At 40.2% G+C, this 288,358-nt stretch overlaps 5 protein-coding genes and 2 long non-coding RNA genes across 20 annotated transcripts; 4 read left to right on the top strand and 3 right to left on the bottom strand.

Moving 5' to 3' along the window:
- Positions 1-29,144: 29,144 nt before the first annotated feature.
- LRRC8C (leucine rich repeat containing 8 VRAC subunit C) lies at positions 29,145-51,874 on the bottom strand. Of its 4 annotated transcripts, XM_050712393.1 has the most exons (4): positions 45,676-45,774; positions 42,702-42,914; positions 33,807-33,948; positions 29,145-31,609 (listed from the first exon to the last, which is right to left on the bottom strand). In XM_050712393.1, the coding sequence occupies exons 3-4, from the start codon at positions 33,942-33,944 to the stop codon at positions 29,339-29,341; spliced, it is 2,409 nt and encodes an 802-aa protein (XP_050568350.1). In that variant the 5' UTR covers positions 33,945-33,948; positions 42,702-42,914; positions 45,676-45,774; the 3' UTR covers positions 29,145-29,338. The 4 variants fall into 4 exon arrangements, with proteins under 4 accessions (XP_050568350.1, XP_035393908.1, XP_035393906.1 ...); XM_035538015.2 differs by lacking the exons at positions 42,702-42,914; positions 45,676-45,774 and adding an exon at positions 51,330-51,874; XM_035538013.2 differs by lacking the exon at positions 42,702-42,914 and having other exon boundaries at positions 45,676-45,803.
- Positions 51,875-63,973: 12,099 nt separating this feature from the next.
- On the bottom strand, positions 63,974-84,467 carry LRRC8B (leucine rich repeat containing 8 VRAC subunit B). Of its 3 annotated transcripts, none has more exons than XM_035537245.1 (5): positions 84,210-84,467; positions 70,044-70,098; positions 69,240-69,335; positions 66,406-68,567; positions 63,974-65,403 (listed from the first exon to the last, which is right to left on the bottom strand). In XM_035537245.1, the coding sequence occupies exons 4-5, from the start codon at positions 68,539-68,541 to the stop codon at positions 65,131-65,133; spliced, it is 2,409 nt and encodes an 802-aa protein (XP_035393138.1). In that variant the 5' UTR covers positions 68,542-68,567; positions 69,240-69,335; positions 70,044-70,098; positions 84,210-84,467; the 3' UTR covers positions 63,974-65,130. The 3 variants fall into 3 exon arrangements, with proteins under 3 accessions (XP_035393138.1, XP_035393136.1, XP_050568108.1); XM_035537243.1 differs by lacking the exon at positions 84,210-84,467 and adding an exon at positions 82,490-82,651; XM_050712151.1 differs by lacking the exon at positions 84,210-84,467 and adding an exon at positions 82,547-82,648.
- Positions 84,468-93,624: 9,157 nt separating this feature from the next.
- On the top strand, positions 93,625-116,004 carry KYAT3 (kynurenine aminotransferase 3). Of its 6 annotated transcripts, XM_035537277.2 has the most exons (17): positions 93,664-93,713; positions 96,237-96,313; positions 97,138-97,182; positions 98,059-98,159; positions 98,389-98,498; positions 101,350-101,408; positions 102,616-102,760; positions 105,747-105,896; positions 106,526-106,612; positions 107,791-107,913; positions 108,003-108,123; positions 111,019-111,095; positions 111,989-112,078; positions 112,602-112,788; positions 113,285-113,358; positions 113,762-113,848; positions 115,283-116,004. In XM_035537277.2, the coding sequence occupies exons 6-17, from the start codon at positions 101,353-101,355 to the stop codon at positions 115,343-115,345; spliced, it is 1,260 nt and encodes a 419-aa protein (XP_035393170.1). In that variant the 5' UTR covers positions 93,664-93,713; positions 96,237-96,313; positions 97,138-97,182; positions 98,059-98,159; positions 98,389-98,498; positions 101,350-101,352; the 3' UTR covers positions 115,346-116,004. The 6 variants fall into 6 exon arrangements, with proteins under 6 accessions (XP_035393166.1, XP_050568134.1, XP_035393172.1 ...); XM_035537274.2 differs by lacking the exon at positions 98,389-98,498 and having other exon boundaries at positions 93,663-93,713; XM_035537273.2 differs by lacking the exons at positions 96,237-96,313; positions 98,389-98,498 and having other exon boundaries at positions 93,625-93,713.
- Positions 116,005-119,784: 3,780 nt separating this feature from the next.
- On the top strand, positions 119,785-140,661 carry GTF2B (general transcription factor IIB). The gene is made up of 7 exons (XM_035537281.2): positions 119,785-119,897; positions 121,892-121,998; positions 130,907-131,040; positions 137,180-137,326; positions 137,463-137,592; positions 138,336-138,617; positions 140,176-140,661. Exons 1-7 carry the CDS (start codon positions 119,881-119,883, stop codon positions 140,307-140,309), a joined length of 951 nt encoding a protein of 316 aa, XP_035393174.1. The 5' UTR covers positions 119,785-119,880; the 3' UTR covers positions 140,310-140,661.
- A 485-nt stretch (positions 140,662-141,146) lies between these two features.
- Positions 141,147-143,370, top strand: LOC118243323 (uncharacterized). The gene is made up of 4 exons (XR_004777252.1): positions 141,147-141,367; positions 141,713-141,862; positions 142,325-142,545; positions 142,978-143,370. It is a non-coding gene; the product is annotated as an uncharacterized LOC118243323 (long non-coding RNA).
- An 869-nt stretch (positions 143,371-144,239) lies between these two features.
- Positions 144,240-152,024, top strand: LOC118243322 (uncharacterized). The gene is made up of 5 exons (XR_004777251.1): positions 144,240-144,301; positions 146,793-146,839; positions 147,068-147,235; positions 148,722-148,822; positions 151,874-152,024. It is a non-coding gene; the product is annotated as an uncharacterized LOC118243322 (long non-coding RNA).
- On the bottom strand, positions 144,537-198,746 carry PKN2 (protein kinase N2). Of its 4 annotated transcripts, XM_050712178.1 has the most exons (24): positions 197,854-197,870; positions 186,004-186,175; positions 185,013-185,120; positions 173,846-174,146; positions 165,738-165,889; positions 162,519-162,636; positions 160,688-160,833; positions 160,386-160,599; positions 157,491-157,676; positions 157,050-157,159; positions 155,565-155,708; positions 155,351-155,426; positions 154,853-155,027; positions 154,464-154,593; positions 153,904-154,040; positions 153,731-153,806; positions 153,552-153,643; positions 152,402-152,578; positions 151,688-151,750; positions 151,530-151,606; positions 150,094-150,236; positions 148,708-148,815; positions 147,021-147,101; positions 144,537-146,940 (listed from the first exon to the last, which is right to left on the bottom strand). In XM_050712178.1, exons 4-24 carry the CDS (start codon positions 174,075-174,077, stop codon positions 146,737-146,739), a joined length of 2,841 nt encoding a protein of 946 aa, XP_050568135.1. In that variant the 5' UTR covers positions 174,078-174,146; positions 185,013-185,120; positions 186,004-186,175; positions 197,854-197,870; the 3' UTR covers positions 144,537-146,736. The 4 variants fall into 4 exon arrangements, with proteins under 4 accessions (XP_050568135.1, XP_035393180.1, XP_035393179.1 ...); XM_035537287.2 differs by lacking the exon at positions 197,854-197,870 and having other exon boundaries at positions 186,019-188,495; XM_035537286.2 differs by lacking the exon at positions 197,854-197,870 and having other exon boundaries at positions 186,004-188,495.
- Between the last annotated feature and the right edge of the window lie 89,612 nt (positions 198,747-288,358).

The following is a 288,358-nucleotide window of genomic DNA, read 5'->3' on the forward strand; positions in this document are numbered from 1 at the left end:
CTCTGTGAAAATAAATATGTGCTTCTCTGGGATCCAACCGGCCGCCGTTTGGGTGGCGGGGGTGCGCCGCGCACGGCACCGCCACACACGAAGCGCCAGCGCCTGAGGGGGGAGCTGGCCCCAAACCAGGCTCGCCCCAAAACCTCTTAGAGCCCTTCTTACACTGCGAGGGCACCCCCATCCTGAACTCTTCACTGGGTGCTGACAACTGACCAGAACCGTCTGTAGATAAATACTTTAACTAGAACTGGATGTGACCCATTCCTTTTGAAATTGTTGCACTTGATCGAAAATAGAATTCAAAACAAAAACAAACAAACAAAAAAGGCTTATGCCAAATTTTCCTTCATCCCCCATGACTTCTAGGAACTGGAGGGGAAGGGAAACGATCATTAGGTGCTTATTCGGAATAGCTTTCTGTCCCTTTAAAGACTGAGAATCTCCCCTTCACATTTTTAGTTGCATTTTTAATCAGACCTTCTCCTCTAACTGACGGCAAGATGTATCGAAGATCACAAATGAAAGCACTTCTTAGGAAGCACTTAGTTTCCGAGACCAGAAAATCAGGGCAGCTTGTCCTGCTCTCAGCTGCTCAGCACTATTTTCATACCAGCGTTTTCATCTGGCAGAGAATTTTAGCAGAGTTCAGATTTAGTCTAATAAGTTGTCATTTATTTTAAGCTTTGATTTTCAATACCTTCATCTGGGCTTTTAGTTATTTTCTTCTCTGAGATCATCAACACTTGCATTATTTTTGGCCAGCGTTTTAGACCTTGCTGTTTCCTCAGTAGGGCGAACTTGTTATCTATCTATCTACCTATTTATTTTTGCTCTGACCCAGTGCCCAGGCCACATAGGGTCTGCAGTAGCAGGGCTCCACGCCGAGGTAGGATTAATAGAGATAAAAGCACTACAATCTGGTAAACATCAAGGCAAGTGAAAACAGATAATAGCAAGAGCTGCTGGCTGGGAAGTCCTGACTCGCAGGCAGCTGGCAGGGAAATTCAAGCAGAAGAAAAAGGATTTTTTCAAATGCCAGAGTTGGTCAGAGCCAGCTGAATCCACATTCACTTGGCAATCACAGACACCTCGCCGAGCGGACATGCAGCAGCAAAACAAACTCATAACTCCGGGGACAGGAGGCAGAAGACACCCGGAGGCTGGGCAGATCCAGATCCAATTAGAGGCCATTTCTGACAGGGGCAAACACAAGTGTGAAAGTCTTACCTCCTACAGAACATATGCTGGGTTGGTTGGATTGTGGTGTTTTTTTTTTTTCCCCTTGTTGTGATACATATGTAAAGGTAACTCAATTCTTTGATAATTTAAAACTCTCCTTGTTGCTCCTTTTCAAGCGGAGAGTCTTCTCCCCCTGTTTCAGGCTTGGTCTCATCTGGGCCCAGGTCAGGGTGCTCCTGGGCAGCTCTCTGCATTACTGGTTGTGGCCCTGCCCTTCTGGTACCTGCTTATGTGGGGTCCAGGAAAGAGGAGGGGATAATAACCTGGTTGGGGGAATCGATGCCCCAGCTGGTCTGTGTTCCTGCTGCAGTCTATAGGGTTGTTTCAGCAGAAGAACAAGTTAGCCAGCTGCAAGTTGCTCCATATCACAACAGAGGCCAGAAAGACACAGACAATGGACAATGGCACAAATGGCACAGACAATGGCATCTTTCCACTTGCACAGGCCTGGTGTTGGCCCTGCACAACTGAAAAACACGCCTATTGCTGTTTTGATCTGTGGCTCAGAGGTCTGAATTTGGATGTGGGAGCTGCTTTCAGAACGGCGATGCAGCACAACTCTGCTATGCCCCCACCGCGCTGCCCAGCGGCTGTCCACACTCGGTCCAAGGCGGGCACGTGCTGGGGGGGCACCAGCAGAAGGTGAGCGTAAGGAAGAGAAGGTGCCAAAAGTGGGGAGTGCCAGTGGCTCCTCGGAAAGCAATGAGGAAACTCCACACCGGGCAATATTTCAGTCCTGGCTTTGCGCAGGCTGGCCGATTTTTCTCCCAAGACAGATTTAAGAGGAAGGAGAATATTACGACTTTAAAGCAGTGGATGAGGTAGTTATTTGTGAAGAGGTGCAGGCGGTAGCACAGATGATAGGGCAGGGAACTGGATTTCCCCTCTCCAGAAGCACAGTAATTTGCCTTCATGGAACATACAAAGCTTGAAGGGGAAGACTCCTGCTTAAACAAGGCAGAGGAGGCATATGAGTCACTTGAATTGGATGCAGGCCACCATTTCCCAGGAAAAAGGGTTTGTAGGTGCTAAACAGTTCAGTGTGTGATCCAGGCCAGGCAGGCAGGAAGCCAGTGGGGCTGCAGACACTCATCATGCTCACCAGCCCCGGTGTGCCACCTGCCACCCGCCCAGCCGATCGTGCCACCGCCGTGCCCTGGGCCCTCCCACAGTGGCTGTGGTGAGTCTGACTTTCCAGGCAAAATTAGGCAATGCACTGGCAGCTGTTTTATTGCCCTGCAGTCCAACGACATTGGCAAGGGCTCGCTTTGCCCGTGCCTGCAGCTAGCTGCGGAGAGGCTGCTGCGTGGAGAGCCAGCCCAGGAGCATCAGGCCTCTGCAGCACAGTGTGCCCTGCCACCCGGGCAGCGTCAGAGCTTCCGAAAGGCTGGCATAAGTTAGTCGTCTCTTCAGCTACAGCTTTACTGGCAGTCCCAAGGATATCAAAGCAAACCAGAGAAACATATTTTTCCACTATAAAAAGTGCTGCAAAACTTTGTTCCTATCATAGTAGGTAGATCTGTAAATTTATTTTTTTTTGCTACTTTATAACCCCTTTGTATATAATTATCCAGACCCACGTTACCACTCTTTCTGAAGACACTCCACTGCTGTGCTTGTCTTCAAACACCCGGCACACAGTCAGCGAACAAGGATACAGCTCTGTTAAAAGCCCACAGCCACTTTTAAAGGCCTTGCAAGGCGTGTGTTGTGCCCGGCATGTGACCTGTTCCTTGCTTCAGAACTTCCTGGTTGGAAAAAGACACTCTCCTTACCTGCTGTTTGTGCTGAAAAGAGGAGTCGTCTCTGTTCTGCAACGTGAGAATGATTGTTGTAGATAAAATGCATTTTCTTCCCCTTCTAAATACTTCCAGAATGCCACAATGTGCTCACCAATTCTTCTGTTTCATTTGAGATGGTAAGAAGTCATTCACTCAGTGTGCAATACAGCTACCTGAAATGGAATGAAGATCTGGGGTATGAGGCCTCATTCTTAACAAGTACTACAGCCTTCATATTTTGAAAAAAGAGTAGCAGCTGTGACTGCATGCATGATAACCAGCATGTGTTGTCATACTGCAGTCCAGAAAAGTTTTTCAAGTGAAGGCAGGAAAATGGAACAATTTACGCTTGCTGCTCCAGATTGTGCAGAAAATCTGTGTGTGTTTTCACTTTTCATCCAGTGGACGCACCACCAGATGGCTAGTTTCCCTCATTCTAGTGCTTATCAATAAAGGACTATAAATCCGCAAGGTGCACAGAGTCATCTCAGTTGAAAAGAGGCATGGCAGAAAAGCAGGAAGCTCTGCTGCAGGTAAACACCATCACCTGCCCTTCAGCCCTGTTGCTTGCGTGAGCAGGGCTTTGACTTGGCAGAAGAAAGAATAATGTTGCGCATTGCTTGGTCAGCCCATGACAGAGTCCACGTCAGAGTCAACCATAATCCTGTTAGTGTGGCATCTTCATGCTCTTCTCACTTCCCAAGTCAGCAGCCACCAGGTACCTGCACTAAGGTAACAAGAACTTTCAGAGTTCTTTGGCGCCAGAGGGCTGGAGGGGGTTAGTCTGTGTTAGGATTAGACTGTTTAATCTATTTAGCTCTTCCTATTTTCTCAAGTTTGCACTTAACCCTTTCTATGACCTCTACTGCTCACGCTCACCCTTGTTTCCACAAATACTAGACACTGACCAAGGAGACTGAATAGGAAATAAAAATTAAAAACCCATGATAGGCAGAGTTAGCAGGGTAAGACCAAAGAAAGCTTTCAGCTGGCACAGTTTGTCCAGCCCTGCTTGCTGGAGCTATTCCCCTGCCTCCCCCCAGATATTTCAGCCTGTTATTTCTTTCTTCAAATCATGACTGAAAACCTTTCTTCCCTCTTCAAATTGCAATTGGCTTTCTCTGTAAAATGGCTGTGGCACTGCGTACAAATGACACGACACAAAACCTAAGTGCCCTACCTGGATGTAGGAAAATAGTGGTCTTTAAAGAAACGGCAAGCCAGTTTGTCTTCAGAGTGCTTAGCTATACCTGTGCTAGCACTTAGCCTTTACTTTCCCAGCTCCAAAGTTACAATAGTTAGAGCTTGTTGATTTTGTTATTTCTTTACAAGAACGTTTCCTAAAATAGCCTAGCCAAAAGGGCATAATGAGGTGCACAGCTGGGAACAGCTTTCTGAACAGCATGAAGAAAAAGAAAGAACATACGTGGGGCCAAAGTGCTCAGAGCCTGCAAATGACTGACTTCAGTCATTCAAATGGCTGGAGATTAAGGATTCACCCAGCTGGACCATTTAAAAAAAAAAAAAGATCTGAGAAAGACCAGGCAAAAACAGCAGAAAAAAGGGGGACGGGAATAGTAAATTATTTCTTACATGCTGCATCTTCTCTCTGTCTTTCTATGTTTCCATGGGGCAAAGAAACCTTCAGACATTCTGTAGATGAAGAGGAGAGAAAGCATATTTAAAAGCAGGGATCCTTCATCAGGGACCTAGAGGGTCTTGGGGCTCTTTTCCCACCTCAACAATTGAAACAAGGCTGCTGTGTGTGCGCTCAGGAGCCTGCAAAAGGCAGACTTGCCAGCACAGCACTAAGAGAAGTTGATTTTGCCTGAAATTGCTAGATTAATCTTTTTGCTTTCACTGCAGCACCTCCTGCTAGCTACTTGTACATATTATAGATCAAACAAAATCAATTGCTCCATTCTAGAGACTCTACCCAAGGGAAAACATAGCAACAACAGGTATAATTACAGCTCTGAAATCTTCTTCCCAATACTTTTTCAAATACAATGAAACCAAACTACTTGAAGTCCCTAAAGCTTCTCCACGTAGATATCCACTGTCAATTCAGCATCACTCTTCTCCAACACGATGCACCTTACACATCCCAGGTATTCATGTGATTTCAATCCACAGCTGCTGTGCCAGCTAGCATGCTCATTTAAAACCTGCTTCATCTTCTGCTTCAAAAACGTACATCTGAGAGAGGAGTACTGCACATATGTGCTGTGACAGGGAAGCGGGTTACCGCCTCACCAAATCTTCTCCGCATTTACCTTCAGAACATAAGTTAATTGGAGAAAGCACTGACCATGTTTTTACGTACTGCATGGTAGTGGATTCACTGCCAACACTGTGTAGCCACCAGAAAACAACTAAACATATACCTCCCCCAGCTGCAAACACCTCCACTTTATTTTATCACCAAACGGAAAAAGGTAGCGGGAGAAGGTAGGTCTGATCGTGCCTTAATGCAAAACAACGTTTTGCTTTGTCATAGCAATTATGCTTTCTGACAGCAGGAACTGAAATTAGCAGGCGGTTTTCCCCTGGGTTGCCCAGAGACTGTGGAATGAATCACAAGGGCTCTTGTGCTGCGTCCAGGACCACGGGGAACAGGCGATGTAAAGACTGAAGTATTTATTTTCCTGCTCAGATCCCTGTGGCTAGGGAGTCATCTCCAAGCGCTGGCCTTGCAGGAGCTGTGATGGGACTGACTGGTATTGCTGCCATCCCACACGTGGCAGAAGGGCTCATTGTCTTCCAGCCTGGGTGCGTTTACACAGCCACAGGGCACAGGCACTGCATGGCTTTGATTTTGGTGTGAATTCACGGCCTTAGTTTCCCAAAATGTCACTGGAACTTTCTGAGATTAATTTGACTTGAGAACAGTGCTCTCAGCACACAGCATTCTCCTTGAGGAAGAAAAAAGAAAAAGAAGAAGGGGGCAAGGCGTGGCAGCCTGACCCTTCTGACACTTGCACCCGCAGAAACCGCCCCCGAGTGACCAGGACCCTCCCCTCCTCACGGCCCCTTCGCACCAGCCACCCTGACGGTCTTAAACCTCAGGAGACAGACTGCCCGGGCCCTTCTTTTCCCGTCAACTTTTTCAATATCCCCCAATTTCTTCCGCCGCAGGTCTGCCCGGGTGCTGCCCCGCCGCGGCCCGGCGCAGCAGCGCGGCCTGCAGGAGCGCCGAGGCCTGCAGCGCCCCGCGGCCGGCGGCGGCTCTCGCCGAGCTCCCCCTGCTGCCGGACGCGCTGCCAGGCGGGCTGCAGGGCGGCCCGCGGCCCCGGCACGGCGCTGGGCGACAACGGGAGACGGGAACCGAGGCGGAGGGAAAGCGCCGGCGAGAAGGCGGCCGGGAGGGCAGAGCAGCGCCCCTGCCCCTGCCCGTGGCAGGCGGGCGCTGTCCCGGCCTGCTGCCTCGGAGCGGTTCCTGCTGCCCCTTCTGAGTGCCGGCCCCCTCTCTCCTGCACCCCTCAGCCGCACAAATCCTCCTTGCACCGCCGTGCCTTTTGCTTCCCCGTCGCCCCTATGTTGTTCACACATCTCTCCTCTTCCCCAGTGCCACCCCTGGGAGGGGCACGGCCATCAGCCCCCAGATTGAGCCAGGCTGTCCTCCTGCGCCCTCACACCATCAGCAGCATCTCTCGCTCGCTCTCATCTATGCAGCTGCCCCCAAAACCGCCTCTCTTCCCACCTCCTAGTAACTTACACCTCCAGCCTTACTCCATCCTCTTCTCTGAATCCTCACTTCCCTCCAGGCTCCTTCGCCAGGCTCCCCAAGGAAGGCACGTTATGATTCCCTGGCTCACGTTCCCTCCTGTCTTTCTGAATGGTTTCTGCACTCTGCCAACTTCTCCCCCTGCGCACAGCCCCTTGGACCGGGTCCCCCAGTTCCCTCCCTGCCACCCCAGGCACACTCTTCATCCCTCCCCCCCACCATCTGTGCCCTCTCCACCCGGGAGTCTCTGTCCTCTCCTTTCTCCCATGCAAAGGACCCAGACATGGTCCCGGGCACCTTCTGAAGACTCCTCTCTGCCCCAAGGGCTCCAGCTAGCACCTACAGTGCTGCTGGCCCCTGCTCCCGATAGGTGTCTGTGCATCTTGCATCTCAGCCAGCCTCTAAGCTCTCCCAGATAAACTGAGCGCTGCTAACACAGCCTTCACTGGTCCCCTTGCTTTTCCTTGCACATCCCTTGCATTTCCACTCCGTTTACTTACTGGGAAACATCACCACTTCACACCACCAGTGGTCATGGGGTCATTACTTTTAGACTGTTTCTGCAGGACAGAATGTGTGCACATGTGCACGTGAGAAAGAGCACTTAAGGATGCTGTAAAATTAGACAAGGAATTTTCCACTTGTATTATATTTTCATACATTCTTCAGACCATCTGCAGAAAGCTGTCAAATGACTAGTTAGAAACATTATAAAATCTTATTTTACTTAAAACATTAATTTAGCAGGCTTAGATCCGAGAACTCAGCAAAACACTAGCAGTTTTCCTGTGCTTCCCAATTTTGTTCATCTTTGTATAATATGAAAATCTCATAGCTTATTGTGCCCAGGAGTCTTCCTGCCATTCCTTGAGTCCCCATTTGACTGCTAGCTTGTCTGTATTATGTGTTGCTGTAGTCCCAGGTCTACGCGTGCTTGTTAACACAGCCTGGAGAAGTTTGCATGTGTGTTCTCAAGTCAGCAGAAGTGAGATAGCACTTCATAATTTTGTAGCGACACTTTTGGACCCCACGATAGGTCAATTACTAAGTCTTTTTTAAGCCTGCTCACAGTGTTCTTTTAAGTGCTTTTTGTACACTGTGCTGCCCTGTTACCCATATATTTGGGCTCCAGATTTCCAGCTCTCTATTCTCACTGCCCACTGAACAGCATCCCAAATACATTTGAAGTTAGCTTTATGGCCATCTCTTTCCCAATTCCTAGTATTTGAGAACTTTCGGTATCTGTCCAGTTTCCAAATGCCATTTTGTGGTGATGCTGGCCTGGAAGGGACTGAAAACTCTATATTCCTGTTTTTTTGCTATATCAAATGTCTTACCTTTATTTCCAAATCTCTGGAAAATAAATAAATATATAAATGTCTATTTCTGTGCTGTTACCCTCAACTCCTATTTTCTGATAGATTTTCCTTATACAGAACAGCTTGTCTTACCTGCGCTTACTGCTGAATTTCTTCTTCATGTCTGAATATCTGTTGTTGAACCCATTTTTAAATTCTTGTTGCACACCGTTTCTAGTGTGTTGCCACCTTTGTCCTTGTGCTACCAACAAGCTTTTCTTCCTTCCTGTTCAAAAACAGCTATGCAGACCTTTCCTGTATGTGCTCATCTACAAAATAAATAAATAAATAAATAGAAAAATAAAGTTAGTGCAATAGAAAGTGAGAGACAGGTACCCACACTTCAAAATATCTTAACCCTATGCTTGGTGTTGCTGTGAAGTGAGCTCTGCTGGTACCCAGATACATAGTCCTGATCTGCATTTGCTTCTGTTGCAAACTCCTTTGCTTGGAAGTCAAATCAGTCAACCGGAATATATATAAAATACCAATAAAACCTTACTAAATCTACAGTAAATCCACTGAAAAGAGTTTGGATTTCCAATTCTCACCAGTTGGGCATGCAACATTTGGTAGGTTTCCTGTACGGACGATGCTCCCTAACCATATTCCCCAGAGGTGTGACCTTCGCACACGCTAAGTCTCAGGGCATTACTTGTTGCAGGAAGAGCTGGCTCCACCAGGCAGCATTTCCCACTTAGAGCTTGTTTACCGAAGCAGAAATGAATCCCCCAGAGTGTAAGACAGTCCCACAACCTTGTTCCTAGCCCCAGAGAATCCACATTTTTCAGTTCTTTTATAAATGGGTTTCATTTCACAGGATTTCTTTTGATACAAAGGGATCTAACACACTAACAAGCAGCAGATGCACGGAGCAGTCACCACTTGTGTCTGAACAAGGGTGTTTCTGGAGCAAGAGCCAAAATGCACTGAAGGAAGAGCCCCAGGAAGGATTTGGTAGACAGTGCCTTGGGTTTAAATTGCACTCCACATCAGAATGTCCCCTTTTCAGAAATCTGAATGACACATTGGAGTACAAAACAGAGATTGACTTGGGGAGCTGCTGCAACTAATACCCTGCCCTACCTGAGCCCAAAGCCATGCAGCTTTAGAGGTGGGAGCTTTGCCAAGAAAGGCCAATTCCAGTCAGAATCGGAGCATGCATCAGGAAGCAGATAGGTCCTTAGAAATGCAGGTCTTATCCCTGCAATTTTCCCATGAAATTTTCCGTCATAAGTTCAATATTTTCATGTCCGCTGGCCAGCTCTTTGCGGTAACATCAGACATCAGGCAAATGCTTCCTGCTATTGTCTTTGCATCTCCCAAAGGACCTTTGGCTTGACTGTCTTTGCCAAGAAATAAGAAGTAGCAAAAGCAGTTGACAGATCGAGATCAGTGATGATGGTAGAAATGAGCTGACCATGATGCTGGTTGCTGTTTATTCTTCTGAACAACGTGTAGCCTCTTTGCCCAGGCCTGCATGAACAGAAAGGAAGAGCCGATCTGTGCTATGCCTGGTTAAGCATGTAATGGTCTGGGATGAAGCCCCAACTCAAGAACCTGGCATGGGGGAAGCTGAAGATCCCTTCAATTCAGCTGTGTTGCACTCTTTTTGTACTTGCTCTTCCTGTGTGCAGCTCCTAGGTCTGGTCGAGCAGAGCAGCACCTCAGACTGATGGGCTGGGCTGCTGGGCCTGGGGAGGGGAAGGACAAGGCAGGGTGCCAGTGCCAGGGCCATGGGAGACACAAGTTAGGGAGGGTGCTCTCCTCCCTTGCTCTCCTCTCCTCATTTGCCTTCACACAGGGGGTGGCCTGAGCCTCACCTCCTCCTTTTGGGCTTGGAGAGAACAGGAGGAGTGAGAGCAGAGGGTCTTTCCATTCAACTCAGCTAGCAGAGACCAAAAGTACAGCAAAATCCACCAAAAAAAAATGGTTTGAAAGAATGGCTCCTTTTATGTCAAAAAAGCAGGGAGACTTACTTCACTCTTTGAGTAACCATATGCAAAAGAACCACAGAAAGCTGCATGAGTACAGATAATCACATGGGGAGCACTGAAGGGAAATTCAGGCCTCCCTTTCTTCCCATCATTGTGTTTGGAATATGTTTCCAATTGCACTAGTCACAGAGCAATCAAAGAAACTCATCTACAGTGGCAAATTGAAGATGCCCTATCAGACCACATTACAGGGAGCTATACCCTACTTTGAACGCTTAGTTGCATCAGGAAAAATAACATCCACATGGATTCTGGACACAATGCAGCCAATTGCCCTGTTAGCCATATGCCTTAACAGAGAAGGGAGAACAATTCTTCAAAGCAAACGAAGTCTGCCTTTGGAAGATGCCTGTTAACATGCTCTTCGCCCCCTTCCATCCCTGCCCAGGATCCCACCTTCCCTTGCAGGAGGTGGGGAGGGAGCGAGCCCACCCCTGCAGCCCCGAGTGGCCTCGAGCCCACCCCCCTTCCCCGGGGCCCTCGGCCTTCCCGGGCCCTGGCCCCACACCTCCCCGCTCTCCTTCCATCACCTCCGCAGCTGTGCCCAGGCTGCAAGAGGAAGCCACTGTCCCACTGCTTTGCTCCTTTAGTTTTGAGCGTGCCACGTTCAGCATTCTTGGGCTTGTTCCGCTCGCCTGCTGGTTTTAATAGTTCCATGAAGGAAGAAGAAAACCAAGTTTTCAAGTAACCCCGCCATGGTAATAAAACATCTGGGGCTGGCCACGGGCAGAGGGAGCAGCCTGGCTCAGGAGGGCTCAGGACCTGCCGCGCAGGGTGGGAGCCCTGGTTAGAAATAACTTACCAGTGTTCTCTTTGTTGTTCTCCCAGATAGTGGCCTTTGTGGTATTCTTTGAAATGAATCGCATGATTGCAGCTCTAGACTGGCAACTTCCACAAACCGTGGTAAAATGAACGCCTTATTCAAGCCCAGGGAAAGCATTCCTTGCTTCATGAGGCCTTTGCTATACTGCAATAAGTAAAAATTGCAGAGGAGAAATATTTACTTTGTCTCTTACTGCAAAGATACTTTAAAGGTGATTAGACTTGGAAAGTAAACTCTGCTCAAGCTAAAACTGTTCTCTGAGTTCTCTGAGGCAGGGCTCCGTGTGAATTATCCTGGTGAGGCTGCACAGCAATCCACTCAGCGTGCGTGGGAAGGTATTTATGCAGGCACTTGACCCTTCAACAACTAGGTCAGATTCTCAGGCAGAGACTCCCACTGAAACTCACGACTGAGGTTCACAACCCAGCCCAAACACCACACACGTGTGCTGGGTTGAGGGACGTGAGTCGTCCCTGGCACACGAAGAGAAAAGCATTTCCCCAGTGCGGGTGTGCACAGAGCCAGCTGGGCCGGTGCTTGCCGGTGGCTGCCCCGGCAGTCGGTTCCCCTGTCCCTGCGCCCCGGTGCTTTCCCTGCAGCTCCTGTGGTGGCCTGGGGCATGGGCCAGGTTTGGGGCCTCTGGCTTCAGTGCAGGGGAAGCCCCAGCGCAGGGCAAGCCCCTGCAGTTGCTTGGGGCCAGCTGCAGTGCAGCAGCGAGCTCCCATTCAGCACGGCAGGCAAGGCTTCACCGTGACCTTGTCACTGTGACCTTGTCACTGTGATCTTGCACCCCAGCACCTGTCCTTGATACTTCAAGGATTTGTGCTCATGTTCTGCAAAAAGGCAACGTTTTTCCATTTCCCTTACTGGTAACAGAAGCAGCCAGAGGAGAAAATGTTCTATGCTGCTAAAGCTATGTTCTTTGTTGTTAGAGCTCCATTCAGTTTTCCACTTGTTGCTGCTATGTATTCATATATCTCCCTCTATTAATGACTTCACCTCATACTACTTTCTTTTTAGCAGTAGTCAGTGGAAGTCTATAAGAGATGTCCATAGCATATAATTACATATAATAATGACATACAGTTACTGAACGGGGCAGTTTGCACTTACTGCACAGCTCTAGTAGCATAGGAGTGTCTGTGGAGTTAGGGGACCTTTGTATCTCCCCAGGCTTGCTAGGGCAGTATAGCTGTCTCTGCCTGCCCTGCCCACATGCTGAGGTTTGCCTCCTGGATCTGTTTCTGTGCATTATCCAGCTGACAGACTTTTTGCTGGCTCAACCAGATTCCTTTCCAAGTGCATTGGAAAGCCTCAGCTTGACCTAAGATAACTGTTTTCTCAGGCAGTGCCATCCTTATTCTCCTTGCAGAAGGCTTTGCTGCTGGGTGAAGGACTGCCAGCTTCCCATCAGGCTCTAATCTGGGTTTCCACTTTATTTGCAGGCTGCTCACTCGGACTCCAAGTCTTCCTGCAATTCAGTGATCTGAGAATCCAGGTCACTGTTTCCGTCAGAGCTGCTTCCTCCTCCACCTCCCCAGAGCTGCTCGTGGCTCTTCCTTCCTGGGCAGACCTCTGTGCTCCTCAGGCTGCGCCAGCAGATGCGGTACCACCCTCCTGTCCTGTACACCCTGTCTCCAGCTCCCGGCACGGTTTTCCTCCCTGAGTGACAGACAACAATCATGACCTGAGGTTCATCGCACAGTTCCTGCCAGCAGTTGTTCCTTGCTGCCCACAGTCTGTGGGGCAGCCTTGCCCATGGTTCCTCGGCCCTTCAGCTCACTGGGGCCAGGAACTGCCTTGGGGGGGGCCATCCCAGGCAGCCCCCCCTATTTCCCCAGCCTTGCCAGGAGCAGGGCAGCCAGGGGCTCTGGGGCAGCCCCAGCTCTGGGCACCTCCCTGGGGATGGGGCAGGCTGGGATGACTATGGCTGCAGCCCTACGTGGAGGCTTTGCAGAGCAGTGGGAACACCCGTGGCACAGGAGCTCGCACGGCTGTGACAGCCCCTCCTGGTGCATCCTTCCTGCAGGTCTGGGCAATGGCTGCTGGGTGTTCTGCTGGTCCCTGACACCATTCCTCGGGGTCACTGCTCCTCACCCCATGACATCTTCAAGCATTTCCAGTCCTCTCATTACAGACCATGGGAGAGCCTTGCAAGGCATTTCTTCCACAGCAGAGCAGCGTCCCATCACACCATCTGTACTCCAGCGTGCGCAAACTCCACCGGGGCAGCTGCTGTGTATTATGGATGAGCCTTCACATTCTTAAATCTCCCTGCATTTATAAAGGAAGAAAGAACCTTACTTCTTGCAGTTCATCTGTTGACGGCTGCGTGGTAAGAGCTGATTCCTAGAGGAGCCTGCTCCACACCCCTATGCATGCTGAGATTCCCATTAATAATTACTCGGTCTGTCAGCGTTTTTTTTAACCTACAGGATATTTTGGTGTCTTTCTTACTTCTCTCTGGTTTTAATGTGATAGCACATACAGTCTGTGCTGTGAACAAGTGAAATAGCATGTTCAAACTTCGATAGAAACCACTGACAGGCTCTATATTTTATGAATCAAAGGCATCTATAATTCAGCAGGAGGCTTTCAAAGTGCATACATATGTACATAGGTTCTCCTTTTTCTTCGATTTAATATTTTGCCAGCTTCTCAGAGAAAGTAGCGGCTCATCACCTACCTGAACCATCATCACTTTTAAAGAACTGGAAACCTGGAAATATTTGCATTTCTGTTTCATTTTTTATTCTACTTACTTGTTTTTCAAGTTACATGCCAAAGAGCCTGTTTTCATTACTATTCTTTTTTTCTATTCTTAAATTACTCCTGTACATCTCTCCCCTGCTCCTGCTATGTTATCTGAATCCTCTTAGTGATGCTTAGAGCCCAAGTCTCTCTCTGGATAGCCCCCAGTCACTGTAAAACAGGTCTAGCCTCTGTTCTTCAATCACATTAAAGGCATTTGACCCTTCTTACAGATGTAAATAACTGCACAGAGCTAGCTCTCCTAGGCTTTTCCCTAGGCTTTGTCTACCAAAGATTTGCAGCAGTGAACCTGAAAATAACCACCCCGCACTAGACCTGATTCCCTGGGATTTACAGGTGATTCCTATTAGCCTCTCCTTCCCTCTTGCAGAAGAGTACATTTCTGCTTGGTCACTTTCTGCAAGCAGGAGTAAATTAATTTTTTAGTATACTGGAAAATTTCATTACAGGAGTTCAGGAATTTTCTGTGCTTGCTCCAGCTGGACATCTCAGCAGATCCAAACAAAGTAGTTCCCAGAGGCAAGGCCCAAGAACGACAGGGCAAAGGTAAAAAAACAAACAAACACACACAACTGACATCCATAAAGCAAACCACACTTGTAAACGGATCGTCTCACTGAGATAACAAAAACTTGCTCTTGCTCCTGTCACCAACCCTATTTTACTCCTTCCCACAGCAGCCTGGTCCCTGAGCCAGGTCGTCCCTGGTGATCCTTGCTTCCCTGCTGGCTGCCCGAGGGGGTTCCTGGGCACCCTGTGCTGCACCTTCAGCAAATCCAGTGCATGGGGTGAGAGGAAGGGCCAACACGGCAATATAGGGCTAAACATCTCCTGGACTGCGTTTACAGTGCAGTTATGCCCTTTGGGGCAACGCTGGTGGCTTTGCACCCTGTCTGGCAGCCAGCTGGCTTCCAGGAGCTGCAATCCTCACCCTGTGGCAGTTTCCAGGTCCTGCCTGAGTCTGGAAGAGCTGAGCAGGAAAGTAATCTCTCTGTGCCCAGCCCTCTCCTCCTGGCAAGCTCAGCACACCACACCAGGGCTCAGCACCCAGACTTAGCGGCTGAGCCAGGCAAGCGCTGCAGGAAACAGGACCTGAAAGAAAACGCAAGATTTCATTTTGTGGCCAAGGACATTTGCTTATCTCCACAGTGCCTGCAGAGCACTGGTCCATCTTTTTTCTTCCAAGGAAAAAAAAAAAAAAGGGAAAGAAAAAAAACATCAAGAAAAACTTTGCTCTTGCTTTTACAATCAGCAAGATAAAGACAACAATCCACAATAACAGCACAGTGCAGAGCTACTGTAAGAACTGCTGATGTAGGGCTGCTTTTCAGCCAAGTGGTTTAAAGAGTCATTCTCCCTCATGCTGCCAGTTTTGTATGGCTGTCCTGGGCAGCACACCCATATGCCATTAGCCATCGGCTTAGGGGTACCTATTTTTTCCATTTTGGCCAGCTGCAAACCTGAGTGAAAAAGAGCAGCATTTCTGCCAGCTGAAACACTCCCGCTGTTTTGTGCGGAGCTGCTAGGTCGAGCACAGGAGCTGTAACCTTGAGCAGACTGATAGGGCCGCAGGCTCTGCATGCTGGCCCTTGTCACTCGGGCTGTGCCTGGAGTCCCCCCGGCAGCCCCTGTGGGATGCCCCCAGTCTGTCCCCATGGGAGGGACACCTGCGAGTCCCAGCCTGGTGCTGGGCAGCTGGTTAGGTTTAGGGCACTGGCTGCCAGCCACAGGTGCCAGGGCTGTGTAATTGCAGCTCGCTGAGGAAGCTGCCCTAGCATTAAGGTCAGAGATGGCTAGTCTTAAAAAACATGATGTGGGTCCTCAGTGCTAAGGAATATTTGTGTCACTGCCACCCCACCCCTCAAAAAAAAAAAATCAAGGAAAGAAAAAGAAAAAGAAAGACAATAGGAATACCCAGCTGTGCTACAACGTGGACAATGCCCCCAGTGCCTCAGTGCCAGGGCGGACCATTACAAACCGGGAGACATCGCAGCTGCCTCACAAACCTTCCAGAGGAAGCTGCTGCGGTCTGAATCCTGACATCAGGCACCCAAACGAGCAGTTAGGCGCAGCGCTGTCAGAGCTGCCTCTATATCTGTAGCTCAGGGTGTGTAATTACTCGGCCCTGACTGCAGCCAGGCTGGAGCTCCAGCTGCTTTCGGGAATGCCTGGAGAGCAGCCTCTGCTTCACAGCTGAATAAAGCACAGCAGGGACCAGACAGCGATGTTCTGGGGCAAATACGGGCTAGAAAGCTGCCCGCAGGGTTGCTGTGGGTGTCTGTGAGCTGCCTGTGGAGCAGCAGCGATCACACCCAGCTGAGCGCGAGGCTGCTCCTGCCTGCCCCGTGCGAGGGTTTGCTTGTGGCACCAGCCCCGGGCACTGAGCTAACCCCCCTCTGACACAGCAGAAACACCTCTCCTCCCCTTGCCAACACCTCCTCCGGGTCTCTGGCAGAACACGCTCCCTGTTCAGAGTCAGCACCCCTTCTTGTCCTCAACAACTCACAGGTTTTCCTTCAAATCCATCGTCGTGTATTTCTCCTCGTGCTCAGTTGGATGAGGAGATGCGTGGACAACGACGAGCATCGCAGCCGCCTGCCTCCCTGCCGGTGCCTGCCCCTCAAGGTCCCGCCTTGAGAGGTGCCAGAAAAACGACACTTGACAGTCAGATGCTTTTCTCCCGACTCTTTTCCAGTTTCTTTGACCCTCCTTCTGTTTTCAGGCTCACATGTGCTGAAGTAATTTGCAGTGGTGTCTAGGTTTTGCATTGCCACTGACTCCATTAGCTCATGGATTTCTTTTCCCCTAGAGTTCTTGCAGCTGCTGATGTCTTGCCAGTTAATTTCTCATATATTTCCTTTCAAATCTGAATTGAATTAGTGAGCATTCGTAATTAGACACAGTAGGAGGAAACAAAAAAGCAGATAAAAGCTGACACAGACCAGATGCCTCTTTCAGCTGCTGCAACACCAATAGAAAGTGTGGGTAAATGTCAGGTGAATGAGAGAAACCAGGACATAGCCAAACAGCTTGCCAGAATTTGATCATAGGCTACTTACATAGGGGCTTTGAAAATTTCCTGCCCTCAGGATATCAACATTTCTCTGAGCTTTCCAAGTATCCTGCAGCTCAAGGAAGATGTTGAGAAGGAGCTTATTTGCATTATAAAAATATTGGGTAGTGTGGGAACCACTGGCTGAAGGAAGACCAACAGAAAATACCACCCTAGGGGAGCACAGCACACGAACAACAAATGATTAAGAAAACCCTGCCTCCCATCACCTCTTCATCAGGATATTCTGCCCACCCTTGAGGCTGCTTGTTCTCAGGTATGGGTGATAACAAAGGTGTGTGTCTGCACTGCAGCACACACGCGTGAAGCAAAGCATTCAATGTCCAGGAGACATTACCTCTCCCTATCAACAGCACCACAAGTGTAGAGCTGTATATTGCTTCGTGCCCAGCTGCTGTGAAACCATTTGAGCACGGTGCTGCTCCCAGGCCAGTGCCCTATACCTGTCACTTCGGCTTCCCAATTTAACCTGCATCAACACAGCTGGTCCCACAGCCTGTTCTAGCGTGGTGTAAGCAACAGCACGGCCCTCATGCCTTTGGTGCAAAGTCCCTCTTTCTTTATAAGCTGTATTCCTGTACTGTATACAGGAAGGAAAAAATCACAGATCACACGCATGCTAGAAACATAGCTCCTCTTCCCAACCTGGTTTAAAGGCAGCGTGAAACGCTTCATAGGCTTCTGTGAGTGTAACTAGTCACCAGTAAGGCCTCCTTCCCCAAGCAGAGTTTCGGCACATTTCAGTGCTTTCCGCTGTGAACAGCTCCACTTGCACCATGTCAGCTTCTAGGCTGAAGTGAAGGGGATGTGCACTTTTATAACAACTCTCTCTCTCTCTCTTTTTTTTTCTCTTTAAATCTTTGTTAAAGTGACATTAAATTATCTTGGAAGAACTGGGGGGATAGCTTTCTGATGACAGGAAATAGGCCTAAAAGATTTGTTCACAGCATTTTTAAGTGTTTATTTTTCAACTCCTCAAATTTCCAATCCCCCTTGATGAGCAGAGCCTGCAGTTAAAGGCTTGTTGAAGAAGTGGGAATGCAAAATTTTTAACATAAGTGGTTTTCTCACTTCTGTTTGCCAGATATTTTATTAAGTGTTAGGAAAATAAGCAAATTAAACCTCCCACTGGTTTTATTATAAATAGATCAGACACTTCAAGCCCTCCAGTTAGTTGCAATTTGTTTCACAAAAACAAAAAAAAAACCTGTTTTTCAATCCTAATGTTCTTCCTGCATAGTAATGGAGGAGGAAGGTACAGCTCTTCATTCCTCATTTGTAGTTTGCTTTTTAGATCCGCTTTCTTCCTTCTATGTGAGCCGTTTCTGGCAGCCAATGGAGACTTCTTCTTCTCTGTGCTTTAAGGGGGGCTTGCTTGAGATGTCTCCAGCATTTTTGGAGAAGAACCTGTCTGCCTGGCCAGCCCCTCTTCTGGCAGCCACCTGTGTCCCTGGTCTGTGCCGTATTTTATCCCTGTGCTATCCCCAACCTCATCTGAGCCCAGTTTCCTACAAGCACTGTGTCCCACGGGCTTTGCAGGAGGCTTTCCTTTCCAGAGGGATGATGGTGCTTTCAATCCCCTTTGCCCGCAGGCTCTCTCTTAATCCCCCAGGGAGATAAAAGGAAGCGACTGTTTATTAACAGAGGATCCTAATGCGAAAGAGCAGCAGAAAGCAAATCGGACTGAGGCATTCCCTGAATGAGTTGTGATAATCCTGCCTAGAAGACTGTTTTTGAAGGAGAATGAAGCCAAGAGCAGCAAAAAGTTCCACATAGCCAAGCACTGGGAAATATTCAGAGAAATACAGCATTTCCCCGTCAGATTCAATAAGTGCTCCTTTTTTTGTGTAATCAGCCTGTGACTCCAGGAAGCCGGGCACGAGCATTAAGGTGATTTAATCTAGGGCTGCTTTTCTGCATGCTCTGATCTGGGGAGGCCTTTGAATTACTGCTTGCATACCCGACTTGCATTAAACTTCCCCAGCTAGGTAAGGTGCTTCCTTTGCTTTTAAGAGCTGCACAGGCCTCCCTTTCCCCCTCTCCAGGGGCAGCACCTTGGTCCCCAGAGAAGCCAGGGAGGTCGGTGTGCCCCTGGGCCCTGCGAGGCACCCGCGAGCCACCCGTGCCCGCAGGTGGGTGGCAGAAGGCACTGGGTATCAAAAGAGACAGAAATAAAGTTTGGGAGAGGAAGTTCAAAAATAGCTGACCTTTTCCTGTAAGTCTATGTTTTTTGTTTCATTCGTTGTTGTTGTTTCTGTTTTAGAGGCCTTTTTTTTCCCCTCCATGGCAGGAGAACTAGGAAAGGAAGAGGCTTTGGGAAGCAGGTGAGGGAATAAAAGAACTTTTAAAGCAAATAGAGGCAAAAAAGAGAATGGTTTTCAGAGGAATGATAGCAAGGACAAGAGCTTCCCCTAGATAGCTATCACATTTTAGTTATAAAGAAAGAACAGAAACCAAGAACTGCAGGAAAACCTCCTTCCTCTTCCCCCAAAGCTTCAGCTCTGCCCTTTGCAGATGTCCATGTGGCCCTGTGCACAGCTGGGGCAGGGCTGCAGCATCCCCATGGCCACACAAAGCCACCGGGGGTCAGCCAGACAGGCCACCACAGCATGCGTGCCAGCTGTCGTGTTGGAAGTGGTAAAGGAGCAGAGATCATCGTTAGGCCAGGGATGGAACTGTATTTCCTACCATGGCACATCAGATTAATTAACATCTGGTGTACGCGCAGCTACCACCTGAATCAAATGAGTGTCTGTTACACATGGACCATGACCCACACGTGGGGCCCGGCACAACACTCTCCTGGTGACAGGAGCAGCGGCCAGCATCACGCTGGGTGCATGCCCAGGGAGTTCACTGGCAATGGAGGGAGGGAGGCCTCTCCCAACACCCCCAAGCCACATCTTCAGTGAATTCTGCTCTTGTCACCTCAGAGAGGGTCGTGATACAGAGGAAGACCATCACCGCTCCGTGCCGCACACGGCAGCGCTGTGCGAGGGCCAATGCCCGCAGGCCCCATTACCGCGGTGTGCTCGCCCCTCAGTCCCGGTGCCCCACCCTGACACGGTGCTGCTCGGCGTGCCCCTGCTTCCCCTGGCCTCCGCAGTGCCTGCTGCCCCTCACTGACACTGCGAGAGGCCTGCACCCTGCGGTCTCACCTCTCCTTTCCACGGCCATAAAAGGAAAAGCAAAATGTTTGAAATTGAATGCTTTGAAGTTCTGCAGAATAAACAAACTTCTTCATGTGGACTGCAATGGGGAAAAAATTCACAGAATGCTCCATAAGGCATAATAAATCTGGCATCTATTGCATTATCTGTGCACCCGCGGCAAATAATACATTAAAGACCTGAAAACAAAGTGCTCAGGGACACCATGTTATTAAAGAGCAGCGAGTCAGCCTCACTATCTTGGAAGGCAACCAAAGCACCCAAGGCACACATAAAGATGGGATCAAAACCCAGCGAGGGAGCTGTGGGGCTGGTAGAAGCACAGCAGTAATGGCGTTCAGTTTAAAGGCTCCTATAACTGAAAGGATTTCTTATATAATGACAGAGGGTTTAACGCCGGATGTATTTGGAGGCCTGAAGCAACTTTAAACACGTACTTACGCAGTGATAAGAGTCTTCTACGCTGTACACAAAAAGAGTGTGAAAAATGGAAATATACTTGGGATGGAGGCAGCTTGAGACCATTTGTCTGCACTCTGTCTGAATTCCTTGCTGGCCTGGTTTCTAAATCATCATTATCACAGATCCCCAACAGCTGAGTGATCTCTAATAGAATAATGTTAAGGCAGTCAATGTGTAAGGAAAACATGCTCACACATCAGGCAGCTTTCTCAGGCATAACTTCTTCTAAACAAGTACTGTACAAAAATGGATGGATTTTGATAGGATTTCCAGTCTCTCTATAAGACTTTCTTGGAAAGCTGATTAAATGAGATTTGGATGAAGTTAAGGCTTGACTCTGCTGTTGTCACGGGAAAACATCCACACACATTATTAATGAGCAACTCAGGGGTGGGGGGACATTGCTCACTTTTGTTTGGGCAGTGTCTCAGCCCGTACCAAAATCCTGGCCCGTTTTTCGACTGGCTTGTGCTTTACAGAGGGTTACACCCAGCTGCTGGAAGCAAACATCCTTCAACACCCAGGGATGGTGGTATCTGACTGTGAGGACTTCGGGCATGGCCCTCCTCACCTAATGGCCGCTTGGCCTCTTGGCCTCCTTTTGACATAGCCTCCTGCACCCTTATAAATGGGGACTTGTCAAGCCTACCTAATGGGAATCAGGGCTGTGAAATTGGGGAAAAAAACAAAACAAAGCAAAACAAACCTTCAGTAAATGCTTTTTTTCATACACGAAAGCCCAAGGTTTCCTAAAGGCAAAGCGGGTGCTGGTAGATCCTGGCCCTGGGCACAGAGGCTGCCCATGCCCCATCCCGCGGCCTTGCCCAGGCCCCAGCCCTTCGCGCTGGCTCTCTGCGAGCTGAGGAGTGGAAGAAACGGCGGCTGTGCCTACGTCCGGCTGCCTGCACTGCCATGGCAACGCAGCTGCTTCCTCCATGTTCCTGCTCCCTGCCAAGGGAGGGCTCCAGGCCCTGCAGCGTCAATGTGAGCCCAGGAGGAGCCCAGGAGGAGTCCGAGTCACAGCAAAACCCCTCCTCTCTGGTCCCTCACACCCCAGGCCACAGCCCTCTCTTCAATGATTGCCAAAACCAAAGTTTTCCTGCAAAGAACCTGCCTTGCTGCTACTGCCCAGCTCACAGAAATGCCGTATCAGCCCCGAGGACTCAGGTACCCTTGTGGGTATCGTCATGCCCCACAGGGAGCAGCAGCCCCTGCCTCATCACCTCACTCTTTTCACTTCAGAGGCCTGACGAGCCCCAAGTTGTCCTTTCTGGTCCTTTTCACAGGTTTCCCACTACAGATATTTTATTTTGGGAGATCTGTGGCAAACCTCCACTGATATAAGCTCCAGCTGATGCACCAGCTGCTCACCCACCAAGCCCCAGCCTCACTTGCCTGAAGAAAAGACCCGCGAGCGCTCTCAGAGAGCGTGCTCATGGCTCCCACCGCGCTGGAGGGGTTGCGCAGCCCCAAACGGCACAGCTCCTGTGGCAGAGCTGGCTGGGCAAGCCCTCGTGTGGCCGGTTCCTGCAGTTGGGTGCAGTCAGCAGAGTGGAAGTGGCTCCTCTCAGCTTTCACAACTGCAGAAATAGTCACTGGCCTAGGCAAGGCGAGGGCTTGGCTCCTCTGGCAGCCCGTCAGGCCACTTGCAAAGAGACCCCGGTACGGCTGCAGGCGCAGGAGGAGCTGGCGCCAGCCGGCCCAGCCCTGAACCAGTGGGACCGCTTGGTTGTTCTTCCGCTGGGCAAGTGCCAGGCTTTGCAGAGCCTGGCTCAGAAAGTCAAATTTATCTTTGAAGGTGTGAAACCAATGGCCGGGTCCTTGGCTTGGTTGAAGCTCTTCATCTCATTGAAGCAACTCTGGTAAAATCCCCCAAAGGCTAACTGTGCTTTAAAGGAGCAGTGTAGCCACCAGCTGGGAGCACAGATGTGATGTTATTTATTTACCACATCTTACCCCATGCAGAGTGCATCTGCAAGTTTTGACATGCTGGTGGTGACAGTGAGAATGGTCAGTGTTCCCAAAATGTCATGGGTTGCACACCAAGTCTGTGTAGTGAGGATATTTAAAGAAAATAATAAATCCTGTCCCACTGAGCCTGGCAGTCCCCTCCTGCTCAGCATGCCTAGTGCAGCCAAGAGGGCAAAGAAACTGGCTCACTAGTGGCATCACCTTCAGAGGATGGCACAGGGAAAATGGGGTTGCAGAGCTCACCAGCAATGATCCTGCCTGGTTTCACTCCTGGCACTTCAGCTTTCCAAAGTTACTCTTTGCCAAGGGGATTACTTTGCACTTTGGTTTGGTTTGCAACTTGTTCTGGGGTTGTAAAAATCTCATTTAGCTTCTAGCTGTAGCCAGCAACTTGTTCTGAAGGGTAACCTTGCTACCACGCTGAAGCTCTGTGCTCATTTAACTACTTTCTTCTCTCTGCTCACAGTAAGGACACAGGATGCCACAGCTTTGCCAAAATATTTTCTTAAATAAATAGAACTGCAGGCAGTCTCCACAAGCCAATCTAGCAGTACCATATGACCCCAACTGGCAAGAGACAAGGGTTACATTTAAATTCAATTTTAATTCAGCAAAATATCAACACTTATTTACCACACTCCATAAATTTAATGTGACAAAATACCTCTGACAGATTAGTATCCCTCTTACTCCAGAAATGTAAAAGCACAACAAATCAAGTCAGTGCATGTTCTGCAGTATCACACACGGCTGGCAGCAACACGTGTGTTAGCAAGTCATTCCTCGCTGCAATCGCCATGTGCTCTGTGGCTCAGTGCATCTGGCTGTCACAAATTCCCTTGCCACCTGTGGTCCTGAGGGACCTGCCAGTTGTCCGAAGCAGGTAAGGGTCCACCTGCGTCATATGCCAGCCATGGCAGCACTGTAAAGGCACACAGACAAACAATGAGCTCACCGATGTCCCAATGGCTTTGAAGGAAGCACCATCTTGCCCTGTCCTTTCCCAACACCCATTCCCTTGTCACCTTCCCACATCAAGGGTGCTGCTGGATGTGCCACGCAGACACCTCACTTTAGGTGCAGCTTCATGAGCCTTCACAGCAGAGGAGAGGAGGGGCTGATAAAATCGTGTTTGACAGCAGAAAGGATCATGCTTGCCTGCACTGTAGGTGTTTTAACTCCACACCCTGGGATTACGCATCTTGCCAGCACTGCCCATGGTAATACCTGCAAATTTTGCCCTGGCCGAGAGCCACCAAACCCCACTGGCCATGATGGTAGTGCTCCTTGAGGTTACTGCATTTGTTTTCTCACTGGAAGTACAACCTCTGGGCACATCCAGGCCCTCACAGGCCCAGTGTAGGAAGCCACGCTCTTAAAGCCAGTCACCTGCCAACAGCCCACGTGTGAGGACCCATCACAGCTCTACAAACCACCACGAGTAGCATCACAATTTACTAGACAGAGCCAAAGCAGTCAGCCGCAGCCCAGTCACAAGACAGCCTATTTAGTATCGAGACAGTGATAAAAACAACTTCTCTGCCAGCACAAGCTCCTTCAAACACATGCCTGGAGCCAGAGGACTGGAGCAAGGTCCTCACGATGGTCTGGGATTCCTTAAGTGGAAGCTCTGGGCCTGTTGCCGCCCATTGCATGTCTGCCAAACCTCATGTCCGCCTGCAGCACGTCAGCCCTCTCTCATCCCAGTGGGGACAGGGCAGGTCCGGCCTGGATTAGCCTGCCAGGTCCTCTGTTACAGATGAGGGCAGGACGTGCGACGGGAAACTGGGAGTGGTGCCTGGGGCGCATGGGCGCCGGTGTGTGGAGGGCCTGCAGGGACCTGCTGTGCCGAGCCGCCCCAACAGCGGGACACTGCCTGCCCTGGCACTGCCCCAGCTGGGGGAGGAGGAGGCCGAGGGCTCGTCCGGCCGAGGCCTCGTCCGGCCGAGGCCTGGTCCTGCCTCCATGCTCCTGTGGTGGCCCTGGCCTTCACCTGAGGACCACTGCTCCCACGTGCCCGTCATTCACAGGGACGGAGATGGCTGGGGGAAGACCTGCACCCTTGGTAGGAGAGGCATTTCGGAGACAATCACAAGAGAGAGAAAAAAGAAAAGAAAAAAAGAGAAGCCACCTTTTTCTTCTTCACCTGGCTCTTCAGGGCTTCATGTACATTCCAAAGGAGAAAAGAGGACAGACACACGATTTGCTTACCATGGCCTTCACTGTTAAATGCAATACACGAAAACAAAGCATCCATCACAGCTATTGGAAATTCCCAGTAGCTATTTGGCACGCAATGAAGGACAGACTGGCTCTCATGTTGCTGTTCACTGTTCAGCAGGCAACCCTGCGAGTCCCTCAGGTCCCACTTCCCAGGACACGTCCTAAGTAAACTGAAAGATGAGGTTTGTCAGAGCTCAGCTCGCTCAGGCTGTGAGCTTGTCCTACAACCACAACGCTTAACAAACACGCCAGGACCCTGCAATGGTTTTGCCAGTGCCATTGCGCCCATCCCGCTGGGTGTAGCCCCAAAGTGCTGCCTCCTGTGTGCCTTTTGGGAGTGGGCCAGCTCTCCTGGCCCTCCACATCCTTGCATACATCAACACACTCCATTGCTTCCAACCTTAAGAAAGGAGGAACACATACCATGATGAACGCAGGCAGCACGAGCCTGTTGCCTTCAGGAGGGAGACTTATAGGGAGTTGCATCAGCCGTGAGGGCTCACAGCATCATTTCCCGCACAGCGCAGGCGGACGCTGGGCCCCCACAGCCCCCGTGGAGCACAGGGAGCTGCTCCCGCAGGGACAACCTCTTTGTGTGCCCTCGAGCTGGCTGCGGAGAGACGGGATGGAAGGAGGAGTGCAGGAAGCCAAACCGTCACTGTAAATCCTGTCAAGTCTAACGATGTTTTCTCAAGTGTGTTTTCCTGACTTCCCTCCCGAGAGAATAAACCCAAAAGATGGTTATGTCTGATCTTTAGGTAACCCAGAAACAATTGTTTTGTTTCCAAAACAAATAATCACGTTGCAGTCTGACAATGTTCATTATTACAAAAGAACATTTTATTTCACTTTTTCCTGGGTGTACTATATTGCAATGTAACACTAGGCAGGTCTATTATCATATTAAGATTCTTGCTACAGAATTAAGGTGTTTGTCCGTTTGGTCAAATTTCAAAGATTTTCCTTGGCATTCTTACAGTACTTGTCACCACTTAAGCACATGAATTAGTGGAAGTGCCAGAAACGTGGTATGAGACTCGGAGCGGGTGCTTTCCAATCCGAATTTGCAAAAGTTGCTGGACTGGCTGGATGCACGAGGTCAGCACAAATCCTAATTGTGAAATTAGGGGGGAAAGTGTACATCTCCAGATTTTGATCACATAGTAGATTTGTTTTTCAGGCTTAATATACTATTAAGGTTGTCTTCTTATTTTTGAGGCACTCTGTCATCTCTGCTTCCATTACCAAGGAAGATTTATATTATTTTTGAGCACTAATGTAAAATGCCTTGCTTATATTCTGGCAATTGTATTATTTGTTAGGCACCTGATTAATATAACTAATTATATAAACTCATAGAAACCATGCCTGAAGTATTATCCACAAAAAGTCCATCCATTCTAAGTCAAATACTATAGTTCACAGAAAAGTCTTCTATTACGCAATTGCATGTGAATATACATATGAGCAGTACATGAATCACTGAGTAAATATGGCACTTTTACATATTTTTCTGGAGGTCATACAGAATTAGGAAACAATCTGCTCTTAGCTGATGCACTTCTAAAATACTGTAATATGGTTTTGGAAAATACACCCCACAGACCAGACAGTAAGAAGTTTAGAAAAAGTCAACAGTGCAGCTACCTGAGTTTGTTCCATTAAGTTTAAGCAATAAACAGTAATTTGATATTTTATCACTATGTGGGTTTTCTACCCACAAAAGGCATGCTGCCTAACCCTGCTATAGATGCAACAGCACAGCTCTCCAAGCACATGGCTCGGCAAGACAACAAGCTGACCTAGCACCCCTAAAGTGCCCTGTCCTTCCTCCTCCTTGCCCAGACCCTGGCTGTAGAGTCCTGTTCCCTTGCTGCTCCTACCCTAGCATCCATTGACCCAGCAGATCTGCCTTTTTTTTTTTACTGGCTTAGTTTTCTGCTGGCTTAATAAACTGATACATCCTGTGAAGGGATCAGACAAGCACCAGACCCGTAGAGGTATGAGAGAAGCAGCTGGACCATGTGGCCAGGGATGGGAGCAGGGACAGACAAAGGAAACTGCCCCTTTTTGGAGGGGATACAGATATTAGCTGTTCGATTGACTAAGCTGTCTCAGCAGACCAAACCCTTGGAGGAGATAGTTATTAGTGTGAAAGTGCTTACGCTGGTATAGTTTCTTCCTACCTAGAAGGTAAATAAAGAAATACCAGCACAAGGCACTTTATACTCATGTAACTGTGCCCACATGAGGGATTGCCCGGACATAACTATAATCAGTGGCAAACAAAACCTCCACATCCTCTAAGTGATGCATTTAAAAAAAAAAAAAAAGGTGTAGAACCAGTCTCCAACCTTCAGTTATGAGGTGTGCATGATTTCCATTCAGAAGATAGACCACTACACATGAAACATTAGACACAAAATAAATTATGGATTTAAAATGCTACATCTAGGAATATAAAGATTTAAAAAAAAAACTTCAAATGTATTCCCATATTTCAAATCTAAATAAGATAACTATACAGCTTCAACAATTACTTGGACATTTTAAACAGTTTACATTCATCAGAGACAACAGCACTTTGGTTTACATAATTAGGTTAATATGAGCAATGAAACATTTCTCTCCCTCACATTACATCAAAGTGAAATACATTTAGAATATATATATATATATACTGCCAAGCTGTTCCAGTAAGTGCATTCCATATGAGTAAGAGTAGCTCTTGCAACAGCTACATCAGTTATAGGTCTTTTACAGAACTAAATTAAACCACTTTAAAAAAAGCTTGTTCTGATTCTTCCACGCCTGACCCATTTCTGATTAATCACACAGATTTTCTGCAGAACATAGCCAAGCGCAAAAAGCAAGTCTGACTTGGTAATGTAGCAAGCCCACTTACCAGATTGCGCAGCATGCCCTGGATTAACTAGGAAATATTTATTTTAGATTGTCTCCCCACCTTTATAAATCAGACTCAAAACAACAATAAACTCAAGAACCCAGATTAACTGGAGTTCAAGACATGCAACGGCAGTTAGAGAACATTGAAAAGCAACCAATCTGACAATCATCAAAAATTATTTTACATAACTTTAAACAATCTGCAACTCAACCTCTGCAATTTATAAGCAGCATTGCCTCCTACAGAAAGAAGTAGTTACTCCTAGATATTCTTGCAAAGCATTTATCCAGTGCCTGCGTCTGACTCAAATATGCGTCACTGGAGAGGATGAAGAGATCTCCTCCCAGCAAGATATTTTGCTTGGTTATTTTTTATATGGTTATTTTTATTAGCTTAAATTAGCTTGTGAGTAGCACGAGAGTTATCAAAGACTATACCTGCCAAACTTGCCTAAGAGAAAGGATGGATAAATAAAAGGCTGGATAAATTTAAAAAAGCTGGATAAACAAACAACTGAGAATGGTTTCAGAGGACAAAGTTCCCAGCCTGATGCATTAAAGATATTACAGATTATTAAAATATTTTAAAAAGCTGACATCCAACTGTATGATTTCCAATTTAATTACTATTTGGGAGATGAAAATATAGCCTTCATCGCTGCCCTTTGGTAGGCTGAGGGTTTTGAGAAGTTAATGTATTCATTTAACCTCATTTTTCCAAATCTGCAAATGTTCCTGTGTTGAGCTTGTAATACAATACCAAAACTCAAAAAAAGGAGCATATTAGCTGCCTAAAATACTATCATTTCCTTGCCAGAAGCTTTACAAACTAAACACTATTGCACTTTTTCTGAATCCCAGTCCTGCAAGGTGCCCAGCATCCTTGAGGGACACAGAGGACACTTGCTCACTTGCGGTACTGGGCTTTTAGTGGAGGATAGGTAGGGGATTTTTGAAATTAGTGTTTTATCTCCCTGCATTGCCTTTTCCAAAACTGAGTTCATTGCACCCCTTACACTCAGGTCAGCAGGAAATGGGCCCCTGAACCTCTCTGCATTGTTCAGAAAATCTTCAGCATGAGTTACTTTGGTAGTGACTCCTCTATGACCTGTGGCCTTACTCTTCCAGCTCTGGAGAGGAAACTGCAATCAGTGCCTCCTGTTCGGTGCTGCATATGAATGGAGACCTGGACTAAACTTTCCAGAAGGCCCTGGAGGAATTCTGCATGCTCCCTCAGACCAATTAAAATACCTCCAGCCCTTGTACATAAAGAACCTTTTCTACCTGCTTTGACCATATGAGAAAACAGTGTCATAAATAAAAGGAAGGTCAACCCAGATCTTGTTAGATGTTGAACACCTTCAGCTCCCACTGAAGAAAAGAGGGAACAGGGCACTCAACAACTGTAGGATTACCCGTTGAAGACCACATCCTAAGGGATTAACAATAACCAGGAAGACAATATAATCACCTGTTACAAATTATGCAATCCAAAGCATACAACTTAAACACAGTTCCCCTGTTGGGATTAGCCAAAGTAAAAAAAAAAAAAAAAGTCAGCAGATAAAAACATTTACTTTTGCCAGTAAAAATTAAGTTACAGACACCCTTGTTCTCAGGGTAAAATAAACTTAAAATATCTTAAAACAGTGAAAAAATACGAGAAAATTTTATTAAAAATATATGTACTCCTTACTCCAAATTGCTTTGTACAGAAAGGACTTTCTGAAAAAGAAAAAAATAATCACAAACTAAATGCATATTCAAAGTATGCACTTTCTACAGCATATTTGGTAGAAGCATTATTTCTGTAAAACTGAGCAAGAGGAAGTTAGTTATTCAGCTTTCATTTGTTCCCTGACATCAGAAGGCAACGTTTCAAACAAGGTGTCCTCTACAGTGAAACCAGTCCGCTTCAGAGATCTACATTCACCAAGTTCAGCTGGGAGAATTTCAAAGTGATTGCCTTTAATATCCAAGTGGGAGAGGAATACCAAATTGCCAATTTTAGGTGAAAGGACTGACAAGTTATTTTTCCCAATTTTCAGAGTCTTAAGTTTTTTGCAAAAGTATAGTTCATCTGGCACACTCTCCACTTTGTTGCAAGTAATGGAAAAGTACTGTAAACTCTGAAGAACTCCTATTTCAGGTGGGATAAAGCGAATGTCATTGTAAGACAAATCCAAATATCTGATTTTGTTGCATAGGAATAGGTGGGATGGAAGAACCTCTATTTTGTTATGGCTGAAGGAAAGCCGTTCGAGACTAGTGAGTTTCTTTATATGCTCCGGGATGTATGTTATACTGTTGTACCACAGCTTTAGGATTGTCAGTTTTCTCAGATGTTGAAAACTTACTATTTCTTCAATTGATTTGAGGTTGTTTTCCTTTAAATCCAATTCCTGAAGACTGAGAAGGCTGAAGACTGCGTGAGGTATGCGTTCCAAATCACAGTGAACCAATTCCAGCTGTGTCAAGTTGACCATCTTCTTCAGGTTGTTGAGCATCACTAGCTTAGTGCCATCATTATGGATGCACAATTTTTGAAGGTGACTTGAAACATCGACAGCAGATTGTGGGATTTTAGACAAATTACTTTTTATGTAAAGAACTTTAAGGCTTTTAAGTTCCCGAAAAGACTCCAACGTAATGTTTTTGGAAATATCGTGACTTAGGGAGCCAATTAAATACAGTTCTTCCAAATTTCTGAGGCCATACATCCAGTGGGGAAGTTCTCTGATGTCATCAAACTTGACGCTCAAGATCTTGAGATTCTCCTTCAGAAATGCCAAGGCAGCGCTGTGGATCTTCACAGAACATTGGTGCAATGAGAGCTCCTGGAGATTGTCCAGCTGTGCAATGGTCGCTGGTATCATTACATTGTTAATAATTTCTAGCTTCAAAGACTGCAGCTCAGTGATTTCAAAAACGGTGTCTGGTAGTCCAGAGAGCATGAAAAGCTGTAGCTCCAAATGGCTATGGGAGTTCATCTGTAGCCGCTGTCTTAGTTTATCCGCAGTCCACTCATTGTTTAAGTTCAGCTGTTTCAGCTTATTTTCACTGACTTCAGACAGGAAGACAGCAAACCTCTTGGAATAGAGAGGATCATACTGATCTATCATATGAAGCATAAAAGCAAAGTCATTCTTGACATCTGGGATATCATCAATTCCTGTCTCTTGCCGAACATATTCAAAGGAATATTCTTTCAGTGAGCGATAGAACAACCAGTATAAAGTATAAAGGCATGTGAGGCCATAGATGCTTACAAAGCACAGGTAGCAGTAGGAGAGTTTAGAGAACAGATGTGCCATCGTGTGATTACAGCAAAAATTCTTGTATCCTGTCATGTCTTCTATATCAACATTACAGACTACTGTAAAATTAACTTCTGAGACGAGTGCTGTGTTGTATGCAATAATAATAAGGAATTTAATTACCTTAAGCACAGTCTGGCGAACATACATGACATACAGTATATCACCCTCCTCAACATGCAGTCTAAATTTCTTCACCTTTTCAAACAGTGCTTTGGCCTGTTCACCTTCTTTCTTGTCTAATGCCCCAGGCGTTCCCTTATCCACAACCAGCTTCTCAGGGATTGATTTTAAAGACTGTGTCTTGACCAAAGTGCCTTCAGCGCTTGGCTGGACAGTATTAGACTTATTTATGTTGTTCTTCCTGTTATCCTTCTCTTCAGAGTCTTCACCTGATACTTCGGATAAGGCTCTTGTTGTCCAGGGAGAATCAAAACATTTCCCAAGTATTGAAATGAAGTGTTCAATTTTGGAGCTCGACCCAGGGAATTTGAACCAAAAGTTACTACACAGCATGAAGACCAGCGTGTGTATAAGGACAAGGTAAGGGAAGTACTTGGCATACCAGTGTAGGGCACGTTCATAGCACACCTGATTTATAAAGCTGTATTGCTGAAGGTCTAAATCAGTCTTCAGCCCTTTCATTTCAACTGTAGCTGGAGGAGTGGATGGCTTGGGTGGAGGAAGAGGGGTTGTATCTGGGATTGCACTAAACACATTTGAACTATTAGATTGGTTCTGGCAAGGCTGTACTCGTTTTGGAAGGCATATTATCTTGTCTTGCATGACCTGAAACACACAAAAAGATATCTTTTAAGCTGATGTACAAACAATGGTGGCAGTACCACTGGGTAGCTGTCCTTGGAGTTCCTCCAGCTGTCAGGCATTCCTTCCCATAGCCTGGCACTTGATCTCACAGTCTGTGCTATTATTATTATTGTTGTTAGTCCCAACAAGATACTTGTTCTATATGCCAGGAACTAGGTCACCCCTTTTCATCAATGGTTAGCTTTCCATAATTTGGATAAAAGGGCATTGACATAATCCAGAAAAAGCAGAAGTATGGGTAATGCTTCCAGAAAAGACCAGGGATATCCTGCACTGCTCTCCCCAGAGAAAGACTGTTCTTGACAGTTGTATTCATCCTGGCAAATGCTACACAGTATTCAGAAAGAGCTTAGGCTTTGAAAGCAGCATAACTGCATTCATGTGGCTTTACACTTAAACTGTGATGTCTATCACACACAAAATGGCTGACAAAGAGCCAACGCGGGCATATCTATGCCGGGAGGACGCGGTTTATCTTCAGTCTTAATAAATACTGATAGTGATATTAGAGAGTCAATGGCATTTTATACATGTACGCGCACGGACATCATTTTTATTCAGTGTCTCATACAGAGACAGTTCTCACAGTACACACCTGTGGGAACAAAGTACCTGTCCTTGACTGTCTATAATGCAAAAGAACAGCAACTTCTTTAATTTGGGCTCGCCATTCACGTTGGTAAACTCAGGTGAGATTGTCTTTAGGGACCAATCACTTTTGGTTTAAGTTGGGATAACAGTCTGATTTCAGGGCCATGCTCCCCAGAGGTCTTAATTTTAAAATACTAATCCGTGTGATAAACCAAAAAGATCTGTAATTTGCCCTGAATGACTACCTAGGATTAGCCAAACTAAGAACATGCCTTCTACTGCAGTATGAAAGTATCCTTCGACATCGTGATTGTTGAAAGCAATAAAATAGGGTATGCAACAAGAGCTTCCAAATGCAGATCCTCCTTGACGATCCACCCTGGTGTAGGGAGATGCTGAGATGAGATCACACGTTTTTAACCGTAACTGTTGACACTTCAGAAACTCCTACCATTAATTTTTGCCTGCAAATGCTATTCTGATATTTCTTACACTGCCATTAGTTACACTCTAGATTCATACCTCTGGTAGTAAGTTGAAATAAAAAGAACCTGCCCGTCATTTGAAGTGTTTCCATGCATTATTTTCCAGCATGCTTCATCCAGTCAAGCAAGTAAACTTAGAAACAACGGGCGCTCTACTTCATGTGCTTAAGCAAACACTTAGTTTATTATGCAAAACACAGCACTGTACAGAGAGATTTTTAAACATGGACATCCTATTTTTCAACTGAAAATATTTAAAATGGTGAATACAGGCAAAACCATAGTTGATTTCACATGAAACCTGAGACAAGGTAAGTGAAAATCTTAGGCCATATAGGTGAGCAAATCCTCCTGAAATAAGAGCTTTGTCAGTGTGTCCCTTTAGCTCCATTTCTGAGTCATGCCAAAATACGTGAGACCCACGTTTGAGCCAGTACTACAACTTTCTGCTCCTGTGGAGTCCATCCCAAACAGTACTTTCCATTTCTTTTCAGCTTTTGGCTCTTCAGCAAAATTTAGCTACAATGAGTGACAGTAATGTCAATTGTTTATGCGTCAGCATCCTCAGAGATGCTTTCGAATGGAGGAGGCGTAATATTAGTTGTGGGTGGTGTTAATAAAATAAGCACATGCATTTCAAGTCCCTTTGAAACACAAAAGCAAAAAGTATTAATATTTGCCAAATAAGGAAAAACAGAAATTACAGAATCACATTTTTCCAAGCTTCTAAGCAAAAAAAAAAAAAAAGTGGTACTAAAAAGAACTTAATTTGATCATCTGTTTTGTTATGCCAGATTGTGGTGAAAACAGGAATACATGCACAAGCCAAAGCAACAGCTCTTATCTGAGCTGGCATCACTCCACTGACTCTGGTGCAGCTCTACTGATTTACAGCTGCAGAAAGTCTGGTCTGTGTTATTTGATGTTTCTGCCCAAGCAGCTTTAATCCCCAGACTAGCAAATTTTTGCTTTGTTCACTGCAAATTCAAGAGATAAACAATGCAAGGCACCGTCCTCGCAAGGACTGTCCTCGCTTATTGCTCTCTCAGTGCCCCCGAGAGCACCTCCCTCGGCCGATTTACCTGCAGCGTGCACCCAAACACACCGATCATCAGCATGGCGACGGAGAGATAGTCTGTGAACACATCCCACCAGGGCTTCAGCACTCTGAACGCTGGCTGCTGCTCTGAAAACTGGCGAAACTCGGTCACGGGAATCATCCTCCTGGAAAAGAGCAAGGCCAGCGATCAGCCTCCTGCAGCCAGCACCCACCGGTCTATGCGAGACAGTGAGAAGGTTCTTCCGAGAGGTTTGACACAAGCCGCTCTGGACATGAGAGGCCCGGGATGTGGCACAAAGTCCCCAGTTGCCTCCCAAGAGGTCTCTCAGACACCCACCTGACAAGGGATACTCGTGCTGCCACCCAGGAGCACCAGGGTCCCGTGCATGCAGGGAGATCAACGTGCTCTGTGCTGACTCCCACCCCACCCGACGGGTCAACGCAGCCTTCTGAACACTGCCAGCTCCGTACGCGCTAGCCTTGATCTCAAAGGCCTGGCTAAAGCAGTTATCCGGTGCTCGGATTTCACAGGCCCGTTTAGCTATCGTGTTTCATTCGCTTCCGTTGTATTCATAGTGGTTTCTGGGATGCTCTTGAATATTTGTGTGCATACTCACTACAGTTTTAAATCTACTATGTTTTGAGCGCAAGTTGCTAAAGTGCTTTAGCTAACCAGAACTACAGGCAGTATGGGCAGATCAAGGGCTTTATCTTCACCTCAGATGTCTAGGCTTACATCATCACCTCCTCGGAGAAATCAGCTCCCGCACGAGCATGTACAGACAGACACCGATCTGTAAGTCCGCATTGAGTTGTGTAACTGAATCCCTGAGATCAAACCAGCACTGAAACTCCCCAGTAAGTTACAGTGGAAAGATAAATACACATGGGAATGTAACAGAAATACTCCCAAGGACAATTTATGAAGAACGTCCTTTAACTAATATCGGAAACGCTCACCACAATCACCTCATGTCACAGCCATATTTTAAGAGTTTACAGTCCCGGTTCAGCTGTGTGCTGGAACCCACGGGGTGGCTTTGGTGCCACCCAGCAGCATGAAGGCTCAGCCATGAGGGTGCACGTGCTGATACACTTCCCAGGGACTGGGGGGATTTGGCTCATCCAGAGCCAGGCAGGGAAGGACACTGCCCTAACTGCAAGTGTACGGCCATCTTACGAATGTATCGTTGCTCCCACTGCACCAGCCATACTTGGGTGAAAAGAGGGCCAGCTCAACACCCCCTCAAGGAGCACTGTGTCTCTGCTTGCCCAGCAGCTCCTCAGAAGCTGGACCCATCCCCAAAAGCAGCAGCATGCACGAGGTGACGCCTGTAAATGAGCTTGGGTTAATAGCTGGGCTGGGGCTTCACCACTTCCTGACTGGGGAGCATAAACACCTCCTAGCCCCTTCTCCCTGCCCTCTTTCAACCCTTTTGAGTTGCTTTTAGCATCACTTGGGTGGACAAGAGAGTCTCTGTCAGCTTCTCGTCTTCAAGAAGTAGTCCCCAAGGCACGACGCAGGCTATGAAATCAGGTGAAGCCGTGCACCTCCCTTGCACAGCCAGCAGTCCCCTGCAGCACATGCAAATTAATTTATTATTAATTTTATTAAGCTGCCAGCTGGCCTGAACAGCTGCCTGGTGGTAAAGGGATGCAGCCGCCGGTACCATCCGCACCCCGGAGCCGCTCCTCTGGTCCACGCGTGCTCGGCTGGGCTGCAGCAGGGGCTGGGAACTCTCTTGGACCCATGGCACAGGGACAGCCCTCAGGACCTGCACCACACAGCATAGCTGTTCCATTTGATTGGCTCCACTCTGTATTTTTAGGGTCCTTTGTTGTGTTATGTGGTTGCTTTATTTCTTGTAAGTGACGTGTGGAGAATTTAAATGAAGGGAGATAGTTCCTGGTGGCACAAATACATGCTGCTCCCATCCCTTGTTCTCTTTTGTGGTCACTGTTTGCATAGTGTGACTCCTCATTAGCAGAGTGCACATACTGTCACCCTGGTTAATGGTCCAAGCGGGGAGACCTGTGCACAGCCAGCCTCTCTGAGCCATGCCAGGTCTGCAGAGCAATACCACAATCTGTTTTCCACTTATATTTTCCTTTTTTTTTTTTTTATCTTTTTTAAATGAAACAGTTACTGAACAATGGCAGTAGTACTGCACATAGCGATGGTAAATAACCTAGCAGTGTCTGATGACAGGCTACTTCTTTTTTAGCTTCAGAAAAAATGACATTCACAAGAAGCTTTAAATGGAGATTGGACATGAAGAAGGTGGATAACCATTTTCCAAGATTCTCTGGAGAAACCCTAGTGCTTCGTTCATTGTGACACCAGCACTAAAGAAAAAACACTGGAAAGAAACACACAGGAGCCTGGGCTTGCCAGCACTGCTGTAATGGCATGACAAAGAGTTACACAAAATCGCACCGTCTTCATCTCCCTCTTCCCTGTCACTGCTTTCACACTCTGGCCTGTCCAGTGACCAGGAGGACATCCATTAGCAATGGCTTCAGAGCCCCAGCAGAGACACAGCAGGCCCACACAACCCCGACATAACCCTCCTGTCCACAGCAGACACCCAGGGCCACGCGCACAAACAAGACCTGTTGTGATTCTCTCAAAACAAAGTGATTCTGTCAATCTTTACACTCATTTAAACAAATCAAACCAGAGATGGTAAAAATTCCTACCGCAGCCCAAAGAGCCATCTCTGGGACAGCACACAATCCATTGCAGGTCGCTACCTCCTCTTACCACATGCAGATGGAAGAACATGAGTTTAAAATTTCAGCTGGTGGAAATTAAGACAGTGTGACTGATTTCAGCTCGCCTACATTCAAAATGCTATTTAATGGCACAATTTACGGTACCCAAAACGTGAAATGTGACTTAAGTTTTAACCCACCTCTTTTAACCCACCTTAGGAAACTTTGAATTCTAAATATTGGAGTAACTTTTCTAATTAGAACCAGAATTTGTTCTTTTTTTCTCTATCCTGTATTTCTAACAATCCTCAATCTCTAGAGAAAAGAAAACTGCACATGAGACAGATCACCTGGCATTCTGCTACCAGTAGGAAATCAGAAAGAAACTCAGATTAAGAGCTGTACTGGCTCATTGAACAGTGCTGCAGAAACGTGCTGAGAGTTTGCCAGATGAAACACAAAAACAACAACAACAAAATGGAAGGGGAGAGAAACTAGGAGGTTTTTATTATTTTAAATTTTCTAGGATATAAAGAAGAGTCAATCAATGAAAGTAAGTACATGATAATAAAATGAAATGCTGGAATCCAGGAAGATGTGTAAATAATACCTGAATCTTCTTGCAAGGGAAAAGGAGGGTCAAATCCAGTACCCTGAAGGCACGTGCAAAGACTTCAAGATAATAAGCAGATATGGCTTTTGCTGGAAATAGAGATGTGGAAGAACACCGAAAACAAAACAAAACAAAACAAAACAAAACCCACAACATTCAGGTCCAAACTCTTCACTGATGTAAACAGGAACAGCTTCCAACCAAATAGCAGATATTTACTCCTGCAGAAATCTAACCACAGAAATCAGCTCATGCATGGGCAATGAGAAGCACAGCACGATGACTTAACGTGACCTGAAAGAGCTAAGGAGAATAAATAGGTTCAAGTGGGAAAGGAAAGTACTAGACACAAGTTAGACTTAATAAATGAGAGATTAAATCAGGGGATGACTCCGAAACAGCCACGTCACAAAGCACCTCCTGAGCAATTGGCCTTCACCAGGGGAAACGCAGGGATGCGGTGTGGACACACGCTGCAGAACGTAAAGGAAATTAATTAATTAGCTGCTTGGCTCTGGCAGCCCGCAGGAGCGGGCAGGCAGGGCTGCCAGTGGGATCTGCGGCTGTGCCAGGCTTCGTGCTCCGAGGAATGGCTGCATCAGTGGCCGGACGGGGGTAGGCCGACAGACACGGCTTCCAGCTGCAGCCACCCTGCCGCTCCCGGTGACACCGGCGGACACACCAGAGCCCTCCTGCCACGGCACTGCAGGCTGCCAGAGCTCCTCACCTCAGCCCATGCTCAGAGCAGCCTGAGGAATGCGACACGGTTACAGGGTACAGACACGTTAATGCTCGTGGCTGTGCACCTCCAATACAGCCCTCAATAAACAGGCTGTTGGCTCCTCGCGGCTCCCCACGCTCCAGCTATTGCTAGGTGACTGTTGCTATTTTTAAGTAGATGCTCGTGGAGCGACTTAACTTGTTTTAGGCGGCGTAACTCTGAATGGACACAGATAACTGGGCATCCCTGCCTCTATTCCACCTCTTGGTGCAGGTCTGTCAGCACCCAGACCCCAGCAGGGTACATCGGGATGGCTGTGGGCTGTCACTTGCTGTCCTTCCCTCACCGTCCACAGGCTGGGGACCGGCCTGGCCATGAGGGGAAGGACGACCTCCAGACTGCTGAGAAAGCTGCTGAGCAGCGAGGCCTGCTGCCACCGTCCCAGCTATCACATCCTTGCTGAGCAAAGCCCGAAGACGTGCCCCACACTTTGGGCCCGGCCCGGCCCACCGTCTGACAGAATGGCGGCGGCACAGCTGCTTGTTGTGCTGTATGTGAGAGACTGCGGCTTGGCAGCGCTGTGTTTGTCAGGCTACAGACATTATTCATCAGAAGGCAAGCTCTTCGCCATCTTACTCTTCCAACAGGTACTCAACCACGTTGCTGTGCCCTCTGGCAATTGCTGTCATCCATCGCTTGTTTTAGGTAACATCCACAGCCTCGCACCACAGTCGGGGCCCCTGGGCACTGGGCAGGCAGTTAATGTCAAGGCTGCACTGGTTCAGTTAGGGCAGGGTATAAATAACAGGCCAGAGGGAGAAAGGAGGAAGAACACAGCAGTAGGACAGAGGTAAGGTTGCAGAAATGGTTTAGTTTAGAATGAGGAAGCACAACAAGTTGGTGGTATCTCTCAAGCTAACCAGAAAAGATGTGAGCATTATTCGCCAGCTGACGCTGAACCACATTTCCCTGCCATTGCACCAACCCCACCTCGGGCAGAGGACCGGCACCACCACCTCCTAAGCTCAGCCCTGGCCACCGCAGCCGTGGCCCCGAGCCGCTGGCAGAGATGGGTTTCCGCAAGAGAAAATTTATACTGGGACCATGCAGTCCTTCACATCCGAGATCTATCAAGGGGGGAAAGCGTTGGGCTGGGTAGAACCAGCTCTCCTTGCTGTTTTAAATATATTGCATGTGTTAGGATAAATTATGAAATGCCTTTTGGGAATACCGCCGCAAGTAGGTCTCTGGGCTGGTTCCCATACATGATTTATAGCATATTCATCTTCATTAAAGGAACAGAGCACAGCACATATGTAACAGAGGCCACAGCAATTACAGGAAGCGACGAGCTCGTGACTTGGTGGCAGGGACTTGCTGAGCTCTAGGGCACATGGGACTGGCATCACACATCCCCAGCGCCGTGCAGCTGGCTGTTAAGTGGTCACCGCTCCACAGAAATACTGTCAAGTCACTTTTCAGGTGGCACCAAAAATTGTTCTAACCACTTCTAGAAACAGGCTTAGGGGAACAGCACTGGACTATGCATGTTACAGAAGTTGCTGTCTTTTTATTTCAAACTTTCCAGACCCCTATGACCCAAAATTTAGCCTGTGTATTGGGGAAGCATTTTTTACTGCACTGTAAACAGCTGCCCACAGCTGACTAATTTTAATTTATAAACCTTGGAAACTGTGGTTTTGCATGTGTCTGCTAGTTGTGGCAACTACAAAGGCTGATCCTCGTCTCCAGCATTTGCCCTGGAGTCCCCCACAGCTCCTGGCACTGCTTGTGCTGGCACCGCAGACACAGATAATGAACCCATTCCACTTCGTCACCTAACCGAGAGGGGAACAAAAGTGGGCCCAGTGACAAGGCCTCCAGTCTGAAACAGCACTGATTAGACTAAGGGGGAAATAAGATGATAAGGGCTGGAATTAGCAACTCCTAATTCCCAAGAGTTTGATGCTGTGCCCTTATCTGAGTTCTTACAGAAATCGTACGTGTGGAGGAATGGGATCTGAACTGCCCTGACACTGAGCTCTGGTAATTACCTTGCTATCTGTTTGCACTGACCAAGATGTCCAGCATTTGGTCTGCTCCCATGTAACAGACAGTAATACCTTTACTAGTAATTTCTCCCTGGCTTTGAAGCATTACAGGAAACTAGTGTTCCCTGTCAGGCTCTACAGCCATTGGTGTTTCCTGTAAAATAAAATAAAAACTGTCTTTTTGGGGTGGGGGGGGTGAGGGGGAAGTGGGGGTTGGAAAAACTACTTTGAAAACCGAGTATTTGGAAGTACAGCAAAAAGGTCTCGCATGTTGCCATTTCTTCAAACATGATGGGCTACTTTTTGTTCTGTTGATCACAGCAGAGGTTTTCATAGGAAGAAATACCATCATTTGAAAGAAATACAAACAAATGATGCTGTTGCTTAAACATAAATCCCACGTTAAGGAACTGGAAAGTCATTAAAAACAATCCATTTGCATCCAAACAAGTTATTTTTAAGAGACGTATGTTTACTGCATCGTCAAACAAAGCACTTGACATTTGTCTTCTCGGGGGTGAAGCTGGCAAGGAAATGTGGCCAGAAGGAAGGACAGAGCGTGAGTCAGGACTCCCGTCAGGAGGTGGCCATGGACTCCCTGCCTTGGGCACGCCACATCGCCCTGCCGTGCCTCCAGCTGCAAACAGAAAGGTGCCTACTGCCTTTACCGGGAGGGATGAATACAAAACCACAATATATTGCTCTTTCCAGTTCTCTGCAAGTGATTGAGTCTGAACTCACAGCAAGCCCAAACTCCTCTGCAAAGCCACCGGAGCTGTACTGATGCCGCATGTAACCGCAGCCGCCATTAGGCTGCCATGCGGGGAGCGGACAGAATACAGCCAGCCCGTAGGATGCGTTATTCCAGCGCCCACAGTTTGGTGGCCCTACAGCCCACGCCCTGCCCAACGCCCGCAGCCAGCGTCGCGGGTCCAGAGGCTGCAGTGACCGCCCCGTCCCTGCTGCGGTGCCCAGGGAGCCGCTCCCAGCCCCGAATCCAGAAATTGGAGCAGACCTGAAGAATGTAATGAGGAAGCGACTTTAATAATTGCGCATCAAAGTATATGCTGCAATTTCCACCTACACATCCAGTAAGCGCCGCCTTGGCGACGGCATCCCATACAATACCCTTGTTGTTTTAATTGAGCCTCGGTCCTTTTTCATGCATTACACACCAAAAATACTTCCTATTGTCAGCAGCTCTTTGACTTCTGTTTGGTTGGACTGAAGACAAAAAAATGTCCAGGGCCAGATTCTGCCAGATAAAATCTCAGTGGAATCGATAGCAGCTCTTTTGTACCATAGTGCTGTGTGGAGATCTAGCTTTGCTAAACTCTTTGCCCAAATTTAAAGAAAAGTGAACTCTACATTTCCATGGGATACTCTCCACTTTTGAGCTTTGGCAATCACATTCTTAGTTTATCAGGGCTATCACTGAAGCCTAGGGCCCTCTTTCCAGAGCTGCAAAATGTTCTTAATGCACGTGAAAACCTTTAACAGCAAACCCAAGAGCAAGAAACTATCCAGAAAGTACTATTTTAGTACTGCTGAAATACATCTGAATGATTGAGAAAAGTAAATGCTGATCAAGTTTTAATCGAAGCTACAACAGGCTTTCCACAAACACTTACTGATATACTCAGATAATGAAGACAGGAACCATGTCATAGGATAGAGAATATTACATAAACTAGTGCCAGTCATTATCAAAGGAATATTCAGGGACTCCAGGCTAAAACAAGTGCTCAGAATAAAAAATGTTCAGATGATATAATTAAAAGTTAATTCCTAACTGGGACGTGAAGCACAAAGGGTCCATTCTGAGTCTAAGCAGTTCAACCATCTGAGAAGTTAGTTAAAAACTTTTTAAGCAGTGATTGAGCCAAAAACATTAAAGAAATGCTGCTTTCACGATTTGTGAGACTACTTCGCATAAGGGATCTTTTCTGCTCCTGCTCGCATGCTACACAAGAGAGCTTTCTAAACTTTGCAATAGTCTCGTAAAACACAAATCCCCAAACGCCCAAATAAACATGCGGGTATTCTCAGCCTGAAGCACGGCTGATGCATTTTCCTGCCCCCAAACCATCCTTTGTGACAAAAATCCCCAACAATGAAAACATAGCTCAGTCCCACCTGCACTCCTGAAAAAATGGAAAGACAAACATATAGAAACTCAAGCATGGGCATTCTTATAAGGGGTATGATCATCTTGTTCAGATGCAAACGGGTAAGATAAACACGAACAGCTACAGAACCCGAATTGCTACTCATGCAGGAAGACTTTTAAAGATCACAAACCTCAGAGGTTTGGGAAACCAGAGCTACCTGCCTAAATTCTTTACCAGACGTTTTCAGTGCAGCACCCAGCCGTGGCCCGCTGGAGGGATTAGCTCGAAATGCACTCCATCAGAAAGCCCGTCTGTGCCCCACAGAACGAAAGGCTGTATCCACTGAGCCCCAGCTTCGCCAGATCAAAGCCATCGCACAGGGCTTGGACCGGGCTGCTGCAGGCGGGGCCTTTTCTGACAATACCGTCCACAAACACCCACTTCGCCCTGTGAGCTCGCATGAGAACAGCCTACCACTGGGACTACTGCTCAGGCACACACGCTGGCTGGCAAATAGAGACACCTGACAGTGCACTCTCAGAATACCAAACTGCTTCCTTACAGCAACCTGTGCTCCCGAGCTGCCACAGGGTGACGTGAAGCCGGCACGTGTCAGCCCCTCACAGCACAGCGGGCAGGGGCAGCACCCAACCCATGCTCTGCTTCACCACCAGCTCCAGAGCAAGCATGCAGTCCAAGCTCCTACCTCGTTTCCAACGGTGAGCAAATGAAACTGGAAGTGTTCTCAGCACGTTAGCAGTCTCATTGCTGGCTTGTTGAATTTTGGATTCCCATCAACACAAAACCACTGGGTGCTACTGCCACTGAAGGGAAACGTGGGCTGGTGTCTCACTGGTTTCAGCGGAGCATCCCTTAGTCCAGAATTTGAAGTTGGTATACAAGGCTGGGTGCTGCTTGCCTAAGGGTCAATGGAAAAGTTGAAATCTGACTCCGGCAGAGAGAGAAACATGCCTTTTATACCACTCTGCAGGAACAGGCTCTGCCACCCGCGCTGGTTCAGACCCCGGGGATCTTCACGCTCACCCCAGCAGCAGTGCCAGCAACTTTCCAGGAGAGCTGTGACATGCTGCCCTGCAGGGGGCATTTCTTTCACTGCTGAAACACCAAGAAGCAGACCCTACACGTTACTACAAGCCTATCCAAGATAACACAGCCAAGAACCCTGCACTCCAGCTTAAAGCAGGATTCTCCCAAATGATTAGAAAACGCACAAAGCACATACATGGCACCGCCCTACCTACCTGATCAAACACTCGATTGCAAATCAGCCCTTCATGGAAGCAGCCGACACAACCTCCACACTGGAAAAAAACGGAGAAAAACCCCACCATCCCGATCCAAGCTTCGGGCTCTCCGGATGATGCAGCTCTAGGGTCTGTCCCATGCCTGACCAGACACTGCATCAGGCACCAAGGCACCAAAGGAGCGCGGTGCAGGAAGGCTGAGCCAGGGCTGCCAGCCTCGCAGGCAGCCCAAGATGCTGTGCCTGCCTGTGGACGGGGCAGCACTGGGCCTACCCTCCGCTGCAGTGGGAAGCGACACAGCAAATGGCACTGTCACATCTGCCCAGAGAGTGAACCAAACCTCCCATCTTCCTCGGGGGACAGAGGTCTCAGGAACACAGAACCCAACCAAAGCCATTGTGCTACGGCTTGAGCTTGCACCAGAGCTGGGTCACACAGAACCGCCGGGCGCGCAGCTCGGGGATGAAGCAGAGAGAAAAGTTTCCATTATGTCGAACACATGAAATCCAACACTGGCTAACAGTCTCCTGACAAACCATTTCAGAGAGAGAGTGGCTTCTTTGCTGCACTAAGATTTTGGGGGAAGTATTTTGGAGTTCCTGTCTTTTTTCCCTGACGTACAATGTTTCCTCTTCAGGCGGTTCTTTACCACACGCCCCCCTCCGCTGCCCTTCACAGCTCCCCGGCAGCGAGGACAGGATCTTTTTCACTCAGTTTTCTCAAGATGGAAAAAAAAACACCTGTAAAACTCAACTCTAGCTCCTGCTATTGTGAATTGTTTGGAGTACCATTGGAGCTTTTTAACTTCCTGCAGCATTCAAAGAGGCTTGGGCTGGGAAATGCCTTTTTGGCAACAAATAGGGGCCACTTGAATCAATGCTAAGAGGTCAATGCACAATCGGGGGAACTGCTGCTCCCAACAGCCTCCGGCCCGTTTTGTTTCGGACCCTGCGGCCACTCGGGTGACCCCCATGCCGTTTCACCTCCCCGCCGCCAGCTGTGACGCTGCCCCGCTCGCGGGCAGAGCCCTGACCAGGGGCCTCCAGCCCCAGGTGGTGGCTCCAGCGGTGCTGCCGCAGGAAGCAGCCCGGGCTGCTACGGGATCCGGCTGCCTGATAGCGCCGGGCGCTGAAGCGAGGAACTTTTGTGGCGTTCAGGAGTCTCCGATGCTGGTCTTCTCTGGCAGCCAGCGCTGGCCATGTCCAATGCTGGGCACACAAATGCTGGGCACACAAAGTAATGAATTTTTAGGGTTTCTGTCAGAAAGTTTCTTCTTAAAAGTTATTCCAACAGTAAACAATCAAAAAAAAAAGCCACCACAGAACGGTGTTATTACTGTAAAACCTACAGCAGGGCCTGTAACTACCCAGACGAGAGGAAAGCAGCATCACCGCTGCCACACATTTTAGCAAACTCAGAGTGCAACTGGAAAAGGAAATGATTCAGAAACCACAGGTGCTCAGCGCGGGCTGCTGCGCCTTGCTGGCAGCCCTGGGCACAGGCGAGGTGCCGGGAACCCGAGGCCAGGTCGCGCCGGGGAACTGGCTGGGAGCGGAGCTGGGCCCGGCCCCGGCTGCCGACCGCGACGTGTCCGGGGAACAACGAGAACGGGCCCGGGGACGGGAGCGCTGCCCTCGGACAGCTTCCATCGTGCCAGAAAGAAAAGTAAAAGCGGCTCTGAAATCGCAGGGGGGAGGGGAAACGTGCCCCCTCGGCCGAACAGGGAAGGCATTTTTCCCGTGCTCCCCGCACTGCCATCTTTTTTCCTCTTTTCCCCACCACCTCGCAAAGCAGCCCTCTGCCTCCGCGGGCTCTTCTCCAGCATCCTGCGGGGCTGCCGCGCTCCCGGGAGCGAACGCGCCCACGTGCGTGGTGAAACCCCGCTGCTCACCGACCGCACGTCCGACCTCGGAGCAAGCGATTACCAAAACCCCAGCAGGCCACAGCTCGCACGCCCATCTCGGCACATTCCCCCACTTTCACACGTTTTCTTCCCAATGAAATCCTACCAGACGCATCCTGCAGCCTTCCCCAGCCTCTCCCCGCGCTTGGCCAACTCTCCCCGGCGAGATGCAGCGGCTGCGGGCGAGCACCCGCCAGGGCTGGGCGAGGCGAGGCGAGGCGGGGCCGCCCGCAGCCGGTGCAGCAGCACCGGGACGCCCCCGCTCCGCGCCCCCGGCGGGCTCGGGAGGGCCGCGAGCCCTCAGTAGCCCCCCGGGGCCCCGCTGCCTGAGCCGCGGGGGAAGAGCCGGCGGCCGGGGTCCCCCGGAGCCGCCCGCCGGGGCTGCCTCGTCCCGGGGAGGGCAGCGCGGAGCCGCCGGGGCTCGGCACCTCCCGGGGCCGCCTCCACCCAGCGCCAGGCCCCGGGCACGGAGCCTCCCGAAGCCCGCTCCCGGCGCCGCGGGGCCTACCTACCTGCTGCCTGCCGGCTCGGCGCGGGGTCACGGGCGGCGGCCGGCCGGGCGGGCGCTCATGCCGCGGTGCGGAGCGGTGCGGAGCCGAGCCGAGCCGAGCGGGGCCGGGCCGGGCGGGGCCGGGCGGGGCGGGGAGGCCGCCGGCAGCCGCGCTCCGCCCTCGCCGCCGCGGGGCCACGTCTCCAGCCCGCGGCAGGCGGCGGGGCCGGGCCGGGCAGCGCAGCCCCTTCGGGCCCGGCCGCGCTCCGCCCCGGGGCCGAGGGGGGCCGGGGCGGTCACCGGCAGCCGGCGCCTCCCCGGGGGGCGGCCCGCGGCGGCGCCGGGGCCTGGCGTGAGGCGGCCGGGAGGGGTCCGGCCGCGGGGCGGGTGGCGGCGGGGGGAGCTGGGCGAGGCCTCGGCCTCCGGCGGGGCGGCCTGGGAAGGCTGTGAGGAGAGCGGGCTGGCAGCGCGCTGACAGCGGCGAAGCACCTCAGAGGGTGACAACTGGAAACACAAACTTGCAGCCCGGCGATTCACAGCGCGCGGACTGCAAGCTGCTGCTGAAAGGAGCGGCGTGCTGGAAGGGACTTCTGCCCGGCGCTGCCAAGGAGGGTTTACGGCTCTGGCAGAGCCGGGACGGGACAGGCTCAGCATCAGAGGGAGGCGCTTGCTTTTCCTCCGATGACTTGCCCCGAGCCTTAGGGATAGCGTGTGTATCCCCGCAGGGACACGCAAATATGTAAACACGGAGAAACTCAAATATATAACCCCCCTGGGGGGAGTTAATGGAAACAAATACGCCATGAGGCGTCACAGCTGTCTTACTGCAGAAACGCTAACTGGATCGGGATGTGGACCGAGGGGCTGCTGCGGGGAATTCTGGCTTCGCGTCCTTCTGAGCCATCTGCTTCGGGGCTGCTGAGGGCAGGCGCAGGTTCCTCATCCAGGAGCCGCTGATGTGATTTATAGCAGTGGAAGTTCAGCTCATCATCCGACCGAAGCGTTTGCTTAAGTGCTTTGCTGCACAGAGCCGCTTCCCTCAGCAGAAGCCCCCGGTTGGGTTGTGTTTTCTGAGGAACCTCAAGAACCAAAGGACTGGAGCTGGCGCAGCTCCCTCCTGGTCCTGCGGAGCCGCCAGCCTAAAAGATTTCCGCAGTAATTCACCATTATATAATTTTAATGCTTGTCCCCAGGCACCGGGGAATATGGCAGAAGATTAAAACAAACGAGCAAGATTTCCGTACGGACAAATGCCCTGGGTTTCTTTTTTGAGCTAAAGAAACCGTTACCATGACTGCTGCATTCATTTTCTTTTTATTGGTTTCTTTCCATTACTCTTAACTCCTGGCAGCAGCTTAAGAGAATCCCTCCCTGTCCTGGATGGTTTCTTCTTTCAGCCATCTGCAGTTGTTCTGTTCACCCTTTCGTCATCACTTAGCTCATTTAGTCTTTTCTCATAAGCCAGTCCCTCCCGTTACCTAATCACATTGCTGCTTTTCCCTGAAGTCCCTCTCGGTTGCTCATTTATTTCACAGTGACATGGTGGCCAGTAAGCCTGCCATTGTTAACATTTCCTGTTGTGGACTTTTGGGCTATTTTTGTTCGGAGTTGCTGATGTACTCTGAGCGTTGAGCTAAACTTCCCGAAGAAGAATAATCACAGGCAAGGTCACTGATATTGCAATAGAAAAGACAGTCCATGGATAATTACACCCGGTGGGATGGAGGCTTAGTGCACTTCTGCTGCATGAGCTCTTGGTGGGATAAGGCCCAAAATTCACATATGAAATTAAACACACTCCTTTGCTACCTGCAAAAAATAGCGTAATTTATTTGGAAAGTTCCCCTACTGTTTTAAGGCCATCCAGGCAGTTGAAGCCTGAAGTCCTTTGGGGGTCTTTATTTTACTGAAAGCATCGTTTCTACCACAATGAAACAGGATTCAACCACGTGTGTGACTGCAAGTTTGCTTGCTTTGATTTCAGATAGCCTCTTTGTTTTCCGTTGACTCCGAAGGAATGTGGGACAGGCCACCTAAGAAATGCCATTGCTGCCGACTTTGTTCGTTTGCCTTTTTTGTCAATTGGCCTATTCTATCATTCATATTTTACAAATTCCGGAAGTGTTATTGCTGCTACTGTGTGCTGCCTTGCAGCATTTACACTGCAACAAAACCAGTGCAGCGCTGGTTTGCTCTGAGTTAAACCCACGGCCGACCAGCCGGCCGCAGGGACAGCCAGCACCGTCAGCACTCACCCCGTTCAGCTACACACGGTCTGACTCCTTGGCGTGATCCAGGGTCGGGATGCACAGTGCCAGCACAGCATCTGCTGGGATACAGCCCTAAATTTCCTATTCCCCCTCAAAATCCCCAAGCCTCTTGGCTCCCGAGAGCAGCCCTGAAGTTGGGGACGAGGGGATGGTGCCGCTCAGAGCTTGGCAGATCCCATCTCCCCTCAGCCTCAGGCGAGAAACTGGGGCAAGAGAACAGGGGCTAGAGTACAAGAGCTTTGACTATACTTGGAAACAGACCCACAATGAAAATGCTTTCCATCAGTCATCTCTTTCCAACAACTGTTGAAAACAGCATAATCTGCTAACACAGAAAGCTAAATTGCTTTCAGACAAAGTACTGAAAAATTACTTCTGTGATTTAACTCGCGTCCAAGCTGCATGCTCTGACAGCTCTAGTGCTTCTCAGCTACTTGAAATTTGTCAGTTTATCTTTTTCTCTGCTTTGCTCTCCTCCAGATTTACATTTTAACTCTTCTCCCTCCACAGCAGTGTTTTTGAAACATGACTTTGATTTTACACCACCAGATGCTTAAACAACGACAATGTCCTGGAAATGCAGACTTTTAAAATAGATCATGTGGATGCTATGGATTGAATCCAGGTAGGAGAAGCAAGGCTTCAGAGCAAGGTGAGTAGTATGCTACCATTTCTTAAGCCTGCAACATTTTTTTTTTTAAACATATTAACAGCTACTTTAGTCAGAAGGAAAACACAAGAGGATTTTTAATCTCATGGACTCTTTTGTTGTTCCTAAGTAAAGAGGAGCCACATTCAGCACTGCTACAATTACAGTGAAAGCAGTGCTATTATATCAGGGAAGAATTTGGCCTAACTAGTTCTCTGTGGAGTGCTGTATTGACAGCACTCCCCACGTACCTTGTATTGTTCAGAAAACAGAGAGCAAAAGACATGCCAAAAGAAACAGGACTAACTCCCATTTTCTGACCTTTGGCTGAACTGGAGCTCCTGGATTTGAAAGGCGCTTTACCTCTGTTAGGCTTCTGATCGTTAAGTTTTCTTCAGTGATCTGTCTGCAAACTTAACCGGGGAGCCGTGCAGCTACGCTCGGTACACCTACTGCAGCTCTGAGCCACGTGCTTCACAGGATGCGGCATTTTATCATCTAATTTTAGAGGTGATGCAGTAAGGGGGGGTACTTCACACAAGGCAGGAGGGATGGAGCCCAGCAACCAGAGCTCAGAACAAGCACTTTATAATTGCTAAACACTGCCATCCAAACAGTGGCTGTTCTTATTACTACCAGCGCATCTTCATTGGTGTGACCGAATAAGCAAGCAGGAGCAAGGACATCTTCTGGGGGAGGATTTTAGGACAAGGGGTAGCTGGGGCAGCCCGGACACCTTTGGCTGCCTGAGGTCCTGCCTCACAGCCTTCCCCTAACTCTGCCCCCTCTGACGGTCCCTGCTAAACTGCTCTAGTTGGTCTCACATACGTACTGGCTTTTTTTCTTTTCCTCTATGGGCACCTTCTCTTACCCCCATTCACACACCAGATGGCTTAACTCAGGTGATCACTTTTCTCTTATACTTGGTTTTCTCAACAGCCTCCTACCCCTCACAGAAGCCAGACCATAATGCTCACAGAGCCAGCCTGCTTGTAAGGAAATTAACGCACAGAATATAAATTAGTACAAAATGGCTCTACTTAGAGGGGAGTGTCTGTTTGTCAGAACGGTGACATACCCTGACTGGTGTCCTGGTTGTGATGCTGTATGGGACTGAATCACTGGCTCCGTGGCACACTCCCCTGGTTTACATCATGGAAAGAGGTAACAGACTGGCCGTTACGGTACACTCTGCATCATGCTTTGTGCTTGGATCTTTCAAAGATGAACCCATTTTTTTTCTTGTCATTAGACCCCAGCTTGCATTTTTTTCCCTATGCCCCCCCCCATGAAATTCCACTGTCAGACTGCTCATCTTTTTGTCCACTATCTTTCAACAGTTATTTGCAGATCTTTTACTGCTAGCAAATCTGTGTCAATAAATCAAATTAAAAACAAACAGTGTGCTCTCAATGAAAATATCCTCTTACACATCTAACAATGATAGAGTAAACATTTGAGAAACAGGTCCCTAAACTTCTGTGGTATTTTAAAAGACATCTCAAAATAAACAAAAAGAAATGTTTATTGATCATCTGGAATTTTTAATTTCCTATTTTGCATGGGAACCTGAGTAATCAGACATATGGCATGCTTATTAGCCAGGAAAGGGTCAGGATTAGAACAGACTCTCAGAATTAGAAAGTACTAAAATATAGCAGCAATCTTGGCTGCCTAAACTTCAAATAAACAATGCTTTGTGTTAATCGCTGGAACAGATCAACACTGACAAAAAACACAACTAAATGATTCCCTGAAATTTGTTGCCTGACAGGGGAGAAGGCTTGGTGGACTGGGGTTGAGCTAGTCAAGTTACCCGCAAAGGTGATTAGCTGTTACAGACATAGCTAGTAAGGAACAAAATGTGAAGTGTTTTTTGGTGGCTTCTCTGTGAGCTCAGGAGCTCTAAGAGCCATGGGATTCTGCATGGGATGCAGAAGTGTCAGGTCAGATAAAAGCAATCACATCTTGGATTTATAATGCCACTGAGATACTAGGCACTAAAATTATGTTCTGGCACAGCGTGGAAGCACAGCTCTCAGGCCATCCTGCTGCCAAAGGAGGCACAACAGAATGAAAACCTCCCCATCACGCTAGCTCAATGCCAGTGATTCTTTAAACCAGTAGTGTAACAGCAAAAGACAGGTCCCAACATTTTCCTGTGTCATTAGACGAGGCCCTCGCACCAGATGAACGGATGCATGCTTTGCTGCCTACATATGACACAGGTCCAGGCCTACACTACTTCCAACAGAGGAAGCCAGCATACATCCTGTCATGGGCTTTGTGCTTGTTCATCACTGACAGTTGCTTACATGGAATGCATCTGACCCCACTCCAATTATTAATGTTCAGACTTGCCCATATTTCAGCGCACACAGTAAAGAGGTGTTATTCCCTCTTGTTTTTCAATCGCAGTTTTGAGCCTTGTACTTTACTACAAATCAATTTGAATCCAACTCTTAGGAAAAAAAAACCAAAAAAAATAAGTTCACAACTTCAGCTCTGGCTATTTCATGCTTCTTCAGGAGGGAACCAACCCAAAAGACAGGATACTCCATTGTTTCAGCACTTTGGTAAAAAAAAAAAAAAAGCCCCAGTGGGCACAGTGTCTGAAGAGGGTGACTGCACAGGAAAGTGAGCAGCATTAGGGAACTTGTAACAGCCTTTCGACATGAGTGGGCATCAATTACAGCAACCTGTAGACAACACAAACAGTCAGTCCAACTATTCAGCTACCATACACAAGGCACGCACCTTTTTCATTTTCACTTTCTCCAGGTTGTTAAAGGTTGGCTCTCCACTGCAACTACACCTGATTCAACTACATCAGCAACTCCACGTTCAAGTCTGTCTTTACCTCTAGAAGTGCTTTTCAGTCCTCTGGGCTCTGGCAACGAGCCATTCACACAGTTGAAAGCGTGCAATCCAAAGGCTTCATTCTTCCCTTCTCACAGCTGTTAGCGTTCCTGGTGGATGCAATTTGCAGAGTTGTCCAAACAGTCCAGGTTACACTGCCAAAAGTCTGTATCTGTATGAACAACTATCACACCTAAGAGTGATAGTTAACTTAGAGTTAAGGCTGTACGTATGTGGGTACGTACATGTATGCTTACTAAAACGAGCCTGCGTGCAGCTGAGATGAGAGAGAGGATTGCTTCTTGTACCACAAACTTAAGGAGATGAACCCAAGCTAGCTGCTGGCTGGGCTGTATACAGTAAGATGACTGTTCAGCAAAAGGTGTGTTTATACCGGAGACCTTTAATAGCCACCAGACTACACAGTAGACGACTTCCCCTTTAGATTGGCTAGTAACAATTTAAGAGACTGAACCGTGCATTTTTCTCTGCCTGGCTTCATTGGCTGTGTGGCACTTTTAGAGTGCTGCATATGACAAACCTTCCAGGAATCCCAAACGCAAATGGAAGCTCCACTGAATCATTTTAAGCAGCTGAAGAACACCATCAGCGAGGCCACACAACTGCGTGGAATGTGATGGATTTCCAGGAATAGGATTGTTTCCCGGAGATTGTGTAAAATACAAGCAGAACCAGGGAACAAAGGTAACGCCGATGGTCTCTGCACTACGAGACTATTTTAGTTTGTGAAAAGAAGAATGAAGAAAGCATACTTTACCAGGCTAACAGGAAGCCTTTATGTCAAAAGCAAACCATGAAATAAAACAGTACAAACTGATCTCAGCATAAGATGTTAGCTGTCTGTGACTTTATCTTATGAAATCAAATCCATTTTTAGCTTGAACTCACTGCTAATGGAAGTGTTAAGAGCTCTACGTAAATGCTTCCATCCAGCAATAATAAAGGAGTAACTGGTGGTCATTAGATATGAGGACAGAGGCAATAATTCTATATAAACAGGTGAACTCTGCAGTTCTGAAAGGAAAGAACGGTGCATCTGGGGGTGCAAAAGCAAGAGGAGACATCCATTCAGGTTCATGAAGAAATCCATTCTGCTGCCTTGATTCATGCTGACTAGAAACTACTCTGAAGCAGCGGAGAAGCAGAGCACTGTCAAAGCAAAGTACCACACAGCATGAGCAGAAGTGCGGCCTCTGGATATAATGAATGCAAACCTCCCAGTTAAAGCCTTCTGCTCTCTTCCTTCAGGGAACCTCTGCTCCAACATGCCGGAGGAAATCTTACTTTTAAATAAGGTCAATCTCAGAGGTGCAAATCTAGTATGTTTTCAACCCTGGAAATACTTGCTTCTCAGCTTTATCAAGCACAACTCAGGTCCTGAAACTGACTACTGGTGAGTAAAGATTGCAACTTCCAATAAGGAATCAAGTATCAAATCCAGGTGACTTCATGCTTACTGCACAGTGCTTGCATACTGCAATTTCTGATGGTCTTTTCACCATATACAAAGATGCCTGTTTTTCTGTTGTTACTTTTTGGTCCAGCACAGAGAGAAGCAGGAATATGAAAACCCACACATGAGTCCAAGGATATGCAACCAGTTACAGACAGCTTATTGATGTTTAAGTAGCAGTGACATAATACTACAGATACTTTTCATATCTATGTATTGCAAAGAACAGCCTGTGTCCACATAGCTAAACTCCCTTATTGCCATCACCAGGGCTAAAATCAAACTGCCAGCTGGCCTGTGCCAACCAGAGCCATGCTTGCACGCTGTTGGGAAGGATGCTGACTGGGCCAGAGCTGTGCTGTGGACAACATTACAACTTGCAGTATGGATACAGCAGATGCGAGTTCTTTGGCTTCTGCCCCAGGCCTATTTAGCTTACCCATGCACACACACGTAGCCTACACAGCTGCAGAAATATTTGCAGACATAGGAGGGAGCAGAAAAAGGGCAGCAGGGCTACCTCCCTCTGCTGTACCATCAGTTTGTGCCAGCTCAAACTATTCAGGGAATTTCAGCTGCAACGCCACCATATGACAGCTAAACAGCCCTCCCCCAGACTTGCATTCAGAAGAAACACAGGTGTCAGTCTACTAAAGGTGATGCACCAGAAAACAGGAACTGAACATTTCCCACCAGCACCTATGCTTTGCCATCACATCCACAGCATCTCTCTGGCATGGACTTCAGTCTCCTCATTGCTGTGTGACTCCCCCCATGCAAGGCATCACCATGCAAAGATCCTGAGCTAGTCCAGATGAGCTGGAAGCACTGCCTGGCACAGCCCAGGGCACAGCTTGTAGCCCAGAAGCAGCAGAGGTGCATTAGCTAAGAATGAGAAAACAGGACACAGCACCCTGGTTAGAATGGAGGGCAGTTTGCATTCCCTCTCCTGGCAAGTCTCTTGACTGCAATTAGGAAAACAACTCCTATAAGAAAAAAAGTGTTTGTAAAGTACTGTTTTTGTTCTTTTCCTTCCAGTGTAAGAAATACCAGCTTAAGTTCCATAAATTTGTCAGGAACACCACACTTTTATGAAAAAACAGGAACACAGTAAATTATGAGCAACTTTACAATAAAAGGAACAACAACAAAAACCCTGCCTAGGTAAGGCCTTGAAAATTCCACTCAGGGCCACTCAGGCAACTTCTTTGCCTTTTTAGGCAGGTCAATCCTCCCTTCTTCTCCCTCACCTTCAATGTTCCTCTTAGACCTACCAGGGAAAGTTATAAGCCAAAAGCAGATTTTGTACACAGAGATGCACACTTGAAACTCTGATCCATGTTCTCCCTAAAAATGTTGCATTCTTCTACCTCTTCCAGAATTTATTAGATGTGGAGTACATGATTCAGACCAGAGAATACTGCATTCATAACAGATAGAGTTTCTGCAGATTTCTGAGGATGAAGACTATTTATTTCATTTCCACAGGAAATCAGGTAACAAAAAAGCATTAAAATAATGTGATCTGCGTTATCCCCTTAATAAATACTGAATGCACTAGTTGATTTCAAACAAATGCAACAAAAGAATATAAATCTCAAAGTGATTTCCTTTGAGTTGCATGAAAATATGCAACTGGATATGTAGGGGACAAAGATCCTGCAAGTCCTCCAGCCAAGAAAAAGCCTGCAAGATGAGAACACAGCAGAAAATCTGGAAGAGGGAGGTCACTTTTAAATACTCTAACTATGAGGAAATCTTCAGGGACACTGATCTGTAGTCTAGGCTTCTTTCCTTCCGCTGTTTGTTAAATGATGCAGTTCTGGGCTCTTCCTCCCTCACTTCAATTTTCTTAACTTCATCCAGTTATGGAGCAGTTAGTCCGAGACTTCAGAAAGAGCCTGCATGCTTTTCCAAGCTAGAAACAGTAAAAAAAAAAAATCTCTAAGAAGGAATGCAAAGATAACACTTCTGCATCTGGAAAATTTTTGGGATCCCCAGGAGTTCTTATGATGCTACATTGTGCTGAAAGGAATCCCTGGCTACACGCGTTAGCTGGGAGACCCCACAAATCTGACACACAGCAATGGCCTCAGAAAAAGAGTTTTCTTCACTGCTCTGCCCTGTTGACTTTATCACTGTTCCAAAGCACTCACCAAAAGCAACCTCAGGCTCAAACGAGCAACAGCCTTCAGCTTCCCCCACCCCTCCTTGCTCCTGGTATCCTTAAAAAGCCCACACTGTAAGAAATGACTATCTCCTGCCTTTATGTCTTCTCTCCTCTTAACCTCGAGCAGTGGCAGAATCAGTAACATCGTGTCACGAACATCTAACATATAGAAGCATGAACTGCTACAAGACATTGTCCTTTGATTGTGTGTGAGTTAGTGCTCTATTAGGAGATGATAATGTTGACCTCTAGTGACTAGTCTGGGGATACCTGGTGACACGATTACAGCCAAATGTTTCTGCGAACAGCTAGCCAAAAATTTCACTGAAGCTGGCACAGAAGAATAGTCATCCTCCTCATGCAGATGAGTAATTGCACATCCCTTTGATGGAACAGAAACCCCCAGCTGAAACAATGAGCCCAGAAAAGCTGCTACATAGTAGAAATTATGCATGCACAGATATATTTGAATACAGAACAATGGTGCACAGATGCCTTCAGCTGTACAATGGCTGCAACCATGAGAGAAAAATGCACTCAGTGAGAGGACTGGACAAAGCAGTCCCCAGAGACAGACACTGTGGTATAGTTTTAGAAGAATATCAGCGGGCGAGGAGTCAGTTAAGGAAGAGACTTGACATGAAACTGGTGGATTAAATCCATTTTCCAAAACACAGAAATGAAGCAGGAGGAGGTAACTGTGACTTCCTGTAAAAAGCAAGACAGCAAGGGAACGCTTCTGTTTCTTCTATTTCTTACCTGAAGTAACCTATTAGATGCAACATTTTTCCAGATTATTACTAACAGAAAGTAGTTAGACACAAATACTGGACATCAGCAATGTATACACTTGTTTTTTCAACCTCATCCATTCTGCATAACAGGACTACTTAATTACGTTTGAAAAATCATGTACAGTATGTTATGCTGCACATTCATAATAAATATTAAGTACAGAAGACAGATTTCTTTGGAAGTTACTCAGATCTTAGCCACAGTTTCAAAATAACAAGTACTCTATTTTCCTACTTCTTCAAAAGAAATGAAGGAAAACACTCTTCTCAGGAAAGCCATTCCAAGCATACCAAGAAAACAGCAGATTTTCAGGAAAAAGTTAGAGTATTGGGAAGGAGAAGACACTCCAAACTAATGACACAGCAAAGTGGCATACCAGCTTTCCTGCAAAAGGAAACAGGTGAGTAGAGCGTGCTTACCAGTAACAGTTCTGACATGGACTTGAAGTAGGGAGAAAATCTAGTTCCTCCTGAATTAAAGGTAGCTGTTTCTCGATGGAAAAGGACTTTTCCCATTTTTTGGAGAACTTTTATAACTTTTCTTGTAGAGCTTAACATCCATCTTAATATCACTGTTCACTTGCTTGCACTAATTAGCTCCAAACTGGGTGAAGACACCCTGCTGGCCAGCAAAAAGTAAACTAAAATGCACATTTTTCCACTCAAATACATAAGATTATTTTTTGTGTGCTATTTGGGTATTGTGTTTGCTTTGCACACAGCGGTTAACTGGCAGCGTGAAGACGAACTGGTACTGCCGTGCCCCATAAACGTTCCATTCTCAGTTTTCATGGCTTTGCTCTATAATGCAGCAACTTGAAGTCTGGGGTGTGTTTACATCCAAACTTCAGAAAGATTAAATTATAATTTGCATCTGCTTCAATTATTTGCATTGAATTTACTAAAATATTTTTAAACTGTCTTTTCAAAGAGATCGTTCATGCCTGAAAGCATCTTACTGTACCAACTCAGTCATGTGATAGTGCCGACAGAGGGAGACAAAGAGCAAGCTATGCCTCAGGCTGCATAAAGCACGGGTAGGACGGAAGTTTTACAATGAAATGCCTCATACAGCATTTAAATATCATTTAAAAACAAAATTAAACTGTCATTTAAGTAGGGGATTTAAAAAAGAAACAAATGAAAAACAAAATGCTAACAGGCAAGAGCACAAAATAAATATTCTCTGCAAACACTTGCTTTAATTTTCCGGGTGTAACTGATTACTTCCGAACCCTTACCTAGTAGCTTAATTTTCAAATTTTAACAAATAGTCATACACACATACCTTATATATTTGTGCAACATTTGTAAATAACTGCAATCCTTTTGTTAGGGTTCCTCGAGGTATATTCTCTCTCAGCTGGTTTTGTTCTCAGCACATGTAGCATTTGGGAGGGAAAGGCAAAGACATCACTTAGCATATCCAAATGCATCGGGTCACTAGCTGTGCAGGATGCACATCCTACGCTTCACTGGCAATCCAATCCAATACCAGCATGTACAGCTCATGCTAAACCTCTCTGATTTTTTAGCATATTACTTTGGCTGAGAAAGAATTAAAGTAAATGTTACTTCCTTCCCACTGACCTATGGACTTGGGTAGTGTTAAATAAAGAAGCTACTGGTTTAATCTTATGAAGATGGCAAAAATAAAGCCATTAGCTAAATGAATGCTAAGAATGCAAACTGAGAAATGTTCACATCGGGAGGGACTCAGCCCTTTAATCAAAGCTTTCCCCTCCAAACAGAATTCCCCTCCACCCACCCCCACCATTCTTTGCCAGTTCGGTTCCTTCAGTGTGTACCAGGGACAACTTCCAGAGAAGTACTGAGTTTGCCTCCCAGTCTGGTTGTTTTTTACTCAATGTTCTATACTTGGAGTCTACGCTACTTAGGTCACAGTTCTACCCACAGACAATCAAAACTCACATGAACTGGCACAGCCACCAAAATAATCAGCACTATTGTGCCCCTCCCAGCTCCTTCTCTCGTGCAGCACAAGCGTGAATGTAAGCAATGGCTGGACTCAGAAGCCACAGTGATTAGCATCTCCCTGCCCTTGGCACAGAAACCAGATCACTGCTTACCTAGACACAAGGGAGATGACTTTCACTGACATCTAGAAGCTGTGAGGGATTCCTTTGTCCTATGCAATTATAACTACCACTAAAACTCACTCAAGAGTGGGCCGTTACACAGAAAAGGCAGGGTTGAAATCAACTTGCACACAGGTTTTCCCTAAATAGAGGATTCTGAAAAATTCAAAAGCGATATTGCAACTTGAAGGAACTCAAAGCCTTATTGAACATACTAGACTTCTGCAGCATGACTTCATTGTTTTCCTTTAAAGAAAAGGCGACAGGTTTTTCCAGGGAAGGAAGATCCCTGAACCTTGACTTGTCCTATCCTCTAGTTTCGTTTTCTTGAGTCTGCAAGGTACCAGAGCAATACTCCAAGTGAAGCAAATGACTGAGATCTTGACTGATTAAGCCTTTAGTTTTAAAAGACAGCTTGTCATGCACTATTTGCTGTTTCATTGCTGACTTGAGTACACTTAGTTCCTATGCTTTTTCTTCTTCCCCATCTGCCCGTTGCTCCAGCTTCTCACTGACAGTTGTGCATTTCCAACACACACATCTTTTATATATTAAGAACTAAGTAAAAGCAGCATAAAATATGCAGAGTTTTTCATCAAAATATCTGAAGTACCACTTACTTATTAATTTTTATTTGTGAGCTTAACTTAAAAGCCTCCATTTTTAACACGTAACTGTATTGTAACCTAGAGAAACTAGAAGCTTGATGGAGAATTTCAGATTCCTTTGCTATGGCATACAGTGCTTTGCTTATACTCTTGACAGATCTATGTGAACGAGCAGAAAACCATTCCTTCTTCATAAACCACTAAAATTATTAAATCCAGAAAAATACGCAGCTATAGCTAAAACTCAGTAAATTTGGAACTGAGTTTGTACCTAAAGTATATCAAAGTTTCCTCTGAACCAATGCAGGGAAGAATGTTATCAGTTAAGACTAGTTAGTTGATTTATTTCTCAAGCTAGCAAAACCACACACACTTGGCATGAAAACAGATTTAAAACAAATAAGATTCATATGTCCTTGCCTTTGACATTGCTGCTTGTTTCTAGCCATTTTTTAAAAGAGATAACTGTTCCCCATTTCCTTTTCATGCATGTGTTACGATTTATACCCACAGAACAGACAGAAAACAAATCATTGTTTTACAAGCTCCTTTTATCAAGGCATCTTTGAGAATAACAAGGGTTATTTGAAGTAGTATGAATACCCTGAACTCCCACTGACTTTGGGTAGGAGTCAAGCTCATTCACATGAGCAGTTACTCAAAAACTCAGCACCTTACAGAGGAAATCCCTGCATAGCCATCAAGTTACTTCATGTGCTTTCTGTAACAAGACAGGCTGCTTTGAATAAAAACAGGCTGTGTCTTTCACCAGCCAGAACAAGGAACTGATTCAGGAGTAGAAGCATCTTGCTTTACAAGCGACTATCACAGGTTGCACACCTTGATCGGTCTGATTGGCTTCCCCTCATTTTCCTAAAGTTTTAGGCAACCATTGCAACCGAGGTAATTGAGCATGTGTCATCCAATAGGATTATTTCAAGAGGTGCTATTTATAAATTCTTGATAAGTTTTAAGTATCTTTTATGCTTATACTTTCCACTTCATTAGTATCTTACTTTAAGATCTTACTAAGATAAAAGAACATATTCAGTACATTACCGTGTCCTAGACACGCTTAATACTAGATCCAGACTCAATGTGAGCCCCTGTAGCCAGATACGTATGTGCATTATAGCTCACCCACAGAAGGCATTACCATTTGGTTGTAAGAAAGCACTGTAAGGAGCAACAGCAAAGCATGATTACTTTGCGAGCAAGTGCAAAGCTGCACCCTAAGCAACCATCACAATGGGAGGTTTTGATCCTTATCCCATTTTCCTATTGATGACTTTGGTGCCTGTCAGACTGTAGCAAGATAATTTAGCTCGTTAAAACAGCAGAAAACTAGCAAAATAATTAATGTTTTGCTGCTACTGAGACTGCAGTGAGTTTGCAGTGACTGGCATTTCTACAGACCTCCATTACAGACAGCTTTCACCCTTGCACACTTTTCAAATACTAATCCTGTTAGTTGCTTTACCAAGTATTTTGACAAGAGCATTTGTTCTGCAATGGTCAGATACGCAAGTATGAGTGGAAAAGACAAAGGAAGTTTTAGCTGCCGCTTCACGAAGAGCGGCACACTGTGGTATGAAATATAATAAAAATAGATTGAAAGTTATTAGAGGTTGGACAAAGAACAGATATATTCACGTAAGTGGAGGAACATAAGGAAGCCACAAGACAGAATTGTAACAGCTCGGTTACTAAACACACTAAACTGAGTTAGTGCCTAAGCCCTTTCAGAGGCCAGTCCAGCCCTGGAGTGGGCTGCGGCTGCCCCCTCCATCACCTACGCGTCCTGGCAGCAGAGGACAGGGCCAAACTCTTTGTGTAACGCCAGGACGGCGCCTTCTCCAGACACAGGAATTCCAGTGACACTGCCATGTCCTACAAGCGCACAGTGCTGTAGTATTACTGCCTGATGCTTCCTATCAGTCAACTACAATCCCTCCTCTGTTGCCAGTCCACGTTAGCTGCCAATTGCATCGTGACAGCAAGTAAGCTGCAGTCTCTGCATCTCAATTGAAATTCGCCTTCTGAGATGCACAAACTACTGCCAACAGCCTCCACTAGGAACTAAACAGTATGCTGCAGTGACAGCGCCTGCTTTTAGCTGGCAGAAACAGCCAGATTGGAATCATTTTGATACTAGCTGGAAAACATACAGAACTATTCACCCCACCCCCCAAAACACCCTACAAACACAGAGCCCCAGAGCAAGTGATCTGAGGACCCGGAAGCCCCTTAGTTTACTGCTGCGAGTGAATGGGACCACTTTAACATCCTAGATCTCAACTAAGATACACAAATCTCCCACTGGGTGTGCAGGGTGTCAGAAGTGCAGAGCTCAACCCTTGGGAACAAACAAAAAAGAATGAATCAAAGCTAAAAACACAACTTGTATGTTCAATGCTAGCTTAAACACGTTTGTATCCATCGATTAAAATAAGGTTCGGTTTAGCTTTCCTGATCAGCAATGGCTGAAACCATTCCACCATAAAACATCCAGCATTGTTCCAGAAAGCCTCAAGCACTACAGTAAAGCCAATACCACTCTCTGGGAAACAAGTTGCCATGCTTGGGCATTTGAGGGACTTGCCCACTCAGTAAGGCTGAATAAACTAAGAGCTTGGGCAATTACTAATCTCTAGAAATATCCAGAGTTCCATAAAGCCTTTGATATAAGCAATCCATAGGATGCCATGCACTGCCTTCTGCTTTCAGGATTTGGGATCATGTGCTTACTAGCAGACTCTGGCTGGTCCCATATTGCCCTCTATAATCCCAGCATTTATTGGGGTGGAAAGGGAAGAGGGAAAGATTTATTTACAAATGATTACAGAGAGAACTTTGACTCACATTCTGAAGATGGAAAGTCTGTATACCAATGATGATGCAAGTCTACTGGCAAAAAAAAATCAAGCCATTTGAATATAAATAAATAAATAAATTCCCATGAAGACAGAATATGTGGATCTGAAGAAACCTGAAACAACAGCTGAAAGAAGATTTGCCTGATTTTACTAACATTACCATCCTCCAAGAAAGTAAGCTGCATGTTATTTTTTATTAGTTATTTAATTTCATCTCCAAGAAGAAATAGAGATAGTTCTGTAAAACTGGCTAGGAAGGTTCGTATTTTGAAAGATACAAAGCTAGCGATTGAACATGTAACATGACTTGCATGTTTGTTTGTTTTTGCCTCCTTCTCTTCAAAACAGAAGAGCCAAACCAGGGTTTCCCACAAAAAAAAAAAAAAAACCATTATCAGGTACCATCTTGCATTTCAAGAGATGCGAGATCTTCAAGCTCACAGAATACGCAATACTTAAAACATACGCATGGCTTACTACATGCAGCATTATTTTTTTGGGAAAAAGCCAAGCTGGGAAGAGAATCATTGCCTTCCCACTTCTCCCAGTAGAAGTCCAGGCTGCATTCCATATTTACTGAGCTCCCAAAAATCAAACTGGGGGACCTGCAGTTTCTCTAACAACAATTAAGACACAAGTTTAGTTCTAATCAACACAAGAGCTTCTCTCCTGGCCCAGAACGTGAGAACTGCATTGAAACAGAAGAGCAGAGCATCCATTTTTTCCACACCTTCCTGCAGCAGACATGCCTACTAGGCACATAGATACAGATAGCTGGAAGCAAACTCTTGAGCTTTGCATTAGATGCAACATCTCATTTGGGAAATAAAGAACAGTTCATAGAATTGTAATGCAAAAAATTTAATTTTTTTAAAAAAAGCATTCACGATATGGAAGGACACAATACAAAGTTCTCAAACAACACAACACAAACAACTTGAAAAGCCTTTTTTTGGTTGGAAGCAATTGTTTAATACAAAGACTAGATGCCAGTACCGCTTATTGTATAAAGCTTATGACAATGTATTCAGATTGATTCCCTGAAAACCTCCTCTCTTTGAAGAAATACTGAATATTAAGGTCACAGCTGAAATAAATTCAAGAAATTCAGGGTTGTATGTGTCTCCGTCCTCTCTTCTAAACATTGGGATTGAGCTTAATGGTAGAAAACGGATAATAAAGGCACACTGTGGATTGAAAACAAGGCTAGAGATTCTAGCCTTTAACCTTTCTGGCTTTTCTCTGGGTGTCTTGTAAACATTCAAACATACAGTGAAAAAATCCAACCCTCTCAAGGTGGTGCACACTGAAAAAGACTTCTGAATGAAAAAATGTAAACTACTTAAATTATAAAACATTGTTTGTATACTTATGCATTTTTTTTAACCGTTTCCTTAAAAGACTTGAGATTACACATTACAGAAATGAAGTACCTTTCAAAGTTTTGTGTTATTTCACTCTGGCAGAACTACCATAAAATGCATACTTAAGATCATTGCTCACCTATCAGTTGTGTTGATTGTGGCAAAGGGCAGATTCACTGCTAAAAAACTGAAGTTATTGGCCAAAACCATGTACGCAGTTACTTGCTTATTCAACTTTTTTGATACAGCTTTCCAATTTCAAAAAAGCTTTGAAGAAAATACTTGCCTATTTTTTCAAAGAATTACTAAGCCGCAAGTCTCAGGTGTCAAATTACGACATGAAGCATTCCCCAGTGTTAATTTACAAAGTCCTAACATAGATCTACCGCAATTATTAACAAAGCTCCAGCCACAGGGGTGCAAATCACCATACTCCAGTTTAATCGATCACATCTACCATGACTGGCTCTGTTTGTGAACCACATCGATTCCCATGGAACTATTACACAACTCAAATTTAGATGAAAATAGAGTTTGGGAGAGCTACATACGGTTGCTATGAAAGACTATTCAAACTGTACTGATCTGCACATAAAAACAACTAATCAGCTTACACTAACCATTTCTAGAACTACATAAAACATAATAATTACACATTTTGGTTCCCTGAGAAGAAAAGTGCTCTAACTACAGAGGTCTTTGGAATACCATCAGTACAGTGAATAAAGAGGTACCTCTTGCACTGCTACTGCAGAGACATCTACTTCCACGCTGATCACTCACTTTTGGTATTTTCATTCAAAATAAACCCTACTCTCCACAGAAGTGGCACTGAAACGGAAGCAAGAGATGACTAGAAACAGTCTAATACTAAAACTGGCTTATCTGTGATTATTTGTTATTGCAAACTGGAATGTGTAGTTAGCACACTTGATGACAATGAAGTCTTTAAGAGCACAATTTATCACATTTATTTTACTATAATTAAGATTGTTTTTGAAAACTTTAATATACTACAATAAGTTTTCAAATCTGTGTTTTTTGGAAAGCATGCTCTTTTCTTTTTCCAAGGGCAGAACTTCTTAAGTGAGCATAATAAATGTCTGCAGAGTTAAGTTTCAAGTACAATAAAACAGCGCACAGCAGAAAAATGAATAAAGTCAGGAACCATTTTATTTCCATCCAGTTTTGCAAGTATTAAGGATGGCATAAGAACTTATTTCACCACTGTTAATTATGAAATTATTCCATCCCTCAAAGAGACAAAGTTTATAACGTTTTCCTGGTTTTCCCTCCCAGGTACTTATGAACTGTGTGACTATTTGGTTTGTTTTAACTTTGTTTTTCAGTTCCTATCTAACACATACCTCTTTCTTCCTCTCCTCAGCCACCAAAATACCATAACTGGGCATGGAGAAGCACTGAGGCAGTCAGTAAGTGAGAGGTTATAAAAAACATTAAATAGCAACATAGATTACACTGACACCTGGGATGCTCACAACACACAGAAGACAGCTTTATAACCTTATCGTGTTCTGTTTGCCATCATAATCTATGAAAATCAGTACTGTAAAATTTGACTAGTACACATGCACAACAGTTATTCCAGATTCTTCTGGTTCCTCCCAATTTCTAGGCAACATTTTGTACTTACTATTTAAGACAAAAATACTGAAACTGATTTCAGATATTATTGCCCAACTGGTTTTAATAGCAAGACATAAATGGCATCTTCCACGATTATAAAATTAATGCTTAGTACTTGTCAAAAATCTTCAAAAATTAAGGTATCTTGAAAAATGATTTTCAGTATATCCCATGCAATTGAACTGCTCAAATAGTTTAAATTCTCAATTTAAGATATTCTAAGTTAGTGAAGAGTTCACATTTAGAAACTAATTCCAGACAGTTTTTAGGCCTCATATGGCAGGAGATGAAACTGTTTAAAATTATCACTATCAACAGAAATAAATTTCCCATAGGAAAAAAAAAGTATATACACACACTCACTGTAGCCAGGCAATCAACTCTTCCATTCCGATACCATCATAGACGTTTAACTAAGTTATTTCAAATAGTAGAATCAAATTGGCAATTCATATTTCAGACTTTCCAAATATGTGATTACCTGTTAAAGGCTGTATTTTTTGTTCAAGTCCAAACATTTTTATTTTCCAATACAATAAACTCTGTTCAATGCATTTAGGTTTAAGACTAATCTGTAAACTGCTATTCTCTCCATCTATACAGATCTTTAGAGAGTATTAAGTGAAAAGGCTTACAGGATGCACTGATATAGAGTTTCATTTCAAGCTTAGCACTTATCTGAGCATGTCTGCAAACGCTCCCTTACACGAGGTGGAAGTGTTTTTAACAACCTTTCTTCTACAATTAGACTATTCCGTTTTAGGAACTGACATTCTTCTAGTTCAGCAGGAAGTGATTCAAGATAGTTTCCAATGAGCTCTAATTGAACAAGATTCAGTAGCTGACCCACACAAGGGGACAAATTCATCAGACTGTTATTTCCCAGAAGAAGAAATTGCAGCTTTTTGCACTGAAATAATCCATCAGGCAGCATTTCAATCTAGAAAAAGGAAAGAACAAAAATAACCTAAGTTAAAATACGTTAACTTGCACATAGCTGCAAGTTTTTACATTTCCTGATTTTATTTTAAGGTAAGAAAGCTCTTAGTTTATGGAGGGACATGGAAGGGATAACTAATGTTTTTATTGTTAGGTGAGAAAGTGCTTGAGAACGCTACAACATTTTATATGCAATTTTTTGTTAAGTAAATGCTTAGCTACTGGCAGAAGTCAAGGCAGAAGCATGGCAGGGGAGAGCATATGCATGTGTGCACACGCAGGATTGTGTACAAACATGTGCATGCGCAGGTGACAGGGGAGATAAATAGACCGCCATCTCCTAAGAACCATTTAACGAAGACAAAGCACAGATTCTGTGGAGAGACATTAGCAGCTCCAGTGTTGTGAAACCTGTACAAGCAGCACAGCGGTAATTAATCCCGGTCCACACTATTAACATATAAAAACAACCTTACTAGTGAAAGCAATTTGAAACCTGAACAGAAGTCCTCAGGTCATAAACCCCACAATAACAAGCCTCTCAGTTCAGCGCTGCTGCTGAGGTTACCAGCTATTTCCCTCCTCCCAAACAGACAGCTGCGCTGCTCATAAACTAGCTGCTGATTCACTAAAGCTTTCACTTTGGCCACTTCAGGTAAAAATTTAACACAGATTATTGCCATTAATATACTACATAGGATAGACAGGTGCAGAGAAATGGAAGGTACATTTTAGCATCCGTCCCAGCCTATGCTATCTGTGATTATGGATCAGAGCCCTGAAGGCACTTTAGGACTAAGATAGCACTTAGTATTAAACAAGCTTTCATGACACCAAAGTTCTAGCAATTAAACAAATACTACCTTCTTTCAGCTCTACCTGGCTTACTTCAATCATGAGCACTACAAAAACGTTTTGAATCAGGGACTGCTCCAGAAGGAATGGGAAGTTAAGTCAGTATTTGATTTTCTTTTTTTAAGTAGTAATTCAAAGTTCTACTTACATGGTTTTTTGTCAAAGCCAAGTACTGCAGATTGGTCAGATAACTGATTTCTTCAGGTATAGAGGTTAGCTTATTATAGCTAAGATCCAAATATTGCAACTTTTTGCAAAGAAATAGCTGCAATGGAACATTTTTAATATTATTGTAATTTAGATACAGTTGTTCCAGGTTTGATAATGCACCAATCTGCACTGGAACATATGAAATGCTGTTGTGCCACAGTTTTAAGCAAGAAAGGTTCTTAAGATGCTGAAAACTAATTATTTCTTCCACTGTTCTGAGATTATTTTCTTTTAAGTCAATTTCATGCAAATTGTTTAGGGTGAAAATAGAATGGGGAATGCGCTCTAGATCACAGCAGATTAATTCCAAGGTTCTCAGGTTTACCAGCTTCTTCAAGTTATTTAGCACTATCAATTTATTTCCCTCGTTGTTGATAGACAAGTGTTGCAAAGAAGGCAGAAGATCTGTAACCACTTGAGGTATACGGGAAAGGTTGGTTTTTAAGTGAATTGATCTCAGACTTTTTAGTCCCTGAAAGCTTTCATTGTAAATGGAGTTGTGATGATCTAGCACGAAATATCCCGTTAAGCACAATTCTTTAAGGTTTTTCAGATGAAAGACCCAAAAGGGAATTCTTCCCATCTCACTCGATTTCAGACGTAATGTTTTCAGATTTTCTTCTAAAAAGCTCACTGCTGGATAATCCATAGTTAGTGATGAATGATAAACGTTGAGTTCTTTGAGATTGACTAGCTGGGTCACAGCAGAAGGAAGTTTGGCTTCGGGAATAAGTTCCAAGCTTAGGACTTCTATTTCTGTCAGTTCAAATACGCTGTCTGGAAGACCATTTAACATAAAAAGGTTAAGTTCAATCTTGTCCTGGGAATTTCTTACTAGTTTATTTTTCAGTTTTTCCACTGACCATTCATTGTTCAGATTAATCTGTTTCAGTTTGTTTTCACTCAAATCAGACAAGAATATTGAAAATCGTTGGGAATAAAGAGGATCATACTGATCTGCCAAGTGGAGAATAAATGCAAAGTCATTCTTTACATCAGGTATATCGCTGTAGTTACTCTTCTCTCTCAGCTTCTCAAAAGAATATTGCTTAAGTGAACTTCTTAACATCCACCACAAACTGTATGTACAAGTTAAGCCATAGAAGATCACTAAAACAACATAAAACGAAGCCAGAACTTTAAAAATTTCTGCTAGTGAATAAACACACTGGTACCTTTTGTAGCCTGTAAAGGCTTGAACATTAACTACACAATCTATTTCAAGTGTAATGAAGGATAAATAATAGGGAACATAAATTATTATTATTACAAACACAATGACTTTGACTATGATCTGTTTCATATACACTTTATATATGACATCCTTCTCTTCAACGTGTACTCTGAATTTCTTCACTTTTTCAAATATAGCTTTAGCTTGTTCCCCTTCTTTTTTGTCAAGAACACTCGAGGAGTTTTCTCTTCCAGTTGTTTCCAAGCCAGGTTGTGTATATGGCAGGGACTGTCTGCTAGCCCCTATATCTACTGAACTCCCAGGTGATGAAATCACTGCTTTGGATTTGGCTATTGGCAACTTCCTCACAGACTGCTCAGCAACTGTTTCTGAGAGGGCACGTGTTGTCCATGGAGAATCAAAACACTTCTGAAGAATTGCTACGAAGTGCTCAAGCCTGGAACTTGTACTAGGATAGTAAAGCCAGAAATTACTGCAAGCTGCAAAAATAAAGGTATGCAGAAGCACTAGGTATGGAAAAAATTTGGCAAACCAATGAAGCTGTCTCTCATAACATACTGCGTCAATATAGGAATACTGCTGCCGATGGAGATCATTCTGGATTTTAAGCGGGATGATTATCTGTGCTGTAGAGCTAGCAGACATGTTAAGGTTGGTTTTAACTAAATCCCAAGGCACGGCACAATGATTGTCAAATTCTAGCTTGCAAGGAAGACAACACAACACTCTGGTTTGAGTAAGCTGGAGAGCCCCAGCAAGCACAGCAACTAGCAGCATTATCATGGTGAGGTAATACCAGAAGACATCCCACCATGGTTTTAGTATGTGGTAGGATGACTGGGCATCTGCTAAGTATTTGAGTTCTGTTAGCGTGATCATGACTTTCACCTGTGAGAGAACAGCAGCTGGTAGAGGAAAAAAGAAAAGACATCCTTAGAGAATGGTTAAAAACAATTTATCTCACCATTAAACACTTGAAGCTTATCACCATTTTCATGATTTGTAGATCTAATATGAAATATTGGCCTAGTATTGAAAGTATAGCAAAAGGATCCAAGAACTCCTGATACTTAACCATAGCCATGATTTCATTTTATTTTTTATTTTATATTAAACTAGCACCAAAAATTAGGAGAAATGCTTTGATCAAGCATTTGGGTACTAGTCAAGTAAAAAGAACAAGCAGGTAGGAGCTTAAGTGCCTGAGATATTACTAGCAGTCTTTGACCTCTATCGTAAGTTTATGTAACTAAAGTTATTTCTCTTTTATTAAGAATGCCAAAAATCAGAGCAATACTGTAACAGGATTGCTCTTGTAATTTAGGATTTTCTACTGAATTAAATCATTCCACCCAATTTGTAAAGAATAAAGAGTGAACAAAATTTCTTGAAACAACAGTTCTGCATTACATATTCTTACATATAATTCCCCTTCTCCTACCAAGAGGATTGAAAATGTAGCTTTCTAACATTGTTATTGTGCATTATTGTCATTCACATACACACATATACATACACACACGTGTATGTAATTGGCAAATTTAACCCCTGGCAGCATACATTTGATTAACACTTACTTTATTAAAGAGAATGAAATATACAGCACCTCTCAGTCAGGAGGTCTACACCTTTTAAAATTCCTTGGACATGCCATCTTCACATTTGTCTTCATTCTGGATGGGAAAACATTGAATATACTTTACTTGGGTGAAGCCATTAAAATATAGAGCAAATATTCAGCTTTCAGCACAACTAATGCCTTACTGCAGACATCAGGACCTGTTAAGCTCTGCACTGCTAGAGCTACACAAAATGGAACAGAGCACATTCGGACATGAACATCTAGAGAGTAAAGTCAAAGTTTTACACCATCATATCAACACAAGAAAAAAGAGGAAACAGCCTACAGCTAACTATTTCACTGGAAAGTATTTTTTTTCCAGCCAAACAGCTCTATGAAAATAAAATACTCAACATACAAGACTTTGAGAAATAGTTCAGTCAATTTTGATACACCCAAGTTTGGCAGAAAGGTAGGTTTCTCAAAAATGGAGGGCCATATTTTACTTTGTAAAACAAATTGTCCACTGTCAAAAGCAATACCACAGACACTGCCAGTTTTGAGGCAAACTTACTATAAAGTTTTGTTAAGCACTACAGATAACAAGGAATGGTGATGTTCTGTATTTTTCCTGATGTACTCTTACTGTACTTTTAATTTCCAACAGAGTTGACAAGCTGCTATAAAAATACAAATAGCAAAACTAAGTCAGAACCATATTCTTATCCTACATTCACATTTGAAGAGAGAGGAATGGCCAAAATTAAATTAGTATTTCTTGATTTGACAAGGCCACTTTTAATAAAATGGAGAAACTTACCAGGCCGGCTCAAGGTAAAGCAGCTGAAGAAGGACAGGATGGTTGTAATATGCTCCTGGAGAGAAATAAGGTATCATCAGATCATGAAACATTTGGATCCCCACAGCTGCGTAATACAACAGCACTTCAGTAGTATTTCCACAGCAGTGTTTTAAAGGTCTAAGATTTAATAAGCTAGAGTTCTAGTTAGAATCCTTTAAGACACCACCCCTGTGAAATATTTACTGGGTCACTACCCAAGCATTGCTTTCCGTGAAGTAGAGATGGAGTAACAGCCTTTGTCATTGTCACTTAAGTGCTAAAAAAGCCATTTAAGCACAAACGGTTTTGCATTTACATAATAAGTTGCTACTCCTGCAGCTGAGGTGTTATAACCACAGCTGAGAAATAGCAATTTCTTCATTCACTGCAGCTCAACTTGCAAAAACTGGTCTGTAAGTGTCTTTAAAATCAGTTCTTTTGGAATAATTCTCTGGGGCTTGGACATAAATTCACAGGTGTAAAAACACAGAAACCCATCAAAACACTAAACCCATCAAATTAAATTGTTAGTCCCTATCGCATATCCTAGAAAAAAAGCTACGTTCTTACTGGGGTTTTAGAACAGTTTCTAGCAGAAAGTGAGCATCTCAGTATTGAGGGCTTAGATACTTAAGTTCTGGTCATCTTAATGACCACTTTTGTAACCTCCTGATGAAGCATGTGTATTTATTACAATTCCACATATGCAAAATCAACTTTCCCATTGGAGAAATACACAGTATATACAAGTATAACGTAAACATGTGAATTATTAATGATAATTTTGCTCAAGACAGTTTTCTTTCAGATCTTATCTGTATGCCAAGACTGACTAATCAAATGGAAAAAAGCTGAAGTGTAATGGGCTTGATGACTCTCATCTCCAGCTGCTTTCAACCCATATCAGAGCCATAAAAGCTTTTCAAAGTGGCCTAATTCAATTGGCACTCTTTCTCAGAAGATGAGAGAAAGAAATTTAGCCCCAAGCTAAGTGATGACTTCAGGAGTTACCCCAGGCTGGAACCATGCCTCAGGCCAGAAAAATAAAGTAATAACATTCACTACTATCTAGGTAATTTTTAATTACTTCATGCTTACAACTTCAATACAAACAAATCCAGCATATGAGTAAGAAGCTACCATTCTGAAAAATATTACCTATTACCACCAGAAACTTCTCTCCTCCCCCAAAAGGTTGCTTAATGTTGCATTACTCTGCCACTTGGTCACTGCTTATATAATTGTAGGCACAATTGGTTAGGGGTGGCTCTGACACAACACTTCTCCCCAGATGATGATGGGCTACAAAAGCCAATACCTGGCAGGAGGTTTCATTTTACACAACTTAAAAAATAGCCTTAAGTATTGAACAGATGTTTCTGACAGTTAATCAAAATATATTTTATACAACTAAAGCATACTTTGACAGGTATTTCAGTGACACTGGAATAGATAAATAAATCTTCATGAATATTACCAAAGGAAAAAAGGAACAAACCTTACTCATTCACCCCCAACACATCTTTTCTGGTTAAAACTTCCCATTCTATAGGCATGCCACCATCTCCTTTTTTAAGCGTCCCTAAACAACAAAAAGCCCAGGTACTGCAAGAGTCCTAGGACAGGTCCAAATTCACAAAGAACACAACTGCTACACAGCCTCAGCAGATGCCTTCACACACCTACCGCTTTTTGTTTCAGCTTTCTACTGAGAAGTGACAGAATACTCAATCCAAGCGATAGAATACTCAATCCAATCCATTTGATATATGGTCTTCCAAAACTTGTACTTTGACCACTTGCATGCGCGGAGATTTAGTTTTAGGATCTTTCAGATGGGGACTCGATATTTTTGCATCTGCATTCCACTGAATGCCAAACAACATGCAAACAAGATTAGAGAAAGCTTCTTTCTAGTTCCTTCTGAAGAAGGTCACAAATGATGATTAAACTTAAGTGATTATCCTTCTGTATTCAAAATAAGCCTGAAGACATTCCCAAACTCTACAACAAACATTCCTCAAGCACAGGATGTTCAAGACTACAGTAACAATAGCATTAGAAGTTTTCCAAACTTTCAAACCATTAAATACCTGAAGACCTTTCAAACAGTCTTGGATCTTAACCACAACTAGGCAATCTCAACTCTCTGTGTATGGATTAGCTAGTTCTTAAGCACTGCTGTGCTCAGGACAGTACTGCTGAACATAAGATGCGGACCAGTAATTGCAAAGTCTTACACTGTTTAAGGTAGTCCTTTCTCTCTAGAGAAGGCTACTTATACCAAGCTATTTGGCCCATTCATTTCTGGAAAATCATAAACATGTTTTTAGTATAAAATTTAGTAAATTAGGCTATGCTCATATTTTCACTTTACATGGGTCACCATCCTTCCCTGCTACTGCTTCAAAGTTAACTGCCTAGCACACAAGCCGATAAAAAAAAAAAAAAAAGCCTTGCAAAATTAAACTACTATCTACCACTGCCACTACCAAAACTTCCGCAAGCTGAGAAACTAGATTAGCATGCAACTTGGCAAGGATATAATAAGTAGTTTCCCCAACTACCCAATAGCTTGAACATTCCTAGGCTCAACACAGAAGGCCTTTGAGCATGTGAAAAAAGGTGTCTTGACGGCACCTAAACACAGAATATCAGTGTCGATTTTTATTACTTCCTTTCTCTGCTACGCTTAACTCAAGAGAAATACTTTATCTTGCCGTCTAATCTAAATTAGAAGTAAGCTTTATTCCAAATTGACTTGCTTTACAAGCAAAAGGCTTATCCTTGAAATCTGACTGAGCAGGATTACCTACATCACGTTACGCATTTCCAAGCTATGCTGAAGCACTCCTGAAAAGACCAAGGTCTTCCTCAAACCATAAGTAGTTAACTTCTCCTTAAATGCCACCAATATGCAAGGATTGAATCTGTTCTGTGTTTAAGAAAGTCCAGTAAAGAATTAGTCTGTGATACTAAAACAGGTCCCTGGTCAAACAGTCACTAGGAGATGGATCACCTCCCAACAGTCTCGTCGCACAGCCAGTTCTCATTACCTGCCCGTAGGCCACATGACAATGGATTGCATCGGTGAGGTCTGCCCAAGTGCATGGCCTAATTACTAATTACTTAGGCCTAATTCTCAACACTGGATGGGAGGGAGAAACCAAGTTAAGTATTTTGCGGGTTAAACTTTGTAACGAAGTCATATTACAAGTCTACAAGATACATACATTTAGGAAAAAAACAATACTTCTAGTCTCATACTAAATTAGCTTGGAGAACAATTCTAAACACATGCTTCAGCTTTAGTAAAAGCACTTCCCCAGCCCTCTCCTCAAGATGTTGCCTTCTAGCCGAAACAGAAGGTCACAACCTATGCTCCTAGAAAGGCCTGTACTGGTGAGAAACATTTATGCACACAAGCTAAAAATAAAAACAAACTACCCAGTTTAAGTTCAAGTTTAAGGCTAGACAGACAGTAGTTGAGAGACAGCTTACAGAAAAATCGCTGCAAAACAGAAGTGGCAAATAGGCACAAAGCTAGCCTCTGGATGGGCGTGTTTAAGTTGAACAGGAACCTGATGGTAAAGAAAATACGAGGAAATTGAGAAGTAGACCTGCTTTGTCTGTCTTGCAGGTCATTGCATCAAGACTGATTTCCCCAAAAGTAAGCTTTCTGCATTCTAGGCAATGATCCTCACTGGGATGCTTTCTCACTGCGCAGGGTGCTTGCTGAGATCTCTACCGACCCATGCAAAACCTGGACTCTGAATCAATTCTGATTTACTTTTCTAGTGAGCAGTAGTTTGTACAGTTTCAGTGGCCCAGCAATACTTTCAAACTCAGACATGCATATTTAAAAAAATATAAATTTTTAAATTTTTTAAAAAAATATAAATTAAGATTATATCAGATGGTGATGGCAGTGTAACAGAGGAAGGGTTTTCACTAAGCAGACAAATGTTAGTGTTGTGGCCTCCTTCTTCCTTAAGGAGGCAACGTAAATCTTCAGCCAAGCTGTATGCAGTAGCTTCCCTAGACTATGGATTTATTTTCAACTTGTGCTCTCATCCTTTTAATTAACTAATATAAATACATTAGCTTAAAATTAATAAAAGATATATTAGCATCTAAAATACATCTAAAATACATTACAATCAATATGGAGAAAGCAGAGCTTTGTATTGGTTATACAGAGAAGCCAAATGGTAAATTCACTTAGAGACATGTTTTGTTTCACCCTAATATTTAATTAGCAATTCAATCAACTTATTTAATTTGTATTCTCACAGGAAACTAGCACTTTTTCCATAGAAAACAGAGTGGTTTTTTTGCACTCCATTAGTTTCCATTTCTTCAAACACTTGTACATTTCACATATCTCCCTGTAAAAGGAAATGACAAATAGTGCACCAGAAGTTTCACATTGGTATCCCAAACTTGAAAATATCAGCCACCTGAAGCTCTACCATCAAGAGTCTGCTTGGCAATTGCTGAAGAAACAGCAAAACCTATTAACGCGTGACGAATAACTGCAGTTCCACAAGGCTTTAATTTATTTATTTTTTTTTTTAAAGTGAACATAAAGTGTAGTACTGCTGACTGGAAAAGGAGGACATGGAGGAGCTTGGGACCACCCAACAAAAAACAAGTCCCAAATATTTGTTGTGCAGCACCACACAGTCTAGTCACATTCATTCATTTTCAACACAAAGAGGTTAGTATTCACAGTGAAGCACTGTCTTCATTCAGCCTCCTTTTTGGCCCCGTAACATTTTCAAGTAAACTAAAATTTCAGTATTGAATTAAAAAAAACATAGGAGAAGGGCATGGATTCCTGCTAGCTAGAGATCTGCTATTTCTGAAGACATACACACTTCTAAGAACCCAAAGAACTCTATTCTTTTAAGCTTGGCATTAGCCCATAATGACGTACACCAGTTGATAAAACAAAAAAGTCAGTTCACATTAGTCTCAAAAAGGGGACACAGATACATAAGCAGGATCAGCACCCAAACTGTACACGAGACTCATTCAAACATAAATTTGAAGCCAAGCACGTTCAAAGAATGCATGAAGGATCTCTCTGTAGACAAGCTACCTTTTTTGTGAATTGTTAATGGATTTGTGGAATAGGATTGACAGCACTGAGGTACCAGATTATGTTATCCACAGCAATGTACTCTAATTATCAACACCACCCTAGAACAGCTCATGCTATCACCCAAATGTACAATCATGAACTTCACATACACTTTAAAAAGTCCACTTTTAAAGAAAAAAAACAAACCTCTAAACTATGGCAGTCAACATTGCAGATGTAGAAGTAAAAATTAAACGGAGCTTGTCAGACCAACTAGTTGCATTTCTTTGATAAAGTAAATGTTTTTCTAAACAAGCCAAACGTAAGAGATTGAATCTAGATTACTGAGAGCTTCTAGAATGACTCCATACTATACCAGTTTAGACAAAGTTGGTAGTTTCACAAAAATTAAAAGCCACTCACAGAAGGGGAGACAGGTCACAGGCCATGCTGAACAAAGAAGAAAGCTAGACTAGAAGAAAAAAAAGATTTAGCGCTTATAAGGACTACTGCAATAGGAATGTGTAAAGACGAAAAGAGGCAAAGAACTACAAATTTTTGCTGTGACTTGACCCATGTGTTGGAAGCAACCAGAAGAGGGGAAAAGTCCTGCCTGGACTAATCCTTTGTAGGAAAAATACACACCACCAAGGATGCAGCCCTAGGAGCAGCAAAGGCTGTCCTACATTAATACCAAAGAAAACACTTCTACCATAGAAGGGTAACATCCCTGTACAAACCTCTTTTCCATTATGAAAGATCATTATCATCTCATTTAGGAAAAAAATACAAAAAAAACACAACAGAATCAGGACTGCAAGGCTAAGAATGCTCAGAGGACTGGTGGTTCTTAAGCAAGTAGTACAGGAGAAGAGATGAGTGAGAAATGACTGGGGGTGAAGAGGAGAGAACAGAACAGCCTGGGAAACATCTGCCTTCTCAGGACAGATGCACACAGCCCGTCTGTGCTCAGCTAATGCTTATTCCAACCAGCGTGGGAGGAGACCACTCTCTCCAGGGATGACTGCACGCATGTCAAACAGTCAGACATTCCAGCCCAAGCGTGCCATGGAAGATATCAGGGAAGCAGCACAGATTACACTCTCAAGTGATACCTAAAAGGAGTTAAGAACAGGCCTCCTTTGCTGTCCCCTCAAGTCCCAGCTTTGAAATCAGTACTGCAATGCTGAAGACAGAAATCCTTTGCCAATACTACAAGCTGTCCTTGCTTCCAAGTTCCAAAGAAATCTGTGAGCAAGTTTGAAGCAGTAAGTACGAAAAGTCTCCTCCTTGGCTCTTCACCTATGCTTTTGGTGTAATCTCGCTTAGGGAAGAAATCTCAACATGTCTAGACTGGGTCCGATATCTGTGGCATGCTGTACCTTCTATAACTTTCTCAGAAACCATCTTAAAGAACAGTACACCAAATCTTTCATCCCAATACTAACATGACTAGTACGGTTAGACATCTCCCAACCGCATGGAACTAGATTTTCAAGCTCACTTTTAATGCCTTTTTATTCTTGTATCCACATTCCTGAGTCTTCCTCATGCTGAGAAATATGAATACATAACTGTAAAACAATGGTATCAGCAGGATCCCTCCAGCATTCTAAAGGAAGTCTCAATAGTATCTACTTAATTCTGCATACCAAGATAAGTGCTACAATAGAAAATTAATTCTTATCCTCTTCATTTCCAGAAATCAGACAGATACTCACGATGTCCATTCATTGTGCTGCTATGCTCAGGACATCAGAAAGCAAAGCATACCAAGATAACACTAGAGAATAGTCATTACTTAAACGCTACAAGGTTCCTCTACCAGCAGATTCTTTAATTATAATGTAGTTTGTTATCTTCAGTCTTCAAGAGCAGTACAAGTACAAGAGAGGCCAGCTGCATAAAAAATTTAAGAATATTTAACAAAAGGCCATCCTCCCCTGGGAAACGGCAGGGAATTGTGCAGGCGTGCTCTTCCATTTTCAGTGTACTTTTCAATAAACTGATTCCTGGAAAAACTGTAAATGGCTAGAGACCCTAGTAATATCCAACATGTTCCCAGTGAGGCTATAGAAATCAAGTCTGAAATACGGAAATATTCTGAGAAAGAGGAACCTTAGAGTACGTACGCACACCTGAACAAGCTCTGATTTAGTTTTCCAACTAGCACCAGCAGTGCTGCTGTCACAGCACAACAGAGTGGACTACAAATCCTACCCAAGAAGTCAGGTAAACGTTGGGCTGGTTTTGCAATCCACAAGGATCACGGTGCTACAGCTACGCAGCATGGCAGTGTACATGCTGCTGTAAATCAGTTCCGTGGGTACTGATGCATTCACCAAGCAAGGTCATGCCCTGGTTTGATACTTCTGGATAAAGGGCCTGGGAGGAATTCAGCAGCGCTGAACTGAGATCAAGAGCGAAGTGGCCGACATGCTACATATGATGGGAAATCTTGCCTGTTTTGCTGAGAGCAGAGTACTGAAATTCAATGTATTTATGTAATTATTTTATGTTGCGAATCTTTTCAGTTAGGGAAACTGATGATTTTTCGATAGTTATAGACTGCCAAGACCAAACATGTCCTATCAGGATAACAGATGTTAAAAGAACAGAAGCATCGAGTTCACAAATGAAAAATAAATACACTCTGCCTGTGCAAGATAATTATTACCACACAAACATAAACACAAGATTTAAGAACAAATGAAAAAAATGGTGTTTTGGTTTTAAGTTCTCCTGATACTGCATAGGTTTCAAAGAACTTTCCAGAAGGGAAGATTATTACTTCCACAGACCAGAAAAGAATTTAACTGCATCTAGGAAAACAATTATCACGGCAGTCATACAGAAATGCATCTGATTTCACTCTGTTACTTGACATTGGAAAGTTGATTCACATTTTCAGCATGGCTAGTATCTCTTCTTAGAAGAAGCAGCATGTCTTCTTGTTTAATTGGAAAGACAGTTACTGCCAAAAGCCAGATGACAAGTTGAAACACTTGATTCTAGATGTTCCATCTAAATACCTATAAAAAAGAATAGATAAATATCCAACATACATCTAGTTCAAACTCAGCTACTCTGTGTACGCAAATTCTCCCCAAACCCATCTTGCTAGCATTTTGAAGAACCTCCACACTTCAAAGTCAAAGGAAAAAAAAACACTTATGAAGCTCTGCAGTCTAATACAAAACTCCCCTGAAATGGAAGTGGAATAGGCTTTACTAACCAACCAGCAGGGTGCATGCTGTCTGCACAGTCACCTCAACCTCCTAAGCATCTTTCCATCTCTATTACTCTGCATTATCTATTTATCAATCCGACCAATTATCTATTTATCAATCCAACCAATTATCTATTTATCTTTAAATAAATTAAAGGACTGAAGGACAAGTTTCCACATTGCATGTACTATGCAATACTATATTTTCTGAGAACAGGTCCGCATGCAACCGTGAGAGCTAAAAGCACTGTTACAGTTACCTACCAGAAGCATCTCCTAGAACAATGCTGTTTCACAACAAGTTACAAGTGATCAGAACTGAGTGCTACAGTAAACCTGCGGTAATCCTGCTTTGATACCTTGACAGACAGTTAGCTTAGCATGTAAACTTACTCTTTATACTTCTGTCAAGTCCAAGCACGCTACGCAACAGTCCTCCACCGCACCAAATCACCTTTAAGAGAAGGCTGTCTGAGAAGACCTAACAACTGGCAAGATTTTTTTTCCTTCCAGACAGCATTACTACAAGAACAAAAGCCACTTTTCAGTATGAAGCCCAATGTAGTAACTTCAAAAACAAAAGTCAAGGTTTTACCACCGCTTTAGTCAATTAAGAGCTTTGAAGTAAAAAAACATCCAGCCCCCAGTTTGTACGAAATGGAATAACAGCTCCAAGCAAAGCTGACGTTACTGAACTCCTGTTCAGAAAAGCACTTGAACTGAGACAGGATGTGCCCGGAGTCAACTAAGCAATGTTTTGGTGCTTTCCTGACTTTGAGCCAGTGTCATTGTAAAATTAGTATTTAAACAATGTTAATGTTTAATAAAAGACATTTACTTAGAAAACAAGCGCCTTTACTTGCAAGGGCACTGGCTAAGTAATAATCACTTTCACACTTCCATTTGTTGTGGGTGGAAAGTGATAGATTATCATCCCTGTTAATAATTTAAACAGCCCAGAAACAAGCAGTTTCAGTTGAAGCTTTTCGATCGCCTCCCTTCTTCAAGTATTGTGGATTACACTATAACTGCATATCAAAATTTTGCCTTCATTCACAGGAAAGAATTTAAAGGTTAAATACATTAACATTAGAATCTAAATTTGCAGTTCTCAAATTCCAGCTCAGTAGACATCTACGTTTGCATGCAGGAGAACTTAACCTACCATAAAATATCTGGATAAATATACGAAAACCTCAACTAAATCACAGAATACCAACATTTTCCCCAGAAAACTATAGCAGGAAGGTCTGGGAAATCATGGGTTATATTTCCAAGGTTTTAAGTGAGAGCATTAAAATTGATGTCACTAATTATTGCTAAATGAACTACATGACCATAGCTTTGTAGCTGTTATTGCATAAAACTGAAGTTTTGCTTCCATATTAAACAAAAGCCACAACTCAAGCAAGTATCTCCCAAACAAGCAAATAGTGCTTGCAACACAACAATGCAAAACAAGTCCTAAGCCTACTAACAATTAGCAGCAACAAAAAGAGATTGCTTTGCTAACGTATTTTTTTATTAGTATCACTGGATTCCTTATTGAAGGGATCAAAAATGCCAGTTTCCTACACTGAAAGTTCTCAATTTATGAGAAACTGCATTCCAGCTTACAATACTAGAATACGATGAGAAGTTGAACGCTTCTCATGGAAGTGCACTCACACCATCTAATTTGGAGCGTGTGTTACTTTGAAACAGAATGGCACCAGTAGGAATTAAATGGAAGACACGCCATTAGGTGTTCTCTCCACAATTCCTTTCTGATTGTTGAAAGACTCTAGAACCCTCTCTGGTGTACACTGGAGGAGAGCACGCCTGTGTTATGCACCAAACTGCATTTGCAATGTCTGTCTTGATAGCTGTACTGTCTACCTTTCTTGCAAAGTACTATACCAATAGAAATCAGTCTTCTCATACCAATTAATTGGGGAAACTATTCATATGTATTCTAAAACTTCAGTTCAATATGGAACACAATTTGATTTACCAGCTACAACAAAGCTGAGTTACGAGCTCATAGCGTGTGGCTCCTGAACCCACTCCATACAGAACACAAACCTTTGTCAGATAGGACATGCCATAGCTTGTCACCAGTTAAGAAGAATCAAGCAAATGTTTCATTAGTTAATTAGCAAATTAAGAATAGATTCCTCTGTTCCTGAAATAACATAGCCTACCCCACCCAAACATTAACATTCCAGCATATTTAAAGATTCAAATATTACTTCCACTTTACATTCCCTCTCCTTTTATGTAGCTACCCTAGTAATCTGAACCAATTATCTCCATAATCATAGCACAGGCTTCTAACTTCTTAAAAAGAAAAAAGAATAACTGCAAGAGCAACTGGCAGAATAATGCTATTTGCAAGACAACAGCTGAACAGCTGTTATAAGGATGCCTACAGGAAGGATAAATACAGCCCACAGGTTAGCACAGGAAATAAAGGCAGCAGTGTGAAACAGGCAGCTGAGACCAGTACAAACCATGCTGTATCCCCTTAGTCACATGAAATACCCATTTCTAATCCCAGCAGAGTAAAGCTTTATGGCTTTAGCAGCCTGTAGTAGTATTACTAGAGCTACAGCCTCCTTCACTACCTCTAGTGTGGCAGGCAGGGCAAGCGCAGAAGCAACTAAAGGAACCCAAGACTTTCTTCCTCCCTTCTCTCATTCAAGAAATCCATTATAAAAATACTTCTTTGGCAGTGAGATACTGCTCTACGAGGCTCATTTTATAATGCTGAATTACGGATGGATGCCTCTTTAGTATTACTGCTCTGTCTAAAATTTACTCAACATGCTGTCATCAACTTCAAAGAGCACTTGTACAGGTATCTTGTGAGAAGCAGAAGGAAATTAATTTTATTTTCATCCCCATGATAATGCCATCTTCCTTAAAAAAAAAAAAAAAGGAAAAAATAGCGGTCAGACCAACAACTTTTTTCCTCTCAAGAGCATAAGAGAACAAACATGCAAATTTCTATGAATTACATGAAACCTACCGAAATTGAAACGGTTACTATGTAAAATATGTGCTAGCATGAAACTCTGTGATAAGCACTGTTACCTAGCTACAACAGGATGTTTTAAAAACACTAGGGAAAGCCCTTAAGGGAACTTGTAGCCTATCCTAACTCCTGGTTCTATGGTGCAGCCCTTCTCCCTCCCGTTCTCTCTCCTACCACATCCTTCGCTCTGGTCAGCACCGCAGCTGCTGAAGAAAAGCGCTACTTGGGAGAACTCGTCCATTCCCCCCAGGGCCTGCTGGGTTACACAGAGTAAAAAAATGCATGCAATATACGGAGACAATACATAATAAATTATATGAGTGATACCCTGTAAGATGATATTACTTAAGCCTTGTGAGGTCCCTCCCTCCCTCCCCCCAAAAAAGTTTATGAATGCAGCCAAAACAGATAAGCAATCCTTTGACCAGCTGCCATCCCTGCTAAGCAGGTACAGAGAGGAGACTCCTGAGACACGGGGAAGGGAGCGATGCCTTATCTTATCGCTTCAGCTAGCAGGCAAGGGAAGCCAGCAGTCAGCAGAACACACCCCTGAAACGCCTGAAAACGCAAGTGAGCACGGAGCTCCCGGCTTATTGCAGCGTTACCCAGGGCTGCTGTTGGAAAGGACCGCACCAGGTGTTCACTCGAGCAGAGCGAGCCGAGCGGCACGGTTAATGACAACCTCCACGTAGAACCGAGCCCCGGGGAAGCCCGTTTCGGTGCTTTAACCCCCACACCCCTCAGCACGGGCTGATCGCCCCCCGGACACGCCGCTACCAGGAGCCAGGAGGGTGCCTCGGACTCCGGGCGGAGCAGCCGGGCCGGGCAGCAGCGAGGAGGCCGCGGCCCAGCGGAGCCCGGGGCACCGGCAGGTGCCGCCGCCACACCTGGCCCAGCGGAGGCGGGCGCGCAGCGGTAACGGCACCGGGCGCGGCGCCTCCCCCCGGCCCCACCCGCTCGGCGCCGGCCGCCAGCCCCAGCCCCAGCCCCAGCCCCCGCCCCCGCCCCGCTCCCCTGGGGCGGGAGGGCGCGGGGCCGTTCCCCGCAGGCCGTGGCGGTGCGGCACCTGCCGGCGGTGGCTGCCCGGCGCTTACCTGGCCGCGGCGCAGAGCCTCGCCTCGCCCCTCACCGAGCCCCTCGCCGAGCCTCACCCGCCGCCTGCCCGCCCGTCAGCGCCCGTCAGCGCCCGTCAGCCCGCAGCGCGGCGCGAGGCACCGGCTGCAACCGGCGCTCCTCGGCTCCGGGCCCGCCCCGCCGCGCGTCACCGGCCGCGCCGCCCAATGGGGCTTGCGGCCGGCGGGCCCGCTGACAGGCCGCGGGGCGGTGGCGGCCTGGGCGGACAAAGGCGGCGCCGCGCACCTGCGGCCCGGCCCGGCCCGGCCCGGCCTGAGGGGAGCCCGGCGGGCACCGGGCGGGGGGCTCGGCTGAGGGGAAGGGCTCGTCCCGCCCGGCCCCGGAGACCGCCCGGGGCCCTGTGGGCGCACCCAGGCTCGTCCGGCACCGCTCCGCACACCGACAGCGGTCCCGTCACCGGGTCGGGCGCACGCAGTGCCCGTCCTCCTTCTGAGAGGGACAGCCCAAAGCCGCGCCGCTGCGGGGCCAGAGCCTCCGGTGGCCATGCAGCTCCAGTCAAAAGCAGATAACGTTTTACAAAACTTCACAAGTATGCACAACGCTTGAAAAAAACAACCCACACACCAAAAGTTATTTGACTTTCCTACTCCACTTCCTCTTTCTCCAGCTGACAGTGCAATTCCCGCCCTCAGCCGTGTCTGAAAAGCTGCTTCTGCAGGGGTAAATGTGTGAAAGCCTGAAAGAAAAGGCTGATTTCTACCTAGATTTCTCCCAATACCTCAGCAAATGGGGTGTTTCTGCCTCCTCTTAGCCAGACGTACAAACATCTCGATCTGCTCAAGAAATTTTCCTGCAATATTTTCACTCTTAGCCACCCCACTGCAAAAAATCTATTCAGAACTATATTTCCAACATAATTATACTCCTTACATTCATTCTGCTAGAATAATGTTTGTTAACTGTCTAGTTATCAGCTAGGAAAAAGAATCTATTTTCAAAACGTTGCTTTTCCTCCATAAAACACCAATATCCTTTTCCTCACAGCTATACAACCCCCCCCTTCATTTAAACAGCAGAGACTCTAGATTTTGTGAAAATAATTTACAAATCATACGGAGCTCACATTTATCTATTATTATCAGTTCAACTTAAAAGAGCTATTAAAATACAACATACTTTTGTGCAAAACAAGTTTTGGAACACAAACACTGCCGTTGAGCCCAAACTGAAACTACTTACAAATAAAAGTGAAACTGGTGTTTTAACCCAAACGTATAGAACTGCTAATGCAAATATGTACGTTGTAAAAAAAGCACACTTGTTTTTCCAGTTTGCAGCCATATTGCTAGCATAGTGGAAAATGTATTTGGTTTGCATTTGTTTCAGGCTGATTGGTGTTACTTATGGTGATACACTTTGATTAATAGTAATTTTTAACCTCAGAGGTGACAATAGCAAGGCATTTTCTGCAATTTCTTCTCTAAGAATCATTCTTAAAGTTTGGTAAACATTAGCTAGGCCAGCAATCTTCCTAAAAGACCAATTCCCTTTTGTCTCTTGACCTGCCACCTTCATAGCCTTCATGTATCTTGACTTCCACCATCAAGATAAATCATCTGCTCTGCTAGCATTTGCCTGATTAATGATTTCATCTGTTTTCCCCTCTTGGAACTGTCTACCCTTTCTGTGAGCAAACTAAATAAAAGTATGTCTTATTCTATAATATTTATTTCTACTTACTTAAAATGAAATGTCTGTCTCCATGATCTGCCATGCTTTTCTTTTTGTCAGCAATAGGCTAGGAAAACAAATTAATATTTCATTAAATTATAAAACCAGGAACACTTTGTTGTGCTAAAAATAAAAGGAAAAATATTAAGTCAGAACACAGAACCTAATGGCTATAAGGTTCATAATTGCTTGAGTAACAGACTGAAACCTAACTTTCTAGGTTTGGTTCTTATTTACTCTGCTGCTGAGTGGCTCCTGGGGATCCACAAGGGGAGCACTCCTCTCACCGATCACTCCCCACAAATCTCCCAGTGATGATACCTGAGCAAAGGGAATATTCTGTTAACCGCCTACTCAAAAACAACATTGTTTTCAGCTGTGCAGCTCCTGACTGTAAATCCAGCAGATCAAGCTCATCTTCAGTTATCTTAGTGCTATTACATTAGGATTAATTTCTTCAGTCTTTTTCAAGCAGCGCTATCCAGAAAACATTCTTCAAGTTCTAACACCCTTTCTAGTTGTTCGTCACAGACATTTATAAGATACTGAAAAATAACAGCTTGACAATCCAAGAAAAGTTGAGTTTCATTTCACACATCATGCCATCCCCTCATCTTTTTTAACTTGATATTTAGATGTTACAAAACCAGCTTTGAATCTCAAAAGAATTAACAGTTTCAAATGCTATACTCAGTGTGACTAAGGGGTGTCTTGAGCATGTACTTCAGTCCCTCCACATGCACAGCTCTGGGAAATCTGATGCAGTAAGAAAAGGAAAGCTACATGGCAGTGTCCAGTATACTTGCGAGGGTAATATTTGGAGTTGAAATTTCACTTTAAAATATTTCTAAATAAACATTCTTTCTCAGATCAGACAGGTGATTTTATACTTGACTTTTAACCCTCCAGTACCGCTTGGAGTTGCAGGAGCAAAAGCATCATGATTGACAATTGCTCTGGAAGCAGTTATCTGAAACTGGGCCAGTCCTCTTGAATAAAGCATTCTGTGATGACTTGCCTTGTGATCACCAAGTGCACTCCTGACCATCTGTTTTTCAAGATCTCATCTTTTCATGTGGAAGGCTACAGCTTCAAAGTTAGCTGAAGCATAAACCAACAGATCATAACCCTTCAACCTCTAAAATGCCATACAAACATTTGTTCTCCTACAGGGAATAAAAAACATTTAAGCTCCATAGATCTAAAGATAATTTCATTTCAGTCCTTGGCACATCCCGACTGTTACCATGCTTACTGTTTCTGGCATTGCTAAAGCTTCTTTGTCTCTGGCTGAGAATTTATAAATCACATATTACACAGGCTCCAGATGATTGATCTCCTGGTGCAATACTGTGACTTGCAGTTTGTAAATCAGGCACTCACCGCAGGGGTGGGTATTTTAGAACAACACTTCCCTCTGCTGGATCTGTGGGCAGTGACAGCTGTCCCTGTGCTGAAGGGATCTGCCCAAATCCTGTGTCAATAGCTTAGGCAGGATCCCTGCTCCTTCCAGACAGCTTTGGACAGTAAGACACTAGTAAGGGTCTTCTTAATTTATCAAATAAATATGGTAATCATAACTGTTTAATCCAGAATCAGCTGATCAGGAATATGAATTTATTTTCTGTTCAACACAGAAGTATCTCAAAGCTGTAAATATTACTAAAATCAGGAGTCCTAGGGCTTGTCATTTTATATTCACTCTAAAACCCAGACACGTTGGATCTTGAGCTGCAATAAAGTAGTTTATAGAATAAAGAGAGACCAGATAAACTCTGATATTATAAAAACATTTAAGCATAAGAGAACTGGAATAGGAGATGTATCCTTGGCTGGATGTACTTCAGTGAAAAAGCATTAGGATCTTAGGGCATCCCAAGAAAGACACCATACACAGGACATCCTGCAAAATACAGGGTATTTGAGAAGAAAGCTTGTTCTTCATTCCCTGTTCTGTGCTGCTGCCTTTTCATCTGAGGAAGTGAGCACAGGCAAAGAGACAGCAGCATGTTAACATCATTTTTTGTCCCATTAGAGAGCAGGCAGCATAAAAACCAGAAACATGTAACATACAGGGCTGTTAGCATGAACCCCGCTTTGCAGACAACGCCTACATATGGATCCAGTGTCTGCAAAGACTTTCTTATGCAGCCAATGCTGATTTTAATTGACAAATTAAGGAGTTCTCATTCTTAAGTGACAAAGGGAGCCTCAGGCCAGATAAAACTAAGTGAAAATACCTTTTACTCAGACAAACAGGCATTTCTTTGTAGAGTGTGTGTATATACAGCACTACAGGAAGAGGTTAACTTTTTTCAGAGAGAAATATTGGCCACACTTATTTTATGACTCTGATATAAACCAAAAAAGAGTGGTACACTGAATTTTAATTGGGTGCTATACTTCCTATCTGGCCATCTGTTCCAAACTGCTAGTAATAACCAGAGTATGACATTTTATGGTAGTTTTTGATGGAAACTACCATATTCAGACACAGTTTGAGTTTGAATCTTACTATTATAGGAACAGTGTCCACAACTGAGGGAGGAGGGAGAGCGGAGGGAGGGGAGAGAGATGGTTGTGGAGACAACTGACTAAAGCTGTGCTTCATTCATGTTCTCCGTGGACAGGAACTGGTCCCAGTGCAATAGTACATGTGCTCCTAACTCATTTGTACAAACACGACTTAAAATCGTAACTAAGCATTCTGCTGCACAAAGATTCCATTCACATACTCTGCTGAATGAAGGCTTTTGGTGGACGTCGAAACATAGGAAGATGACAAATAAATGAAACATGGGGGAAGGCGAGCAGACAATATAGATATAATCCCAAAACAATATTCCCAGTCAGAGAAATTTACTTTGAAACAGGAAGCAGAGAAGTTCCACAGAAAAAATCGTCAAAAGATTGGATCAAAGTGGTACTCAGTGTTAAAAGGTTGAACAGGTAACAGTGCTGAAGGCTGAGGTTAAATGGAATAAACCTGCACTAGAAGGCAGGAAACAGGTGATTACACAGTAAGTAATTCCTGATTTGTGTTCAGAACAAAGCCTGTACTAAACATACCGTAGGTCTAGTTAGAAAAGATTGTATAAGAAATATTTCTCATGAAATAAATGTTTTAGGTGGGTTGGGAGAGGAAACAAATGGCTTGAATAAGGAAGAAACCAGAATGCTGGAACCCAGGTGAAATCCTAAATAACAGCAAGAGGTAAAGGAAATAAAAAAATGTACAGCATAATGTAGCATAAACAATGCTTTTCTAGGCAGGATGTTCTCCAGTCATCACTTATGTTTCAAATGCTGAAGAATAAGGATTGCTCTCTGCTTCTCTTCAACTGTATTGCGTTCTTGTCTCCTGGTATCTTATTCTTACTGACTAACTGTGAAGTCTCGTCTGCTAATTTTCAAGAAAACATATGAGGTGGACTCCTAGTAAACAGAGCAACTAATGATGAGTATTTGCCCCCTAATTGCTTTCAACACAAAGTAAACATTTATTAGCTCTACTAACCCTATAGGCATAAACAGTTCACACATGACACAATACTGCATTACTAATAACTGATGAGTGCCTACTAGATAGCTACTAACAAAATTGAAGGTTTTTTTCAGTGCTTAGGGATTCCCCTGCCACTCACTTGTGTTGTTTACAAATGCTTTGACTCTATTGTACATTGCAACTACAAGTCAATAAAAATACAACTAAGACTCTAGCTCTTGAAACTCTGCATCGCATACTTTTCTGCAGAAAACACAGGAAATTCTTATGCAGACTCAGATTTCTCACAAGCATCCTAGGTCTTACCTTCTTTTATGCTATGCTAGTTTTTGTATTTCACTCGCCTTGTACAGAGATGAAAGAGTTTTACACTGAGTAACTATTTCATTAATGTCAGTTTCTGTTTGCTCAGCACTCTTGCAAAGTCTCATATTTCTAGTTAACCCAGAACTTGTCTGGAGACAGCTTTATGCTTACTGTAGAGGTTCACAGACTAGAAATCGGAAGTTCTCCAGTAGGAAACTACTTGTTGTGCTGTTTTATGAAATCACTGTTGCTTTAATCATTAGGCCACAGACATGCAGCTATGATTTCAGCTGAGACAACTCCAGACGTTCACCTCCTTCAACTAACCTCCTGCTGCTGCTGGTAGTCCCCGACTATTTTATCACCAGAAATTACTGTCAGAACTGCAGTTCCATTTATGTGTGATGTCACTCCCCAATTTGGTTTGACCAAAACCGATCTGATAAATTAAAGAAACAATTTTGGATCACCCAATACAACATTTTTCCCATTTAACTTGCCCTTACAATACAGAAGGACTTGCTCGGCACTCTGCAGCCTCAGATCCACAGAGATGTTGGATAAAATGACCAAAACCACTTTCTTTGTCTTTCAGCACACTTTCATTCTGGGCCTTTATTTCTTGGTCATTTCAGTCTTCTTTTCTGAAGTGTGGTTTGGGCAGTGATTTATCTGAAAAATATATTCCCAATGCCCCTACAGAAGGTGAAAACACCAGTTCTGTGCTATTTGCAGCCCCTGACAACAAAAATGCCACAGACTTACTTTCTGGTAGATGATCAGATCCTACATCTCAAGCAGAAACTCACCTTTTTCTTTCTGGAGAATATGAAAAAGACAACATGAAAAGGTATGTTAGACTGAAGCATCTCTTTCCAAATTTATAAACAGAGAAGGCACCTCTGGAATTTCTCAGCACAAAATCAGCCTTGGCAGTGTGAACAATATCCAAATAAATAAATATTAATTTGGATATAGATAATGATAAGGAATGCCAGAATTACCCACCACCTGCTTCACTCTGCAATTGTATTCAATTTTCTCTGAGATATACAAAATGTATGAGGTCATTTAGAATTGGAGTGTTCTCAGCACCTGCTAAGATTAGATCTTTAGAGGCAATAAAGCCAGCATAATCTGAACTCCAGGATCAAGCTAATTGGCTATGATGCCTTTTTTAAAACAGTGCCAAGCATATACTGTAGCTACTATCTGATAAGTAAATTGTTACAGTGCAGCCTACCAGACAAAAAAAAAAAAGGCACACACAAATCCCAAATATTATTTTTGAATGAGAATCAAAGTAAATAATAAATGCATAAAGCACAGTGTGATATGAGGAGTTCCTTGGCACATCATTGAAATGTTTAATCATAAAAACATGTAGTTAGACACGAGTCATACAGCTCACCCCAAATGACTGAAAAGTCTTATGCATTTGTTTAATACTGCATACTGTGAGTAATACAGGAAATTCTCACTGAAGTATTTCCAGCTTCGTAGAGTCCCCTGATGCAATCCAGTGTTAGTCACACAGTGTGGGAGCACTCAGATAGCCACATCCTCTTCCCCAATTCAGATGCTGGCTGGATTCAGCCTTTAGCAATAAAGCTGTGAGATATTTGGGCTGTATTCCTTCACCTGCCTTATCGTACATTTTATTTAAAATAGCACACTAATTTCTCAGAACATCTCTTTAATAAACAGTTCCTGAAGAAAAGATTCACACTATTTTTCTTGAACAGGGCTTACGGCCACAACAAGGCAGACTGTAAAGTGTCAGCTTGGCAATCAATGGGCTGGGAATAAGGAGGGTACCTCCTAGCAGAGAGACTCTTAAGTTATTTGTGGTTAAAAGGCATGGGGGTGTCCTGCCTAATCTACTGCAGAGGCGTGGGTGTAGGACTGGGCAATAAACTGCTGCAGACATCAGCATGTCTTCCTGCGCTTTTGCTTGAAAAGCAGGACTGGTAGCACAACATAGTTGTGCAGTCCTGAGGAAGAAGAGGAATAGAAGAAAACACAAAGAAGAGAAATGATGAGCAAAGAAAGTCTCTCATCTGCTGTCCAGTTGCTTTTAGGATCAGAAAAACAGCATTATCTTGTTAGCATTCTTGTTATCATTTCTTGTTAGCAAAAAAACTGTCAAAGACCTGAATGCCCCATCAGTAATTTAATACTTTTTCCTTTTGGCAAAAAACAAAACAAAACCACAAACCCACAACCTTGGGGTCGTAAATTCAGATAAAAATGAAATTATAACACATATGTGCCTTTTTGAGCTGTCAATTATAACACATATGTGCCTTTTTGAGCTGTCAAGTGAAAAGTTTTATTTTTATGATTTGCGTAACACCACTTTGGAAAGCACTGGCTATATTCCAAGGGAAAGCTGATCTAATTTTTTTGTTTTTCATCTCTACCTTGATTTGACCAATATCCAGGTTCATTAAAATCTTATGTACTGCAGCTAGGCTAGAAAACTCCAGCAGACAAAACTTAGCTGAAGTCAGCTGATTTTCTATGGACTGTCAGTAGCATTTGTGCATCCAAGTCCTGCCAAGGAATTTTTTCCTCTTCAACTGAGATGCCTCTCACTAATCTGTTTTGAAGTGTAGAGATTCCTGACTACCATTCCTCCTTTATAAATAAGACATATATAAATAAGACATAGATGAGTTATATTAAAATAAATTAATCTAAAAATGCACAAATTCTGACTTCCAAAGTGAGAATGTGTTAAACAGCTAGACCAGCCATGCAAGACTTTTATAAAAAAAAAAAACAGGTCATACAATGCAGTCACAAAGTGAATGAGACGACTCTAAATTGAAAGTCAGTATGAGATAGTTGGGGTGCTTAAATAAAGCCAGAACAATTTAATGAGGGTGCTGGGAAAAATAATTATTATTTTAAGTATGATGATAAATATTACTTCCAAGTACGAGAGATGAATTTGAAAATGCAAATACCTCACTATGCTTAAATTTATTACTTCAGCTGAGTCCTGTGATGCTGGATCATTTTCATTTTATGAACACTATTGAATGCTGAATTTAAAAGATTTAACGTATTTAGTCATTAGGCTCAGTCAGTGTCCCCATCTTCCCTGCCATGCCAGAACTTGGAAGAGCCTTTGGAGTTAGCAGTCTTTGAAACAGAAGCTTTGGGCCCTCACACTGTTGACACTGTCAAGACTGAACTATTCAATCCATTTCTCTAACACCAGGATACAGGCCCCCTTCAAGACCTGATTGAGATATGAAGTGAGACTTTCCCGCTTAAAGCACAAAATTCCATTAAGTTAAATTAAATTGTCAATTTTGGGTGATAACTTGAAAAAAACGCTACTCAGTATTGAAGCAACTAAGCTTTTCATAGTTGTCTATCATTACAGCAGGCTTTGTTTGTTGCTTAAGTCAGACCTGCTATAAGTTTTTCTTATTATTTCAGCTGAAATTTAAACCAAAACTGTTGCACCAGATACTACAAAATTGTAACTAAAAAAGCAGACAATATTGCCTTTGCCATGTTAATTAAACTACAGTGAGTTCTATTAACTCATGTTCTCTTAAGATTCTGTTTTATAGATATGTGGTTTGTTAAAATCAAATAATCAGATGTCTTGCAAGAGATTAAATGTCAGAACCAGAGAGGAGATGGGGCAGATGAGCCTTTAAAAACCCCTTTATTCTTCTCTACATCAGCTGATCGGGTAGACACTAAGCATCACTTAAAGGGAGAAAGAATAAAGTAGTGCTTGTTTCATCAGCTGAGGATGAATCAGCAGTATCTTAATAACATCTCTTCAACTATTTGCATCATGGACCTAGAGTAGTGCTATTGTGCAGAGGTTAGCCCAGAGAATATGTCATTCTAGGGATTTCCCAATTATGTCTTCTTTGTACAATAAATTAAGTGAAAAATCTGTGCATTGATGTCATGAATGGCCAATGGAAGGCTGAATTTTTCCTTTTTTGATTTTTTTTTGGAACCTTCTTGTGGTGCGACAAGGTTTGTGATCTGCTGCCCTCCGATGGATACTTACAGAGGTTACGTCTAAAACAGCAGGACTGTGCAGGCACAGCAGGAGCAACATGCTTGAGACCATTAAATTTCTTAAAAAAGCACTACAGAAAAAAAAAAAGAAGTAATGAAGTGCTAAGTTCTTTGTGTACCACATTTAGCATAAAAAACATATCTGGGTCTCATTTCTTAATATTGCTTTTTTTTTTTTTTTGGTCAGGGTACTTTTACGTCCAAGTAGATGTGTTCTAGTTCATTCTATGACACATTGGTCTTTTTCAATCAGCTCTCACTCTCATTATACATAAATACATATAATGATTACATATATTACATAACACATACAGTAATGATATCCCAGTATCTATTGCATCTGATATCTGCATTCTGCCTGCTAATAATCTCTTCATGATTATTATCAATATCCTAGACCTCAGTCTAGCATTAAAGTTTAAAAATAAAACCATGGAGACTTGCTAGGATAAGTGTTTTCTTTTTGTCATGCACACTTCCTCTAAAAATATTTATCTGTATTATTGGACATTTTAGAACAAGAGATGAATTTGACATGTAGTGTCTTGCCACCTCTACAGGCCCCCACAAAAATCTGGTGTGAGGCTCCCTCAGCTCTGCAGTAGTCTAAGACACTGGATGTTAAGATCACCGCATTACAGAATGCGTACATCCTTTCTCAAAACTGTGGTGATGTTGGTATTAAGGCAAACTGGTTTTGTGAGGATTTATAGAAGCAGAAAAAGGTTGCAAAGAAGACATTTGAAATACATTTTCCCTCACTAATTTAGTGATGATGAGGTGCTGATTAAAGGGAACCACATACACCTATTTGGAGCAAGATTCATAAACAATCAGGGTGTCCCCCAACAAGGGTACCAACAGCTCTTTTTTTCCTCTGACCTCAGCTGTCAGTTAAAAATGAAGTTTCTATTTGCCCGATGTGGATGTGTAAAGAATCTTAGAAATGTAAATCCTGTGAATTCGTGGAATACCTTGAGAAACCCACAAACCCCTTATTTTCTCAATAAGGGGTGAACTTTCGTATGACATCATTGTTAATGAGTTAGACATTTCATTCCTTCCTGAAAGAATGTCCCAAGAGGGTAACCGAGTTGGGTAACTGGCCCAGTTTATGCCAGCCTAGCACCAATTCTTACATTTTTTGGGGGACTGCGTGCGCGTGGTTTCACATCAAGAAGTATTTGAGAACAAGTTGATTGGGAAAATCATAAATCAAGCTTTGGAAAAAAAAAAAATCCACCAGAACTTGAAAATTCAGAGGCTTTTCTAAAACGTTCAGCCAAGTTGATTGCGTCTTTGTGAGCCTTTCAGCAGCCTTTCACCCGGTATTTCACCACACATCCCTGAGACCCGCGTGCAGTTCCACTCGGTTGCCTGCCGCGATGTAACGAGGCATTTCGCGCTCACTGCCCACGTTCCCCTCGGGAGGGAAACCCACGACCCCACCACAGCGCCCGCTCGCTCAGGCAACGCCTCGGGCGCTGCCCGCCGCCGAGCCTGCCCGCTTCTCGCTGCCCCGGCTCCTCAGGGCCGGGCCGGGCCGGGCCGAGCCGAGCCGGGCCGAGCCGTGCCGGTGACCGGCTCCGCCCTGGCGGCTCCGAGCCCTCCCCTTGCGGGCGGGAGCGCAGCGGCGCCGGGCGGTGAGTTGTGGCGGCGGGCTGAGGCCCGGCCCGGCCCGGCGGGGGAAGGGGCCCCGGGGCGAGCCGGGCCTCGTAGGCCGCTCCCGGCCGGCGGTGGGGTGGCGGCCGGCCGCTGCCCCGTGCAGGGAGCGGGGCCTGGAGCCCTCGGGGCAGCCTCGGTTCGCCTTGAGTCGTGTCGCTGCGCCGGGCGCGTTCGTTTGCCCCCAAGCCAGCCGGGAGCCGATGGAGCAGAGGCCGTCGGGGAGGGAGGGAGGTCCGCTAGTGGCCGGCGCTTTGTGGCCTTTCATACTTTGTACTGCGAACTCGGAGTGCTCCGAGCTGCCACTGAAAGCATGCTACCTGCCGTGTAAAATGTCTTAAGTGGCACAGCTGCAGTATGAGGGAGAAAAGTGAAACCCAACCTGATCCATCTCCTCACTCTACATTGTAAAGTTTGTTTCTCCACGCTTGGTTGTCTCCATTTCGTGGAGGCTGCAGAAGGTGCAGTGACAAAATAGTGTAGGGTGTGGCAAATCACCACATACAGCAATTTTTAAGTTCAGTGTCCTTAGTAAGAATAAGCAGCTTCCCCGAGCCCAACATTTTTAACAACAGATCTCTTGGCTTGTCCTGTCAGAAATCAGTTTTATGTGGCACAAAAAGCTGTGGAGAGGGGCCGGTAAGGTGGCGCCCTTTCTTTCTCTGAAGCTTTTGCACTCTGGGCACGTATGAAGATGCAGTCCTTCAAAGACTTCACAAAGTTTGGCTGAGAAACTTCCAAGTTTGCATATCCAACGGATATTAAATCCAGCACAAGCATAATAGTGATTGCATTTAGATTATTGTGGTGAAGGACTGAAGGACTTGCGCTGATTTTAATAACTTGTTACTGGGAGTGCAGAGTAAATGAGACTACTTTCTGCATGGAGAAAATGCACCAGCTGAAGGGGTCTGACCATAAGTTTTTCAAACTCAAAGGCATTTTTATAGAGATGGTATAACTGAAGTTCAAAAATGAAGGGACAGCAGCGTTTGGTGTATAGTTTCAACGGGGAAAAAAATGACTTCATCAGAAACATGTAACTTCACATAAAATTTTCCAGTGGTACAGCAGCATCATAGCTTAGGGCACTGTATGACCAGGAAGCTGCGCAGCTGCTGTAAAGTGAGTTACAGACCCTGCAACTCAGAGGCTGTCTCTGTATTTGAGTGCTTATAAAGCACAGCATGAACTACATGTTTTTTAATGCACAGATGTATTCTCAGAGTTCACATGACAAGAATATGTAAGAATATGTATTCTCACATATTCTAGGTTGGTTGAAGTCACCAAATCTCCCGAGTTTAAACCAGATTGACAACCAGAATCAAAACCATGTGTATCTTCCTCCCAGCCCCACTAAAAATGTCATGTTGGTCTTTCTAATAGCCTTCTTAGCTTCTCGACCCTAAACAAAAAAAAAAAAAAAAAAGAAAGTTGCAGGAATAGTAATTTTTTACCCTTTTTTCCCCTAGTATGTTGACTTTCCTGTTTTCTGTACGACTATGCAAGCCTAAATTCCGGAAGGACTGACTATGACTAAAAGCATGAGTACTTCAGAGCACTGAAAATTAGAATGGGATGAAAAGTACTCCTAAATGTTAATTTCTGAGTTTAACAGACATGACTCTGGGTCAAAAAGTCAGTGTCTGGTTCCAAGACTGAAAAAGGAAACATTACATTTAAGAAAGAAAAAATTAATACCTTTTCACTTCCCCGCAAAGACCAGTGTGTTGTCTGTGTCTGAAGAACCTTACAAATTTTTAGAGTTGAAATAGGGTTTGCAACACCCTTGTAGCTGTCAAGCACTGTGTAACTTTCCTGAAGTGGAAGAAATTTTCTGTCTGGATGAGAAAAACTTAACATAGGACATTATAAAACATCCCATTGACAAAACATGTATAGAGGTAATAATTAAGCATGCACTCATCCTAAAAGTAACAATAATTCTCCTGAGCTTGTGATATGTGTTAATATGTCATAGACAATAATAGTGGGAATATGTGTGTGTGGAAAAAAAGAGCAGGTCATGCTTGCTTTTTGATGTCAGTGTGGGGGATTGCCTGGGTATATTAAGGAGGCCTTTGCCTTTACTTCCTTGAGTAGCTTAAATGGAAGCATTCAGTGTTGCAGAACTGCAGAGAGAAGAGTATTTCCTGGAAAAGCATCATAAAGATTTAAATGTAGCAGTACAAATTTTCCATATTGGGGCCTTGACTTGGCTTTTTGAGGCCGTTCTACAAAATATTTTTTCCATTATGTTCCTTATAAAGTTTTGACAATTTCTACAGTTCTGCGGTGTTAAACATGGATATAAATTTTTAATTTAGGTGTTTCAGGTACCTTCAGAGATTGACATGATACAGATCTGGTGCCCCTCATGTGATGTGGTTTTGTGTGATTGCCTCACATCAAACAATGACCTGTCAAATACCACACTGTCTTTCATGCAGCAATAATGTGAGAAATATTTACAGATTCTACTTTTTTTTTTTTTTATTAAGGTTGCAAGTTAGTTTTGTGTGTCAAGTTTGGAAAATTTGGATTTCATTTTGCTACTCCTCAGTACAAAATGAAACAGGTAAAAATATGCATATTTGTCACACTGCAGTAACTACTGCAGTTGTTTGCAGTACAAGTAAGGCTGACTCTTGGGAGAACAGCACGGTTGTTGTAGTCACATTGTAAGATAATATCCATATGTTATGCAAATAGTTTTTGTCAAAATACGCAATGAGAAAGGCTTCACTCTGTAGTTGTGAGAGATTATGTCAAATATGCCAGGTGCATATTTGTGTATTATTAAAAATAACTTAAAATGTATTTGCAGGTCTTATTAAACAGATATATTTATTTTGTTTCTTTCAGAGTATCTGCTGACTAGTGTAAAATGTTCAGTTCTTGTTTGTTTTTGCTACTCGTTAGGCCAGCAGAGTTGAGGAAAATGCTAGTGTTTCTCCTTTTGAAGGGAATGTCAGGAAATTGCATACTTGCATGTCACTAAATGGACCTACGCTGGTATTACTGAGGGTCTAATTGAGTTAGCTACAACTCAGTAGTGCGTGGGAAAGCCTGTATTTTCAGAGCTGAGACTAAGTTTGTAGCACTGGTGTAAGAGAGGCAAAATGAACATACTTTTAAAACTTAACTCATTCAATGAGGCATCTTTAAAAGGAATATTTGTGGACCTTTTATGTTAGCTTACATTTAAAATGGAAGGAACACTTTCTTGTTGTAATAAATCAGTTCTTCATGAAAAACTCATCCTGTACTATTATATTTAATTACCCTCTCAGCTTCTCCTTGCAAAGCTTGCATGGTATTGTTTTACAGGTGACAACATTAATATTTTCTAATAAAAATAGTGTATTATTTTTTCTTTTTTTTGTTTCTTTCTGTTTTCAGGTAGCAAAGTCTGGAGGGAAGTGGGGGCTGCCTCTTCTTTAATAAGTAAGCTTTGGAAAACAAATTTAATAATTATATTGCTGTGCGTACTGTGTTTCTAATATAGGTCTATGGGTTATATATTTTTCTCTTACAAATTCCATTCATTTTGACATCATCCAATGTGTGTGTTTAAACATACATCCTGAAAGCAGTTACCTTAAGTACCAGCTCTTACTTCTTTTTTATGGTTATTGATTAACAGGGCTCATTTTCTGTAGTCATGGAATGACTTGTTACTCCACACAGAACATCCTTCCTAGCTCTCTGTTTTCTCCCATTGCAGATACTTGATGTTCGCCAAGTCATTGAGGCAAAACTTAGTATAGCTATTTAAGCTGTGTAGGCCTCCATCTCCAGTGTGACTGGTCGTCTTGAGTATCTCAGTTGCAAAGTGCATGATTTTAAACACTTGAAAATTGAGACCAGTTTTAATGGGGTGTGATTTTTAAAAAAAATTCGATTCTTTTTATTTCACATCTAAACTGTGATACTCTGATAACAATTTTTATTACACAAACATATTTTCACAATTTTAACAGAGACTTTGAAATGCATTTAGTCTTAATTTTCATCCAAAGGAAAACAACAACAACAACAAAACAGTGTTTTCAGATAGAGGAAACCTTAGCTTTGTATGACATTCAGCAACGTTTTTAAGCCCTGTCAGTTAATGTTTTGTCCTCGATGTTTATAATACATGAAAAGGAAATAATTTACTAGAACTGATTTCAATGAAAAAAAATTGCTGAAAGGAAGAGAAGAAGATCTTACCTTTTAAAATTACTTAGTGATTCCTTAGTTTACTTAGGTTTCCTTAGTTTAGGAAACTTGTTCCTGGAATCTGTAAGTTTTTTTTCAGGTTATATATTTATTATGCAGGCATGCTATGTGCTTCACGAAGCTTCTGTTGCCTTGGCATTAGAACATACCAGCTACGAACAGATTTGCTTTCTAGATCCATCAAGCTTTCAGCCTCTGATGTAAGTATTCCATCAACTTCATAGATAAAACTATTTAGTGCAGTATTTTAGAGATGCACTGATTTTGTAATGTTGCCAATAAACATGTATTAGCTGCACTTTCTTTACTTCTTGTTACATTGACCCAAACTTTTAACATTAAGACTACAGTAAGTTATTCCAACCAGTGAAATATTTAGCCACACTAGCACAACAGTTTGGCAATCATTGCTTTGTGTATCCTTTTCAGTCTTTAAAGTCAGAGCTGCAGGTACCAGGCCAGAAGGATCGCCTAGTTGTTAGGGCACTAGCCTGAAATATAGGAGACTGATTCGATCCCACCTTTATCACAGACTTTTGGTAAGTCAGTTAATTCCTCTGTCAGTTTTCTGCTAATGAAACGGGAATAGTTGTGCTTCTTGATGCTGCAATAACAAGGGATGTATAAGTACCTCAAACTTAATTTTATACAGTATCTTCTTCATTTCCCAGTTTAACTGCTTATGAGGTTGTGTAACTCCAGTTTAAGTCTTTCAGTTTTGTTGAGAGAAAAAAGAGCATTGCAACATGATGGGTGGCTGGAGGTCATGCTCTGCATTGCATGTAGAAGACTGGAATGTAAATTGTGCTCCGAGGTCAGAACAGGAGTTCATCTAGTCAGCAGCTTGGGTCAACCAGCGCACATGTGAGATTGCCCAAAGCAGGTGTTGAAACAAACTATCATGCAGACAACTGCAGCATAGTTTGCTTACATGAGATGCTTCTTTTAACATACAAGCCACTTTGGGGGCTGGATTTTACCTGAGTCAGTTTTTCATCTGCTGTAAGTATTTGTATTCTACTTAAGGTACCTGGATGTTCTTACTGACCATGCTGAAATCTAATCCTGTTTTTCTTTTTGAATTTACTTAAGATTTTGGCTTCAGTTGTAACTTTCAACATTGAATTTCACAATTAAATTATGTACCATGTAAAAGTATTTATTTCTGTCATTAAACATATTCCCATTCAAGTTAATCACAAGTTTCTTTGTATTATGAAGAAAGATAAATACGAGTAGCACCTGACTTTCCATCTAAAGCAATCAGGGAAAGCAGGAGGTCAGAATTAGAACTTGATGAGGACATGCCTCTCTTGTTTAATGCTGATCTTAAACTCATGGAAATCCTATCCTTGCACTTAAAAATGGCTTGAAGATGATCAAGCTATGATGTAACTAGGCTAAAACAAAAAAGATTCTTAAGGATTTTCATGACCTTCTGGAAGAAAGAATGCTCTTTAAGGTATCGTTTATAAATGCGAGGTATTTTGTTTACTTTCTCAAGGTAACGAGGTGGCTCTGAACTCTGCTGTAAGTTGAACTCCTGATAACTAATGCAGGTCCAGCTATTCCATTTTAAAGCTAGCTTCAAGGCACAAGAAAAATAGGAAGACTTGAAGTACTAAGTATTTAAACTTAAGATAGTAAGAGGGCTGTAACAGGCAAAGGCTTTTTTTCTCGACTGTGTTTTTTTGGCTAGGGAAAGTTAGTTGCTGCAATTAAGATTTACGTTACGTTTAAGGATAAAATCCTACAGTGTGGATAAGCCTTTAGTTTTTAGTAAATTGAAACAATTTCAAGAAGAGTTGGTCAACAGAACAGATTTCCCATGGTACCATACAGAATTCTCATTTTTAACTGTGAAGATTCAAGGTGAGATTTCTTTTTCCTTATAGTACGAGTAGTAGTCTGGCATGTGGAAAAAAAAGTGTGTGTTAGGGAGGCTCAGAGTAATACTTGTGTAATTGATATTTATATAATACAGCCAGGGGTTAATTTACTAAGACAAACATTGGAAAACTGGATTCATCTTTTAAACCATATGTGTTTTTCAACAGATGCAGTACAGATCACCTAGTCGGAACTCTCTCTTAACTATGTTGTATGTTCCATATCAGGGAGTACAACTTCACCTGTCTAGTTACCTTGAATACATATTTTTTCTTCCTGAGGATAAATGAAAGATGTCACTGTTTGGTTCCTCTGGTACTTGTGTTTTACAGTTGAGGTCAGAATTAAATCTGTGCAGAAGGCATACAAGCGGAGAAATATCTGTTAGCTTAATAATATGATTTTCCATTTTTCAAATCATTACATATGTGGTAGCTTTTTTATTTTTATTTTTACTGTAAGCAAGTTGAGCACAAATGTGTGCCTGTGTAATAATACTTCAACTACAAGTTAATCCCATCAATTCAAAGTTGAAACTTTGAGTATAATGGTAACTCAGACATCTCACAGTGTGCTAGCTGGAGTATGCTTTTTAAAAATTTTTCACAGAATGGAAATAGCAAGCAGTCTTACATAAAAGTCACTAAGACAAGTAGTCTGACTCAAAGAAACAGTTTCTGGAGTTTTGAGGGACTTGTTTTCTATGTGTTTTTTTTTTTTTTTCCCAGTGTCTAGCTGGTTTACAGATAGAAAGGGGCATGCACTGCTTTTTTGTTGTTGTTGTTTGTACATACAAATAAATCTGTTGATTTTATTTTCATTTTTTCTTTTTTAGCTTAAAAATACCTGAACCGTCAGTAAGTTTTGCTCTGCCTTTATAGGGAGGACTCAATGAAAGGCTATTCTAAAGATGTTTTCTAAGGCCTTAACTAAAGTTCTGAATATACAGCAAAAACATGCTCTAATGTGATTTTGCTGTGTTGTAATTAAATATTTAAACGTGTTGAAAGCCTGAATGAAAAGATGAAATGTCTATCCTATCTTCTTGTTAGCCACCGATTTAACAAATAAAATTGCATAGAAAACACACTTTCCAAACTGGGTTGGGCTAGAAATAAATCAGTCTTTAAGTCCGTAGTGTATCATATAAAAGAAGAAGAATGAATGTATCCTTTTATTATTATTTTATTTTTAGGTCATCTTCTCAAGTTACTGACCTACGTTATGCCTCTGCTCCATTCTTGCTGCAAGTTCAGTGGGTTTAGATGATAATTAATGAGGATTCAGGACATTTTTGTGTATTTTCGTGTTAGTCTGTATTCAAGCTATTACAGAAGCTTTAATGAAAGACCATGTCTATAATTCTGTGTAACAACTGAATTCAACTGGCAATGCTATATTTGAGAAAGCATGAAAGAGGATTTGTCGTGCATAATCCAACAATAAAGTATTTTGTCTTTCTTAACAAAACCCTTATGTCTGTATATTTCAATCTTGCAGACAATGGCCTTTAGACACAAAAACACAAGACGAATTGAAGGCCTTGACAACAATGTGTGGTAAGTAAAAGGAAAATAGCAAATTTCAGAAAATGTCTTTGGCTGATGTATTTTCTTTCCAAATTCATAGTTACTACTAATAAGAACATGCATAGCGCTTGCTGTCTCTGCTGAAATATATTTTGCACCTGTTTAAGACAGAAGCAATGAATCAAATTCTGTTAAAGCTCAAAAATAATAATTTACCTTTAAACATTAGGCTTAGGATTCAGTGTATTTAGTAAACCACGTGGGAGAAGGATGGCTCTTGGGTGTGGTAGTATTACCGGCTTTCAAATTTAAATGTGAATATTGCTGAATAATTACTTCAGTTACACTCGCGTTTTGTTTCCCAAATTAATCTGATTTTATTTTTTAAACCATTATACTTGTCTTGATAATTTAATTCATTCATCTTAATACACTTTTTTTTGTAGGTATTAAATTGGTCTCAAAGTGCTATTGCCATCACTGGTAAAGATGGGATTTTGTTAGATGATGGTAATGGTGTTTTGGGCTTACATTAGTGTGTACGTATGTGTGTGTATATACATATACACGTAAGGTGTTTTGTCATCTGTCCTCAGACTCATTTTTTAGCAATTTGTGTTTATTTTTGATTGAACTGTGATGGTTTTTTTTTTTAAACTACTCTTAATATGGGAAGGGTGAAATGTAGAACTCCTCCATGAAAAGAGAAAAAAAGTAGTTCAAGAATCCTAACATCAGTTTCTGGCAGGGTACTAGGAACAGCTAATAAAGAGCTTGCAGCAGTTTGTTGTCTAAAATCACACACAAAATTATAGTGCTCTGAGATGACTCGACAGCTTAAGTGACACCTTCACTTGACAGTATCTAGCCTTTAAATCATTCAACATACCTGTTCTAATTAGGTCTACTTCATTTTGCAAAGAGGGTAGTATTTCATTTCTGCCCATGTCCAGAGATACTGTATGTTTGTGTGTGTGCACATCCAAGTACAGTTCTGCTGAAAAGAAAGTTGTTCTGTGGAGGCAGGAAATAAACCTTTTACTGGGTTCTTGCATGACTCCTGTGCTTACTTAACATTGTCCCAGCGCCCATCTCTCAATGTGAGCACTCCTTACATAAAGATGTTTCCACCGTTGTGAGTTTGGCAAAGCAAAATACTTTTTTTGCCTTCTAATGTTGATGAAGGAGAAGATAATTCTGTTTGGTATGTTAAATTTAAACTGTTTTTTCCCTTTAGGGTTGAATTTACAAAGGTGGCAGCAGATCCCTCAATTGTTAATCTTGGTCAAGGCCTTCCTGATATATCCCCTCCCAGCTATGTTAAAGAAGAGCTGGCGAATGTAGCAGCAGTTGACAGACTGAACCAGTACACGCGAGGCTTTGTAAGTACTGTGGAACTTGAGGACCCAAGTTCAGGGAGAAAATTTAAGACTTTACTTTAACTTGGTTTTACCAGTAGTTTGTACTCTTATGTCCCAAATTAAGTTTCCCTAATAGCTTTATCAGTTACTAACCAGTGTCCTCTGTATATGCTTCTTCAAGGCAGAAACCTTTAGCAAGAGCAAAATGGTAGAGCACATGAGATTGCATGACCCTTCAAAGATGATATAAATCAATTCAAAGGTTAAGGATTTGTAAATTACACATTTACTACTGATTTTGGTCAGCGAAAACGTGAGTCAGATTGGCTAATCCTAGAATGCGACAGAAGTACTTGATATCAATTGAGACAACCTCCTGGATCAAGAAAAGATTCACCCATAACGTTAGTAGAGATGAGGAAGTGGTTGAAAGAGTAAGGTTTGTCCTCTGGAGGACAGTCACTACATGCTGCATAAGTTGTCTTGTAGCATTTATGTCTTGAGCTGGGTGTGAATGTGTGGCATTTGTCATTGTCCAAGGCAGGGCAATGCCTATTGTCCTCTTTTAGTATGATTGTTTTCTTGTTCCTGTTTGGTTTGTCTTTCTCACTTCTTGTGGTAAAGATAAACCATACTGCCCAACTGAGAATCACGTGTTAGGGTTGCTACAAGATCCTAAGGAGCCGATCTAAGGTTTTTCTAGATGATCACATGATGTAGCAGGGATAGGAAAGCATTATATAGATGGTAAGCCAGTGATTGAGTTGGTAGCTGTAGCATCATTGCTCATATATTCCAATGTAACTTCTTGCCTATTTTCTGAGGATCCGCATGCATTAGAACTGGGAGGGAGCAGCAATGGCCAGCAGCTCCCTCAGGGACAAACTATCACAACGAGCAGGGCAGAGGTCTCATCAGCCAGGGCCCAGTGCTGTGGTACCTGAGCAAGGTAGGCCCGGAGGTGGTAGCTGAGGTGAGCCCAGGTGGCCAGGAAGCTTGTGGTGGTGAGGTGGTCTGAGGTCAAGCCAGGGAGTCAGCGCACAAACCAGGCCCAGCAGTGTTAACCATGGTTAGACACAACCCAGGGAGCGCTGGGCAGGTCTAGAGGAAGAAGGCAGGTGCGAGGTCAGCCCGCAGGTAGGGGCCTAGGATCAACGGGGGCCATGGACAGGTACAGGCATGGCTGTAACAATTGCAGGCAGAAAATACAAAAGCATAGCACTTAAATGGAGCCTTTGGACCAGGGGCAGTTGTGTGGGTAGAGGCCCCAGGTGAGGCTGCTGAGTCTCATTATTATTAGGGCACTTGGGACCCTGATAAGAATAGAACAAAAAATTCCGTACTGAATGCAGTCTCATTATCATCCCTATTTAGGTCACTTTGTTTAGTCACCTTTAGCTGATTGCAAATATATATATGTATGTGTGTCTATGTATATGTAAATCTTGAAAGTGTAAAGCCATCGTTTAATGTAGGGGGCACTCAAAAGATAGCTGGAATTTAGTGACCTTCTGGACTAAACATGAATATGTTTACCAGCCACAATAAGGTACCTGAAAAATCTATGCTTGCCAGCCAGACTTGGTTATGGAGGAGCCGTGGCACGGAACTGTTACAGACAGAATGGGCTACGGTCCCCTGTTGAGCAAATAACCACAGACCGATTCCCTAAAACAATCTGCAAATTAAGCATAAATAAAATTTTTCCAATGTGTGCAATTATTCAGTATTTAGTTCTGTCACTTTGCTCCTTGCTTCTAAATTCCCTTGATATTTATGAATGTTTGCAGTAGTTATACTATGAATAGTAATTAAAGAGGATTTTTTTTAACCAGTATTTTCATCTTCTCCCTTTGTGCATTCTCTACAAACTTCTGCAATTCTAAGGTTTTTGAGCACACGTATTTGTGGATAGCAAATGTGGGAGGGATGAATATGAATGATGTACATCCATCTGATAATTGAGACATTGTCCCAAGTCTCTGCAGCGCTTGGGCCTCTCGTTGACTGTAGGGCTATGGTCTGTAGAGTGACCTAATGTGAGCTGGGTGGTGCAGCATTCTTGTGCAGTTGACATCCTCATGGGAAGAAATGGCTGTCATTTGAATCAGCAATGATTTGCAAGCCTTAATTCATGGTAATGTTTTTGTTTACAGAGGGGTTCCTGATTTTATGCCTTACATGTGGAGGTACAATATTCAATATCTTAGTGAAGGGCTTTTTTATTACATAGCTGCATTTTCTTACAGAGCTGTTTTCTATCTTTATACCAAGTATGAAAAAAGATAAAAGATTTTCAGAACAGGAAATCTTTCGTCTTCCTGAGTAAACAGAAGTGTGCCGCCTTATTTATAAGTTGTAGGTGGTCTTTGTTTAATTGTTTTCTTGTTCTTTGTGCATTTTGAGAAGAATACACTAACCACTGTGCTCCTGCAGGAGACAAATGGTAAATGGTGCTTTGAGGTTTTGGGGTATCGTTATATGAATCATAATTCTGATCACAAGTACAGTTTATCAGGAGTATATAAAAAGGATTAAAAAAAAGTTTCCTTTGCACCAAAAAAATTTTAGTTGAAAGATAACAAAAGAAACAGAAGGAGCTTCAGATGGAGATCTGGTCAGGTTGGAACAGAGACTCTAAAAGGAGTGAGGATGAACTGGTGTCGGAGTATTCCCTCCTCCTATCTTTTGTTCTAGCTCTTCTGTAGGCTACCTGAAGCTATCCTGAGATACGATAATAAGATAGATAGAAATTCAAAAGAACTAGATTAAAAAAAATATCATAGAAGATACAAATAAATTCAAATAACTTTTCTTCCCCCATGTATAAAAAGTTTAAACCATACCGCCTGTTAAAACCCATTACTACTGAGCATCCATCCCATATTCTTCTGCTCCAAAATGTGTAATTTCCCTCCATGTGGGGAGGGGAAAAAACAGCAAAAAAATTTGTTGCGTTCCTGAGAATGTACAAAGTCTATCAGTTGCATTTCTTTGCTTTGGACAGGGGCATCCGTCGTTGGTGAAAGCCTTGTCTCAAGTGTATGAGAGAGTTTGTGGAAGAAAGATCGACCCTCTCACAGATATCCTAGTGACAGTAGGAGGTTATGGATCTCTCTTTAGTACAATACAGGCTTTAATTGAAGAGGGAGATGAAGTAAGTTTTTATTTAAAATTCTCATTTCAGAGAATTTCTCTGCCTGTTTGATAATGATACTAAAATTAATTTGGGGGGGGGGGGGGGGGGGGGAGGGAATATTTCCTTGTGCCTACAGTGGACAAGAGTTTCTTTTGTTGTTGCATTTTGCTTTCAGTGTTTCATCAGTTTCATTTGTATATTGTATTCTCATCTGTATCCTTTATTCCTTTTTTGTTGCTCTGATAATCACTTTTTTTTTTTTTTTTAACAGTTCTCTGCTCTTAGCTTTTCATGTTTGTTTGTTTCTTTTTTATCTGCCATCTTTGGTTATCTCCCATCTTTGTCTTGCACTTTCACATCTCTGTGCAGGATCCAAGCATCCCTGATGTTACATGTTGACATCTGTAAAGTAACTAGAGAACAGCCTGTGTCTGTCAAAAAAAAAAAAAAGAGCAGTGCTTATCATACTTAGACTGAGGGCATTTTTATATGAAGTTACGTGATGGTGGAGGATCATTCTGCAATTTTAAAACCAGGCAGGAGTGCCAGAAACATTATCAAGTTATATTACCAAAGCAAATCTGGAAATATGATGGCATCACACACTGAAGATTTTCTGTTTCTGATACTCATGATTATAATTTCAGGTAATAATAATAGAGCCATTTTATGACTGTTATGAACCAATGGTAAAAATGGCGGGTGCGAAGCCTGTTTTCATTCCTTTGAGAAATGTGAGTAGCTTTTAAAAATATATTCATTATATTCAACTGTTCTTCCATACCTAATACAGTTTGAACACCTTGTAGGAGATGCTTTTCTCTATAGTTTTTCATAATATCCAATAATATAAAAATGAAATAGATCACTATAGCGTGAGTCTAAGGTGGTGATAATCCAAAGCAGGTAAAATATTTTACTAGTATTGGTAAAAGTAGGACAATGCTTCTCATTTACCTTAATCAGCTTTCAGAACGCACAAATTAATGTTCCTTTGTTTGGATGTGATCAGAAAATGTTTTCAGTAGAAATACAGGAAGGATGGTCGTATCAGTGCAATTTCTGTATCTGCCGCATCTCAAACTATTTGGTTTCTGATCCCTTCAGCAACTCATACAGTGATAGAATGCAATTTCTTTTCTAAAATCCAACTTACTAAATAAGAAGCGTTTGTGTGGTAGACATTTTCCTTATTGGCAGCTTGCAGAGGTTTTTATGGATACGAAGTGTTGACCCTGTTACTGGGGGAGGGCTGAGGGACTGTTTGGGCAGTACCAGGGGGACTGGGTGAGACTACTCCTCATGGTGCCCTCCTTCTAGGGATGGGGTTCCTCCATGGATTTTCTGTTTCATGTGTGTTTGTTTGTTTGGCCCTCTCCCAGTAAAGCACACGTGTCAAAGTTAATATGGCCATGCTTATTGTTCTCAGCAGCAACTGACCCAAACTTCTGTCATCCTCATGTAATGCCGCAGTAACTCCAGAGCCTCAGTGGAACAGATTTTTAACTGTTAGGCTGTCCTCCCATAGATGAGGAAGGAAAGAGCTGACGTCCTAGTCCAGCAGGCAGTGATAAGTCTTTCCAGCCAAACATGCACCCACTTGTTGTAGTGTATGGGAAGGCCACGAACTCTCCTGTCGTGTGCCTGCCTGCATTACACACTATGTGGTCGGTGTGTGTGTAAGACAGACAGTGGCCAGGAGAAGACTGCCGCTGTCATAGAAATGTATCTTGCTCTTGGCCTCCCTGCCTGTTCTGGAGTTGTCTCCTCCCAGGAGAACAGGACAGGTGGGATAAGTTGTCGTGTGTGGTTAGTAAAGTGTCTGAGGGTGATGAGTTGGGCATCTCTGTTTAGTCTGTAACGTGTTGCATCCCAGTAATGCATGTTAAGTTCTTATTTATTTATTTTTAAGAAAAATGATGGAAACTGTGCATCTAGTGCTGATTGGGTCTTAGATCCCGCTGAACTTGCAAAGAAATTTAACTCCAAAACAAAAGCGATTATTCTGAATACCCCACACAACCCTATAGGCAAGGTAAGAGTCCTCCTTTAACGCTATTGTAATTTCAGAGTATGCCTTAAAGACTATGATTAATGCATTGCCCTTACTTTCTTGCATCCCAGGTATTTACCAGAGAAGAGCTCCAGGTAATAGCTGATCTCTGCATTAAACATGATACCCTGTGCATCAGTGATGAGGTGTATGAATGGCTGGTGTACAAAGGAAAAAAGCACATCAAAATAGGTACTGATTTTTTGTGTGTGTGGAATCGTAGAAGTGGCTGTGGAATGGTATCATAAACATGCCTCTCAAAGATAACGTTTACTGAGAGAAGTTCAAACTTAAAGCTTTTACCATTTTAAAATCTCTAGAGTGGCAGTAAAAGAAGCTCTCCATTAGTGAGGGCTATAGTAGGAGCACGGCATTACTGTAGAAACTGATTCTTACAAATAACAACAAAAATACATATCTAAATGACCATGCAATGCTCAGCTACACGGCTGCTGATCATACAGCTGTGCTATGCTGATTGTATTGGCCGTGCATGGGCTGAGTCTGTTTTGAAAGGCCTGACTTTGTGGCTGTTGTGGTGGCTTGATAGAGATACCTTCACGTGATCGTAATCTGAGTTAGTACATCATACCAAGTTACCACAGTAACTGGTGCTTTATCCTGTCCCAATTACAAAGTAAAATGAGTTAGATTAAAGCTTTCTTCATGGACTTAGCAGGTGGTTCATGCAAATAGCCATCTTTAGAACCAAAGTCTCTGTGGGTGGTGTAAGGTGATCCATTTTCCTTTGCCACGGCAGCAGGTTTGAACACTCATGTTGTCAGTTACGCTTTGTCTTAATAGACAGGTGGTGAATTCTTAAAACACAGTAACTCTATTGTTCATTAGTGTCAGTATTGTCATGTTAACGCTTCAAACCAAAACATTTACAGTTGAACAAAAGACATTCTGTAGTTCAGCAGAAAATGTAAAAATCCCTTGTGATGATAATGCAAGTTAAAGCCTGGAAAGTTAGTCAACTTGGTTTCGGTATATACTCTGTAATTGATCCCATGACATCATCTTTTAACTTTATTGTTAAAATGACCATAAAACTTTCAGGATAAAACTGTGAAAAATAGCATTATTTCAGTAAAAGAAACAAGATCTGTTAACTTCAGTTTCTTAGACTTCTTTAAGTCTACCAAAAGATAATACAAGAAAAAATTGAATGTTATTTCTCTATTTAAAAACTCCTGTTTTCATATTAACCTTTACATATTCCATCAAATGCAGTGACACTTCCTTTGTGAGAGGTACAAAATGGTTATTACATCAATTTAGCATCTGATCTGTTAAATTATATTAAGAAATCATGGAGTTGCTAGCCACAGGTCATAAAACTAGTACAGTTTTTGTGCTGTCACTGAGGCAGTTTTCTGTAGTGTGGAGCACTCAGTCATGTTTCTCATCATTATCCAACTTCTGTAAAACAAACAAACAAAAAAAAAAGTGAACCTCCTCTACGTAGTGATTAGGGTTGCATATTGTAACTGAGGATTCAAAACAAGCATCTCAACAAGCTGAGTGCAAGCCCAGGTAACAGGCTTATGTGTGTTAGTTTGCACTTTGTTAGTTATAAATTGTAATCAAACTTGGTTGTGGTGTCATATAATGATGCTGCCATATGGCGTGAAAGAACTTGCCTATTTAAAACCTGCTGCTTGTAAAAATGATGGAGCTGATCCTTCCCTGTGCCCTTTTGCTGCAGCTATTGTTTGAAATGCTGTTGCTTTCTGTCTCCCAGGTTGAATTCCCATGACTATGTGGCAAAACAGTATCACTAGAGGGCATTTGCTTTGAAATTCAAGTCTTCTTGCAGTTTGTGAGAACTAGTTCGGTCATCTTTAGGAAGTGATGTATGCTCTTGACCTAGCTAGCTAGAAGATGCATCTGTTCAAACTGCCTTTCTGTTTTCAAGGTCACAGAGCAGTTGAGTGAATATGGGTGAGCTAATAGGAATATGAGTCTCTTTCCTGCTAATTGTTTTGGTTCTTTTATTGGCAAGTGTGCTCAAAAGAGTACAATGCCTGTTTTCAAATAATTGCAAAGACCTGTACCATGCCTAATGAATGTAACTGCTGCAAAAACTTCCTTATGAAAAATCAACGTTTTTGTTTGGAAAAATTCGTGTTCACTGGTTTCCCCAGAGAGGGAATTTAACAATTGACAAATTCACTGGTAGCATTGTAATGTACAAGTGTGGTGGAGTCAGGTGGCGTTGAGTGCTGTAACTGCAGCTGCAGTAATGTTATGACCTTGTCTAGTTTTCTATTGGACTTAAGTGTGTCTTGATTTACCTGTTTCTGCTGAAAATGAGTTGAGTTGGAGAGTCCAAACTGTGAAGCAGCATACAAAAGAAAATTGCAAGCTGACAGAAAAGACTTTTGCTCTGTCACCTCCTTTGAAAGAAAACAGAGGTTTTGGTCTCCTGCAAGATACAAATACAGAGATGGAGATAGGCCTCCATGAATCCCCTAATCCTTGCAGGCATCCTTAGCTAGCTTTTATTGCTTGTCAGTCCCAGACCTGTTGACCTAATAGAACAAAACGTAATGTGTTTGCTCAGTCTCTCTGACTTTCTGATTTTTGGGGCATTTGGTTCTGGGTTATGTGTCTTTAGAAACCTTCTTTTTCTGATTTGAGACATCCAGTGATGCTGAACTGTTTGCTGAACAAGTCTGTTAAAATGGCTGTGAGTGCTTGAGTTCATGTTGTGTATAGTGTTGTTACCAGGCGTCAGAAATAATGTTTTATTGAGATGAATGTGTAGCACATAAGAGAGATTGTATCTCTTATGAATAATTTTGCATCTTAGCTGAGGAAAAGAAAGATAGTTTTCACCAACTGTGCCTCTATTTATTTTCTTTTTCTTTCTCCATTCATTAATTCTGATGCTATTTTTTATGCCAGAATCACTGGCCCATATATTCTTTCTCACTTGTTACAGTTGCTGTAATTTTAGAATGTTCTTACTGCAGTGGTATATGAACATATTGTAGTTCTTAGCTAGGGGCAGTACAGTTTTTCTAATTACATGGAATATGTGAGTGTGCATGAAACCAATTAATCTTATTTTATATACAGCTACATTGCCGGGTATGTGGGAAAGAACAATAACTATAGGAAGTGCTGGAAAAACATACAGTGTAACTGGCTGGAAGGTAAGAAGAATCAATAGAAAAGAATTTAGTTACATGAATTACAGAATGCATCTATCACACTCTGGTTTTGTTACCTGTCTTTTGAAAGCTTCTGGCAAATCGGTGTCTCCAAAAAGTGAAGATAACATTCAGTTGGAACAACTGTCTACTTGGAATACCCATTGTTTTAAGTCTATTCTTATCTCTTGATTAATTAGCTCTTGTGAGAAAATAATAATAATAAAAAAAAATACTGCATGGTTTGTTCAAAATCGATCAAAATTATTGAAGAGCACTATTATATTTTAACTTTCTAGTTTTGTGGTGATATTTTCAGATTGAGGTAATGTTTTAGAATGGCTTATGTTTCTGTAAAATATTTAATAATAATGTTTTGCCTGACTTTAAAATACATATCAGAAAGTAAACAAAATATTTAACTGTTTGGCAGCTAAATTCTTTCTTCATCACCACCTGTGGTCCAACTGACCCATCGCATTTGAGTTGTATCTGGTTAAGAAATGTATTTGATTCAATAGTAAGCTCTTGTTTTATGCTCAAACTACCCTGCACATGGACTCCTATGAGATGAAAAGATCCTAAAACAATTAGGAATAGGATTCCTAATAAAAGCTTTGTTTTAATTCTTCATATAAAAGGGTTTAGAAATCAAAGTTTGCTCAGTACCATTTGAGAGATGTGGATAGGTGAAGCTGTAACTGTTGCCTCATATTTAGACTTAATGGCATCATTCAGCAAAGTTTGGGTAAACTAGCCCTTTTCTGAATTCTTTATCAAAACTATTTCATGACTAATTCTTAAAAAGAAAAACTTGAGACATTTGCTAACTTTAATGTTGATTTGAAGTAACAGCATTGCTGTAAGTATAACATACGCATGTTTTCTTTCCTTAGCTTGGTTGGTCTATTGGCCCCCAGAACCTGATTAAGCATTTGCAAGTTGTTCATCAAAATACACTGTATACTTGCCCAACTCCATTACAGGTAGGTACAGATGAAGTTGAGGAGGTTATTTTTTTTTTGGGCATAGCAAATCTGTAGGCCTCACTATGATAAAACAATCACAACGATGAATTGTCTGGGGTGCTAAAAGAGGAAGATAAACTCAGTCAGCTCACCAAATGTTTTTAAGAACAACAGAAGTCTTTCAGCTACAAACTGCTGCTTTTTGCATAAAACAAACATGACAGTCTTTGTGGTTTACTACCAAATAGAAGTAAAAGTTGTTGCAATAAGGTCTTGTTTTACTGAGCATTATCTCTACCTGTTAGATCACATTTTTTTATTAGTGTTGTATGATTACTGACTAGTGAGTACTTGGGTGCTTGGGACATTGCCACAGCACAAAGAAAGAAACAAATGATGCTACCAGATGTAGCTTCTCTAACTTGCTGATTTGCTTAATAAGGGCCAGATCCTGCTACAGGAGCTACAGGATCAAGGACAAATCTACGTGATTTCAGTAGGAAGTGTGTGTGTCCGAGTGTTTTGAACATTGTGTTTCCAGGAGGCTTTGGCACGAGCATTTTGGATAGACTATAAACGCATGGATGACCCAGACTGCTATTTTTACTCACTGTCTCGAGAGCTGGAAAGCAAGCGTGATCGGATGGCTCAGCTACTTCGAGAAGTTGGATTGAAGCCTGTCATTCCAGATGGAGGATACTTTATGATTGCTGATGTTTCTGCATTAAGTTAGTAAAAAGCTTATTAAAAAGTGTGCGGAAAGCAAATAAGTAGTTAGTTCAAAATGAAAGCTGCATTTTCAGCTTATCTTCTCATTTCATATTCACATAACACTTGTCAGAAATACTAATTGAGACTGGAATTTTCTGTTTGACTTTAGCCAGGAGCTAGATTTTACAAGTTTCAGGAAAATGTTTGTGATTCTAATTGCTGTCCTTGTTTTGCAAAGCTTTTGCAAAGTTTTAGGAAGGGTAAAGGAGATGGATAAAAACAATTTATATTTTTTAAAAATTTATGATTATGAAAAGTTTGGGAGCCAAGCACCTGGCTCTATATCCTGAGTTTGTACTCGTTAATTGTTATAATTTTAATAATATTTTTAAGTAAAATCATACATCTTTATTCTGTAGTATTAACTGTAAGAGTGCTGTTAGCAAATGCCTTCCCACTGGGGTCTGGGAAATCTTACAATATGATGTCTGTTTTAAATTAAATTTTTTTTAGATGTGGATCTCTCTGATGTAGATGGGAATCAACCTTATGATTATAAATTTGTCAAATGGATGATAAAATCTAAGGTAAGGTATCCTAGCTGTACTCTATTCTTAGACATGCTTTTTCTATTGAAACCAAGAGCAGTGCAACCATGCTTACTTAATAACATAGTAGGGATACTACTTTCAAAATATTGTTTGGTGTTTATACTAACTGCTGGAAATGATGTGGCTAAAATATTGCTAAGCATGCTTTGTGTTAAGTCCCAGCATCTGTTCTTTCTCCAGGCTTAAATGCTAGTTGTAGAAAAGTACCTTTAAACTGTTTTGCCTAAGAAAAGTTTAAGCCTAGTTAGTGAATACAAAATTCAACCTTGTATTTCCTTTTAATGTTGGGAGACTTATAGAAATGGAATAGTAAAATCATGCTTTAAACTATTTTTTTTATGTATGTATAAACAAATAATATTTCTGTTTTATTTTTCAGAAACTGTCAGCAATCCCTCTTTCAGCATTCTGTGGTCCTGAGACAAAAGGGCAGTTTGAAAAATATATACGTTTTTGCTTCATTAAGGTAAATGTGTGTCCTGGGAATACCTGAGGCTCAAAAATCAGTGCAGTACCAAAATCTGTAAGAGGCCATTTGTTACATTTTTGCCGAGGATCTGAGTTGGATGGTTTTAGAGGCAGAAAGTTAGTTTGGTGTCAAATTCAGCACAAATTAGCTTCAGCTGTCTTTTTTGCTGAGAGACTTGAAACCATAAATATGGGCAGCATGGTTAAGAAGGGCAGCTGCCAGAAAACAACTTGGTGGTTAGTCTTTTTTTAGCTTATTCTATTGATTTGTAAAACATTCTTGACCGATGGTGACAGTGGAAAATGTATGAGGCAGGTATGCTATCAATTAAGGTGGATTCTCTAATCCAGAATGAAGAATAATGCCTATGTTAGCAGAGTGGTATACTGCATGTCCATTCAGTTTCCAAAAACAAAAATATTAGGTAGGTCAGCTTCAAGTTTATCTCACTTACCAGAAAATACCGAGGGTTTTACGCAGGCTGCAAATTACAAAAGAAAACAAAGACACAGGAAGGAATCTCACCCGTTTTTGTTTTGAAGAAAACAGAAATTGTGAATGGGCTGACATCTGCCATTTTGTGAGCACTTGCTTTTCATATTTTCTTCCTCCTGTTTCACCCACTTCTGTTCTTGAAAAGAAAGACTTTGGGGATGTGCATAAGCTTTGATAAATTGAGTGCCCTAAAAGATGTTTCTCCTATTGCTTTGTCACAGACATAACATGATGGAATGTGTGCGAACTCTTTAACTGTCAGAGTATAATAATGTGCACCTTAGCTTGAACCAATAATGAAGGGCAGTTTCTGATTATGTTGTTATAGCTCTTAGGATGAGGTATAAAGACTGATACAAATTGAGCCAGTAACAACCAGGATGAAATTTGCTGGTTGTTAATGTGGCTTGTCAAGAATGAACTGCAGTAATCGTGCCAAATTAAAGCCTGCTTGTATGACTGACCAGGTTGCTGCCAAGCCACGCAACTGGCCAATGGATTACCCATATTCAGAGGGGTTATGTTTAAGTAGTTAACAGCATAGCTCAGTTGCATGAAGATTTAAAAACCCCAGCTGTACACCTAAAGATTAGGAAACTATATTATCGTGTTCAACATAAAGCAGCCAAGTACATCACTGTGTAAATGCCAAGCATTTATATAAGAAGTATCCAGTATCATTGAATTTGATAATATTAATGCTGAGAAAAATGTTATCTTTTAAACAAATATACCTAATAAATATTTGCAAGGAATTGGGATTCTCTTGTGTAGTATAGATTTGTAGGTATAACTGTTAATGGGAAAACTGACTGGGATATTTACAGGATGTAAGTGACACTGCCAAATACTGATTTGGGATCATGTAATTGCGATTGCTACTCTGTTTTCAAGAACTCTGTACTTGTAGTAATAGTGGTATTCCATTTTTTGCAGGAAGACAGCACACTGGATGCAGCTGAAGTGATCCTGAAGAACTGGACTAAACAGACAGATTGAGATATATAGATATATATATATTTTTTTTAATTAACTCTTCCATCTGGTATAATTATCTTACACTAGAGTTTTTTATTGCAAATTTAAGAATTACTTAATTACAAATTTCAGAATTAATTATTACTTAATACAGTACAGAATTAATGATATTGTAAACAAATTTGTGCTGCCACCTGCTGAGGAGTTAAAATGCTGATTTACTGAAATGTGTAATGCAACTCAAGTTATTTTCAGTCTTTTCAAAATTCTTTTTTCCTTTTAAAAAAAAAAGTGGTATTCACATCTTTTATTGGAAGACAAAGATTTCTGGGATTGTGTAAGAATAAATATATGATACAGGTATTTTAAAATTTTTGGTATGGGGTAATACAGGGATTAGGGGTGAGACTTTAACGTTGTGATTTGTGAAACCCAATAGCCTGCAGTGGAGGAAACCTAAGACATCACAAATAAGGTAATTGCAGTGCCTTTCTACATACCTGCCTACCATATCTGTGCACAAATTGCATCAGTTTAGGTAAAGTGATTGAGTTAAATCAATACAGTGTTTATATATAGGCAAGATATAAAATACTAAGTTGTATAATCACTATTTCATTTTCTCACAGTAATCGTGCTGTTTCGAAGGTATTCAGTCCTCAATAAAATTATAAAAGTGACATCTAGAATAGGAATTCTTTTTTGTTTATGCCTACCCTCTCGTTTACCACGTGGATGAACCTACAAAGCGGAATAAAAGAACTTGCTATAGAGGCTCCTTCACAATCAGATGTACAGTGAGAGAATTAATCCTGTAATCTCTTTTCTGCTCTTTGCATGTTCACAAAAGCTACTGGTAACTTCACATCAAACTTATTTTAAACCCTTAAGATCTAGGAACATGGAGATGAACCTAATATTGTGCTGTGGAGCTCAACTTTTCACTGTTTCACGCTCAGTGGATAAAGGACTGATTCAAAAGAGATCAATGTGGAGAATTCTTTCATTGTTGCCTCCTGTCTGTGTGATCTTTTTAATCTCTGGATAGTTTCCCACTAGCAGAAGCAATCCAGGTAGGTAACCTTTTATGTCTGTGTTGATGTTCTTCACGTTATTTTACATTGTTCCCACAGGCCGTATGGTAGAAAGTCTGAACAAATTCAATAGCTGGTTTTGCAGCTATTCTGTGGTCACAGAGCTGGAATCTAGCTGAATTCCATCAGTCTGTGACTATGGCAAGGGCTAAAAATAAAGGATGGAAACTGGGCTGCGAGAACAGCTGCTAGGCTGCTTTGTTGGGAGTTTTTGGGCTTTCTGAGGCCAGGAGCTGGGAGTTCTGTAGTCTTTTCATTTGTCTTGCACTGCCATTCCCCAAATCTCACCAGAAAATTGTTACCTGATACTTTCAAGGGGGCTTGTAGTCTTTGTGTAGAAAAATCAATTTAGTAATTAAAATGACTTAAATGAAATTTCAGCATGAATTTCATATGGAAATTCCAGGAGGAATACGTTGTTTCAAGATACCGTATTTCTGTGAAATTTACACTATTTTACCAGGCCTTTAAAATCCATTTGTATAAGTTGCACTAGAGAGTTGTGGTGTTGCAAGAACTAAAAGGGTAGCCCAAGTCTCTCTTGAGCTGCATGATAATTTGGTAGTCCACCTTACATTTTCTTTGCCATTTTAATTGAAAAATGAATACTCATTAAATAAATCTTTGCTAGCATAAATACGAATTTAAAACATAGGTCTTCTATGAAATGTTTTCAGTTATGATCATGTGAATCAAAACTTCCCAGCTGATTAGCCTCTCATTTGATACGAAATAATAAATATTTGAATTTTGTTTTCTTGTCTATGGAAGCAGTGCTTTGCAATGCAATTAAATCTTATGGCAGTAATGTTATTTTCGTCGTCATGCTTGTCTTAAATATAGCAGCTACAGAACACAATTTTGTAAGTATTTTTAAAACCCTGTTTGTGCTGTCTAAGGTTTCCCAGAGGGAGCTGGTTGTTAGCGTGTGAGCACCCGTATAAACTAGGTTATGTATCCTCACAAAAGTAGAAGGGTACTAAGGGTTCTTCCAGTTACCTCTTCAGCGTGTTTTCATTGCCCTTTAAACAAAAGCCCCTCTGCTTCCAAAATACTTGATACAACACGTGACTGTTAATATCTCTGCTTATATTACTCTCATTGGCAAATGGGATATCGTGTAAAATCAGTCTAGAATATGCATGAAAGAAAATGATATGCAGGGCTCAAGAGGAAATTAAGAAAAGTACAGCGAAATAATTGTTTTTCTACTGCTACATTTTCCTGTGTTTCAAACACTTCATTGGTATGCTAATAACTCATGCTAAAACGCCAAATCTGAGTGGGGGGACACAGGTGGCTGATGTTTGAAGATACCTCTGCGTTTCGTATAGGTAGAGTCTTTCTTACGCTATGGGACCCATTGTATTAGACTTCAGTTAGTTTTATTTCCCCCCCTGTGTTGTCCAGGTGCTGTTAATGTGCTAATCTTTTTGTTTCATTAAAGGTCTGAACATGTAAGATAGAGTACAGAGATGAATTAATTAACCAAGCATAATTCAGCTGCTCTGGCTGTCTATTGTTTCCTTCGTTTGCTCCTTTGAGACATTTGACTGACATCTGCTATTTTAACAAAATGAACATTGGATAAATCAACAAACCAATTTCAAAGGACCTTTAGACAAACAAGTAAGATCTGATGACTTATTTCCATTAATGTACTATTCATTGTGTTCACAAAGAGGCAGCTGAATATTGCGTTGCGTTCTTGTTGGAATGATGCTGGTATTGTTAGTAATGTAAGAATTGCAATCTAATTATGTTTTCATCACTGACGGTAGCCACCATGAGATAACTTTGGATGAAATTTTAAGAAACTCCAGAATGACCAGTGAAGTAGAATGGTTTGAAAATAGGATTATTGTTGTGACTACAGTGATGAGAAACAACAGAAACAGCGGGGGATAGCAAGGTGAACTTTCCATAAGCTATGAAGACAGTCTGTTGTTGAGACTGTGAATAGTGCTGTTCTATCTGCCACATCAACCACTTTTTTTGGCTGCCTGGGGACAAAGCACTTGAAAAATTGCTGCAGACAGGAAATAAAGAAGTGCTGAGATATGATCTATTGTATTTTTTTTTTTTTTGCAACAGTTCTAAAAATGATTGTCTTTCTGTACTGGAAATTAAACTCTTTCAATTCTTGTTAATGAGAATTGGGTCAGGAGGGACCCAATTCAGTGGTTATCAGCAGAAGACCTTTTTCAAAGAACAGAGAAGCCAGGACAAACCTTGAAAGCTTGATGGGACTGATAGTGCTGATGTGGCACATTGTTGCAGACAGCTACACACAAATTTTGAAAGTTATAGGGAAATGTAATATAGGAAGTTGTATTCAGTGGGGGAGACAGTGGAAACAACAGAAAACAAACGCTTTGAGTACTATTTCGTCTTTTGGTTTTATCAAGTATTTGTGAAAAGGGTCATTGCAAATGGGAAAAAGTAAACTTTAAATTGGTCTAAGTGTCTGCGTCTTCCATTAGTTCAGCTTTTTTTTCTTTATCCTAAAGCTTTTGTTTATTTATCTGAAGTAAAAGGAGGCTGCTGGCAAGTTAAAACTGGACTCAGTCTGTGCACGCTACAATGCAGTCTGGCATAGGAGCATTCTTCAAAAGAAAAACATGCTGTCCAGTTTTAAAACAAAAACTGGAAGTGTTTGTTTGGGTGCAGTTGCTGATTGGGGTCTCTTCTTCCTCTGCATTAAACTGATTTCAGAGTTGTATTAGGTCTTTAATTTAGTAAGATATTTAAGTTAATTTTGAACACAGCCTTCAGGAAGTATTTGCCTCTCCCATCAAGAATAAAAAAAAAAGTGCAATTTTATTGCACGTTTATAACTTCTACCCCTTTGATTCTATCAGTGAAATAATGTTGGTAAGCAAAATAAAGCTCTTTCTAGGGTTATCCCAGGATTTTATGGCAAATGAAGAAAGCAGCCCTAAGCAGAAGGGCGCTCAGAAGTTGCGTGAAGGTGAATAGGGCATAGTAGGATTCACAGGACTCTTCAGCCTTGCTGTATTTCCCTCTTGGAGCTAGCAAAGGGGAAAATATTCTTGTAACAGGGTGAAGACAAACTCCTCGGCGGTGCGAGCAGGCCCCTGTGTCTGACGGGAGAGGGGCAGTGCTGGAGCTGGTCGTGCTAACCCGGTTACAGCATTTTCAAAAGCCCTGCACCTTCCTGCCCTATTCGCTTCTATTTTTACGCATCGATGAGGAAAGGCACTGCCCGGGCCCTAGCTGCTGTCGCAGCGCACGGTGCAGCCGTGCCCCCTGTGGTAACCCCCGGGCCCACCCCGGCTATCTCAGTGCCACCGAGGCCCCGTCAGCGAGCCCCCCCGGCGCGGTGTGTGCCCTGGCGCGGCCCGTAGCGAGCTGCCTGGCCCCGCCCCCGGCGGCGCTATATAAGGGGCAGCGCTGCGCGGCCGCCCGACTCCACGCAGCCGTTGCGGCCGGGAGGGCGACATGGCGTCCACCAGCCGGTGAGCGGGCGGGGCGGGGGGAGCCGCGCGGAAGGGGCGCTGGGGGGAGGGGGGGGTGCTCCGCCATGTCTCCGCGCCCCGCGGCACAAAATGGCCGCAACGCCCCCGCTGAGCTGAGGAGCCGCCGTGCCGGCCCCGGCCCTGCCCCTCCCGCGGCCGGCAGGGCCTCCGCGGCCTTGACCCTGCGGAACGGGCCGGAGGGGTGCCGGAGGCGGGGAGCGGTGCCCTGCCAGGGGCTCCCGGTGGCCGGGCCCAGGCCTCGCCCGGTGCCGGACTCCCGGCGGGCCCACCGGTGCCCTCCAGGGCCAGGAGCGGGGCCAGGCCGCGTCTCGCCGGGAGCCGGCCCCGGAGGCAGCGGGCGTTCCCTGCCGCCCTCGGCGCGGTGCGGGGGCCCCGTGCTGAGCGGCTCCTCGGCCCCCGGCCCCGCGCCCCTGTGTCTGCAGATACCCTACTTATCGCTTGCACGGGAAAAACCTTTTTTGGCAGTAGTTTGTGAAGGTGAAGCCTCAGCGCAACGCTCTTCGTGCTCGCTGGAGCTTCCTAGGTTTTTTTCTCCCACTTAGCGTGTCGCTGGTATTTTGCATAACGCCGAGCGCCAGGTGCTGGGCACGGCGCTTTGTCAACAGCTTTGTCTCTGAACCTGCCGGCTGGGAGAGGAGCAGCGAGGTGGTTCGGGCAGGTTTGGGGTGCTGCTTCGAGGGGAATTTACATCGGAACGGCCTGCACGAACACGTTCTTTCTGCAGGTTTTTAACATTAATGCTGCTGTTGATTTTCAATTTTGGCTGAAGAGCCATCGGGTTAAAATGTTAGAGTGTTGTTTTTCTCTTTTTGACACATCAAAAATATCTAAAACATGAAAATGGAGATGGGGCTGTATAAAGATTATGCTGAAGTAATGAGCTAGTGGGAAGGGGGGAAACTCAGATTAATCTAACTTTTTAATAAGATATTTTCTACAATTTAAAGGATGAGTAAACATTTTATGACATAATCACATTTCAGTTGGCAACTACCTGTGAGAAAACTTTTTGTGATCAATCTGTATCCCGTGTTTCCAGCTTAAGCAGAATGGCTTTGTTGAACGTAATTGTAAACGATTACACCTGAAAGCAGAGATGATTCTAGTTTTTAAAGGAAACAATTCTAATGGAATTACTGAGGAGTCACTATTAGTTTGAACGAGCCATTTACTGTTAAAACATTTGACTGGAAATAATTGGTCGTTGCTCTAGCCAGTAACTAAAATTGTTGTGTTTATACATGTGTTAAATAATGCTAATGTTTTATGGGAAGACTTTTATATCTGCTGTAGCTCTTGAATGTGCATGGGTGTGCGAGAAGCAGTTCCCTGTTCTCAGAATTTGTTTTCATGCAGTCCCTTTCATGAGCTGATGGTTTTTCCATTAAGATCTAACAAGTAATGGTTTGCTTAATTTGCACAATCTAGTTTTAGTCTTATTTAAAATGGGTGGTTTTCTTCAAATATTTGAAAAAAACAAGGGCAGAATCATGTATTTGTTTTTTTCTTAAAAAAAAAAAAAGAAGTTATGTATGTGCATTACTTGCTGATTAGAGGGCCTGATAAATAATATTGGTCTGATAAGAATGAGTAGGAACACTCATTTAGAGTGAAGCAATCACCACTGACTTCCTGGGGACCTTCATTTAGTGGTAGACTGAGTTAGACTATGCTTAATCATGTCTGTATTTTAGGTTTTTGATGTTCTAACTGAAGGCATTTTATGCTTCTGATATGAGTTTCATTGCAAAAATTCTGGGATTTAAGATGACCTGAAGTCTTGATTGTCAAATGTAGTGCTACAGCCTTTGAATAAAAGGTGAAGTTCAGGTGTTTGGGTTAATATGCTATCATTCAAAACACAGTAAATCTAGTATTACTAAATAATTCTTTTTTGGCTAGGAACTCATACTTTGGATATGCAACCTCCTTGATTAAACATGATTAAGAATTAACACTTTTTTTTTTCTTAGTTTGGATGTGCTTCCACGAGTTACTTGTCCAAACCATCCGGACTCCATTTTGGTAGAGGATTACAGAGCTGGTGATATGATTTGTTCTGAGTGTGGGCTAGTAGTAGGTAAGTAGCTATTCATGTTTTTGTGACTTACCACGTAACTTAAATGTTGCGCATAGTTCTGTTTTTTTCTACAAGAATGGTGTATAATTTCAGTATTAAAAGCTTTTTATCTTGATACCTAAATGTTTCCTTTTATGATGTTCCGTTGACTAAAAGTTGACTGTTTTGAGTAGCCCATCTTCTGGTAACTTGCATTATGGAGAAAAAAACCCACTTGCTTTAAAGATTGAAAACTTAAAGTATTTTACAATATTGAGCTAGAATATTGTGCTGTCTAGTCCAGTATTTGGTCTTTAATCACGACTGCTATTTCAGATAGCAGGAAAGTAAAAGAACTGTAATCAAAGCTCTTAGTCAAATACCTTGCTTATAAAATAAAAAAATCTGTTTCTAGGTTATCTTCTACCCTGAAGGATGATTCTTTATATCCTTGCTTGTTTTTCCGAAGTTTTAACACTATCCAAAGTAAATACCCAGTTTTTCTCTGGAATTTTGCTGATCTCTTTTACTTAGTTTATGTGGCAGCAACTTTAACAGGCTAAACTGTATTTATAAGTGTAATGCATATTTAAAATGAAAGGCTTTTTAGGCATTGTCTTTATTTAAATGACAGAGAAAATTTTGTCATAAAATATGTTGTATATTCATTTTTATGCATCTCTCTTCGTGGGAAAGATGCTTTTGCTTGTATTATGTTCATTCTTTAAACCTCATTTATGTCTATTAGTTTTTTTTAGACATGCGATGACCAACAGAAAATACTCTGTTTTTGAGGGTGTGTGTTCAATAATTAATGTTCAATCAATTCAGTAGTACTAAAATTTTCTGATAGCATCATAATCCTTTCTCCTAGGCTCTAATGATTTTATACTGGTTCTACTCTTGCAATGACTTAAGTTCTTGTACAGCTTCTAGCATGAAGCTAAAGGCTTAATAAGTTGCAACAAATACAGCACTAATTTAGCCAGGTGACTTTGTATTTTTATTAATGCAGAAAACAAACTTCCGTATATTTTACTAAACTAGTTGTTAAAATATTTTAACTTTGGTACCGGTTTTATTTAAAATGATGAACGCATATAAAAGGCTGAAAAAAACCCACTGTTACTTGCAGTATTAAAGAAGGGCTGGTTTGGATTGCATAAATTCTGATGAAAATGTATGAACCATGATAAATCTGCTGTTAGAAAATGCAAATATCCACAGCAATGTTTCCTGTTAAAACATGGTATCGGGTTCCTATGCTGTTGTTTACAATAACTTGGTCTGTGTTCAGCTCTTGGCACAGCTGCTCTGGAAGTTGAACCGAAGTTTAGAAGTCCATCTTGATCAGTTCATAACTTATAAGATAATACTTGCTTCAGAAGAAGAGGGAAAAGTTCTGCTTGCCTGTTGTTACATTTCTTTTTCAGGAACTTTGAAATTTACGAGAAACATTGCTTTCATGTATTTTCTTGTTATCTAGTCACAAGGTTTTCTTGCTTTAGAGATTTACTCTTGGGTCTCTTCTGATTCAGTAGCTTTGCAGCTTTTCTTAGTTGAAATGCTCAGTATTTTTGAGCAAAATAGACTAGGCTTTCACGAAGTTGAATTTCCAAAATGTGTTTAAACTGAACTTAGTCGTCTTTAGCGCTAACGTTACTGGTAGGGTAAAAACGTGTTTTTTTCTTTAAGCACGGAGTTTTTTTTAAGCAGGTCTTTCTATAGATTTATCAGTAAAATGTTTTAACATGTACTTCTGTTGTGCTGATTGCTCTCATTTTATTTTCCATCCTGGAGTAATTGAGTCTTCCTGCATATGTCCAATTCATGAGCTGGTGTATCTAGCAGCTAGTTTGGAAAACTAATAAGATAAAGGTAAATAATTGAAGAGTGTATGACCAAACAGAGGTGTGAACACTGTACATTTCTTCTTTTGGTTTGTTAGGAAATTCAGTGGAGGAGAAAAACAGATCCTGTTGTTGATGCCTGTTTTTCTTGAGGTCCATGGCATAGGGATGTTTTCTAGGATGTGTGAAGTGAAGACGAAATTTTGTTTCAGAATGGTAAAACTTCTATATATTTGTTGCAGGTTCCCCTTAAGAGAGTTGTGATTTCGCTTCCTGTTCCTACACAGTGAAGTCACATATTTGTGTTCTGATTTCTTCAGACTTGTGGTCAGGATGTGTAGCTGATGGGAGTTAGGTCTGTCTCGTATGTTTGGATGGAGGTGGGTTCAAAGTTGGGAAGATCGCTGGAGGGGATCCGTTAGAAAGGTTAAAGGGAAAGATTTGATACACTCTGTGTTCAAAGAAATGTTCAGTTTCACTTAAAAATACTCTGGTTTTGGTGTCTGGGGAGTGCTGCCAGTGTAACTGGTATGGCAGAATGGTACATACTGAAGGTGTACTTGTTCTACTGCCATAAAGCATGTAGTATGTGACTTGACTGATTTTTAGTACAGTTTGGCTGAAAATGAGGTCAAAGAATCTTTGACTAAACTAAGCATGTTTCCACTTGATGTTTTTCTTGCTTGCTGTGGCAAGATACTAAAATTTCACATAGCTGAGGAAAAAGTCGGATTATTATTATTATTTAAAACAGTGTGTCAGTGGTTAAAACAGCAGGTACATTGATTCCAAAGTTTGAAAACTATGTTTTCTGGGAGTGTGAGGTGAAATCAGTGCTACTAGTGTGTTATGGTTGAGGTTGCGTTTATGGGGTATGTAGCTGAAAGGGAGGAGTGAAGCAACAGGAAAAGGTTGGGGGAAAGGAGTCTAGGAGAAGCAGGAGCTGATCTTTCTTTTTCTTTTCTTTTTTTTTTCTTTCCCCAATAGTTGAACCCCATGCCTTAGAGCTGTATATTGGAAATGCTGCCTTTTGAAGGGATTTTTGACAGAGATTTTTACCTGATGATGTTTTGTACTCATCAGGTGGTCTTAGTGTCTTAACGAGAGTGAAAATTTAAGTTAGATCTAGTATGGTGCTTTTTCTTTGCACAGTAATTTTCACTTGTTCTAAATAAACCGTGCTGCTTCACTGTGCAGTGTTAAAGTAATCAAATCTTTTGAGAACATTTTAACTAAAGCTGATGGTTGTTTTATCGTGGCTTTAAAATATAGCTTGTCTATGAAAAACTTATCTCCCTTCTTACTGCAGCCTTTTTCTGCCATAGCATGTGTTCTGTCTTTCCCTGGTAACTGTTTTGAACTTGCTAACTTCCCCCATTAGATGCTTTTTGCATGAAAATCAATCAGAGATTAAATTGCAATTATCTGTGTTGTTTTTATATTCTGGATTGACATAAATCTGAATTGTGACAAGTGTGTGTCCTAGATTATTTGCTATTGTGTGTCTTGTTTCATTAAAATTACCAAATCATTCTGGGATATGTGGTACAGTAATTGTTAATGTGCTGGCTCGACAGCTCATGAACACAGTTCTTAGGCTTTGGAGGAATAAATAGCTCTGTGTTAATTTAGAAATATCGACCCTATGTCATTCTTCAGGTAGACTTTGTGGGGGGGAAGCCTTTTGTTCAAGAACACAGGCTAGTAAACTAGTAAATCCTCTTCCTTGGCAGGTAAATATTTTGCTTGCTACCTTTTAGGCAGTAAAAAGGCTGGAAGTCAGCTGACACCAGAAGGGGTGGAAGAAAGCAGAACAGAAGTGGAATACAAAGCACTGACTTGACTTGCTGCAGGGAAGTGATGAGCTGGCTTTCAGAGGGTGATTAAGTCTGGCAGCCTGTGCAGCTGCGTAGCTTCTCGGCTAGGCAGGAGTACTTTTGAAGACTTTCCTTAAACTACTGTGTCAAAGCGCGCAGGAGTTGCAGCTGTGAGTAGTGTAAGTTTTTCTTGAACTGCTTAGCTCCTTCTGCTTCAGTAGGCGGGTATGGCTTAGAGAAGAACAAGCTTGTGTATGGAGTCTTCCTGGATAACCACCTTAAATTAAAAAACAAGTTGAAGCCTGTCTTCACCTGATGGGAGTCTTTGGATGCATATCAACTTGTTAAAGGTTTGAATCAGGTTGTGACCTATATTCGATGTTTGTTCCATCTCATGTGTGTGCCTGATTGCTTAGTTAGTGAGCTTTGGGGAAAAATGTTCAACAGCTTTTGGTCAGAGAGGTAATGCTGTTATAAAATTGACACATTATTAGTTGGCTAATGTTGGTGAAGAGTTTGAGATCTAAATGGTGTGTCTTAAATTCAGGTGTAGTCTGCATGGTATAGGTAAGATTTAACTTTACCACAGATATTTTTTTCTTCACAATATAGGATGAAATGGGTTTCATGATCGTCTGCTGGCCTGACCAATTACTCTGCCAGCACGTTATGATGTCTGTTGTCAGGGATAAGATTGATTGCATCTGTACATAGATGCTTCTTTTCTAAAATAAACCAAATAACTCTTTTTATTTTTATTTATTTATTATTTTTGGAGCAACCTGTAAGTGAAGGCACTTAAGTACTTCTGACTTGGGTCCAGTAGAGGGCACTTATGGCTATTCTAATATCTTTATACCTCAAAATGGTGACAATTTTTTCATATCTCTGTGTATTTTTATGGTTACCTCTTTCTGTAAGTATTGTTAACATTTAAAAACGAAGATTTTAATTTAAGATTTAACATGTTAAATGAACAGTCAAAAACAGTTATGGATGCTATGTTAGCGCCTGGTTACTGCTTTTGCACTTGGTGTCCAGAGCACTAAAAAGTGTTTGGCAAGTTTGTGCTTGCAAGTAAACTGCTTTGCATCCACAGGAAAGCTCGTTATAAAGTATGCTTATACTTGCAGATATTCTGAGTAGTCGAATGCATGGGTATTCATGGCTGCCTAATTTACATAGGCAATTTGTATTACCAAAAGAGCCATCCATTACCCTTTAGCAGTAAACATTTCAAATAGTTTGTTTTAAGTCTAACCCATTTCAGCTGTGTTTCTGCTGGAAGCAGAGTAAGTTTCCACAAACCTCTTCACAAGTCTCTTGGCACTCTTGAAAGTCTTCACAGTTCTCCTTGGCTTGTAGTCTGCCACCTAAGTTTTTCATTGTACTCTGTCTCAGCATGTCAGTACTTTCCCGAATAAGGAGCTGACAGAAATTAATTCTTACACATTTTTAAATTTACATTGTAAAATGTGTTTCCATATATGTGTTCACTAGATGGCAGCAGATTCCTTAACTAATTGTAAGAATGAAACAAACGTTCTGTTCAAATGGTGTAGGTATTTTGGTATTTTAAAGTGCAGATAAATGTAATACTGTATTTAAGATTAAAATACTAATTGTTAATGTATGTAACGTGATCTAACGTACAGCTAATGTTATAGTCCTCTTAAAAAGACTTAAGACGTACTTCTCAGAACTGCTTCAAGACTGAACATAGAGGATAACATTTGAGGCTTGATTTTCATCCCACTTGTTTTGATTAAACATCTTCAGATTGCAGCTTTATTTTATTTATATAACAAATAATATAAAATGCAAATAGAGAATGAAATAGATGTGTATCATGAGTGGAGTGTGACAGTAAAATAGCTTGTATTATTTCTCTGAAAAGATGTAATTGTGAGTTCAGAGCTTGTCAAGTGAAAATGCTTCCCTCTGATAAAGCACTTTCTATTGGTGGAGGAAGTAAACATACTTTGTGTAGACATTTAAAACTAATTATTAAAATCTGTTCAAAATGACATTTACATTTTTGATACTGGCCTGAGTTTACTCCTGCACTTCCATCACACTTGATTGTTGCATTTGGCAGTTAGGAAGAAAAGTAACTTTGGTCTGAGGTCTTCTGTTTTGAGTAACAGCAGTTCTGTGTTTTACTAACTGATTTTTTCAATGGTGGGTAACTCCAGTCGCTGAAGGTTGCTGTGTGTATTTCCAGTACGGTTCACGTGTTAGTCAACCAGACTGTAATTTTAAAGAGTAGCTCTGTACTGGAAGAATGGCATACAAAATGAAATGAGGTGGGGCAGTGAAGAAAAACCCACGTGTTCGTAAAGATGCTTCGTGCTGTTAGTCTGGAGATGGGTTTCCACAAGGATTCGGTCCTGCACACTGTGTTTTTGTCCCTTCAGGGGAGGAAGGGATGAACTCATCTCTTTGTTGAAAATTAAGAAAAGATATGCCTAATATCACCATATTTAGTGAATTTTCTTTCTTTTCAAAAAGAGGGCATCAAAAGGAAGCAGTGAAGGGAATATGCAACCACTCCCATACTTAATCATAGCTGGATACAGTTGCCAAAACCCATATAATAGTAATGGGAGAAAGCAGAGAATTTAGGTGGTGCTTCCTGGGAGCTTTTGTTACTACTCTGGTGCTTGCCACTCCAGACCCATTTTCCAGGTGCTTTGGGACAGCCAGTCAGTAGGGTATGACCCAGGACATCCAGCTCAGAGCTTGAAATGACAGCTTAGTGAGCAGTGTGTGAAGCTCATTCTCTGAACACTACTGTTTTGCACTACTTCTTATAGGACTGACTTTAGCATATTAAGGTTTTGTTTTTGTCGCTTAAAGGTGGGCCTTACGTGCATCTATACTAACAGAGTGATTTCCAAAGTGATTTTTATGTTTTGAAAAGTTAAAAATAGTGAATGCCATGCTTTTTTTGTGTGTGTGGGATTGGATAATTAGTTGCTTGTAGTTGAATACGTTTTCCATCTGTGGAAACGTTTGGCGTATTTGTTGCATTTTTGTTGGTATTTCTAGCTTGTGTCACACTTTTATAGAAGCCTTCTGAAAGGTGGAATGCAATTGCTAGGATCTCTGTATATTTTAAGTAAAACACAGAATATACAGGAAAACCATTCTTCTGCAATATTAGATGTCTTGGCAAAGTAAAGGTATTTGCATACCTCATCCTCACACATGCTTTGTACCCAGCGATTTGTTCTGCTTAATCTTTTCTCACTCTGAAATAGTAGTCTCAATCCTCTGTTTGTAATACGTTTGCCAAAGCAGGCAGTGATATAACACTTTTTTGTTAGAGCAGGAATGGTTCATAACTCACAAGAGGCAGATCCTTGAGTGAGTCATTTAGGTCATTCCCACTTGTGTGGAAAAAATATTACATCATTGCTCTGTACTCAGTGTTCTATTTATACCATGCCAGAATTTTAAGTACATTTTGCTTTTTTTAGATGCTGTAAACAGTATTGGGGGGTTGTCTTAAAGTAAAGTTACTGCTAGGCCATAGAAGGAGCATTACTGAATCAAATATTTACAGAGAGTCCGGGAGCCAGAGGAGCATGCGGTCTGCTAATTTAACTTTGCAAGGCAGAGACCTTCGTGGTGGAAAGAATGGATCTGTGCCCCCTTGCTATCTTCTTGATCTTCTAGCTTTTGGTATTTCCACAACCTCTCTTGGTCTTCGTTAGAGCATCAAACAAATAAAGTTGGAGCATAGCTGTGGGTATGGCGGACAAACACTGAGAACACTTCTAATCTGAATTTATTCTTTTTAGTCTGTGGTGATTGCTTATGGTTCAGTCACAGCTTTCAATTTCAAACATACTCCTCTCATCATCTTTTGTTAAGAATAAAGTTCCTCAGATTCAGATTAGATATTTCTTTTTCCGCAAGTAATTTTGCAGTTACACCGCTCTGTCCATTGCTCTTGTATTTTTTTCCCCACTTCATATCTTATATTATCATTGTTTTGTGGAGAGTGCTTTTGTCTGACAGCTTATGTTTTCAGTAGGTTAAACCAGCCTTTGTGGGTTCATATTTGGACTTCATACCAGAAAATTTTCTTGCTGTCCGTACTATTTATTTCTTGCAAATTTTCCCTTCACGACACACTTAAACATTGATGAAGGTAGTGAATTTTCCCTCAGGTTTAGCAAAGCAGAGGTGACAATTACATTGAAGTTTCTACTGATACCCTCTCTTCCACAGAGCTGTAATCTGTTTTACTGTGAAACCCAAAAAAAAGTGTTCTTTTAGTGCTTTTCTGTACATGTGTTCCTAAAAATTCTGTAGTATTGTAATATTGCTCTGGAGACCCCACCTTTGAGATACAGGTTTTACCAGACCTGTGGATAGAATGAACTGGAACAGGACTGTTATTTTTTTAAATTTGTATCATTGTGATTTTTTTGCCAGTATCAGAGCGTTGATTAGAGGTATTTCTCAATCTGAATAGCTGCCGCTGGGAACATATAGATGAATTTGAGAGGAGACCAAGGAAAGTTTTCGTTCGTTCAGAGACTGGGGGTTTAGTGCTTTTTCTACTTGCTCTGAATCTGTATTTAAACTCTTCCAGATACAAATCCAGGGGTAGTTTGAGTTTAAGAAAGGGTTGTGTGTATGTATTTTCAGTTGATTCTGTCAAGTATCATAAATGAAGTGGAGCTGGGCAGGGTCAGAACTCCCTTAAGGGACAAAATTGAGCTGCAAAATGTTGTATATGCCACCTTCTAACCCACGGTAACGTTTTGGAGTACCAAGGACATGGAGCTCACGCACAGAACTGATTTGCTACAGCTTGATGACATTGTGCCTGATAATTCACAAGCAGTTGTGTCACTTGGAAAATGTAAGATAACTTACTTGTGTAAGTGCTGAGGATGTCCATAGGCAACCATGAGCTGCAGCTGGAAATCAAGGTCTTGATTCTTACTTGTATTGAAGATAACCTACGGTGTTCTTTAAGGATGGCTGTAACTCCTGGTGTTCTGAATGCATCTCTCTAGATATTTAATTTTCTATACAGCTCCTGTTGCATATTTTTTTTCTGTTGCCTTCTACTTAACTTGGAAAGCCTAAACATTTTGGTACATTGTCCTGCAAGTTACTGTTCTGTTTGCAAATGACAAAGGCTGTGTTTTTATAACTGAGGGCTCAGATGCCTAACTTAATGTTTCATGAGATGTTTCAAAATAATACATTAATGCAAACTATTGTTTTCTGTGATCTCAGGTGACCGGGTCATAGACGTTGGGTCAGAGTGGAGAACTTTCAGCAATGACAAAGCGACAAAAGACCCATCTCGAGTTGGGGATACCCAGAATCCTTTGTTGAGTGATGGTGACTTGAGTACAATGATTGGCAAGGTAAAATTTAAAATACGAAATTCTACTAAGCTTGAACGTTTTAATGTCAAGTATGTATTTGTATGTCCATACCGAAACTATTCAGAGAATGTGTTTTGTCTTAACGGTACTCTTGCATTTCAGTGGTGTGTAACCAGGGCTGTCTCTGGCTGGTAGCAGGAAAGGGCTGAACACTTCAAGAAGAGTTTGTAGTGCTGTGGCGTTAGTTGCCACCCCTTGATATGCTGCTATAGATAGAAGAGCTGATGTTGTGATGTTGTAACATTTAATTGCAACAAACAAAACAACAAATACTGTGACTTAGCATTCTAATACTTTGTGTATTTGAGGTAATTGTGAATTAACAGATACATAGTTTTGAGGTCTCAATGGCTTGTACTGCCAACTCAAGCTACCTTTTCTGTGATTAAAAACTGGATTTGATGAGACCTGGAGAGCTACGTGCATATTGTACCTTCTCTCTCAGTTAATGTTATATTAAAGCACTAGATGTAGAATTTTCTATGGCATAACTGCTGCAGAAAAAAGTATTCAGTGCATGTTTGGCTTGAAGTTTTGTGATACAGCCTTATCCTGATGTTTCCCATGAGAAAGAGAGAGCAAGATTAATAGCACAAATACACTCCCCCTAATGAAATAGTGACCCAGATAAGCTTTCATTGTTGTACTTTGTTATATTTCCTACTGCAAGTTGCAAATTCATATTTATGCATTTCTTGAATGTTTCTTGCTGTCTGATCTTTACAGATGTCATCTGATATCTTTTGCAATAATTTAATGAAATGAGCATATGCAATTATAGCCTGTTTTTAGTAGAGTATTTGCTTTTATTTTTAAGAAAGTGTCCATTTTGTAGATATTCATATATGGTAGGGAGATGGTCTTCAGTCATTAGTTGGGAACCTGTAATATTTAATGATTACCAAAGAAATACGGTTAGTTTCTTAAAACTGTGCAAAGTTCGGGTAATCTTCTAGTAACTGAGTGAATTTCCTACAGTCCTAGAAAGAATTAGATAATTGCGCAATAAATATATGCATTGACTACTCCGGCAGCAGTCAGGTGGGTGCTTAAAGGGCATTAGCACCTTTATGAATGATATTAGTCCTGTTTTCAATGAATCCTAATGGGAAAAGGAGTCATTGGAGTTTTTAATGGTACCTTAATAGATTCAGAAAGATGATAATCCTCAGGGCTTGGATTTCTGTCATAGATTTGGTGAGCTATGGTAAAGATCAGAAATGCACCTTTATAAACAGGCGGAGAAATAGACAGTTTGCTGCAGGTTCACATGGTTGTCTTATTTTTGGGACTGTACAAATACAGGGTTTGTTTCTGGGAACTTGGTTTGATTCGGCAGGTAGGATGATCACCTCAGCTCTTCTCAGAACTTGCATGTTGGAGAAGACAAAAGATGTTTCTGCTGGATAGCATTCATATCCAGCTGAACCATGACTTGAGCTGTTAACCCTCCTCCCTCTTGGGGTTTACTTTCTTATTTAGAATAACAGTGATAGTTGCCCCAATGAGAGAATTAAAGACCTAGAGAAATATCTGTGAAAGTCTGTTTTTCAGTGAAAAATAAAAATAATCTGAGATGAAGATTCAATAAATGAAACAGCTTTGTCGTTAAACCAGAACACCCCAGGACAGACGTGACTAAACTAGCAGTAGCAGAGAGCAATTTAGTGAAGTTGGTGTGCAGGATTGTCAGAGGCGTGATACAGCCTATGAGAGCCATGCGTGAAAATGTCCAAGCACTAGAACTGCCATGGAGAATTTCGGGGTACAGTCTGTCCTGCTGTGGGTATTTCATTTACAAGGGGAGGAACCAAAGAAGAGACGACGTTTTCTACAGGAAATTGTCTGTGACAAACCAGGATATGTTCTGGACAAGAGTTCCTGTCTTTGTGTTGCCACTGAACCAGGGGCTCTGGAATGTCAGCTCACTGATGTGAACTTTGTATCAGGAGCTGCCTTTTTCATCAGTTATTTGGAAGGAAGAGGATAATTTATCAGAAGATGCTGAAGAAGATTTCTGTCAGTGCAGGAAGAGTGAATTTTGCAGCAAAAATAACTGAACCAAGCAAGTAGCACATTTTTAAAGCAGTCTTCTGGAGTCTGTGCCAGCAGTAATCTGGTGTGATAATTGACCTGGATGTGTAGAGTGGTCAAGCAATGAAATTGGTGTAATCAAGAGGAAGGTAAGTACTATCCAAAAGAAGAAAGAACAGCCTTCAGAAATTCCAGACAATGAAGCAGGATGAGATTCTGTTTTCTCGGTTAACAACAATTCCTAGAATGGCTTGGAGTGGACTTCGGATGTGGGTGTCTGAAATCCCTTTAGCCTTTCACACGGGGCAGGAAACAGTTATTTCTGTCTGCTTGGGGTAGAGCTGTTGGCAGTGGACTCATCAGAACAAGCAAGCAAAACAACAGCAACAGAAATAAAACCTGCATTGTGGAAAAGCCAGAAGTGAAGGAGATTGTTATATGCTATGAAAATAATCAAAACACATCCATTGCAAACTTCTGAGGATATAGGGGAAAACAGAGCCCGAACCACTTGCCAGTTACAATGGAACTTGGGATAGTAAAAGAAGGGGGTCAGTTCTGCTTCTCGGAATGGTTTGCCAGTCCTTCCTCTTTGGAGTCAGGAGGTCCTGCTCTGGGACTCCTTTCTGCTGGGGGAGTGTGGTCTGTGTCTGCTAGCAGCAAGAGAGAGGCTGTTCTGCCCATACAAATGGATTAATTCCTAATTGGTTTTAGTACTTACGGGACCCATCTGTCTGAAGTAGCAAAAGCCTGTGCTGGAAGAAAGATTAATTTGTCTGTGAAGAGGAGGATGAATAGCATAGCCGGCTGTGGTGGAAGTGGCCTGGCATTCTTCAGACAGATCTTTAGGGTATTGACACAGAACTGTATGCCTCTGAAGCAGTGTGCTGCGCTTGATTTGATGACAATGCAGATCAATTGGAGACGTGGTGAGGTCTGGTGTTGTGACTCGATTGCCAGGATATCATGCTTATTTCTAAAATCTTCATGCAAAATTCAAGAGAAATAACTGAGGAAGCAGCTTACATACATCAGCCTCTCTTCCCTGAGTCTAAAAAGAAAACTTGCAGTTTTGCTACAGATCTTGTGGGAGAAGTTGTTTTTCGTCATGCTTTGTTGTTAATTTAGTCCTTTTTGTAGCGACTGCAGTTACAAGAGCATTTAGGTTGGCTGAACAGGAAACTAATGCATTCTCTTAGTATAGAATTCCTATCCTTTGATCAGGTGCCTCTGAAAGGAAGCTGGGTGTTGTCAGACTGCGTGGCCTGGATCTCAAAGTGCTGTATTGATAAGCAGTGGCAAGATACCAAGGGCTGATGAATGTGAAAGAAGAAAGGATCCATGGTTACCTCCAGACTGTATAATGAGCTGGTTGTACTGGGCAAGCAGACTGCCTGATACGGGTGCATTCCTTGGTGCTGTGGATAGCCTCAAGTCGGCGATGCCGGAGATATTTCTCCCTTCTGCTCTTAAAGGAGATATACTAGGCTGCAAAGCTGTTGGATGCCAGCGCTGTAAACCTAACCTCCATTGAGCGTCTCTAGAGATCCCCGCTGTTTACTGAACTGGTTTTTGACTCTAGCTGTCTTTGAGGCTGTTTTCAGGACAGAAAAAGAGCGCATGAAGGTTTTGGCTCTGTTTGAAAGCCAAAAGGTTAGAACCTCCTGACTTTGACACCTTTCTTGCTGAGGTATGAGTAGATGTCTTATAAAGGACACAGCCAAAAGATGCCTAATTCTTAAAGCCTATTGGATTTCAGTTAAAACTGTATGGCTTCTGGTTTTGCCCATGGAGGGGAGGGGACTCCTAACATGGTTGTGAGGAGCTGAAGCCAACAAAGCATTGTCCCTCAATTGAAGGATTCAGAAGGAAAGTAGATGATGCATTTAAATAGCAAATGCAGGGAGAATTGCTGTGGTTTAACTTAAGCGGTTGAAATGGAAGAGTATTTTCCAACCCTTTTATAGTTGTGAGCTGTACGTTGGGGATCGCTCTTGGAAGGTGTTGATGCAGTCAGGGTGAAGTCCTCTGGCTAACAGTACTTGGATGTGGCTGCACTGGTGGTTTGGTATGTGTAAGCAGACATTCAAAGGAAAAGGTAACCAGCCAGAAAGTTAAAAGTGGGGAGGTTAATGAGAACATTAAATATATATTTTTATGTATATATATGTATATATATTTCATGTGTTGTATGGTGGACTGGTGAAAATCCTTGTGGTGACGGGGCGTACTTCATGGCACGAGAACTGAGTGCTGTTTCCTGGGAAAGGGTTACCTGGTGTGAGGTCTGAATAAACAGGGACTGGGGACCTTTGGCTGTGGTCATTACTCCCTTATTCACAAGATTTTGAGCAAATACCATTCTGGTAAGTATTTCTGCATAGCGCTAGGCCAGGAGGCCGTGATGCATGTGAATGTTGCAGGGAACATTGCAGGCAGCAGGGACGCGAGCAATGACCAGGAAGGAGTCTTTTGACCAGAGATGTGTTTTGGGCCAAGGAATGTTGTTCTGGCATAGGTTCTAAAAGAAAGGGCTAGTGCTACAGATGTATTTGTAAAGCTCTTTAAAGGCCTGAACAGGCGTGAAGGCTGTTGTGCCCTCTTTGTGCTCATTGTTTACCTTTAAACCTTCCTGGGAGCCTTTGGGTAGGTGGAGGTATTCATCCAGTCAGGGAAGTAGGATTGTCTTCGGAGCTCCCTCTGCTGTGTTGGTGCCAGGATTGTTTCTCTGTGGTTCTTTCGTTGGCAAGGATGTTTGAAGGAGTAGGAAAAAAGCCAAGAACAGTCTCAGGATCTAACAGCTGTCATATGGGGCCTGTTCAAGGGGCTAACCTATAGGGAAACTTGAGAGAGAGGTTTCTTAGCTAGAGCCCTAGCTTTCCACAGCAGTACGGAAGTACATGTGCACCAGAGATGTGGGTCTCGATGACAGAGGGATCTGCTGAGCTCGTTGAGAATGGGATGTAGCTGGAGTCCTTGGTATAGCGAAGTGGAACAGTGCAAGTGAATGGTAAGGAGTGAGCGTTGTTAGTGTCAGCCAAAGAACGTACATTATGTGCAGATACACCAAGGAGAGAGGACAGAATTAGAGGCTGCTTTAAAATAGAGCAGCAGCTCCAGAGAGCTTGGGTTGGGACAGAAGAAATGAGTGCTCTGGCTCTGCCTGGGCAGCTCAGGGGAGTAACGTGGTGCCAGGGTGTGGTATAATTACAGAGATTGCTCCCCTGAACTTACAGGCCATGTTGTCGTTATCGGCCATTGCTAATCTGACATGGCTTTATTTGTTAAAGGCATATTTCAGCACGATAAGTAATTGAACACCTTAAACATTTTAAACCCTCTTAGTTGGGTAAAGTTGGGAACTTTTAGAGGTATGGAATTTGCACTGTCAGTTATAAGGTACAAGGCAATGCCTGTTGGAACCTTGTTTTGAAGCTCCTGGGTTGAGTTTACTTCTCCTAAGACTCGAAGCTTTTCTTTTAAGAGGTTCTTTGGTTGTATTGTGAAGGCAGAATATATGGGTTTTTACATTTGCCACAACTAACACTTGCTACTGCTTGTAGGCAAAGCCTCAAATTAGTTTTGAATTGGTCGTTGATTTGGTTGTTCTCTTGGCTCATGCCTTCACTAACGTATTTGAGTTGTCATTGTAACAAGTGGTCTCCGGCTGGCCATAAAGTTTTGTTTTTCTCAATTGCCAGTCTGCCATGCTGCAGATGTAGCCCAGTGACATATGGGTTGCATAAAACTGAATCTTGGACCTCAGCGTTGGTGATCGGAGTATTGAAATGCGTACACTGGCTACGCGTTACTCATATTTTAAGCCATTGTTACATTAGGAAAGAAAAATACTTGCATAATTGGTGGTCCTTGGAAATCAATTTATGATTTGAGACTTGTGCAGCGTATAGAGCATGATGGTTGGCACAGTGCTCGATGGTATGATTTACTTCAGTCATGTGTATTTGTGCAGTTGTTCCAACCTAATGCCATGTATTGAGATTTATAAAGCTGGAACTTGTTCGTTCTTGAAATGAGGAGGAAGTTGATTATGTTTTATTGACAGTAAAATCTTTCTTTTCAGGGCACAGGTGCAGCAAGTTTTGACGAATTTGGGAATTCGAAGTACCAGAATCGTAGAACTATGAGTAGCTCTGATCGTGCAATGATGAACGCTTTTAAAGAAATTACGAACATGGCAGACAGAATCAACCTCCCTAGAAATATAGTTGTAAGTTCATGTCTCTCTTTCTTTAATTGTTCTGGCATTGACTTAGTTAGCATAATATGATGAGCACATGAATTTTTGATATTGCTGCTAATTAAATGGCCTAGAGTTAATTAAATTTAGTCTTCTTGCTTTGAAGGATCGAACAAATAATTTATTCAAGCAAGTGTATGAGCAGAAGAGCCTGAAGGGAAGGAGTAATGATGCTATTGCTTCTGCTTGTCTCTACATAGCCTGTAGGCAAGAGGGTGTTCCAAGAACATTTAAAGGTAAGCTTTCAGTGATACAGATTCAATTTTGTTGTGAAGTATCTAGCTATTGTTCCTGAAGGAAGTTAATTTTCTCATTTCTGGACTTTGCTGAATTGGTTGTTCTCAGCTATGGTCCACCTTGCTTTGGGTCTGGGGAGGAGGGAGGCAGTCTAGAAAAAAATTGCTGTGTTCATAAGGCTCTCAGGCAAGGGATTTTTGGTGATAATGCATTTAAAAATTGGCACCTGAGAGTCATTCTGAGTGTCGGTGAAATTTAAGATATTGCTCGATCTGAGGACAGTGGGGACTTTTCTGACTGAATTTGAACCAGCAGCTCTGCAGTAAGTATGTGCATCCTTTTCCTGATGAGGATACAACTCTGGCATTGAGTATCAAATCTCCCTTACTAAGCAACCTGTATTTATTGAAATATAAATTTATATTTCATATAATAACTATAAAATAATAAATTGATACATATATAATTAATAAATAATAAACTATATATAATAATTATATAATTTATATTTTATATAATTATATATATAATAAATTATATAATAAGTTTATATAATAACTCGTGAAAAGTTTGCACTGACTTAAGTGATTTTTGAAGTTTCATACGTATGCAAAGCTTTTTTGGTGGTGGTGTCCATAATCACCTTGGCCTGCTTTGTGTGTTAATGCATAGAGAATTAAATCTGCATATTTTGGGGGAGAAAATGCTGTCAAACTGAAGTTTGTTTTTTCTCTTTGTTTAGAAATATGTGCAGTGTCCAGGATTTCAAAGAAGGAAATAGGTCGGTGTTTTAAACTCATTTTGAAAGCTCTGGAAACCAGTGTTGATCTGATTACAACTGGAGACTTCATGTCAAGATTCTGTTCAAATCTGGGTCTTCCCAAACAAGTGCAAATGGCAGCCACACACATTGCCCGTAAGGCTGTGGAATTAGATTTGGTTCCTGGGAGAAGCCCTATCTCCGTAGCAGCTGCAGCGATTTATATGGCATCACAAGCTTCTGCAGAGAAAAGGACACAAAAAGGTAAAACTTCACTGTATTCAATGTCTTACTGCTTGAAAGAGAATTCAAGGTTACTCTAGAACTTGGGTAAAGTCACTGGAGGTAGTGGTAAGCTGGCGTTATAATGGCGTGTGGCAGAGACCAAACCAGGACGTCTCTTCTGCCCCCCCAATAAAAATGGAGCAGTGAGCTGTGCTCAGTGAAACTGAACTCATGTTCTTCTGGCACTAGGAGTTGGATTCTGAAATGCAGCAGAGCAGTAAGTACATTCAAATGAGCGTAATTTTAACTTCACCCATGCTAGCGTTGGCACGTGTACATTCTGCTGCTCCAAAATACTCCAAATGCAAACATGGTGGCAGTTGTAGCTGGTATTGTGGCCTTAGCTTGCACTCCTAGTCTCAAATCGTTCTGGCAGCCCCAGATCACCTAGACTGCGGGACAGCTTGGCCATAGATCACCTCAGCATTATCCTCTCCTGGTAGGGTAGCCCTTAGAAAGCCAGTAAAGAGTTCAGGCCTGTTCCTGAGCTTCAGAACAGCAGTGATCGGCCTCTGAGTTGCGAGAGAACTGGGCCCATGTGAGGGCAGCGCGTGGGGAGGGAAGGGAGCAACGGCTGCCTTGGTTGTTAGGACTTGGTGTGGCACATGGAGAGAAGCTCTGTCACTTTGTCTTGTCCAGTTCAGATCAGAGATGTTAAAAATTTAGCAATTCTCGAGAGATTATTTTAGGTAAGTAATAGTCTTTATCTGGCGGGTTGTGGTGTTCTGTTCTGCATTAAGTGCTCCTTGTTCTGTCCCTGCAACTTTCATCGTGTTGGCAGTTTCTTGGGCATGGGAATGATCTAGAACCCAAGCAGTACTGTGCCTTCATCCTTCCTCACCTTGAGCTATTTGATTCTCTCTTAAGAGTCTTTGTTAAATGAAAATACTTCTGCCTGCAGTTGATACATACATGCCTCATAGTCCTGCAGAGTACTGGGACAATGCTGGGGCTTTTAGGCATTTCAAGGTTTGAAATTCCAACCTTTGTAACATCTTGAATCAATTTAAGTTCCTTTGCATCTCAGTGTTTCCTTGCCTGTTAAACAGTAGTTTGCTCTGTACTTCGGAAGTATTTGTTCCTGCATTTTAAGGTAAATGTATTTCACGTTCAGCCGAAGGTACTGCTTCTTGCCTATGTCCAAGTTTTCCGCTGCTTTTGCTTATATGTAATTAATGTACAAAAATGAAGAGCTTGATGTTGACAACGATTTATTAAGAGTATTGCTGGGTATATGTAGATCTTGCAGTAGCCTGGTTTTAATGAGTTTAGGTCTCTTGGCCCTATATCAATTTGAAACTGATTTTAATCCAAGATGGATAACATAAGTTGAATTCTGGTATATGAGAAAAGCAACGTTGTTATATGCAAAATATTAGTCACCATGGCTAAAATGTTTTTTCCAGGCTTTTGGGAGAGTTAGGAACAAAGAAAGCTAAGTGTCTAGCACTTAGTTGTAAATGATGTTTGCTGATTTCTTCAATAAAAATGGCAACAAAATAAAAACTATTAATCGTTTTTCTGCTTTTTGTCTTAGAAATTGGTGATATTGCTGGTGTGGCTGATGTTACAATCAGACAGTCGTACAGGCTGATCTATCCTCGGGCTCCTGATCTCTTCCCAGCAGACTTCAAGTTCGATACCCCAGTAGACAAGCTACCACAGCTGTGAGATTGCTGAAGGCTCCTTTAATTTCTATTAACAAAAAAAAAAAGAAAAACTTTTGATTTTTTTTTTTTTTTTGCCTATAATAAAGGATGTACAAAGTGTTAATATTGAGTCTTCATGTTGTGGAACTGGAGGATACTGCCAGAACGCAGCACACATTCCAAGGGTAAACAAGCTCGTTGTGTGGCATTTTGTATGTATATATTAGTGGAAGTAAATATTTAATGACTGTTGCAACAAACTTAATTTCATATTGTTGTACTTACTTAGATTTCTTTTGTAGGGATCTAGTAAAATGTATTTTGGAAAATTGAAAATATTCTGTAATTCCTGAATAAACTGTTTTCCAAAAACACTTACGTCTTGTGAGTATCACTACAAGTTGACGTGCACGTGCTGTTCGCATACTGAGAACTGGAATGCAGGCTATGGAATGGCAGAGCTAGCTTCGTGCTTACGGACTTAGTCACAAGGCTCACCTTCCTCACAATTTTAAATCTCTGCAGTGGCTTTAATATTTGTAGTGAGCTACAATTTGCAGTAGGGAAGATTTTAACCCAGAGTGCAAACAGTTGGTGAAAAGCAGTTTCAATATTTGCACAACTGCTGCTGAAGGTCTCCAACCTTGTATTGAAAAGATCAGTCACATCCTGGCACAGGATCTCCTTGATTTTCACTGATGTCTCGGTGCTTTGCTTCTCTGAATTTGTAATGACAAAACAGGCTTAGTTTTGGTTGAATTTGTTGTGCTTGGTATTGTACAAAGGAAGATCAAAAATATTTCTGATACTGCTGTTCGATGTCCTGACATGTCTTTTTGCCTTGCAGTCCGGCTGGCCAGTGGTTAAGCTTTTGGCACTGTTATATTCTACTTGAGCACTTAACTCTTGTGAAATGATGCACCAGATGCTAAGAAGCGAAGGCCAGAAGTTACTCAGTCCTTCCCAAACTGTAATAGCTTTGAAAACTAGCTGCCTCTTGACAGTGTTCCTTCTGTGTGCAAAGCAACAAATGTCCTTAACTGGGAGTCTTCTGGTTCCTGAACTAATTTTGCCTCACAGGTGCAAATTCATTTTCATTTCCAAAATGAACAGCTGAGGGGTCAGCTTTCTTCACATCTGGTCCTAAGCCATCTGGAGGGAGGGCTTTGTGTCCAAAGCGAACAGCACCGATTGTCAACAGCCTGTGCTGTTTTCCTGGTGGTTTGGTTTAAATCCTGTTCTGCCAAGCAAGACTACTGAAACATGGCAGCTCACTGTTTTTTCTTAAAGCACAGAGGCACAGTTGTTTTACAGCACCAAGGCGGTTGGTTGCAGTCATGAAAAATGATCGTGGTGCAGATGTGTAAGGTGGCATTCCTGTTCGGAGGGTTCTAATGTAATCTATTTCCTTAACCTTGGTTGCAGCTTTTCCTGTTACCTGGGCTTTCCTGGTCTTGGTTTTCGATACTTCTGCTGCCTCCTTTGTGGGAGCAGGTGTGACGCTTTGAGCGGACGTGGTCCTGCCTTAAGTGCACTGTTAGAGCTTGGAAATGCAGAGATGAAAGGCTTCTGACAGTGAGTGTACTTTTCCTGAAACCTTACGTTTATGATAATGCTCTTATTTGAAATGCTTTCAGGTATTATGAATAAGCAGTTGACACGTGAGGGGTGAGTGCAGTTTGTTACATACAGCAGAAGCTGTCTGGATTGAAATTCAGAATGGAATATAGCGGATAGAGGCAGGGATACGCTGTCCTTGCTGGGCCCTGCCTCTTCCAGCACTTGTGCAAGCGGTTCGTGCGCCTCCTGTGATGTGGAGATGGCACTGACTGCAGCCTGAAGAGGTGTAATGAGGAATATGCTTGAAGGGGCTGTATATTCTGGGAGAACAGTTACTTCTTATCCCAATAGACTAAGCTTAATGTATAGCATTTTAGGGGAGAAAAAAATCATACAACTTTGAATTCATTTTGGGGCAGTTACGAACACTTTAGTAAGCTGCTTTAATGAAGTTAAGAAACTTGTCTTCTCTCACAGAAGCTTCTCCTTCAGGAATGACCTCTTTGTGTTCCTGGCTGTTCACCCTCAGCAGTTCTCAGTGCAGGGAAAGGTGCAAGCTGCTGGAGACAAGGTTTCTGTTCTGTAAGGAAGCTCTGTGGCTTCCGAGAGCTCTGCTGCACTCTTGTAGCTGTTGTAATCACCTCTGACCTCTGGAGCTGTGACGCCTTGCCCTGCAGTCGCAGGCCCTGTACTGACGGGTGAGACTTCCTCTTCTGGGTTTTGGGCCATGCAGTGCTTCAGGATGATCCGTGGGTGAGTTCTTCCAAGGCCTTCAGCTGGAGAACAGGCTAACGTTGCCTCTGCTGGTGAAAGGGAGGTGTGTTCTTACCTTGTGTCAATTGGAAATGTATAAACAGAGATGATCGAGGCTATAGCCCCAGAAGCTGAGAGCAGCTTTGGTCCAGCAGAGATTGCTGTTAATAGTCACAAATTGGAAGCCTCCGATCATTTAAAGGCAGCTTTGGTCTGGGCAGTAGTCATAGCTCCTTGAAAAAGCACTCTCTAAATGTCTGGTGGCATCTTAAATCTCCTTAATGCCACAAGTGATAGCTATATCTCTTCTGATTGAGTTTAAACTTTACATATGTCCCTGGGGCAAGCTACCATACTTTGTCTTGTGTTTTATTTAGGTCAGACGCTTCTTGCTTTTGAAGAGGGACTCAGTTGCTGTGAGCTGGACTGGTGGTAGATGGACGTGAAGCTGAAGAGATGCTGTTCCGTGAGAACCTTTCTCCTGGGACTTGAGCTGTCGTGGTAGGCTCAGTGCCCCCTTAGGCTGAGGTGCAGCACAGGAGCCAGCTGGCTCCGTGTGGTAACTCGGTAGATGGAGAATAGGCAGACATGCTTGCTTGTCTGCCTTTTGCCATTAAGGCCACGGCCACGGGCCATCTTCCTCCAGGAACTGCAAGCAGTGAGTAATGCTGATTTTCCAGGAACAGCAAAAAGAGCCTATTATTGGGGTGCCAGAGACTTCCTGGTGGACAACCTGAGTACTGAGCAAAACACGGAAGGTGACCACTTGCTCAATGATGAGGCTGCTCTCTCCCTGTTTCCTGAATAAAAGTGTCAAGTGAAAAGGCTAGTGGGGGTGGGTGGCAGGAAGAGCCACTCTATGATGGCATAGCGGGAGTGGTGACTGTTTGGTGGTGCGCTTCTGAGCTGGGTGTTTCCTGTTAGTGGGAAGAGTCACGGCACCTCAGCAGCCTGATTTGGGCGCATTCCCAGGTGCAAAGAGGGCTGGCTCTGAGCACTTCCAGCCTGCTAGCTAACTACCTTGTATTACCAAAGCCAAGCCCGTATGATGAGCAGAGCCTGAAGTGCAGGCAAGGAGGCCAACTGCAGGTCGGGGCGTTGGTAGGCTTTGGGTTCTCTGCTAAGAAGTACAGGTGGTGGCTGTGGGAAGCTGGTCCTGCAGGGAGCCTGGGATGACACAGGTGAGCTGAAGGACTGGATTCAACACAGACAACAAAGGACAGGGCCTGGTATCTTTAGGTGCTTCCTATTTTAATTGAACTGCAATTTAGACTATTTAAAACTCCCTGTAATCTTCATTTGGATCCAGCCCTTTCTGGAATGACTGCTTAGCTAAGTACTGAAGTTAGGTGGCTCTAAGTAGTAGCCTCATGAAACCTTAGCTTGTTCTTAAAAGTCGTAGAAAAGATTTATTCTCTAACTGAACGCAGAAAAGAAAGTTTCATTCTTGCTTAAAGAACAGGTTTACTGTGGGTTATGTGCAGGTTTTTGTTTGTTTACAGAGCTGCCCTATGTAATGGGGGGAAAAATAATGAAGAAATACCCGGGAGGGAGGGTTGTTTCCCACTGTCCTCCAAGGAAGCTTGTGAGGGAAGAAGGTCAAGCCAAGCTGGCCAACCTAATGTATGGGATCTTTTCCTGCTCTTCTCAGGACTGTTCACCCAAACAAGAGAAGACGACTTTCCTTCAGTTTGAAAGAAGGTATGTTCAGAGCTGGTCACTTACTCAGACTGAAAAAAAAAAAGTGTGTGAAGTGTGTGTGTGTGTGGGGGGGGGGGGGGGAGGCAGAGTACAATGAACTAGCCCTAAGAGACTAGTTTTCTGTAAGTCCCTTCCTGAGTGCAAGTTCTTTTCTGAAGTTACCTGTAGAAAAAAAACATGACTTGTCACTTCAAGAAACAGCAAAATCATGTTTGGGACACAATTTACAAATTACTCTATTTAAAACTTTAATTTGTGATATTAATGACTGCAAAACACTTAAAATGACATTGTTAAAGGCACATTTCATTTTAATGCATAGTGTACCATTCTAAAATATCCTAGTTTCCTTACAAAGTGCTTGAGCAGCCACATACAGATAAAGTATAGCAAAATATATTTACAATCTAGGGTTTAAAATCTTAATCTGCCTAAAAATATTTAAAAAACTACAGAGATAAAATTAGTGCTTTCTTTCAGCTTAACTGGGTGAACATACCCTGCCATCTAATTTTTTTTTAGTGATTTACTTAGATTTAAAAAAAAAGATTTCTGTACAAGATGTAGTTACAAAAAGGTATTTTTCAGGATACTTTCATAAGTGTTAAGCACCCTGTTAGATGCTCATATATATATTTGGGAACCAAAAAGGGGTAAGCTGACTGTACCTCAAAAGTATTTAGCATTTAGTTTCCACTTGATATAGGAACATAACTTGTTTCTTATTTATTAGAATTTGGAAAGAAGTAATGCTGAAAAGTTCACGCCTTCTTCCTGACATGATTTGTAGAGCTGGTGAAGATGCCTTCCTGCTTCCTAGGGTGGGGCAAGCCTGATTTAGAACCACTACCCCTTTTTTCCTTAAGCCATTCTTCTGCCTGACCCTGCAGGTCTGTCCAGCATCATGATTTTAAACAACCACCTTAGTGTTGCACACTCAAGTGGTTTCCATTTTTCCTTTGAATGAATAGAATTAGGGATTTTGAATTCGAGTGCTGATTCTCACTGTCTTAGCTGACCAACAGCAAATTCCTGGCTAGGATGCACCTGTGAGATTGAATACACAAACTCTGAATGGTGTGAGAGCTAAGGACAGCATGGAAAAATTTATTTTCTAAGAACTCATATTTGCCTGCAGAACACCAGGTGCCAAAAACAGATCTTGGTTTCCAAGTACACACAGTGTCCGGTCTAAATTGTTTTCCAACTTTTGAGGTACAGCTTTAGTGTTAGGAAGTTTATAAAATATACAGTTTTTATCAAAAATATTTATACATTCTGTTACAACATATTGCTTTTACCCTTGGTAACTGCCAATCTACGTTCTGGAGTTCAGTGGCCTAAAGGTATACGAATATTTTTTTCACTCGAGTTCGATGTTGTTCACATGGCCACTGTGCAAAATTAATGAAGTGGTATAATTAAATTACTTGCCTGGACATAAGAATACATTACAACTTCCAAATATACATGTTCACAGCATGTATACATTGAAAATCCTTATGTTTTCTAAAGGTGATATGATTTGTACAGCAGATACAGGATGATCTAGGTGGTTAAATACAGAATGGTTAACTTATCTGTCCACTGCAGGAGTGGAAAAGGCGTAAGTTTGAATATAGAAGTGGATGGGCTTGGGAAATGCATATGCTTTGCTCTTTGTAGTTAGACTGAGCAACATCCTTGTTACATTCTTCATTTCAACCAGGGCTTTAAGCCATGCTTAAAAAGCTTGAAGGCAGAACTGTTTGGCAAGTGGCTTTGGTAAACTTCCTGGGTTTTTCCTCAATTTTTCTTTTTAATGGAAGCACTTACACTGTTGTTATCTCAGAGGCAAGGCATTTAACATTTTTCCTAATAAATACCATAGAAAATTTATAAAACAAGGCATAGCTGTTCTCAATACCGTTATTTTAAGAACACAAGAGGAAAGTGTACATAGAAATGTGTAGTTTTATAGACTGCACAAGATATTTAACTGAAATCGTTTGCCTTCTCCAGATAGAACCATGTTCTGTGCGAGTGTCATCAGTATCCCAAACTTCTATTTCATGTGGCTGAGTAGAGTTAAGTGATTACCTAGCTCAAAGTCTGCTTTTCCCACTTAAGGCAGATACTTAAAAAGCAATGTAATCTGCCACAGAAGAGTGAGAGAAAGTACAGATCCAAGTGTGCCCATGTGTGGGAAGCTCAATAGGGCCTGGATTCACCCACTCAGCTTAAGAACTCCATAGACCTGCTTTCCAGTGCTCAGATAAAAAACAATATACAAAGAGGCCACTCTTCACAAGAGTGTTAGAACAGTACTTAAAAGGGTCTTCATGTGATTTAAAAAAAAAGCTACAGGTGGCACAGAGAGCAATTGAAGGGTTGGTATTCTTCTGAGAGAGGCATTCTTGTGAGCCAGTCAGCTAGGATTTCACAGTGTCTAGAAGTTAACACCAATCAGCAATGTAATCAAAATCTCTGAACATTTCCTGCTCTTCTTCAGAAAGTATCCTTGGTTCCCGAGGTGGAGTGAGGATAGGTGCTTCAGAGGTAAATTCGTCATCGAAATTACTAACATCTTCTCGTCCTCTAATGGTGGGTACAAAAGGGGGCTTCACTTTCTTGGCCAGTAAAGCATTCCAATCTATTAACTGTAAAATAAACCAACTGATGTTTAGTTTCCCATCTCTACTCGCTAATGTCCTCAGAACTAACACTAGCTTGTACTCACCCGGAAGAAGTGATGCTTTTTCACATCCTCAGCATCTTTCTCTCCAGCTCCAAGACGCCGTTCTGGATTTCTTCGTAGCAGCTGACAAAACATGCGATATTTTAGTGTGAAAATTCATGGGTAATGCTACTGTGTAAGAGTCGATACCAAGACTGGACGGACAGTGACGTTCATACTGCCTGACCTATGAAAAACTCTTGGTCCTCAAAAGAAAGGTGAGGACAAAGCTGTAGACAGAGCCAGCAGTGCTCTTTTAAAGACACCTGGATCTCACAGCAAGATTCCACAAGCAGCCTAGCTCTGAACATGTACTGAGCAGATTCACCTGTCTTACTCTGCAAATATGTACTGCATCTTAGTACCTGAGGTAATCTGTGGGACTAGCGTTCAGCACAGAGATACTAAATCTGATTTCTGCTGGAGAGGACATAGAATCTATATAAGCTAGTATTTCAGCTTGCTTGGCTCAAAAGAGAGACTAGGCTGTTGTCTGCTGTGTCCAGCTATTTCATAGCAGTTGATTTACCAGGAGAGGGGTGGATACTGCTTTACACACCCAGCCAGATACAGCAGTTTTCTAGGTAGCCTCTACTTGAGGCTACCTCATCACTGTGGTCTTTTTCCACAATGGAATCAAAGTAACGTGAAATTGTAGGCAAAGGGCCCCATGAAAGCCCACTATTTGAGAGTATAGGATTGGCTCAGATGGGAACAGTACACAGAGATAAAACTAGTAAACTGTAAACACAACGTTCACTGTGTGCGCATTCTGGGTGCAGTGTAGCAGTATTCTCTCCACATGCCAATGTAGATAGAGGCACTTCAAGATAAAACTACCTTTTTCCAGTACTGCCTTAAAGCTGTATTCTTTTTCCTTACTCTAGAAAAACAATCTGAAAGGAAGCACTCATTTTGAGCTATGTTTATGCTCTAACTTTAATAATAAGTAACAGTAGTTACTGTGACATGCTTTAACTTTAATGCTGCTTCACGTTGCTGAACTGGGTGCTAGACCGACAATATTCAGTGGCTTAAGCAAAGAGACTGCTTCCCAAGACTTGAAACCCTCCCCAGGAAATGCCTTTCCATCAACTGAGATAAGCCTCTGAGACTTCTAAAGATGATGTCTGAAGCTAGTAGAGACGTTACAATAAGGAATAGCACTAATAAAAATCAAAATCAGCCTATCTTTGCCAAGAACAGAGCTGTAGATGCCACGTGTATAGAGTTCCCTACCCCAGTTGGAATGAAACCAAAAAGAGTTAGTTAGAAAGTCTTTAAATTAAAATGTTCATGTGACTACGTTAATCTACCAAGCAAGTCAATGCAGCAGTGTTCTGCTAGAAAATGCTAGAAAATGAAACTGGAACTTCTCTAGTTAGAGATGATGTTGAAACTTAGTTCAGGGAGAAAACAGATGTTAGCATTTCACATTTCAAAAAGAAAAACTTGCTCCTGAATAAGTAAGTGAAATGGCACTGACATTACGTTTAAGGCAAAAAAAAATGATGATAGGCAGCATGGCACAGCATAAATGAAGCAAGCCTGAAATTTAATTGTAGAAAAGATTGTCGCATATAGGTTCTTAAGAGTACTTTGTTCTCTATAAGAGTGATTAATTTTCTTAAGGTAGGAGACAAAACAGGGTAAGAGGGGAATACTGTAATGTTTTTTATTACTTTCTTACCCGTCTCATTATAGAGATGGCTTCTGTGGACAGAAAGCGTGGATATCGTACTTCATCATTTACAATACTGTCAAACACCTCTTCTTCATCATCTCCAGGGAAAGGAGACTATAACGTAAGTAATAAAAACCCCACAACTATTAAACAGGCTTAAAAATCATTTATAATTTAAAACAAGATATTCAGCTGACAACTTGGAGTTAGACTCCCTAAAATTAAACTTTCCTTTGTCCCAGAAATATACAGTCCGTTTCCATAAGGAAGAGAGCAAAGTCATTACCCTCCCCCCTTCTTTTTTTAATTAAAGGAGTATGCTTTAAAGTGTACTTTTAAAAGCAGTAAAACCTAGAAGTAGTATCTTTTTGAACTCTGACACGAGATATACAGGAAATGTGGAAGGCCTCTATTAGCTCTTCTTTGAGACAAGTAACAAGTGGAAGACTTTATTTTTGTAATACCTCTATAGCATGTAGCATCTAGCTTAAGAACAGAAACTACTATAAGGTGGCTTGAAAGATGCAGCCCACACTCTTTTTCTTTTTTCCCCCCCTTAAACCTGAAAGGGGTTACCATCTTTGTTATCATCAACAAGATGAAAATGGAGATATCATGGAGATACTCTAGAAAACAAGACCAGGAGGCCAGGCTATGTATGCATTAATAGTAAACAACTGAGTAGTTATTTACCATCCCATTTACACAGAACTGGGGCATTCTGTTTTAGCGCATGTGCAATTCCAATCATAAGTAACTTTGCATTTGGCGTAATCTTTCACTACTATCCAGTTCTATGAATTAAGGTTTACGTGCATTCAAGCTGCACGAGTTAAGGAGTTGGTTTTCTCCCCTAGAACATTTGAAAGCAGAAGCCTGCTATAAGCTGTGTGCATCCAAATTTGACAATAACAGACAAGGAAACTGAAATCAAAGTTAGGATTGCTGTGCCCTGCATGCTGGAAGCTGAGCTCCCCCAATCCAGATGTGCTATTTTCTTGTTTAGAGTCACTGGCATTAATATACTATTACCATCATTTGATTTTAAGGCATAATGATGTAATTAGAAGCAAAACAAAAAAATCTAGAGGTTAAGTCTTGGACCAACTATGACTCATTCGCTTCCACAGCAGCTGGTAACTCACGCCCCCGACATGACTAATCGATATCTATCTGATACTAGCTACTATGATGCTATAAAGAGCTGCTCAGCATTTATTCCTACTTTATGAAATTAAAATGCTCACAGTAAAACTAGGTATGCCTACGCATATTGTATATTGATATAACTATGGTATATAGGGGCATATTAAATGTTGACAGGATGATAGTTTTGTAATATTTTAACATATATTTGTCTTATGACTGTGTTGTATCTTTACTAGAACTTACCTCACCCACTAGCATCTCATAGATAAGTACACCAAGACCCCACCAGTCTACAGCTCTTGTATAGGAAGTTTCTGTCAGCACTTCTGGAGCAAGAAATTCTGGTGTGCCACAGAATGTGCTTGTTCTGTCTCCAAATCCCATTCCTGAAAGGTTACAATTAATGAAAAGCAAGCAGTATTTTCTGCAAGTCCACAAACTATTCCTTCAGCAAGTAAAACCTAACACAACTTCAGCAAAGTGATACTGAGGTTCCATGGTCTGTCTCAGTTACCTCAGTCTAAACGAGGTATATAAAACATTTCCCCCAACTCTTCTCTCTCATGCCCTTGTTCCAAGTGTGCTTCAATATAAGCTTCTCTGTCCCTATACAATGAGCCAAATCAAGCCTCCAATTACTTTTGTCACCCAGTTATCATTGCTTGGAAAGATACAAGCAATCTTATGCAATGTTTTTATTAGCTTGTACAGGAAAACGTGGTACCCTAGTTCAGTCAAACATGCCTATTGCAGATCCTTCTGCAATGGCAAGGCTACCCACAGTAAAGTAAAACACAGAGTGCAGTGAAATGACCTGGAGCAAAATAAACCCTGTGCAAGAAAGGCATAGTTAGAAACAGCACCACAAGCACTGATGTGCCACTATGTGCGTGGAGGTGCTATGGAGCGCTTAAGAAAACCATTTATAGTAGCAGTCAGTAAACTAAAGAGCTTTCTTGGTCCTCGTTTCCTTTCATCATTTGTGGAATTTGTAGCTGAAGTCACACAACTTGCCCTAAGCTGTTAAAAGCAATAATCATGTTTGACCACCTACCAAATTTACAGAATTCCTCTCCCTCTTAGGCTAACTAAAAGAGAAATATTTGGGAGACAGGCTATACAAATTGGAGAAGGAAATATACCTTGTCAGATCTTCCCTCCCCATATCCTCCAATGGGGTTTGACAAAGGCACTTTCCTCAATACAGAAAAATCTTTTGTCTTATTTGAAAGGTAGTTGCCAGTAGCTGGATGCTTGAGAGTTACTTTCTAGCATCTAAGCTTCCCTTTTGGGATAAATTTCTCATTTTTAGCTATAGTATATTTAGCCTGTCATTTCTATATACTTATATGCAACTATTTGAGAGTAAAGAAAAACAAACCACTGTAAAAGTTGAGGTGTGGATTGATTTCATTGTCAACTTAGCTTTAGAATGAAGAAAATTATTTAAGAGTCAGAATAGGTGTTCCTCACAACTGAGATTAAAAAAAAGGCTATGCTCAGATGTTCTTGGTATTTTCCCCACTAAGGACTTCCTTCCATCTCCCCATGTGTACAATCAGAGATGTATTTTTCCTTCTATATACATTTGGCAGTTCACAAATCTCACGGAACAGTCAAGAGCAAGTGAGATGACAGAACTTTCCTAGGAATAAAGAAAGAAATTTAAGAGCCATTACCTTCTTTGCAAAGACCAAAGTCAGCAATTTTCACAAAGCCTTCTGTGTCCAGCAATAAGTTATCCAACTTCAAATCTCTAAATGAATATTCGAGAAAATTTTTTCAGTACTATTCAGAATAGCTGAAACTCCTCTGAAATGCATCAATCACTACTTACCTATATACTATTTTGTGCTCGTGTAAATACTGAAGTCCAAGAACAACGCACGCAGCATAGAATCTGTTGAAAAAGTTGAAATGTAAAGTTTTAATGGATTCTAGTCCTGCTTTTCAGAATGCAAAGCTCATCGTAATTTATCTTTTATTAGCCGTCCTCTGAAGATTATACTTTTTGCCTTTTCAGCTACAGATTAGAATCATTAAGGTTGGAGAAGACCTCCAAGATCATCTGGTTCAACTGTCCCCCTACCACTAATACTACCCACTACATTAGCTTTATAGATGGTCAGGATTTTAAAGTCAAATATCAAAAGCGTTTAAACTTGCAGCTTTCAAGCTGGAAGGTAAGTTTTCCTGTAGTGTTCGCTGCCATGCCACTGAAGAATTTCTAATTTGTCTTACTCCTTTTTTTGGCCTTGCCTGTTATTTTAATTATGATTTTGAATTTGTAATATAATCTTTACCCAAAAAAATATTATAAACATTAAATGTCTGTATACCATTTTTGCATTCAACTTAGATTCAGGTACTAAACCTGTATATGTATTTTTCTAATAAAATCAGTTAGAATCTTTGCCCTTTTAAAAACTGAACAGTATTTTCCGAAGTGACATAACACAGAGGTGTGTGGTGATGAATATTTCAGTTCTTGTTCACTGAAACAGAACAAAATGCCCTTCCATTAATGCCATAAAAAGGGATGGATACTCACACTGCTCTTGGTTCAGAGAAGACATCAGTATGAATGTGCATCATCAGATCCCCACCAGCAGCATATTCCATTACAAAGCAAACGTGATCTTTGGTTTGGAAACAAGCAAAAAGGTTCACCAGGAAGGGATGCCTTACACTATTCACAGTTTCAAATATTCGCTTTTCACACATCAAGCTGCAAACAGAAAAATCAGTAAAATTTAAAGCTGAATCCCAAACCACAGATCTTATGCTTTTTCCTCTATTCCTCGAAGATAAGAATACTTTTCCTTTTAGGAAAGAACTTTTAATACTTCCACACATAGTAAGTTGATGCCAGGATACTCAAGAAGTTGCATTTGTCTTTCACAAATGAAATAGGCAACCCAGTGTTCCACGAAGACTAAATTCTGCTAGTTCTCCTTCCAAATCAGAACGCATCAGTATCATGTGGCATTAGCATTAATCCATTTTTATTTTAACTGTGTATAATATATAGTCAAAAAAAGAGTAATGATATTACAGATATCTGTCTACAATCATTCCCGATTATTTCTCTGTAAGCCAGTTGGTTAATTTGTAGCTTATTCTTAATACAGTTATCTGTCTTCCTGCAATTCAAATGAAAACAGTAATTATTAAACAGCTGTAAAAGCATCTTCTTGCATTGAACCTAGACAGTTTTCTACCTCCCATTTCACTTCCAGACAGAGTAAGATTGTAGTTCTTGGGCAAAGAGATTAAAAACATAATAGTGGTGTATACATGGGACTTAAGGCAAAATATGATGGACAGAGTTATGACGGTATATTACAGGTTGAGAAATACCATCATATGTTTCTGCCAGCAAAGAAAACAGTCACTGTCCTCCTGGAGTGTGATGGAAGTCTATAAAACAAGTAATTAGAAGTAATGATTACAAGAGAATCTGAACGGATGAAAAAATTAAAAATACAGGCATGGTAAGACGGGCACTAAATTAACCAGTACTGCTTTCTCTTTGCCCCAGAACAAAGGCTAGGGTCTGTAACAGCCAACTGTGCAGGAAGATGACTTGTTTTGCTCTTTCATGGAATTTAACTACCATTTGGTAGGGCTTATACGTGTGTTGCATGCAGAAAGAAAGCAATTGATTCAGGTAATCCACGTATTAAATTTTACAAACTGACCTGTCTACTTCATCACGAGCGACAATATCTCCTTTCTTTAAGGCTTTAATAGCGAACATCTCATTTGTGTTTTTGTACTCTGCCAGCAGCACCTAAAACAGAAGATAGGTGATTTATTTAAGTCTTATATCTATTTTTTGATATAACCTTGACATTTGATATAGCCTTTTGACATTTACCTTTCCAAAATGTCCTCTACCCAGTACAGCACAACACCTGAAATCCTTCAGACTGAACTGAAATCTTTGTTGTGTTCTGTATAAATAAATAAATAAGCGTTTAAAAAAAAGTCTTCTAGTTTGTTAACTTTAACAAACATTCATAATCAACACTAAAAATATTGCATTTTTACCTTCTATCTTCAGGCTCTCGGACGTTGGTATATTTTATGTCTGAATGGGGAACATCAGGCTCACAGATTATTTCAGGCTGGAGTTTTGGAACAATATTATTTCTGCCATTTTCAAAATCAAAAGCTGTTACTTCATCCTGGAAGGAAAAATAAGTCAAAATTTAAAAGATCGCTAAAGTAAAAGGATGCAGAAATTCTTAACTCAGAAATTATCTAAGCTAAAACATTATAACTCAAGATGATATAGATAAGCAAGGTTTTAACAGAATGATGAAACCTGTTTCTCCAATTATTCTGCCCTTTTTTAATAAAACCACTTTTTCCCTGAATACTCTGATGGATTTTATACTTTTTTTTCTCGCGATGGAACCAAACAGTGACATGGGAAATTAAACACACCAACCATGGAAACAAGTAATCAGGGCATCCATAACTTACACATACAGAATTGTCTCAACAGGCAGCGTAACGCTGAAGTGCACAGGAATAAGTCCATCATAAAGATACCAATATTACAACCTCGTTAAACTATATAGCCCCAAATTCTTAAATTTACTTACCTGAGCTGGCATATCAGGAGCCTTCATCTCAGAGGAAGATTCACATATTTCACCAAGGGAAGATGCACGGGGCGGAGCAGGTGGAGGCTCAGGCTCAAGTTCAAAGTCCAATTTAGCTACAGGAGAGTCACTGGCAAGAAAATAAATAACTCCTCAGTATACAGCAAGGCAAGTTTTAATAATATGAAAACCAACTTAAAATCATGTTATTTGTATTTCTCCTAGAGCACATCTTGTGTGTGTTGTATGTGTATAAAATGGATGTCCGAAATAAAACAATGAAAAGTCTTCAGTCTCGCAGAATAAACGTATTTTATATATGTCAGTATATAAACATTTCACCATTACTCTTGCTCCTAAAAGTACTTAAAAATGGTAGATATGCCTACCTGGCTGGCAGCGCTAGTTCAGGAATGCGTACATCAACCACTGGCACTGTAGCAGGCACTGGTGCTTGAGGGCTGAAGGTGCCAGAGTGATTCACTGTAGGAATAGCTCTTCTCACCAGCCTTCCCCAAGTGGCTATATTAATATTCATTTGAGGAGCTCTGAGAAATGTTTTGCCTGTGGATATTGTGAAAAAAGAAAGAGTGCAAGTAATTTCCTTACTTATTATGAAAAGCTATAATTAAAAACAAAAAATCATATTCATTATTTTATAGTTTATGAAGAACAAACTGAATTTGTCATATTCCTTAGCAATTCCTAATTATTCAGTATTAAATGCTAATGCATAATAAGGAATTCTAAACCAAAACATTTCTAAGTGCAATACCAAATACATGATTATCAGCCGTTTTATTCACAGACGAACATTAAGTCTCACTAAAAAAATATCACAGATATGTACAACTTTTAAGCTTTATGTATTTATATTAAACAATTACCTTGCTGTTTTGAAAAAATTTTCTTTTGCCTCTGGAGTTTTGGTCTTCTTTCAATAACTGGATTAAAAAATGTAACCTGCAGTTCAAATAATGCACATTATAATTTAAGTTTCAGAACAAAACATGTTCTTAAAATGTTTAAGAAAAAGTCTTAAACTATTTTGCAAGATAATAGCTACAAGTATGCCCAAGTGTTCTAATGAAACGTTCTTACCTCTGCAAACAGAGTGCCCTGGGGTTCGAGATAGAGACACATGCCATGTCGTTGGTTATCCAGAAAGTCTTCCAACCTCAGAAACTTCACTGCACACAGAGATCTCCAGTCACGCCAATAAACTGAGATTTCCAGTTCCCGTGACTATGACAGTAAACACACACAGGAAATTACTTCTTGGTAATTGTTCTGCAATAGTTACCTCTCCACAGTCATAAGATCTAATACCTCAAGGATCAAGATGTAAAGCTTTTACTTTAAAAAAAAAAAGAGTGTCAAGGCTAACTAACTGTACAGAGCAAACTCTCACTAGGATAATCACATTTTGCTTCAGTTCAAATGTGATATCCAGTGTCCAAATAAGAACTGTAAGTGTAAAACTCCCCAAAATAGAAGGAGAGTCACAAACACACATACTTTTTCAGTCAAACAAAAGTGCTAATTACATGCATCTTAGCTTAAGCTCCAGGAAGAGATTTTTAACTGTGTTTAGAAAGCTCAACTTTGCTAGTTTTCCATTTAATTAACAAGTATAAATTGCATTTCATGGCTGTACAGTGACACTTTTGTATCTGGCTATGCATCATGATGTAAGACTATACAGTATCTGTAGAAACACATGCATTTTTTTTTTTTTAATGTGGTCATGAAGAGGGGCCAAAAACTTTAACAAGAACTGCTTCTGTATCTTGCTGTTGGGATTCATGACATCTCCCTAAATTATGATTGCACAGGTAAAAGCAAGGAAGAACCAGAAATCTATAAAATCTATAGCCTCCTCTCTTGCTGGGAAAGTCCTCCAGTGGCAATCACCGCCTCATTCACATGAAAAGCTAAACCAGTTTTGAGTCACTTGCTCATGCTGAAGAAAAAAAGTCCTTGTATCCCCTTAAGATACTATGAGTATCAGGTATCTATAAAAAAATACTTAATTAAACCTACATAACAGAAATTCTCTTAAAAAGGTGTGTCAAGAAGAGCATCATTCTATATACTTAAGTCCATACAAATAAAGTTTAAAGTTGTAGGAAACCAAATTCACTAACAGTGTTTATTACTCCTGAAAAAGGAATCCATCTGTTTCACATGAGAACATGTGTATTATGGATAAATACTAAAAATTCTACGATACAACTTTCCCAAAATATCTAAACTCCATCAAATACGAGAATTTCCTGATAAAGAGAAGTTGATGATCTGAATAAAAATTTAAGCACCTTCATTACAGACTAAAAAGATGTTAAGTGTTATGTCTTAGACAAAAATATTATGTCTCTTCACATGCCAGAAGAGGTAAAACTTGTAAAATGGCAACCCAGCAAATCAGCTTATCTCCAGGGAACTCCTTCTGTTAAGCACAGGAATACTTGCACATGTGAAATTTGCACGTAATCGCAACAACAGGAAAAAAAATGATATAAAGCAACATGAGTCTAATCTACATAATCAACTATAGCTGTCAATGGAGTAAGACCACATCTTTACCCTGTCTAGTTCCAGTGTAAATTTCTGATCCCATGACTGATTGGAAATAGGTTTCCAGCTGGTTTGACCAACCACAGTGTTATCCAGCTTCAGTACAGCACAGACTTCATCTGTAAGTAAAGTACACAAACTCAGATTAAAACTATAAGAGGATTTTCTACAAACAAAAAAATCTTCAGTAGGTTTCCGTCAAAAAGAAAAAAAAGAAAAAGAAAAAAGTTCTCATATTTAATTGGTTCTTACGGGCATAATAGTGTGGGCTTTTGTTTGTTTTTTTTTTTTTTTTTTTTTTTGTAATCCATCACAACATGACAGCTGAAGAAACAGCTATGTTTAAAGTCTCAAAACAACTTGGTATTTTTAATTACAGATTACAGCATGCACATTAAAGCATAAATAAAAGATAAGCATAAAAATATGAGAAGTAAGAGTATACTGAACTGGACAAGTCGTCAGTTTTCAGAAGGTTTCTACTACTCCCACTTTTACTTTTACTGGTTCTGCTCATGAAAGATGATCTGGCTTCATTCGGACTCCAACCAGGTAGTGTAATTGAGGTGGCTTTTGATCGACCAGGGACATTTTCTAAAATGTCTTGGCAACCCATTAGCCTAACTTCCAGGGTACCTAGAACAGGACAAACAATTATTTGTCATGAAAAAAAAAACAAAAAACAAAAAACCAACTGTGCTCAAGTGTGCAAAATGAATGACTAATGACTGGTTTTATAGCAATAGCTCATATTCTAACCCCTGCTGGGTATAACAGAAATATCAGACAAAATCAAGAGATAGACCCAAGAAAGACAAACCTACTGAAAATAAGCATTAAAAAAAAGGTCAAAAATGTTGGAGTCAACCTTCTAAAAGGAGCAACAGTTTACTACAATGCCACGAAATAAGTTTTTGTCCTATAATGTTAGCCTCTGAAATACTTTTCTCTTAAGAATCTAACTGACTTGGGTTCAAGTTGTAAGTAATGTCATTTTTTAAAATGAGAAGTTAAAGTGATGGGTCTCCTTGCTGATGGGAGAGTATTAGTTTTTCCGTGAGCCTTACATAACCATGTAATACTGGATAAATCACTTAGATAATTAAAATGAACATATTGACTACCGTGACTACGCATTTGTTTAAGACAAATAAATCAAATTTGCCTGCTTGATGCTGAAGTCAAATAGGAGTTAGTATGTAATTTCCAATCATTGAATGGTTCTAACATGACTGAATCTGGCTTTATAAAAGCTGAAACAGGAAGCTACTCTTCAACTTTTTCAAACAGATGAGGTATAGAGGCTCAGTTTTAATTTGAAAGAGCTTCCTCCAGCAGTACAGAAGCATCTGAACATAACAGATGGTTTCAAGAATGGTAGGCTTACCTCATCCTGTAAAGATAGCATCTGTACAACTACGACATCACTAACAGGAACAAAGTTGACTATTAAAAGCAGTGAAATTAGTCAGTTCATAATCATATAGTCATCTAGAAACACAGCTCCTAGGATAATGCAGCTTCTATGGTAGATGTATGTAACTGCAAAACTTAGAAGTACTCTTTTGTAGCAGAAACTTAAGTCAGACCTGACCTACAAATGGCCTGGCAACACTAAAGCCCACAGAACAGACACTGACAAAGCAGTTCGAGAAGAAATCCCATCTTGTAAGGAACTAACAATCATAAGCCACAGCTCTAAATATTATGCTATGAGGACGTAATATAATCAAAAACATAGCAAAAGAGATGCTATTGGCTCCCAAAACAGGTTAAAAGGTAAAAGAAAACTTCATTCCAAATCTCTGCTTATTTTCCTATGAATTTAATAAGCAGAAAGGTCATAATCTTGTAAAAGGAGTGGATACATATCAGAAAGTCCTGTTAGTGCATTTTAAAAAGTATGACAGTAGCATTGATCTATTTTTCACAAAATGTTAGACGCAAAATACAAAGACACTCTTCATTTAAATCCAGTTCAATACAAAGGCTCTTTGTGTAGCTAATAAGAAAGTGAAACCATTAAGAACTTTACAAGCATGTAGCTCTGTTCTGATATTTCCTATTAGAAAGTGCTAATATATATCCTAATATGTATCAGTTGATACTCTTTAAAGAGGAATTATTTATTACTATGATTATGTATTACAGGAAAAGACTGAAAAAAAGGCTGTTTTAAAACAAAGGCATGATATTTTGTGCCTGCCCACGGTTACTGATCATCTGAGGGGAATTTTTTTTTGTTAGATGGAATCTGCATCTTCACAAGGGCTCTTGTCTGAGGTTCTGGTATTTTTTACCCTCTGTTACTCATCTTACTGAACCAAAATGTAAGACAGGTAGACTTCCTCCACTGTATTATTGTTGCAGCTTGGCAGAAGAGTTCCTCTTTTTTCTTTTAAAATATAACCTTATTTCAGAACTAAATTCTGATGTCAGTTATACACGTATAAAGAGAATTAACATTTAAATTAGAGATTTTAGCAAACTTTCTCTGTTGGCAGTTAGTGTAAGAGTTGCATATACAACTTTTTAGGACACAAAACGAACATTACCTGTATAAATGATTCCTATGTGAACACTTATTAAATAAATTTAGTAAACCAACATACTCTCAAAGTGGTCAAAAGTATTTGCTTTTCTTTAAGAATATCAGAAGGTAAATATTTAAAAGCTTTGTTAAAGTATGTCTCATCTTTTAAAATAGTTTACTTCTAATGAAGGACAATAATTCCAAGTGAACCCAACTATGAAAAATTGTGTTACATCTTATAAATATGTTCCCTTGCAGTAAATTAAATCTACCCCAAAACAGGGGCGTTGACAGCCCTGTGCACTTTTGTTGGTTATATTTATAAACCAAAGAGGGAGATACTAAGTTTCTGGTAGCATAAATCACCTTCTAGGAAGCCAGTGTGGTCCAGGGAGTGGAAGGAAATATGGTACCTATTTCCAGTCCTGCCATACTAGGTACCATACTAGTGACCAGGGACAAGTCACTTAACCCTTTTGCACTACAGTTTCCCCATCTGTAAAATGGGGATAATGATACTTAACCACTTTTTAAAGTCCTTGATAATCTAAAGAAAAAAAAAACAGTCAACACTACTAGTATTATTCCCTAGTGACCTAACTTAAGGGCAGAACTTCACTTTTTTCCAACAGGATTAAAAAACAGTCAACAAATAAATCTAAAACTTTTCTGCATTTTTTTTTCTGCTTGAAAATTCTCAGTGCCTTAGTCTAGAAAAAGAACAATGAAGAACATCCAGAAAGGCATCAAAGTTGGCACTAAAGACTTCTTTTAAACCATCTAAGAAAAATAAAAAGCTCCAGAAATCATACCTGTTAAAGCTGCTGGTTTGGACAGGGTACTGTACTGGTTCTGAGTAGATATTACGCTTTGACGGGGACTTAATGTGGGTGAAGAGACCAATGAAAGTTCCTCAATGATTATACCGCTTTTGGGATGGTTTTTAGGAAGTTCATTCAATCTCTGTTCCAGTGAGTACTTTAAGAGGTCCAACTTCTGACTTGATTCATTAAATCTTGCTTGTGCCTTTTTAAAATACAAAAATTAATTTTTTTTTCCTTTCTTGAAAGAACATTTAAAGTAAATTTTCAGAAATTGTAATGACATAAATTACTTCTGAAAGTGCCTTTCTGTCGGTAACCTTCCCAGATCCAAGTAATTTCATCACATTTTTTGCACCTTCTGCTACAGCATACTCTATCCTAAAATGATGCCGTAATTCTTCCATTCGGAGTTCAAGAGGGCTTATTACAGGTTTTGCTGAAAAGAAATAGAAACAAACTTCATTGAAGACCATGCCCTTGTTTAATTTCTATATACTAACCCCTTCCCCATGCACACAGAGGAGGAGAAAAATGCAGATTTGGTAGACCAAGTAGAAGTATGTCATAAAAGCAACAGTAAAATGTTAAGCATCTGCATTTTGAAGAAATAAAGAAGTAATCAGGCCTCAGTCCAAAAACCAGATACTACTCCTTGAAGGGCTGTAATTGCTAGAAGATGCAAGAAATAGAAGATGTCATTAGGGGAGTTATGGGACAAATGCCTTTGTATGAAGCCAAACCTCCCTTACATCATTCATCTGGCAAGAAAGAGGTTTTGAGACTTACACATTTCCAAATCATGTTCTGAGGATTTATCTTTCACACTGCTCTGTAGATACATATATTCCTGATATATGTATACATATACACACACATATATCAGTTTCTGGTAATTCTCTTGCTTCACTGTAAATCTTAGGGTATCTGGTTGTGCAAGCAGGGAGGATGTAAGGTCTCATACAATGCCTTACCCAAATAGTTTGGGTTAAGAACTTAAATATCCACTTTTAATGGTGTTAAGATTCAAAAACAGAATTAGAAAAGGTTTCCTATCCCTTACTGTTTGTGTTCCTACTGTTCTTAGGTCAGGCATTTGAAAACCCTTTCTAGCTTTAATACATAATACAGATACAACAATACACAACTTCATAGATGCATACTTTATCCTGCTCATGCTGCTAATTTTCTTGCAAGTCTGCGTTAAAAAGGGGGCTATAGATTTTGAGGATTTTTTTTGTTTTTCTATTGAACAAATGACATGCATAATCCACATGCTAAGATGGGGTGTTACAAAAGCCAGAAGCCTCAGAAGTGTGAAAACAAACAAAACAAAGCCAGCTCCACAAAACGAAACAAACACAAGCATTTCAGTACCTAGGACACATTGAGGCCCTGATTACAAGCATCATGATACAACTTCAGTACTCAGAGATGCATACAAATGAAGTTCAAAACAGATGTACCAATATGCCCACAACTTTTAGTACACTCATGCTATTATAGCTCAAGGTTAGTTTTTGTTTGCCTTTTTTATAAAATAAAGATAAGCAATTTTAAAACTATTTTTGAATGCAGTATACCTGTTTCAAGTCAGACATCTTTTTAAAAAGATAATTTTTTTTTTGAGAAGGTGATTATTTCTCAGTCAAGCCTAAATACTAATATAAAGATAGTAAAAGTTTCCCTGTAACTGTGTTCCTGCTAGTAGGAGGAAGGTCAACCTATTCAAGTATGACAGGCTTTATACCTGTATCAGAATTTATTTTTAGGACACTGAAAAGATTATATAAACTTTAAAGAAAATTGCTAGTTATTGTCAAGACAAAAGAAAACATGCATAGAGCAAGAACGAAGACCACAAAGCAAGACTGGACTATGTAAGGTATAAAGAAGATGAAGAGAAATTGTAGTTCTGGTCCTTAAGCTTCAAGGTATTTTGCTTCAAGTCTGATGCATTTAGCATCCTAACACTGGTATGCCTGGTCTCTGATTACTTTCGGTTCATGCAAGTTTTGTCTAACCTTCCCACTAGAAATTTATCATAGTTCTGTGTGCATATGGGTACATATATATGTGGCATTTGACATTAACAAGATTCATATTTCTTCTCTAGTCCATCACCATTATCAAAAGCCAATTCATTGGTCTGAACTGCCTGAAGAATCTGCATCCTTATAACTTCTATTTTTGTCTTGCTGTCTTGGAGCATCTGTTGAGCTGTGGCAAGAAGTTTTCGATCCTATTAAAACAAAAAAAATTAAAACTGTAAACTCTTCATGTAACAAAACCCATCAAAAGCTTTAAAACCCACATGCTTAGGGAATAGGAACTAAATCTATGTAGCTCATTAGGTATAGCACACCAATTCAACTAACCACAATAAGATACTAGAGGAAATTAAGTTAGGACAGCTGCATTTTCAGATTAAGGACTACACACCATTCCTATGGAGACTGTATCTGTTTAAAGCTGAATAAAAGAGACATGATCTAGAAATGCCACGTGCATAGATGAATATTTTGTAATCTGATTCTAAAGAAAGAACATGATACTAAGTGCAAAATACCTCCTCCATGCTATGGAGAATGACTCAAGTGTACAGTGAAGATGATGAGAACTCTAATAATTCTTCCAACAGACATTTGCTAGACTGAATCCGTACAAAAATCACTGTACTAATTCACTTGAGTTGAATTTCAATCTCAAAATTAGAAATATGAAATTAGCTCAGACTTTAACTTCACAGAGCTCCACTATGACCTTGTACCTAATATATTTTACTCTGATATTTTTACACTACCCTATGTTCTGCAGGGTATATACACCACAAGATATATGGGAAGAAGCTTTAGCTGCATTGGAATAGATTGTGCACCACTGCATATGGTAGTATCAGAACTCTCATTTTTAGGTTTTAATATTAATCAATATTTCATAATAATACTCTGCTAGCTTTCATATTTAGGCCTTTAGAATCCTTATGCTGAGGATTCCATATTAGCTATCCAATTATTTAATCAGTACACTGAATTTCTTAAAACAATGGCTTCTCAAATACAAATATCAACTTTTGAAATAAACACTGCCTACAGCAGAGTATAGGATCTAACTATCAGATTACAAAGAACTTTGCAATACTGTTTTAAGCCTTATTTGTGCATCATTCCGATGCACACATACTCTGTGAGCATTTCTTGTCTGTGTCTTCATTTTTATCTTATTTTTCATCTTGCTGCACTTGATCACCTCCCACATCCTGTCACTCAAATTGATTTGCTTGCTCGGGGCAACTTCAATATGTAAAATGGAGGTAATTCGGGATTATAGAGATATCCCTACACAAGAAAAAGAAAATCCCATCCACACCATCAGAATGGATGCAGCTCTTTTAGTTGGGGCCTGAAAAAAAAATATTTCAGGGCATCTCCTTTGCACAGAAGAACTGACAGTGCCTGTTAAATTGGTAAATTAAACATTTACCAATTGCAAGTACTAGATTCAATCAAGAATTTTAATTACATACCTCAATCATAAAGCAAGCCAGAAATTATCTCTTCTACCTAGTCTGATCAAAGCTTGCTAACGATGTCTAATATTATAGCCTGAGTGTTTAGTTAAGTTTTTTTCAGGCTGTTATAAGGTTACGTACTGAGGGCTTATTAGGGATATAATGCATGTATGTCTTTTGATCCATTTGGATCAGCTGATTATTATTTTTAAGCGTACCTGATGTTAAGTACACTGCCCCAGAGGATGCAGACTCCAGGGTTTCCAGGAGTTGGGGACTGCAGTGCAAGGACAGCATTCCCAGGCCATTAGTCATAAGGTGCACTCCAGATTATTTCTTCCACCTGCCCCAGGCTAGTAGGTGACAGGTCACTTTCAGCTAAGGCTACCAGCATACCAGCTGGCTCAGAAGTGCTGCTGGGACAGAATGAACTTGATGGTACTTATGGTCCATCTAGTCTAAAATGATTTTTCAGGGAGTGAGCACAGCAGTATATGTGGTTTTTGAAAGGTACAAGTCACAGAGCAGGCAGGTACAAAGTCATCTGCCTCTCCACCAGTCCCTGGCAGAAATTCATTCAGAAACATGAAGTTCCTTGCCAATACTTTTTGGTTAGTATCAATTAACAACTGGTAGCAATACAATTTTCAGATGTCAGCTCTTCTAATTAAACATTTCTTTTGAATAAGTTCACTGACTCAGCTACGTGTTGGGCCAGTCAGTTAAGAACTTCAAGCATCCCAATCGTATTTGCTATCAGAAATAGCTAACCAAGCCACTGTGTATTATTTGCTATACCTATGTTTGTTTTTCCCCCTTAGTTTGAGGATGCACTTCATCTCCTTAATGATCTAATAAAAGTACATGGAAAGAAAAGGTAATGAGTAACTAATGAAGACAGAAGGGTCTGTAAGTAGGGACCCCCTTGACACACATACAGTTTTACTCATTTGAGAACTGTGACTCCCTCATATTCAGAAAATAAGTCTCCCCACTGCTGCCCCCATTTAAAATGTTTGGTTAGTCTTTCAGAGTGGAGTTAAAGGACTCTTTTAGTGTCTGATGAATTTTATTACCTAGTTCAGACTGTGTAACAAGTCAGACCCATTTAGGAGTTAGCAAGCCCCTTCCCTGTACACTTCCCTGCCCCTTGGAGAACTCTTATAGTTTCAGTTTGATGCTATCAGATACTACCTCTAGAATACCCTTTTCTGTTTAAAAAAAAAAAAAAAAGAAAAAAGGAGAGGGGGAAAAAGTATTTTAACAAAGTATTTTATGCATCTGTGTTCTACTGGTGATTATAACAACTCTATCTGAATATTATGCATCTCTTATTACAATAAATTTTTGGTACAAGGCTTTTTACTGCCAACTAAAACTAGATGACCATTTCAAAAGCATATTTGGCAATGCCACCTTTTATGTAATTGTCATGCACACTACGGCTTTAAATTAATGGATTTTTTTTAGTTGAGCTAGAAAAAGCATCAGCCACCATTCCATGTCATACCAAGCTTTGCTGCTTTGTAAATCACACATGATCAAAGATTACTAGATGTACTAAATTTAGTAAGCCGGATTTATTACTTAAGTTGAACCGCACGTGGACAAATTGATAAAACAACCACATTTAACAAGCATTCTGAGTGGGTATCAAAGGACAACAAAAACAGTATAACAATTTGTAGCAGACTTTACAGTGCTACTTAACAAAGAATAAACCAACCCCAAAACACTGAGACTGCATACAGTTTATACATTGGATGTTCACACCATAGCAATATGAAAATCCACAATTATTTTCATGTTCCTTAAGCATTCCAAAGCCTTACCTTTGAAGAGCCATTTGAGTACATCTGTATCATATTTTCTGCTCCCTGTTTTACCTTCAGTTCTATATCCAATTGCTTCTTTAAGGCCATCAATCTGTTGTTAGTAGAAAAACGAGGATCGCTATTTGGAGTATCAGGAGTCCTAGGACAATCTGTGAATTAAATGCAATATGTAGTGTGTGCAGCAAGGAGAAAAAGAAAAACAAACAAAACAACCACCACTCAAAACAAACAAACAAAAAAACCAACAAAAACGCATCTATTCTATCAAGTTATAGATTAAACAAAGCTGGAACATCACACTTAAGACTGACTGTCCTGTGCTGAGCTACTTTGCAAATGCGCCTTAGCATGAAAAGCCTGGTGAAGGCAGAGTGACTCCCACACCCGTCCCAATTCCCGTGAATCACTTCCTGGAGCAGTAATGCAGGCAGGCTGGCTGCAAGGTCTGCTCTTCGTTCACACATTTATTTATTCTGCCATGTCTCAAGTCACTTAAAAATTCGGTTTACCATTAAGCTTTCTTACACTCCTGATTTGAAATATATAACAAACTAACTTAGACAATGACATTCAGTACCAGTAAACACGGCCTAAATAAAGATTCATTTCCTCATTGATTTGAATGTATTATTTCGGCTAGCACCATTGCAGACAGAGCTTATGACAGAATTAAGAATAATGCATTTTCTTTTCCTTAAAGGATGCAGACATAGGACTGAACGATTTTTACTCTGCAATCCTAACCAAATCACGGGGTAATTGGATATACAGGCAGTTAATTGAATAGCTATGATCTGCGGGGAAGAAGAGGGTTTTTTTGTCTGAGACCATCCCCATGTTTAGATCTCCATCTTGCTGGATTAATTAAATAGAATGCAAACTAGCTTTCAATCAATCAAATTACATACTCAAAATCCTTAACTTTGCTATTGTCCTCCAGAAGAATCTATTAATCCCTGGTTCATATTTCAGCTTCTGCATCATGAACTGTTAATGAACTGAGAATACGTGGTCACTGGACTGTTTCCTAGTGGTTAACTATTCTGTAAATTCCAACAAAACCAGCCTTTTAGCTATAGCCGATTATCTTCCCGAACAGCCCCAATGGCATCTCCTTCAAACTTTTTGTAAAAGAGGATAAATTCTGTCTAACTGCAATAATGTTTTTTTTTTGTTGATTTCTTTTACCCTAACAATTGAGAGAATACCTTCTCTACAGACAAAGGACATTAGTTGGTCTCCTGGAAGATAATATTTATCTCACATCAACAGTATGGTCTTTTTAAATTTTAATTAATTTTCTTTGAATTCAAAGTAGGATGATGGATCAAGTTCCTGAAATTCTTGGTTATTAGAAAACACAGGCATTGCACCAATAACTTACAAATTATTAACGGTGAGTTATCAGGGGGATGGGAGTGTCTTATCTGTCATTTCATATTTCTTCTACAGAAGCTTCTAATAACTAATTTTTGAGATTTAATACATTTTACTTTCAAGTTTGCCATGTAATTTCCTCCTTTTAAATTGCAGTCTTTGACGAGACTGAACACTAATTTCATGTAAGGAGAACTTTTAATTTCCTCTGCTGTTAATTCACTCTTCAGTTCAAGCTACTTTAAGACTCTTACTGCACCCTCACTACTTAAAGGTAGTACAGAAAACGCCAGATGTTTTAAAAAAAAAAAAAAACAACACCCGTCTGTGAGAAAACAGATGCAGAATAGCATTCTTCCTCTCTGCGTTTTGGCTTGGTTTGTGAAACACTGCACTTGCACAGATTTAGCTTAAATCTGTCATTAATAAAACACAGATTAACAACACACTTTTCCCCCATTTATGTCTTCACATTTAACTAATCCTCACCTAATAATCTATTCAAAATTAAAACAAACATGAAACTTGAAAGTCACAGTGTCAGGTCTCCTTATAAAGTAGATTAATTGTGTAAATGAATATTTACCAACTTTAGATTTATGATGCAGGCCTCTGCCACTTAAAGATCCCAGTCCTCTGATGATGCATGTGGAAGATTGTGGTGCTCCTGAAGTCTCTTTTCATAGCTTTTAAAGATGCAAACCAGCACTCTTTGCATTAAAACAACACCCAGTTGCAAGTCAAGCACTAATTAGAGATACCACGATTCAGGCTGCCCATGCAGCTGTTATTATCTCCCTTTGCCTGTCATCACTGTGAAGGTCTAACCACGTCACTTACCTGGGTCATCTAAAGAGTGGGTCTGCACTTGTGGACCTAAATTCCCCTCTACCATTTACTTTAAATGGAGCTACTGAATGTTTTGTTAGTAACCAGCAGCAAAGGAAACTTTTCTGCATTTTTTTTTTTAAACACACTTGCAGACTTAATAGCTGCTTGCTAAACTCCTGAATATGGAGCAATATGGTTTCTTTACAAATATATATATTTGTAAATTTCTTTACTACTTTACTATAATTTTTCAGAAATGGCTTCCAAGAGACTCCTCCTCCCCCCCCCCCCCCCCCGACCCCATTACAATAAACGGCCTGAGGCTGAATTCAGATTAAAGTTTAAGTCAGCCAGTCTAACTGGTCCTATTATGGAAAGTGTTGACAATCTTAGCAGCACCACTACAAGCTACATCTGTTTCCCTCTCTTTGTATGTCTACTTAGGTTGTAAGAGATAACTAGCCATCCCGAAGTGATTATCTATTTGGGTAAAGCACCATACAGAGGGTCTTGAATCTCATCTGGAGACATTTAGTTATCGTCCTGATACAAACACACAATACATCCATCCAGGTTAAGTGCAAGCAATGGGATTTTATGTACATCCTTAAAGTTGAACGAGAGTTAAGTACTTACACCAAATTGATACTTCACTCTAGCAGGTATGTAGGAACTGAGGAAAATGACAGATTCTTTAGTTTGCCAAGCTTGTTGGTCAATAAGGACAGTACAAGACTAGTCACTTTGGATGTGACATTCAAGTCCAACTTTGTATAAGACAGTAATAGCTTTGCTGGGCTATGGATTAGTGCCCCTAGGCATTTTCTTCTTGACACTGCGAATATCAAATGAAATAACGTGTATTTCAAATGAACTAGACTTCATTTCATGTAACTAGGTTACTTTTGCTGAACAGCTATGAATATTGTTGCTTAACACTAATGTTTTTTTTTTTTGCAGCCTGGTAACACACATCCAGGCTGCTGGAAGAGCAGTGATGCTGCTTCCCCAGGACCTGTGATATCCTGTTTTCATGAAAATATACTCATAAGACTTAACTTAAAAGTGATGCTTAATGGATTTTTTTTAAAGTGTCTGGACTGCATCAGGATAATGGCAGTTCTCAGTTTGAAATGTTTATCTTGCTCTTCTGAAAACCTCTTCAGTTTGACTGAGTCTTTGCATAATGCTTACCAGCATACACTCCTTGCTTCTAAATTGCCTTTTACCAACATTCCCATCTAAACTATATTTATTAGAGTAGTGACAACTCTATTTTTTCTAGACTGCTTCTCATTTCTCTAGGGACTCTTCCCCACATGGTAGGTATATGATTTTTATTTGACAAGCTCAGTGTGAAATCCAGGATCCCATGTAACTGTCCGAGTTTTGGTTCCCACGCTGCTACACTATTCAATTAGCAGCAAGTTGGTAAAAAGTTAATTTTAATTTATTTGAGGACTTTTAATTGTAGTGTCTTAACCAACAGAAATACCTGTGATGCATTCAGGCACTGCTAGGGAAAAACAAACAAACAAGCAAACCACCAGAAAAGGCATCTTCATCAGGCATGTCTCAGGGAGTCAGATGGTTACAACAGCACTTGAACTAAGCTGTCTGTAAGTCCAAGATGGTGTACACACACAGAACATCTAGCACTGACCTCCTGAAAACTGCTGAAGTTGAACTGAATTTCAACTGGGTAACAGCAAATTTTAACAACTGAGAAAGCAACAGCTGATTGACTCACACTGCTTCAAGAACATTATTCCACATTAAGGCTCCCAGGAGTTACCGTGACATTCCTACGGATATCAGCATTGTAGGTAGCATCTTCTGTCTAAAAAAGTCACTACCCTGACCAGCTTGCTTGCTACCCCTATCAATTTTCAAGAACTGGTCTTTTTATGGACTTTTTGGTTAAAAAAAAGTAGTCTCTCTTCTGTCAGCTGCTCATATTCTTCAACCTGAGAATGTATTTTCTTTGTGACCTACCTCTTCAGCCAAATATGCTGTGGACAGTTTAAGAGATAGGAGAGTGGAAGAAGAGTGAACTTCAGTCTTTCTGATTTCAGGTTCTGCATGTTCTATTCAGTCTCCTCAATTCCCTCAAAGCTTTCTCTATCATCTCACCTCCCTTTACTTTAGTTCTATGGACCAAATTCATTTCTCAATTTTTACATATCTACATAAATATGTAGACATATTATACTTATATGTGTATATATGTTATATAACTTGCATATGAACTATATGCCTAATTAAATCAGGGACTTGCTGCAGGTAAGCTAGTTCAACCTTATACCTCATTGAATCATATTGAAAAGCCCAGTCTCTAGTGTTACTTTTTAGACACATGAAAAGAATATCAATTTAATCCATGCTACTCTGTAGAAGTACATTTTCAAGATACGAAATGCCTTTGTGTCTAAGCGTGAAGTAATCATCCCCATGTTATATATTCAAATAAGTCTCAGATATTCAGCAGTAGTGGTCACTAGGCTTGTCCTACTCTGTTATTGCTGCACTCTGCTTCCCTTTTAAGTGCTGACCTACAAATTCTAAAGCCCTGCATCCTAGTATGACTAATGCACTGCATGATAAGGACAGGCCTGGGTACAAAGACTCAATTCTAAAACAAATCTAGATTTACCAACAACCCCATAATGGAAAGTAAACCTACATTATGGTCATAGTTGTTTCTGAATCATACATCAGCTGCCAAGTCTATCCTCACATTCAGTAATATAGCTTTTTGGCATACTGTACTTTTTGTTTGAAGTTCAATACCAATTCAAGCGGTTGTGAAAATAATTTCCTATGGCATTAGGACATGGGAAGCTTTCAATTCTAGGCAAGCTACCATCAAAATATCTTAACTTACTTGAAATGGGCTGATATTAACACATTTTTCTACAGCAGATTCATTAAGATTACATTTTTCATTAAGATTACATTTAATGGTTTTAATATATGTTGATTACACTGTACTGATTACAAAATAGTTGGACTACAAATTACTGGTTCGTTAAAAAAAAAAAAAAAGTAATGTAAGCCACCGCCTGATACCATAAGCAACAGTAAGAGTCGCAATAGCTTGTCTGACACTTCCCAGCTCTAAATCTGGAGTACTTCACAAACATATGTTCACACCCACTTTTCAAATACTGGAACTGGAAAAGAATAAATGACTTTTCCAAGCTGCCACTATGAATTTTCAATGAAACAACAGAAACAGTCCAAGAATCTTCAAAGGTCAGGCCTGACAGGTCAAAAGGATCATCATCTTACAGACATTCTCAGTGTTGCTTCTCAATGGGTCTCAGTCCTGACCTCACTACTTAGAGCCCTCAGTAACCTATGTAACATACTGCAGAAGACTAGGAAAACCTAGGGCCACACACACAAAAAGAAAGCATAACTATATAGAGAGAATACAACAAGCCTTGACTCCCACAGTTCTTGAACCCTTTTTACCTTATTTTCAGTATTTACGCTTTGCAGTCTAAAAGTTTCCCATATATGTCCTTACCTTTTTAAAAACATTTTAACTGAATCAGAAAAAGGTCAAATACGAGCTAAAGTGAAAAGCTGTAACTCAGAATAGAGCTAACCTCTGGAAATAACTCACTTATACTTGGGAAGCTCACATACTCAGCAATAAATGGTTATTAAATTCACTATATCACTCTGGAGCACAAGCAAGAATTACCAGACAGATAGCTGTGACCTCTCCACAGAGCTGTACTGTCAGATGACAGGGATGTTTAGGGCCATGTCTCTATGTATTTGTTGAATATTATACAAATATTTTATACTTAAGCCAACTCTGCATGTGTATCATAAATCTTATGCTACCAACCTTATTTTGCAAGGGCCTATCTCACTAATAGCTCAAGTCAAAACTGGGACTTCAGTATTAAAATCAGAATATCACCTAGATGACATGCAGCCATTAGTTTGAAATTAGACCAAATGTTTACCGATAGCACACCTCCCCCATGAGTTAGAGACCATGAATGAGGAAGGAGACAGGCAATTAAATTATAAAGCAAACAGCACACAAGCTCAATCATTTCTACTTTGGAGGTTTTAGATCATTGATCTAAAAAAAGATATATATGCATTTTTAAAGTAGGTTGTGAAGTATATTGTATTAAAATGGGTCTTATATAGGAATACCTGATCTGATACTAAATAATTAATATAAAGATCTCCACAAAGTTTTAAGTTTCTTTTCAATAAATTTGTAACCTGCAATAATTGAAATAGTAAAGAAATAATGCACTTTTCTCAGGGCACATTTTAATAATTAAGGTTGTAAAGGCTATCGGCCAACAATGCTTTGAACAGAATAAGAGTTAAAACATAGTATTAAGGGGCTTAGTATGCATCAAAAGCACTTAGAAGCACGTAAGATTATCAGCTTTGATCTCTTCCATAAGCCCTTCACGAAGGCTCTGGTTGTTGAGCACAAGGCTGGCCAAGCCTGGCTGCTGCTGGTTTCCCAAAAGCAATGGGCACTGCCAGTTTTTTCAGCCATGTACTGCGGCTCTGAACAGCATTGTTTAATTATTTATTTGCACCCAAAGATCTCAATCTCTTTAGAACTAAGTGCTTTCTTAGGGTCTATTGTATTTCCTGAGCCATACACACGGACAATATTGCTGATTAACTCACTGGGGCAAGTTTTAAAATGCTGCACTGGAAGGGGCGCTCCAATGTGCCATCATCCTGTGCCATCTGCTTTTCAAGTTCCACTACTACAGTAACTTCACACATTTATAACCATACAGATTTTTATATTTGTTTCTACAGAAATTGCATCCAATTTTCTTTCTTCTCCCTTCTTCCTGTTCCTTTAAAAGCCCCACTACTCTCAACACCAAAGATGACCTTCATAAACCTTACCCAATATGAAACCGAATGCTTCATGCCAACTAAAAAAAAAAACAAAAAAACTATGTCTATCTATGAAGCATATGTTATCTGTATTCCTATCTCATGCTGCAGCAACTACTCTGCCTCGCTACTTCCATTCCCCCCCCCCCCGAATAGTCTCTCTCAAACCTCAAAAGCAACAAATGCAGAGAACACTGTGCAAGTCTACCATAGACACTTCAACACTTCTGTAGCATGTCACAGGGCCAGATAATATGAATTCCTGATACTATGTGCCAATACTTTCCTAATTTCTCACCGTAACCAAGCTTACTTCAAAAATAATGATCATGCAGTCTTTTTACTCTATTGCCCAAGCTTCTTAAGGCTTGGCATTCACTTTTACGAACGCCTTCAATGGCATGTGTACATTTATTAAGTTTTTGCCAAGAAAAGTCTGTGTAATGTGGAATCACCAGCCTGGCAACACCTCCTAAGTCATTCTGTAAAACTTAAAAGAAGGACTGTTTACTTTTACAACATTCCATCTTAAAACACCAGGACTGGTGTGTAAAAAAATGTCTATTCAAAATTAATATCAACTCATCATCAAGCCACAGAAAATACTAATTAAAACAACTGCAAAATATTTGAAAAAAATGGCAACCCCATTGTGGTTCATACCAAAATTTGCTCTTACATAGCGAAAAGCTACTAGACAATACTACAAAGATTGAGAAAATATTTTAATATGGTAATAACCAAAGTGAGAACAAGCACACGTTAAGTTAGTCTTTAGAGCACCGTCAAATAGTCTGTCAACACTGCTCCCCCAAAAAACAATTTAAAACTCAAAGAGACTAGACATTTCTGTGTGAGTCAAAATAAATATGCATACATTGGTGAACAAACTCTCCACCTACGGATTTGCTTATTCCCAGAGCAGCTTTTTCAAGTGAAATGGGCTGCAGTTTATCTAAGCTAAGAAAAAACAATTTCACTATGACATACGGTACCTGTAACATCTTCTGGATCCGTTACAACAATGTGTGCATTTAACTCCTGTAACTTATGATGCAAGTCTTCTAACTTCTTATTTGATTTTTTCAAAATGTTGTCCACATATGCCAAGTTCTTTTTATCCGTTGTGACCTTCCTGAGGTTCTCAGCTCCCTCCTTGATTTTAAGTTCCTTCCTTATTTCCCGTTTGATTTGGTCCTTTATTTCATCCAGCTTCTGCTGTACCATTGTGTCTGAAAAGTCCAACTTTTGGCCAGTGCTCAGATTCTCAGAGACTAGAAGACTTTTGGCATCCCCCTAGAAAGAAAAACATTAATATAACTACCAGAAAATATGGTTACTTGACAACACATGCTGAAAAATTGAAGTGACTAGACTTTTGGCCTCCGTATATTAAATGCTCACATTGTTAAGACCATTTATTGACCATGGGTCTATATTCATGTTGCCCTAAAGCAACATTATCAGAAGACATTACATGTTAACTGGAGTTACATTTTACAACAGATTTATTTTAAATTTAGTGACATCTTTACTGTGCCTATTTTTAACAGCAAGAGATTTAAATACTTCTGGATTTGTCATGGCTGCCTGCCTGGCATTTATATGCCTCAGAGCTAATGACTCACATTTGTAATTTTCTAGATTTAATTGTGTGCTTTAATAGAGCAAATGGATATAGGAATTAAGATTAAATTCTAACAATTATTAACTACGATGAACTTCTATACATTCATTAGAATACATTTCTTTAGGAAAAAAAGCAAAAAGGAAAAAAACCCTTTCATGATGCTTACAAATGTTTAAGTACTGGCTACCAGCATCTTTATAGACAATAAAGATGTATCAAGATGTTACTTGAAAGTAAGCTTGCTAGGTTTTTTCTTTAAACACTCAAATAAAGCCTTTTACTTAAAAACTAATAATTAAAAAAAAATCTTCTTTTCTTTGTGCAGGCAAAGTAGGCTGAAATAATAACAATAATAATAAATCCAATGATGAGTAGGAGTTGCTGTAATAAGGGAACAGGGAATGAAATGCCCGGTACCGCTGGAGGTCATGCTTGTGCCTCACAAGTACGAAGAGCATGGTTATCGAACATACACCAAGACAACGACACATGTAATAATTCTTCCTCTGTGTCGCCTTCTACACGGGCCCTGTACAACAAGCAGACATTAGGTCCCACCCACAGCCATAGCGAGAGCTAACTAAGCAAGTGATGATCAACGTGTCTCTCTCCTGAACTCAGAATGTGATCCACTGTCGATTCAGGATGTATCGAGTGTACGTGTGGCCTGATCTGCATGCTCACTAACCAAAAGACCAAAATTCAGATTTTCCTAGATTTTCCAGATTTTCAGATTTTTTCCAGATTTTTCCAGATTTTGAGATTTTTTCCAGATTTTCCTAGACATGATAAAGAAATTGCCTAGATACTTGGGCAGACGCTGAGGTATCTGAAGGGATGATTAGAAATTTAAGTTTTTGGTGTAAATTATTTGTCATCACTATTTGCTACTCAAAATACCACCATTTGGAAAGGAATTCAAAAAGAACAGCATCAGTCTAATAAACTGTAATAACGTCCCAGAACACATGATCTCTAGATATAGTTTACAGCTATTTGTATTTTTTTTTAGAGACTCAGACTACAGACATGCACATCTTTCCTAAAAAAGAAGAAAAAATCCCATCCTAAACAAATAAAGCCCATGTGAATAATTATGAAATATTTATAAAAGTCACCATTATAAAAGTCACATTTGTACATTGATAAAAGGTCAGAATGGTATTCAATGACTTCAAGTACTGATATATTCATTTCAAAAAATGAAAGAAGTGGGAAAGCTCTGAGGTTCTGGTTCTATGACCAACAGCCACAAGGAATCCCCTGCAGCTTTGTGTTACATTCTTCAGGGTTTGCTTTTGTAGGAATCTGGGGAAATGAGGGTCATGAAGGTTCTGCCTGGGCCATGCATGTCAACAGATAATGCTGGTCAAAATATTTAAATCTGCACACATTCCACTGATAATGCCTTCTGTAAGTAAGATTCTATCTACTAATCTGTAAGTATAGTTATAAAAGTTTACTAACTCATCTTTAGACCCCTGCTATTAAGACATTTCCATCTACAGCTGTCACTTTTAATACGAAGTTAGTACTTGAAAGATTCTTAACTATTAAAAGTAGTTGGAATCACCACCTTGCCACAGGATTTGTCTGTTTGTGAAAGAGACAAGAAACAAGCAATTTAGAAATCACAAACGGAGTGAGACATGCAAAAGGAAAAAAAATCATGCAAATACATATTTAAAGGGCACTTGTGATTCCTGCATGTACACTTTTGTTAGTGCAGATTCAAATAAATAATTTATTACGGATATGTAGAGAGGCTATTAATAGTTGTACTGGGAAATACGTGACATTGCTTCCATATACAGGCATATAAAAATTTTTTTTTAGAATAATCAATAGCAATTAGCAACTAGTACAAAGGTTCATTCGCATCAATCACAAAGAAAACCAACAACCACATGTTGAATGGTGCATGTTGAGAAACAACTGAAACTGAAAATAAATGTGTATAGCAATTGTTACATAATATGTTGGTGTTTAAATGAGTATGTCCAAATTAGATTACTATCTCTGATTTCCCTGTTTGCTCTAACAGATAAAAACTTAGGGATGTAAAATAAACAAAAAAAGAGCTTGGAGATTAGCATACCACTATTTAGCCTTTACAAACCAAAATCAAAACTGTTAGTAAATACGAAAACTATTTTTAAGTCATGACAGTTTACACTTGCTCTGCAAGAATACGAGATATAAACTTATCATCTTACCGCCTTCAAAGCATGATATCCCACTTTTCAAAGCTCACAGGAAGAAAGGTAAATGTAAGACAAAACAAAAAACCTTTTTTTCCATAATAGCCCCTAAAGTATGCTAACAATATGCCAAGAATGTGCACTTCTCAAACAGAACAATGTAATTAAAATATAAATAATTCAGAAATATTCTAGACTAGGGTTTCCCAAAGTGACTCGAGTTAATTGTTTATCTATTGAACAATAAGATATTTTGTTACAGGGCAGGTTTTTAATCCCTCTTTGGCCCAACATCCCACCTGTTAAAAAGAGGTTATGCTCTTCAGTGAAGAGGTTTATGCAGCCCCTGTTCCAGATGCTTAGTGTCTCTAACAAGTCTTCAACTCAATTCAATCTTCACGTTCATTAGGAATTTGCATTCCAGATTTCTAGTACCTAAGATAAAGTTTTCCTCAGTTTGAGCAGTCTCAGCACACCCTCTGTTCCTAGACTTGGAGTTTCAGGACACGGAAGCTTTAACCTGCTTCACAGACACCAGCAGCATGGATGCAGACACGGGTAGCAGGTAATGTCGTCTGTGCATTTGAGCTGACCCCACAGCACCGACTTTCAACAAGCTTTATGAGCTGAGGCTATCTATTTCAACGTTGTTACAAAATTTTATAAGGAACTAAGTACATATACATACACATATATAATATTGCTTATCTCTCTGTATACGTATACACAGACACCACCACCACATGGCTGCCAATGCCTCGGGATGCAGTGTTTTAAGCCAAGTCCAACAAGCCTCCTATGCTACAAGACCATCAACTTTTTAGAGCTACTACAAGAAAACCCCAAGCAAAACCATGGACGATACTGTCTCGTCATCCTGAGTTAACAGCACTTCTGAACTGAAAGCATCCTGTCACCTAGTTATCTAGACATCTCACCAGGCACAAAGGTCACTGGGAAGCAAACAGGCAAACACGTTTTGCTGCTGAGGTGCAACGAGGGCTGGAGACAGGACCTCGTGCCAGAGGGATGAGCACCCTCAGCAGTGCTCCATCTCAAAATGGAGCTGATGCCAAGACGGACACCACTGGGCAGACTGTCTCAGAGTTGAGCAAGAGCAGTAAGATATTTTCCTTTGAGAAAGGTATCTGCCCAGCCCCCCAGCTGAAACTCTTTTAAACTGAGAAATTACTTAAAACACAGAGTTCTCCAGCTTTATTTGATGGTACCTGAGTTCACCTATTACAAAAGCCTCTGGTTAGAGAATTTTTCTAAAGAAAAAAAAAAAAAAAAAAATCTTTCTCCCCATTTGGATAAACTCCCTCCCAGGCTAAGCCTCACATCCTTCAGAAGACAGCTGTTCTGTGCTCTCAGCCTGAAAATATAGTAATTGGAAAGAAAGATCAGCTGGAGGTGGGGACCAGCTCCTTTCCTTTGCACTGTTCAAGCAGGCATGGGTGCAAAGATGAAAAAAATCATTCATTTTCTACACCAAGAAGCCATCAATGTTTTTTGTACAGCTACTTCCTTTACTCTCCCTCCCAGAATCACTTAATGTGAAACATCAGAGCATTTCCTCTCTTAAGAAGCAAGTAATGATTAAACCACTCCTGCTGGCCTAACAAAGTTAGATTTTTAAAGCAGCGGGACCTGCTCTAAGACAAAAGAACGGGTAGCCAGTTTTTGATGCTCAGTTTCCTCTTTTGAATTCTGGTTGTGCTCTGACTGCTGGTTAGAAGGGAGCAGCCATTCCCCGCTGGGTGGTCCCAGGACTGCCCCCCTGGCAGCACGGCATCCTTCCCCCCCCCCCCCCCACCCAGTGCCACACCACCTGCCCAGGACCACTGCTTTGCACCAGCAGCAGGAAAGGGCAGCCAGCGCCCTGTGCTGCTCCCAACAACCTGCTCCTGCACTGCTGCAGGGAAAGCAGTTACAGGCAGCGAGGCATACTTCCCAGTGGGAAAATGCATGTTTAGGAGCCAGACTGGAGATTTCTGAAATATTTCAGCATGTAATGAAACTGAAGCTATGTTTAATGCAATAAACTATCAAGAACCACAAATTAGATATTAGTGCTTTAAAAAGAGGAAGTGTGTGTGAGAGAAACAGACGAGGAAACCACATATGTAGCTGTCCTATTGCAATGGTCTAACGGCTCAACCTCACTTTGATTGCTGGCTCAAAGACCAGCTACTTGCACAGATGAATGCTAGATGCCAGCCTTCAATTTCTGTACTCCTGGGAAATGTTTTAAGTATAGTTGCTGAAAATACTGGGTAGTGGTCTGAGCACATCTTCTAATAATACACAAAGTCTGTTCTGGCTGATGCGGTGAGATACCAGACACCAGCAATGTTGTTTACGAAAATCCATCAAGTCCCTGCACTTTTTCTCAGGTCAACTCTGAACCAAATAACGGATGAGGCAAGTGCCTTGACAAACTGGATTTGTCTCAATGACGGAACTTGATACTGCTGAACAGAAGAAATTACTGTGAAGGTGAATATATGCAACTGAAACGGATTGTCTGATAAACTGAATGACTTCCAATTTAAAAAGAGATCCTCAAATTGCCACAGCTTAGAAAGAGATAACCCTAAAATCCTGGGCATTAATAACTGCCAAAGACTTGCTTCTAACAGCACCGTACAGCGGCACTGGGTGATCCGGTGTTCACCTGAGAGAATATCGGACAGGGTAAGAATTCAGATTGCTGAGTTCTGGCAGGAATTCTTACAGAAACCTAAGTGGGGCCTTAAACTACAGCATGCTTAACACCTGCTGAGTACTTATGCACAATATTATTTACACTTCACATTGACTTGCTACTAACATGCACTCAATCTGCCTTCAGGAAAAAAAAGCCATATCAGAACTCACAGTAAAAATGAGTACATTTTTCCTAAAAGTATTACCATTCATTTTTATATACCTTTGAATTATAGGTGCCATTTTATTGTCTATTACAGTCTGTTGAAAGAATAAGAAATCCTGTTTGACAAGTACAGTCAAAAATGTTTGGTTGTTTAATGCAAGCATATTCATTTCAAATAGACAAAGATGAAAATAATCTCATGTATAATTTAAAAAGTTACCATAATCCAGAAAGACTAAATGTTTATTCATTTTTCATTTCATTTTGAGGAGCTGGAAATACAGATTTGGAACTATTAGGTCTCTCAATATAATTTTCTGAATAATCTTTTTTTGGGGGGTGGGGTTGGAGTTGTTTTTCTGAACTAACTGCCAAAGGTCCCTGAAGCCCTCTAAAAGTAATTTCTGAAACTACAGTAGTCTTTGATTTTAAGAACAATGTTAATCAATTGCAAACCTTGTCCTCTCCCCCTCCCCCCGAAGTCATTCAGAAAACCAGATGTGACAGCTTGTCTGGATTACTGGAACTACATGGACTATTTCCTCCTGCCCAGAAGCAAATGTGATTGTGGTCAAGATCTCAGCACTCACCCAACGTCAAGAACAAAAAAACCTTGAAGGCTTAATAGATTTTGGCATTAGTTTGCTGTGCTAACATGTCGCAAATCAGGATTTAAATTTAATCCAAGTCACAGCTCTCTTCTTTGTAATAAGAGGCTTCTTAAGGTACAAATAACTGCAGTGCATTGCATTACACATGGATAAATTCAAGTAGGACACTCATTAAATGGGGTTCAATTCCTCGGTGCATACAATGAGGGCCTGGCTGCACCTATCAGAGATGCAATATGTACGAAACCTGTTTGTTCCAATAGGGATGTCCCACCTACAGCCCTCAATCAGCGGGTCCTGTCTGCCCCTCTCCCATGTTGCCCCCATGAACGTCCAGTAGAGAAGCCTGGCAGCAGTGTGGCTGCAGCAAACAGCCTCAGCTTGCACCAACAGTCCTGCGTCAACCCCAACAGGTATTAAAATTCCCTATGATGTTGTTCACCATGTGAACACTGGGAGGGTTAGAAACAACTGCTGGTGCTCCCAAAGCCACCTTCTCAAGTGGTATTTTTTCCTTCCTTTCTATGTCTAAAAAACCCTCCAAAACAAAACCAAAACTAAACATTCAGCAATTGTTTGTGCAGGGTTCCTCGCTACCGTCTAGGCTTCCAGCCACAAGCGATGCCCGACTAGGCCAAAGCTTACTGACTCAAGAAGTACGCTCCCCAAAAGGTTCGCCTGCAGAGCTGGAAGTTGTGCCAGCGCCGTGCCAACGGCAATCACAGCAAGCGGCAGAAGAGAGCTTCCTTTCTGTGGCAGGGGAAGGAAACGTTTTAAGAAACATCGCCTTCAGCTGCTTCTCACTGCAGCAGCTCTTGGAGGCTTTACACTAGAAGGACCTGCAAGAAGGCATGCAAAGAAAGGACATTAAAAGAACCACCCCCAGCTTCCTTCCTCAGGATAGCAAGGACTTGACAAAGGCTCTAGCAGAGCACGAACAGTGAGCACCTGAATCTGAAATCAGCAGATGGCCACGCTGTCCAAGAAACATGACTGCATATTCTGGCAACAGGCACCGTACAGATACTCTAGCAGCTTCCCAACTTCTGTCTGCAACTTGCAGCTCCCAATGAAGAAGTGCCAGTGGAGCCCGGCAGAGTGGAACCGAACCTTACCCTGCCTACTGTCAGATGGAGGGCAGAAACAATGAATACTGCCTGCTGTCACAGCTTTCATTACGCGTGTCCAGGAACAAGGTCAGGTTATGAAATTAAGCCTGTAATAACATCATTCCTCCATTCTGTTATGGGACCTTGCTGTCTTAGTTTTTATTTAGCTTCTCATTTTTAGGTGCACGTGAAACACTGATGGTATCAGGGGTGCTACTGTAACTGAGTCAGCACAACAAGACAAAGAAGCAGAATACATTCAGAGGAAAATTACATTTAGCATAATTAATATGGTTTCAAACAGACCACACACAGTACTAGAAGCTCTATTAAATGCCAAAATATAAGCTAGTTCTTTCAAGATAAAAGAAAAATGACTTTCTGAACTGTTAACGCCATACTGTATGCTGGAAGTATCTCCAATAATGATATATCATAGAATTGTGCCCAGGAGATCGAAGTAATTCCCCCTGAAATGCAGCCTCGCACAGATGCATTCAGTAAAAACACTGAAATAATGATTTTTCATCTAATTCCTGTAACATTATAATAGCATGTATTGATAATTCGATAAATGCACACAGTCTGGTTTAAAAGATGAGGAAAAACAGGTGGATTAAATGACAGTTTGATAAATGAAAGAGAAGCAAGTTCAAAGAAGCACATGCATTTTAAGAAGAAAGGAAGTCCCTTAGTCACAGATGCTGAACTACAGCTGGATATTTAGCGTACTGGACTGGGAAGCAAAAATGGGCTTACATGAATGTCGTTATCTCCTAGGGACAACAAATGAATTCCATGCACAAACTTGATCTTGCATTTTCCAAATTTAAACTGAAAAATATAATCTTTTCTGACAGAATATGGTAAAAGTATCTTAATATCTATTTCACAAATAAAGTAAAGACTGGTAAGTGGCAGAGAAACCAATATTTCTGCGTGTGTGACAGTGAGGCTACTTTGAAAAGATTTTTTTTTCATTTTAAAACTAATAGTAAAAGTAAGCACTGAAAGAGGGTTAGGTTTTTTTTTTTTTTAAAAACACTTTCAGATAAACAGGGAGTCATTGCTTTCTTCGTGGGACCATCTGTAATTTTCTCTATTATGTGTATATATATAGCATCTTCATCCTAATGGCCTGGAATTATTTATTGAATATATACAATAGGTACCTTCTAAGATAACGACTGTATTTTAATATTTTTGCCAAACAAATACTACATACAGGCGTGTATGATATCTATTTCTTTCAGAAATTAATATGCATTCTGACCAACTGTTAGGGATGAAAAGTTGTGAGAGAAATTCTTATCACTGGATTTGCCTCAATTTGACGTGATTGATTTCCCTGTAGTTACATGAAGCTCAAGAATGGTGCAAGCAGTTATTTTACTGCTCTGAAATGCTTTGAGTTCAAATACAATTCTGAAGTAACAGAACTATTTGATATGAAACTAAGTTAATGCAGATGTTGTACAGAGAATTTGCCTCTAAGTACACATAATACAGAAGCTAGTAACCTGTCCACAAAAGATAACCACCCTCCCCATTCCCCAAATAAGCAATAACTATAGTCAAGTATCTGTTGAAGTAGGTGTTGAAGTAAACAGCTAAGATAAAGCATTCCTGCTGCTACAGAAAGTTAGTATAATTGTTTTACTTCACCCCAATATAAATACCCTTACTGATGTCTCATAGAAAATATCTACTTAATTTTGTCTAACATTCAGAGCAGAGTAACATTAAATATATAGGTCAAGATGTTAAGAAAAAATAGTAATACGATATCATACAAGCTACAGGATATGGTATTTTACTTGGTGGAAAAGATTTTGAAAGGTAAAAAGGTCAGTTAATAGACATGAGTCATAATCATGCCTTATGACTTTGGTAACTCCTCCTCAAATACAATGTACGCTGTACAAAGGTTATACACTTGGGCACGCATCCAAAGCATATACTCACCTTAATGCAAAGTTACCATTGCAACCACCCATTTTCAGTGGCTGTAATGTTAGCATTAAGATAAACATGTATGCTTAAATTTCTACCTGTGAAGTTTTAATCACTACGCAGAAATATCAAAATAGCACAGTATAAAAGACAAAAAAAAAAAAAAAAAAATCAAAACCCCAGTTATTAGTACTTAATGACAAACAGGCCTAGTCCCATTTGTAGGGTGGTTTTCTTGTATTATGGTAAAAGTGAATTATATAACTGTAGCTATTATTTAATTAAAATGTATTATTATTAGCTAGCTCAGATAATTCAGACTGACCATTCTGCCCATCCACAAGTTATAATATCAGCTGTTACCGCATCTTGTAAGTTGCGGTACGTAAAAGTGTTCCACGTTCCAACTAAACTGCCAGAGAAGAATGCTATAATGCCTTACTACAAACAGAAGTCAGTACAATTTGGGACTTCTCTGTACTTTCAGTGCAGGTTAAAAATTTTGTCACTGAAATGATGTGAAAGAAATCCTCAGGTAATAAACAGGAATTTCTCAGTAACACATACAAACATCAGGACACTGGTAACTGTGATTGGAAAAAAATAATCTTTGTTTCTGGCAATTCCAGCTTCCAGCCCAGACAACTGATACGTTAGTCCATTAAACTTCTCTTTATTTTAGCAGAGCTATTTTTAGCCATTGCAAAACTAATGGAAGAGCTGAGAGCCTACATTCCACTCTAATTGAGCCATCACGTTTAGCGGCCAACTATTTTGTACATTATAAATGCAGCAATACATATCAGAGATAATACTAACATCTGTTTTAGGAGGCAACAAGCCAGGTGGCTATATACAAAATCTTGGTGAAGGGACCAGATTTTTTTTTTGCTTTCTAGGACTGTTTAGCAGTGCTTTCACCACAGCTTGTGGGTTCTTCAGCTTGGTAGCTGAATCTTTTTTCTTATTTTGAAACAGGAATGGCATGTATACTTCGATTTGTACCAAGGAACTATGCTGTAGGATTAAGAACTCTTTCACAGTAGTTTTAGCTATTATCTCTGAAGTTAGTTAAGAGAAAGCTCACACCCTCCACTCCAACCAGCTGAAAAAGCTGCTGCTGTTAATCTCCAGCACTGAAAGAAAGACAGAAAAGCCTCCTTAAATCCTTTCCTCATCTTTTCAGGTGGCCAGCGGGAAAACAAACAAACAAAACCCCCAACACACACAAACCAAAACCCCTCACGTTTCAGTATCAGGGTAAGTATTGTTGCCACACCCAAAATTCCATTTGCAGAGATGCAGGCATCTCATTCCATGCCTTTCCAGTAAAAGTTTATGGATGAACAGTGAGTTATTTATAGAAGCATTACTTCACATCCCCATTTGTCTGAGACTTCTACAGAGCATCACTGATGTATGCTGTGATACATTTGAATAGTGTTTTTGCAATCCTTTTTTCTCTGACCTTTGAAACATGGTATGAAATTTCTCACTAGCTCTTTATGTCCAGTTTGTATTTAAGAATTCCCTAGGTATTACAGAAATCATGAAGAACCAGAAACCTCTCGTAACCTACAATACAAGCAAGAAGAAAATTTTCTGACAACTGCTTCATATGCAAAAGCCGTGAGAAAGAGGCAGGTGATTTCACTTACTGATTACGTGGACTACACAAAGTCTTAATACATTTACATTTCAAAATACAAATCTGCTTACGGGTTTTGTTTTTAAAGCTTTCTACATTTTCTGTAGTTTTTAGGAGCCCTGATCCCCTACTGACCTACAGCACAGTAATCCAAATCGTCTCTCAAACAAGCTGTTCTCCACATCGCATATACACTTGTATAGGAATCTTCCATCAGCTCTTGTTACCAAGTCTCAATATCAGCTAAAATGAAAATGGGAAGTATCAGTTTCCAAATAACCAATGCACCAATGAGACCTCTAACAATTATAAAACAGCATAGAACAACAGCTTTTACATGCATCATGTATACGTGTGCCCATAAAAGTAGATCTTCCTGGGTATGCTATAAAACTGAGCTTGAGTAATGGTGGCCCCCCCAAAAAAATCACCTTACAACTGCATTAAACTTGGGGAATTATATATTGTTTTTACATCGTTTAGTATTCAAAAAACCCACAATGAGGTATACTTGCTAGTGACTTCAATGTACTTCCTTTTTCAGACTGGATGCTAATATACATACATTTTTGTGTGCTTTCCAGCATCAATCATGTTCAAGACTCCATTCATATGATATTTAACCTCTTTTCACCCTAAATTCACCTCTTTTTAAATATTAAAGACTCATCCTTTTTTTTTTTTTCCCCAGGGCATATCTACACAGTAGTTTTCACACTTTTTTTTTTTTTTTAAATGTTCTAGGCGTATTTCTTGCCAATATTTCGGTCTAACAGATTTTGACATGCTCATAACTTTTTAAGAATTTCCATATCATTCCAGTTCAGAAGCATTTTAGTTAGCATTCTGAGAAAACCTTCAGTTAAAAATCCAAACTGTAGCATGTAAATTTTGTTTAACAGTAGGGGAATATTATGCTTATTAACAACCAGGAGCTACGAAGACTACTCTAGATATGACATTCAGCAAAACCTTCAAGGAGAAGTCCTTCAAGCTAAAGAAAGAAATCTATTTATGGTTGAAGTTTAACCTGCTGCGTTCCCCTGAGTATCTACTGTGTATTTCCCTATAATGAGCTATCTAATTTGAAGCATGCCTTCGTTAGCAGATGGAAATACAAACTAACTTTTTACTGAAATACCATCAGGAAGATGACTTCTACTCGATCAATCAGAGCAGCATATTCTGACTCAACACATGGTTTCAGGAGGCTGCATCTCCCAGCTGTATTTGAAAGAAGTGGGAGCATGGGCGTGCACCGAGGCTCTCTCAAGCATTCTAATAAAGATGTCAAGATGCTAAGACACAAGACAAAAATAAAGGTCAGTCCCAATAATAATAAAAAATAAAATGACAAAAATAAATGTTGGTCTCAATCTGTCTATAGCATCATCTAAAATAACACATGCTGTTTAGCTCACGCTGTCACCCTCTCAACTGTACATTTTTCTGACCTCTCTGAACATTACTGGTTTCTTTTTCACACCCTTCCCACTGCTTTACCTAGACAGGATGCAATAAACAGATGTTAAATAAATATTCTGGGGTACAGCCAGTGCTTGAGTGCACAGGTTCTCCCCATTTCCCGAATGTGCCAGAACCACACCAGCCCACTCTTTCTTCTGCCAGCCATAAGGGAGGAAGGGTAATCGTCCCCAGTGTATCAGTACATGCCACTGATAGGCTTCTTGCTACTCTAACTCAGATTTGCTGGAATCTCCAGTACACATACTTGACTATGAACTAAGCTTCAAGTATATTCATTGCAGTAAAGAAACACTTAAATACTTTGGGACAGTAGACAGCTTAATTTATAACAATGGAAAAACTCATAAAAGTAATTAGAACATCTGACGTTTTCAACATATATGGTTAGCAAAGCGCAAGACAGAAATTAGAGATGGAAATCTGCAGATAATACTATGTGCTAGATGCCAGTAGTTCAAAGTGTGCTTATTTGAACAACTGCATAAACTTTAAACTGACAGTGAATTAATTCAAGTAAATGCAAAAGACAGGAAGGCAGAAATGAAAAGGCTGAAGAAATGAAAATCTTACTTTCAAGTCCATAAGCAGTATTATCTACTATAGAAAGGAAAGAGTTACAAAAATGGGAGGCCACTTACAGCACTTGCATCTCCCTTGTCTTTCTTTCATACCCAAGGTCATCTGGTTCAAGACTCAAATTGGAGCTAAAGAAACCAATTCTCATGTGTGTGGCAGCTGCTGCCCTGCCTATGTCACCGAGTTACTCCCATCAAGAAGAAACACTTCAGAAAGAACACTTTAATATTAGTGCTGGCTGCTAGCCTGCAAAATAGAAGACGATACTTAACGCTACTTTACAGCAGACCCACATTCTTTTTCCTTCTGCCCTTAAACTTCTAAGGATTTTTAAAAAATCTTTGTTAAAGTAGTTTAATTACAGCTTGAGAATACATTCCCTCTTCTGTACAGGATTCCAGTATTGGTGAACATCAGTTTTGAAGGAATCTAGGTTAACTATCATAATTAACAACAATTTGTTGTAACATACTGTAAAATGCAGAAACAAAAACAGAATTCAGGAAAGGAGTTTGCCCGCCAAAACAAAAATTAGCTTTTGTTGAATGGCACGCACTTTGTCACAGATACTCATTTTATATGAAATGCACACATACAAAATGAAAAGGAAAAAGGTCAGATTTAGATATTAGTTTGTGAAGTGGTTTATGTATTGTGGGATCATATTTGAACTAACTTGATAAAGACAAAGAATTAAAACTGATTAAGTTTTTCTCCCAGCTGATAAATACATAGTTTGACTCTGGCTAACTGGTACAAGTCAGGAAGTACAGAACAAAAAAAAACCCACAACTATACTAACATTACATTATTTTGAAATTTAAAATGGTCCTTTAACAAAGTTTCATGTTTCCATCTCTTCAAGAGAAGAAAGATTTAAGATACAAATACTAGCAACTTAAAGAAAATCATTAAATAATGGGTTAAGTTTCAAGAACAGAATTTAAATCATCTTCCTGAGGTTCTCCAATTATACAGATATTTGAATTTGCAAATGGTAACTTTCAACATCCAGTCATTCTCAGCCTAAAACACCAGCTTCATATGAGCTTATTTATAAGCAATAAACAAAGTCAAATATTGAAGAAAACATGCTTCCATTAAAGGAGATTGCCGAGTCCAAAATGGGCAGCAGTTCAAGAATGCTACACTAGTAGTCAGGCATGTACGATTTACAGTACTTTTACTTTTCTACTGCTGCCACTAAGTTTAGAACATGCCCTACAAAAAGGCCTTGCTGATTTTAAAGTGCTCTGCAGATCTGTAGTATGCTTATTTTGGTACTTTCAATACAGGCCTTTGAGACCTTGCTTTCAGCCTGACCGTCTTCCATAGTCTTTTGCTAGGAGCTAGCTTACCGTGTTCTCCCCCCACGCCATCACGCCCAGGCAGTTAACTCATGTGCTCCAAACGGGCTGTCAGTAGGATACCTCGTCACTAATGCAGAGAGCGATGATGTACTTCTGTCTTTTGTATTTAAAAGAAGCTGACACTTCTTGTCATCATTTCTCTTATAAGTGTAGCCTACGCAATGCAAGAATTAGGGAAGAAATAATCCTGTCATGTCACGTGCAGGCTTATCTATGCAGGGAACATTCTCCTACAATGCATTCTACTTCACTGTTTTGCAAAATTTTACCACAAAAATAAACACATGAAGTTGAAAAGCAATGGATGGCTTTACACACCGTGCTTGTAAAAAAAAAAAAAAAAAAAAAAAAGCCAGGCCACACAGTCATCCTGCATGTCTTTGAAGTTCTCAGGACAAGTTTGGGAGGCTTCTGGATTTGTGTTACTTAAGAATTCAAGTGATAATATGCAGCACAATGATGAAAGAGCAATTTCAAATCACACATCTAATAATCTGATGTGAACAATGAGTCATAAATCTACCATAACAGGGGCTATACTTTTCTTACTGGGAAAGAGAAATAAGAAAGGTGGGCAGGAGAACAGAACTAAGCACTTTTTCTTCTGTTTTATTTTTGGACTGGCAGAAAGTTTCTTGCCAAATAAGCCAGTTGCTAGTAGAGCACTTTGGAAGATTTTGAAAAACCAAAATTTCTCCTTGTTTATTCAGAAGATAATGCTCACCCCAACATCACAATTCAAAAAAATCATGTCCTAAATTCTAATGGCACTGCTGAGTTATGACAAAAAAAAGCAAACAGTTTGCCAATGTGTACAAGGAAGAGGAGAAAGAACCGATAATTTCACAAATGAATTCGACACCATCAGAACTTGGAAAACATTTGTTTTGCTACCTCAAATTTGTTATTTCTGTACTATATATTTAGGTCTTCCCCTGCCCCCAGTTTGGCTACACCTTTGATGAACAGCATCAAACTTATATGCAGGATTTCAAAGTCCTCTAAGTGCTTATTTAATTGATGCTCATGACCATTCAGAGGTATTGTTATTGCAATCATTTTTTTCTCCTACTAAATATTCAAATGCCTCACAGCTATTGACCTATTTAATAACAAATGTATCCACACCTAACTGTAACACGCTTCACTTTCTTTATGGATAAGTAATGTTATTTATTTGCACAGTAACTTTTCTTCACTCCAAAATTTGATCCCAACTGTTTTAATCGTATACTTGCTTTTTGTTTCACTTAGTTACAGAAATAACAAAAATACTCGTGATTTTTCAAAAGTACTCTTTGCCCTGGGCATGTAAAAGCTTTAACATGAACTGCTGAAGGCCAGTAAATAAAGTCGTGGTAATATCCCCACATACACCTAAGCGTACTGCTACGAAACCTTAACACTGTTCTCAACCTTTGACATCAAGCTAGATGAAACTACACCTTCCATCCATGCATGATGCACAAATCAATCCTATTTTCAAGGCTCTCTCAGACGAAGAGGTTCTTACGCTCCCATGCAGCATACCATGAGACCTTCTGCTTGAAGAATGCAAAGATAGAAAAAGAATTGCCACTGACAGGGCACGGATGTTCATTATCTGTCTATCCATCTGCAGCAGAATTGGACTGTCTTCATAGTGCCTAGCAAAAGCCACATACACAGAGTAAATCTGTCTGCATCAGGCCTGTAACCTGATAAACATTTTACTGCATAAGCCAGCATTGCTGGGAAAAAAAAAAAAGAAAAAGAAAAACACACCAAAAAAACCACACAGCAGAAACCCAACCCTGAAGAACCAGCAGTCCTAACCTCTCCTAGAGGCTTGTTCCTGCCCCAGACTATTCCCAGACACATGCCAGTGCAAACCTTTATAGGGCCACATCGTGAATTGGACTGTGAAACTGATCTGGCTGAAAACTGATTTAGGAAAAACAAAACCAAACCACCAAATGAACACCAAATCAAAACTAGCAACAAAATCTGTTCGCTGTATAGCTGTTTGTGCAAATGCAAAGCAACACAGCATGGCACAGAACCGCTTTTAGCAGCAGCACCAGCTGACAAAGTCTGACACGTTCTTTGAACAGCCTCAAGTCTGTATGGGCAAAACTTCCAGTTATAGCAGACAGTGAGGACAATGAACCAACTAGAACTTTTCCATCCTAAATTTATCACAGATTTGCCTTGTGTCTTAGCAATCTACAACAATAAAACAAACTGAATTGACCTTTTTACAGTTTTCAAATATACATATCATTCAGTTCCTAAGTTCAAAAGCAAACTACGGTGCCAGTGACACACTAAACCATATCATTAATATTATTTCTTGCTTAATAAAGCTGTTTGTGATTAGGACCTCAAAACAGAAACAAAGACAAAAACCTTTTTTCTGCTTCTTTCAGCCACCAACTCACAATTTCTCCTCAAATTACTAGAAGTTCACATTTTTTAAAGATATACATACTTAAGTATATTGTACGCTATGGGGATCTTTACATGCTCCGAGTATTAATTTTTAAAAGACATAAATAAAGCTCTTACATTCTGAGACCTGAACAACATTTTCCATGTTTAACACCCAGCACTAATTCAGAAAACTACTCCTGCTGTCTAGTGGACTTATAATCCACATAAGAAGTTCTCCTTTCTGACCTGATCTGCTTTTAAGTACTCCTGTCATGTTAACAGCCCCACATCATCCTCTAGATTTATCCTGGAACTTAGGGGAAAGCTGTTCCCTGGTTCCTCTCAACATAAATAAAAAAAACAGCCATTGGTTCTGCTAATTTCATTATCGGGTTCTTCTGTTTAACACAATTTAAATATCTGAGTCCTTGTGCCATGTTGTGGGACTGCATTTGAAAACCCTCAGCAGAAACCCAGTTTGCTTCAGCACTCAATACCATGCATGACACTGCAGACGTGAAACAGACAGGTCTTCAATTCAAGCTCTCTGATCTGTATTTATGTAGAGAACGAATGAGGAATTCTCCGTCATTTAAAAACCGACACGTCTCCAATGATGTAGGAAGGCTTACAGAAACCCACAAGAATTGGAGGCAGAAAAATCTAGCTAATTTACCCATCTGTGTTTCTTTTCTTTTAAAGAAGAACAACAACATAGCCCAGTTTTCTGGATTTACTTAACAGGCCAGAGCACACTGGGTCCTGCCACACATCGGCCCTTCTTTATAGCAAAACCCAAACAAACAACACCCCCTCCACAACAATAACAAAAACACCCCGAACAGGGAAAGATTTGCATGTATTCATCTTCCATAGCCCAGCCCTTCCCCAATCATTTCTGATTTGGTACCTTCGGGTTATTTCTCCTCCCGATCAGGCTGCACTGCCATTCTCCACCACCCACAACACACACACACATCCCTCAGTCCTTGGAAGAGATTTCCAGTCCAACACCTGTGAAGCCACTTCCCTCCAACACTCCTTCAAGCAATCCTTTGCTACAACATGTCCCCAAATGAATGGCTGAGATGCTGACGCTCAGGCACTACTACCTATATCAGTGCTTTCTCTTCCTCTCTGAATTTACATCATTTTTTGCATGCTTTCTTGTGTAAGCTCTTTGAGGACAGACTCTTACTCACTTTTTGTTAAGCAAAGCCTACATCCCGACCCAGAACGAGAGCTCCCAGACACCACAGTAACACAAATAACTGTCTATAATGGTAACAAAGGCCTTTAGTATAGACGCAGTTGTCCTAGCAGAACTACACTTATGCTAATGTTCCTGTTTTCTCCCTGGCTGCCCAGCAGAAGTAAAAAGTACGCTGACAAGAAGAGCACAGTTTGCCATCACGGTGCACCCACGCCAGAAGCGCTCTGTGCACCGCTGCAGCAGCACTCAGGAACCACGACCGAGGCAGCCATGACTTTCACACCCAGCACAGGAACCCGCATCTGTATCTAGCGCCAACAAAAATAGAAGTTGTGGCTACATTCTTAAACGCAATCAAACTACCACTACTTCAGGGTCCAACAAGTGAGCCACAGCAAGCGATCACCCGCCCTCTCCGTGAAGGTAAGCGCCTCGCTGGAACAGCTCGCTTACCGCCTCTTCTGTTACCACTCCCAGCAGAGCCGATCCATGTAGGGGAACGGAACTTTGCAGCTGCACGCTGTCCTGTTCAGATTAGTGTCTGCTCACCACAGAGCTCAGCCATATCCCCCATGCCAGCTGCCAGAAGTTGGGCTGGCAAAGTCAAGGGATGCCACAAAACTGCATTGGTCTGATACAGTCACGGGATTCCTGAAGGTTCTGGAAAGCATCCCAAAAAGCAGCACCACGAGAAAACCCACAGAGAAGAACATCGCTTCATAGGATGCATGCCGAGACTGCCATGCAAATAATTCAAATCACTGGTGAGCTGTCAAACGCAGTAAGCAACAAGGAACTGCAAAATGGCAGTAAAAAAAATGGCAGAGACTTGTGTCAGTGTGACATAATTACATTGCTGCACTCCAAATAAACAAACTAATCAGATATAACATTACCATAAGGACATGCCCAATGCATTTTGACTAATGGTGCTATTAGTTCCTGTTTCCATGTAGTACTTCTGAATTGTATCTCAAGGTAGCAGAAATTTTGGACCCTACAACATAAATCTCATTTCTGTGGTGGGGGGAAAGGAAACAAACAAAAAAACCCACATTACTAGCAAAAAAGTTATTTTCCTTATGGTAGGAACTGCAGACTTAGTTTTCAAAAAAAAACAACAAAAAACCATAATACAAAAATACAAACCAACACACCAATAATTAAAGCTTGCTTCAAAATGCCATATAAATGCCTTGCTTGTGCTACACAGAAACTATTTCACGAGAGAAACTTCAGCTCAGTCTGTTCCTGAACTCATTTACTTACTAGATCCACGAAGGGAAAATATTATACATACATATTTAAAATAAAAAACCTACCACCAACCAATTTGTACTGGTTGTACAAGCGATCCTGGAAAAAGCAAAAAAGAAAAAGCAGGCAGAGCCCTCTTGTGCTGCATATAACCCACCATAAGGCTTTATTCCTCTGAATCTAAGCAGAGGCCATGTAATGTCTGAGCCTCTAATTCAGCAAAGCACTGAGACACTGAAGGAAGAGATTCCTAATCCCATTATTAAGCCCTTAAACCACCGTTCCCCAATGTAAAGGACATGTTTATCTAGTTATTCTGCTAGAGATTTTAGGTTACGTTATAATGAATGACCATTCAGTGTGTAAAACTTTTCCAGCAGAGCTATTAAGCATACTGTAACTAAATCTACTTTTCTACTACCCGTCACTAATGATTTATTTTCAGTTAAAATAACAGATCAGGGTCCTAGAAAGACATCTGCTCTGACAAAGAAAATTAAGTCAAACGTATACAAGTCCACATCATCCATAAACCTGTAACGTTAACAGGCAGACTGTCAGGATTCAGATGTGGAAGAATAAAAAAAAGACAACGCAAAACAAAAACCAAACCAAAAGCCCTACCCATGCACCTACCTAAAGGTATTTTAAGGACTGTTTATGTTTCACTGAGGACAGGATGTATATTTTACTAATACAAATTCTGAACAGAGCACTGTTTAAAGAGTAATATATATCCACAAATGGAAAAAAACTGAAGTGCTTCCCTAAATCCACCAGTTCTGGAAGCATTTGTAGGGAGCTGAGAAGTCCAAGCAGCTGTACACACATTTTCATGTCTAAACTGCAATAGAATGGTTTAGGGTAATTTCACCTGAATGTGACACTTCCTTGTTCTGAAGAAACAAGAGTAATTCAAAATTATCTGAGGCTAATCTGTCCTAGCTGAACAGTATTTGAAGGTAGTCTTACTGCTGAATATCCAGCCTAATTATAATGTCTGTTCAAAACAAATTAATTAGGTTACTTGTACCTTTTTAAAGTGTCCTTAGGCACTTGACCACAGCTAATAATAAATACCCAGTACATTTTTATCTCTAAAAAAGCAAGCATCATTATCTCTATTCGAAAGATGGTGAAATTCAGACATGAGCAGGCACAGTCATCTGCCTAATGTCACCTAGCAGAGAGTAGAGCAGCCAGGAAGGAAATGCAGGTCTTCAGAGTTACATCTCGTAGTTTAGTCCTACATGGAAAGGTACAAGTGCCTCATTTTGTGCACATTTATACGCAAAACATAGCTGTGTACTCTGAAGCTCAACTGTCCAATTTATTTCAAATAGGCTAACAAAATATCAAGTATTTTTCAAACACGTTCATTTTATGGATATTTGTGTCACGGTTATGAAATGGAAAAATAAAAGCAAATAGTAAAAACTATACAGGATGTGCCATCCAACTAAGTGTAAATTTCACTTTACCTTTATTTCAGACACGGTATTGTTCATCACTCCTTTAGACATAAAATAAGTTAGCAATGGCCTTTAAACACGACTGTTGTGACATTTATAGTTCAAAGAGCCCTGGCTACGGCATCATAGTGGATTAAATGACTACGGCTTCCATTAAAACAAAATATCAACGAGGAAAAAATAAAATCCCTTTATTCTGACCAGTCCAGAAATAAAGACATTTTTGCAAATGTTTTGTAACTTTAGAAATACCTAATTTTGACTGAGTTTTAAACACTCTTTCAAACTCATCACAACATGACAACATCATCTTTCGAACTTTACACTTCAATTTGAAGCAAGTGAGGCTGTTACATTCATATTTGTTATATGGTGTAGCCCAAGTTCTCTATTTTAATCAACTATTTCATTTTAGCTACAAAATCACATACTTAAAAGACACAGGAATTGTTTTGGAAACGTAATTTTGAATTAATGAAAAAACTCTTATATTCTGTAACATCAACAATAAAGGTCTGAAAATGAACACCTTTACATTTCTGTCTTGAAAAGTAGCATTACAGAACACCTAGGAGCACAGTCACTTTACTTGTACAATAGATTCATTTGAATAGCTTAAGCAATAACTTCTGTTACCCAGGCCATATCAACTTAGAATGCTGACAGCTATCATCACTTAACAAAAAGCACAAATCTTTGGAAATGGAAAATGGTGATTTTTTTTTTTTTTTTTTAAAAGACCGCATTTTTCACTCAAAACTGTAAAAGTTATATTTCATAGATGCCTTATTTTAAGGATCTACAGCATTGTTAGTTGAAATTTTATTTTATGAGGAAACAGAATTGCCACTTCTGCTAGAAAGCAAAGAGTTAAAGGCTACGCAATTAACCTGCAAGCAAGCATCTGAGAGGCCAGTTTACCTGCTGGACAAAGTTCTAAAAGGATGCAAGCTCAGAGAAGGACAGCAGAGTTTTGGAAGGGAAGACAACATCATCAATACAAGTTCTTACCCTAGCTCCTTCCCCCTCCTAGAAAAGAACCTGTACTGGAGATAAAAAGGAAGTAAAAAGGTAAGCTGCCTTTATGTAAGCTCTCAGTCTTTGGTAATCAGGTAATTTTGCTGATGAAGCTACTAAACAAAACCATCTAAAGGGGTGTTTGGTTACTGCCAAGTTTATTTTGCACTACGTGTTTGGTAATTACTGAGGAAAAAGTGTTACATTTTGTGCCTTGAACAAACTTATGTCAAAACTTGCTTAGAAACAGGAGATACTTCCTACTGTCTGTGAAATGTTTAAGTGAGATATAGAAGAATGGAAAAAATGCCTTGCAGAAATAGCAGGACAGAAATGCTTTGTGGACGTTTGCCAGCAGAGGTTTTTAAGAAACTGTTCCATCAGATATGGAGTATTTATACATATTTATATGTATATATATAAACCTGTCATTGTGAGAAGTGCAATCTATCTATTTAAGGCCCATTTAATTAAATGGGGTTTGCATTGAAACAAGTGCATATACCACGTTTTTTCTTCTCAGCGGGTAGCTATTTTGCCCTTTTGTTTTTCGTATTTCCCCAAAACCCACTTCTCATCCTGTCAGTAGTTGTGGAAGTTCACGAGTCTTTATATCAGGGAGTCCAACTGATTCACAAGAACCAAAACACTTCCATTAACTTCATCCAAACCTAACAGTAATTACTTGCAGCACACTGGAGCTTTCAGGGCTATCATAACCAAATACACATGCAATACGCGGTGTCAATAAGCAACATGCCACATTTATCACTGACTGATGCTCACTTTTGATTCAAAGTTGGGATCAAGCCCAGGATTAACACTGTTTTTAGCTCGTTCTCAGTAGGTCTTCAGAGTATTATCGAAACATCTAAACCACACATGGTTCGTGATCTAGATCAACCCACTTACGCGAGGCTTTCAACTTGTACTGCAGCTATGCATTTTACAACTTCCTTCCCTTTCCACATAAGATTGCGGACGATATGCAACTAAAAGCCCATTTTAAGTATGAACACTATTTAAGTTAGCATCCTTTAGTTTGAGGAAGTTTCCTCCTGAAAAAACATGAGTAAAACGGCTTATTTCATGCTGCACTATGGTTCTCCTTACTTTGGGAACATGCCACTGAAGTAACTTTTATACACAGATATATGAAGAGCAACTTGTTTTGAAGAATTAACAAGGAAAATGATATCACAATTTTTGTTAGTATATGCCACTGAAATCAAAACAATACCTTTAAAGTGGTTCTTCCTGATATGGAAATTCCTCTAAAAAAATACCGGAATGTAACAGTTTACAAACTTAAGCCCTGCTGGTGTTTCCATGTTAGTTTCATAACCTTTCTGTTTTGCTCAAAGACTACACTTACTGATACAAAAGTTACCACATGTAAGGCAAGAGAGAGTGTAACCCTCTAATCTAATCTACCCTCTTTTTTATTTTTTAAATATGCATCATCAGTCAATCTTCCAAAAAAGATAAAAAAAAAACCACCCCCAAACCCCCTAAACAAAAAGACACAGCTAATTTCTGTTTAGATAATCCTACCCCTCTTCAGTACTACTTACAGAACTTCTGCTTCCACTTAGCTTACCTGTAACGCTACCATAGTTACTTATTCACGCAGCTTACCACTTCAAACAGGTTTACCAGCTTTTATATCATCGTATCAAGTTTGTATTAACATACTGATTCTTCCTAGACACTTACGAGCCACTGATTAAAGTTTAGCGTTTTAGATGGATTCTTAGCCTTCAGCCATCTCATGTGCTCCAATCTTAAGTGAAGTGCTACACCTCTATTGTGCCTTCTCTTCCTTTGTTACTCGAGCACTGACATTTAAAACTACAGGAAAATTTCACGGCGTTTATGAAATAAATTCCTCCTTTTTTAAGCACGTCGTTCTAATTTCCATCTGAACACTAAATTCAATGCTTTCCATTTATGGACTTGTTAGTTTGGCTAATTGTCCAAGGAATAAATTCAAAGAGGCATTCTTTGCCCGATTAACCATAAACTCGCACAGATGAAAAAAAAAAAAAAAAAGAACAAAACAAACAAAAAAACGGAAAAGGAGCTTTCTTTCAGACGAGGAAGCGGAAGAGCTGGCAGGTTGCGCTGACATTTACAGATAAGGGCACAGCAGCGAAGCTCCCGGGCGGTACCCGAGCCCGCAGCTGACAGGCAGGGCAGTGTGACCACGCAGCCCCCGAGTCCCCAGGACTTTATTGACTTATTCCCCCCGGCAGTGACAAACCCCTCGCGGCGTGTCGGACGGCGGGCCCGTTTTCTCCTCCTGCCGGGCTCCGAGCTCGAGGCCTGCACGGCGGCGGCGGGGCCCCGGGCTCGGAGCTGCCCGGCGGGAGGCGGCCCCCTACGGCCGGGGGGCGCTGCGGGCCGGGCCGTGCCGGGCCGTGCCGAGCCGAGCCGAGCCGAGCCGTGCCGGAGGGCCGGAGCAGCGGCGGGCAGACAAAAGCGGGTCGCGGCCGGCAGCGGGGTGGGGCCGTGACCGGGCGGCGGCGCCTCCGTTCCCGGGGGAGAGCGGCGGGAAGAGGCCCGGGGTGGGCGCGAGCTGCCCCCGCCTCCTTCCCTTCCCCTCCTTCCCCCCGGCCGGCTCCGGCCCCCCCCAACCCCGGCGGCTTTACCTGGAGCTCGGTGAAGAGGATCTCCCTCTCGGCCGCGTTGGACGCCATCGCGCTGGGGTTTGAAGTCCGCACCTGGCCGCTGCCGCCGCCGGCGGGGAGGGGAGCGAGGGAGGCGGGCCCGGGGCCGGCGCTAAGGGCGCATCGGGGGCGGGGGGAGCGCCCCGCGCTCAGGCAGCCAGGCGGGGGGGCGCGGGAGGGGCCGCCGCCGCCCCCTCAGCGCTCATGGGGGGCGCGCCGAGGCGCTGCGCTGCCCGCCGGGCCGCCCTGCGCTCCCCCGCCCTGCCGCGGCGCTCGGCCCTGGCGGCGCTCGGCCGCGGCGGCGGCTGCTGCTGGGGCTGGGGCCGGGGCCGGGGCCGGGGCCGGGACTGCTGCGGCTGCTGCTGCTGCTGCTCCTGCGGCCGCCGCCGATGTCGCACCATTTGGCTGTCACCCTGTCGCAAAAGCGCCGCTGCTTTGCGGCTCCCGGAGCACGTGATGGCGGGGAGGGGAGGAGGACGGGGGGGGAAAGGGCTCCCTGGAGGCGGCTGGAAGCGCGTACCGCCCCCCCCTCCCCCCCCCTCCCCGCAGGATGAGCGGCGCGAGCGGGCGGTGGCCGCTGAGGGGGGGGGGGGGGCGCGCCTCAGCCCCTCCGTGCCCTGCTCTCAGCCCCTCCGTCCCCTCAGCGCCCTGCCCTCAGTCCCTTCAGCGCCGTGCCCTCAGCCCCCTCAGCGCCCGCCCCGCTCGCGAAGCTCCGTGTCCCGCCGTTCCCCCCCCATTCTGTGGGGATTCGTGTTGGGGTGTGCGTGTGGCAGATCCTTGGGGGTCAGGGGAAGCCCCCCCCCCTCCCCCCCGGCCGCTTTTAGCCCAGGCAGGTAGCTCGGGAAGGACGGGGCTCGCTCGCCTCAAACGCCCCGAGTGAGGGCAGCCCCCTGCCGCCCCCGGGAGCTGCAGCGGTGGCCCAGGAGGTCGTGGTGAGTGAGGGGCTGGCAGGGCGGTGCTCGGTAGCTGAAAGGGCTGAGTGGCGCTGGGGGGTGCCTGGGGGGCTTGGGGGGCCGGGGAGACTCATAGCTTCAAAGTGAGCGCCTGCGAGGAAATGGTGTCTCTTCCCCCCCCCCCCCCCCCCCCCCCCCCGGCGGCATGTGGCACCAGCATTTACTCGCAGTTTCGTGCCTCTGTGTTTTTTCACCTGCCCATAAGCACATGCTTTCTGCTGCCTGTCCATACACACCCGCACGTTCCCATTCCACCGTAATTTCCGATGTCACATTTGGCTAATTGAGCTCATCCAGGAGGCTACGTAGAAGCAATTAAAACTGTTTTTGCCTGTGCAGATCCTGCCAGGCTCACGCAAGCTGAGACATTTTTGATGGATACATCTTCATGCAAGCATTGATATTTGCTCCATTTGTCTTAGTGCATCTCTGCATTGCTATGGCCTAATCATAGCCTCTGTGATCTAGAACTGCAGGTTAAATTTTGGAGTTTCTTTTTTCTGTTTTTGAAAAAAGCAAAGAAATAAACATTTTACATGTTCTTAGACTTCCCTTGTTGAGCACCAAACAAACCCAACAATCTGAAGTACTGTCTATTGTGCGTTACAAAAGAAGCTTATGGACATATTCACGGAGTTAATTTCACATAAAAGAGATGTTAAGATAGCTGTACAATGACAATGCACATCTTTACACAAATGAGATTTTTTCCCCTGACTTATGCATACGAAACTATGTTGATATAGTTCATAAGCTTGCACATATGCAAATTTGCATATAGGCTTAGTTCGCTTGAAGCCAGCGGCTTTAATTTCCGTTTTGAGTGGCCAGACAATTATAGGCTAAGAAGAAAAGGGGAAGGAAAGAGGAAAACTTTACCTGCGAGTTGTCTAACAGTCACTGTTTTACAAAGAATATTGAAAGTTCATAAATCACGGTTAACAGTTTTAAGGCAAGGTTTTAATTATTGTTTGCTGTCACACTGGTACGTGACAGCAACCAGTGAGGAAAGCACACTAGATATCATGGATGAAGATGCACCATCCCAGGCTAAATTGTAGATGATATCCGGAACTGTCTTATGAGTTGGATAAAATTGTTGAGGTGTACGCCTTCTGTGGTGAATAAAAGTGCTTCAAGTGCCCTTTGGGCTCTTCAGTGATTTTTACCTAATGTGCTATTTTAAAGTACTGAAAGAATTCTAACTTGGAAGGTCATGGGGGGTCTCTTTTCTGAGTCTGTGGGCATCATGTAAACATCTTTATGTAATCAAGAGCCCCAAGGTACATAACTCATTTCTTGGGTATAAAGAAGAGTTTCAGAGATTGTTCACATGACTCAATTGTGAAAAAGTGGGGGAGTCCTTCTGTGTGGGGGAGTCCTACTTATACTGCCTTCACCAGACATTCTGGCTCAATTTTTACTGTGGACAGAGTTTCAGATTATCCAGTAAAATCTATGCTAGCACAGTTTTGCTGTAATTTATATGAAGTGGTCTTAGTTTGGCAGACAGAAGTCAAGAGGCGTGAATTGGCTTTACTTGGGGAGCATGGTGCAGATTGGGGCACATTGTTGGACAAGGTGGGAGGCAAGACAAGATATTTATACAAGAATTTATCATTTTGAACATGCTGGAGTGATGCTAATTTGTATTTAAGTTAACTCGAACCATTTTGAGAACAGATGTTTAAGGGTATATAGAAGTAATCAGAAATGACCGAAATACTGTGATTTAATGACTTCATACACTTGTCAGCATGTACATGTTCCATTGCTGCAGCTCATCTACTAGAATGCTCCTATTACAGAGGAGGAGTCGATGTGCTGGTGTGTATGATTGACAAGTTGTGGTCAGAGGCAAACACAGGTAGTGCCCCAAAGAAAACTTGTAGCTGTATAAGCAGGTGTCAACAGAGTTAGCAAAGCTCCGAGATTCTGTCTAAAACAGGCAGCTGATTTAGTTCATGCTTGGCTTAGTCTGCCAATTGGGTGTAGACTAGACATACTGTGATCCCTGCCAAGACAGGGCCTATAAGCTTTCTCGTTTTCCCAAAGTGCTAGATTCTTTGTTAGAAGTCTGTTGGTGCAGGAATCAAAAGAAGAACTGGTTTGAAAAAGCAACATTATCCTTTCTAAATATCTGATAATTAAATCATTCTTCTTACAGATTTTGGAAAATACAAGGCAGTGCTGAACAACTGTAGCTCTACGTTTAAGTACTATGACAGTGAAATACTGAGCAAGAGAGAACATTCCAAGTGAGTCCCAAAATAGAAGGTAGTTAAGTATGTAAGTCCATGAATTTAGCATTATATGGAATCCTGAGTTCAGCCCTTGCCTTAAAATATCTGAATGCTTTTTCTTCAGCCTCTATTCTGTTAGTTCATCCCCTGTACTCAGTTAACATGCTAAAAAAGCAAAATAAATAAGAGGGATGTCAGTACCATTAGCTAAGTTGCCTTTAATTATTTATTTTCTTGAGGTTGTATTATTAAGGCCTTTGTCCCAAAGAGATGGAAAAGTACTGTGACTTCTGGTGTTCTAGTTTGACAAAGCATGCCTTAGAATCCTTGCACGTATTACAGAACTAATTAGAAACATGTCAAAGATACTGTAAGCAAAATCGAGGGTATTTTTTAGGTTAGGTCTAGCTAGTCCTATACATTATCTAAGGGAGAGCATGACTTCACTGAGCGATGCATACAGAAATTAGGATGGAAGGTTTGTGAAGAACAGCTAACAGGCGTAATAATGATGTTATGGTTACTGCCATCAAGACTCTACCAGGAAAGAAGTAGGTTTTCCTTTAAACCGTCTTGTTTAAATTAGTGTTGTATTCTAGAGGGACATCCACGTATAGATGTGTTTGGGTCTGCATTAGATGAAACTCTGGGGAAGGAAGAAATTACATAGCATTCCACCTGCACTGTATTAGTAGGTGAGTGAGGGCACAGCACTTGTAGCCCAGCCCACTAATTTTTAGGCACAGAATAAGATCTAGAAATCAATGAACTTTTTGATGGGGGAAGGGCTGGGGGGAAGATTAGTTAATTTTGTAAGTAATATTGATACCTGTTAAAGAAAATCATTTTCCTTCCCTCCCTCTTCCCTCTGTTCACTGGTAAAGTGGGAATGCTAAAATTCACAGTACAAGTCTACTGTAGGATAACATTTTCTCTTGAGTTCTTTTGCTTACAAATAGAGTCATGTGTAAAATGTGATCCTGATGTTAGGTTTTTTTTTTTTCAAAAAAAGCTTTTCAATAGTGTTAGCATGGTTCTCCCTGACTTGTAGACATGGTAGCATTACTCTTGTATTCCCATAGTTGGCCTTCTAGATTGGATCCTGTGAAGTTCTGGAGCTGTCAGGCACAGGAAAAATTAGATGGGAGAATGTATACAACTTTGTCTTTTTCTTTATTTTTCTTTATTTTTTTAATAATCTCAGCCAGGAGATGTTTAAAGAATAGTATATCAATGAGGAATAGCACTTCTCACCTTCCTGTCTTGTTTCTCAGATCACCGTGGGGATAGGAGAATGCTTTGCTTCAAAGAGCTTCCAGTAATAATCCCTGCATTAAATTTAGAGTGAAATGTGTCTAGGTTAGATTAAAATTTGTGATAAAAATTAATTTAATATCATAATCTTTTTTAGACCAGAGCTGGCTGGCATTTAGTAATGAAAATGCCAAATGGTGAAGGGGAGGGGGGAGGTTCAGAGGTGTAATTTTATTGTGTTTAGCTTGAGATGTTGTTTCCTGTATTGAAAACTCACTTCTTCCACACTATTTCTTAGAAGTTAATCTGAATGAAAGGTGAGTAATTTCTTAAAGGGAATTCCAATATTTTTTTTTTAAAAAGCATGAGAACTCTGAGGCTGTTACTGACGTACCTCTGGCAGTGAAGAGGACAAGATGACAACACGTCCTAAGCAGAAAACTAAAATCACTTTAAGTTTATTTAGCTCTTCTGGTGCCTGCAAGTTTTGTGTTTTCTTACACTGTTGCTTTAATACTCTTTAAGTAGCTAATCTTACAACTTTTGAGTGAATTACTCTGATGTAATTGTAGCTCTGCTACCAGTTGCTGCACACTTTATAGTTAAAAATTGTCTTTTGGATTTACATACTATTACCCAGGGCTACATGTAGGCATATTATCACCCAGCAAAGCAGGCAGATGCCAGGAGGAGTGGAGTGCAACAGACCTTATCTTACTATCATTTATTAATTCTGGACCCTGGGAAGACTAGCAGTCAGTGAGAAAAGAGTGCTGGAGGGGAAGGAGGTTCATTCCTGTTATTTTCCCTTCTCCGCTTATGAGGGAAACTCTGACTTACACCGGTTAATGTCTGTGGAGAGGAAGTGCCCTACCTGTGTGGAACCAGCTGTAAGATCAGACCATATTTCTTTAAAGGAGATCAACTTGCATTATTTGAAGTAATAACAAAATGCTATGTGCCTTTACATTAAGGCTATGATCCTACAAGTGGATCATCGTGATGGATCTTTACACCTATGCTAAGTCCCAGTGATTCTGATTAAACTTGATGATAGGATCAAGCTTAACATACGCAGCGTTGTTTCTGCAATGAGCTCAGCACAGATGGGCTCTGTGCTTTTATGGAACTCAGTGAAGTGAATAGGGCCTGGTGCAGCATGAGCAACGTTAAGGCCTTATTTTCCATGAATGCAGGTAAGAGGTCAGTTCAAGCAAGGTAACTACACCTTTGCTTTACTTCTGTCAGCTACAAGGGTAGCTGATCTAAAATACCCTAGTTCATTACAAAATTAAGGCAAGGTGCATCCAAGAGTGATTCAACGTATGTTATGCTGTTATGAAGAAGACTGATATACAGAAGAAATGTGGGTGATTGTTACCTAAAGTTGTTGTGAGGAGACATTAGAAAACTGGGGCTCTGGTGGTGATCAATGCATTTTCATGTGTGGCTTTAGGGTGTGCTGCTTTCCATAATTCTGTGATTCTAAAATCAAATTTTTACAAAAGGCTTTGCAAATATTAAAATGAACAAAAAACACCAGCAAATTAAAACAAACAAACTAAACATCAGGAGAGTTTGAGAGTCATGAGGTAGCTGAAGTCCCAGGCTGTGTTTGGAGGGAAGAGAAACGTATTGTAAGGGGAGGGAGTCAGGTAATGGATCCCCAGAGAAATCTCTGCTGAGCAGAGGATCTGTACTTGAAAATCTGCTGTGGGGATGTCTCCGTTGCATGCTTCTGAGCTGGGATTTGACGCGTCTTTGACGAGTCTTACTGCCAGCAGTGCCAACCTCTGCAGATCTGCTAGCAGCTCCCAGCAGAGTATGCAAGAGGCGGAAAGTTGTGTCCGTTCTCCACTGCATGATGGTACTGACAGACTGGTCTCACTGTGTATTGTCGAAGTTGATGTGTGTGGCTCGTGAAATGTTGAGGTTGTCTTCAGCCAAGTTTGATTTGGTGCTCTGAAATGTAGAGCAAAAATTGAGAGAAGCAGGCACTAAGTCCTTTGCTTGGAAAGAAGTACTGCTGCAGTGCCACATCTGGTGATGTAGTGGCCATACATCAAAGCTTTCTTTAGCTCTAATATGTTTGTAGGTATTATAAACAACCATGCCAAATGATCCTGAAACAGACTTCATCAGACACTCAGTCTTAGATGGTAATGATTTTTGGTCATGATTAACTTGATGGCTGTTTTTTCTCTCCATGTCTTTATCTCTTCTCAGAGACAGTAGCCTCCATATGTAACTCTGTCAGGGATTGAAGTCCTAAGTAGTTATTAACTTGTTCTTAGTGTGCAACGTCTCTGAATTAAAAGGGTAGATCTATCTTCATCTAATGAACACTTAAAACAAGAGAGTTACCAGGCAGGTTTATAGCTGGCTTTAATTGTGTTCTCCATGCTCATCAAATAAAAGGTGCCTTACATTACAAGGTCCACAGTCCTTGCTCTGCTGGGATTGACATCCCCAAGAGAGAAGAGAGCTGGAGAATTTTCAGAGGAAAGGACAATTGCATCAAACAATATAAAGGGAAAGATGCATTTCAAAAAAATTGTCATGCTGATACCAGATATGTTTTTGCTTCCCTCCCACCCCATTCCCTCTTCTCCATCCTTCCCCCGCATCCCTCCAGTCTTTTATTCTCATGCTATGGCAAACAAACGTACTCTCTTCTAATTTAGTGCAGCTTCAGATTGTTTTGATTCATGTTCTTCTGCTTTTGAACCCTATGGTTCAGAGCGTGGCTGCTACAGTGTGTTCCACACGTACCCTTAATATGTTGTTTAAGCATCAGTAAGGAAGTAAGAGTGTTATTATTTTTTACATTTTATTTTCCTTTTTGAGTGGAATGGTGATAATAGAGGTGAGGCAGGGATATTAATCACACATTCTGCTTGCAATACCTTTTTAACTGGCGGTAACTGAAACTTTGACACATCTTTGGTGTTTTCAAAGATATTATCTGTTGCGTGGAGAAATTTGCAGGCATGTGATGCCTGAAAATACATGCAGTGTAGAAGGGCTCAGATGAGATTTATATACTGCAGACTAGCTGCAAAGTTAATTGTGGAGTAGCTCTGACTGAAAAGTGGTTAGGTATCTGAAAGAGAAACAACAATTAAGTTCTTGTGCTTCTCATAATTTACTTAGATACATAGAAGTTAGTGATTTTTTTTAAAGTGTAATTCATTTTCCTATAAACACTTGATGTTATGATTTAGTCTGTTTTTATATTATAGAGCAAATCCTGGTTATCTAAAGGACTAAGCTGAATTAATTTCAGTTAAGTAGCTTTGAGATATCTTGAAATGCATTCACTGAAATCCCACACAGTATGGCCTCGGATTTGAACCATTTATTGTAATCACATAACAAAATATATCAATAGAAATATAAAACACTTTAAAGTTGCTTTGCTGTCTAGCAGGTAGTGTGCAGTCAGTAAACTTGGTACTAGTCTCATTTCCTGTTCAAAGAAGAAACTACTGAAGAACGTGTGGAAAAATGTTTTGGAGCCTTGATCCGTTTTCTGTATCTATGCTGTCAAGGAGCAGTCAGCCAGAGGTGAACGCTGAGGTGGTGTTAATGGAGGAGAAGGCTGAAATATACTAGGTTGGTATTTGAAATGTGATAACCTGGATTTTCTTTACATTCATTGACCTCTTTGCTTGCTTCAATGCTGACATTAGTTTTAATGAAGGCAGCTCTTACACAAGTGTTAGAAATGTCTAGCTAGTGGAATGCCTTATTCAGTGTGCTCTCATTCTTTCCTTGACTTGTTCCTTGCTTCCCTTCCCTTTCCCCCCCTCCTTACTGGAAATAGTGCAGTGATGGAACAAAGCATGAAAATGAAGTGTAATAATCTAAAAATAAAATAATAGGGCTTACCTTCCCTCTGTCCTATATTCCTTCTCTCTATCCCGAGATCCATCTAGTAGGCCAATCTTCAGCTACAGTGTCCTTAAAGACTATTTGATTGAGGTAGGAGAATTTAGCTTAATTGGAGCTGAGAGTAATGTGGTCATAATAATGATGGAGATGACGGGACCATATCAATTATATGTCCTCAGTATCTTTGGAACCATGACCGAATACTGTGTGACAGAAGTATATAATTAGGAGTTGCGTAAGCAGCCTGATGTTTGTTCTTTTATTAATCTTGAAAGATAATAGTGACAATTATTAGAAGAAAGCAACATGTCTAGACATTAAAAGCATGTATTTTCACCATGGACCTGAACCTAACAGCTAATACAGTGCCTATTTACACCTGCCATGAAGGTAGAAGTTAATTTAACATTAGAAAAGTGCAATAACAGGCACAGTAATAAAGCTGTGTATTGTATTCTGAGGAGGCATGCAGACTTTAGATACAGCAGACAATATATTATAACTTGTTTTCATAGCATTCAGATTATCAAAACTTACTTTGAAAATCTGAATATTTAGTAAGTATAATCAACAGAATTCATTTAAAAGAAAAAGGTGAAACTGAGGTCAGTAGGGGGTTTGCCATTCATGGGCTGCCCTTAACTGTTTATTGCTTCCCCTTTTCCCAGCAAATCCTGTATTTAAGAAGGATTGTAAGGCCTATGTAATCATTGAGGATTTACTTCCTTTGGTGCCTCAGAACTGCATTCGGCAACAACATTGCTGTTTACATTTTTTTTTAAAACGTACATGTCACCTTTATAAGGTACAGATTGATGTTATCAGGAAGTATTTTTGGGTGCCAACAATTGTAAATTGTTGCTTGATATTTGAAATTTAGATAGACATAAGTTCAATTCTGGTCTTATGCTGACAGAAGGCACAGGCAGTTCTGCAGGGATCCTAGATAGGACTGATATAAATTGAAATTCTGGCTAATGAGGTCAAGAGTGTTTGTTTGTTTGGTTGGTTGCTTGTTTTTGCATGTGCTGGTACAAAATCTTCTTAATCCTCAGTTCTGTTTTAAGATATAGAAGAACTCTAAATATTTAATAGTGTGAAGGCTAAGACACTACTTCCTCTGGTGTCAGTGGTGAATAGAGAGCATAATACTCTAAGAAAACTGTTTCATATTTCTTAATGCTTAATGTTCCTGAAGATTACGTGGTGTAGATTGCTAGACAACTGCAATTAATAGTTTAATTAAAGTGCTTGAGAATTTGAGTTTACTTCACGTTGTTACCAGTGTTTGATGTAATACGGGTAAAATACCGAAACGTTTGTGTGTGTTCATATGCAGCTTTCTTACTTGCATCACCTGCAAGGACGCAGTATTTCTAAGTGTCCTTAGCACAAAAAGGAAAAAAAAATACATTTGTTAATGGCAAAGGTGTGAAAGGATAGGAACTTAGAGGATTTTCTGTAGAAATGGAAATTTTAATATTAAATTGCTCCATCTAGTGGCAAACTGCTGAAGCTAATTTTTCTTCAGTGATTATTATTCCTTAGCGATTATTATTCCTTTTAAGAATTTCAGATGAAGTTCTTCTGCTTTTCTCTGGGAAGTCCTCTGCCAAGGGAACTTCACATGTGACAAGGTACAAACCTTGTTTTTTTTCTTCCAGTTAGTTCTACAGAATTTTCCTGTTTACTTCAATGGAAGCAAGCCTTATGTGCTCAAGTGTCTGAAGTTCTTTTGAGAACTTTGTCTTAGTACTTTTGGTTTGAGCTCTTTTTGGGGCTGGGAGGGCAAAGTGGGAAGCTGGATTGCATAAATAATGAATACAATAAAGCTGAAGTCTCTGATTTTTTGACAAAGAATTAAAGTACACAATGAATCTTGTACTGAGTACAGTGTGCTGAGATACGTCTTGCATTCTAACATGAAATAAGTTTCTGTTGCAGATTGTTTCCTTCGAAACTTAACTGGTATTGATATTGCATTTTTCATAATAATAACGAGCTAATTGAATGGTTTGTTAATGTCAATATACTTTGTAGGCAATTGGAATTCTTTTGCCAATCAAGGAGAAAACCCCTGTGTTTCCTAGTCATAGGAAAATGGGAGAAAATTCAAAAGGAAAATGTCCAAGGAAAGGTTCTCTGATGCCTTCTTCCTTTGCAAGCCTTGAAAAAACACATTCTGACAAAACTGAAGGGAGCTCTTGAGGAGGCTTGTGTATTTCTCTCAGCCCACTGCTGTGATCCCTTGTGCAGCTGGCTTTAGAGAGAACTCATGCACTTAAGAATGCAAGATCATTGAACAATGAATCAGTTTCAGGGTGGTTGCATGGTATTGTTTTTGTGTTTCTGAACAGAGCACAAAACTGTGCAGCAAGCAGCTGAAGTCCTGCTGAGAAGCAAAAATATTTAAAAACAAAGAGGAAGAAAATGGAAAAGTACTAACATAGTTTAAAAACAAAAATTGCAAGTCTTAGATTAAATATATATATATATATATATCTGTGCTTGAGAATATAACAGATGCACTGAACTTGCTGGCACCCTATGCTTTACTTTTCTCATTCATTTTTCAGTTTTGGTTAATCTGCTACATAAATAATGTATACACCTTTAATTTCCTGGTAGATTAATTCTTACTTCTCATCCAAGTCTGAATACTCCTTTTAGATTAAGAAACTGTTCTCAACACTAGAAGAGTTGCAATTTATTCCAAGACTGTTCCATTATTCAAGTGAATAATGGAACATAAACTTTGTAGTGCGCTTTCCCAGACTTCCTCTCCCCAATTAGTTTGGTCACTTAAAATTGCAGATCACTGTTCCTATCTTCCTTTTCCAGGCAAATGAACCCATTAAATATCACAATTGCATAACTTCCCTACATGCTAACTAAAGTTTCCTTGCAACATTCATTTTAACCTCAGCTGTATACTTTTGGCTGAACTTGAGTCTTTGAAATACAAGGCAACACGTCTTGATAATAGTACATGAGCAAGTAATTAACATTGCTGTGAATTGGAATGGCACTTTTCATCTTCTGTGTTTCGTACATAGTTGAGGTCTCGGGCAATAAAGCCAATTAGGTGCACCCCATCCCTCCCTTTTTCTAATGACTGATGGATTTTGGGGGTATTCTTTCTGAAGTGTAATTCCTGCAGGTACTCTGTATCAGGGTTGCTGAGAATGAGTTACTTCCCTGGTGCTGGAATCTACAGTAGTACTGATAGAAAACCAAACAAAGCTTTGGCCTTTGTTCCTCCTTCTGTTGGACTGGGGAAACAGACATAGCAGCAGTTCAATGATTTTATTTTTTTTTAACCTGGTGGTTTTCAAGGTTCAGGGGAGACAGTTTGGTATTAAAGGACTTGTATATGTAAGAAAAGAAAGTGTGCTGTTTGAATACTTAAATTGTTTGAAATACTTTGAAATCCACAAATCAAAGACAGTTTAGTCTGGAGTATTGACTTTTATCCAGTTTGTCACATGAAATTGTTTGATCCCTTTACATTAATCTTACAGGAATGTGATAAGTATTGCTAATTCAGGTATGTATCCTGTCCACTGAAAATCATTTGATGTACGGAATTACATGTTTTTAGTGTCTTTGAACAACATTTGCATTGGGAAATGACAGTAGTATAGAAGGACTCCTCTTCCAAGTAGTTGGAAACAAATTGATGCCTTGTACTTTTTAAGATGTGAGGAGTTTCTTGCCCTGATTGCTTTGGCAATTTTGAAAGAAGGGTTTTGCGTTAATACTCTCTAGCCATAGATTATGCCATTGTGTCAGTATAACATTTGAAAATGGTTGTGTATTACCCATCTTGAATCTGTTATCAAGATTCACTTGAAAAGATTTTGTCTTTGTATGCAAGAAACCCAGTTCTTATATTCTCAGAAGGGAATTGTTAGGCAATATTAGACGGTAGTGGTAGTAAATGCCTTATGGTTCAGCTAACCAATGCTGAAGTTTTCTGTGGTTTGCAGATGGCTCGTTTCCATGAAAGAATGTATCAAAGGTTTGGAAGCAGAACACCTGAATCAGAATAAAGCATTCTTACTCTTTAACAGGTGGAATCACATGGTATTGCACTGAAATACCTATGCATCCCCATGTAGAAATTACTAAATTTCTCAGTTCTGTCATAAAGATAACCAATAAAAAGGACGAATCAAGTACAGAGCAGAGAAGTGGCTCTTTACTTGGCTTTTGTTAAGACTTCTTTAATTTCTTGTGTTTCCATTGCTAATGTGAGCTTCCCACTGTTTCACTGAACTGTTTCACTGAACTGTTCATGGCATCCTATTTTCTTTAGCAGAGTTGCATCACAACAGTTATTGTCAGACATGGGTAGGAGGGTTACAATATGCAAGCTGATTTGAAGTAGAAAAGAACAAGGGATTGCAATGGAGGCAAACATCTACTAATGTATTTCACACTGCTTTGCAGGCTTAGTATTAGCTTTGTGTGCTAGAGTGTGGAGTTGGCCTGGACATTTTGGATGGCTCCTTGTGGACTGTAGAGAAGTTTTTGAGTACCAATGTGTGTAGGGAAATTAGGTTTTCTAAGAAATGTTGTAATCCTTAAATGTGTATATATACGTCTTTTGAAACTTCAGCTGACTGATAGCTGTGGTGTGATTTTTATTTATTTATTTTGTGGAAGCTCTTTGAAAGAGGAAATTTGGTGAGCTAAGCATGATGATCATGGAAATACCTGGTTTGGAGAAGTGCTTTGAAGAAGCATCAATATCTGAATTAAGTCAATGAAGCAAATAAGCTCTATGAAATATCCAAACCTCTGGGAAAATCTACTGACCAACTTGCCTGAAAATAATTTACTGTTTATGTTGTTACAAGTGTGTATGTGTACACACTAGAGAGGGAAAGATGCGTCTTACAAACGAGAGAAGTTTGTCATCAACGTAGACAGTGGAAGCTGCAACAGGAAGAAAGGACATGTTTCTGAAGCACACAGGCCCTCTTAATAGCACTTTTCTGGAAAAATTCTACACAGTGCCCCCAACATGCAGGAGATGGCATTTAACCTTTGATTGAAAGCCCCAAAAAAGCCTTAGTGAGAACCAGGGCAGAGAAATATGTACAGATACAGCTACATGTGTATCAGTATGTCTTCTGCAAACCAAAGTTAAAGTTTTGGAATGAAGGTATTTGAACAATTTGGGAGTCTGGAAGGCTGAAACAGCTGCATCATATGATCTCTGTCTGTTAAAAGGTCACTGACTTGAAATACATTACAAAAATGTGAAAAGGCAGTATAGCAGTCCAATAAGGCTAAAGAAAACACACCTAATTTGCTGAGAAGTAGAAATGCCTGTGACTTTCTAGTAATGGGATTGTTTCCTAAGGCTGCTGATTGTTTCCTAAGCTGATGCTTTTGCCAGGAAGGATAGAGACATGATATTTAACTCATCTTTGGAAGAGACCTATTTCAGACTATGTAATACCGTGTTCATTTGCCATAAGACAATAATCGCTTCTTTACATATCCTTCTACACATAGGTCTGCATCATGAGTATCATGTGCACATTCACATTTATTCAGTCTGCTGTTTTTAGATCTGTTAGGCTTGCTTTCCATTTACAAACCTAATTCTGTGGCTCACCCACATCATAATCACCATGTAACTTCCCATCCTTGGAAGATAAGATATGCAATCTTATTACTATTTTCTTCTCTTCCATAAAAGAAATAACTTTGAAAAGGTCTCAAGGCATTGCTGTTTGTGGTAGTTATAAAAGAACACTCAGATCGTGATGCTTACATAGTAGGGTCTACCACTCACATGAGGATAATGGAAAATGGTGATCTCTGAGGTCTCTAAAACCAGATGCTTTTCTAACTTAGTAAAAACTTGAAAACTTGGCAAAAATGAATGTGATTTAGTTTGCTGAAAACGAATTTGGAAAGGCTGAGAGGGGGAGCTAGGGAAATTACTAGTAGATCTGTTTAACCTATTCTAAGAACCAGAAGAATGTCTGCCTTCATTACTTATTTCAAGTCTCTTGGTCACTTGGAGAACAACATTGTGATAAACAACAATTCAAGTAGCTCGGTTGAATCAGTCATATCATCTTGCATGGTTTCACTCTTTCATCAGATAGCTAATTAAGTATTAAGGGGGATGTAGTGAGCTTGCATACTTCTGTAATTTGTGTTTCTTTTCTGTTTTTTAGAAAGTGTGGTAGGGAATCAGCTTTTCAGAAGGCTTTGACAACAGCGTGCAGGCGAAGGAGACAACTGTAGCACACATGGTGACTGTGGACTTGCCAGTGCAGAATCCTCTGTTTGAATCGAATAAATCATTTTTTTTTTGGTCTGAGTATACAGAGATCAACTGAACATCATAGGTATATTAATTCTAATGTTGTTTTTTTGAGGCCTGTCCCTATGTATGCCCTATGTATGTGTGATTTAAAGCTGGTGCTACCATATGGCATTCTTCTGTGACTGGCCGATCACACAGAGTTCATTGTTTTATCCATTAAATCTTCTTTTAAGGTAGGGTTGCAGATAACCTTTTGTTTGTTTTTGAGATTCCTAGATATCTAAAAGCTGTAGAATATTGTATGCCAGAACATGGAATCCTATAAAAAAACTTCAGTCACAATACATCTTTTGATGCTTAGCATTAGAGAATTACTATCCTATAGCAAGTCAATTTTGCCCTAGTAAAATAGCCTGAATGCTCATCAGCTGAAGAAAGTTCATTAACATTGTATAAGTGAAGGTCAGTAGAATCAGGTTTGTATTTCTAGAAAGTGTCCTTTTCCAGAACAACTGAAGGAATGAGGTTAGTGGTTTTCTGTTTCACCTTGTGGACAGGGATTAAGGATAAGACTTTTCTCCTTACAGTGACTTCTCCCAAGAAAACTAATAGTCTTTACATTTAAAAAATGCTGAACTTCTGGAGGATCAGTTAGAAATGTGTTTTCTGTTTTTGTTGTTTTTCTGCAGAGAACTTCAGTAAGCAAAGGAAACAAGTAAAAACACTTATACGGAGCTCTGCCCTCCGAGTCCTTGCAGGCGAGTTTTTGCTTCAAGCTAATACAGTGAATTTTGTATAATAGAAAACTCTGCCAGGTCTATTCTTTTTCCTGGGAAGTTGCTTTCCTTACCTGGGAGGTCTTGCTGGTTGATTGCAGAAGGCTCATAGTCTTTGCATGGGCTGTAGGCTCTTAGCACTCTGCAGTGTCCTTTGCTTATCACCTGCTATAGTACTTGGAACCTTTTTTTTTTTTTTTTAAATTATTAAAATTTTTAAATTTGTCCTGAGCAGGTTAATAACTCTCCAAATGAAGAAGTAGTCTTCCCATTCCCATAGTTTTTTAAACCATTATTGTGAACACACACACATGCATGCAGAATACCATTGTATTTTTCATACCTTTCTACTCTTAGCAGGAGGTCTGAGCCCTCAATTCTTTTTACGTTGACTTACAAAAATGACACTAAATCCATGAACTAAGTGAAACAAACTTCCTTAATCAACTCACTAAAGCAGAAAGATAGATGGAACCTGCGTTTCAAAATTAGCTCCAGAGACAGTAGAAAGCACTCAGTGGACGCTTTTGTTAATTTAAAATATTGAGCTGGCAGTCTTGGCTACTCTGTCCCTCCATAGGATGGGGAATACAAGCTTTCTCACTCCTGTTTTAGCCACGCATTGTATAACTGATGACTGAATACGTAGATGCAAGGATAAGGAGGTAGTTGAATTACTATGCTCATTTCATCATCTTTTTAACTATCAAGATTTCAGAAATGGTGCCAATTAGAATAAATTGTAACTGCAGTTTTGGCATTCATATGAATTAAATTTTGCAAATGAATTGAATTCTTTATAATGACTTTCTTACAATGGTTCTAATTCTGCTGGTTTTATTTGGGCAGAAGTCCTACTGAAATCCCCATAAGAAATCTAGGATCAGCGTTTAGTATTTGCCTCAGTTCAGTAATTGTTTTCTTTTATGTGACTTTTTAGAGCACTCTGACAAGGAAGGAATGAACAGCTTATCTTATCAAGATTTATAGTCAATAGCTTCTGTAGTCTTGTGAAGAAGATGTCTGGTGTGCAAATAGCAAGGTTAAAGTGATTGCACATGAAGTAAATACAAACTTCAGCTAGTATTTCATCCTGAAAACTAGTCTGAACAATACTTAGATAACTTCACTAATGGAAGCCCTTTCATAATCTTGACCTATATACAATTTTGTCAAATCCAAGGTCGGATAGAATTTAAAAAAATAAATTTTATTTGAACTTCTGTAACCAAGATTTCACATTTCTGAACATTCTCTTTAATACAAAAACATTTTTTTTTTGTTTTAAGTTTTATATAGGTCTCAGTGTTTGATCAGTAGTAATAAAAAAGAAAATACCTATTTGTTTAGGAAATGTCTTCCAAACCATTACAGCTGCAGACAAAAGGAGTTCATTTCAAATTGATTAATGTACTGTAAGTATCTGAAATTGCTTGGTCCTGTAACTTTGTTGCTTTCTCATCAGTCTGAAAAATCAAATGAAGCATCTCTGAAGATTCCTGATTGATGCCGTCAGCTTTGTACTGATATTACAGTGTATTTCAGGAGATGTTCAAAGTGGGGCAATAATTTTCGAGCATCCCATAGTAAAGTTTTTCTATCAGATTATACCAAGTCCATTGCCAAAGAGCTATGCATTTTTGTGTGTTTTGCGTTTGTGGGTGGGAGATTTCATATATGGATCTTTATAAGTATGCATGAGAGAATGATGTATTGGTGATATTGTCTACTTTTATCATGCCATGTCTAAGTGCATTTTTTCCCATAAACCACACTGCCTATTTTTCTTATTATCTATAAATTCAGATTAATTTATTTTCTTGGAAGCCATGTGTTACTTGGTTTCATTTCATAATGTATGTACAAATTTTCCAAATGTTGCTAAAGAATGCTTCAGGCCCAGATCCAGTAATTCATTGGTGGGAATGTTAAAAGTACAGGAAACTGTAACAAAGAAAAATACTTTCCTCCTAAAAATGGAACTTTGACAAGATAGTATTGTTAATTCCTATATTTATTTTTTCTCAGCTTGGTAAGAAAGCAGGAATTATCTTAAAATACCAAGTCTACAAAGTCATGTGTTGATATGGTTTGGCTAAAACAAGATCATGCACTTTAGCAGTGTGAAACTGTGTAAAAATCTTACTGCTGATTTGGTTACTTTATGAAGGCATCCAGTGGACAAATAACTGTTAGTCAACAAGAAAATACAGCACGAGGAGCACAGCCTTTTGTATCCTTAGGCTGTCCATACAAACTCTGCAGGAGATCTTGGGCTGTGATATAGGTGGAAATACGCAAGAACTCTCAAATTCTCTCAGGAACCCCCTCCAGTCCACAGCAGAATGGCTGGCGGCTAGCCATGCTGTGACTGGCTGCTGGCCAGCTCCAGTACTCTGTGACCCCTTCTAACACAGCTTACGGAGCATGAAGGATGAGCTAATGGTGTTTCAAGCAGCATTAGTGAATCAAATTTAAAATGTGGATTCTCACCCGCAGTGGTGTGGGAAGATTCATGGCTTTAAGGAAAAGGAGCCAGGGAGGAGAAAACACCTCCTAGATTTAGACTACGTGTAGGGGAATAGAAGGTACTCTTTCTCTTCCTAAAACCCCCGTATGCAACATTGTTGGTTTATTTTCTTGCCACAACGGAAAAAATAGAGTTTGTTAGCATAGTGTATTGCCATGTTTTGTGTAGGATATCTTGTATGTGCACTCTGAAAACTGCCTGAAATATCATTATCTGTGTTCTTCTGTCTTATCCTTCCTCTAAAATACAATGGAATATCCTGATTTAGGAAAGAAAAAAAAATTAAAAAAAACACTTTCGTGTTGCCATTTAATTTCCATTGACTTTAATAAGGTTAAAATATGTTTGTAAATTCTAATAAACGTAAGTATTCTCACGTAGTGCTCAGGTTATTTTGAAATACTAATTCTGAAAGTGTAATGCTGATTTGCTAAACATATTTTGTAAAATGTATTTTGCCATCTCTTGAGATCAAAACAATTTTGTCTTGAAAATCCAAAAGTGGAGCACAAACACAGTGAAAGTAGTCTCAGGATCACTGTGATGGAGCTAGGAAAAGTTCATTAAATAAGGCCCCCTAACAATAGTCATTTGCCAAAATTATTTAAGTAGCTGAACCAGTAACAGAAGTGAATATTCTTTTACAGTATAAGGTGGCTAAATTGTGTTCCGCTTGGTCTCCATTTTCTTGCTTATTGCTGCAGTCAAATAGGCAAAGCAGTAGCATAATCAAATCTTTATTGTATTGGTGTAATTTGCATGTATTCTTTATTGTTTCAGAACCATCACAAATAGTTATGAAATGAATAACACTCATTTTCATGCTGGATGGATGATTAAAGATTTCTCCATGATATTTTGGGGTTTCTGTGATAAGGAAATTTCCAAAGCCACTCTTTAGTTTGGTCTGTTATGTAACAAAGTATATTTTCCTTTTCTTTTTTTTTTTTAACTCCAGTATGTGCAGACTGAGTCTTTATTGCCTAGGTGACTGAACAAAACACAACCCCTTAAAAGGCTTTTGTACCACAAAAGCTGTCAATAAGGCTGTATCCTAAACACCTTCATTCCTATGAGCATTACATGTACAAAATTGTAATTACTTTTTATGAGCAGTGCCATTGTTTTCAACTTGACTACATTTACAGGGATGTACTCTGTTAGCTTGGCCCAGTGAGGCCTACTACAGCTTTGTTAATGTAAAAGGAAAAAACATCTGCTGTATTCACTGCAAGTTCAACTGGGCTTACAGTAAGCACCGATTAAGTTCCACCATGCTGTTTGAAAACTCATTCTTCACAAAGAATGGCATAATCAGTAAAAATACATGTCTTCAGAGTTGGAAATGGTGATGCTTTGCTTAATAAGGTTGCTACTGGCAAGAAGACCTTGGATGGGTCTTAGTGTGATCCTATTCTGAAGCTTATCAAGAGCTGCTCCACTGCCATGTGCTAACTGCAGATCAGTTTGCAGCTGTGTGAATGTGTTTTGTAATGCGGTACCCCCACAACTCCCTCAGGTACTCAGCTTCTTTCTTTGCATGGCTAGATGTTTGAAACCCAGCTAACAGCTTGTGAGAGTTCAGAAAAAGTCTGCCTTCGGTTACAGGTGCTGTTATCTTATGGATTATAACAACGATCAGTAATTTCCAGTGGTCAAGTGCTTGGAATTCTTCACTCAGTCTTCATTTATGGAAAATTATTGAGTATAGCTAAGGTTGGTTTTATTATTATTATTATTATCATTATCATTATTATTATTTTCTCATATTGTTTGTTACTGTTTTTCTTCCAGTGCCTAGTCAGAATGCATTTCCTTTTTCTAGGATAAGTGAATTCACTTGGTCTAAATTGGTCTTTTTTCTTTTTATTTAGGCCAGGAAATGATTTGCATGGCATTGTAACACTTCTCTGTTACATTTTTATTGTGCAAAGTGACATGCTGGGACTGTGCTTGTGTTTTGTAGCATTTGCCTTTGGTCAGCACTGTTTCAATGCAAAACGTTAAAAACAATAACATACTTACTGGCTTTGGGAAAGGGTAAAGGCTGGAAGGTTGGCTGTACATCTCTTATTTATAAAGTTATAACAGTAGTCTCAAATACAGTTTATATTAGCACCTCTATCAGCAGAGATCCACCTTCTCCCAGGAAGTACACCTTCCGGACTTCCTGAGTAATGAAATATCTCCCTTAAGATAACATAACAAGTACTGCCTGTAGAGTCAGTGAGCTTCGCCACCTCCTTGTCCTTGCTGAAAAGCCCTGTGCTTCTGGCCCTTTAATTGGATGTGAGGAGTTCCTGCACTCAGACAGCAGGAGAGAGATTATGGCAGGGGCTAGTCAGTGTTATGAGAAACACATAATGAGCAATACAGCCTGCAGAATTCTGGAAAGGATAAAGGGGAGACGCTTAAAGACAGGTTTTTTCAAAGTGGTCTCATTAGCCTGTGAACCAGGGTTAAAAGATAAGAGATTTCTTGATCATAGACTGGAGCCTGCTTCTTGTGTTTATTGGAAGCTTGTTTTTCTGAAGGTTAGAAAGTGTATTTTCAAGGAGCTTGATAGCTGTAGTAACCTGCCCTGTCTTGATTTTGTATCATTATTGCTTGCAGACTATGAATTAATTCTGAAATGATAGTTACGTAGGACAGTAGCTGAGAATACCTGAAGGTAACCAGAATTTTTAGTAAGTTTTGACTCCAGAATCCTTACATAATTAATCCTCTGAAATCAGATTGTTTTCATCCTTTGGGAGGTAGTGCTATCCGAACTAGATATGGAAGCCTGTCTTTCCCAGAAGCTTTCCTCTCTTGACTTTTAAGATTAAATGTAAAGTTGGTAGGGACACAACTCCTGCGTAACAATTTATACTTTCCCTATTGAAAGTGTTTCGGAACAAGTTCTTTCATAAATTTTTACATTCTATATCCTTACAGATACAGAATATAATTTTGTGAAATTCCCTCATTAATTGGAAAAGGCTTTTGTTCCACAAAAGAGGAAGTGTGGGGGTATGCAAGGGTGGGCGGGAAGGGTGCACAATAGCTCCTACCGCAGCACAGACTATGCAGGAACAGAGCTATCAGCAAAGTGGAAAATAGGAATCAGCTTTGTTTCTAAGGAAAACAACTCCCAGGAGGAAGCAAAAGTCCATATGTAACGCCATAACTGCTGATGTGCTGTTCAGCTTTGCTTCCCACAGCACAATGAAAGTTCAGTGTATTTTGTTTCTTAAAGTGGCACCCATGAAATTATGGAAATTATGATATATAAAGTTTAATACAGGACATCTTCAAATATAATGAGTCCCATGCTGCAATGTGTCTTCTCCTGTGTTGCTCTTCCTTCATCTGCAGAGGGGTAGACAGCAGCATATAAATAAAATCTCTTATTATGTGGAATGAAGAAGTATCATAGCATTCTCTTAACCAGACCTCCAGCTCAACACAGTCAGCTAAACCTATGACATTGCAGAGAGAGAATTATCAGCACTGAAGAGTTTACAGTTTCTGTAGGCAAATTTCAATGTTTAACCAGCTTTACCTCAATGCCTCATTACCCTTATCTAACCCACGCTGATAGACCTGTGTTTGTCTTGCTTGTTGATTGTCCATGGTATACGTGCTTAGGAAGGGTCCAACACTTTGAACCCTGGGTCCTTTCAGCCAGTTAAAAGGTGTCGATGCACTCATCTTATCTGCATTAAAGAGGCAGGAATAAATGTTCTATTCTTGCAGAGCCTGCTGAGTGGACCTGTGATGAAACTGTCTCTGACTTCCTTCAACTGAGGAAACTTCAGGAGTGAGGTGGAGGTGCTGGCACCTGGGAGCTGCCTGTGACACATAGTCAGAGAAGCCAGGCATTAATCCCAAGCCCCTCAGTTGCCTCTCCCAGAAAGTCTGTAATTGCGTAGAACGCACTGCAGGAAAGTGGTCACTGGAAACCTGGGGGCTGAGGGAGGGAGGGACTGCCGACTGCCTGCTTCTGCTTCTGTATCTCAGAACCAGCAGTGAGCTGGCTGGTTGGCCAGGTACTTCAGTGTTTTCAAATCAAAAGTCCTCAGAAAAGTCTGCTCCTATTGTATCTTGAGTGGCTTAAAAATCACTTAGTATCATGCACCTGCCTTTTGATTTCTTTGCCTTTAGGGAGTGTTTGACTCAGGTTTTTAAACTGAACTTGACATTCTATAAAATGTGGAAAGAGACTTTATTTAACTGAAATGAAGCTTTTGCCACTGTAAACACCCTAAATGTAGTATCTTAAATTAAAATACTTGTACTGATAAATAGTTCAGGTTATTGTTATGCTACTACTGTCACTTCTAACAGCTAGGAAAGTGGAGGTAACAAGAGGTATGATCTCTGTCTGTTTTATGCCATTGGAAGTTTTGTGTACATGAAGTTATACTGGCAAAACTGTTCTTGCTGTAATCTGTTCTTTGGATTCTGGCTTTGTTGTATTGGTATAATGCACATCACTGGTTCGTGCAAAATAGGAGTTTGGGGGTATCCCTGTACTGGTATGGCTATTGCATAAATGAATGGCAGGCACCTCTCTGTAGGAGATTCTAATACTTGTTTACTTGCATTGCTACAATTTAACAATGAAGTTTGAGGCCTTTTAATACAGGGTACTGGAGAAATTTAGAGTTAGCACAGAATATTAGGGTTTTTCTGTTATAGTTCTCCTCAGGAGGTTTCTTTCATATCTGCTCGTACAGGGTAATGTCAAAAGTGCAGCCATGTAAAAAATATCAGTTGAACGCCCCCTAGCTGAAATAATTTTCAGAACATCAATAAGAGAAAGGCTTCCAGGGTGTTCGAATATACAGCTAAGGTGAATCCCACATTTAGAGTTTCGTGTTCGTTGGTTTTGACTCAGCCAAGCAGTTACTCTAAGGATGGATGTATTTGTGTTTTCATATACTGATCATTTTAGAAAATGATCTTACATTAAGGAAACAATCTCGAGTAGGCTCTGCTATGGGAGTTTCTAAGATCATTGAAGAAGTGAAACTTAGCTAGAAAGCAGGTTATAGGATCCTTGAAATGGCCATACACTCTTTTCTTTGCAATACTGACATCACTGCTTATGCATTATAGAATGATGTGCTCAAGGCTGGAGAAGTATTATCATACTTAGATTAGCATGGTGGTTGTAAAAATCAAGCTAATGATGATTAGAGACTATTTTTGCTGACGTTATTGAGTGAGTTTTTGTTGTTTCAGTGCTTTCTGTACACGTGAGTGCGCATGAAAAGGTGGACTGCCATCACAAACTGTCTGTATATTATATCCTCTCATTTCTCCAGGCAGAATTCAAAGAGCTGAGCAGGAGTAATTGATAATATACTACATAAAGTGCTGTCTTTTTGTTCATAACAGGCATTACAGAAGGTACATTGTAGAGTGCCTGAAAGTACAGGATAGTAGTTCATTTGTAATCACACCTACATCACATTTCAATTGTTTAAAGTTTTATTTATAATACGTACAATCTATATTTACAAATGCCAGCAAGACTAAAATGTTCTCTAAAATTTGATCTTTAAACTTACTTTTGAACAGTTTTTCCTGAAATGTGATCAGCACGTACTCTATTGATAGGACTACAAAGAAAAGCTACTACAATCATCATAAATTCCCTCCACTTTCTTAAAGGATTTTTTTTCAGTGTTAATTATTCTTTCTTCTAATTTAGGAAAGGAGAAAATTACATTTTCCTCTCCTCTGTCTTCATTTCTTTCACTGAATGTGAATCACACCAAAACAGATTGCTAAATCATAAGGATTTAGTACTTTTTTCAGGTCTTCTACTTTTTGCTTCATACTTTAAAGTAGCCATCTAAGGCATGCTATATGAAAATCACCAACAGGTACACTGATATCTGTATATTTTGCATATATGAAGAAGTGCTGGCTGCAGATACGCTATTTTCAGCTAGGAAACTTATTTGCTGCTAAAAAACTTGAGAGGATAATTAGTCTTGAAAAAATCAAGAAAAAGATTTCAGTTAGATGTTAGGTTACGTCTGTGAGGTATCCAAGGTTATCTACGTCTTGCAAGTCTTGGATATGCCAGACTAGAATGATTATTATTATCAGACTTAAGGAATTACCTACCTACACCAAAATAAAACAATTAATCACACAAACTGTAAATTGCTGTATCAGCATTTCTGACCCATTATTAACTAGCACCAGTACCACCTACTAATTGGTTACTGAGTTCCAACTTTGATGCAATAGCTGTTGTGTGTCTAAGCAGCAAACCATAATAAAGCAACAGAGGAAATTAAAGTTCAAACTCTCTTAGTTTGTCACATGCTGCAGTCTTTTTTTTTTTTTTTTTTTTAAGACTTTTGCAGTCTTTTATTCTGCCATGTTTACCTAAATAGGTGTCTATAATCATGAAGATTCAGTGAGAGAAATGGATTCTACACTCAGATACCTAAAGTCATACCAGAGTTTGAGGAGTGCTCAGCAATGAGTCAGGGTTTTGGCTTATCCCTGCAATTGGTACTTTTACAGCAAAGAGCTGCATTTGGATCTCAGTTCTTCCAAAGGTCTAGTTCTATGCTGCTCTGTAACAAAATACCAATATGATGTCCTTCTATTACAGGAAATACAGAATGCTTCTACCACAATTGGATGGAATATTTAATACTAGTTAGTGACATTTTGTTGTCATTAGAATATAATATACCAGAAGGAAGAGCTATTTGTTGCCTGTGCAATGTTCTACTAATTCGTTCTCTATAGGTCCTGATTTATAATGGAAAATTACAGCCATGAAATTTACAGGGTCCTGTCAGGTTTCTCTTTTCTCTTTTATGCTACAGAATTTCTTAGTCTCAAGAAGCAGGAGCAATCTTTTCTTTCTCCCTGTTTTCAAATAAATGTTCCACAGTTGTAGGTGAAGGACTACAGGCGTTGGAAAAACAGCATCACGTCTGGTAATGAAGTCATTACATTTTTAACCATGGTGAAAGTTTTTTGCTCTATACAGCCATGCATGCTTAATGCCGTGCTGGTTGCTCATTTTAAGAACAGTGTTCACAGCTCTCTAAGCTCTGTGCTTTACTATCTGGCTTTCCTTTGCACAAATATATATATATATATAACAATATAGGTGACCTCAGGCTCTAAACAGGTTCATTAATATTTACTAACAATGCTGAGCTGTGTTGGTAGATGCACATTGTATGTGTGTGTGTATTTTTGTTTTTTAAATACTTATGTGACTGAAAGAGGAGAAAGAACCAAGACCAAGAATTAGTTATTACGAGGAGTGCTGGCATGTTATTTTCTGAAAGGTCTCAGGAACTGGGGCATTTGTATTGTTTTGCAGAATATTTTGTGAAAGGAGAGGATGGGGAAGAAAAATGAGAAAAATTAGAAAAAGTTAAAGTCAAAACTCATGGTGTTTCACATTATTTTCCTGCAGAAAGCAAGAAAATTGGCTATTATTATTTACTGTTGACATAGTATACCAGGAGTCAACAGCTATTAAAATTTAATGCAAATCTAACTCAACTTTTCAAATGTGAACAGTGGTTGCATGGTGATACAAGGACAAGGTTAAATGTTATCTGTAGTACTTTGTGCTAGAGTATGTCTGTTCTGTTGTGGAACCACTTAGTCTCAAGTATGGGCTGAAGAGGAAAGGATGTGGCGTGTCTCATGAAACACAATGAAATGAGAGTTTTGTGTGTGTAAAGTAGCTGCTCTTTGGCTATTATCTTGAACCAAACAGCAATACTGTGGTAACCACAGAGTTGTATTTCCACGGCACATCTTTTGGGTCTCCCCCTAGTTGCAATGCTCTATATTTCTAATACGAAATAATGGAGAGAAGTTTCCATAGATTTGAAGAAAGTTACTTTTTTGACTGGGGAGCATGAATGGCTGATAGCATATCAATGTCAGGTCAGACCTTCACAGGCAAAGTTCAAGCTGTATGTGCATGCAACATCACTAAAGCTGGTGGAGGTGGTCCTATTTGTATAGTGCATGTAGTTGTATGAGATTTTACTGCTCCTGGAGCTCCATTCTGTTCCTTGTGCTGTAGATACCACCCAGGAGATGGAGGTACCAGAACAAGATATGTGAGTTTGTATCTCTACTTGCCTAGTGTCCATCCTGATGGATCAAGGCAAACACAGCTTCGTTGTTGGTGAAATTAAAATGTCAGATTGGAGTGTGGGGGAGATGTGGATTTTTACCTTTCTGCTGTCCCTGCTTAAGGAGATAACCTTTGGTGGAGATAGGTTAAGGTCTGATTAAGGCCAGCAGCAGTAATTTGCTCTAATAATTTTGCCAAACCTTCTTTATGCGAGCTCTAAGTTTGAATTGTGCTTTTTCAGTATTAATGGATCTTCTACACATCTTTTCAAAATTAACAAGAGCAAATAATACTTTTACAATACTGTTATAAATCTTAAGAAACAAATCTTTAGGAACCCCCTGGATTTTAATAATTACTGGGTCACCTGACCTTGAATTTTATATCTAAAACTTTTTGAAATTTGACTGTCTCTAGTTACCACTTTAAGTGAGAGGCAGATCATCATATCTTGTATATTTAGCAAGTCTAGTTTTTTGGAAGCTGCTTGGGATTTGACCTTATGTAAATGCTTTTTAAATTACTGAGAATCATTTCACAAATCTAATTAGCATGTGATAAAATCACTTCAACTCACCTCATTTGACACGAGCATTAAAGTAATCCTTGAAGTTTTATTTGTCTATTGTTATAGATTACTGGATTTCATTTTCATGTGAAGACAGCTTCAAAAAGAGAATCATCCTAAATAGAAATTAAAATCCAGTGCATCATACTTGCAGTACATACCAGTATTTATCTTGGCCAGCAAATTGTCATGTGTCTTCTGAGTAAAAGTAAGCCGTGCTCTGAAGGGAGAGAGAAAAAAAATCTGTACTATGTTTGTAGGAGATGCTGTTTAATCAGCTAGACCAGTTAATAACTCTTGCTGCCTTTTTTTATTTGTCAAGGGCTCAATATTTTTTCAATATGAGGTCTGCTTCAGTGTTCTTTAAATGGCAGTTTATAATTAATGGTACTTGAGTGTATCTCTTATTTCAAAAATTCATACAACATTCTTGGTTACAATTTATACATGATTTCAAAGTATAATTAATGTTCAGCTTTACAAGATATATGCAAACAGATATGCAAATTTGGAAATAAATATGCAAACATATAAAATGTTGTTGAATTAAGTAGTCCTTAACATTTTTAATGAAATCAATATTTTATTCATATTTTGCACACAATTTTGAGTACTTAGTGATTTGATAGTTCTCAAACTTCTGTGGACCATGTCTGAAGATTAATTCTCCAATGGCTCATCTTGTCTTCAAGTCTCCTGAACCTCGTATTTTCCTAATGGAAAACAGGAACTAATCCAAACCCCTCTAAATTATTGAGATTCTTCTCAGTTATGCTGTTTGAGTATTTGAGATAGTAACTTTATAGCACATTACTGAAGCAGTTGAAAATAATCTTTATAAAGATTTTCATATTGAATCAAGTTAAAGATCTATGTAGCCCAGTGTTCTAACGGTAGCCAAAAACATGAACAGCTAAAGAAAATTATGAAAATACACCTCAAATGCATCACCTGAATGTTTATGTAGCCTACAACCATTTGTGAGTCAAGAAATTTCAATGGTGATTTCTATGTAGTTATTCTATGTGGGATTCTTTTACATATTTGCTGTCACTAATTCTCCATTCAGCCACAGGCCTCCATTTTCCTAATTTAATCTCGTACTACTATGGCAATTTGTCTGCTTGCATGCTGCCATGTTGCCCTTACAGCAGATATCAGGAAGATTAGGCACGATTGGTGCCCGTGTGGGCGAGAAGCAAGGAGTAAGAGCCAGACAAGCAGTGGTAGTGTCTCTGCAACAGCCTGGCTGTGAGCCCCTGGCAAGCAACAAACCTCCATAGGTAGCAAAACAAGGCAGCGCTGGGGGGGCCTTTTTCCTTTACAGGGTGGAGAGTTTCCAGTTATATGACTTCTGACTTCCATTTGGTGCTGATTCATGGTTCTGGCCAGCTCTGATGTTTCCCTACACAGAGCTTTTACTCCGCTCATCTGCTTTCACCTTCCTTATCAGGAAATGAAATCTATTCTAAAGTTGTAGATATGTGGGTGGAGACAGCCTTCCTCCAGTTACCTAAAGTCACAGACTTCTGGCCTTCACTGTCCTGGGAGTCTCCATTAGCCACTTGAATAAGCAAAGCCTCTGGCTGCCCCTCCTTCAAGGCTGTTAGGAGTTCAAGCTCTTGTCTCAGCCGGGTCTTTCTGAAGATCCCATTAGTCTTGTTTTCATCTTTCCTGTTGCTGCGCAGTCTGCTTCCCTCTTCTTGCAGCTTGTTTGCTTGGCTACACAACTCAACCAGAGCACGCCTCCTGCAGGTAAGGCCACTGCCTCCACCTGCCTCAGCCCCAGGGAGAGGCCCTAGGCTCTCCCTGCAGCCCCAGACCGGGGGTACAGCATCCTCCCTCAGGAGCCTGTCTGTGTAAAGAGCTCTGATGTGCTCTTATGGAAGCAACTATATACCTTCCTACTCTGGGACAGTGATGGCTTTTGGAATATTCAGTCTTCCCTCATCCTTGCCACCACCCCCAATCTTGTGACTCAGTGGCTTGATATTTTCTCTCGCTGGATGCAGGAGGCTATTTTCACTGCTGGTAGCCCTTCCTTGTATAATCTTATCAGTAAATTTCCTATGTGATTACTGTCCCTGAATGCTTGCTATCCGTCAGCTTTGCCCACAAACTTGATCCCTACCAAGGAAACATTATCTCAGAAGGCAATGCAGTTAAGATACCCAGGCAATCAAGGTATACAGATGTATGGAATTTTGTAGTTAACTGATAAGTGAGAAAGGGATCCTGAGAGAAAATCAGGGTTCTGGCTGTGGTTACTAGTAAATAACTGGGTATTAGTACTGGGAGACTGATAGGTGCTTCACTGTTGTAACAGGTATACATGTTATGATAATGTAAAATGGATTGAGCTAGGAGGTCAAAAAATACTGGTCCTTCAAAACTTCAAACTATGTTCTTTATAGTGTTATATAATGCAAGCTGAGGAGAGGCACAGAGAACTGTTGAAGGGTTTGGTGTCATAAAAGCCAAAGGCTGAGGCAGTAGGCAGTGTGTAGAGGTAGATTTCTGTTCTGTCTCTGTTGCCATCCAAAGTATGCTGTAGGGTTGTATATTTCTGAACTACTGAAAGAATATCACAGAACTTCTACATTGCAGAAAATAGTGGAATCCAACAGTTTCTCCAGGCACTTAGCTAGCAAAGCCTTCTCCATCTAGATTCTGGTGTAAGACAGGGTGGCTTGAACAAGCATTGACTTAAATTGAAAGAATTTGAATATCTCAGCATACAAAGGCAAAGTGGATGAGTGTGATGCAGAAAATTGCGTTTGCATCACAATGTGCCATAGAAGGCACACCATACTTGACTGCAATCTCAGAATCTGAACCAACGTTAAGCTATTTACAGCACTTCAAGTAGTACAGATTCTGCAAGATGACTATCAGCCATAGAGTAAATGTGGTTGTATTCTTGGTTTGCAGGGTTACTAATCAAAATAGCATGTCTAGGCTTTAAGTCACTTAGGGTTACTACATAAACTTCTTACACATGTGAAATGCTGTGCTGATTTCAATGTTGTTAATTATTTAGGATTTGCTCATGTTAGTAAAGTTTGTAGGATTGGTCCCTTATGTTTTTTTCAATAAAACCTAGAATATAATTCATTTAGTTTACATCAATGCACAAGTAATCAAAATTGTAATTATATCTCTAAAGAAACATCACTTAAAAATAGACATATGAATGCTGTTTTGATCATTGCAAAGTGCTATTTGAAGTGCAATGTTTTGGTTATGAGATGTAGAAAAATGTATCTGCCCTTGCAGGTGTGTAGTCAAAATGCCATTTCAGGGCAAATGGTACAATAGTATTTTCTGAGATATATTTATTTATTACTACAGGTAGAGTGAGTGAAAACCATACAGCTGCTTTCCTGTACATCTGTGGTAGTTTCAACATTTTTAGCTTATTATTGACTGAAATGAAGACCTGCTGGGGACCTGCTGTACTTAGCAAAACAGTTTTCAGAGCTGTGCAACACCCTCTGCCTTCATGCCAAATAACCTTGGTCTTTAAAAAAGGCTGTGTGTATGCAGTTGCTCAGTTCCATATGCCTTTTATTCTCCCAGCATATTTCAGGGCTGGTTTCTTGCAATGTTTTATTTCCGTGGGCTGGATTTCATTTCAACTGATTACCCAGTCCCCTCTTCATTCTATTGTAATTATTTTTTGAATTGTCTCAAATTCTCCAATGGATTTATGACAATCTGAAAATTAACAACGGCCCCTTAATTGCACAGGGCTATGTGATTCACAGAGTTCTTATTTGACGGATATTTCTTTCCCCTCACTTCCAGCCAGGCAATCCTGTGTGCTTTTCAAACCAGTGTAGAGGTGGTAAAGTGCGTATACATTGAAACTTTTTCTTCCTGGCACTCCATCACTTGGAAAGCAATCTGAGGCTTTTCCATAGGCTGATGTATTGGCAGTAACTTATAAAACCCCCAAAATATGGAAACATGATTTTTGATTATGCTATAAATTGGGATTATTTCCTTCAGGCAGGCGGAAGGACATGCCAGCTGGACTTTATATTTTGGCTGTTAGAAAGCTTTAGGAGCCAAAATTATAATTAGCTCACTCATATTGAAATATGTTCTCTCTAGCTATATTATTTTTTTGCCAGAGCCTGATACAGTTCCTGAAAGATGCATTTCCCCTCAGCACAGGAAATATGCATCATATTGTTGGTGTTAAGCAACCACCTGTGCAGTGGCTGTTGCAGTGCTTGCAGCAGGAGGCAGCACACCTGCTAACTGGCACCGCACGCGTGCGTCTGTGCTGCAGGTGCTGCTGTAGAGGCCACGGACTGGCTCTTTGGCTGCTCAGTGCACTCACTGCAGGGATGTACACTCTAGGCAAATGGGGTGTCAATTACTTAGAATTGCGGGAAATACTTCTAAACGTGAGATTGGAAGAAAAGCGGGGCTAGTTCATCAGTAAAGCATCATTGCAAGGAAGTTGCTTGTATTTCAGGAGCCCCTAGTTTCATGTGTTGTAAAGTTGTGCCGAGGAGTTTCAGTTGAGATGTGGGTGCCACCTACACAAAGTTGCACACTGTAAGCGGGAGGTGGGAATGAAGGACTGGTAGGCACAGCTGAAAGAACCTTTATCTAAGGACTTTGGCAGGAAACATGGGCTACAGCACAGGATGCAAAAATCTGCCAGAGCGCCTCAGCTGAGTGCTTAATGGGGTGACTGAAGTCTCACTGGGACAGTTGAGCAAGCCACTAAAGCCATCTGTGAGTATTTTCACTCACACCCCTCTGTCACTCTTCTGATTTAGCATAGATGGACCCACCATGACAACTGATCCATGTTTTGAGGTAAGAATGAAGGAAACTGAGGCAGAGACAAGTAGTAACTCAGTCAGATTTCATAACAGGTCAGACGCAGCACTGCAAACTGAATCCAGATTCTCCTACTTCACAAATCAGTGCCAGCCATCCAACAGTTTCATTAACTTGAGTTGAGAATGTAACTAACATTTTTTTTCCACACTCTTTGGAGTATGTATTTGCAAGCTGGATGTTTCGTTGTGTTAAAGGTGATGAAATGGCTTCTTTAAATAGTTCTCAGATTCTGTGTTCAGATGATTCCTTTTACATGTACTTGTTTTTTCTGTCTTTGTTGTGGCTGGTCACCAATTAATAGGGCAGTTTCTCGCAGTGAACCCAGTTCAGAATTCATTTGGGGATATTCATTTGATTAGTATGAAGATGACATGCTTGAATGTTCTGCATCCTTTCTTTGTTGTTTTCTTTTATATAAAAGACTCTTTTCTGACTTTCTGTTTTACTACTTTCTCCCCAGAGGAGTATAAAACTTTATTGAGGAATATCATTTAATTTGGGTGAGAGACTGAGATAAGGTTCTAGAATTGGTGAAAAGTGAAGAGGGAATATTCAGAGTACAAGATGTTATGTCCATCTGAGAGCTGTACACCATTCACAGCTGTGGATTTAATTAGCTAGCTCTTCCAGATGAAGGGGCCAGGCAAAGGCAGCCGCCCCTGTTGCCTTGGCACTGGCAAGGTATGTATTCACATTACAGCAGGGGGCTCCAAAGCAGCAGAGAGATTTCACTGAACAGCAGCCAGTCACCTCAGAGCACTGAACGACATTTTAAAAAGTATTGAATAGGTTCATTTTATTTATTGTTTCAACTTAAAAAATGACAATATGCCTCTGAATTATGTCTTGAAATGGACAGTCTCTTTTCAGTTTGAATGACTTAACTGATTTTGAAACTGATTACTTGCAGACATAAGAAACACGTAGAGAATAACATTCTTGCAACTACAAATTGATCCGGGTATTTTGTTAGACAAAAAGGATAAGTTCCAAAACTAGGAGAAAGTTCTAAAAATGAATGGACCACTTAACTTGAATTTTCAAGACAATTTGTTAATGCTGCTCTTTGAGGGTGATTCCAATATCCAGCCAGTTTTTTTCCTGGTGATATGAGTTGAAGCATCTTTCTCTCATTGCAATGCTCTTTGTTTTTCATCTGTTTAAAGATTAGGAAAAAAAATGCTTATAATGCTTGAGTTGAAAACTTTCTTATTAATATTAGTAATATTCCAAAGGGCGGCTTAACACAGATGTGACTTAAGTAATAGGCCTCCTGTATCTTAGTTTTACTTAGACCCTTGAATTCACGCTAATCTTAGTTGCCATTTATTAATCTTCTTTCTTCATGTAAGAAGCATGAATACCTGGAGTGTGCTACTACCAGGTCTTACCAAATCACTAAGCAGAACAACATGTTTAGGACTAGCACTCCAGAAAGTAAGCGTAGAGTTGCATTAGTTGAAAATGACTCTAGTTTCCCTGCTGAACATTTAGAAGGATTGTAGTATGGTTTGTAGCATCCATAAAATGTTTTCTTTTGATGGGCCATTTTCTGTGTTTTGAAATCAATGAAATATAAATGATGGGAAAGTGGTAACAAATATGAACAGGATAAAAACTTGAAACCTTTACCATTGGAAAAAGGGGGAATACTTAGGCTTTTATGTTTCATGTTTTTGAAAGTACTAGTAGCTAAAGTGTAAAACCTTAACTTTCCTGTAAGTTACACAGTTATGTACTTGCAAAGGTAGGATCGCCTCTTTCTGGCATGTGTAAGCTGGATGTGTACCATGAAAGCATTTGGTTTCCTCACTTTCTATTGGCTTAAGTCTTCATAACTTAGCTAAACTTTTTTTTGGAACTAGCTTTTAATTAAAATATATGATACCACAGTACTTGTCTTGGTTATTCATACTGTGGTAGGACCGCATGTAGCCAAAGTAATTCTGATTATGATTTCAAAAATCTCCAGTAAAGCAAAATGTGCTGGTAGTAAGTAACATGTATGTATATATATATATATATATATTTTATTTTTTTGATGTGTGGAAAAGCAGCAACTATGTCTGTTTGAGGGGAGGAAGAAAGTCTGCAGGTGCTTCAGACCCGATTCTAGTACCTTTGTTCAGTATAATAGTACTGATAAGCACTGTTTTGCTATGTCCCTAGTGATTTGATACAGAACGGCAAGTGTAAGCAAAGATCAGTAATCTCTCCCCCTTCCTCCCTCCCCCCCAAAGCACAATGCTAGGTATTTGTCTTGTTTGATTCTTACCTTTCGCCTATATGTACATAAGCCAAGGTGTCCAAATCTTATACAAGAACAAAGAAACTTTAATTCATTTGCAGCTATAGAAAATAGCTATTTTGCTGTTTGATCTGAAGTGAGTCTTGCTTTTAAATTTGTTTTTCTTTTCAAAATTTGTCTGCTTTGCTGTCATTGTCTATGGCAATCTATAGCCCTGAGGCCACTCTGCCACCTGAGGGTAATTCTACTGTAGCAGTTACATCTTTTTGATAAGTGGACTTCTTTCTTGACAATAGGCTTCTCAATTACCTATTGTGGACCCTGGGTCTCCCTGGGCCTCAAAAGCACATACTACTGTAATATTCCAGCCAGATCATCTGCAAACTTTGGCTGTTAGTGACCATGTCATAGAAGGTTTCAAATGCTTCCTTTAAATATAGGTGGTTAACCATTATCAGCTATCTAAAACAATATTATATATGTACAGTCAAAAAGAAGCCAAAACTTTGTTTTTGTGGGAGAAAGTACTATAAAAGTGAAAACTGACACAATAAGGGTAAACTTAATGCCTGTACAGAAGGTTCTCTATATCATTTGATGGCTTTAATACAGAGAAGTGGCTGTGTGGAATAACAAACTGTAATTCCTCTGAACCTACCATTGAATAAAGAATCCTCAAAACCAAAAAAAAAAAAAAGACCCATGAATAAATGAATAGGCAATGAGTTGTCAGCTGAAAAGAAGCAATGAAAAACTAGAAAGAGGGAGAAAAATGAAGAGGATTAGATGCCAAAAAACAAGGTGCCAAAAAAATCAGAATCTGTCAGACTGGTACAAGCAACAATCCCTAGTTCCTCATTAGTTCCATATACAGTGCATGTTGCCAGAGTACTCTGGTCCTAGATTAATTTACAAAGTATTTTGATAAACAGTTTGTTCTTTCCACAAGAAGTGCCAGTGGAGACAGGTAAGGGAGGAAGCGTGTATAGGAGAAGTCGTGTAATAAAGGCACGATATACAACCAGGGGTTCTAAAAGTTTACTGGATCTCCTCTAATGTTATGTTGAAACAAACAATCATTATTCTTTCCATGTCTTCAATAGATCACCAAAGAACATTTCTCTAATTTTAGCAATTATTTATATGTGGTACTAATATTATAGAAACACTAAATGCACTTAATTTTTTTTATATATTGGGGGTAAACTATGCAATTATCCAGCTGTACTTACACCATTAGGGAGTTCTTTCTGGATCACAGGTAAGTCAGATAAATATTTTGGCTTTGAGTTTATGGTTACAGAGTCTGTGATCAGTTATTGGTGTTTGGCATGCAGCTGCCTGCTCCATCCATTTTTGTGCACTAACTCATTTCCTTGATGTAGGGATTTGGGGATGGGGAAATAATTTCATAAATTATAAGAAAAAAATCTTTCATCTACTTCATTCTGGATATCCATTGCATGAAAATTGTCAAAAACATATTGGTCCCTGCTACAGTTCCATTGATTACAGTGGAGTTAAATCAAAGATGAATGTCTGCTCAATTTAAATCTAATGATTGGTTAAAAAGTCGGGGGGAGAGCCCTATCTAAATCCAGTGCAGTTTTATCCTTGTGTCAGCATTTAATTCCATTTGCATATAAGCCTATTTCCCTTTTCTAAATTTAATTTGTTAGAGCTTGGCCCTCAGCAACAACAGCAACAACAAAGTAATTGCATACAGTATTGGGCAATGGTGCCAATACAGCATGTGCTATAAAAATGTCTCACACGAATTTATAAAACGTAGTCATTAGCAACATTCTGCCTGGTAACAGCAGTATCTAGATGTCTGGAAAAAAAAGTCAGGCTACTTCATAGCATGTGACACTTACTAATATACATATGAAGAAGCCTTTTTTAATATCAGCTATTAGTTGTGGCCATTTCACCAAAGGAAATGGGATATCCATGTTTTACATGACCAATAGGAATCATTCTAGAGTTTCGTTGAGACTAGATAAAACTGGCTGAGGCTTAATTCTTAAGCTACCCTGGATATTATCTGTGACTTTGCACAAGGTACTTCTGCTGTGTGACTTAGCAGACTTGTTTTAAACTGGGGAGGAGTGGTTGGCATTGTCACAATCTACCTTGTTTGTTTAGCTGTTACACTCTACTACAGTATTATTTGCTATGTTCTCACATCATCTAGCCTCAAACCACTTAGTCTAGACTTCATTAGACCTTTCTCCTAGCCATCTTATGATAAAAAGATTTCTATTGGTGAGTTTGACCTAATCTAGAGTCATTCAAATTCTGTTCTTCTTCCAAAGGTAGTATTACCTGCGTCATCTTTATAGGATCCTTTATTCTCATTTTCCCTATCCCAAATATTTGATTGCACCCAAAAGGAGAACCCCCCTAAATCAAAACATTTCCTAAGATTTGATTTGAATTTCCTTTCTGCTTCTAAAATTAGCTTTTTCATCACATATTCTGATGTATTAAAACTAATAGTGGTAATAGATTCCTATGTCTTGTCACTTTTTCACAACTTCATGATTTAGCAAGAGGAGGTCATTTCCCTGTCACCATTTGTGGAGAGAAGACATTGATGCCAAGAGGTAGAGACACTGTTCTGGGACGCTCTGTGATATGGAGTAAATAACATAGCCTGGAAGAGAAGCCAAATTTTCTGAATTGTAGCCACATAATCTGTGTCCAAGGCTATGCTATACATACTATGTAAGCTTATTGGAGGTGGAAAACAAATACACACCTTCCAAGTTTCCAGTCTCCGTGCTTCTCACTTTTTAGTGAGAAAACACTCCATGTTTAGATAAACCAGGTTATTTTCTAACATATCAGATCTTTTTTGTACATGTTGTTCCTCCTATGAACAGGAAAGCCCACCATTGCTCTTGCTACTTACTCCCATTGCCTTCTGTTGTGCTTTGGGCTATCCTCAGTAGGATTAGAAGGCACTCAAGACCTTTCAGGAAACACTTACCACTTTACAGGATTAGGATAAGATTGTCTTTGATTTTTATTTTATTTTTTTTGTGGTCACACCCATATGTCACAACTGAACATGGAGAATTAGGCTTTATTTTTATATAATGTTCTAGTTATGTGTGAAAGCTCAAATATAAGAATATATTATTTTTTCTCAATATCCCTGCTTTTCTTTAAAAAAATCAGTGAGGATATGTTGGGATTTTTTTTTATACATACTTAAATGCTTATCAGAATTGGCAAGTAAAGATGTGGTTTCACCTGACTTAAAAATTGTAACAATTGCACTCCATTTCACACTCCTTCCTCTTCTTCCATCCATGTATTCATTATAAATGTCAGATAAGGATAATCCTTCATGTGACATTACTACAGATGGTTGCGTAGTGGACTTAAACCAGATGCTGATTGTCTGGATAATCTGGATAAAAGCTGGTAACCTAAACCAAATCCATTTTGTGTATTACTCATGCTAATAGTTAAGATTTGTATAAAATCTTTATTTCCCTTCAACAGTTTACTTACCTCTTTTGCTTTCCTCTTTTTATACTTTCTAGTTTTGTATTTTGGAGAGGGTTCTTCCACATATCCCACTGTCCTTCTACCTCAGGTAAATCCTGCATGTACATAAACAAGATGTGGGCAGGGGAGAGTCACTTTCTAGACAAGAATGAAGGCTACGTTTATCTTTTGTGTTAAAATTCCCATTGGGCTGGGACTTGACACTCTTCCACAGGCACACCTGGAAAAGAGTTTAAAAACCTTTAAGTCAAAGAGGTTTAATGGAAGTATAAGCAGGAAAAATTAGAACTTCTTTCTGTACTTTCTAAGAGTCATTGAAGTTCAGTGTTTAGGCCGGAAGCCGATGGGAGTGCCTTCTAGTGCATGGCCTAGACCTCTGACCAGACTTGAGTGCTTGGAACCCTTTTTTCTGTCTGCTCAGCAAGGAGAAGTATCCTCTCCTGTATGGGATTTTCTCTGAATAGTATGTATCAATTTATTCTGAAGGTGCTCTTTCATTTAGTAAAGGTGTTTGTATTCCAACCTGGGGAATCCACAAAGACTGCTTAGGCTAAAAAGAACTCCCTATGTGTCAAGCAGCCATTCATTTACATGAGAACTTCTGTGACATAAATATGGCTATAATTACGGAAATGTAGACAGAACTCTGCATCACTCTCAGAAAACAATGTGCCATATTATGTCATATTTATTCTACTGGTACATACATTTTCCAGTAAAACAGAAGTATTCAAGGATATAATAGATTTAACTGAAGAGAATACACTGGGTGTTTAAATCTGGGAATGAGAGACTGCAAGTTTAAACTGATTAAATTAGTAAAGTGTGGTTCTGATAGGGCCAAACACAGTTGGAGGTTGGGATCTCAGCTGGAAGTGCCTGTAGAAAGACTCCTTATAACATTCCCCTTCACTTCCTTTATTCAGCACCCAGGACTTCTGTGCTTGTGTTTGAGATGAAGTAGAAATGGGATTTTTTGGTTTATTCCTGAGCACAGAACTCCTGCAGAGGAAAAGGGAGAGAAAACAGAAATGTGTGGTGCTGCATCTAGTATCTGGATCCTGCCTTGCCTACCTATTACTACCACTGAATGCTGGCTATCGCAAGAGGACTTGGAGAGAAATGCACTAGGTTATTGTTCGCCATTTCAGAGAATGTTGTTTTGTGTTCTTTCATCTCAATTCTTTTTGATGTTGAATTCTTTTTGATCGTAAATTGTACTTCGAAGATGGTCACTAGTCTTGAAGTTTAGGAAAACAAGTTTATCAAGAACCCATGTTATCAGCTATTGTGTAGATTTTCATATATTGCCTAGCACACAAGATTTAAATTAGGGTATGCAACTTCAGCAGGTTCCCATATAATAAGTGAGTTAGGGTCTAATCTGATCTCCCTCTAATCTAATGTGCTACGGTGCAATGGTCTGAAGCACGATATGTGTTGGAAAGTTTTAGTGGTTGTCTTCTACTTGTTTTGCTTCCAGTGGATACTAGAGGAGATGGTAAAAGACTCAAAGTCCCAGGCCAACTTAAGCATGTAGAGTACTGAGGTATGAATACCAGAATATAATATTGACTTCTATTGTCAGTCAAAGCTCTCAGCTGGACATCCCTCATAGTTTGTGGTAGCGCATCCAATAGTTAGAAGTCTATACCTCTCTCAGAGTCCTTAATGTGTCACTGATTCTAAAAGTATATAGGTCCCACTGTTGGTTTAAATTAATGTAGTTTTACTGAAATCAACAGATTCCAGATGACTTAGAACAGTAGAAAACGTGACCCTTCCCTTCATTTGTAGAATGATATGTAGTGAAGTATACTGCTCACTATGGGCCAAATAATTATCTGCAAATTTCTGAAAATGTTTGAAATACTAGTCTGTAATTACATCCTAGAGCATGCTGCAAGGGTATCTGGTGCAAACCTTCCAGGAGATGAGTAAAGGCATCTTGTCCAGATATTTTCTGTCGTTAACGTACACACTGTGATCAGATGCCATCATAATTGTTGTTCATTATGGGATCATAAACCTTTATAGTAGAAGAGAGGGTAACTACTTTGGTCTGAAAGGTTAGCCAAAGGAAGACAAATGATTGCAACAGCTGTGTAAAGGTGAAAGAGGTGGGTAATTACATGAAATGTTGTGAGCAAGAAACCAAACTCTTACAATTATATGTTTTGCGGCAAATGAGGTCTTGGTAGGATGATACACTTTACACTGAATATTATGATTAATAGTGATAACATTAATTTTAATGTTTGTGGTTATCAAAGAGTGGAAGCAATAATTGGATCTAATTAATAACAACTTTTGACTAACCTCTGACAATTACTTCTTTTAATGTAAATTTGTAGGCTGTGACTTTACGTGGCAGAGGCTCCATACTGATTTATTTTAGAGGCTTCCGAAAAGTATGCAAATAAAGTAACATTCTGCTATTGACCATATAGATGTGGTTTAAAGACCTATGCATAGGGCAGGTATTTTGCTCCCATCTGTTCCGTGTTAGAGGAAATGTCAAATTCAGCAGGGTTATTTCTTTGCATGTTGTAGGCTTGGAAATGCCATTTCAGCACTAAACAGTCTGATTCATCAGGACTGAAACATCATTTCCAGAAATACTGTTTAGTGGAGTGTGTGTGTATGGAAATGATGTCCTAGTATAGAGAGGGTCCTGGGTTATGAGTATTTTATGATCCGCCTATCTCTAATTCATCTTTTGCTTTTGAAACATAACACATGTTCTAGCTGCGCTGATATGGGTTCTTGCTTATTATAGTTAATGGATTATTCATCCTCTTTGTCCTTGACATAATCCTAAGTATGTGCATAAAACTCAGATCATGTTGCCCATAAAAACCAATCAGCCCGAGTTCTTCTGCAAGGTGTTGAACATTCACCCAGAGCAGATGGCAAAGATAATGTTTAATAAAGAGTTAGAGGATTACTTGGAACAGAAATAAGCTAAGAGAAAGGGATAATTTCATTTCATATGAAACTCCATGACATTTCATGTACCCAAGGACTGATTAAAATTATGCCAAAAGCTGCTCTTTTTGGCCAGTTTGTCCTAATACTGACCCTGCTTATGTTGTCAGCTGCTGTATCTGCATGTGTTATTTTACCACTTTGTGAATAACTAAAAGAAAGCTCTTCTGGTTCTCTTGTGGCTGGCAAAAGTAATTCTTAATTAAATGAGGATAGGAGAGGTGGTAGGATTCTGCGAAATGTGTTGAACATATTTAAGCAACTGATACCTCAACTGAGGCTTAGAAGAAAGGTTTTATAGGTCATGTTAAACATAAATTCATTTTAAACTGTATTTTTCATAATATGTGGAGTTAAGTTTTGGATTACCTTAAATATTTAGATGCTGAGTGAAAAACAGAACAGGGAATAGCCCATTAATAATGTTTTGTCTTGTTTTTTGGAAAATTTACTTTCACCATCAAAAAAGGTAGTGGAGTAACAAAACCTACATATTTTGTATGTTGTGTAATGTACGTAATGATGGCTATTGGTCTTTTAATAAGGTTTAATATTAAGAAATTGAATAAACCAAATCAAACAGAAGCAAGTATTTTACAATTAGGATATTTCTGGGAATAGTATTGTCCTGTGGTAATTACTATAGCTTTGTTTTATAAATCAGAAGATCTGGCAAAGCGTGCCAGGTATGGGTGCTGCAGAAGCGCCGTAAGTGAAATCTACTGGTGAGCGCTGTATTCTTTGGTCTGAATACAGACCAAAGTATTCCTTGAATCCATTCTTATAAATAAATATGTATGTTCAGGAAAATACATTTTAACATGGTTGATGGGAGGCTGAAGACAAGGGTTTCTTTGAATAGCTTTGGCACAGAATAGGACAGGATCAAAATCCAAACCATTACTTTTCTTTACTGAGAGTAAGTGATCACTGAAGTATAAAAACAGATGTAGGCATCTCTGGCCCCATTCCAGCTCAAGCTTGAAGTTCTAAACAGTCTTTAATGGTATAGCACTGTCAGCTGTTTCTGTAATGCTGAAAATCAAAAGTATTTTAGAATCAACATAACTGTTTTTGCATTGACATGGGCCAAAGCCTGAATCCTTTAAAAACCTCTTGAAGTTCGGTGGCTTGGATAATATCACTACCTATTAGTTCCAAAATTCAGCTGAAATACTCTCAAAACCTGATCTGGGCTTTCAAGCCATCTCCTGCTCTTTACTCTGTCTTAAGTAAAGGCCCTAGAGCCTTTTCTTCTGCTGCTAATTTTTCCCAATTTAATATGTGCTGCTGGTGCTTTTCCAATATTTTTGGAAAATTTTATTGGGCATTTTAAGCAGCAGAGTGTATTTAAAATAGTATGGATTGGGGTAAAAATATCAAGACTGTTAAGAATGAACTAGAAATTAATGAAGCCCTAATTTCATTGGGAATAGTCAAAGAGCAGGTTTAACTGACCTGTGTTTGAAAACTACTGAATGTCAGATAGTTTACTGTTAAACAGACTAGTACAATTATTTTCAAACATTGTTAGGTTTGCTAAATATTTATCCATACTTCATTGCAGCCAGCTTTTGAAACTACAGTGGCAAGAATAAACCCCAACAAGAAGTCTGTCAGCTGATGCATATTATCAAAATCAGATAACACAGCTCGGCAAGAAGATAGAGTCATATCGGGCAGTTGAGATGAGACATAGATAAGTCTAAAGCAAGTTAGGGCTTTATCTCAGCTTAACCTTGAACCAGATGCCCTTTCCAAACCCCTCCAGCCCCCCCCCGCAATGTTTATAGTTTGCTATGGCCATGCAATAACAAACAGCTAGAATTAACAGAATTGGAGAGAGAAGAGGTCTTGGAAAGGATGGCATTAAAGTGATCTTTCAGTATGTTTTTCATTCAAAAGATGTTTTTTAAAATGTGCAGACAGATTGAGAAGATTAATTTTGAAGTGGAACAAGAGATTCAGGAACAAAAGAACTTTTTCTACTTCGGACTTCATGTTAGTTGAATAATGATTGCACTGAAATGTATCGGCAAACAGAAAAAAATATTTAACTCTTTTTCATGTTTTTCTATTTAATTAACATTCATACCAATAAAGTCCAGAATTGATGATCATCGAGGAATGGGTAGGCATTTTAATTCTTTCCCAGATTGTGAATGATTAACATACACGTCATTTCTCCTGGCACTCAGAATGTTTTTCACCTTGTTAAGTCCCTTCGGTTACTCACTCTCCAGCGTGCCAGTTGGTGTGTTCACATCATCCTCAGATATTGCTTTTCTTTTTTCTATCTGCATTTTTTCTGGTCTTGGCAGGTAAAAGTCAGAAAACAAGCTTTGTTTTGATTTCTACTCTTTTTTTTCCCCTCAACTGTTGTTTTTCAAGTTTTCAGAAATCAAATGTGCACTGGTTCTTTTTTTTATTCTCATTTTATCTGTATTGTTTTCCTAACTTGTGTCCTCCAGCTCTCATTCCTCCTTTAATGGATTCTCTGTGCTGCTTTTCTCACAAGGTGAACACTTCATTTTTGCATCTGAATTACGTAGCCATACTTCATTAAGAGATTGCTGGTTTGAGTAGCTTTGGAATAAGTGAGATCCTACCACTAAATGCAGTGCGTTTTGAATGCATTTCTTTTGTGCACAATTATTGTTCTTGACTTGGATTAATAGAAAATCTTTTTCTTTTTTCTTTTACCTTTTTTTTTTTCCCCTGTAAGGTACTTATATTCAAATACATCATTTCGTCTTTCCTTTTTTAAAATGCTTGTCCAAAGGAAGATCAAAGTTTTGCTTGAATATCATGAAGTACTGTTTTTTTATTTTTATTTTTTTTAACAGAAGCACACAAATTATTGATTGTCCTAATGCAAGTCTCTCTGGAACATACCCTTGTGAAGACTATCTGTGATGATGTGTGCTTTTCTGTAGCAATAGTTTTGTTGGCAAATGTAATGTTTATGCTTCTTAGTTACATCAGTGGGTTCTAATAAACAGATATCATGCGGCTACAGCAAACCATCTAATAATATTTCATGCACTACTTTTCCCAATAGGAAAGCTAAGCCAGTAGCAGGAATACTTGTCACTGCTTTTTATTACTCACACTCTTAATTTTTATGTAATTTAAGACTAGGGAAACTCCAGAATAATAGAGTATACCGCACACATCCAAAATTCGGAGTACAGTTAAATTCTGAGTCTCTAACGTCTGAGGTCCCTGCTGAAGATTTGGGTTAACCGTCTTCTTGGATCTGAAGGAATTTCATACCTGAGACAGATTTCAGCCTGTAGCTGCAGTTAGATATCCAAAAGAATATCCACAATGACTCAGTTCCTGCTGCTACATTATTGCTGCACCTGTGACTTCCTAAATTAGCCACAGCTGGACTAGCTGGGACCTACTAGCTGCCAGTGGAGAGAGGCAGACTGTTTCAGGGACACCCGTGGTTTCTCCATTGTATGCTATTGAACTGAAAAACAGCAAGAGGAGGGTGGTAGCAAGCTCAGGTTCTCTTTCTTCTTGCAGGAAAGAACCCTTATTCAGATTTAACTGAATAGAAGCCATGTTGCAACACTCACTTTCTAGGAACCACTCTAAATTTCTGCATACTACAGAAGACTGCAAGCTTCCTTCTTAATTTGGAAGGGGTTGGAAGGAGACCTAAGGGTCACCTGGAAGTAAACTATCATTTTTCATCATTCAAGGCTTCTACTTCATCTGTTTTTTCCAAAATTTCCTGGTATAGAGGAGGAACTGGAAAAATCTGTTTAGAACGAGAGATTTGGAAGAACCAATGTTCTGCCAACCCAGTAAATCATGGATTATTTAAAAAAAAAAAAAAAAAAAGCAGAAGGGTGTTTCTATGCTTCTCATGTGTCCTTTCTTAGTTTTCCTCTTCTGTAAAACCCTATGAAAGAAGAATGAATGATATGCTTTAAGAATGCCCTTGATCACCATCATTAGTGAAGCAATTCTCCCTTCCTGCTGTCTTCTGAGACAGCACCTATCCCTTGGCTTAGTTTGCCTGTGCAAATTAGTGTTTGAGTTGGCTGTCACTTTGGGCAGTGAGAATGAGGAGAAACTGGACACAGGAAAGATTGGATCACCTCATTTTTTAGTGACATCCTCTCTTCTAACCTCCTTTCTTAAAGAATAAGATGCAAATTGTTCCATGTTTCCAGTGAAGAGTGGTAAAATACAGAATATGTTCTTACTCGTCTGAGATTAAATTAATAGGAAGTCTTCTCTGACATCTTGCTTGTAGTCTCTCATTAACGAAAAGGAAAGAACTCTTCCTGGTTTTCATTTTGTTTTTAGCAACTCTACCCCCTTATAAATACGGACAGATGTTTACATACAAAAATCAAACCTATTAAGTTTCCAATGCAAATAAATGCAAGTATAACACTTAACAATCTAGCAGATAAGTATTTACTGAGTGCCCGGATTCATTCACTTTTCTCAGCCGTGCTCCTGTTAATATAATAGAGCTAGCTGTTTGTGAGTCTAAGTGAGGTAGAAACGATACTGCTTCAGGTTGACACTTCATGGCACTATGCATGAAAAAATTTTATTCTCAACAAAGCCTTCCTTAGTGGAGCTCTTGGAGAAAACAATAAGACTCTCCTGCACTGAACAGAGCCTTGATGATGGCTGAGTGGTTGCTTCACAGTTCTCTTTGAGTCTTTGCTCTCACTTACCCTTTTTCCATCAGATGCTAAAAATGTGATGGAAGAGTAAAAAATGCAGATGAGAACCACAAAGGCAACATATTTGTTTTATGTACATTTAAGTGGCATTACTTAAGCGGGTCAGCTTACTAGGAAATAAAAAGTGATTTGAATGGAGGAAGGCAGGAAAAATTGTATAATTGCTAACCTAGATTGAGATTTTCTCTCTATTGACACTACAGCAAATCCCATATATAGAAAATAGATTTCTGTTTTCAAAAGATATATATTAATATACTTACATATGAAATGTAAATGTCTAATTGTTGAGCATGGTGAAAGTTTGTAGAGAGTGTCTTGTGTATCAGTAACAATGAAGCCTCGACTTTGTGCAACTGGGAGCCTCATACTACAAACAGAACTAAGTGCCAGAAACCAAGAGTTAACATGTGGCAGTGTTGCTAAAGATCAAGAGTGTGATCTGTTTTTTAAGGGAATAATGTTTTTGTTACTGAGGCAGAGTTTGGTGATACCTACACACAGCAAAGCCATGCAGAGAAAAGATAAATTTAGGTTGAATGATTTCTCAGTTAAGCAGGGACCAACAGGGAGTTTATAATGAAACAATTTACACTCACTTTGGAATATGACAATGGCAATTTTTCTTTTGCTGAAGACAAACCATTACTGATGTATGTTTGTGACCCAGCAGGAAGTCTTCTAATACAGACTCTTTCCACATCTATTCAGTAGCAGATATAATTTGTCCAACTTGTCTTGCAGTGTATAATGTCATGTATTATTACTACTGTCACATTTTCCTCCGATGCTAAAATTCTGGTGAAAAATGTAGATTCCCTTGGAATCGCCCAGAAGTGACGTATGTCCTGTAGACTTAAAGTTTTAGTTCTTAGTGAATTAGAGGTTTAAATTCATTCATCTGCTTTCAGATTTCATTTAAATTATTTGTGGTGATCTTGTAATCTCTGATTGGAAAAAAAAAGTCAGGAGACGTCTTGACATATGATATCAATTCTTCACCCACCTAATATAATTTATCTCAGGATTGCATTGAAAATGCGTGATACTAGGCATATTGGCATTACTTGTGTTTTATTTTTCCTGTGTCAGTCGGAGGAAAATACAACAGCACGCATAATATAAGGTAGGAGGCCCCAACTTTCTGTCTTCATGTCAGTTCAGATCCAGTAAAGTTCCATGTAAGATCGATAAAGGCAGTACAGTGTGGGGACAGAGTATTGCTTATGAGACCAACTGAACTATCAGGAGATGTTCAGGACCACTTTTGCTCAGACGGAACTATCACTGCGCCCTAGTATCAGGCAGAGACATTTGGAAGTCTTCCGTGCTGAATGATAAGATGTACAGAACCATCTGTGTTAGTATCTAGAAAAACAGAGCTGGTATCTACGAGTACAGGACCTTGAAGAATTACTCATCCAAAGAAAGCTTTGGTTCTTCAATATGGGTGTTCATCATTCGTTTAATGGGAGAAGGGGTAGCAGAGATTAATTGGGAAGTATTGATAGTTGGACTGAAATACTTATGCAGGCCCAGTGGGAATGTATTCTTCTCATTTCTAGATTCTCTGAATGAAAGTTTTATACGGACTGTAAAAATATATTTCCTGTTAGGGAAATAGAACCCAATTTCTTCTCTCCTATCCTCTTTTCCTTCCTATTTTGTTTTTACTTCTAAGGAAAAATTAAAGGAAAAGGAAGTGCTGGTTCCACTTTTTTAATGTCAGTAGGCTCCTCTGGTTTATCATGGGAGACCTTTCTGGTAGTGGTGGAAAAATATCTAGGACTAGATTACTAATTGTGTGTTGCTTCATTTTATTTTGTGATTAAATTTTCAGAGGTGTAGCTCAGGGAGCAGAAAGCCTTAAATAATAGCAAGCAAGGATGTGTACTCAGATGAGATTGTCCAGGGGAGGAAGAATAGGACAGAGCTGGAAAGCCTGGAGAACCATCATTCATTTATGAAGCTGAATGATTCTCAAGCACATTAGTAAATGGACAATTTCTACATAATTTTAAGGTCTTTCTGTATTGCAGGTCTGCACCATCATGTCTGCAGGAGTTTCAAGGGCATTGAAAGGGCAAATGAGGGCCCAGTTTTTTAATGTCACAAATGACCTTGCAGTTTTGCAAGTAAGTTTTAGCAACAGAGATACTTTCTTTTACATTACTCTGTCTTGGAATCTACTTGGAATCACCTTCTAGCCATCTGTAAATGAAGAAGTACCTTTAGAGTGAGATAATTGAGGAGGCTTTTTTTCTTTCTTCTCCCCCCCCCCCCCCCCCCCCCCCCCGGTTTTTATGTATTAGATATTTACACCTCCTCCTTACATGAGAGAGAATTTCATCAAGTATAGATTTTGAACCCCTTGTGGCACTTGAGTCAGATACAATTTTGTTGTGTCTGAAGACTTGTTCATTTGGAGTTTACAATTATTTTGTTAAACAAAGACTGATTGAACTGGACCTGCAGTATAAAGAAATCAAAAATCAGTATAGTGGCCTTTTCCACTATCAAAGCCAAGAAAAACGGTCTAGTATAACTGACTTGGGCTTGCAGGTTCATATAATTTTGCCGGACCGGCTGTCACATTATAGGAATTAAATACCACAGTATTGAATAGATCAGCCACAATTCCTTGCAGGCTCAGACACTTTCAAAATATTCCACTCTACAAGTGTAAAATCACAGGCTTCTAGAAACAAATTACTAAATACATGTCCTAATAGGTACTTGTAGTATGTATTTTGTTTTCTCTATGCATGAGTTACTGTAGGCAGTATCTTCTCTGTATTCCAAGCTGGTAGGTGACAATGGGCTGTTCTGGTGGTAGGCTTATCTGATACTCAAATATAGCAACATCTTGATGATTATGTGATGATTACTACTTTGCAATTGGCATGTCTTAATTCAGCACAGGATCATAACATTCCTAATGAGATATAGCAATAATTTGCCTGTCACAAAATCATCTTTTCCCTCCTGTGTGACACTATGTAACTGTTACAAACATATGTTCCCATAGACCAAAGCACTGATGAATACAGGATTAGCATTATCATATTAGAGAACAAAGATAAGGTTTAGAACTTGATCTGGAACAAACTATTCGTACGGCGTGTGAATCCTAGAGTTGGTTAAGGCAGTGAGGATATCTGTGCCCTTTTGTGCCTGGCCCATAGGAGCCTTGAACTATTCAGGAAATAGCTGGGGAATAGAAAGAGATTTTCAAAGGGGACTAGGAGAATTAGGCATTGCACTCTGTACATTACATTCTGTAAGTAATTTCTCTTGGAAACCCTGGGCCATAGTTACACAGGGCTCGGTTTTGCACTCAGTCTTTAGGCCCTGATCCTGCAAATTTATATGGGATTAATTTTAAGCATGTGGCCCTGTGGACTTCAATAGGACTGCTTAAGTTTGAAGTCAGGCACATGTGTAAACATTTTCAGAATCAGAGTCCTAGACAAGATTCCCGTTTATTTTGATGGGAGTTTTGCCTGAATGCAGATCAAGCCCATGTGTTACAAAACCCATTCTTTGCCACTCCATTTGGACTGTAGTAAGTAGGGAGAAGTTAATTCAGTGATGGAAATATCTATTGCAAGGAAAATTGTTTTCTTACTGATGAATTTCCTTCATGTTGTATATTTTGTTTACTTCATAATAAATATAATAGTAGATATATAAGAATGTGAATATTATCTAAATTCTGTACTGTTGCTTTTGTATTTCACTCAACGTGAGTGTGATTGAAGAGATGGTACAAATGTTCAAAATGAAATTTTATATGTAGTGATGGGGATCACTCTGTGAATTGTTATATAACCACTATAAATTTAAAAAGCGTTCTACTTCTTTGCTGTGTGGTGAGTTTTGGTCATTTTCTAACAAAATCAATGAGGATGACTGAATGCTTGAAGAGGTTAAAGTTATTGACCATTCAGATGTTTAAAGTTGTTTTATAATCATGCATTTAAGTGGTCAAAATTTAGTGACATTATATCTTTTTTTTTTACTAAACATCTTAAGATTAAGATTGTCATTTTAACATAATACCTGACCTACTCCATATTTGTTTGTGGTATCTGATGTAGAACTGAGCTTCAGAGAGTTGTATGAATTTGTAGTAATGCTGTGCTTAACTCACATAAAGCTAGATACTGCAGTATCCATTTCAACTTTTTTTTTTTTTTGAAGTGTCTTGAGGTGCAAGATATGATATATTTTGTGAATGGTTGCATGACAGCCTGTGAACTACTCTTCAATACTGCAGTATCTTTAAACAGGTGGAGGGCAGGGGCTGGGGTGGATAAGTACTGGACTTTTTGACACATTGGAGCCACTGCTCCGGATTCCAGTGTGGTCTCTAAGTACTGAGCTGGGTATGATTTCACGGATAACATCTCTCCCACCTATTTCCTGTCCAAATGCATAAACTGATTGGAATCTGGGTTTGAGCATATTCTGGTATGGGGTACATGCTCACTCCAGCTACAGCCTACCTACAGGTATGTATTATGTTGCTTTGACTTTTAACAGTTTCAGAAAACAATGGACTGGCTTTATGTCCGCCAGTACTACTCCAGTATGTTGCTTTCAAAAGCTAGAAATGTTTATAAATATTTAATAAATTCTGAAAATTCATGTGACCAGCACTAGGGTGTCATACTGGCTCTGTGCTATAGGAACAGAATGCAAAGTCAAGCACACAAACAGGAATTGTGGGAGTATGCCATGAGCTAAGAACCAGTCCATATGAAGGACTGGGGAAAGAGCACAATGTGAAATACTTGTAATGTTGGTTGGTAGCAAATCCTCTTGAATAGCATTCACTTTTTTCCATTTATATGCTAGTATTAAATATGTTTTGTGGGACAGAAGTGAATCTTAGATGGCTCATGAACTGTCTTTTCAGTATATAACAAAATACTAAACTGTTGTATATCTCAGATTATCTTCTGTCTCTTTTAGTACTATTTTCTTATTAGTAACCTCACACAGGCCAGCTTACAGCAGTGATGATTTTTGGACAGTAGTAAAATAGAATAGGTTCAAACTGATGACATGGAAGTGGAAACCAGTATTTATCTTTGTCTGTATTTATCTGTCTTCCATCAGCAGACTTTATCCACGATTAAAATTTGTTACCAAAGATATATTGGAGTCACTTGAATGATTCTGATGTAAACTAACTTTGGATCATTCTTGTTCTAATACCTCATCAGCCAAAGTAATGTGGTGAAAAATGTCACTAGGCACTTTGGCTGGGAAGATTAAGACAGTACTTGTTAAAGTGATTGGAAAACCTCTGATGTTTGTGAGAAAAATTCCACTCCATTTTTGTTGAAATATTCAGAAAATCTTGACTCAAGTGAGGCTGTGCTCTAAAATGCCAACATGGAACATTATTAATTTTGAGCAAATAAGTATGAAAAAGCTTGCAGAAAGTAAGTAATATAGAGCAGATGCAAAATATTTCACCAGTCTCTAGTAATATTACTTGAATATTTCCTGTTACATGGCCATATTTGCATTTGCTTTGTAAGCAAGCCACTTTCCTTTGAAATAAAATCATGGCATACTCATATTTGACATCATTTCTATTACAATAAGATGAAAATTCATTTAAAATGCATTTTCAGTATCACATGGAAATCATTTCTTTACAAAAGCTTGACTTAGCTGAAGAAACTGTGAAAGAAAAAAATAAATGCAAAATTGCCTCACTGAGCCTAAAGCTCTCTGTTTGAGCACTCATCTTTTGCTTCTGATACTACAAGTGGGTTGCCTTAACCCAGCAGTATGCAGAACTAGTAACTAGCTAGTAACTAGCGTATGGAAATAAGATGTCTCTGAAGTTTGTAACATTTATGCCATAAACTCAAAGGCCATAGATAATTAGCAAAATTGGTGCAGCAGAAATTTTACATCTGTGAAAGCTGAAAGAATTTAATATTTTAATGATGTATACTGAAGCTCTTGTGAGTTTGAAAGTCCCTGTTGAAATAGTTATTGACAAGTTCTTTTATGTACTCAGTGCACTACCAGCTCAGCAGCACGCTGTCATTTTAGAGCAATTGCCCAGCAAACTTTTAAAATGCTGTCACAAAAAATTGCTAAAACAGAGGTAGCTCTTTAATTTGTCTGCCACTTTTTCTGTCACTCCTACTGCACTTTATGTTGAGTGCAAGGCTTAGCTGTCACATCTGAAGTCCTTCCACATACTTCTAGAGGTTGGGTTGAGGCCATGTTGCCAATTTGTCCTACAATGTTAAGGGAACTATTAAATAAAAATATTTTATTCACAGTTCTTTTACTTTTACTTGTACACTTTTATATAGAGGATAGGAAATTATTCTTCCTTCAGTCAGGGATAGTATGTGGGATTTGTAAAGTAGAATGAGTTTCACTAGAGGTGATGATTTGTCTGAACCCAGCTGTTTCACAGAAGTACGTGTGTGTGTGTGTGTGTGTGTCTGTACATGCTTTTTTCCTGATAATGGCTGGCTGCTTAAGACTGGCCAGTAGTTGGTGCTCTGTCCATGTACAGGTTCATCCTATGAAAATTTCCTGCTTACATGTGATGAAAAGGCTTCAGTAGGAAGTTTGTGAATGACTTACCTCAGACTTCCAAGTAGCCAGGATGCTCAGCTGGGATGTGTGAGAATACTAAAGGAAGAACTAAAACATGCTTGTTGGCACTGTATTTTTGTAGGTGGCACTGGTTTATCCAGATATGAAACATTAAAATGTTCCAAAGCTTTCACTTTTCATGGGATGAGAAGACTTCTTCACAGTTCTAGATCCAGGAAGTTTCTTGCACATTGACTACTCTTGTGTGTTTCTGGAGGCAGGAAGGCAAAAATGGAATTTGTGTTTTTGTAGCTCACTTCTCAAAGGCTTTATTATCGTGTTTGTTTTTGTAGGCCCCTTCCAAATAATAAAATTCCTTGTTATCATTCTCCCAGGACTGAGTGGAGGTATAAAGCAGCGATGTCAGACAGCAACTTCTGTGCCAAGAAGTGGGGAGGAGTTGCTTTAAAGCCACAAGATAGTTATACAGGCATCAGATTTCCATATGGTTAGTATTGGTCTTCACTGGAGATCCTAAGATTGTGATCAAGGAGTGGGAATAAATGTCTGGGTCTGTTATCCTTCTTATAAAGGGAACTTAACTATGGCACGTATTGCTGACTCTACAATTGCAATTGAGTGTAAAATTCTGAATTGCAGCAGCTTGATCAGCTAAATGTTCGAACTGCTAGAAAATGGTTTCTGCTGTCTGAATCCCATCACAATTGGAAATGGCATTAGGAGGAGACAGCTGAAGTTCATTATCGCGTGGATCACTTTTTGTTTTCTCATTCCCGAAACATTATTTTCATCCTTAGCTTTAGACTTTTTGAGGATAAAATGGGAAAGACGAATTTACTTTTTATCAGATTACTTTTAGATTTCAATGAAACAAAAATTACACTTTTTCGCCATCATTTAATTCTCTCAAGTGTATAGTTAAGTAAAAATAAAAAGAGCCAAGTATGACATATACATTTAAATGATGGAAGAAGAGCTTCTTTTAACACAGAGTTGCTAACAATTTAAGCATTTGACTGTAGGGGGAGTGAATATTCATAATAAGAGAAATTGCACAATATGAAATGACATTATTAGTTACTGACAATCTGTAGATATCAAAGAATGAGCACTGGCACATTAATAAGGATCTTAAAAGCAGTTCCATAGTCTAACATCTTAGTAACTATAAAACTACAACTTCTACATGAGTCACATTTTTGAACTCCAAACTATCTTATAAAATTTAACTAAAACACATTTTTCTTGAAACAAACGAGTATATTAATTTCCATAAGATAATATCTCTTACCATATATTTAATTCAGATTCTCTTTCTACTCCCACTAAAATAATTGCTTACGATATACTGACTTGATTTTATATGGCTAATTAGAGCAGAGCATGGAAAAAAATAGGTTTGCAGGTAATACTGAAATTAAATATGTTAATCTGTACCTCGGTGCACACATTTTGTATGAGCTTTAATTTGCTATATAAATTATAGTTCTGCGTTTATAAAATGCCCTTGAAAGAATGTCCTATTTTGTGAACACTAATACCATAGGGAAACAAATATACAAAGCTTTTTGCTATAGGCTATATTTGCATAAATTAAGGCAAGTAGTCAGTCTCTAGCTGAAGACATACTTTTAAAAGATATTCTACATATAGTGGATAAGACTTTGTGTATTTAAGATACACATTTAGTTACAGTATAGCAGGCTTTCATGATTGAACAACGAGAAATAAGCACTATAATAAATACGCTGTGGTTTATCAGCTAGAACATGGAACAAGTAATTCAAAAGGCTCTGGACTCATTTCTTTATGAGCTTGTAGCAAATGTCTCCAATACTTTTCTACTTTACAGGTGTATTCCAGAAAAAGCTCTCTCAGTGTAGCTGCCCAGTGCAGTATATGCGTTTTGTGATATGACTGCAGCGACCTGCAATTCCCCATATAGATTCTGGTAACCTCAGCTAAAAGCCCTGTAACTTCAGCTTTTTCAGAAAAGCCTCACTGTTTAGAAAACTGTCCTCCCAAGTGAATCCAATTAAGATTCATTAATGATGTGGAGGAGGCGATTACAAAATCTGTGATGCAGAGAATGTCCCAAATTCTACTTACAGTTTATTACTAAGAAGGGCAAAGGGTTATGCATGACCAATACATTTTTATGCTTTTTTTCATAGTCAGGGTCATCAAAACCTTTGCTTCTGTTTAGGCAATTGCAGAAATCCAGTACTGGAATCAAATCCTTAAATATGTACATCTACAGGAAGGAAGGAAAGGAATCTAATTCCTTTCAGTTTCTGGCTCAGGAACGGTATCTCTACTGGAGGTCATGTGTTGTGGAATGCAAAGGAAATATTGCATGGAATTCAAAATGCCCAACAGAAAATTTGTATCTATTTTGAAATAGCATCTTAATTCATTTTTATTTACAGTAGCTCTGTATCAAGACCTTTTACAAACCTGATCACAGCTCAGAAAATTTTTGATGAGTCCATGACTTAGTTGTTTAATGTGCTAAAGTATTAACATTTGGGCCGTATGTTATAGCTTTCCTTAAGAGGCAGCAGTATGTTCTAAGTCTTTCCATTAGTTGCACAGTAAAAGAACAGAAAACGGAAGAGTTAATTTAACCTTCAGACTATCAAAGTAAAATAAACAGATTTATGAATGAAAATACCTAGTTTGGAATAGTTCAGAGTGAAGAACTTCATTTTTTATTCATTCTCTTCATACAAGGTGGAGATCATACAAGTGAATGTCTAACGTCCCTCCAAGGGAGTGTCATTGAAAGTACCACCTAGAATTAATAACTAGATGATGTTGAATAAGATTGAGAAAACTGCTCCAGAATCTAATGTTTTGAAATGTCAGGACTATTTTTAGGCAAAGAGAGTTCCAATTTTTCCTCCTGGATATTCTTTGTTTTATATAACACTGTTAGTACAATTAAATAGCCAGTTTAACTTTTTGGCAAAACAACCCTTCAGCAACTGCTTTCCAATAAAACTATTTTAATGACTCGTTGCTACTTTCTGTTGTATGGAAATCGGCATAGCATGACAAGAAATCTCCTTTACTAGAAGAGGAGGAAAGCATGTTGCATAACCAAATTTCACCAGCTATGACTAAATACATGACAGAATGAGCCAAAGCTCTAGTTGAGAGAATTCTTAGAAGAAATACAATCTTTAATGATACTTTAATAAAGATCTTTAAGCAATGGTCATAAGTTTACACCTTTTTACCTGTCTTGTCCTGTTACTAACATAATAAAAGCTATAAAGTAGCAAATAAAAATAAAAAGGGAACATTTAAAACATGGAAATTCCAACAAAACTCAACATAGTTAATGTAATGATATAAAGTTTGAAGAGAAACCTCCCATGGGAAGAAATGTGTCCTAAAAGTAGGATATAGGTACTGTCAGCCAGTCAATTTTTAGTTTTTCATTTTTAGAAATACCGCACAACTGTTAAACTGTCCAGGGAAATTTAACATGGAAGACCATCATATACAATTTCAAGATAAAGTGAAAATAAACAAATTGAATGGTCGAAGAAAGCCCATTTCCTAACAATTAAATTGACAAGTTGGCTATGATTATAGCAGGAAACTTGGCAGCTGAATAATAAAGAGAGCACAAAAAGGTTTAACACAATTTCCTAGGTGGGCTTAGCCTATAAAGACATTGGCCAGATTCATTGAGTGGCTCTCAAAAACCCATAAGCTTTAGTTAGGGATGGTAGAAATCAGGGGAGAAGGATGAAGGAGCAATAGGTCCTTTTGCCCCCTTGCAGTGAGATTTCATGCAATCTGATAGTTCGTTATTATTAAGGGCAATATAGCTTGGTTATCCCTGAATACTATCAGCTAAGATCAAGCGAAACTTCAGATGAAACAATTTCCTGCAAGACTTGCTAAATTCTGCCTGTCTTTGGAACACTGGAGGGCAAAACAGGGATGCACTGAAGATCCGTATTTCTGGATGCTCTCCAGATGGAGTCTGTGTTGACACAACACTAAAACACATTGGATGAATAAGGAATACGTAGGTACTCTTAAGAATGAGAAGAGAGAGGAGAGGGAGGAAGGAAGGAGATTAGAAACAGATATTAATAAAAGGTTTTCCTGACTTTTTTAGATCATATGTTTATCTAGATACTGCATCAGTCTCAGCATCTTTGAATTAGTGTCTCATTGAGGTGGGAGCTTACCTCATTTCTAAACAATATTTCTAATGGAAATGCAAGTAATTAAAACCACAGTTCTTCGTGTCCATGTTTAAAGATGAAAAATAACTGTACTAATAGCAGGTGTATAAAATATATGCTGAGAATAACACACTAGATTTTTTTTTTCTAACTAAGATTGCTGTAGGGCATTAAAAACAATCACAACACTTGCATCTGATACAGGGTCCTTTTAATTAATTAGTCAACAAAGGTCAGGTTTTGAGTCAATGCACCAGAGTCATTGGACTGGACTGGACTAAATCTAATTATTCCCAGTCCTACTATCAGACAAAGATTTCTTGATAATGAATTCTAACAAGGAGTAACAATGATAGGGCCTAAAAAGAGAAGGAAATAAAAGATAAATAAAAGATGATTCTTCAAAATAAATGAGCTTTGTATCAGCATATACTGTCTGAAAACTGCATCATTTCTTAAATCAAACATCTGATTTTTCATTTTAAAAATCTGTGGCTACTATCCCACTGAACTTTTCCATTTGTAAAGGGTATTGTTCAAGCCTGCCAACACAGTTTTCCATGTTACAAGAAACATCAGTGCATTTAGTTCCTAATATATTCTTGTTTCACATACATTGACACCTACTCCTTTTTATCGTTGAACATATTTCACACAGAAAATAATGAATTGTGATATTGAGGCTTTGGAGCTAATTCTGAATCTGTCACACATTGCATCCCACCTTTGAGCCTTAGCTGGAAGAAATGTCTGTCTGGCAGTAAGGAAGGACAGAACGAAGGAGACAACTTTGGTTTTAATTTACTAGTTCATTAGACTCTTTTTTTTTTTAACATACAAATTAGCATGGCCACCTGCCTTTCCTTCAGAAGCTCATGTTAGTGCTCTTCTAGCTTGAAGGTTCACATGGAATCAGTTTTTCAAGCTTTAGTGTCACCTGGTTTTGAAAAAAAACACACTGAAAACCTAAGATTTAGGGGTTTTAAAAATTTGGGAAGTGCATTAGTTAAAGTTGGAAATATTAAAAAAAAAAAAAATCCAAACACCAAACGAATTATGCTGAGTACTGTCAATATATGTCCAAATTCTTTGACTGTGGCTGTTATACATGAATTCTGTACTCAGTATTGTTTAAATGCCTGGCCTGTGGTACTATGATTCAATAGTTAGCAAATCTGTATTTTTACTCTCAAAGCTACTTCTGCTATGTAAGCATAAGAAGGCTTTGTGAGCCATCAAACTTCCTTTTTTTTTTTTTTTTTACTACAGTTATTTAAGTTAAAAATGACAAAATGACTGAACTAAACTTTCCCCAGAACAGAATTAAAAAAATACTAATTACTTTTCTGGTTGAGTACTTACATGCCAAGTTACAGCCTGGAGCTTTTTTTTTTTTTTTTTTTACCATGATAAGGGAAGAGGTGTGGAGGGATGAAGGCTGACAAGCTTAAGAAATACTTGAACTTTGTCATTTCTGTTTGGAAAAAAAAAAATCATACCAACTTATATGATTTGAAAATACTGAATTTTACATTATGCTGCTATACTGGATATAATTTCAAACTTTTATTCAGATATCAAAGTGTACATATTTAGCTAGTAAGAATTCCAGTAAATCCTCCTTAGTCTTCGATCACAACATGAAACATTTAAAAACCTTTCCTTTTTATTTTGGTTCCCCCATCTTTCCACGATCATGAACAAGTGATATACCTGTATGTCTGGATACTGCCCAAAGCAGAATTGTTCTAGCTTTGTTCAGTGGAATTACCATTTTTCCCCCAGGCATTTTGATGTGAAACTACCATTAATTCCCATTTAATTACACATTGCAACTCTGCTGAATCTAACTGTACAGAGAGTTATTTGAGAATATAATTTATCAGAACGTGTTGATTGAATATTCCAGTTTTGAGTATTTTTCTGTAGGAAAAATCATTTTTATGCTGGACTGTGGTAGAAAGAACGGAGACTTCTGGTAACCATAGAGAACTGTCCTGGGAAATGCACATTCAAGTCCTAGCTCTGAAGAGTCTGTTTATGCAAAAAAATTCTCAACAAATTTTCCCTTTCAGAATCACCACTGATCTTTGGGATATGCTTTTGGCATAAGAATGACTGTTGACATTAAAAGCTGAAACCTCAGCTCTGAAATTAGTCTGACTGTAGGTTAGAACGGGATGGAAATGGTACTTTTGCCTGGCACCTAGGACATGAATTTTAGTCCTTCCTTTGTCATTATCCCATATCCTGTGTGAATGCACTAGCAGACCCACTTGGTGTGGGTCTGTGGCCTCTTTCCTCCTTTTCACAAAAATCACTCAGAGCAAACACCTAGTAAGCGATTCTACTGCTAAACTACAACTGGAGCACCATGCGGAGGGCAACACTTGTTCTGTTCTTTCCTTGAACTCTATTTTGAATTTAAAAATGTACATATTGCAGATGACAACACCCATCTTTGCTCTCTCATTGTTATGACCCTTGCATTATTTTGTGCCTCACTCAGAAGTCATCGTGTCCTTTTTTGACTCAGCATTTCATCAACAAGTTGAGATTTGAAAGAGCCCCAAGCAGAACACTTCCACGTGCTACTATGATTCTAGTCTGAATGTAATTCTTGTTGTGAATGACCATAAGGTTTCCTTTAAATTCACATATAACCCAAGTTGGCATATCAGCTAGCTTTCACTCAAAATATATCACTTCTGTCAGAAATCAACTCCTAATTCCCATTCATTCTTTCATTTTTTTTTCAATGAATTCTGCCTTATAAATGACATCTTTGACTCCTAACTAAAACTATTGGACTGAGGATCCTTAGTCCTGTTCCATGGACTTGGCACGGTTTAGCTGGAGCAGTTTTGGTTGATACACAGCTCAGCACTCCCCTTTGGGTCTTGGCTGTTTTGTGCTTACCGCCATTCACAGCCAGTAGGATGCCATTATGGTCAGTGACAAAGTTGCTGGATTTCTAGCAGTTCAAAGTCTGCCCTAACTTATGCTGGGAACTGAATTATCCTTCAAGTATTAGGAAAACACAGATATGATTAAAAGCTATTCTCCTAGCAACACAACGTGGATTTATACTCTCCACAGTATACTCTCTCAGTACACACAGTCTCACAGTACTCTCTCAGAACAGTGGGATCTGTTCCTATTTCACTAACAGCACTATTCCCTACATAGCTAATAAAACAATCAAACCCTACTCTTTCTTGTCATCCAGGCTCTGCTGGTACCTTAAGATTGGTTATTGCCCTCCTTGTCAAGCTCCTGAGAAACAGCTCATGCTAGCTTGAATAGCTTAGGCGCTTTTGTATGTTCTGAAAGCAATTTGGCCATGATACAGTTGTATGAATTAAGATTTATCAAACTCTATTGTGTATCTATATAGTGCTGTACATAGATTTAATAACCAGATTCAAACACTTGTTTAATACCAGTGCAAAAGGAGAGATGAAGAAGGTAAGTTTGCCACAAAGGGCAGACTTTTCTTCTCCTTTATATTTAAAAGGAGTGAGATGGTGGTTTACAAGACTTGTTAAAGCTCACAAAGTTAAATAGATGGAGTGCAGTATGCAAATGAGCATTACCTAGAGGATTTTGTTGTTGCTGTTTTCACTAAACTGATATAAAAGGCTTCTCTTTTGGATGTCTAGTATTGAAGTTTCCATTCTGTAATAAAATATCTACCCTTTACTTCAGACAAATGCTAGTTAAGGTGGATCCAGAATTTGAGCAAAATAACACAATTAAAATAGAGGGTACCTTGTGCTTTGGCTATAAAACACAAGTAGTAGGTACAATGACAAGTTCTTATTCACTGCAATAGTTAAATGGGCTAAGAGAGCATGTGTTCAAGCCAACAGAATAAATATGAAGTTACATCTACAGATTAACAGTTTGATGCCTATCCTATAAATACTCCTATGAGTAATCCCAATGAAGTCATGTCTTCCTAAATGTTTATTTCTAAATGCTTTAAAAGTGGCTGTATTATAAAAATATATTAATTTTCAGAACACTTTCCCATTTCTAATGCATAGCGTCCACTGTCAGCCTACGCATCAGCTCCAGGCAGCAGCGTAACCGGTTTCTCGTAGCTTCTTTGCAATCTGTGAAAAATCTCCGTCCTGCGAGAAGCACTAATTAATACCGGTGAAATCTGCAGAGTTGAACCCTTGTGGGAGTAGCTAAATCAGGGTAAACTGAGAATTAGTTTTTAGTTTAGAAGTATTATTTTATGGCGAGCAACGTTTGAGCCAGATTACGACTGGCAAGCGATTTACGCTTGCAGAGGCTGCCTCGCGATGCGGTGGGCCACGCGTTCTGGGCAGAGCCAGAGGTGCTGCGTCAGGCTGAGGTTTCGACAGTCGCCCATCCGGCTGGCCTTAGTTTGGCCAACAAGTGAGTGGTGGTACGGACGACAGGCTGAGCAGAAGCTCCAGGTGCTCAGCTCACCCGGCTGCACCCTCTCTAGCTCCGAAGGCCCTACCAGGCAATAATAGCGTGCTGGGGTGGTGGCCAGGTGATTCAGTAGCTGGGCAAAAGGTTTTCTAGGAGGCTTGGGCTCACAGGAAGGTCACTGAACAGGGACCTCGGGACAGCCCGAGCGGCAGAGCTTTGTGCTGGCCCACCAGGAGGGACAGAGCGTGGGACCCCCTTGCGTGCCCGGTGCCTGGGCTGGGTGCAGCCCTGTCGCCAGCCTCAGTGTGCACACTTGGCCAGGGCCTGTGGCTTTCCCTGCTGTGCTGCTTGGCTGTGACTGCATGCCTCGGGCCTGTGCCGGTGGGCATGGGATGGGCAGGGGCAGGGGCAGGCTGCCGCCTGCTGCCGGCCGCGGCGCGGGTAATCACGCGTCCCCCGCTCGCTGCTGATTTGCAAGAGCAGATTAATCAGAGCGCACGGCTTGATGAAATTTGCTGTTATTGTGCCCATTTTTAGCAACATCTTTTATTATCTTCATTATTCATTTACAGGGGACCGGCATCAATTATGCAAATGAGTTCACAGACTTTGCAGATTACTTCATTTGCCGCTATTGTTTGTGGAAATTTAATTATTAAATATTATTAAGCTTGCGTTTTCTTCAATTTTCCGAGGCTTAGTTTCATTTGATTTTTCCTCCAGCTGCTCTCGTTTCCTTTCAGTGCCAAAACAGCTCCTCATCAAAGCGGCTCTGGCATGTGAAGACCAAATAAAATCTCCTCAATTTAATAATTTTGATGTTAGTCCCTTGTTCTCAGCTGCTTGCTCAAAGCAATGCAGAGAGAAACGCAGAGCACATTCAATTTAATGAGCAGAAATTGAATTCAAGTTTGTTCGGAATTGACTTCAATTAAGCAGAGTCTTAATGATAAATTAATCTCTTTTCTTTATTCCCTAGAATTTGTTTTTCAAAGTAGGAAATTGGACTACATTGAAAGACCAAATAAAGAATACCAATTTTAACTAGATTATGGAACTGATAGCAAAATTTAATTCTTTATAGTAACGTACTTGGACAAATAGCATTCACTCTATGGCATGTATTATAATTTATATTCATTGTTACCACTCACACTTTCATGGCATGGATAAAATGGCAGTTGAATTAAATATGGGCTTGTAATAGACTTCAGAGTTTTAATCTTTATTAAGAAACTCTAATTGAATGCATAATTAGCTTTTCAGGGTCTAGGAAACTAGGTTTAATATCTATGTGGGCTGAAAACATGGATCAGGAATTTTTTTAAGAGCATTTTTATGAGTTTATTTTTTAGAAGAAGTTATCTTGTAACATAGCTTGTATAAAAAGCCACATTTTAACTTCATTGCAGGAAGCTATGTATGGAGGAGCAGTAGCGAGGATTTTTTTGCACCTTCAAATGCCCAGAGGCAGCTCTGTTTACATTGTGGGTCAATGGTGGGTAGCACAACCTTCTTTCTTTAACACAATGCAAGATAACTTCCATCTACCCCCATTAAAACACATAGGCAGAACAAGACAGCATTATGAATAGTGATGGGACTCTGCCCTTTTCATTCTGTGTTCCTGTCCTGATGCCCTTAGGAGCTTTAATAGCCTCACTATTTTCCACTGTTATTTTTGTGGTATAGCCACCAGGATCAAGCTCTTTTATTTTGCCATTTCAGACAACAAAGTATTTTTTTTCAAGATTGATGTGTGATTTGGGTGCCTGCTCTAGCTTTTCAGAGGTGATCAAGACTTTCAGAGCCAAGTCTCTTTATGTTGTTTTGAGCTGGTCTTGCCATGTCTTTGAGAATTTTTGAAATTATCTAGCTCCTTTAAGGGGATCTAAGGAATGACATAGGAAAAAACAACAATCTATGGTACTGTTTATGGCTGAAACTATAAGAATAGTGTTAGATGAGGGATATGGTGATGTGTCAGGTACTGAAGGAATTCATAGTAAGATTAATGACAAATTCAGAGGGTGTCAAATTCTGTGCTTTTGTCTTTAAGTGAAGAGAGTGGTGAAGTTCTGCCAGCTGAGGAACATTCAGTCTTGTGCCTTATCTACACATATGTTCTTTGTTTCCCAGGCACTGAGTAAAGGCATCTACTGCTTTTTAAATAAGAAGTAATAAATTGAACAATTTCCTTTAAACACCTTTAACAATCTGCACTGGACTTGTGAGCAGCTCCCACTGTGTATCCAGAACTGGTATGTTTCTGTTTCTCTGGAGTTTCCTGTTATGTTTTCTCAGTATAAAGGATCAAGAAGGGCCAAGGGACCGTTTGCATGGTACACAAATGAAAATATTTATTAAGGGTAAAAGTTTGTTTTTACAGATTTGGGAGATTAAACAGTATTGCTTTAAGGATACCCGTGTTCTGAAGTGTATGGGGCGCCAAAGATTTGATTTCCATTTTCTGAAGGAATTCTTCTGCAAATATTCTCCTCTCTTTGGAAAAGGGGTCAGAGGTTTTCTAGAAGTGATAAAGAAAGGTTTGTTAATCTAGTGTGCTTGTGTATTATATGTTTCCAAACTGCAGGTATTTAGAAAAAGATGGAATAAATATTTTTTACAAGAAACTGCAGTTGCAGTTCATACACAGCTGTGTTCTTTCATGTAGGAATCATGTCTGTGGGTTCAAGTAAACATAAACCAGATTTATAAAAGTATTGAGGTGTTTGCAGCTATAGAAAGCATTGTGAAGGTATTCACAGAATGCTCTAATTAGGGAGAGATGTCAAATCTCCATCAGTCTTTACAAAAGCCTACATGCCTGATTAAACCTGTGAGATTGCACACACACGTTCCAAAGATTGCTTACCTTATAAAACATCTAGGAAAAAGTCATTAAGATAGTGTTCCTGTTAGAAATACCTGTACTATAATAGCACTGTGGTATTCCATATTCCATTGTTTATCACTGATTCTTTTATCAACTTCCTCAGTGCAGAAGCACTTTTATAGCATATAGATCTTACAGGTTCCCTTTAAGCTCTGACCATTAAACCAAGCTCTTTCCATCTATTTGTCATCATTTGTAGTAATAGTTCTGCAGTTAGGTGTCTACCTTCTGCAGTCCCAATGTTGTCTGATTAGACTCTTGTTGACACCTGTGCAGTTGAGTCTACTAGCTTTTCTTTTCATCTGAAAAAACCCTACAGGGCCCTATATGTGGTACAGTGAAACAGTTTCTCAAAGTTGCTTGTCTTATGTACAAAGGAAGACCATATGTCAAATGCAGCTTTTCTTTTTTTGTGCGTCTTAAACTGGCTTTCCCCATTCCAGAACTGAATCTGATCTCAGTGAACATGTCCTTTGCTTTTCCCTCTAATTTAAGAGTATATTTTCCCAGGAGGTTTGGCTTTTTTTGAGTCTCTGTCAGGCAGGAATGGTATGACTCCATAAACAAAATTCAGCCAAAGCTGTAACTTTCCTAGAGAAGAAAGGAGCCATAAGAAAAACTTCAGCTAGTGAAAATTCTCGGTCTGAGAAACAGAAATACTGGGCACATATTAATATGCATTTTAAAACAGAAAATTAAGTGTTTTTATGACAGAAATTTGAGTAAATTTTGGCTATACTAATGACTGTAGTAACTAGTAAATTATCTTTGCTTGCAGCTCAAACTCCCTATGTTTCAAAGAAGGATAGGACAAGACACTGGAAAGGAAAATCAGTTGTTATTTGTTCATACAAGAAAGAACTAAGGGGGAGAAAAAGATTGCTTTGCTTAAATTTTGCTTTGCCTGTATGGAAGAGCTTAGGTTGGTTAGTCTTTACCCACCTACGCTACAAATAATACTCCATTTGTGAGGAGATAATATTTGTTATTGTATATTCTGAGTTTACTTTCTGGAGATCGAAAAATAACACATTCCTTACAACCGGTTTTGTACAAGTTGCTTGAATTAATTTCTAACTGGACAGTATTGTTTTTGGTACAGCTCTCTTCTACTCCTGTTTTTTTCTGCACGCTTCTTTAGCAGTCCTGATGGTAAAAACATGTTGCAGGAGTGAGCTAAAGTATTCAAAAGGAAAGAGATGTCACACTTACAAAATCCCTTTAAGAGGCAACCCTTGACTATATTGTCATCTACTATTTCTGAAGTACTATTATCATATCACTTCAGATAACGTTGCATTTTGTGTTGTTGAACAATTTGTTTGTGGCAGAAAGTCTGGCAAATCAATTATCTGTCTCAGCTTTTGAAAGTGCGTGAGCCAAATCTGCATTCTTGACTATTGCAGTCTCTAACCACTGGTATGTGTTGTATTCCTGTGGCCAGAAACAAAGCATGGATTCACCGATCCACCACCATCTTAGTTGGATCGTTTATTCACTCTCTAGTGAACAGTTCTGTAAGTCAGTGGCACAGCTGGTTTGCTTCACAGGTTTGTGCTACATTGCAGGTAAGATCATCCATATTTCAAGCCTGGCTGATGCTCTGAGTAGTTATTTTTAATTCACTTTCAAGGGCAGAACAAAGCTCTATTCTTGAGTATTTTTGTTTCTGAAGAACTGAGAAAGTGTTACAGAAATAATGTTTTCAGCTATCAACGACTGTTATTTGTTGATCATGGGTTGGCCACTGTTGCGTAGTTTGGCTACTTGTCAGATACACAGACAAACTGAAGAACATTGTGAGATGTGACTCGCATTTGTAGGATACCTGGGCATGCAGCTAAGTTAGCTTTGAAGTAAAATCTCATCTCAAAATTGAACTTAAGGCAGCAATGCTGCTGGTTGAAAAAAAGTCTATAGTATATGACTGCTGACTAAAATAATAAAATATTTACTGCAGAGATATGAGAATTTAATCACATAAAAGTCTGTCAGTAAAGACATACTGGGCCATTATGGCAATGAAAAACATTAAAAGATACTACATCTGTCTCTGAATTTGTAGGAGAAAAAATACGATATTGACAAATAAGTGATTGTGCAATTAGACTGTACTGTAATGTATAAGTAAAAGGTGTAGAGCTAAAAAGATTTTGAGTTTCTGGGCTCAATCATGTGACATTTCTAACATAGTTTTCTGAAAAATCGCTAAGTTGGATTTATAGGGTCATAGAACCATAGAACAGCCCAGGTTGGAAGGGATCTGGAAAGGTCATCTGGTTCAATCTTCATGGAAAGGGGAACCTGTATGAGATTATGTAGCACCCTGTCCAGTCACATCTTGAAAACCTCCAGTGATACCTCCAGGATACCACCAAATCCTTGGCAAGGTTGCTCCAGTGATTGTTCTCACTGTAAAAAATTTCTTTCTTCTATCAAGACGAAACCTCTCCCAGTGCAACTTGTACCCATTGCCTTTTGTCTTCTCAGCATGGCTGCTTGTGAAGAGAGAGTCTTTGTCCTCTTTGTAGCCACCCTTCAAGTTCTGGAAAACTGTGATGAGGTCTCCCCTGAGCCTTCTCCAGGTTGAAAGGAGCTAATTCCTTCAATCTTTCCTCATAGGGCAGGTTATCCAGCCGTTTGATCATTTTTCTGGCCCTCCTTTGGACCCTCTGCAGTTTGTCTGTGTTTCTTGTATTGTGGGGACCAGAGCAGGATGCAGTCCTCCAGGTGCGGCCTGACGGGTGCCAAGTGGACTGGGAGAACACTTTATAAAAGGCATTTATAAAATAAATGTGCATTTTTCTCACTTTCCCATAGCTGTGTCCTGAGAAGTAATTTTAATTTTAGTCATGCTCGAATATCAGAAGTTTATCAAGAGTCACTAGAATGAAAACTTACATAAAAGAAGCATCCTGGTGTTCTTTAAAATGCTTGTTTACTATTGTATTTTCATCTCTGCTCATACAGTAGTCCATAAAATCACTGGTATGGTGTCTTCCTTTTTTGTGCCAAATGACTGCATTACAAGCTATATTTTGTTTTGCCTACTGCTGGGTTTCTTCCACCTTCTCCTGGAGCACCTTCCGTGCAGGAGACTGGATGTTAAACTAAATGGCCTGTGATTCTGATCACGTGTGGCAATTCGTACGATCCTAAGTTTGTGTATTATATTAGAGCTTTGAAACTCTAGTGTTAGAAATGGGATATGGTTGTATTGCCCCAGGGATGCAGAGCTGAAGTACCAAAGGAACAAATTAACAGGATGTCACATTAAAATAATTTTTCAAAGGTAATTTAGGTAACTAGATTAATTTGAATTAATTTAGGAATACTTAAATATAACATAATCACACCTAAATGATGTACAATATAAACAACAATTAAGGTAGAAAAATCAAATTTATGTAAAAAAGAGTCTAGGCTTTCCATGTTTGTACACCTCAAATAGAGCTGTTGAAAGAAAATAGTATCAGAAGGGAATGGTTTAAATTCCAAATCAGGTAGTAAACGTAAGGTACCCTTTGACACTCACTTGGAGCCTTTCTGCAGGGAATTTTTTAAAACCTGCCATTCTTTCCTGGCTTTCCAGCCATTACCAGGGCTGGACAAGCCCTTCTGACTAGTAAAGAAATCTTGCATTTCTGGTGAAAATTAAAAGTGATCTGACCACAGTCTATTATTGTTTATGAAACTATGTATATTGTCTGGTTTAGTTAATACATATGCTTTGGTTCTGTTTTATAAAATGTTTAACAAATGGCACACCAAGTTAGTGAACATATATATCAGTACTTTTTGATGTGGACCTTTTAACAGCAAAGCATGTTTTAAGGGTGAAACGCATATAAGTGCCAAAATAAAAAGAGCATTTGATGCTTATGACGCAACTGAAATTGATTAAATAGTATGATTAATAATGTGGAAAAACTCATTTACAAATGGTTTGTGAACAGCAAAGAATTCCATTCACTGTAATTCATAGGTCAGGTTACTCTAGGAGTATTCACCCTATTAATTCAGTCCAAAGAAATGGCAAAAATATCTGTTTTTATTTTCCCTGTTAACAGATTTCTTCAACTTGCTAATTTCCTTAAAAAGAAAAAATCTTGTTTGTTCATCCAGGCACCAAAGTTCCTCAGGAAAATGTCTGCACAACAGTCAGTAGTCTGTATTCTTTTGTCTTTAAAAACACCATTTTAAAAATTATGATATGATTAATGACTTTGGTGACTATTAAATCACTTTGATCATGAAGAACTAAAGTGAAAATTCAAAATCAAATAACGTAGGTTTCATTGCTACATGAAAAAGCAAGAATCATTCATAGCCTGATGGCAACTAGCTATTTGAATAAATGAGCAATTTCGTTACATTTTAAGATATAAGGCTATAGGTAGATTCCATTGCACCGCTTCCAGGAAGTTTACCTAATTTTAGTAATTCTATTATGTTTTACAGAATAGACTCAGCAGTTTCCTGTCTGCAAACTTCCTCCCTGTTACTGAGCAATCAGTTGCTTGAAATACAAGCTATTGACAAGTACGGGGAACAGACAGGTGTTTAATCAAGACTCTGCTTAGATGATAAATGAACCACTGCAGAATATAGCTTACTACTTTGTGTAGTGCTTCTTAATGGAGAATATTCATCTCTGTGCCAAAAGTTTCATCATGTGAACTTTTGGATCCAGAGCTATTCCAAAAAGTGTGCTTAATTGGTGAGAGAGATTCAACACTATGTGTGAACATCAGATTGATTTATAGCCTATTCAACACTACTAGCATGGTAGTTTTGCAAAGGATGAGATCATAAGCAAGCAGAGAATTTGTCCTAATTAAACTATATATGTATATTGTATCTAATATTAAAACAATCCGTAAGTCCAAAACAAGAGAAGATATTACTGGATTCTGTTCCTCTTAAGTTAATATTTTTTGCTCTTAATGCTCATCTTATAAATGCCATTGAGGGATCTACCAAAAGAAAAAGATGATGGCAATTATTACTTGAACTTTCTTAGACATCAGCCACAAAGTCTTTTAAAGGTAATGTAACGAAATGAGGAAAATGAAGATTATGGGTGATGGAAACATGAGTCAGAATAAACAAAATGTAGTAAGATGAAGAATGCCAGCCATGGAAATTTCTGCTGAACCTGATCTGCACTCATATTTACATTCATGCAAGTGTGGTTTGCTGTGAGAACATGGTGATGTGGCATACAGAAGGCAGTAAGACTGTCCTGAAGTGCATTTCCCATGTAACTGATAAAAAAAAAAGTCTTGCTAAAAAAGGGAGTGACAATTCCTGAACTTTTCTAGTGCTCGCTGCAGATTTTCCCCATTGGACGTGGGAGTTACAAATGGAACCATGTGCATGTCTAGGGACAGTAGTGTCACTGAGGTGAGTCACCTCGTAAGGGAACAGTAGGTGGAAGTGCTGCTTTCTTCTCCTCGTGGGAGGAAGCTCCAGTTGGTGGCTGAATATCTCTAGTTAGTTTATAGGAAGCTTGTTCAGAGAATGTTTGAGTCAGCGTTTTTTAAAGCGTGCTTCTTAAACAGATTGCCTAGTGCCTATCCGAGAGAGAGGCTGTCCAGGAGAAGGTTTGTGTGTGGCGCAAGCTGCTTTTTCTGTGGATGAATTGAAGTAGCTTGTTTTTGTTCCATCAGCACGGCAACTTTCATCAACACACAGCTCTTGGGAAGTAAAACAGATTTTGCAATGTGTCTGAGGTAGTGCCTATTACCCACAACTCCTGTAGAATTAGCCTTTGTTATTAACTCTGGCAAAATCTATTTTCCACTTTAACATCTCAGTAGTAAGTGTATTATTCAAGACCAAGACTTGAGGTACGTAAAATAACCGTCAGTATCATACCCATTAAGCTGTCAGTTTTCAGCGGGGCACTGGTGATATTACCTATGACTTTCTGTCTTCCCGACTCCCTCCAACAATCTCCTCTCCATCAGCTGCCTCTCTTATGCCCCAGAAACTGCTGTCAGTGGCCTGGCGGATGGCTCATTTGACATGTCTGTCATGTTGTGAAGCGTGTGTAGGAGCTAGATTAAATGAAGAGAAAGCTAGCTCATCTGACTGCCTACTGAGGAGCTTCAGGTCAGGGAAAGCTTTCTCTACATTAGGACTGCAGTAATTGGAGGAGGAGAAAAGTAGAAGGCAAGGGCAGATCTGCAGTAAGGTAGGGAGAGGAAGGCAGAGACTGGATGGGGATGGCTGAAGTACATATGCTGTTGGAGTATAGAAATAATAGCTCTGTTCAGTGCCACATTGGAGTCTTGGGGAAGTTTTAAGGAAATCATTTACTGTCAGCTTTTTCAGTCTTAGTCTTTTAGTGCAGTCTTCTCCTAATGCTTGCAGGCATTAACTCTTCCTGCTTCTAGAAAGCTGGGGAGCAAAAACAGAAGGGCAGTGTAGAAGAGATGAATTCTGTCTGCCTGCGGATAGAAAGAGTGAGGCAACCACGCCCATGAACCTGAGTCTTTGCGGAGCACACGGTACATTACAGAAAACTCATCTGAATAACTTTGCAAACTCTGGATATCAGCTGCTTTTTTTTCAATAGATTGGTAATGCTCTCAGATACTGTGGTGAGGTGAGCACTGAAAATTTCTGGCACATTTTTAAGTAAAATAAGAAGGCAGCACTTAATATTGCATTAATGAAGAATCATCCCTGGAAAATCGTGGAGAGAGTTATTTTTATGCAAGTGTAGATTTTTGATGCCAAGACAATAAAGAGAAACCACAATTTGTTCCATTAAGCTTGTATCATATTGTCAGCACTTGCCCATATGGAAAACATATAAATTGTCATGAAAACATGAAAATGGGACAATTTGGTAATGTTTTGAGTAGGCTTTATAAATATCATATGTATTTTTAAATGCATAAGTGATGCAGTTTTGAACACAAAAGAACCACAGTTGTGGCAGCCAGATTTTGCTGTGTTCCCAAAGCAGCAAAATTAGCAGAGCTACAAATGTAGTTATTTAAAAGTTGGGAATTTGGAGTAAGTCAGAAAAAGTATAGTGAAATTAACAGATTTGGTGGGAAACCAATAAAAGCTAAAAGGAGCACAAATATTCATTCTTTTTCTCACTGGAGGTCAGAATTTGTGTATGCACTTCTAGATTTAACGGAGCTTTTGCACAAAGCCTCAGTCATTAAACCTAACAAGTACCTTGGTGACTGGAGCAAATCTTTGGCTCATGGGTGGATGAATTAGTGATATGGTTGGGCAAAGAGTAGAAATGTGGGCAGCTCTATGACCTTTCATCCCATTATGTGCTTGTACAGGTCTGTACTAAGACTTAGGTCTGTAAGTTTACTTTTAGCCATGCTGTTAAACACGCCAGTTGTACAGAATATCAGAGCTCAATAGGTATGAGTGGAAAAATGAGGCTATGCATTAGTTGAGAATCTGGCTCATTATGCAGAGAGGAGGAATCAAAGGCATCTTTGCATTTTTTTTCCCCCTTCTCTGCTGTGTTTCCCTTGAGTTATGTGTTGAATTCATGCTGGTCTCAGGTTCAGGAAAAATAACTTTGCTAACACCAACACTGTTGAGTCCTATGGTATGTGTTCCAGTAATTGATGCAGGCTGGAGACTAGGAGATGTTTGGCAAGAAGTGGTGTTATTTTGGGATCCAGCTGGCCTGGGGTTCCCTCACACAGGGTAATCATCCAGTAGCTTTCTGCAGCTTTCTGCCAAAACTCCTTTCTGACTCGATTCCCTGTTTGTTGAGTCAATAACATTCCTTTTTTCCCCATCTCCTGTAAGCTCTTCTCCTACGAAGTTTAAACTCTCCAGAGCACATCAAACATACCTAGCTGAAGTCTCTTACCAGTACTCTAATACAGTTTCTAATGTATTGCATTGTAATTCAGTGGAATGTTCTGTACCTTGAAAACAAAGTCACCTGCCTGTGCTAGGATTACCCCAGGTGTCACCTGGGGAGCTACCTGAAGGAGAGCAGCTTAAGTCTCTGCTCCACGAAAGCCTGCTTGGTGTGCAAAACCCACCTGACTCTCGTTCCCTGCTGATTTGTGACTTATTGGAAGGGGGTATGCTATCGCTATGCAGGTTGTGCTTCCTTCTGTGGATTTTTTGCTGCTTTGCACCCTGGTTCTATGAGAATTTGCTTCTGAAGCTGGGGAAATATAACTCAAAACACCAGTGCTTTTAAAATATGCTGTAGAGTGGTTCTGTACAGGAACCTCCCAAGATGGAGGAAAGAGAACATGCAATTAAAAAGTAGTAGTAGTTATTGTTGTTAGTGACAATGACAGTAATAATAATTTGTCTTTTAATAAAAGTCTGAGGAATAGTCTAAATGATTCATACTTACATAGAAAACAATATTGAAACATTTACTTCATAGATAGTAGCCAAGAGATAAGATACGATTCTGGTTCTGTATTTATACTCTGTTTTGCAGACATATCTAATCTTCAGTGGCATGAGAAATGTTGTAGAAATGTATCTCATCAAAAATTGCTGCAGCAATGTACTTAAAAAACTGTCCTCTAGAAACCAGGTCAACTTTCATTGTAGCTTATGGTAATACATAAACACAGGATAGTTTTTTATGTCTTAGAACGGAGATAGCATAGATAGTAACATGCTTTCATCTGTTACTTTTATCAGATCGTCTTATCTCCTTTGTGCCATCATACTCAAAATATTCAGAATAGAAGTGTCTGCTTTATTTAATATGCACATGGAGGGCCTGATTCTGTTTACGTTGAAGTGATTGGAGATTTCTGTCATTGATGGGAGCAGAATCAACTATCTGAATTCTCCTCACTGCTTTTTGTTAGTGTTCTTCCCAGTTAAACACATGGGGAATAGAGACTGACCTCTGAAATCCTGAAAATATCGTTATAATTGAGAAGATTTTAGCGCTGTACCTTTATCAGCAATTAAGAAACCTGTCTGTTCTGTTCTGCCAAGGTGCCTGTGGAACCTTACAGTGTTAACAATATAGAAGGTCTGGCAACAAAATGAGCTTGAGATAAATTTTTTTTTTTTCCCCAGGGCTGTCCTGTTTTAGGAGAAGTGATATTATCCGACAGTGGATGGAACTTTTCTCCTATACCTCTGTTGTCTGAGTGTGGATTTAGGAGGTTTCACTTCCCCCAGACACAGATTTTTAGCTAGCCTGGAATTCTTTGGAAGAAGATGCTATTAATGTCTCCTGTAATAGTCCCAAACCACCATGTGATGCTGTTTTTCAGTTGATGTTGTCTTAAAAATTACTTAAATGTCTCTGTATATATTAAAGTATTCCAGAAAGAGGACTAAAGTTTTAGAGACTCTATGAATAAAGTGTTTCTCAATACAGCTGACAATAAGCTTCTGCATTTGGTTTGAGTGGAAAAACATAAGTAATTTCATATTTTCTGTCATCTAACTGCTTCTTTTGATTGTATGGTAGCAGCAGTTGGATGAAATAATAACTCTTTTTGTGAGGTCTTTAATACAGAATAATTTTCCTACTTGTGACAATTTTGCATGCTTTTAGTTTCCTCTAGGCAGAAATGTTTCTGAGAGACTTTGTTTGGTTGAACCCAGTTGTTTGTCCTCCTTCATCATGTAAGTGATGGTCTAGGATCTTTTTTCTTCTTCCAGCCTATCTGCTTGTGTATATGGCGCTACTTCATTGTCAAAGAAAGAAGTTAAGTAGGCAGTATAACTTCCAAGCCAGTCTTCCCAGGCACCTGTGAGATCATACCAGCTGTGAGTCACTTTCTCAGAAAGGTTTTAGAAGTGCAGCTCAATAAGCATCAAATTATGTACATATTTCTGTCAGTTTCATTGATTTCCTGAAATGGTAAATGAACTTGTAAAACTCAGGCATACCAGTAAGCTTGTGAAGTCACTCTTCTTGTGTTTAGATTTTTTTTGTCACCAGACCAGGCAGAGTAAGAAGATGTAAAATGCTTCTATAAAGTAGTCAAAATTTGTATTCAATTCATAAATTTTCTATCAATCCTATTAAATAAGTTTGCATTTTATTTTGGCTGAGTTTTATTTATCTTTAATATTTAATTTGTTAAGTAGTTAGGAAGTGCAATGACAAGATTTTTGTCTTCTTTTTTGAGACACTAATAAAGATTGATAATTTTAAATCAGATCACTTGAAAATGCTTTTCAAGTTTATGATCTAAGACATGGCCACGTCTTTGGGTCTCAGAAAGCCTTTGGTGAGATTTATGTGCTTTTATCAATGGAGGTATAGAGAAACTGTTTTCCTGTTTTCTGTTGCTTTTAAGAGTCAGGAGATACCTGTGGTGAGTCTTGGAGGAGTTTAGCCATGGTAAGTTACTAAAATGCATTTTGGCAGAGGATGGAGAATTAACTACTCGATCTGTTGTGAAACAAGAAAGTCTTTCAAGCCATTTTTCAAAGTGTTCATAGATCCAATTTCAAGGCAAGTCAGACAATAAAAGTAGTAAGCAAAGAAAACTAATGTGTATGTGGAATACTTTAATTAAAAATAATAATTATAATGGACCCATGATGCTCATGAACTTTTCTTTTTCTTGTTGATTTGATTTTGCTAAATTTTACTCTCACAGCAAATTATATTGCTGTTCTCTTACATTTCACGTTTGATTGCTGAAATATTGTGAAACAATTTAAATGGGATTTCTATGAAGAAAAAAACCACAGCTTTGTTTTTGAATTTGAACAGCATCCTTTATCTTAAGGATAGTTGTTTTAGTTTAAGTATTTTATAGTAAAGAATTTCACAATAAAGATCCCAAGCTATCCCACTGTATAGAAAGAATTAAATACTTTGGATGATATTGGTGGATGGTCTTTTGAAAGCATGAAGTAAATGATGACATCCAGGAAATTAAAATGCAGCCGTGGTAAAGGCAGTGTTCAGACAGACTGATTATGGTACAATTTCTACATACAAAATTATTTCCCATGCAGGCTTTGTTTCTAATCACAGATTCCCATGCAAATACCTGTTCTATTCCTTATCCTGGAAGACCAGGCATCTTCTAAGCACGCTGACAGCTCTACCCTGAGAACGCTCTTTCTGTCGGTAGGGTAGGCTAGTTGTGTATAGGCTGTTGGAAGCCAGCTCTTCATTGCTGCCAGTGAAGTAAAGTTGCACCTGCTTTTGTTTCTTGATGTACATCCTTTTAAGATAGGACAGACCCCTTTTCTCTGAAACTCTAAGTCTAGGACAAACCATAATTTTTCCTTCATTTGTAGTGATTCATGTATTCTGGACAACAGTCCAGAATGATACAGGGATTCGGGCAAGAGGGGGAGACTGACTGTCAAACTGTCTTTACTAAGAAACCTTAAAAGTAAAGTACGACGCTGCGGATATTAAGGGTTATGAGAGTGGCAGAGGTTGCTATCAAAGCAGCAGTCTTTAGAAGAGGATTATGGTTCAATTGTCACAACTTACTGAAAACAAAGACAGAGCAATGGCTGGTTTAAGAACACTGTCCTTTTGTTATGTGTTCAGTAAGACAGGGAAAGTGCTTTGCTCAGAGCAAATCTGATATAATCCTGATGTTTTTCCTCCCAAACTTGAAGACAATCCAAACAAAGTGATAGCCTTTAAATAATATGACCACTTTTCTTTTTTGTGTGTGTGTGTTTTCTTACTTCTTTGTGCAAGAAATGATTGTACAAGAGAGTGACTACTGTGAGGGAATCAAAGTCCTTAATGAGTACACACTGACGTTTCTTAACTTGGAACTTGAGTCTTGGTACAGGACATTGGTGGACATAAGTCTTGGACTAAATTTATGCATGTTTTTATAGCTTGGAATGCATATGTGAGAAGATGTTCAGAATCTGAGCATCATTTTCTTCATTCAGAGGGGAGGTGGCACCAGCGTGCAGGGCTGATCACCTGTCTTCAGGTGGTTCAGCTGTGGGATTGAGCGAGAGCTAGTGGAAGTTGAGCCAGGTTTGCATGCTCAGGCAAGGAGGAAAGGAATATTCACAGGTGTTTGAGGGGGAGAGGAATGGCTATGTCATTCCATTCATATACCTACAAGCACAACATATATTTTATGCGGATACTGGCAAAATGGGAGTTAAAACCAAAAGATTTTGTGTCCTACATTAGAACGCAGTGACAGTTGATTCAGCCTCCGAAAAGGCAGAAACAGAAGTCTTAAACCACAGACTGTACACAGAATGTGAAAGTTGTCATGATCAAACATTGTTGATCCAAAATATATTCTTGTGTAGTTCTCAAGTATTCCTATCTTATCTCATGAGAGAATCAATCTGTTCTCAGTGTATTTTCTGACCTTCTGATCTTCTGATCAAAATAGTCAGGCTTCTTAGGGACAGACTGTCATTATTTTCAACACAAGATATATCGTACATTTCGGTGGAAGGAAGGACATGTACAGAATAGTCACAGAGAATTGCAAAGTTCAAAAAATAGCTGTATCTGTCTTGGGGATTTCTCATTTTGGTTTGTTTGAAACAAAGTAAGCCTGCACATATCCAATTGTGTTCAAATATTGTAATAACTCAGACCACATAAGAAAAGTGCCCCGTCAGATATTGTGAAAGGATATAAGAAAAGGGTTATTCTCTCACTATGTTTTTTAAAATAACCTGTTAAAATAACGTAGTTATTAAAAAACTTTCATAATTATTTAGAACTCCAAATAGACTTTAACTCATTTGATTTTTATAGACTAGTAGTCTTTAATCTCCACAGCAGAATCTGAAGGGTACCTGTTACATACTGGTAAATTAGTTGTCAATCCCTTGGGCAGTATATTTTAATATCAGTATTATATGGTAGATGATATAAATCTTGTGTACGGTATTATTAGCTTAGGCAGCTGCTGACTTAAAAAGGCCAGTTTAACAAGTCACCACTGTATTATGTTTAATTAGGTACAGTTTATATAATGAGGTGTTCAGTTCTAATGGAAAGACATGCTGTGAGCAGCACATCTGCAGGAATAACTATTACAATCAGCATTGCAGAGACCCATGGAACTGCAAATTAGACTTACTTATCTAGAAATAAATTACATCCCAATGCCTTCATAAAGCTCATTAATTAATTCCACTGGCATAAAGGTCTTTTTCTTAATTTCATGTTCCATTAGCATAATAAACACAATTTGAGTTACAACAGTATGATCAGTTTAATGGATGCTATTTATTTTAGTTTTTTATTTAAAGTCCCGGTAACATAGAATTAACATCAATATGCTGTTTTGTCCTTTATTAAAAATTCCCATAGGATAACCAGCACAGATGTTCAATACAGCATCATATATTTGCTGCATTTTATGACTTCACTAATTGGCCATATGGAAAGGTGTTGCTTGGGTTTAATTTTTTTTTTTTTTTAAATCTGATAAATGGATTGTAATAGTCACAATTGGTTAGTATGTGCAGTTGTACAGGTTAATATACACTGCATGCTGGGAACAAAACAAAAGTAAACAAAGTTTTTATGTCCATTGATTAGTAGTAGATAGTACCAATATACTTCACAGTATATTAAAATCCATTTCACTAATGTCTAGATCCTGACATAATTATAATTCTCTAATTTATGCAGACACTGTCTAATCTGAAGAAAATGTTAGCAGCTATTTGTTTAGTCACAGCTAGGTTATAGATAACTTTATTGTTGTTCCATTCGGCTTTTCATGAGCCCCACATTTCATGATAAACTACACTGTTAGGGATGTTTCTGATGAGATGTTGTATGTTGCTAGAACAAGAACTTTCATTGCCCACTGAGCTAAATTGGTTACTTTGAGTGGTATCAATATGTAATGCTCTGTTAATTTTTTTTTTAGGAAGATGTCTTAACAAATTTTGTTTTTATTTTATATTGTCCAACTTCTTACGCTAAAGACTACCTGTTAATATAACCAAGCTAATTCTGTTGTCAGCTTGGTGAATATATTTTTTAAAGCTTATCTCTTATATTGTTTGCCCATTTCCTAGTATTTTCTCTCCTCTATGTATTTAGTATGAATGACTATCATTGCAAATATCTTCTCCTTCAGCCTATAATGAAACCACTTTCCCATGTTACAGACTGATTTGGGGTAGTACTCATCTGTCATATAAATCCATCATCTGATTTTTCACATAAAAACTGATTTCTGTCATTACACTGTAATTCACCTTTCTGTTTCTCTCTTACTTTCAAAAATCATCTGAACAGGAGTCATCTATCTCTGCTACTGTGATTCCCTTCTATTACATGACCTCAATTACAGTATCAGAAAGAACTGCACCAGAGCAGATGAGGACAAGTTGCCTAATTTCAGTATGTGTGTCTGTATGGGCACACACGTACACAAATACATAGTTCTCAAGGGTTACGTGAAAGCATTTTGCTTTGAAGAGTGCTCTGTAGCTCATTGCAGTTTTAATACTCCCGACCCCACACAGACGCATACCCTTGGGGTTTGGGGTTTGAGCTTGTATGTTTTTTTAAACAATTCTTATTCATAACATTAACAGCTGGAATTTTTAAGGCTTTTAAACATGTAACTAATCTGAAGAATTAAATTCCTTTTATCTTGAAATTTAGGTCTATATCATAAATAGAAATTGTCTAGTGAGATACAGAAGTAGCCTTTAGTACAATCCCTTGTCATTGACTCTGAGCTATAGAACACACTGGTTGCACAGAGCAGTGAAGTTGTATCATCAGACTAATGTCTCTTTCTGTATGGAGCAGATGCTGGAATGAAATTTTTAAAAAGGATGCTACATGTTCACAAAATTTGGCAAAATGACAAAAGATCGCTATTTTCAGATGTCTCAGTATTATGGGTCCTAAGACACATGTCAGAAAAACTGATTTTTCACTGAAGGACAAAGCTAACGTTATTACACAGCTGCATTATCTGTGAATATAAAAGATTTTCATGCGCTACATACTCACACTATGTAAAGTGACAACAGGGGTTTGATTCTATCCCATATTTAAGAAATGGAGACTTGAAAAACCCGTGCATTTTCCAATCCTCATATAGGTATTTGTTAATTGGTTCAATTTGGAAATCTATGTTATAGGTTTTTCAGTTTAAAAATATGCTGGGCAAATACTGCCAAGTCTTAGCCTTTTGCAGATGGTTGGGCTAGATGTGGTTAGGTGAACAATCACATATAGTCTTGTCTTTAGCAGTCTAAAGTCAACCCTGTCCAAATTGTGTGGGCATGTGTATGCTAAACCTCACTCAGATGGCAATGAGCTACTTGAGGGGAGGGACTGAGTGCATTTGGGACAGAGGGAGAGGCAGGCACTTGGAGAACATGGTATCAGAAAGTGGTTCAGGTGATGGTAGCTCTTACTGGATTGCTGTAAAGTAGGAGTGAAGAAGTGAACTGAGCAGTAAGAATCCGTGGGGACTCTGCAGCCACCTATAGAGCTTTACACAGATTCTTTTTAGCCTGCTATACATTGCTCTGAGAGCTTAATCTTACCTCCTGTTAGCTGGTGTGATTAGCTTATGTTACAAGTGCAACATTGCTGTGTGGTCTGGCAGGTGAACGTAACCTGCAAGGAAGTTCTGAAAAGACTGCACTGGCCATTAGAAGGAAATCTGTCAGAGGATGAAACCACATTGCTTTACAGCTGGTTGCCCAGGGCTATTTCTGTGCTTTGTTTTGATATCTAAACCTGTGATTCCAGAATTATCTACAGAATTATATCCGTAATGGCAAGTAAATGGCATAGAAGATTTTTGGAGAATCTTCTACCCTGCTTTCACAGCACCTAAGATATCAGCCTGCATGAAGCTGAGCTCTTTGAGCTGCCTGGCAGTGCACTGAGTACATGGCAACTATTTTTTTCTCATCTGTCTTCTGTGATGGACAACACTATCCTGTCCCCACTTCCACCAGCAACCTTGTACTGTGCAGCTGAACCTCAGATACTAGTCGGGTTTGTAGGGTTGAGTGCTGGACCTTGCCTGGAATGCACCTAGCAATTCTCTTTATCCCTTGGATTCAGACTACCAGAGAGGTTTTGTGATCAGAGAGAACAGGTTCTTCCTGCTGGTACTCATGCACTTGAGTGGTTCCTTCGCTATCCCAAATGTTCCTTGTTTTTTCTTAAAATGTCAGAGGATGGAGAAAGAAAGGACAGCACTCTGGGAATAAGGAGACACTTCTAGACACTTTTCATTGAATGGGTCCTAAGACCCATCATCGGAAGGAGATGATTATTCACTGATGGGCAAAGCTAACATTACACTGCTGCACTGCCTGCCCCCCTCTGAGGGGCGATGTTCTGATGAAAGGCTGGCAAGAAAGAATAGGGAGAAACTATAGCATAGGATGGCACACACAAAAGTTGCTACAAATTATCGTAGTTTTCTTCTGAAATAAGTTATTTTTTGAATGTCATTTGGCATCTGATAGGGAAGTAGCAGAGAATCATTCTATTTCAAGTGCAACAGGTTTGTGATTTGAGACTGACATGAGTTTAAAAACACTGTGTGAACTGTAGGTTTAGTGACTTAATGAAAAGTCCCTCTTCTGTTTGAGATACTGGAGTATGGCTAGATAGTTCAGGTTAGTAAAATACCTTTTTGTTGTCAAGGCTTCATATTATTTATGAGTAAAGTTTGTTTTATTCATTTTCTTGCAGATTCACTCAGCTGAAGTGAGGTCTTTGTTTTGGGGCTTTTGGGAACGGAAGAGAAGATGTTACAAAGATTAGAACATAGCTGCCTCATTACTCCTGGTCTAGCCCAAGGTGAGAAACTGAAGAAGGTAACTCAGGGAGATCCAGAAGTGTCAGATAATATGTGCCCTAAAAACCCTATGCAAAATCCAGTTTCAGGTAGAAAGTAAACATGCCCTGTCAGGCTTTGTGTTGTAGCTGTGTGTGTGTACTTGTGGCTTGAGATAGAACATCACATCCCATGGCATGGCTACAGGTATTATTTCACAGGTATGGGTGATGGAAAATTTGGCTAGGGAAGAGGCAAGTTGCTGTTAACTTCAGCCAGAGCCCAGTCATAAAATATGTACCTTTGAGTCAGAGCTGAATCAAACGCCTTTGCCACATAGGCCTAAAAATCACCTAAATTTAAATGGAATTAAAATGGGTTGCCTGGTTAGAGAAGCTCTGGCAAGGATAGTTCAGGTTCTCAAACCTCTCAGCCATACCTAGAAACTTCCTGTCTAGTTGGTATTCTAATATCGGGAGCTGAGATTTCTTAACAGCATGAGGAATTAAAACTAGAACTGAAAGTCTTTGTAATGCAGCCTTAATACAGACATTGACCAGATGTCAGATTGGTAGAATCGAGTAAAATACTAGTACAGTCAAACATATTTCTGAAAGCTATCCAATGCACGTTACATCTACAGGGTATTGCAGACGTTTTATTTGCAGCTCAGTGATAAATATTTAAAGATCAGAAATATTATTTAAAAAGCTTCCAGGACTACAGGTGTCACTTTCCCAAGTAGAATCGATTTCCCCAAGTAGTTTATATCTTTGATCCTGTAAGTCTTCATAGAAATGTATGTATTACTTTCTGCTTATGAGTGCTGTAGCGTGCCGTATTTTGCATGGTCTCAGGGAAGAAATATCAGGCACCACACTGAGGCCTTGGAATTCCAACCAACAATTGCAGTTCTCTGGCTGTTGATTTTTCCCACAGTTCTTGCTTAAAAAAGTAGATACTTGTAGAAAAAAAAAATCATCACACAGTAACGCATAGAGAAACTGAACAGTAACGCCAAGGTTGAATCCTCAGGCCTTGTGACCTTTTTTATTTGTTTAAACAGCCTCTTTTAATTAGTAATAGATACTGTTGCACTCAGATAAACATTAGCGATGATTGAAAACAGCACCTTACAAGCGAAGGTTTTGTAGAAATTTAATACACATAGCTGAACTCAACTTCTTTAAGAAGTTGCTTTGTTCTTGTCATAACGCTTGAAGTTAATGGACAACTAAAATAGAATGGCTACATGTGTCATACATTGAGTGAAAAGGACTGACTAAAAGCCATTAGCGTCCAGAAAAGGAAGACACAGGCAGAAGTTATATTGCTTCCAGATGAATCCTAACTATTCCCCAAACTCTGTATTAGTATGACAGGCGAGAGGCAGGGCCATTAATCGAAAGGTCAGATAGTGCAATTTTAGCCAGATCCTCTTGATTGAAAAGGCACTGGAAAATTATCTAGAATGCTAGTGTTACCGCATCTACAAAATACTTTTTAAAAACTGTTTTAATGGCTTGATGGTCTAAGTGACAATTCTACCTGTCATACTAAAAGGGAAAGTTAGCTTTCAACACTGCTTATAGTAGAAGTACTAGAAAAGTTGAGTTATACTGCATTCTGAAAAAAACTTTAAATTCTTTTTTTGTTTCTTCAAAACTCTCTAATGCAGTTAAAGTGTAAACCTGAAAAACCCCTACTATTATTATTGTTCTCAAATTGATTTAATGTCAGCCCTCACACTTTCTTTATTACAGAATTATTTTGCTAATAGAACTATATCAGCATTTTATCCTGAATAGTTTAAAAAATAATAATTTAATAACTTACCCAGATCCTAATTATAGATTTTTGAATCGGTTTCATTAATCATATTTACTATTCGTATAATTAACGTGCATTTTAAACAGTCCACTATTGACGTCAAATACTATATACAAAGCAGGTACTTGAATATATGCAGCATGGAAAACTCTGTTATAGACCATCTGTATGTTCCTAAAAAAACATGTCTCAACCCCTTCTCTTCAATTTTCAGATGCGTATAGCTAGAGGTTTTGTGCTGAAAAACATACAATACCTGTTGGTTTACTGTGTTTTGCTGTAAGAGGAGAAGATGCTATTGTTTTATATAAAAACCTTTCATTTTCCCATTTTGGTCACAGACGTTGTTCTGTACATCTATGGAGGTATGGTTCTGAGGGAGGTGGAGCAGATGTGTGGTCAGGTAGTGGTCTATTGTCATTTGACTTAGCACAAGCAGAAGCATTGTAAGGCTTGTGTAAGAGGTCAGATACAATCATCTGATGATGCCGTTTAGGCTTGAAAATTCATTAACCTGTACTCTTTTTTTATGGATGAGCTTTCCGAGACTTCTTTTCCATTTCATTGTGTTAGAATGTAAGTGCTCTTTGTTAGTAATAGTTAATTATTCTGTGCTGTAGATAGTATGATACATTTGGGACCAAAATAGGAAAAAAAACGGTGTGCACGCTGATGTCATGCTTACGAAAGTACTCCTGCTGAATTTTCTTACACATCGTGGTGTAATGTAGCCTGATGAATTGTGTTCATAGTATGTGCAAACACCCTTTAAGAAGTCAGTCCCTCTTTCTGCCACTCCTAAATAACCTGGCTATTTTTTTTTTCACTTTGCATTAAAGACATATGACTTCTCCACTGTTGATACTGTTTATCATGAAATAATACCACTGTCCACTGTTCCCTTTATGCCCTATGCCTATACAACTGTCAAAGAAAAAAAAAAAAACGTTCTCCCTTTCTGCTAATGTTTACCAACTTAAGAGATTTTGTTGTCAGCCTAGTGCTCTCAGGAGGAAATCAATGACTATGCAGTATGGAACTTCCTACAGAAAGACTCAAATTGTCTTCCTTTTTATTTCTTAGGCCACTTTCCATTAGTGCAGTAAAATGAAAGAGGGTGCTAGTGCCCAAGATGTCAAAAATGAGTCCTATTTTCAGTTATGTGTTGCTTTTTTTCCTTTTGCTCTTACTTATCCTAAATAAATTTGTCCAGAGTCTTTAATCAGTCTAATGTAACATTATAATCAATTTTATGAGTTATTAAACCATAGTGAATGGCAAATGGCCACGGAGGGCACTCAGTACCTTATAGGGTTGGGTCCATAGTGAAAGTTGATGTTTGAAGAGTAACCTTCATACTAGTTTAGGAATTTGTGGTATAATAGCTTTCCATCGCTAGGTTTCATTATGAAGTTTTGCTTAGACAGATGGGGAAGCAAGCATCCTGCATGACAGGATGTACATAAGGATGTATCCTGATTTCATAGGATATGGTGCCTGCACTGGGCAAATGATGTACTGCAAAGTGTATTTCCTTGTTTTAGATAATGCTTTAATGATGGTGCTTTACTCACGTATAGTTTGGAAAGGACTTCGAACCCATACATATTAGATCCAGAAGACAAGCCTTCAGGTTTCAGTGTGTATCTCATTTTTACTTTCACATGACAGCTTAACCTGTTACTACTTGATTATAATTAGGTACTTGATTTTCATCAACAATAATTTCTAAGTGAAGCACTTTATGTATTTTTAAAGCAGATTTTGTTTAATACTGAGTGATTTCAGCCAAGGACATCAATTTCTGTGCCTCAGTTTATTTATCCATAATATGATGAGAATTTACCTACCTCAAATATGATATCTGTGTCAAAAACGACTATTTAGCATTTTGAGCTCCTATTGGTCTTAGTGATAATTTTAACTTGTCCCCCTATACTATCATACATTGACCTTAGAAATCCTAACACTATAATTGTTTCTTATACACCTTAAAAAAATAGTAAATTTTCCAACATCTTCTCTTTTCACTTATTACCATAGCGTGCCTCTTATTAATCTTGTACAATTCTAATTTCAAAGTCACATGTTTATCTGAGTTTCAAACCTCTGAAGTACTGCCTAGGATTAATCAAAGCTTAGTCTGTATAGAGAGAGTCTTTTGTTTCTCTGCCTTTTTCTTGCTTTACCAGGATATCGCCTGTGTAAGCAAAATCAATGTAAAATGCCTGCTAGAAATGTCTGGAAGTTATCATAAAAGGTTCTATGACTCAAATGACAGTCCTGGAGAAATCTGAAAACTGCTTACATTTGCTTCAGTTTTGCTTGGAATGTTGTAGTTTGAAGAGTGGAGTCTGGCAGCACCCGAATGTGTGCACGTAGTCATGGGGCTGCGTTTCATTGAACCATTTTCTGTGCAATGTAAAGGTAACCAAAACAGTCAAGGGTAAAGGACTGTTGGAAAATGTTTACTGAAAAAATTGCTTGTGTAATTTGTGGATATAAAATATATGAATCCCTGTTCCTTTTGCATTTATGTGCTGCACATTGTTTGAGGCCCTTATATGGACACAACAGCAAGGATGGCTGGGGGTTATAAAGAAAAACAGCTACCGACAGATTGGAAAGGATGCTTTGGTGAGGGAAGGACTGACAAGGTATGTGGAAGGAAATTCATTGTTCAGCCTGTCATGGACAGGCAACTGATTTGGAGGGGAAAAGGGAAAAACACGTTTCAAAAAATAACTGAACTGTTAGAGAAAAATAGTTGGATACTCAGTAGTATGTATCTGAGAGATAACTGACCCAGAAAGAGGTTCAGGAAAGGGGAAATGCTTATAGATTTATTGTCTTTTTGTGTGTGCATGTGTGGGTGTGTTTGTATGTATATGTGTATAATATATGTATATTTACATGTGAGGCTCTTGTGCTCTCTCACAAAGAACCGTGTGTGGAAATCTTATCAAAACCTACTTGATTGCTGCTTTTTTGCTGTTATACACGGAGGACTAACCTCAAAACTGGATAACACATGAATGTATGGAAGGTGAATGAGTATGCTTTGGGGGAGTCTGATGGTCTGGCATTGGTCTCAGTGACAAGAACATCAACTCTGAGTGGTGCTAATCTCAGAGGATAACAGGGAAGGGGGCAGAGAGATAAAGACTACCCAAGAAATGTGACACACTACAGGAAAAGGGACAGAGAGGGAGGGAGCCTTTTCTAAGAAACTCATATTCTAGGGCGTGAAACATAGCAAAACAGTCTAGGGAGAGTTTGACAAGGGGAGCTCCACACATCTCTAAGTATTATGGGTTTTCAAAGAGTTGAGGGGTGAAAAGATTTGTCTTAAGTGGTCAGTAGATACTGATTGCCTGATATTTATGATTTTTGAAGCTGCTTTTTGTGTGAGGGATTGTAATACGGCAATGGCTTCATTCTCTAGCAGTTAACACCCTGTGGAGATGGCTATTTTGGATTTTTCACAGAAGTATCTGCTAGTTACACACAGCATTTTCCTTTTCTCAGAAGCCCTCATGATACACTTATGTAGAATTTTATTTATGCCATTTCAAATTCAGAGAGGTGAGCATGGATCCCAGCATGCAGAAGAAGAGATTTTGCTAGTCTATAAGACAAGTCAGTGGGCAGTCGTGGTAGGGACTTTTATTCTCAGCATTCTGTCTTATCCAGCAGCTGGGTTGGAATCCATAAACGTACCTGCTTACCATTCCTGGAAGTTTAATCGGCACTGTACCTGTTTTAAAAGGAGATATATTCTTTAGGGTTATTGAAAGACTACAGTCCAAGTTTTGAAAGTATGAACAATGTTATGGTACAAATACAAATGTAGGCTTAAAAGATGTGCCTTCTGAAATCCATAATTATAACATTTTGCTACCCATGAAGTGGTTGAAATAGATCGGTGTACTCTTCTTGGTGTTTGTTTGTTTGTTTGTTTGCTTTTCTTGGGTGGGAGAAATTCATAGAGGTTGGAGTTGCCTGAGTACTTCAAATTTTCACTTCAGATGTTGTATTTGTGAGCACATTCATATATGTGTTTTCGTAGAAAGAAAGAGAAGGAAAAACCACTGTGTATATGTGTACTTGAATATAATACGTATTTGCAGTGACCAAGCTGGCAGGGTCTGAAGATCAGATTTCTAAAACTGCTTGGGGCTCATCTGACTCTCATGCTGAAACCTGTTAGCAGTTCCCAATGACTTCAATGAGACCAGAGTTAAATTAATACTGAAGCTTTTGAAAATTTAGCAATTTATTTTCTGAACTGTGATTGAATAGCCTGACCTGGTTCTCATCTGCTGCTACTGAAAATTTAAAATATTAAATAAATAAGTAAAATATTATTAAAAAAATAAATTTTCTTAAAATTTTCAAAATCTGTTGAACACTTGCCTACTCTTTCATCTCCTTGTGCGAATCTTGCTGACTGCCTGCGGGATAAGGTGTATGCTAGTACAGTTTAGAATAAGATGATTCTAACAGTGTGCTTTTCTTATAGGGATGACTACAAAAAAGAGCCTATCTGCTGTTGAGGATGGTCACTTGCCATGCTACTGAATTGCTTTCTTAGACATATTTCTTAAAATCTTTGCCAACATCTTAGAAATGAAGAATTTTAAGGAAGTAAGAGTTGCTATGTAATCAATTCATCTTTTACAGCAAGCTCTTCCAGTTTGAAATAGGCTACTTAAAAGTAGAGTTAAAAGTAGGGGAGTAAATTAGAGTAGCGTTTTGCTGAAGTTGTGTATTTAAAGGAGAATTATGCATAGTGCACTTGTTTCACCAGATCCAGATAGCTGCTCAGGAATTATAAATGCTTTAACAGCCTGAAGCAGTATTTTGCAAAAATACACAATGATGTTTGTCCTTTTCCTCAGCAGCTTTCATGAGACTGTTTCTATTTAGGATAGCATGTTCAGAAACATTAAAGACTTCTAAATGCTTATATTAGATACTTCATTAAATTGGATGTAAAGCAGAGAAGGGTGGATCTAGCTAGCAAGTACAGCTGCTTCCTGGGCTGGCTGGTCAATGTCTGCAGTGCTGGCTTGGGTATTTGTCAGTAAAGTCTGCCAGACTTAAAATGCTGTGTTTTGTTCAGTAAAGATGTGTCTCTGGTGAATTGCTGAGATTGAGGTTCCAGGGCCTTTTATGCCATACTTCTGGTTCATCTCGTTTGGCTGTTTTCCGAACAGGGTAAAGGTATTGCAATCAGTGAAAAGCATGAACTCATCGAATGCGGTTTAAGAAACAACTCTCTTAATCCAAAAAAGTGGTAGCACTGGTAAATCTGACCTCGTCTGAGATGTGAATCTTGCAGACACTTATCTACCTTCATAGAAGGCTTATATTCCTATTGACTTTGCAAAGGGTCTAGACCTTATTGTAGCTGTGAAAGTTATCCTCATCTGCATAAGTACTGCATTCTTTTTTTTTTGACTTGCCAAACCGTCAACCAAGCTGATTACATACAAGAGTAAGTTCCACAAAGTGTTCATTTATTTATATTTAGAATACTGCTTTGTGGTTTTAAAACTTCTGCATTTGATTCCTCCTTGGTATAGTTCAGGCCATGTATTATGTAGAAGGGTGTGTCGGAGTACTTAGTGTAGAAAAGTGGATGTAGTGTAGAGGAGGTGTCATCCCCACTTACTTATTTCAGCTGTAATTTGGAAAGACCTAATAGTTACTGATACATCTGTTGGAAATTACTCCACAAATATATGTTTTGCCTCTGTGATCCTAGAGCTCTCCCCCCTTTTCTTTTTCAAATGCAAAAGTTGCACTCATTGTTAAATATTCAAATCTGTGATCAGTGTTAAGTTCTCCAGTTATGTTCTACAGTTGTATGGTCAAGGATTTCCTCTTACCCACGCATGCTCTGCCTGAACTGACTTGAGCCTGGATACATGATAGCTAGGTTTATGCAGGCCTGTGTTATGTGCTTTTGCTTGGCTTGACTGGGCTTAATTTGGGATCTCTGTAAATCAGTGTCACTAACTTTTCTCCTCTGCATTCAAATTTCATTTTCTATTTCATTGTATCTGTGATTTTGTTTATCTGGGCTATCTTACCTCGCTGTTTCCCTGGGTAATAAAGGGATGATCTGGATAATGAGTTAGTATTTTCAGTACTGTTCCTTCTTCCTGTCTCAGCATAGCAGAATATCTTAGTTGCTTTTGTGACCACTTTTTTTTGGCTGAGCAGCCCATGGTGCCTCTAGCTCTGTCCTCTCTCTACTCCTGTGCCATTCACAGCCCCTCAGAATACAGGCTGAAGTTGTTCCTTCTGGTTCATGATACTTTGCTCATTCCTGTAGTATTTGGTGAGTTCACATTGCATTCTACATTCACCCACTGTCCTTAGATCTTTCCATCAGTTCCTCAGAAGTGTCTTAAAATGTGACAGCTGCAAATGCAAATTTGCTTATTCGTATATACTTCCTTTTACAGACCAACAACAATCTTAAATATCTGAGCAACGATAGATTTCATTGGAAAATTGCATTGACAAGTGCAGTGCAGTGAGGATCTCAGAAGGATACGAAGTAGATGGTTTTTAATATAGAATTTTCTTTTAAAACAGAAATTATCTCCTACGTAATTCTGTGATGAAATGGGTAAGCAAACAGGTAACAGTGTCCATAAAGCAAAAGCATGAGCTGGCAGCAACATAGTGCAAACTGCAGGCTGAATTTTTCTTAACTCATGGTAAATATGAGATAACTTCCTCCTTAGTAATGGGGCAAGAATGGGGAATTAGCACAGAGTAGCTATAGTGCTGCAGTATTACACTCCAGCTTGCTGCATCTAATTGTTTATTTATCCATATTGTAATAGCTCTCTACAACTCAAACTTTTCCCCTCATTTTGTGATTACTTAATTTCTCTAATAGCTCATTGTTATTGTGGAAGAGCTGCACGGGAGGCAAGTCCAACAGCCTTAACATTTCAATCTGCTTCTGAAACATTTATTTGCATCGCATTCTTCTATTAAGAAAATAGCGTGCATTAACAGCAAAATGAAACAGACTCTGTTGTGCAGGGCTTATGTGAGTGTTGTTATTAGGAACAGGATTAAGGGGACTGTCTTCTGCTCTCCACATGTGTTGGGGTAGGTGTGATCATGCCCAGCGTGACACAGGGGACAGAAGCCCTCTTTCACTTCCTCCATCCAGATCATAGGATGTGTTGAACGGGGCTGCTGCTCTGACTGCTGCCATGAAGGATGTGTATGCCTGTTCACAGTCAGGGCTTTCAAGCATTTTATTTACCACACACACTTCTTCCTTGGTTTTTGAACAGGCTATAAGGCCTGTTCCACATTTTGAATCCTTACATCATCCTGTTCTGCGCATCCTTTAGGTGCAGAGTTTTTGGTGTACGGGGTATACACTCTTAGCAGATTTTGTGAGTCAGGTGTTCATAAAGCTCATGCAGTATTGCATGTGTGTGTAAATTCTAAAAATTTTAAATCCAAGTCATACACAAATCTTCAGTGAATAGGTTCCCGTACTCCCTGTCATTTATTTTTATGGCTAATGGATTTTTTTATATTCCATTTGCTACAAGTTTTCATTTGGCAGAATTAAGCAGTGCATGAGAAGTGCTTCAACTTGACTTTGATGTACATTCAGTATCAGAAGGAAAGATCAAACCTTTTATCTCCAAACTACAGATCAATTACCTTTCTAAACACTAACCTCATAATTTTCCTTTAAATAAAAGAAAGAAGAAAAAAGGTACCACGATCAGCTGTATTAAGACAAGAAAAATGAAAGTGGTTAGAAAAAATGGAGGCATCATCTAAGATAAGGTACAAGGGAGCATAGACCTGCCATTGTTGGATTAGATGTAGGTACACAATAATCATATAGAATATAAAAAAGAAAATGGCACCTTAGATTTAGAAGTAAAAAAAAATTAAAATCTTAATTTATTGAAACAAGAAGATAGCTGGCGTGCTAATGAATTAAATATATGTCAGGGTTTAAGTGTAGCACAGCTCCTGAGTTGTTGGAGCAGGTGACTATCATCAGCAGATTTTGATGATACTATGCTTAGGATGAAATAACCACTTGTTTCCAAAAAAAAAAACCAAACCAAAAAACAGTCTGTAATATCCTATGTGAAGGTCGGTCTCATAGATTTCATTCCTTAATATTCTAGCTGACATTCCCATTTTCTGAACTATGAGTCTTTAGATACATAAGTCTTAGATATTGTAGTATCAAGAAGGCTACTATGTGCAGCATTGCAAATAGGTACAGAAAATCCTCTCACTATAGTACTTATGTGACTGGTAAACCAAAACTTCCAAATTATTA

The sequence above is a fragment of the Cygnus atratus genome, chromosome 8 (assembly GCF_013377495.2).
Source record: "Cygnus atratus isolate AKBS03 ecotype Queensland, Australia chromosome 8, CAtr_DNAZoo_HiC_assembly, whole genome shotgun sequence".
NCBI classification, from domain to species: Eukaryota; Metazoa; Chordata; class Aves; order Anseriformes; family Anatidae; genus Cygnus; species Cygnus atratus.

Coding starts and splice junctions, on each gene's coding strand:
- GTF2B (XM_035537281.2), top strand. Junction 131,041..137,179: donor TGAGTACAATGATTGGCAAG/GTAAAATTTAAA, acceptor CTTTCTTTTCAG/GGCACAGGTGCAGCAAGTTT. Junction 137,327..137,462: donor ACCTCCCTAGAAATATAGTT/GTAAGTTCATGT, acceptor CTTGCTTTGAAG/GATCGAACAAATAATTTATT.
- LRRC8C (XM_035538015.2), bottom strand. CDS start 33,944: ATGATTCCCGTGACCGAGTTTCGCCAGTTTTCAGAGCAGCAGCCAGCG. Junction 31,610..33,806: donor TGTTTGGGTGCACGCTGCAG/GTAAATCGGCCG, acceptor TGTGTGTTTCAG/GTCATGCAAGACAAGATAAT.
- PKN2 (XM_035537285.2), bottom strand. CDS start 198,381: ATGGCGTCCAACGCGGCCGAGAGGGAGATCCTCTTCACCGAGCTCCAG. Junction 154,594..154,852: donor GAACTAGCGCTGCCAGCCAG/GTAGGCATATCT, acceptor TTTTCTTGCCAG/TGACTCTCCTGTAGCTAAAT. Junction 150,237..151,529: donor CTTTGGTCTTTGCAAAGAAG/GTAATGGCTCTT, acceptor GTAACCTTTCAG/GAATGGGATTTGGAGACAGA.
- LRRC8B (XM_035537245.1), bottom strand. CDS start 68,541: ATGATCACGCTAACAGAACTCAAATACTTAGCAGATGCCCAGTCATCC. Junction 65,404..66,405: donor TGGCTTTGACAAAAAACCAT/GTAAGTAGAACT, acceptor TCCTTTTTCTAG/ATTGAAATGCTGCCTGATGG.
- KYAT3 (XM_035537273.2), top strand. CDS start 98,061: ATGCTATGTGCTTCACGAAGCTTCTGTTGCCTTGGCATTAGAACATAC. Junction 102,761..105,746: donor ACCAGTACACGCGAGGCTTT/GTAAGTACTGTG, acceptor TGCTTTGGACAG/GGGCATCCGTCGTTGGTGAA. Junction 111,096..111,988: donor ACAGTGTAACTGGCTGGAAG/GTAAGAAGAATC, acceptor TTCTTTCCTTAG/CTTGGTTGGTCTATTGGCCC.